Here is a 288,358-nt window from a genome sequence, read left to right on the forward strand (position 1 = left end):
AGTTCAAGCAGTGCGATCATGGATAGGACAGAGAACAATGATTTTTGTACATGAAATCTCCGTATGTAGGGAGACAACAACCTTCTAGAAAACTTAACATAGGTAACAATATATTCTTGTAATATAAAGCAAAAGTTAAAATTGGTTAAGATTCCAAATCAAACTTAAATGTGTGCTTTTTCAAGCTTCCTTTACAACTTAAGGATTATTTTTTAGATTACTTTTTAAAAAGAAATACCAAAACATCTAATATTTAACCACTTTTTGCAAAATATTCCTTGGAATTAAAACTTTTCCACAACCAGAATATAATCAGTCTCAACAAAACACCAGAAAAGGTTCTTACCATAGTTTTAAGTTCCATCATACAAGAACAGATATGTTTTCACAACTGAACTGCTCTACACCTTTGGAAAATCCTTCAAGACTGACACAGAGGTTCCCCACATGCAAAAGAAAATTATGTCAGTTTAACCAGATTCGGATATGCAGGAAATGACCTAGTTTAGAAAAGTGATAAGCATCCAGACTACCCCAGACAAAAACTCTGTTAACACATACTTGCATTCAAGTGGCAGAAATGATTCATGTATTTGGTGAAGTTATTTCAGAGAGAAGTTATAACAATCTGGTCCTATTAAAAAATTGATCAACTGGCACATATTAAAAGAGCATCAAGTGTCCAAATTGGAGAGAGAGTTCACATCAATGGCATCTTTCAACTGAGGAGCATTGAGAGACTAAAAAAAAGTCTAAAGAAGAAAAGGTCTTGGTTTTCTTTTCATTTATCTAGATCTTTAGCTTCTCTCTAAAGTAGACAGAAAGTCAGAAACACTAAGAGACAATGAGTTTTGATATCCATTAGTGAAAGCTGTGTTTAATGACAACTGCTGGACTGTGTGATCCCTGTTATAAAGAAGTTTTAAAATTTGGACTTACTTCATATTAACTTTCACTACACTTAAAAGATCGCTTCAACATCCCCCCGAGATAAAAAGATTCTTTTTTTAGTGCATAGTAGAGTGGCTTCACCATTCGTAGCAGACTGAATGGTAGTTCTGTAAGGCTCTTTACGGCAGCTAAATAAATAGCTTTTTCCCTGCTGCATAGTCTGCCGTTAGCTTAAGCAAAAATCCAATTTCTGGAGAAAGCTCCGCAAGGGCTAAATTCCCTGCCATTTACAAGTGTCCCATCAGAGTATCTTTCTATATGGAAATAACATTCCAAGACAAGGAGAGAAAGAGTAGGGCTGAGGTCCACCGTTCCTGATATGTTTTATTATTTCTTTTTCATTTCAAAAGTAGAGCTGTGCTCCCATGAGAGAGTTGTCTGAATACAAATGTCTCAAGAAATTGGAGCTTCTTTAAAAGTAAAATCCTCCCTCTCTTGCTTTTTAGATTTCCCCCCCTCTGGTATGCATCAAGGACAAGGGGAGACCTGACAGCTTCAGACTCAAGCTGTCTTTTGTTAAAAGGTTTTTAATTAGAAATTCAAAGAAAAAACTCCTACTGGGGCAGCATATATTAGACATGTTGGGATTTTGGCTTGATTACTGTTTTCTGTAGTAGATGTTTTTATTTAAAACCAACTGCAATTAGAAGGACAGGTTAAATGAGACCCTGTGCCTACAGCAGCAGTATGAAGAATTACCAGTTACTGGTGCTATCGCATTTCAGGTCATAGGGGAAAGTTAAATGAAAGCTTCTTGTATAAGTTCACAGAGATGCAGTTAATTCATATCTAATAGAACAGACATTCTAAATCTGCAGGATTAGAATAGATTATTGAAATAACGTTTACTGAAATTTAAGAGTTCAATAATGAAGTCCGACATTCATCCACTATGTAAGTAAAAACCAAGAGGCATCCTCTAATAGTTAGCTGTTTTGTATTTAACACTATTTTAACTACAAAAGCTGTACTTAAATTGGTTTTCCTTAATTTAGAAATATAATTATTGTAATAATAAATGTTAAAGCATTTTCTGCTTCACTGGAATGCTTCCAGGGAGTCTTACAGTCTTGCACAGATGAACCAATGTCATCAATCCCACACCGTTTTCTCATGCTTCCAACTACGCACATGGTAAGAAGGACTCCTAAGGTTCACCAGACCACACACGCGTACAGAGGCCCTGAAATGATGGCTGTCATGCACCCGCTCTTTCCCTGAAGCTACAGCAGCCATCTCAGGCTGGAGTTTAGGTATTTCTCTTGTTCATACAAGGTGTTTCTTAGTGATCAGACTGTTCTTGTTAACAGCAGACACGAGATATCAGACATCAGAGAGATATCCCAGGATGAGAGATGGCAACGTAGCACGCAGCGCTGGTCACACAGGCTTAAAGAGATCTCTGGGTGAGCCAAATAGTTCACACCATGTCAGGCACACACGTCTCTTCTGATATGAACAGCAACACAAATATTTTCTTGTTTGAGAGCAGTAACATAACACTTTGTTTGCCCAGAAAAACTAGACCACTATTTGCAAAGCATGGGAGAACATTCATGTTCCGTAGAGTAGAAGGTACACTTAGGAACCTGGCATGTTTGGGTGTTTGTGTATCCCATTTGACTTAGTAATGCTTTTGTCTAAGGACATTTTGCACTCTAACACAGACCATAAACGCACTGTTGAGCTCCATACCTCAACTTTTAGCTGCAGCGATTAAAATTGTTTATTTTTGGCCTCATAAGTACTAGAAGAACTTACAAAGCAGTGGTTTGAATTTGACAAGGCATCAGCTTATCTGTTTATTGCTGAAGAATGTATGCACATATACTATAAGAATATTTACGTTAGAGAAATTAAATATACATTTTCGATGTACTCGTAATTGCCTTCTTGAACAAAGAGGACATTAGATGCTTTTGAGGAAAAAGTAGAAAACTGGAATACATAACGCTTTATCAGAAAAGGCATGAAGAAAGAGAGTTAGATTTACAGAAGCCGTTAAACTACAAAAGATGACCACGGCTTATAGTTCAGATAAAAATAAGAACATTCTGTTCTTTTTTTCACACATGGAAAAACAGGAACATCCCAACAGAAACAACCAGGAACTTTATTTTCTGCAAGACAAAGCTTCCAGCAATCCATACAGTCCTACCTATATAGAACAAGTGACCTGAAAAACACTGCTTGAACAGAAGTTACTTTTTCTCCTAACGCTACTTCCGAACAGGCCTTCTGCAGATGGCTGCTTCTATTTTGACCCAAACCAGCATGCATGGAGGTCTGTGTATCCTGTGTCACACGTTTGTGCACGTGTTTGGTGTCAGCAGTACTGCTAAGAACACCATTTAGCACAGAACAATAACTACATTTTTCTAAATCTAATCTGCTTCCGAAAAAAATGTAAAAACTCCAGTTCAAATTACCTTCTACAAGTTCAGTTTGAGATATTTTCTCTCATTAAGCTATTTCTTACATACACTCACACAGCTTATCTTATTAATGCTTTATCTCTCCTTCACAATATAATTTGTTGGATTCTACAGCAGTTCAAAGGTCACTGCCTTAACATATTTATGGGTCATTTATAAATGTGATAAACCACTTTTGCACCTCTGAGTCTGAAAAAAGTAGTACAATGTTATGGAATATGATAATTTTTTTAATCTCAGTACTAGAAATTATTGCCCTGGCAAAACAGACACTAGTGTCCTTGCTTTTAATTAATAAATAGGAATCCTTCCTTGGAAGATTTGTGAGTCTTGCTTTGCAAGAACAGGGACCTAGTTCTGTAGCAGACATGCATGCATTTATTCCACCTTTGAATGGTTTCTTTAATATTTAGACGTATTCAGAGTTTACGCAAATCTTACCTGGAAAAGATCCTCACTTTTTACTTTTAATTTTTCTACTTCATAGTCAATATCAGGCTTTAATAAATTTTATTTAAATTTTTGGTAATAACGTTTAAAGTGACTATGTTAAAAAAATAAACAGTGCTTTAAGATAGCATAAATCACTACAAAGTTCTGAAAGTTGACATTAAGGCAGCAATTATAAACAAAGAACTGCACTGAGTTTATTCAAATAATCTGCTACAGTGTCTCCTCAACAATGTTATATTTTTGGATTCTATAGTTTTCATACAGTTTCTCATTTTGTTTGGGGGATTTTTTTTTTTTTGCATTTTTACAAGCTTTACCATTTTCGAAACTTTTTAAAATTTTCCTGTTATAAGGTTTAGTAAAAAAAAAACTCTTACCCATTTTAAAAGCATTGCAAATCCTAAAAATGCATAAATCTTCACGTAAATTACCATGAATAAAAATTATCTACATGACCTCTATACAAAGATTTCCAATCATGATGTATTTGATGGTAGAAGCTTTTGACATTCATACCTAATGAATTGATATAAAGTTGCTGCTTGCTTTATATACCTCAGTGGTATTGCTGTTCAGGAAGGGTTTGAATTGCCATGGGATATGTCTAGGTGTTGTATCAGTTTACTGCAGTTTAAGTAACAAGTAAGCTCAGTTTGGATAAATACCAATAACTCCTGGCAACAGTGACTTGCTAAGTTTAGGTACCTGCTGCTTTGCCTTTGTTCTTAGCTACGTTAACTCGTAGTACCTGAAAAAAATTCTTTTTATATTCCCTTTTGTTGAGCATTTAGGGTAAGAAGAGGAAATTCTGACTTTATAAGGTAACATTATGTTGAATTGTTATAAAGACGGTTGAGTCCAATGCATATTGCATTTTTACTATGTATATAATGTCTCCATGTTAATGCTACCCATCAGCATGATCCATGCCCAGAATAAGTTCAAAAAACTTCATAGAATCACCCGCGTTTGTAATTCTTTTTATTTTTGCCTAGAGGATGCTTTAATTGGATGAATCAAAACACTAAGGCTGAACTGGGAATAACTATATTATGTGAAAATAACTACATGTCTAAGGTCAGTTCCTGCTCTGATCCCTGAAGAATTCTTAGTGTCTGGGAAGCGTGAGACAGATTAAACCATTTACTGCAGCTCTTGAAATTGAAGAATCTATAGGGTTTTCCAGTATGGTAATATCAAATGAAAATTACTATTACTCAATTTCAGATTGGTAAATGGTAACCTGCACCGAAGTAAGAACCCGCTAAAAATCAATGCCATTTTTATTCTATTAAAATTTCTTATGCTAGATAGCAACAGCCGATCAGACCACAATGCAGAAATTTAGCCAGATTACAACACTTCAAAATGGTTTTATTTTGGACTTTGTTAATGTCAACAATTTGCAAAAATTATGAGAAGCTGGTACACTTGAATCCACTTGAGAGGACATTTGCTTTTATACAGAAAACACACAAATCCCAAGGTGCTCAGGGACAGGCACTCTACAGCACAACTGCTAAACCTAATATTTATTATAAAAGGATTCTCATGCAGTTTTCAAGAGATGAGGTACAGAAGGATAACCAGAAGGGGAATAGAGAAGGGAAAATGGGAATTAAAAAAAAAAAAAGTTTCCATAACTGCTACTTATTTCAGAGCCACTATTTCAGAACTTAAGACTGTTCTGATTGAGTAACCAGGACAGAGGCCCAGCTAGCTCAGTACCTTATTTTTGAAGCTACTAATAAGTAGCAAAGACCATAATTATTGGAAAATATTTGCAATAGTGAATAGTGCAAAAATGTAAGCTATTAGGAAATAACTGACACATACACATGTTCACAAGATTACACAATGAGATGGCTACACATCAGAAAAAGTGCCCCCTCTTGCAGTCTTCATAAAAAGAAGCTAAAGCTTAACAATTATTTCATAGTGCAAAGTTACCAACATTTATCCATAATATTTTTCAATATAATAAAACAATGGGTTACCCTGAGATTAATACAGCTCACTTTGAGTATTTTAAAATAAATTAGGATTCAAAATTTCTTACATTAAGCCAAATGCTCAGCTGCTTGCCAAAACCAAATCATATCCTAAGCACAACGCTCGTGATATAATATAAAATATAAATAATAATAATTTGACTTTCACCAGTGATTATGCCATGAAAACTTAGTTGCCATTTTCTACCTAGAGACAGACCATAAACATATTAAGATAATATCTTGTTACCATCATGATATCGTCAAATTGGCTCATTTTACTTACTATTTCTGAAGAGCCAAGTACATAATCTATCACATCTTTCACTCTTGGAATGTCTTCCAAGCATCTGCCCCTTCTCATCGCTGTTCTGCCCAGCAAGCCCCACTTGCTCGAGGAACAACTCTGAGATTAGCACTCTCTAGAACATTTCCATAAAACTATGTCAAGTCTCACGCCAGTGCCGAGTGAAGTTAATGTGTCCACAGGAACAAGAAAATGAAAAAAATCCTCTATCACTGATAATAACTATTTTTGAATAGATAAATTCATAGGCTCTTGTTCATCGTGTCATGTATCAAAAAGACCTTTTAAATCAATAACATTAAACACAGTGTCTTAACTACATATGTATAAGAAGAACGACACTTTGTGGTGAAATTGGTTAATATTATCAGAACATGAACTCAGCATATCCGCAAAGAACGTGCTGTTATTTTTGTTAACACATTTCCTTTGTCTGATTAATGAACAACTTTTGAAACAATTTAATCTATCTAGGGATGCAAATGTTAGTTTATATTATTCAAGGCTGATTACTGAAGAAGTTTTAAAGCAGCTAAATCTGTTCAGGGATGTTAAACAAATATGTCACCATTCATTTTACATTTATGTCTACCACAGCTAAACTAGAAGAACACTGGAAATAGACTGCAGTACTCAGTTTACTCAAGGGCAGGTGGGGAGTGGTGCATAGGAAGAAAAAAAGTCAATAGGCTTCATATTTTATAGGAGATGCAAACTCCTTTCTAAGATGAATGCTTTTCAGACTGAAGTTTTCAGTAGCTTTACTGTGCAGATTATGGTCTGGAATTCTGCCACATAATGATATATAACATTATAGATCACTATCATGCAAATAACAATTTGGCTAGGAGATCCGAGTGTTCAGATTTTTTCTGAGGACTATTATATACTTCAAACTTCTTACACAAAATTATATTTGACATTTAATTTTAACTACACTTATGTAGAAAAAAAATTAAAAACTCTCTTGTGTGCATTTCTAATAAGTGTTATATTTTAATTTTCCTTTTTTTTTCATATGTTGATATGTGTATGCACACAGTAGGTTTGGTTAACATAGACAGGAAATGAATCACTACACAGCCACCTATACCAGGAAGAGTATCCTAAGCAAGGATTGCTTAGCACAGTGTATAACAAAGATGGGAAACAATGGGAAAAATGTTAAAATGCATACATGCACCTCCTTTTAATTAATTCTTACAAAATAAGACTGACAAGTACATATGCATTCAACAATGTTGTACAGGGAATTAATACTGGAGAATAGCATACAAAGCATAATCAGGTTCAGAAGTCAGTAATTAGTCTGGAAAAGGTCAGTTCTAAACTGTACTCTCAGACCTCTTAAATTTACCTAGCAGGGCCAGTACAATGCTTATGGTAGGTATCATGCAATCCTCATCCGAGCCCTACCAAGATCACCAAGACTTAATTCATCACAGTTATTTTAATATCAATGGCTCAAGCTCTCATTTCAGGAGCTGGCCTAAGTATAACATTTATAACTAGCAAATTCTCAAACACTAAATCTCTCTGTCACATTCTCTTTGTATATGTATGTGTTTAGATCATGTGAGGGATTAGATTACTCACCCAGAAATATTTATTCTTCTGTAGTTTTGCCTCCTCTTTATTATCATAGACTTGAAAAGCTGTTAAGAGGTCACATCACAATCATGCCTCCCTGCAGTTCTAGGATGTTTGACATAATCTTTATATGATAAAGTTTATATCAATAAGCACACAGAAAGAAATAATAGAGGGAAGAGAAACTCAAGGTCACTTAGAAGTGTATGGGTTCTCAACCAAAGTTGGAGTACGTCTTAAGTCATCATGAATTTCATAGACGATCTCAGACCTAGATAACTGTAAAAAAATTTAAGCAGGCTGTGTAATTGAGAAGATCCTTGTAGCTCCACACCCCTGCGTGTCAAAATTAGTCACATTTTAATAATTTTCACACTACTGGGGCAAATGGGTTTATCTTCAACAAGTATTACAGAAGTACTTAGAAGCTAGAAGCATAGCTGGAACATTTGAGTAGATGTTGCAGTTAGGTATCTGCCTATATTTCAATGGATAATGATTTGGATATGGGTATTTTAAAAGTTTTATTCTAGGGAAATGCCCGAGGTATAGTGTGCATAGTTCTTAAAGAACTATGTGCATAGTTCTTAAAGATGTCCCGTATTCAAAGCAAAGCAACTCCCATCTCAGGCTTTACAGCTACAGGTTGCTGTAATGTGTATCTCGGAGTTAAAATAGTGAGTTTAATTCATGTATAATAACAGTTAAAATCTACGAGCAATGAAGACCAAAGAATACAGTCTTCGCTAATAAGGAAATCAGAGGAATTACTAGAGGAAAAAGATATTAAGACCAAATAACAACAGACACAGCTAAGTGTTTCACAGCTATGAAGTGCTGCACCTTCAATTTTGTTTCAGAAACAGTCAGGCTTTTTGTGAACTTGTACGTTGCCTTAGAGGCTTACTGTACAAATAAGAGAACAGGTACCCAAGCACCTTGAAATAGCTGCCTAACACACAATCTCAACTAGGTTGATCATTTGCAAGTCTTGCGTATCTTGCTTTTAAAAGAACATACCAAAATAAAGAAAAACTTTAAGAAATCCCTGTCATCATTTACCCCTCAATTCCTTGACGTTAATATTTTGCTTCCAAACAGTAACTATGCTCAAGCATCAGCAACAACCCTGTAACCTCTCGCACACAAGGGGGAAACCCTATTTCCAAACACACCAGAAGTTTTGTATAGGAGTTGGTTCTGCTTAGTCATGATAATCTTTTCAGTCTTTCACTGTTCACTTTCTTTTCAGACATGTCAATCACAATGCTTCTCTTTCCAAACGTTTGAGTCCCCCTTGCATGCGTACTTTCATCTAATCTATCTTGAGTGACATTTCTCTGTCAAACTGTGCGAAGGGATCACTATATTGCAAAAGGACCTCCATGTTTGATGAGCACCACTGAACTCCTGGAAAGATGAGAAAAAGGTATTTCAAAATTTGCCAGTGGATGGTTTAGGTAACAGGAAATGGGAGATGGAAACAGTAAATTTCACATAGAACTGATTTAAAAACAAACAAATTAAAAATTGCTATCTACTTTGATTTTATGAAGAATTCCTTTAAGATTAGCACTGAATTTGAAATAGAATGGAAGTATAACAAACTGTTAGGCAACAATTTTGTTGTAGTAAGTTGCTGTTTGGGGCAAATACGGTCTTGAACTGCTACAAGAATCTCTGTGGTTATCTATGATTTCTAAACACTGTGAACTCTTATTTTGTTATGGCAGCCCTTCCCAATGCGTACGTGTCCAAGGATTTGTCAGCAACCGTGTTACCAAATGCATTTTTTTAAGGTATACAGTGTGGCCAAAAAAATCAGTCCTGGGAGAACTGTGGTATTCCAGTTCCTTCGTTAAAAGAAAATACTCTCTTGGAAGATTGCTCTAGACAGTTGGTCATACACAGAAGTATACAGAAGCTCATGGAAGTGCAAGAAGTCCATATCCCTCTTTCAATGTTTCGTGCTGTGTTACTAGCCCCTATGTTACAACCTTCTATTATTAACTTAACAATTATTAACGTAATCTTTCATATCAAAATTACTCCTTTATGAATAATACAATGACAAGCTGGATAATCCCAGCATTAGAACTACGCAAACAACTCGCAGCAAATAATATTTTCTCATTCATTTTTCCTCTTATTCTACTCACACAATGTCTGTGAGAAGACTATATCTTGCCCGAGTTGCATCACCATTCACTTTTACACAGTGATTTTGTGGAATATTTTGTAATACTCAGCCACTCTTTATTTATTAATTTATAAATTTATTTAAGTTTAAGCTTTGACTTCTGACACTATTTTACTGTATATATTTAGGTACTGGATGATCAGAAGCCAAATTCAAGTTCTTGTGAATACAGTTACTTAAAAATTCCCAACCTGGACAAGAACACTGCTTTCTCCCACTTAGCACATTGTTTATAAGAGGGAAAGCCTTTGAAACTGGGTAGAGTAAGCTAAGACAAATATCAAGCGCATCTTCCTTAATGTCTCCTGTTAATGTATCTTACTTATTTCTTCTGTGAATATATGAAAAAAAGCACCATGCTGCATCTGTCTTCTGCTGAAGAAACAAATACATACAAGCACTTAGAAACAACACTAAAACTGGAAAATCAGGGCAGTGGAGAAAATAATACAGAGTAAGAAGTAAAGGTGTTTTTTTAAAAAAAACTCAACACATTATTTATAAAGAGAAACAAAGCTGAAACAGTTTAATAAATATTTTGACATTAGTTCATACCAAATACTGACACTGTAAACTACAGGGAGGGTGGGTGCACAGAGCCCAGATACAGTGCCTTAATTACTCAGTAATAACCGTGAACTAGGATTTTAATGATCAAATGCATTAAGCAAGTGGTCAGCAAGAAAACACTTAAGAAATATTACTTAAACAACTAAGAATATTAGTTAGGAAAATTGCAATGTTATGCAGAGCGTAACGATGGGCTATCAAGGTCCGGGTGAAAAAGTCCCATTTTAAAACGACAGCTTGCAGATCATTCCCTAAAAAAAACGCAACAAACACCACCGTAAAGCAACTCACCAGAAAAAAAAAAAAAAAACAAAAAAAAAATACTAATTTAAACAACAAATTGTTAACCTAAAACTGGTGAAGCACCACACGTATTTTCATGGGACTATAATATAGAAAGGCACTTATAAATGGTTAAATCCCTAAGAATTTACAGCTCCCTGAATAATAACTCCTTGAAATTTAAACGGACACAGGTGCAAAGTTCACAGATTTCATAGAGACTAACTAGCTTTTAAAAAAATCCACAAGAAATTTCTGTGCAAGAGTGAACCATATGGAAATGTCCATCATCTATGATCCTTGGAAAGACTCCTTCAGTCTGTTAGTGATAGCGCTCTTTGCGATGAGAACAATAGCCATTCTGGAAATTGAGAAATTACACAAAGTTGCAGAACTCATAACGAAAGAGGAACAGATGGTTTCATTAATGAGTTTCCTAAAGTACATACTCTGTCCTCGGTGGACACAGTGCAGTAGCTAAAATGTTTCAGCAATTATTTTCTTAAATGATTAGATCTTTTCCAAATAGATTTACATAATCAAATTCTATGAAACTTAAAATTAATGTGTAAAAGTTCTGGTTTGTTTTTTTTTTTCTCCTTTTCAGGTGTTTTACCTGTTGAAATGCAATTAAAAAATAACCAAATTTTCATCATGTCGCAGCAATCTTAAGACAATTATGAGACTGAGTTTTCAGCTGTTAATTGGTCTTACATAATAATTGATGAAAATGAATCAAGCCCACTGATGTTAGGCATCAATAAATAATTACTATAGTACTAAAGTAACTTAAAGCTTTTTGGGGGGAATTGTCTTTTAAAAAAAATAATTGAAGAACAGTGAATAGCAGTTAAATTAATTTTTCTGAGTAACTGATCCAGTTGCTCATCTTGTGGTAAATGAGTATCACTATATGCAGTAGGTGACTTCTAGAAAATACTTAATTCGACAACGTTTAGATTCATAACAAATTAATACCAATGTATTATTAGCTTAAAATTATTAAACAGTATTTTTAATTTGCCATTATGATAAACAAATAATGTGAAAGCCACAGAGAACTTTGTAAATCTTTATCTGAATTTTTAAATTGACTCCTGAAATTTTCTTTCTTCATCCATACGCATTTTCACATTTGTTTTGGGTTTTTTTTCATGCTACAAATTAACTACTTCTAGTAAATATAACCTTTTTTTTCTAGGATAAAAAGAAAAAAACTAAAGCACCAAAACTATGGTTCAGCATATAACCAATATATCTTTCAGTAGATAGATCACTAGCCTTAGCCTTTTGCTGTATTCTTTTTACTTTATTCTTTCCCAAATTATAATATTGACTACCATGCTCTGCTATCTCGCCTAAAAAAGCCCAACAAAACAAAACAATTGTATAAACAAATACAAGAAAACTTTGCCATTATTCAGTAACCGCTTTTCATGTTGCTCTGGAGATTACCATAGTGCCTCTAAAGTCGAATGATTACATTTACACCACTACAAATGGATCAATTGTCATCATGGGTTGAGTTTACAGCTGCTCTAACTTGCTTCTAGAAGAAATAAAGGACTGCTGTCAAGCAGAGATCCATCCAGTACTGAAGCATTCAAACCACTTCATCAACCGAGATGCCATTCTGCACTGTCATTACTCTGAATTCTCTAGGAGACCTATTTACTACTAGAATATTTTGTATTGCCTCAGGAATCCAAAAAGGATGCTTTGCAGTAAAGAAATTTCAACATTTGTAAACGCTGATATATAAATATTAGGAATTCACTATAGCAACATAAACCATATGATTTTTGGACCTGAATTTTATTGTTTAGATGTGAACATTCTCAACAATGGACATAAATATCTACATACTAATGTTAAAGTGACAGATACTTTGATGCATGCTTTGATACTCCCGTGGACAAACACTACATTTAGGTGGGTTAGAATGAAAGCAAAATTTAAGACATGCACACACATGCTGTCAGTCCTTAACTTACTATCTGAGAGGCACAAGGACCCTGTGCAGTGCTACAGACTGGGCGAAGTCTGGCTAGAAAGCTGCCTGGAGGAGAAGGACCTGGGGGTGTTGGCTGACAGCGACTGAACATGAGCCAGCAGTGTGCCCAGGTGGCCAAGAAGGCCAATGGCATCTTGACGTGTATCAGAAACGGTGTGACCAGCAGGTCCAGGAAGGTTATTCTCCCTCTGTACTCGGCACTGGTGAGACCGCACCTCAAATACTGTGTTCAGTTCTGGGCCCCTCACCACAAGAAGGATGTTGAGGCTCTGGAGCGTGTCCAGAGAAGAGCAACGAAGATGGTGAGGAGGCTGGAGAACAAGTCTGACGAGGAGCGGCTGAGAGAGCTGGGGGTGTTTAGCCTGGAGAAGAGGAGGCTGAGGGGAGACCTTATTACTCTCTACAACTGCCTGAAAGGAGGTTGTGGAGAGGAGGGAGCTGGGCTCTTCTCCCCAGTGACAGGGGACAGGACAAGAGGGGATGACCTCAAGTCCCACCAGGGGAGGGGCTGGACATCAGGAAAAACTTTTTCATAGAAAGGGTCACTGGGCACTGGCAGAGGCTGCCCAGGGAGGGGGTGGAGTCACCTTCCCTGGTGGTGTTTAAGGGACGGGTGGATGAGGTGCTGAGTGACATGGTTTAGGGAGTGTTAGGAATGGTTGGACTCGATGACCCAGTGGGTCCATTCCAAGCTAGTGATTCTATGATTCTAATAGAGAATGCTTGAAATAATAATAAAAAAACTACAGTTTAGGGTGAAATTCCTTTTCTGACTGCAGGCAATCGGTGGCAGTCTTTGGAATATTACATCCTGCTTGTCTCATAGAGCAAAGTATCTTTAAGGGTATGTATGGCAAGAAAAAAAAGCATTTGGTAAATACAGACCTCAAGTAGTTTTTGTGAGTAGCAATTACCAAGAATTCAGTTGTATACACAATTCCTACATTGGTGAGTTTTATATCTTAGCACTTGCACAAAAACAGGGGAAACATTTCAGGGATCCAAGATAGGAATTCAACAACTGAAGCAGAAGTTCTTCAGCTAACATAAATTTCTATGTGCACCACTTGTGAAAACAGATCTAGCTGAAATACGATAGTGAGGAAAAAAAAAAACATATAAAAACTCTTTTAAATTGAAGTTATGATTTTCTATCAATTTTGGAACAAGCTCTGCCATATCACACTCCATACTAGCCAAAAGGCAGATCAGTAGAAGCCAATGTCCGTGGTGGATGCACAGTTGCGTCACCCTGCCTCATTGTCAAGCAAAAGCATTAAGTAAAGAAAAAAAACCCAGCAACGCATTCTTTCTCTACAGTGTTGTTGAAGACAGACTAAAGATATTTAGTGTTAAATGAAGCCCATGAAATCTATTTATCTTTATTGAATCAATAAGAAGAAACCTTTCTTTTGTACGCACATGTCACAAATAGGCAAACAGTAAAATACACGGCAGATAATATGATTCAGTCTGCAACACTTCCTAATGATTTATTGCTTAGCGAAGCCTACCGTCCCTCTGTAGAAACTGGAAAGAGGAAAGACTAATGCAGAACTAGGTGACATACCCTTGGCTCCTCCCAGGCACTCTATATCAAAATGATCACCTTTATTTTGTATTACAGTGTTGGGGAATTTTCAAGTATCCCATACTCTCTTCCATTGCTGGAAGTTTGTCCAAACTTGCCACTCCTAGATCCCAGCTATTAAATAAAAAACGCAGCCACTGGCACTGCCAAAGGCACTGCAGCTGTCTTGGAATTTATAAGACTCCATAGTTTGTTTCAAAAATAATTATGGTGCTATTTCATTATTTTAATTTCTGTTAAGATATTTTTTGGGTCAGACAAGCTATCATTTAATAGTTTAAAGTCTCTATGAGCTTTAAAAAGGACATAAGTAATAAACAATGATAAAACCTGTTTAAAAACCCTCTAAAATCCTTAAATCTTACTGAAGTATTAGGCTGTATATTGGGTTACTTGCTCATTAACCATAACTCCTGTAAGGCAAAATTTGACCAACGAATCTGTTGTAATTGGTAAGTGCAGCTCTAAATTTTGGATTTACCATAACTTTTGAAATTACTTACAAATTTAAGTTGAATATAGAACATCTCATAGAAAGATTATTTTGAAAGCACTACTCATGTATCAGTGCATCATTCCAGTTTTTGTAGCTATAAGTGCATTGTAGAATATAGTGATTAGTTAGGACCACCACCCATATTTCTAAAGGAAACAATTACTTATAGACATTTTATGTATTTTTTTCTGCCTTCTCTGATAATTCATTTTCATATGGTAGAATTTGTTTAAGTGATCTTCTATTGCTAGTTGTTAGAGTAAAGAGGATAAAGGTTCTGAAAGTGCTCTATTCTGTTCTATGAATTTAATTTTCTTTCAGTCTTAGCTGCAGTGAACCTTAAGCACTCATTCTTTGATACAAGTATTATATTTCTAAAAAAAAAATTCCAATTGAGAGTTTTACAGAGCCCTCTTATTAGTTCAAGAAACAGATATGCAAGAAGATTTCCCCTTCGGATTGTAGAACGTATATTTGGTGGTTGTCAAAAGAATCTGTACACTGAAATGATACTCGTTCTCTCCTTACAATACCTTTTATATATGGCATTTAGGAACATCTCGATGTCTTAACAGAAAACAGATTAAGTTTAATACTTCATAACTAATTCACTATGCTTTTCGCAAGTTGTCTGAAGAAATATTACTCAATGCTCCTGAAGACTATAGCTTGGTTAAATGACTCTACCTCCTGAATTTGTAACATTTTTATACGTTATTTTTTGTGAAACTGTCCTTGTTCTATATAAGAGATAAAAGAAAATGTGACAAAAATATTTAGAATTCACATAGCTGAAACTTGAAAGCTACAGCTTAGAAGTACTGACCCGAACCGCAAGTTTTTAAAAGCCACAGCTGTGTGTAATTTATCTCTGTAAATTATGTGCAACTTATCACTTGGATGTTATAGAAACTACATGAATAAGTAAAATTGCATGACTAGAATCAATGAATACTAAGCGATAGGTGCTTCATTTCTAAGCAAGTTTTTACTGCACGCCTCAAAAACAGTGGGGAAGAGGCCGCCAAACACCGTACAAGTTGAACCACTGAAATAAAACAATCCTTAAAAATCCATTGTTTACTGTTGTGTTGTTACTATAAAATAGGAATTATTGTATGAAAGAAACAATCACATCCATGTATTCAAAAGGCTTTACTGCACTGGGGTGACATCTCTGGCAGATGACCTGGCAATTCCCTTGGTGTCAATATTACGAACCTATTTCAAAAACATCCTTGAAGCTAGAGTCAGCTCCTTTTGGTAACCAACCACTCTTATAAATGACATGAAAACTAAGTCTGCTGTTGCACTAAGGCTTTAGCTACAATAAGCTGCTATTTTGATAATATATAACAGTGATTAGAACAAAATAAGGACTGGTTCTTAATAGGTGAAGCAGGTATTGACAAAGTTTTATAAAGAAAAGTACACAAAGGAGTAGCAAACTCAGATGTAACCTGATTTAACACACGCTAAACACAGCACGCAGAAGATTTCACAAAAGTATACTTAATGTAAAAAATACAGCCTTAATTCATAATTGGATTATTGTATCGCTTGAAGTTTCTTACTCTGCAGTGAGAACAAAAAAGGAGAACACAATACACGGTATTTTCTTAAGAAATTATATGCGTGCTTCAACAACTAGACTTCACAACATAAGTTGTTGCAACAACTTAGCCGAAACTAGTCCTGATGACAGCTATTTATACGCACAAATTTGTGGCCTGTCTATATCTATATAAATCTAAAAAAAAATAATTCTGTTTTCTGCATCCAGTTAAGGGCTTCCCAACAAAAAAGAAACAAAGACATGGGAAGGAGACCAGGGGAGATCACCAAATGGATTGGGGCAGGAGAATATGGCATATGTGAAGAGGCTTTAAAAGGTAGGTTTGTTCAGCCTCGAAAGGAGAGGGCCAAGTGGACAACACATTGCAATTGGTAACTCCCTGCTCAGAGGCTACAGAGAAAACAGACATGCTCCTGCCACAAGTGCACAGAAAGTGGTTAACAATGAAAACATGTTGGAAAATTGAAAATCCCGATTAGGTTTGAGGAGAAAATTAATTATTTTTACCATGAGGGAAGTCAAATATGGGATCAGAATGCCCAGAGAGAGTGCAGAATCTTAAGCTTAGGATCAGTCAATGGTCAAACGATCAGGCCGTGAGCATCCTGATCTAAATAAACCTACTGTGAGCAGGGGCTTAGACTAGATGTCCTCCCAAAGTCCTTCTCAAAGTATGTTGTGGTATGACTCTACAACAGTAAACAGTCTTATCAAAACAGTGGAAGAAAATTAGTAGTGAAAGGATCCATATTACTGATAAATCGTTTGATTTCTTTTGCTGACCTTTTCTGTTCATTTTTCGGTTTGTTTTTTTTTTCCTCCAAGTCACTGTTGTTACACTCAACATTTGCCTAAATCTTTTGCAGTAAAATAAAACATTCCTTTATTCAAATGCAATAAAAAACTCATTATGACTTCCCAGCGACCAATGAAAACAGTCTACTTAACCAAACAGTAATTGTATTGGTCTTTCTTCTATTCCAAGACTGCTTTGAAACTTGTGTCCCTCAAATGAATAATTACCTACAAAATAATTAAATGTTGCTGATATGGTCTACTCATCCCACTTGTACATAGAAACAGCAAAGTCTGTCTTCCCTGAAATCTATCTCCGTCATGTCGGATAAGCTTACTGCCCATCACAGGGCTGGCATCGATCCCTACTCAATTACAGATGAACATAGCGCCATATTAAAAGACAAATAAGGTTTAATTTTAATCACAGGCAGCCTGTAAGTCCATGTTCCATTATAGATTAAAAGAACCAATTATTTTTAAAAGTAAAGACTTAATGAAAGGCCTTACTAATACATAGACACGATGCATTCTAAACCAGACTCTGCAGTAGTGGTTGAAATTGCTGCAAGCAATCTAAGCAAGGCAAGGGGATGCATCTTGGAGAAAAATGTTTTTTCTTCAAATCACAAATGCACTTTATCAATGGGTTTTCTTTGGCGAGATAATTCTTCCAAAAGTGTAACATCACAGACCATTTATAGAGAAAAAATTAACTCCATGGCCAGAGTTTTATTGTCACTAAGACAGAGTAAATGAAAAATAATTGCACTGAAGCAGAGAGAAATTCCACACTAATGACACAGAATGCTGCTGAAATCACTTTATCCCACATTTAGAAAGGTAGTTAAGAGCTAATTCTCATTTGAATTCAGTGAGAGTTGAGCACCTAAACATGTCTGAACCTAGATGGTGTAGTCTTCCATCTGTAACAACAAGACTTGGCTTGCATAATTAACTCAAGAATCCAGGTCATCAGAACTCTTATTTTCTTGCTATTCATTCTTCCGCACTAGTTTTCAAGCTTCTTTGTTTATTGAGTTACCATAATGTTTGTGAGACTGTGAACCAATACAATTGTAGCTATCGAATACTGTCAGTATAAGCTCTGAAGAGGTGAAGAGATAAATGTCTATCTACTCACTGGCTAGTCAGTCAATGGTGTTGGCTAGTACTGTGAACATAAATCCACTGTCATGGATAGACAACGACAACAACGACAACAACTCACTTCTTAAAGCTGTTTTCACATAACGCAATACTTTTCTTTGGGAATTGTGCATATATCGTTCAATCAGAAATGCTTTCATGCATGGAGAATTCTCCTGATTGCTTTCTAAATTTAAACTTACCCTCTTTAGAAGGGTTGAAATTAAAGCACTATTTAGCAACACAGTCAATGTTATTTCAGTCTTACAACTACCACTCACAGTTAAAAAGATTATTAATACAAGGACTCCCTTGTCTATCAAGTGCCAATATTTTATCTGCCCCTCTAATCTGTGTACCCCCTCTAATCTTTGTAATCTTGGTAGACTCTAATCAGTGTACCAAATCAAACACTGGTAAGGTCTATAGAACGAGAACCTCAGAAAAAATCACATGTATTCCTCAAACATTTTAAGCATCTCACTAAAAAAGGTCACTTAAAACCCTCCTGATGAAAAACAAAAGGCTTGGAAAAACTTCTCTTCTACTTATAGTCATGTTGCTTCAAATATCGGAAGTTCCAATTGTCACATAAACCACCAAAATCTTTTAACATGTTCAGTACATGTTTTTTGCTGACATAGCTTAAAAGACACACAAAATCAAGACTTTGTTAAATTCCTGCACAGAAAACCTATGAAAACAAGAAAACATGAACCACACAAATTCCTGCTTTAGTATATCCTTCATAAGCAATACGTGGATATAACAATTTTTTGAAGAGAAGTAACAGTTTTCACAGAAATATTTGGAATATGCAAAGGTACAGATCGCTATTTAGCTGATCAAATATCAGATGATGTCAAGACCTGGACCAATCATGATTTTAGGATCAACACAATAATTCTATTATACTGTATTTTAGAAATATACAAACTGTTTACTGCTTTCAAACATCAAAGAACTCGAACTTTACCTTTAGTATCACTTGATTTTGGAAACTTTCCAATTCTTTGCCACCTATTCAACATTCTGTCAGTGACTTCTTTTTAGAAGAATTACGTTTATAAGCACAAAAAAAATAAGGGGACTTATCCAGTAGCTCCAAGAACTACTTATGGATTTGCTATGCAGTCAAAAGTTGACTTGTGCACTAAAAATATAAGCTGAAAGCTCACACTGAAAATGTCATCTTACATAAGTTCTTACTCTAGAAGAACTTCTTGTTTAGAAGGACATATTAATGGGTTTCAGAAGAAACTTAGCCAACTAGCTGGCCATGTTGTCTACTAGTTCCTTGTACATATTTCACCTCTCTAAGCAAAATGCTCTTCAAACTCTGCCCTCCAGTGCACTGTTAAGTTATCATACAGTGCATCTTCATAGAACCCACTGAATAACTTCCAAATCCTATGCTGTATTTAGTCTGAATCGAGGGATTTTGTAATGGCATTAGTCCTCCCTCCTGACTCGTATTTTCAGCAGCGACAAATAAAATTTCGTGTTATTAGCTGTCACGAAAACTGATACAGTATTTTGTGCAGACCAACAGATGTCTTTATTCCCACTGTGAATAACAGCACTGAGACATTTGAAAGAGATTGTTGTTGTCACACACGGTAATTAAGTGCTTGATTCTGCCATGGCCTTTCAGTAGGGCTTAGATACCTCAAATTTAAGGTTTAATACATAAAAATACATATTTTTTGGAAAATTTTACAGGCATAATACTGTAATACGTAGAAATATGATATAGGAACTTTCAACAATACCTCGATATAAAACCCAGTACACTCCAAGTCTGAAATAGTTCATAAAAATGGCCATTTTTTTCTAAGCATCATTTTGAAATTAACTGAGTAATTTTGGCTGAATAATCATACCCCTGAAGGGATGCAATAAAATATAAATTTAATCAAATCCATTTTTAGAACAGGCTTCAAGCTAGTGCATGTACAATTTTGACCCAAATATCTAGTCATGAGTGTAATATCAGACCTTTAATTATAATTTCTATTATAATTGTTCTATTGAAGACAATATAACCAGTGCACTTACCTGCAATTACACACATGCAGACTGTGGAAACAGTAGATAAAGACTCTCCTGCAAACTGTCACTTGCTGAGCTAATTCACCCAACTGGTTTAATTTCGTTTGCCCTCAGTCTGTCATTACAGTGATTACATCTAAAAGAAATAACGAAGAAACACAAAAAAAGAAAAAATCAATATGTTTAAATTTTAAATTTTACTTTTATTCTTGAACAACCAGAAAATTAGGGTAATGGAAAACACATTTTAAGAAAAGTTAAGTGTTTGGTACAATTTCTCAAGACAGCATACATAAGTATCTTATCTAATTGTTCAAATTTATGGCCGTTCTGAGACTCATTCCAGTGCACACCTGGTCTTCTTAGACAGGTGCCCTGTATCTTACTTCCAATGTACTGCAATGTATAAACCCATAAAAAAATAAAGATTTTTTTGAATATCTACTGTAATATCACAGAATGCTCTTCAGAACTAAACAGTCTGTTTAGGCAGCAATTAAAAGAATTTTCTGTGACACTATGATCTAAAGCAATACACAAATATTTATTTGAAATATTCATATGGTGGTATATTTATATTACATTATAATAACATACATTATCATCTAATAAGAGCACATTTTGTTGCAATGTAGCATCCAAACTGCAATGTGGAACATACACTTCAGTCTCTGTTACCAGTGTCTGAGATACAGTAGAAAGCTTCGTAAAGCATGGATGTAGAGCACGGCTTCAACACACCTATACATCCATCTATAGGAGATCCTTTTTATAGGAAGGAAATAATCCTAGGGCTAACTGTATCTCTTATCCCTTACATATTAAGAAATAAAAGCGCTATATTTTAACAGAATGCACCATTGTTTAAAGACATGTGATAAATACAATAAATGTACTCCAGAAATATAGTAGGCATAATACTGGCCCAGGACTCCCCTCCTCCCATCTAATCCATAATCTAGGGACCTCTCCGGAAATTATCAACTCCTTATCACATTTCATCATGTTTCATATTAAGCAAATTTAAAGTTATATCATAGAGTTCAGCCCCGTATAAAGTGGTCACAAATCTTGCAGTAAATTCCAAGCTACAGAGTACGATTTAGTATCAGATACAAGGTCAACAAAAGACTAATATGGCATGTTACGCGGAGCCTTCTTCTGCCCCCAAAATCTATCTCAACCTGGGGAAAAAAAAAGTTGTTATCTTGGTCTGCTGGGGCAACAGTAGTGGTAGGAAAAAAACAGTGGGGAATTCTGTTTTCATACATAATTTCAAATACATCTTATAAAGCTTCGCAGTGGAGATAAGTAAAATAATGAAAATAATAAAGATAGTGAATGACAAAAGACATTGTAGAAAATCAGAACCTCTCTCATCCAGAATTTATGCATGATGGCCAGCATTACCTATTGCAGCAATACTGCATGCTCGCTGCTGCGCTTTGAAGTATCCATTAACTTCAATGGGATGACCAACAGAAGGTTAATTACAACATCTATGAGGTAGTACTTTCCAATAAACTTCAAACACAGTATTTACATTATTATCCCTTACTTGTGTAGGAAGGGGAAGTGACTAAAGCATGTACCTATAATTTAATAATTTAAACACTATGAAGTAAAACACCATTTTCCAGAACTACTACAAATTCATATGGCATAATAACGTTAATAAAGGTATGTCCACTGTCAGAGAAGTACTGAAAAAGCTCCTATTTTTATTTAGATAAACAATATGAACCAAAGTAACAGTATCTTAAGGTAGATTCCTAACAAACATTTTATGTTTAAAAAAATCCTAACACAGCCGTGTTAAAATGGTGGTGCAAATTGTGATGTTAACTACAGAAATATGATACCTACTTGCCAAATATTTAATGACTTCAATTGAAATCTAGCCATTATAAAGTTACTTAGTTCAGAAAAATCTAGCCAATATTAAGTTACTTACTCCAGAAAAATACATCATGATTTTTCAAGACATCCATGATCAATATCCATCTTCATATTAGCACATTACTGCAGACATGATTCAAAATGAAGAGCATTAACTACTGAGATCATCAAAACTCATGGAGTAAGAAGACCTTTAGGGAACTAAATGATTCAGTTTGCATGAATGTTATGATAATGTCTTTTGGCTGTTTTTTTTTTTAACATCATTATTATTACTTTCTTTTTCCATAACAATTACACTGACAAGTTACACAGTTGAAATTATAATTGCAATTACAATGTACTTGAGTTACAACATACCAGATGAACACAGATTGTCCTACAACAGTTGAAATTAGTAGCATATCTGGCCACTTAACTCTTCTGACAGTTACCAAAAAACATATATTTGTTAAAGAAATATGTTTATGCAAAGGTGCTTAGCTTGTCACACAATTTTCTGAACTGCCATAATTAGGGAAAAAGCTTTATTCTAAGGTTCGGAAAACATAATATGTGCTGTGCAACTCAAAGTATTCAAGGTGATGCATGATCACACATATGCATAAAAACCCATATGATAAAGTCACACAATTTTTTTTCTGCATGCATAGAAAAGGAAAATTTTGTCTAATACCACCATGGACTCTTGCTCGTGTTGGTGTTTTACACAGCAATTTTGATAAGAAGGATAGTCCAACACACTAAATACTATGCACTGTGTCATTCTCCTCTCCACTTCAAGAGAGCAGAATGCAACCTCAACAAATGGATGAAAGAAAGATTTTTTTGCCTTAAAACTAACAGCACAAGTGAAAAACACAAACTGTCAGTTATGGAGACAATAGCCACGACCACCCATAAAGAAAGCACAGAGAAATACAAGATTCAGGGTTTGGTAGAGAAATGCCACAGAACAGCTTAATAAGAAATGTTAAGCCTCCTTTCTATGAAAGCAGGAGTTGTATTTAAACAAAAATCAGATATAACCAGTAGCTGCAAAGGTGGACAAAGCTGAATGTTATTAATTTCTGTATGTTACCAATACTAAAAAAACCTCAAATATTTATGAGGAAAGTTATAGGGGAACAATGCCTGCTAGTGCCTTTCATGACACACAGAACATAGATCCATAGGATACAAGAGGATACTAGAAATTTAAACAGTGAGAGTGCCAGACAGTAACAAAGATGTACAAGAAAGAACTGGAATCCACACTACATAAAAAACATTTACCTCGCTCAGGCTTCGAGCTATTGCTACTGAAAGACTGAAGAATAACTGAATCCTGAGATCAGCTAGAAAGTTTAGTAATTTCTTCTGTAAAATCTATAAACCTAAACTATCTCACACACACTCTCATTCTGTGGTTGTTGTTTGTTTTCTTTTTCTTGCTATTGGTTGTTGTTGTTGTTAAAAGAAAAGGCGAGGAGTTGATCTACAGCAAGAATTTACAATTGTAGCAACATTTCTAGGTTGCCAGCTTCAGGCAGCCAGGCTGACACAGTGAACTCATGAATTCCGAAAGCATGGAATATAGAGTTTTCCTTATTTTATAAAGGATGGGGAAAAAAAGACATTAAAATAAAAAAACAAAGGGGGACATAAGTGATCAGGTTCTACTTAAATAATAATTCCCTTCACTACTAGATTATAGATTTCACAAGAATATGATCTCCAACCTCATGAAACTTTCAGAATACATGGAAAATTTATTAAAATTTACTGGGATATTAATAAAGAAGGTGACAGAGCGCAAATGCATATTTTTCAGTCTACGGGGCCTTCACTTGGGAAGCCTGAGGGGCTGCGGCCCACATTGAAGGTTTGGATAGTCAACGTAAACGTTGAAAAGACAGGAAGCCCTTGTCCTCTAAAACAAATGCTGATTACATCTGGGACAACTCTGAGCCCTGGGTCTGAGAGGAAAGGTGGTGCATCACTGCTGCCTGAAAACAGACCTCTAGGGTTCAGCAAGAAGCAGAGCAGAAAATAAAGTCCAGGTCTACTAAGGGGATTAAGAGCTCCTACTAAGCTTTAGGCAGGTCCCCTAACAGCACGAAAGGTATTCTAGGTCCAGACGTTAAACATATAGAAGATAGTAAGCTCCACAGTATCTCAGTCATTGATTTAGAAGCGTTAGTTTTAATTCATGTATGGAAAATACAAATTTAATAATAGGGATTTCTTGGTCTAGCCATCAAAGATGAAGCAACTTTTAGCAGCGCATCACAGATTCAAATTAATAATGTTCACTTTTAATATTACAAGGGATTAACCTCTCTAGCAGTTTATTGAATGTTATAGCACACTGAAACTCTGGGCATTTTAGAATTCAGAGCTGCATTTTGATGGAAGCACAGGTCCAGATCGAAAAGGAAGTACCACAGCTGTGGTATAAAAGGGGATGACTGCTGAAGGATGAACTTGTTGATACTTCAGGAATTACTATATGACTTCAAGACAGAGCTATACGAAAGACTATTTTGAACACAGCAGAGCAGTTGTGCAGACAAGTAAAAAAAGAAATAAACAAACCAGCATCACTGGACAAACTCTACTTAAACATAGCCGGCCAGTGAGATTCAGTAGCTCTCTGAAATGATAAGCTGCAAATGAGACAAAACAATAGGAATGAAAACTCCTAAGAAATGGTTTATTTTTTTCTATACTCTGTCCAGTAACAAGGAGGTGATTCAAATTATTCACCAGATGGCTCAGATTTAAGAACAGCTTGGTAGAAGCAGGACAAGGCTAATTAGAGCATTATGCCTGCCGCTTCTCTTCTTTGCTTTAATTCCCAGATCATTCCTTCCTCTCTCCCACAGAGCATAACCAGCCTCTCAGTTTTCTCTGTATAATATCTTATACCCCAGCAATGCTCTTTTGCAGCAGCATAGCGTGCAGAGCTCCTACAGAATAGGTGTCCGTGGAGAGCCAACCTAAGACTTGCTCCCTCTTGCAGCTGCTCTACTCTTCAGGGTACATGATTTAGCAGCCTGAGGAGCCATAGGCTTATTCTGCTCTTGTAGTACATTAAGACATGCTTAACTATATCGTTCTTCTTTTAAATAGGAACTGGCTGACAATGGTTCAAATACACTCTCATTAATCTAGGATCAGACTTCGCTTCCCTGCCCCTATTGCTTAACCCACTTTGTATTCATGGTGAAGTCTCTGTGCCTGCAAAGCACAAGATATTTGCATTGGAATGGATAATGTAATTAGCATCCACAAGGTTACAAACCTGTATCAGAGCACAGGAAAAGCATTTTGTCCTGGGGTACAAGTCAAATTTATACAAACAGCCCAAACAGCCAACAGCATCTTTCTTTTTTTTTTTTTTTTTAAAAAAAACCAAAACACTGAACTATAAAATAATTTGTTTCTGCCTACATGAATGAGTAACTAGTCCTCTCGTTCCCAGACAATGTTTTTATAAACGTTAGTAATAACTTTTTGTCTAATGCAGAAATACAGCAAATATGAACCCCAAGACCACCTAATAATTTCTTACTTGAAATAATATAACTAAAGAAAGTGCAATGGCTAATTTTGTTGCTTTTCTAAAACCACATCAAGGAAAGTGATGGTAATTTTTAATGCAAAATCTTCATTTTTAAGATAATCTAAACATGTGTTGCTCAAAAAGACTGCCATCAACACTACAGTAGTAAAACATAAATGGGGACAAAGATAACACAGTCATTTACTACAATCATGCTTGTGCTGAGCCATGCAGTGCTATGGCCTCATTTTTAAGAAAATATTTTACTTTTGTGGGCAAACATGTTGGTGAGAATATGGCCATAAATTAGAATATGTTCACAGAAAGCAAGAGGGAATTTGAGCTGAATAAATTTGAGAAAATTTATGGAGCGTGTTTCTTAATTAAAACAATGTTCTGTTGCAAAGACTTAAGTTTGTTGTTCGTTACCTAGATGTGAACTTAGATTAATTACACTGGCATTACTTTAATGACTACATTTATACACAAGGAACTGAGAGTAAAATTCATAATTCATCCTTTTTTTTTTCCACTGTGGTATGTCAAATGGACAGAAATACTAAAAGCTGAGTCTCAATGGTAAAGAATTTCCAGTCTACCACAATTAAGTAAGCTTTTGCATGAAGCCCTGCATGAATGCAGGAGTCATTTAAAGATTTGAGGAAAAATATTAGACCTAATATTAAGGGAACTAAAGGTTATTTGTGGAAAGCTTCTCAATCTATTTCTGGGAGTGGAAGATGAGTAGAGACACAGACTCGAGGTGTCTCTTAAGTAATAACAGAATTCAAAAGACCAATAACAACCCCAAACCTATATATTGTCACAGGAATAAAAGCTTTCACAAACTGTGAAGGAAAAACATGATTGCGATAACCCTTCTGGATTTCTGAAGTGGAGATCCACAATTGCACTGGCCATATGTCAAGAGAGCTGGAGTAAAGCTGAAGAAAACAACCGACCATCAGAACACCAAGATTCTAATAAGACTTCATTGTAATTTCATGCAACACATGAAAATGATCTCATTAATTAATTTTTTAAAGCAGGGTTAAAACAGTATTTGTTACTAATTAGGAGTTTGGACCTCAAGTAAACCTATATTAATGAAGACTACCTTTCTTTTATTTTTTTTTTAAAGTCTTGAAAGTAAATGTCATTAACAGCTCAAAATTTACACAGCATCAAGAAATAGTCATCTGAAGATTTATATACACATGTTTTGGTTTTTTTTGGAGGAATCACTAAGCTATAAAAGTTGGCAGAATACTTATAAGACATTCCAATTTCTTTATGCTGCGTTTTCCCACCGACACTCAGATGATACAGTGGCTGAATGCAGCCACAATAATAAAGAACAATACAGACATCGTTTTAAATCATTCTAATCCTTTGGAACCTAAGGATCACAATAAGAATAGTCTTTCTTTACCTCATCGGCTGTTCCTAACTTAATAAGACTGAACCCTAAGAAACACTTCTGTCTCTCGAAAACATGAGAATGGTTGAAAATATCCTAACCATCTTAAACAAACAAAACCCTAAAGAAATTGAAGGATAACAGACTAACAAAATCTGTTAATGGTACCAATGAAATTATGACTCCAATACCTCAAACAAAGCATACACTAATATCACAACGTAGTACTGTAAAGTTGACCCAACACAATTTTTGGCAAAACTTCAACCATCGTATTTAACAAATGCATTGCTATTCACATTCAACACTTGAACTGCAGACACGCTAAACCAAGCCAACAGTTTTGCACATAATGGTAAAACAGATATAATAATCTATGACTCAAAGACACCAGTTCACTTTAGCTTATTTTACATTAAATAACAGAGCATCCAGCAGTCAATTCACTAGCACGTTGGTTTCAGGCAAGCAAAATGTGAAAACCAAAATGCAAATGGAGTGAATTTTGTACCGTTACATTGTAAAAGTTCTTGTAGAGAAGGGGCAATCAGTACAATAAAACAATTTGAAGCCAAGATGTTTTAATAATTCCATCTGGGTCGTGGAACCAACTTGTAAAAGGGTGTTTCTAATAGGGGCTGTAACAATTATTGTTATTTTAATTGGCTGAAATAAACTCTGCTGCTCCCAGGCCAACCATAAAACTATCCTGGTGTACAGCTTCTTCTCCTTTAGAAGGTAGAAGTGAAATGAAGAAACTTCCTCTTTGAATGATAGGGACGCTAAAATAACAAAGAAACTAAAATAGAATTGTTACTAATTTTCATCAAGATTTAATGTGGAGTAAAAGCCAAAAAAACCCAAACCTAAAATTAAGTACGGCATCATAAATTTTCCTGGGTACAGAAGCTTTCTGGTATTAAACAACTTTTTAATCATGCATCTGGCACGAAAATTCATGCAGAAAGAATGGTCTTAAAACTACTTCGTCTTCTAGGCCTTCTGACAAGAATCCCATGTAGGTGACAATTACCATTAATAATTTGAGTGATTTAATATTTATTGGAAAAAAGGGGATATTAAAATAATTTTAGAAACATATTTCACAAATTATCATTTTAATTATCACATTACATTGTAAATTCATTGGATTTGCAATGTCATTTAACAATGAACAAAAATGCCTCCTGATAACTTAACATATGGAGTGTCAAAAAGGCTGTGCATAACTCACTTTACACTTTCAATTCTAATCATCTGAAGTCATTAATTTGACCTTTTTTTCTGTGTCTCAGTGCTCATGGAAAATGATTTCGTCAAGTCTTGTGTGTATGAAAACAACCTTGCTTTCACTTTTCTGTATTTTGCAGCATGCTTCACCTTCGGCTTCATTGGCAACAGCAAATTTTTTAGCATACATTTAAGGCCAAACAAATACACAGATTTTGATACCTGAAATGCGCAGAGGTTGAACAATGGCAACTAACCCATACATCTTTGAAGTATTTACTTAAGTGTATATTTACATCCTATTCAAGCAATATCGAAGTCATCATCAGTTAATAAAGCAATCAGTCCTTGGTGCCTATCTCACTTCACTAATTAGAGCATATTCACAAAGTAGCCACTTTCCTGTCTTATTTAATTAAGAAACTTGTAACTGCAGGTATACCCGCTGCTACCTGTAGGATGTGCTATTTAAATAAATAAAAAAATATATATCTAATAGCTTTGACCTAATACCTTTATATAGAAAAAGCTGCTCAGCAGGGATGCTGCTGTGTACTCTATCCAAGGATGATTAACTCTCCCTGGAGATTCCTGCAGTGCCTTAGCTTGTTATATGCATTGGGTTCTTTCAGTTTTCCAGCCTTTAAGTACTCTACCTATCTAAAGCCTAATTAGTTTGACTCTTTTTTAAGCAGTAGGCATCTTGTCACATTGCAATTTCTTCAATGTTGAAACGAGTTGAAATACGTTAATTCTGGGTATGAGCAAACATAACAAAAGGAAAAAAAAAGCCACATAGAATTTTTGTCTCAAAGACAAGACAGAACTTAAATGTTCTTCCTGCTTATCCAAAAAGCAGTATTTCATACTAACTTCTACACTAAAGTTAGTAGACATAAAAATATACTGTGCTCTATAAATGACAGAGATTACTGGCCTTAATAATGGTAAGAGGAAAGATTTTCAGAGAAAACCAATTCATAAATAAATAAAATTACAACTCTTTAAAATGTTGATGTTATCTTGAGGGAAAAAAATCCCATGCAGACTAAAAAGGTGAAATCACTTCCCCCTGGACCCTCACCTGAAGTCAACAGGCATTTTTCACCAAATTTCCCCAAATACTGGGAAAAAACTCCTAGCTCAAGTGCCATAGCATAATATAAAATTTTTATATGGAGTATCACTCACTTTAGAAGGTGTGGAGAGCCAAAATTCTCAAAAAAATATTAAGAAATACAACCTTCTGATAAAGCCATCTATCTGATTTTTGTTATTAATATACGTTCAAATAACACCATTCTCAAAGCTTACCTTAATGTACTATTCTGAACAAAGATATATCCAAAAAGAGCTCCCCAGACAGGAAAAAAAAGAACTTAAGTTATCCTGTTTCTCTTCATTGATATTCATTTTGAAACCAATGCAAATTCACCCTTTTTCATCTGGATGAGCTTGTTTAGTCAACGGTGTCGTGCAAAAGCATTAGGATCAGACATGACCTATGAAAAGCTGTGTAGAAAAGCTACATTATTTTTTTTGACCGCATAAATCTCTCTACTAAAACATGTCAGGTGTTGTGCCTGGAGCCTTGTCTAGTTTTTCTTAGGTGTTATTCTCCTTTTTCTCTCTCTCTCTCTCTCAGTATTCAAATGACAAGACACTAATTGTGATGATACACCAGTTATAAGACACCTGCAGCATTATAGACATCTTTTTCCCCTTTTGGTGTTTCACAGCGCAAAAAAGTCCTTACAGTCAGATTTTCATGTCAATTACTAGATAATGAAAAACGATTTCCAAGATGTTATTTGAAAAAAACCCTTTTCTTCAGCACAAAAATTCTGTGTAAAATGTATTCAGTTATTGGTGAAAGAGCAGATTTTTCCCCTTGACATTATTTTCATATTCCCATCAACTACTTGACAATATTTAAGTTGAAAGAAAATTCAGTGTAACATTTGTAAAATGTATTCTACTTAACACTGAAGTTACATTGCGACTGAATATAACCTTTCACACTTGCTGAATGTACCTGTAAATCCTTGGGACCTTATACCAATTGGATGGATCTCAAGAATCAGAAAAATTAAGGTTTTCTGAAGTCAGCACACCACCACCACATACTCGACTAGCCTGAAGTTATGAAACACAGTAATATGAAACAAGTTCTACCAGAATTACCCTGTAAGTTCTACTCCTCTCCCTGAACTATAGCAATAACTGCATGTAAAATGTTAGTTTCCCGGAATCTATATTAAATTAAATATTGACTTACCAAGCACGGTGTCATTCATTATTTCCTATACTAAATCTGTAGGATTTATTAAAAAAATTGATAAAAACAGCTACTGGTAAAATCCCTACAGGTGAGCTCCTTAGCCCAGCCAATTATGAAATAAGCAAACCTACCGTTACAAGAATGAAATGACAGTATTTGATTGTAGCAGCTGGTGAAATTTTAAAAGGACACTTTGAGACACTTAGCTGAAATGAATAAGCTGCACAGTTTCATAAAAAAAAATTAAGATTGCTTTTATTCTGTTATTTGCCAGACCTTTCTGTTCCACTCTGCCCTTTTCTAAAAGCTGATTTCTCATTTTATTAGAAAGTGGGTTTTTATGTGTATTTCAATAGTTCCTTCTACCTCTTGGACTCTCTATTTTAAAATAACTTTAATATATCTCAGAAGTCAGAGTGCTGCAGACAAACCTGCAAAAAATATTGAAAATGCCTTTGAGTGGAAATACAAGTTTCAGAAGAAAAAGGACATTTCCACTACCTATTTCATGGTCGCTTGAAAATTCTGTTTAGTCTGAAGGTTAGAATGCTATACTGAGTGTAGGAATGAGTTCTGCATACATTTTATAACATATGCGATCCTATGGATACAAAGTTCAGGCCTGCCTAAGTTTCAAGCCAGTATTTTACTAGCTTAGATGTTCTCAGATAGAAACTCTAATTTATTAAGTGCATCGCATTTCATAAATGTCCTTGATTCCGATTCCCCATTAAACCCTAAGCAGTGTACATTGAAACAAGGACCAAAAGCATCCTCAGTACTGTGGAAAATTAATAAAAAAAAAAAAGCCCTATCAGCAGGGGAATAAGATGTACAGTATGATTCCCGCAAGCATACTCTTTTCCCCTGCCCTTTACATAGTTATCTTAAAAGGTTACGGGAGAAAATATTGTGTTGCATAGTACACTTCTCTTTCCCTGCATCCTTCATTTCTTTAATTTCGTGAAAGCTTTTGGTCACCTTTTAACAAGGATGCACTTCATCTTATTTCGATCCCCAGAAAAGGCCAATAAGTTTGCAAGAACTTGAGTCACACACACACAAAACACACCTACAAGGGTTAATTGGTCACACCTTCACTTTCAATGACTAGAGCTAGTTTTCAAAAAGCAAATTAAAGTTCATGAAACTTAAGTACTAAGAAGGCTCTGAGAGGAGAGAGCTTACAAGACTTTTAACCCAAACAAACCCTATGTTTGCAATTCACCCATGAATACACTGAAATATCCTAGGGGAAAACCCCTAATTCATTTCATTACAGCATTCTTGTAATATCAGCCTTCAGGTCTACTGTCGATAATTTATAATGGGAACAAACACTCGCTCAAACAGGTCTTTGTTAGTGCGAAGTTCTACAGTAAAATAACCAGTCAATAGAGGGAAGCATCTTCGTATTTAAAAAAAAAAATGTCATGGAGCTTTGGTGAAGGGCGCGGAGTGTGTGGACACACAACAGTTCCCCATTAGGCAGAAAAGATCCCCTTCCTGAGCTGCTGCTTCACTCCTGGAACAAGTCTCATCTGAAAAATTCTGTTTGCTCAGGCACAAAACCTTTGCTTAAGCTTTGCAGAGATTGAGATGAAAGCAAACAGCATGAGAAGCCAAGTTTGTGATTTTTCATTATGTTTGGATACACCATTAATAAAGATCTCTCTACAGAAAACCCTCCCCAACATCAGATCTATCAATACCAGCACTCAAATATTAATGCTATCAACAATAAAACAGTGATCATAATCTTATACCTGCATATAAAGAGATTATAAAGCTTTCATTTGATGAGTTGGTAAATTGCTAAAACTATCTCCAGGAGACAAGGTAAGAATTAACACAACGGACGTACCTATAATCATAACTAGGGTTATAAATATATACATGTAAGGCTGACAGTAGTCAACAGAAAAAAAAATCATAAAAAATAAAGAGAAGGCAATAACAGGCGAGTATTACCAGGTCTGATATACTTAAAAGATACCTGAATGTATTTGTAGTCATCCACATAAGTATGCAAAAAGTCCCTAATAGAAAAGATACGAGACAACAATTTCTCTTTGTGTTCAGTCAAAAGAAAAAGAAAAGAAGACATAAGAAGAGCTGCTAGAACAATATACATCCAAAGATCAGAAAATAATCCTTAGATTAACTGTATTAACTACTGAAGAATGTGCCACTGCAAATCCCAATCGTCTCCATTCACAAACCAACAGTACAGGAAATGTAAGAGCCTGTTGTTGTGACCCGACCACCAAGAGAATAAATACTAGTGTCACAAGGATTGGAATGCTTTTTAGCCAAGTACAGAACAGGTTTGTTTCATTTGCTCTCTTGAATTTTACTTCATCTTTATTTTATCTCCTTGACTTTAGGCGTATTACTTTTCCAGGTGACACACTAAGTTCTCAGAAGAACTGGTACACTGACAAAACTGAAAATAATGATTTTTGTCTTGAAGTTACATAATGACAGCATGACAACACCAATTTTTTTCTCAACACCAATTTAATCTGAGGTCAATCTGTAAATTTGTTTCATTTTGTGAAATGATCAAACGCCTGTTCAGATGGTTTCAGAAAGTATCTTGAATAGATTATTAAAGCCATATCAGTTTTGTATTTTTAAGTTAGTCAAACTGAACAAAGAACCACCCCTCTCCACACTCCATATTTCAGACCAAAACTTGTTTTATTTTCACGCGTTTACCTTCTTGGTTCTTTTAATCCTTGATTATAAAACACCTTTGCAAAGTCAGAGCTCAAAATGCCTAATCTTGAAAACAGGGAAGCAAAAAGGTTTCCTAAAGTAAACAATTTTAGATGACAACGAAGCAAATTCTACAACAACCTAAACATTAAGTTCCATCTGGCACTTCACCAACCAGTTCCCAAATCTGACTGAAACCTTTCTGAACTCCACAGACTACATTATTATCTGTCCTCTTGAATTGCCCTGCCAATAAATCAACTAGCATGTTAACAGACTGTTCTGAGCTGTCAGATGCAGTCCAACTGTGGTTTTTACTTTGACTGTCTAGAAACTAAGTAGTACACTCTAATGAGGCCCTATTTCCTTCTGTGATAAACCCACTTGAGTAACTACGTAATCTTTCAGATCACCTGTTAGAAATACCTTCTTTAATCTTACATTCCACACACAACTACTTTTGGCCCATGTTGTAGCACATTGCTATTGAAGAAAGGCCGTAGCTCCTATTCACTGATGCATTTCTACCTAAGTAATCACTCTTTAGGGTGTCTGTACTGTGAAAAATACCTTCTGAACACAAAGAAAGTCCCAAAGGACTTCTATTATAAGCATGAAAAGGTAATTAGCAGATATGGAGGGAACAAATACTGAATAAAGAAATCACTTTTTTTTTTTTTCATTCTTCAATCTGTACTAATCAAGACTAGTAAATATGAAGAAAAATCACGACTGACCAATTTAAACCTCGTCTTGTTAATATAGGGCTTGTTTTCTACTACATGTCGTGTGGACGTAGGCGTGATTGATGCTTACCCTAGAGATGCAAATATAGAGCCAGGCAATGCCTCAAAGAAAGCCATAACAAACGCTAATTTTACCTAAAGCTGAAATAAAAGCAAGAGCCCAAAACACATTACCTCATATTCTATATTTTCAGTGAGAACAGGATTCAACTAGTTCAAGCATCAGTCACACGGGAAAAACATATTTTTAATACTGTTTAAAAAGCACTTCCTTTGGTTCCTTTAGCTCAGTGCATATCCTGCTTTTTCTTCAATCTATACATTCTTAGAAATTCTTATGACATACATGAAATGTTTGTTTAGTTCGATTCCTTCTCAGTTTTGAGAAAGGAGAATTGAAAAGACCCACAGGTATTTAGAGTAGACTGAGACTGATACTCCCATTGTGAAAATTTTCATTACGTGTATAACAAAACGAGAGCGAGACAGAAACGAGGGAAGGAGAAATTGCATCCTTAACGGCACGGCCTTTGTAACTTTCTAGTTTAAATACGGTCTGTACTTGTGAGCTGTGCAGAGTAAAGCTGCCGTGGCAGCTGGACATGGGCTTTAGCCTCTGCCTCACTGGCACATCCCATGAGCCTCGACGTGGGGTCGTTACCAACTGATTGAGCATTCACTTTCATGTCTCAAATCTCGGAAACCCAGGTGTGTTGTAGATTAGCACAACTTACAAGCAGTGTGTGGAAATTTATTATGATAATTGTTGCTTTTATTTTTTATTTCCCTGAACTCAAAGATAATTAATGCCAGTATGTGTCCTAGTGTCTGACTCCCTTAATTGGCCCTGTGGTGCCTTGGGTGTTTGAAAATCCACTCACTTAAAGGCCCTTTTTTTTTTTTCCTTCTGCTCTTTTTTTTTTCCTTTTGACTTGTTTTCCTGGAGCTGTTCATTAGTGCCTAAAATATTTAATTATATTTAATTGTAATGTCTCCAATTCTGTGCACCTGCTGCAATTTATGTAGTTGAGGAAAATAAGACCTACAGAAACTAAAAATTAAGATGAGGGATTGAATGTTAAAAAGAATTCCCCTGCAAAGGGTAATTGGGGTTAAATATGGAAGCAAACTAAACATATTTTCAGCTAGGTTTTCCTGGCTACTATGACAGTACAAATCATTTTCATAGCATAACGGTTTCATTTTTAATGTTTCTAAAACATTTCCATGTTCAAAGGGTTTCTCTCCACTTGAACATCCCTGGTGATTTTAAACCCTTTCTCCACCATGAGAAAGTGTACACGGTGCTGGGTCCTGCCCAGCATGCAGGACTGAGAGAACCCCTCTCACTCTAAGATGTGCTGCTCTAGTACAAAGCTTTCTGGCTCCTGCCAGCTTTCATTTCTGCAAAATATGTAGATTTTACTACCCTGGTTGTTTTTTTTTTTTTTTCCATGCAAATCATTAAATGGTTAAAATTTTTCTGGCTGACATTTTAGTTTTTAAAACACAGCTTACAGCATTTGTAAAGCAGTCAATAATTCCAATACAAATTAGCATAATTGAATATTCAAATTGCCCTGACATCAGTAGAGAAGACACAGAGAAAAAAATGAAAACTTTCTGCATTTTTAAGAGGAAGATTACATCAGAAAAGATTTTTGTTAAGCTGTACTGCATCTTGTCATATATCTCTTCAGGGTAGTAAAGACCTGTAGAACAGCCCTTAAAACATACTTTTCTTTCAGAAGAAAACTAATTAGACTAGTTCTAACACACTCAATGTTAGCATTACATAAGAAATTATGGTTTCAGCATTGCAGACATGAAAACTATAACCTCCCAATAGCTATGAAAGTTTGCAAAACACAGCTTAGTGTTGTGACCCATCAAGTATTCTTTGCCAAGGCAATTCTGCAGTAGCATCCCCATACTTTCCTTTTGTTCTCCGTATTGTAAATATTACCTGGGGCACCTAATCGCAAGAGTTACTGATCCACACCAATTAAGAATCTGAAATCAATTCACCCCTAACATCCCTCGCTAAGCACAGCATACACTGCAAAAGACAAACACTGACACCTCTACTTTTAAAACTAATATTATTAATAATCATAACCTGTAAGAAACTGTCAAAAGTCCCAAGAACATCAGCACACAATGAAGACCGTATGTTAATATCTACACTTCACTCAATTGTGGAAAGCACCGACCTGTCATCAAATGCTAGAAATTCATCTTACGTAGAATCAGAGTCAGAATCTAACACTGTATGCAATATGTTGATGAGAGATGAGATGACAGATATTTACTCCTCTCTACTCATTCCCAGCCAGTCTTAAGCACACGCCAGAGCAACTGTGTGATATTTTTATCTCAGTTCAAGAATTGTCCCAGACAACAACAGCCCAAGACCACTCTACAACTGAGGGCATAGGACCAAGAGTAAAAAGGAAGGAATTTTATTCTCTAGGTTCACAGCAGAAGTCTCCCTTTCTTAATGTGCAAAATAGAAATAACTTATGCTCTTTGTGATGGTTAATCACAGCATACTTGGTACCCACAGATAACAGTACTTTTGAACCTATTTATTACCAAACTCTTAATATTTCTACTGTAAATTACAGAGCTTCTAAAATTTCTTCAGAATATTAATTCCATGTTTTACTTATATTTTTACAATTAAGTCTGAATAATTACTTTAAAGGAGATGATATGATATATTTATTGCATTATCATCACTCTCATTCTTTCTGTTTTGTAATCTCACAATTGTTTGACAGTTATTTGGCCAAATTTGGCCACTGTTCTAATCCACAGTTGTCATACAACATGCAGCTGGGATAGCTTTGTTACGTAAATAGAACCTTAAAGCCAAATGAGTGAAGTATATACATATGCAATACGCAACTATTAAAATTGCAAGTAATTCTTTTTAATTTTACATTTTAATGTAAATGGTTAATTTAAGATCAATTTGATTTCAGCTATAATATTTAAGTAAGTAAAACGATGCAAGACTGTCTACAAAAGAAGGCTGCTTTATAAAAAGGTGGGTAAAATGAAGATATTCTTTCCAACAGTAAAGCAGAACCTGCTCCCTCCCCTCCCTGACCCCTCCCAAAAACATAACACCAACAAACGACGTATTTGCTCCCTGTGATAAGGACAAGCAAATGAATGCCAAGCACATCCCCTTCACAACATGGCAGAAAACTAAAAAGCTAGCAGTTACCATCTTAATATTCATCCAGGGAAAGTACCAGGCTCTAAAAATGCTCTTTTAGGCGCTTCTCTTTGAATAGAGTCTTTAGATCTAACAGGTCCTAAAACGTTTTGTTTTGGGGAAGGTCCTGCATGCCTCGAGCTTCTATCTGATGACCACACTCAATGCAATTACGGACTATAATCTCTACCTATGATACTGCATTTAAGACTTCTCTCAGCTACTGAAAGGGTTTGAGTTTTATGAAATTTAGTAGCTGTGTGCCATTAGGTTTGAAATCATTCCACAGACATCCCTTTTTCTCTCCTACCTGCAGACACATACCTATACCAGGATAACAGATAGCATAGACGACATTCTCAACAGCTACTCCCAGGCTACATTTTCTGTACATCTCTCACACTCACACAAATATAAAATAGTGTAAAAGCAAACTGGACAATGATAGCTTAAGGATGAAGAATAAAAAAAAAAATAGAAATTTCTGAAAGAGGCAAGGAGAAAATGGACAGTTTTGCTTATCAAATTCTTCTATTAAGCTCATCATGATAGTATCTTCTGCGCTTCTCTTTCTACAAGGCTGAAGCTCCATGATGTTCTCATCCATACCTGAAGTACTCCACCTAATTGACCCAGGAGTCTATAAAGAACTCACTATATGATAAAGACTTAAAAATCCCTTTTATATAGCTGTTCAAGAAAAGAAGCAAACTTCATCCATGTGACTACAGTTTCAGCTTTTTTTCAGCTCCAAATTCTAGCAATGGTTCTTGTCTCTCTTTTATTAGATACTCATGAAAGGCATCACTTGGGCAGAATCAATAAGCTCTTTGTAACAATTATTGATTCATTGATTTTCAGACACATGCACTTCTTAAATACGCTAGTGCAATTTTATGACAACAGAACCTACAAAAAAGTAATATAATTACAAAAATGCTGTGATCTTTAATACTTAACTGAAAAGAAGGTGTTATTTTAACTCTAATATCCCTCTAGCATGTAAACTAGTATTCAAGGTTTTTGTTATAACTTCATAATTTTTAAAATATATTCTTAATAACATTTCAGAGTGAATAAAATAAGGGTTTGTTGTGTGCATTATAACTCTTCGCAGATAAAGAATGTAAGTCTTGATTATATCTAAAAATCTGAAGGTTATTAGACTCCTCCACCTCTTGAAAATCAGGTTCAAGTACAAGAGCTTTGGGAGAAAGGAAGAAATACAGTCAAAAAAAATATCCGTGAGTGATAGAACTATAAAGTAACTATCTCTACGCATTCAGTTCTTTCTAGGTAAATCATCCAGATCATTCTGTGGTTTTATTTATTCCAAGTATTAAAATACTTAAAGAGGAAGATGCGGGAGCAGTGAATGTCAAGGATGCCTGATGCAATACCCTTCGAATGATGAATGTTCCAGCACACTTAAGTAAACAGGTTTCTCTAGAGATTGTTTGAATGAAAATAACGTAATCGCACAAATAACATAAGCTGAGCATGCAGAGGAAAGAAAAAGAGAAAGACAGGCAGCAGTCATGCTTCTTGTAGTTGATGGCATGTGGTGAATAATTAATCATTTCTTCCTTCCTTCTGATGAGTTCACTAATTCTCTCACTGCTGCACTTCAACAAGTGTCACGATCACTATTAAATCAGCACAGGAACCCAACAAACCCTTGAGAATACCTACTGTCTGAGATGCCTTTTAAAGCATCAACTGAAAAATTAAATGGGAAAAGCAAGAAAATGATTCTGAAGTCTTCTTCACCTTTGGTGCATGTTGTACTCAATAGGCACAGCTCTACAGCCAAACACTGAATTTACAGTATCTGCTTTTCATAAAAAACCCCAAAAAAGTAGATAGAGCATTACCTTCTCTTCTTATATTCAGTCAGTTACCAGCACAATTTACAGGCTTGAAAATTTGAATTAATTTGTGCTTTGGAAAACTACGGGCAAATATCATAGCCAAAATTGCTTTGTATGTTTTCATATTGAATATATTTCCTTATGAGATAATGAATGAAAAGCATAATCCTGAAAACAAAACTGCCATGTATTTAAAGAGACTGCAGAAGAAAGGAATGTTGTTTGGTTTTGGTATTCCACAAAAATAAGTCGAAGGAAATATTTTTTTCCTAAATCCAATACGATATTCACTGCCTTATTTATGAAATTGTTAAGGAATCCAAGAGATCAAATGGACAAAGCTCTGGGCATGCACCTGAGTCACCTAATAGAACTTCTGCATGAGTAAGGGCAGATTTGCCTCAAAACATTCTCGTAAATAAGATACTACAAATAACAATAGCATACACAATTTTTACAATATTGGTACTTAACTTCAGTCAAGAAAGATGTGTTACAAATTCAAGTGGCAACTAAAAGACCCGGTGCGGCTGGATAGGTGCACCATTCTGCTAGATGCCATATGTGCACACAGAGTTACTCTCCAAACTATAAGGTCTTCACGAAATGAGCAGGGAAACATGAAAGATGTGGGGGAAAAACAAAATTCAGAACTCTCTCCATTTTGCAAACAGGGTACAAAGCCAAAACTGTACAGCCTCTCTTTTCTCAGGAAACTAACGCAGAGAAAAAAATTAAACAGAAAGCTCCTTCCTGAAAGCAGCAATGCTAGAATCTACAGGGATTTATCCACCACTGACACCAACTGCTTTTTCTCCAGTTGAAACTACTTCACAAAACTAAACTGAAATTTCTGGGTCTTTCAACTAGTCCCTTCTGTAGATTTCATTACTCATTGGGAGGACCGTCAGACTCGCTGACCATTTCACCACTGCTTTTTCTTCAAACTCCAAAAAAAGGGTCTATATCAAAGTACTTCTGCTCCAATTATATGGAGAGAGAAAATAGAAGTAGATACAATAGTAAAAGCAAAAACAAAAATGGGTTGACAAACAGCACAACAGGAAAAAAAAAAGTAGAAAAATGACCAAAGTTGTCTAGAACGATGACAAAAAAACATCACGCAGCATGGATAAAGTCAATGTACAGAAAGCAAAATATACTAGAATCATAGAATCATTAGGTTGGAAAAGACTCCTGAGATCTAGTCCAACCATTCCTACCAACCACTAAACCATGTCCCCGAGCACTTCATCTACCTGTCTCTTAAATACTTCCAGGGACAGTGACTCAACCACCTTCTTAGGTTTTGAGTGAAAGGCATTCACCTCGCAATCTGTTAAAAAAGAGAACCATTGCCCTCTAGTATAAGCCATGGCAGGTTTTCTTTGTCAGAACACAAACAGAATATAGTACTCCTGAATTACTACTCTTAAACATCATCCTCTGCTTGTTTATTTGAATTATACGTCTTTTTACCCTTGGAAATCTTATAACATCAAACCAATGGTAGGGAAGCTTAGGGCACAAAACAAAAAGCTGGCTGTGAACACACGGAAGTGATGGAAAAATGTATTTTGGACATTCAGTTTGAAGTCCATTAAACCACATTCACATGGCTAAAGCAAAACTGAAGGGATTGAGTTTAGGCTCAAGTTGAAACAGATGAACAACTTACTCTGCAGCTCCAGTGGGTTAGGAATACACGTGTGGTCAGTTACTAGCTAAGGAGCAGCAAATACACACGCCATGGGGATTGCCTGCTTGCCAGTATCTATTTGTACCCTCTGATACAACAGAAACACACAACACTCATGGACATACATCAAGATAAAGTTTTACCGAGGCTCAGCACTGGCCTTCCAGCTACAGTCACACCTGGGGTAGCAAAAGACTGTCACAAAGATCACAGGGAAGTACACCTAAAACCCAGCCTTATCCTTTTTCATTGCACACCTTCCTGTAAGCAAATTCTGGCAAATACACTCCTATATTCCCAGTTCTTTGTATCTTACAAAAATTCCAGTTCAGTTTAGTGAAACTGTTTACGTGTTGACAACCCACATAACAGAATTTTAACTAAAAAAGTAGATATGCAGGGATCATTTGAAATGAAAGTAATTGCTGTGTTACCAAGCTGTGTTTGATGGTGTTCTCCACACTTCTCAGTCATATTATATCTTATGTTCAGCATTGGAAATGAGTATGATTATTAATGATGTTGCCAAGTAAAGGTTAACAAGAAACAGTTTTTCTACCTCTGAATGTTTTTGACATATGAAACATATTTTTCATCCTGAACACAGAAACAAAAAAATCAGAAAACTCAAAAAAGAGAAAAAATGAAAAGCCATCTGAGTCACTCAGAAGACTTCATTTTTGTTTTGAACTCACTTACTTGTAATACTGCAGATTACCATAATTTCACACAAAGCTGTTTCATCATGAATAGAGACACATTTTAATTACAAATATTCAAATGGGATATTCTCAGACATTACAAATGTTATTTTTGATATGGAAACCTAATGAAAGCTTATCCTTCCCTACAAACACTTTTCATTTCCTACCTGTTCCAGTACTAGGAAATGTAGCTCCAAACTATGGGGTTAACTGTCAGAAGTTTACAGAGAAGTAAATGTTGTTCGTTCAATCTGTTGCTTCTTTGAGATATTGTTCCTCTGTTCTAAAGCAGGATGTAATATGAATCCATTATAGATTTGGTTGTCCTTTTAGCTAGTGCTATTAGCTGACACAGCTCCAAGAATTTAAGATGGAATAGGCACATTAAGCTCAAGGATACGCAGGCAAGTCAAAACAGCGCACAGTCTGAGCTGAACAAGGGGGAAAAAAAACTGAAACAAAACACCAGCAACTTAAACCTCTTATCATCAAAATAACAGCACAAGGTAGATGCAGAAAATTTTTGCACAAGTAGATATATCTAAGAGTGCCACAGATAAGGACTCCTGTTTTTTTGGTGTAAATGCAAAGTAGATAAAGGAGTACTCAGACAATGACAATATACTTCTCTTGAACATTATTTCCCTCACTTTAGCCAATGAAAACTGGAAATGTATAAACATTCCCAACAAGTTATGACAGTCCACAATAAATCACTTCGTTAAAAGCTTTTTCCTTGCATTCAATGTTTTTTTTAATAACTACAAAATATTATCTATCATACAAATGAAGTGCAAGACTAAGTGTCTAAACTGCCAAAATGCAGGAAACCTGTACTTTTTTTTTTTTTAGGGAGTTGCCTCCGTACAAGGTTTTTAAATACAGAAATAAAAGAATGAAATACAACCCCAAAAACTAAAACACCCCAAAAAAAAAGTTGCCAAATGTATCCTAGCCCCAAAACTGGAAAATGGGAGTAACTTTGCCAACTACAATTTTTAAAGTGGGCAGAGAAGAGCCTCAAATGTTTTAAGTAAAAATATACAAATAAAACCCCCAAACCTGCATAGTTACACAGCAATATCTGAGGTTAATGAAAATAATTTAGTGTATGTATTTCTAGAGATTTGCTGTTATCTGGAGAAAGATAGGAGGCAGTACATTTACACAAACTGGTTCACAATCGTGTATGTCACAATGACTCTTCACTTTCCCACAGTGTCCTGTAAAAGTGGGTGCTCAGTAGCTCCACATATCCTGCAATAAGTTGACTTGAGTATTCCTATTCATATTTATTGGCTATAAAACTGGTCTTTAAATCCGATCATTTAAAAAGCTTACAGTAAACATAAGAGCAAACGCATCATTTAAAGTGCAATTGTAAAGCCCAGGCATAAAAACAGTCCTGTCAGACAAAGAAATTTCCTTCCTCCCCACTTCCCATGCTCTGACAACAGAGCAGAATCCGAGATTAAGAAATGAGTTAGTTGCTTTTCTAGCCATTTCACAAGTCTCTATACATACTGTTCTGTATTTTCAGATAACATCATTATGAAAGCATCAATTCTTCTAATGACTCTTAAGCAGGCCAAACAGGCATTTTTTCAGTCATGTGTTACAAAAAACAGTCCGTAAAATCATTCATTGAAGACATGGGTCTCATTTTCGAAACATATTACATGTTATCTGTGCCTGAGGCCAGACCCACAGCTGCTCTACATCTAAATAGCTTCAGTTACATACACTCAAACATTTAAGGATCTGTCTGGTGCAAACAGAGGAATAAAACATATTAAGAGAGTCTTTTTTTTTTTTTTCTCTTGTTGCAATTACCATTCCCAACTCTTCACTTGCACTATGTACCATTCAGTGAAGAAATTCAAAACAGGTGGTAATGACCAAAAAGCACATTTGGTTGTTTGTTTTGGTGGAACATCACACATGGACAACTACGGTTCATGCACGCTCCCATCCAGAGTTCTTGCTCAAAATATCAGCCATGGGGCACTGCCCCCCACTCCAAGATTGATGCATCCCCACTTCCGGTTGCGCACTCATTTTGTTACTTCTTGTGTAAGCTGGAAAATGGCTGAGGAGGCAGTACATACCTATATGTTTATGTGTAGGTGTAAGTTCCCCTACACCTTTAAAAAACTTAGCACACAATAGAGTTTTCTGAGTATCTTTTTCCTTTCCTCCTTGAAATCAACATTAAGAAAGCTAAATCAGAATGTAAGTAAGCTTCTATTCTGTTTATAACAATACAGTATAACGTTTACAAATGGATAGCAAGCAAACGGAAAAAAAAAAACCCCACCCTACGATTTATCTGCTTATATTGATATTAAATCTCAAAGCATATTCACTCTCTGATTCTGGCTGAGTTGCTAAACTCACTTCTCCAGCATGTGTTACCTGTGGTTCCTCTCCAAATCTCAGGTATTTCTTACTTTTCTTTCTACTTCCTTGGAAAAGCAACTGAAGCGTTGTTAGATTAGGTGTCACTGCTTGCTCTTAACTGATTAATCCACAGTTCCTTGACTCAATAAAGAGTAAAGCCCACACTTAACTCCCTCACTGGCAACATATACGTTCCTCCAGTATATAACATCCAACAAAGTATCCTCATTCACAAGTTACTTATATATGCATTTATACTTTACCAAATAAATTGACATAAACCTGCAAATACCATCAAGTAGAAGTAATTTATCAATGGATGTTGATCAAAACTGTATACAACTATAACCAGTGACTATAGGAGTTACTGAAGATTTGGATGACTAAAAATACCGTTAGAGTAATTTTAAATCACACTTGAGTATTTCTTGTTCTGGATTATTAACAACTCTACTACACATTCATTGTTAACCATTATAGACTGCTTAGACTTCACACACTGTACCTGTAAGTGTCATCACTTAAGCTGTCACACCTGCTTCATTGCAAATTAGTACTGTTCAACCTTTCTACTCTTCAGCTTATAATTCAAAAAGGTCAATTACTTCCCTAAACAGATTTCATAATTTGTTTTGTATTTTGAGAGAATTTCTAAGCCTTACTGGTTGTTTTTAAAAGCTGCTGCTAAGTGCAGAGAAGTTCTTCACTAATCATTAGTATACATATCCTTCAGCTACAGAAACCAACATGAGGATATAATTTCAATAAGCTGAAGTACAGGTTTACTGCTTCAACACCCTTTATTTCAAGTCCATGGGGTTCATGGTACTATTTCACTTAAGTTCTACTGAAAATTCTACCCATGCTGTACAGGAGCCTCTGCTATTTGCTTTTTAAAATACCATTTCTGTTTCCCATTTTCTCTCTTTGCTCCACAAAAATCCACTCCAAACAGATCCGTGCTATGTAACCACATGGAGATATATCTATCAGCAGGATATCCAGGACAAGATGGAAGCTTAGGTTATCAAGCAACAAATGAACAGATGGTCCTGTCATTCCTTATTTCAGAAAAGGTGATTCCAGTGATAACATCTGCTAATAAGCCTTTCTTGAGTATCCTTTAGAAAGTCAGCAAACTATAGTGTAAGAAATGAAAGATCAAATTGGGTCAGGCATGCTCTTCTCAAGGTGCACTGTAGCTTTCATAAAGGTAATAACAAAATGGATTGCATGTTCACTCCACATCAGCTGCTTTTAAAGGACTAAAAGTATGTCAAGGATACAGCACAGATAACGTAGGATGAGAAGAAGCAGGGGCAAGGAAACATGCTTGGGCTATGCAGATTGCTAATTACAACAGCAATGTCCAAAAGATGATTTTTCCTGTGTGGTCTCAGCCTTTTGGTTTTTAGTTCTTGGTTCAAGTTTGAAAAAATTTTTTCTAATGCTTGAATAACTGAAATTGCTTAAATCAGAGAAAGATGAACGTGGGATATCTCTGTAAAGGTATTGCAGAAATGGGATGCATTTTGTATTTTCTGCTATTTAATAGCTACAAAGACAATAGCCTACAAAATATGAAAAAAGCAACTGCTGTGTAACATAAGTATGAGAAAACAATTACCTTTCATGTAAAAATTTTGTCTATCAGTGATTATTCAATAGACTTTTCTCCTTCCAGTATTATGATAAATTCAGACTTTTAAGTTATTATACAACTACCACATAAGCACCAAGTAAGATTTTCAAAACTCGTAGCTATTCATTTCCACAGCTTTCCATGGGCTTAAGCCACCATGTATTTGGAAAATCTAATAAAAAGTATGTTTCGTGAATTTAAATATCTAGCTAACTTTAAATATTCAAACCAAGATACTTCACTGTAAATTCTCTCTGTTGAAATAGTAGTTATTCACTAACTCAGTGGTGGGTTTTTTTCCTTTTTCCTTTTCTTAATTATTTGAAGGGGACAAAAGGCTAGCTGTAACATTTGTTATTTATTCTGTCATCAAGGAAACAAGCCCTGATTTTATATGATCTCTTCAGCAGGACTCAAATTTCAGGACAGCTGGGCCTTTGTAATCATGTTACTCACTCGGCTGCTTAGGGAAAACTAATTGCAATTAAAATAAACTACAGTCCATGTGAAAGTCAGTAATCTTCCACATAAAGAATGCTGAAGGAGCTCATCATTTTCATACAGATTTTACATAACATATATGCTTTAATACAGGTTTTGATAAACTTACAAAGCTTACTTAATGCTTGAACGCCTTCACTAGTAGAACCTAAAAAACCCATGAAGTTGTGAAGCCCTAAAGGTCCTCATGTTCAACACATGCTCTTCAATTCTGGAACACAGCTAACCACTTCCCATAAAAGCCTATCTGCCTCCGATTCTTCAGTGACACTAGTTTGGATACAATCCATCTGTTTTAATCACTGTCTTATTTCACCAAAGTAAGTGATTCTACTGCTATCTTATAGCGTATGAGAGCACACAAATAGTGCCCTAAATGACTTCGAATATCAAATTAGGTGTATTCCTCCCTTCCATTTTCATCTCTTACCCAGCCACAGACAATAGCAGAGATCTTCTAAGAAGCAAGTTTGACATCACCTTTTCTTTCCTTTAGCATCAGTAACAGTGTGGGATCTGTAGAGAACTGAATGAGCAGCACAAGAAATCAATACACCATGAAGTGCCAGAAGAGACAGAAGGATGCTCAGATAGATTCCTCAAGCTTCTAGAATAGAGTTCATACGTAGGTACAAAGCTCAAATAATGCAGAGGCTTTACAATGAAAATTATCAAGACTATTTTTTAAAATATAAGCTTTAAATTGGCAAAGACAAGTGACAGGTTTAGATATTCTGCATAGGGAAAGATAGAAAAAGCCCAAGAATCAGAAATAGGATTCACCAAAGCTAGTTCCCAGTACACTGTCAGCATAAGCGGCACAAATGACAAATGCCAAATATGAGGATGTATTACCTTAAGAAAGACTTGCAGAAAAATCACTAGCAACAGTTACCAAACATGTCTACTTACTAACACTGGAGAGAATAAGATGACATTCACTCAGATTGCAATTAAATGCCAATAACTGCACGTTATTTCCAAACTGCTGTTTTCATTTCTCAAAACAGCACTCTGTTCTTGTTTATGGAAAAGGGATATTCCGAAACAATCATCACTGGGTGTATATGCTTATCTTCATTGTTCACAGCAAAATTCATCTGGTGCCTTTAGAAAAGCTGTACAGACTTACATCACTTGAAGCTTAATATACTCAGCAAATTATTTTAAACAACAGAGACTAAAAATAGCATTATTGCTCTATACAAACACACATTAAAGTAGTTGTGTTTGAAAAGGTTTCTCATACAATGTCTACCATAACCAAGTGCTTTTGCTGCTTAATTATTCTCAACATGTCAGCAATTTTGTTTACGAGTTGTTCTTATTATAGAGATGAGGAAACACCGCTGCATCTCAGGTTTTCTTGGTTTTTTTTAGTGATTAGGATTTAGTATACAGACACACAACCTTCTGTTCTGCTTATTTTGTATGGCAGAGAGAAAACTAATACAAATATTTTTTTCTGCAACATGTTAACTACAAGGTGATGAATTACAAGCTCAGTTTTATTTAGTTACCACAGTTTGGGGAGGGTGAGAAGGAATTCTGCTGAGCTTGTTCATAGGATAACAAAAAATGAAATGATAATAAGTAGGCTTATAATCTGTTATTCTCTTTATCGAGTATAGTGAAGCCCAGGACTTTCAGCACGTTGTGAAATATTAACAGCAGCAGATACCATGTCAAAAGAGGCTTTTTTGTTTTTTAATTGAAAACAGAGTTTCTCTTTTACCTAACTGCTTATACTGCATTCATTTGTCCTGGAAGACACATAAATGTACACAAGACGGTGTGTTTTGTTATGTTACACAAGTTTAAAAAAAAAAAAAGATGGAAAATAGGCTACTTTAGAATTCTGTGGAAATACTCTTCCTCAATGTTAATATATTCATGAGTATATATGTAAACACTTATATTAAATGAACTATTTATAAAATGATAATACTTAACTAGGGAAATATCATCTTGATTGTATTACCATGAAATGCGATCCCATTCATTTATTTACTTAATAACCTCTTTTGGAATTAGATGCTTCAATTACAGTCACTAAAATTTTAAACAACAGGTAAATAAAAAACTAAATAACATAAAGGAGTCATAAATCAAGTCTCAGCAATAGCACTCCATGAAATACTTGGAAAGATGGACGTTTGAGGCAAAGATTTCAAACCAGAAAGCCCTTCCAATTCAGAAAGAGAGGAAAAAAAAAAAAAACATAGGAAGGCAATGTAGCAAAAAGTCTACCTCCAGCTACCAAGACCTACAATTTATTCACAAGCTACAGCTGTCACAACAAACACTCCTAAAGGTGCTCTGAAACGTCCCTGTAATAACTCATCACAGTTGTGTTTCCACATTGACTGTATCACTGCTGGGTGTGTAAATGAGTACTAAAAGCATTGGGCTGAACTGCCACAGTTCTTTAAATTATTATATATTATAACCCATAAGACTACACAAAAGAGCATTGTTGTGCTTGTACCTTAGATATATGGTTGCATCATGTACAGGCAATACAACATCACTATTTGGATAGGAACTAGAGGTTGGTTTGGAAGTTGGCTGCAGCTCCAGAAAAATATGACGACATATTCCCCATTGACTAATCAAAGTTAAGTAAGGATTGCTTTCCATTTATTTGAATACGCACCTTTTCACCCAGTTTAGATTCTGGGTTTGAGGTAGGATTTGTGTCCTTACTACATGCACTCTGATTTAAAGAAAAAAAAAAAACCAAAAAAAAAACCCCACAAGCAGGAGAAAGGTATTCCTGATGCCAGGGCTTAACCTCCAAAACTAAATTTTGAGGTGAGCTCAGAACTCAGCAGCTGTGCCTATGCTGTAACAGAAATGGTCTCCACAGAATTTATGACATTATGCATCTGAAATACTCTTCTACAAAGATAAGATGGTTCCAAAATGCCCTACATCACATGCATACAATACATTATTTTAAAAGTTAAAAGATAAATTATTATTATTATGCCCCTGATAGGCACACTACTTGTTTCTCCAGTATTGGTTGAAAATGGCCTGCCAGGATTATTAGTTCCATAGTCTGCATTTAATCAACTACAAGAAGAAAAACTTTGAGTGTGGCAATGAATATTAAACAATGTTCTGGAAAATATGGAAGATGGATGTTCGCTTGTTGGTGAGAAATAACAACAACTAAACCTCACGAAACAAAACATATGAATGGATGATACAGAATAAATACTGTACCAACTACTGAGACTGCTAACACCAAGCCAGGCTAAAAGCTAACAAAATATACTCTTGGATGGAATGTTCCACTCTGGTGCAGCTGTCACCTGTAGTTAAGAAAACACAACTGGGAGTTTATACATAACGTCAGATGGAAATGCAGCATCACAGGCAAATTCATTCATTATTTCTTACATCAGAATAAGTGCATCTACCAGAGTAATCTAGAGAGATCAACTATCAGCGAGACACATCTTGTAAGACTAATGGTTACATTGGGATGTGGTATGCTGTGTTTGCCTTTTACTTTCACTCTTCAATTTATAGGAAAAGCATCTCCATACAATTCTAAGACTGTACCTCAATCTGACCGCATCAGTTCTCTAAACAGTACTTGATACAATTTTCCAATTAAAGTCATAAATGTGCTGAAGCACTTAGCTGGAAGGGGGCCAATATATAATCATCAATAACAGATCTTATCAGTACAGTCCATTAATAAAAGAACACCCAACTAGAATGCCAAATATATCAGCTTGCTGCTTTACATTATTAGCAGATTTCGGTCATAGGAAAGATTCTCAGACAATGAAACGGAAGAAACATATAGCGCAGGTACCGATAGGACAAGAAAACACCACAGCTGACAAAGTGTTACTTCTCTTTAAACAGATTGGTAATTCCAGCTAAACTCCACAGGATGGCAATTATATAAAGTGTTTCTTCAAAACATTCTTGTCATGACCACGTAATTAATTAAAGAGGTAAATGTATCAAGACTTTTTTTTTTTTAAAGTGCAAAAGACATACGAGACTTGATTCCAAAGTAGTGAAAAAAGATTTAGCTGATGTTTCAAATATTCTTAGAAAGAATATAGCTCCAACAACAGATTTGGAAATTATGCTGATAGGTCTTGAATTAAGAATTTAGAATGGGATTTTAAAAAGATCCTGAAAGCTAGGTATCGAACTGAAAAAAAGCACCGGAGTACCCTACTAACAGCACTTTGCATTAAAAAAATCCTATGTTTCAAAAGGATTAAGACCACAACTGAGGATTTTAATGACACCTAATACTGCTTAAAAAAAAACATTTGTAAAGATCATTCACTTCAGCCAAACCGGTGAATGCTTTAAGTGTCAATTCTGGAACAAACAAACACATTTCTACTGTTAAGAAGAACTAATATTACTTGCAACAAAATTTAAGAGATGAAACACTACAGTTCATTTGGTTTAAATGTTCTCCTACACTGAATAAGCTATTTTCACAAGAACCGTTTTCAGGAAAGCAGAAATATGACAGGACAACACGGTAACAGAGTGTGCCTAATTCATTCCTTTTCACCGACTAATGCATTTCTATTCACACCGTGATGCATTCTGGTTTCCAACATGAGAATCCAATCTACTTGATGTTTAGTAGAGTTGAAACAAAATCACAGCAGCAGAAAACTGACGTTGTCTATTTTGCTAAATAGAGAAGTTCTTTAAAAATGTCTCTTCTCTGTTCTTAAACAGCATTGTGCTTTATTTATCAAAACACATATTATGACAGCTGATCTAACTATTCACAAGAAACACCAATATTCAGCTGTATCTCTCTCGTTTGACAACTATACTTAAGTTTACACATACATGTCGGAAAGCTATTGCTCTGTGACTTCTGGGGACTTGTCATTGACATTTTTTTTTTGTTGTATTTCTTACAAGATTTCAATACATTCCTGTTTGTGATGTGCACAGCCTAATTAATGCTCACATAAAAAAAAACCCAAGCAAAAAAAAAAGTGGGTTATTTTGAACTGTAACAAGCTCAAAGTGAAGCCCAATTTAGGTTATAGTTCTGCCTCCGTAATTCTGTGAAGTTTCTAGTAAAAACAATGGAAACCTGAAGTACAAGTAACACATTTTTCAGCTGATCTCAATCTAAACTGTTAAACACTTCTCTCATTTCCAACACTGATTTTCTAAAGAAGATATTCAAATTTATTTATATTTCTGTGTACTATGGAAGAGCATATCACAGCTCTATTTGATACAGGGAATGAAGCCAGTAAAACTCCTAAATAATGATAGTAATGTGGATTTTCCATTGGACTTTGGGTTTTAAATGCATACATCCCTTTGCACATTTTTCCTTTAATTTTTTTGCCACTTAGAAACTATGCCCATAAATTTAAATTACCTTTACATCGACTCATCTACTCCTAAGTTCAGTATAATAAAGCTCAAAACTGCCCGTATAATGCTCTTCAGCATTATCTGCTGAGTTATTTCCCATCTGGTCTTTCTGCGTACTGAAAACAAGATATTTTTACTATTTAATCTACTTTATTAACACGTATGAGCCGTCTTTTACTGTACACTGACACAATAGAGTACTTAGAGCACAAATGCACCTTGTTGGTATTGCATCATCTTGAATTTCAAGTCCACGAGTCTGCTAGCAATGAGGTACATACAATGTTCTGAACTGCGTATTAGTGTACACCAACACCTATTTAAGACATTGAAGGCTACTTCATTTTAATAAACAAGATGTAATGATAAACAGAGATAGAACGAAAGGTTGATTGTGGAATGAACTCATTCCCATAAAAACAAAGACATCTGTGCCAATCAATTCAAGTCAGGATTTACACGTCATATCTATGTACATACCTATTGTGTAATCCAATTTGCTGCATTATGATGTGGGTGAAAAATGGGGGAAAGGAAGTTTCTTTCCAAATGGTGTTTCTGTACCTCTTTTTATTTTTTTTTTATGGCAAGGTTAAATCCAAGGACTAAAGGAAAGCAATTCAAAGAAAATACATTACCTTATTTATTTACTTCTTGAGCGTTACAGCTTTCTTTTGTGTTACAATCTAGAAGCTGATTTCTATATAAAATAAGACAAATGTTTTTATTTAAATGCACTATCATAATTTGCTCGTTAGACAAACTAATTTCATTCTTAAGTAAACCCAGCTCAGCCCCAATAACAAACCATTTACATAGGAAGATATTCTGGGCGGATTGCTATTAGAACACTGAACTTGTTTGATCTTATACTATCCTATCTTGGGTCACAGAACTGACGGAAACACTGAAATTCACCTTGAATATTACTACATTACTAGCCCTTTTTATGACCTGACATTTTAACAGTACAATCTAAATGCTATCAGTAAATATTAGTGAAAGTGTATCCTTGATCTGCACTTCTTTTAGTTCACTAAAGGTCCCATTTGTTTTTATTGAGGTTAATGGATCTGCGAATACAGATCCATTAACCTCAGAATTTTTAAATGTTAAATCAGCAGCTTTAAATAAATGTTAACACGAGGCAGCAATTACTGATACTGTAATACCAAAAGGAGGGCAAAGTTTGGAGCATAGACTCCCGAGAATGTGTTAAACAATCAAAACTCCTTTATTAGTAAGATTAAAAAAACCCAAAACAATATAAAGCTAATATTCCCTGGAGCTACAAGCAATAAAAGCATATTTCCTCGAATGAAAAATGGAACCATGAAGAATTTAACTGAAGGTTTACACATCTGCTAATTCATCAGTTATTTTTGCTTGGACCAATTTCAGTAACGTAAAAACTGTGTCTGCAAAGTGATGATTTACACAGTCCCCCTGTGGGTATTATCACTTTCAAAATTAACATGTCACAACCAGTACTTACGAAAGAAAGTTTGTTATCCCCAAAATGGTGATTATATAGTGTTTGAATAGTTTGACATTCAGAATCAGAGTTTATTGTAGACCAGCTATTTAATATCCATGGCAATTGCTATAGGGAAGAACTGCTCCCAGGGAAGTTGGCAGGAGCTTTATCACGGCTGAGAACAGGGCTGCGCAGCTAAGTTAGCTGGAAGACAGATTCTTGAACAGTGGTCTGAGAGCATCCCATCACATATTCCCCTGCTCTCAGCAACGAGAGAAGGTACTTGCTACAAAAAACACACTTATGATTACATGGGGATATTTCAAATGTAACAACAAGGTAGCCTTCAAAAGAATACACCTGCTTTTTAGTTACTAGAAATCTCAGCCTTTTTTTCTGCTACCGGGCTGTTTTGACTCTGTAATAAACCCTAAGAGATTAATGGCTTTTCCTAGAAACACTTCTTGAGTCAATCGTTTTTTTCAGGTTAGATTTGTGCAACCAACTGAATTGCAGTTTCAATCATCACAGTCAACAGGTCAGTATCACAGTGGCAGACACACAATTTTCATTCCTCACAAAGGACAGCAAAAACTTATGCAGACAGCACAAGGACTGACCAGGGCTGTTATATGTGGAAAGTACATATAATGCCACAAGGCAGACACTTGGAGGACGATGGATACATCTGCCCTTTATTGCCATAAACTAAAATCTGTATTTACAATTATTGCAAGTGCTCAAAATGTGCCCAGTTTTTTAAAACACTTGTTCCATCCAAACTGTCATGCCTCAGAAAAAGGAAACATCATGAGCTCCGATGTTTCCTTATCCTAACTTTATGGAACTCATACTTGTCAATCTGCTTCCAAAAATGATGGTGGATTGGGAAAAAAAGGCTCTTTTAGATCCTTGCCTGCCTGAAATTCCAATTATACTGAGTTAAGACTATTGTAATTCCACGCTATTTATTACACTGCTAACAACTTGTCACCTCAGGGATAATGGTATCTGTAGAGCTTAGAACAGGTTTGTTCCTACTCCAATCTTTTCCATTAGCTGGCCATAGGAACCTTTCCCATTTTCACTATTTATGAAACAATATCTGCATAATAATCTGATTGTTTCATAATGAAGGGAAGCATGCATTTAAGAAGTGTTTTCTCCCTTAGGGAAAAAATAGCAAACCACAAGACAACTCCTTTGTTTGCTCACTAACCGTCTGCTATTATATATGGACATTCACTGCATGTTTCCATGAGAGCGCACACCTACACGCTCATAGATACTATTATTGCCCTATTACCAGCTTCTCACAACTCGTCCTAGTAAAACCCCTATAATTTTATATTTAAAAACACAACTAATAGTAACCAAGTTAAACCCTTTTAATCTCACTAAAGCCTCATTAAATCATGACAGTATTTACCAGATAGGACCTTTCTACCAAACAGCAGTAAAATCTGCAACTCATCTCATTGTTCATGATTTAATTAGCAACCGGACTAAGTGCGAGTGGTTGGCTGATACTTCTCTTGATCTGTTCCCTCCAGGTGCATGCTGTGCTGTCATATGATTCCATAACACTAGTCTCTAACATCGAAAGAACATTTATTTACTTAACCTAACAAGGCAACAGCCACAAAACAAATATACAGATTGCAGAGGAATATTTCAAGGCGTAGATTATCTCATATCAAAACAGAAAGCCAAAAAAAGATACATTTCACAAATGTGTCTAAACAACAAACTTCAGAACCACAAGAACATTTTACTATACAGCCAATTAGCAACTAAGGAGAGTTATAAGCATCACTGTGAGAAGAAACAGAAGGTATAAACAACTCACCCACCGTATCTCCATAAGAGCATGTCCTCAACTCAAGCTTCACATGCAAGAACACAGGACCAGCTGTGTTTGTGCCTATATCCTTAGAGGAACAGAACAATACGACTCTAAGTCCTTAGAGAGCAGAAGAAACACCCCAATTTCAAAACACATTTTATTTAGATAACCTTATTCTAAAATAAACATTGAAGTTAATCATTCACTCCAAAACAGATTTGAGACCAATACTGACATAAAAATATGGTCGATATAATATCTTCCGGTTATGGTCTTTGAACATTTATCTGACTATCCTTTCAGCACAGACTGAAAGTGGAGACCTTGTCAGCTGAAACCATTTGTCATCAGCCAATGTAAAAAAAACCCCATAGTGCAATAATCTATACATTCAAACTACAAATAACAGTAAGTGGAATACATTGGATGTCAAACCAGTGCCTGCTGCACACAACAGAGAAAACAGTTAAAAGAAAAGCAAAAAGTTTGAATGCAGGAAATTACTTCAATCCCCTCTACACCTCCTTCCACAGACCAGAACAGAGAGTAACATTTCTGTGAGAATGAACAAACCAAGTAAATCAAACCTATTACAAAACCACTTGCTGTTCAACATTATCGGTAATTAAAGTTAAACTGAAATGGGAGTATGTTCCTTCACACAGCTCTGCCTCATTTCCCTCCACTCCACTCAACTAAAGCACGCTGCCAAACTCCTTCTGTGACTGGGGATCTTCACACTGATAAGTAGAAAGGCTAATTATATAAGAAGCTGTAAACAGGTGCAGTTGCTACCTAGTCCTTTCCCTTGATTTGAAAGAAACTTATCTTGCACAAAGAAAAAAGAGAGATATGCTCTGAAGTTAACTTTCACAGCATTCAACGCCACTATTACAAATCACGAAACACAGCCCTCCCGTTTGATATTCAGTACCGGTTGTACTTCATATCATGTGTTACGGGCAAAGGGAAATTGTGTTCTATGACAGTGCTGCAGATCTCCCTTCTTACTGACAAAGACCATAGAATAAAACCCCATTCTGAACAAAACAACCTGCTCTGACAACAGTTTCACAGTCACCCAGCACACCATTGCTATTTAACTCTCTTGAAAGCAGAGTGCATGTCTGAGAAAGCTAACATCACTCATTCAGTAACGTGGTCTTCACACCAGCTTTCAGGAGATATTTATGTTGAACCACACTAAGTATCTGCTGTGTTAAAAGAGGTCTTCAGAAATACAATTAATGGGAAGAAGGAGAAAGGGAGATAGCATACTCACACTATTACTAATAAAGACAAGATAGAATATAAACATTGTGCTTTCTAAGTAATCCCCTTGAACTATCTGCACCTTCAGAAAAAAAAATGTTAACTTAAGAAAGGGACTTTTTAGGTTAACTCATCTTGAAAGATTTTTTTTTTAGCCAGAAAAGATGACATCATGATTTTCTCCATGCGTGCATGCTGGGATACTGTTTTGAAAGACATGTCCATATGGAAAAACGAACGCAAACATGGAAAAATCAAAGCGTGTTTATCTATCAGACAGGAAAAATATGCTAATTGTAGACCACAAACATCTTGGTTGATGAAATACTGAGTTTATTAAATTTATGGGAGGCACTGAAACTGAACAAGACTGCAAATCCTGTGACAAACAAATCCACCAACAAACCTGAGGAGCTCATTAGTCATTACATGTGTACAGGTTTGATATTAACACATGCAAAGCACACGCGCCATCATAATAGGTAACACACGTAACCTAGCAGTGGATTGTTTGGCCCCTGGAACGAACGTTGCTGGCACAGCACCTGCCAAGTTCCAGCAGTATGATCTTTCTTCTCATACTATACATACGTCCAATAGCTCTCCTGAGGTAAAATACAAATCACATAGAAGATATCACAGAGCATCCGACACCTGCTTCCCAATAGTTAACAAGTCAACCAGTAGACTCTGCACACTGCATCCGAAGTCACTGCTGCAGAATGCTAGTGTTCATATCTGCCTCATAGGAGGAGAAAATCCCTATGTTTATTTTAACTAAAAGCAGTACAATAAAACAGATGAGTGGAAAACATTGGCAATGCCAAAACACATTTTGTAAAGCATCCTATACCTGTTTGTTTTTATCTTGCACAAACTTTTGAAATGTAATGGGGTGGGGGGCTGTTAGACTTTTTTTACCATTAATAGTCTATGTAATAAGATGTACAGACCTCGGAATCTTAAGAATGACTGTTGTGTTTTCCTTGCTGAAGACAGAATAGCTTTGCAGCTTCACATAACTATATCCTCACTCTTACAGAAAGTTTTAAACGTGTTATATTAATATTCTTACTATAATATGTACTATGGAAAACATGTGCAAGACATTACAAAAGTCAGACTTACAAATATTAAAAATGATAGGAAGCATAAAATAAAACATTATAATGACAAGCTAAAATTATAATGCACTCCTAACAAAATGTTTTCCAGAGCAGTCTTTTTTTCACTCACAGCAAAAGATTACCTAATTTCATGTACTGGTTATCACAAGTTTCTGAATATTTTTCAATAGAGTTACTACCACAAGTAGCTCTGAATGTCATACATATATTGAAAGCAGAAACTTGTAACAAATTTAGCTTTCATTTTTTTCAGAAAGTCCAAGAGTAAAGAAACAGAATTCCTGCTGTTCAAAGCTTGCAGGCAAATGACACCAGCTTTCCTGTACGACTTGCTTCTCTACAGACAGACTCGTAATTCAATAAGCCACAGGCTTTTCATTACCAAGTTCTGCCACTTTCGGTTGTGGCAACACCAGAAAGTCAAAGCACTCCCATCCACTGCTGTCTCAACTCAACACCCTTCATCCCAGCAGATCTTGGGAGAGGCCAATTTTACCATCTCTGAGAAATGATTGCTACAAACTACTTTTCAAGCTCGGTGAACTGTAACAGCAAAACTCTTAAATTGGAGACTCTTGAAGGTCATTTTCAGGAACTGTCCTTACATCTAAAATGTGGTGTCTTTTGCTTTCTGCCAACGTGAGGAATACTGCAAGCTTAGGTTGAATAAGAAAGCTTATCTAATTGACCTCATGCTCAACTGTAGACCCCTTTTGAAACATAAGCATCACCTGACTACTAATATTACACCGATTATGCACCTATGTGCATATAAACATACACATAATACTAATGCATATGATATATACAAACTTTACAAGCTCTACTCATGATCCATTAGAAATATTTTTTTTGGCACAATAAGGAGTTGGATTTTTATGCATATAGATGAGATTAGGGTTTATTACAAAATTTAAATAGACATACAAGTATATTTAAAATAGATTAAAAAAGTTTCTGAGAACATTGAGGATTAATAAGTAAAAGCGTACAAGCATAGGCTGGATGAAAAAGATAAAGAAACTGACTCCTTTTGAGGAAGCAAAGGAAAGAGATAAAAGCCTTATTGTCATTTTTTTGCTGCAACCATTTGTTCCAGTCCATATGTAAAGTACCTAAACTTTTCACATGTAGACATACATCTAATAAAACTATGCAGCTGCAATCTTAAGATCCATAGACCTCGACACGTTTGGTAGATGTGGTGCTCCATTGCAACTTTATAAGTAATTGGCAGAAAGGATGTTCTCTTCCTTTGTCCGATAGTGTTAAAGATTTATTGACAGGATGCCTCTGTGCTGCTCAAGCTTTGGCAGTTAGGAGAAGTTCAATTAACCAACCTTTCATCCGCCTGTCCACGCACAATACAGCTTTACTTTCCCGTGCTTAATTGCTAAGCCAGAGTACTTGCTCTGCAATTCCGAAGCCTGGCCATTCACTTGGTAGCATTAGGTACCCACACCACTGCAACGAACTGGCAGAGATAACCTGAATAACATTTCACAGCAGTTTCTTGTCCTGTCCCTCTGGAAGCTTGTGTCCATGTAGCCTAGAAGAAGGAGCGTGCCTAATTTAAAAGGCTCCCCACAAATCTGCACTCAGCGAGGTTAACACATCCTACTTAATCCTAAAAGCACGCGGGTAACTATACTTCCTGGCAAGAATTAGCTTTAGAAACGTTTCTGTTCTATGTATAAGGATAAAAGCTGATTCCTACTTGTAAGCCAATTAAAATGTTGTCTCAGTGCTCAGAGGTTAACGTAGTTGGGAGCTTAGAAGTGGATACTTCTAGCAGAAATAATGAGAGGATGGCAGACAAAGAATTAATAAATTATCTTAATCTGTTTTGTTTATAAATATGCAATCCCTGCAGATGGCTTTGAAGAGAAACGGGTTTTAATAGCATAAATCAAGCACACACACAAAGTGATTATCAGCCAAAACTTTAATCAGTAGCTTCTTCTTGGACAATTCCCTGCATGTCTTTGTTCCTGCAGAGAGCAGATTATCCTCCAAACAGCTTTATTTATATTGTTCTCTGTATACTTGTGCTCACAGCTCTGAAACATCACTAAAAACTAATTCTTCAATCACATAAGTTTAAAATTTACCCCAATGCCATGTTCTGCTTGACAAAGAAGAAGCAGGAAAGATTTGCTAGTTTCCAATTTAATTTTGCTGAATTACTTACTAGGTAGCATTTTCCTTAAAGCAAGGGCATCCGAGAACAACTAATTGAGTATGGCTCTTCATTTCTACCTAAGACATGAACTCAATAAGTGTTCCTGGCAATTTAGGTTTGGATAAAAACCAACTCCGAAAATTTCAGTAAAACTACTTCCCCAAAGTCCAGAAATCAAGGGAGAAACACAAGACATCCAATATTGTATTACTCATGAAAATATATGATGCCATTGTAATGCTTTAATTAAAGAGTTTGTACTATTTCAGACTGCATTGGCTTCAATTATACAAGCCATCAGAGTTTAAGCTGAGAGTTTGTTGACTCGAATTAGAAATGTTATCTCAGTAGGCTATGCAAATACAACATGTGAGATTGTCCAGAAAAAAAGACCTAGGGGAATTCTCTTAGTGTCCCTTTCCAAAATACGCAGGTAAAATAAATCAGGCAAACTTAATACAGATGTGACAAAAACCCAGAGACAGCAAACAGTGCTTCTGAGCATAGTACCAAATACAGCAACAAAATTTTGAAAAGCAAAAAGACCTACCCATCTCCCTAGAAAGCATGTGTAAAAAGATGATTAATGAACACAAAACTAACAATTTATTTTCCAACTTAAAAGAAAAGCCACTGAAAGCACTTCTCTAAAATTAACAATATCTTTACATACATAACTTTGGTCTTATTAATATTTTTTTTTTCATTACTGTGACCAGCAAACATTTCACAACACCGCCAAGTTCAGGACATCGCTGTACTACACCTTTTCGGAAGATACAGTAGGGAAAATACCCTCTGCTCCTTTCAGCATATACTCCAAATAAACAAACCTGGAAGTTAAGGGATAGAACTCCACTTTGTTTTTTGAAATTTCAGTTCTTAGAAAAACATTACAAAGGTAACACCACAACCTCCTAAGAGGGGTGTCCCTCAACCTCCGCTCTATGTAAAAATGTCATTTTTTTTTAAAGGAAGACTACCGTGAAAATAAAGTACAGCTTTATAGTTGCATCTAGGTTATAAACACATATCAATTGCCTTCAGAAAACCTGCATCAAGACTGAAACACTATTTCTAGTTATGATTAGATGAATTAAATAGAAGCAAATGAAATCCTTGAAACCTAACACGTATCATCTCTTCAGTGAGAAAGAAAACGCTATCATTTAATCTTGACTACAGACTTCACTACTCCAGAATTTTCTCATTTCACTGAATTACCTTTTGCTTGAAGAAACCTTGTCATTATGCCTTAACAACTTCCATCCGTTTAACAATGGGAAATCATTTTAACATACTTGTATCTTAGCTATCAGGAAGAACACCATAGAGCATGAATGTTAATTTAGCATGAAAAATATTTTATGAAAGAAGTGACACACTCATGTTTAAAAATAAAAGTTGTATCAGTGTTTCCTCCTGTCATAGAAACAATTCCATTCACATCTAGAGAAAATGGAGCGAGTTACCTGTGGCTTTTTTTTAACTGTCTCCTGTTATTAAAACAAATCTATTCTTAACAGTGCAGTATCACCAAGTACTACCTTATGTCCCCAATATTTTTATTATCAGGTTGAGAGATATAACCTTCAGTTTTTCAGACAATTGCACAGACAAAAAATTACTTTTGTTTACATCCCAATAGCTGAAATCATAGATACCATCTACCACATCTGCTTAAATTCTAAGTACAGTCAGTAACTGAAAGACACAGCAAACATTGTACTCACAGATCCCCCATCTCCATTCATCCCTTAACCTCTACAGGTAACCTCTGTTACATATACAGGGTTACATCTCATGTGAAAGACTCTTTCCTTTCATTAGGATGTAGAAATAATTACATTGAAGTTCTGTTAGGATATCCAGAATATAGTATCAGGTGCTACAGGAAAAGTAACTTTGCAAAGAAGATTTCATAGCAGCACTTGCTTATAGTTTTACTTCGCACTTACATAGTTTCACTGTGTGTTGTTTGTGGAACAAAGTTTTCCAACTCATAGGTGGCGTAAGTCACACAATTTCTCAGCAGAAGCTGTTAAATAGAAAATAGGGGGAAAAGACGCAAATGGTATACCGAATTATAGATATAAAATCGATTTTTCTTCTCAGAAAGACTCTGCTTAGGTTCAAATTAAACAAATTTTATACCATTGGTGCCATGGGCAGTGGAGGGTACATTCAAGTGATGGCGAAAAGTGCTCAATTGGCAAAACTAGTCTTGTTTCTCAGTTCTCTGCATATATCAGGAACTGGCTTTTTTTTTTTTTCTTCATAAAACACAAGGATCTTCTGATTCACTGTTTGGTCCTGCTCAAGGGCTTACAGAAAGTGCAGGGGAGTAAATGTTTGCAATAAAAACAAAACCTCGCCTTGATGCCATTTATTTTCCAACTCTAATTTACTCTCTGATATTTTCTACTACTCCCAGAAAGATAATAATGATATGAAGTTAAATCTACAAAGTTAGAGTAGGTATCTATTAATAGTGTATTTCTAACTGTACTATTTCTCTTTAGCCTATAATTTAGCAAGAGCATATCAATTAGGTTAAACATATTTAATAATTTGATTTGTTTTAAAATGAGCCCATATTAGTTTAACTCATTATGCACAGATCTATGCTTGACAGATTAATTTGCTCTGATCTCCTTCAGGGAGATGTACTCTATGCTCTGTTTTTAATTCTTCCAACTACAGAGCTGTCTATAAACTAAACAACCAAAAGAGCATCTTCAGTTTTGGAAGACGTATCAGAATAACTATACAAAGTAGACTGATAATCCCAAAATATCAGCACATAGTTTGGCCACTCTTGGAGCCACAAAAATACTTCATCTCCTAAAATTGCCACCTCCCAAATCAATACTTGAGTATACTCTCTGCCTGGGTATGACAACAATATGTAAGAAAGAGCAGTTAACAGAACTCTAATAGTTAAATATAATCCTGCCAACTGCATCATAATAACCCTCCCCCACATTCGTGAGATCATGTATTTCGAAACATCTACCAAGAATAATTGAGTTACTGGAAAACTACTCTTTTTGCTCAGCTTTATTAACACACTTAAGCATATTTCAATTTTAAAAGTCACCATGTAAAACCAGTATCAAGACAACCCAGCAGCAGACTCCAACACAAGTGCAGAAATGTATTAGTTTGATCATGATCCAAAATATAGATCATTAGATTAATTAGGCAATTATTAGAATTCACAGCAGCTGTCTTTGACAACCAATTCACTGGTTCTGAATTAACGAGGGATACTTTCTATACACTTTCTACAAACAGAAGTTTATAGCAACATTCGTTTCTTTGATGTTTGTCATGAAAGCTCATAAAAAAGGAACTGTACACTCAAACTAAGTTGCTAGCCAAGAAGTATGATCAAAAGGTAGTTCTTATATTAATGCTTCTCTAATATACTGTATTCAATAATGAACTGAGAATGCTTATGATGTCCATTTGCTTCAATAGTACTCCTATTCTTCAAAGCTTTATTGAAGACAGGATTGGCCTCAATTCGATTTTTACACCCATTATATTTGTCAAGTGACTGAATTAAAAAAGACAAATTTGTACAATAGCTTATTAGCAAAATATCTCAAATATAGTAATGATATGTGAGAACCTGATGTACACAATGCAAGTCGGATATAAACTGAGATACGCCAGGTAACCACTTGTTCAGTGATCCTACTGAACTCCATACATCGAGTTCTGGCACAATATTCTAGCCAGTTGCACGCATTTGCTTGCAAAAGTCATACTCTTCAGGTCCCTATAATCTTGTAATGCAAAGAAACACATCAGGATCTCTGTTTTTTATGCCTGTTTAGAAGAACTCTTCTATTTATCCTCCTCAGGGCAAATAAATTCCTGACTGGCTGTAGGCACGTTCTGCTCCCCCACACAGCAGCAGCCAGGGCTTCCTCTGTGGAGCAGCAATTTTTCAAGCACACAGTGTCCAAATCCTGCTCACATCACCCCTGCTGTCCCCTGGTGCAGCCCTGCAGGGAGATCATTTCGGGTAGGAGAGGCAGTGGCTGCCACTGAGCAGGGCAGTTTATTCCTAATGTGGAGTTCTCTCCAGTACTGTTGCAAAGCATTAAATGGGTTACACATGAGCACATTCTTTTCATCCATCGGATGTATTGTCTCACAATGTTTTAATGGGAATATAAATGACCATGGAAAATAGTCCAACCAAAAGTCAAACTAGGCACTAGTTCACTGAAACTTTTACTGAAACAGTTGAGTTTACCTAAATATTTTTATGAAGTTCTATTCAGGTTTTAATTAAAGATTTTAATTCCAACTCAAGGTACTTACTTTATTCTTATCTCTGTGTACTGATAAAAAATACAATCAATTTCTCAATTAGTTAAGGCACCCCAGAATAAAACACAAATAAAGCCAACCCAACTCTATCGGTTGCTTGTATGTAATTTTTTTCAATCAACATGTAAATACAACTTCTAATACTAATGTTTTATTTTTCATTGAGTGGGATGGATATAAGGGTAAGGAAATACCTCTCCAGTGTTCAGAAAATAAAAAAAACACACGGAAAAGTATATCCTAGAGAGAAGAAAGCTCATATTAATGTATTAAAGATGAACACAGGATTGACACAAAAGTAATGGGGAAAGTTGGGGTAACTAATGGCCAAACAAGGAAACCAAAATGTTTTACTGAGAAGTTGTTGCCTTGGGAGATCTCTAAAGGTACTTATTAATTTCTTTTACGCTGCTCGGCTGCTAGGCAGAGCCTGTGCAAGCTCTCAGCTTTAGTCAGCATTTTACATAATCTCCTTACTTAAAGCTACACAAGTCTACCCAGCAAATTCCAAAAGCTGCTTTTAGATCTTGTACAAACAGCACCACCTTCCCAAATTTACATATTTCTTCTCTGAGAGGAATGATCCAACCGTCTTGGCCAAATCCCCGCTGAATTTTGTGGATATTCATGAAGGATAAATACAGCACATAAAGGACAAGGCAAATTTGCTTTTCCAGTCAGTAAGCAGAATTGCTTAAATATGATTAACAGAAGGGGGGGTGGGAAAGTCAGGGATAAATTTCTTGAGATATGCTCAGCATCTAAAGCAACGTTTTCACAAGACAGTATGCATATCATTTGATAACATCAACAGAAAATAGTGATTCCACACTAAAAACTCTGTTAGCCTGTCTGACTTCTCCTCCTGAATGTGAAGGTGATACTAAAACAACAGCACTCGAAACCAACCAAAGAAATAATAACAATAAACACCTTCACACCTTGTAGAGAATATAATTTGAAACAGCTGTAAAATGGCTTAAGCATTAGCTGTCATTAATTAAATCACTGTAAATACTGAAATATGTGTAGGATTCCCACATCACGTCTAGACAGCAGTCCTTATTTCCAGTTACATCTTCACAAGGCTGATCTTATATTCCACTCATTTTTAATTCCTTAACCTTAGCATTGGTATCACATAAAACCATATGCAGCAGTGTTTACTTTTTTACATCTGCATTTCCCTATATTTTTTCCCAGTATACAGCTCTGTTTAAAGACAGCAAAGAGCTCACATCATTTGCTGTAAGTGTCCCTCAAAGAGGTTTCTTAGCATGTCTAAAGACACATGATTTATCTGACTTTATAGAATCATAAAAACATTAAGATGGAAAAAGGCATCTAAGATCATGCAGACCAACCATCAGCCCAGCACCACTGTGCCTACTAAACCACATCCTAGAAGCGCCACGATAGAGACTGCAACTCCACCACTTCCCTGGGCAGCTTCTTCTAACCACTCTAACCAGTTTGACCACTCTTTCACTAAGATTTTTTTCCTAATATCCAATCTAAACCTCCCCTGGCACAACTTAAGGCACTTCCTCTAGTCCTGTCACTTGTTACTCGGGAGAAGAGGCCAGCACCCACCTATCTACAATCTCCTTTCAGACAGTTGTAGAGAGCAGTAAGGTCACCCCTCAGCCTCCTCTCCTCTACACTAAACTCCTTCAGTTCCCTCAGCTGCTCCCTGTAAGATGTGTGCTCCAGATCCTTAATCAGTTTTGTTGCCCTCCTCCAGACACATTTCAGCAACTCTATCTTTTGATGGCCTTGGGATATCCTAAGGTGGTACCCAATGCCCTTCGGTCCCCTCCTCAGCAGACCTACTTCATGCAAACCCTGAATATACCCGGAAAGTCTATGTCCTGACACTGAATCTGTGGCAATTTAACAGTCTGTGTTTGTTGGTCTCCCCACACCATCCACAACAGGTCTTTGAATAAAGCCTGAAAAGTCAGCTCTCTGTTCTTCCACAAAGGATTCTGATTGGGAACACTAGTACGTAGATTGAGTCTCAATACTAAAATCATACTCACCAATATACACTCATACTCTCTTCTGGCCTGACGAACCAAAACCATCTTATGCCTCATAACACACTATAAAAGGTAAAGTCAAATGTTGCAATCTCCTCTTCTTGCCTACAGCTGGGTGAAAATACAGCTGTTACGGACATTTATATGTTGGAAGGGAGAAGGCAATGAAACAAATACAAAAGCTGCGCTTCAGCCATTGTTGAGGAGGAGGACACGAGCACTTCTTATGCTGAGAAAAGAAAACAGTAGCTGATGGCCAGTATTGTGAAAAGGGCAATGTTAGATTAACCTTTTCTAGTGCACATCTACACGAAATACCCATTCAGAATTATGACATCAAACCATTTCTACATATACTTGAGAGTGCTATTAAAGAAACCACGTCTCCCAGCCTGGACCATTTTTGAGGCTTCCATGGCATAGTTACTTTGACTTTCATTAGCCAATTATTTCTACAACCATTTGAAAACTAAATTATGTTTTTCTATCAGAATAATTTCTGTTACTCAAGGTGCAGTCTGGTGAATTAAACTGCACATAATTAATTAGGAATGACTAATTCTCCTATCTATCGTATTTTTTACCAGCTTGAGGTATGTCCTAGTCTCTCCACACTCTTTACTACCTTGCATTTCATTCTTCATCACACTGGACATTAGTTCTCTATTACTGCTTAAGTTTTTTTAGGTAGAAATCCTTCATCAATAATCTTTCATTCTTACCCCCACTATGAAAGACTCTAATATCTTTTCTTTGATCATCATCATCAGCCTAATGTGTTTCTGACAGCTACAGAAACCATGACTCCCTTAAGAATGTAGCAACCAGAATGACCCTCAATTGCAACTCTGCTTCGTGATCAATTCTCTCATTCTTTTCTTGTATGGGGTTTTTTGGTTGTGGGGTTTTTACTTTTTTTTTTATCTTCATCATTTTAACAGCATAGTCATACCTTTCCTAAAATCAATATTCAATTTAATCCCTTTCACTGCACATCAAGCCACATGATATAAAGAGAATTTTTCTTTTGTTCCTGAAACCCTTCTTTTTAAATCATAGTCATTCTATAAAGTCACTTTTCTGTCGTACCTTACTTAGCCTTCAACTTTTTACACTAATATTTCCCTTGCTTTTTTTTTGATTTAGGATGTTTTTAAAAGATGTGCTCATTTACAGCTGAACTGCATTCTGCCCACTTAAAGAAAAAATTATATATATCTAAAAACATTCGCCCTTCAGCCACTTGTTCAGGGAAAACCAAATATCAGCTCAGATTCTAAAGTATTTTCTGTGAAATTATGTCAGAGGAGTTGAAAATTAATCATCTCAGAGACAACTAATTTGCATATACCAAACTTTCTTCGTACATGGTACAAGTCACCCCTTAACTATAATCAAACTCCCATGGGGCGGAATTTTTATTTACAAACCAATAGTCATATGCATATAGAATTTCACATCTCAGTGACTGCCATCGTTTCCAGTCTTATAAAAAATAATCATCCAGAGTTAAAATGCAGACAGAACCTAAGGAAATCTCTGGTCTATGCCAACCTCTCACAGTCAAACTAGGCTAGGAGATGCATTCACCTTGATGTGGGTCACCTAAATAAGCTTAACACAGCTCATACCGAGACACAGAACATCAGTGTTTTCTGTAGCTTTGTCACAGCAAAAAAAAAAAAAAAAGAAAAGGATATTTAAATCCTACATCTCGTTAAATATAACATGCAAATCTGCTTGCATGGTGTATATATAATGAAACACCACCTGCAAAGTTCTTGTTATGAACCACTAATTCTTCTGTTCATAAGCTAAGCCCCTGCAAAGTTCATAAACTCTAAACAAACACAAAAAAACATCTCCTAATGCAAAGGAAGCAAGTAAGGAAAACTACTCCAGATGAAAGTGCACAACAGTTAAAACCTCTGTGGAAGGCGAAGCTCTTAAAACATGGAAGAGAGTAGCAAAGCTGAACAAGTACCTTTGTGCATCACACTAGGTTTGAGCCAAACCTGGATATACAGAAACGGATAAGCCACTCAAAGCTGAGCTATGAAGAAAAGTTACTAACATAGTTTGGATCAGCCACACGATAGCTCATAAGTGATAAGCAGATGTAGACGAGACGTTTAACACGGGTCACAAGTAAATCAATTATAAAGCCACTGAAGACTGATTTATGTCTCCCTAAACTGAGGATTACAAGGGTCACTTAGTTTACTGCTTGCTAGGAAGAGGATTTACATAACCTGATACACCAGCAGCGCCCCAAGGAAGCAGAACAACAATGGCATTTGCACATCAGTGCAACTCAGAGTTTAAGGGCAGCTGTTGCTGTTACAATACATATTAAGTAAATAAAATAGAAGTGTAGCACATTTTTATTCAGACAAAACTGGCTGAAAAAGGTCACCGCTCCAGATTATGGTTCACTGCCTGTTTGTAGAACTTATTTTGTGAGGCCATGCTGCAAAAGGGATCAATAAATTAGAAGTAGAACCAGCAAGCAAACAAAACTTAGGAAAAAGCAAGGAAGTACTAGTACAAGAAAAAGCAAGACAATTCTGTTATTATTTTTCTGTATTTTCACATTATCTATATAAAACTTCTGTGCTAGAAAATTTCTATTTGCTTCTATACTTAGGTTTCTCATAAACCTCCATTATTCACTTTTCCTGTTTGAAAGATGGTCCAACAAATGACTATAAGCAACAGGTGTTACAAGAATACATTAAAACAGCTATGCCACCCCAAGTCCCACCAACTCTATAACCGAAATGGTTATATAAGAAGTCAAGCACTTCAAACAGATTTATACTTCAGTCAGATTTAATAAATAAAAATTATTAATTGATCATGTTATAGTACTAAAAATAGTTTCCATACGAATTCATAAATCTCACAAACTAAAACACTGAGATTAGTTTGAAGCCACAAAAAAAAAAAAAATACACAATATCAATATGTATAAGGCAATTGTATTCCAAAGAAATTTTGCATTGTTCTGCATTCCATACTAACTGAAGAGAGGACATAACATTTAAAAAAAAAAAAGCAGCTGCAAGAGAGAAGCTCGTACAGCCGTACATCACTTTGAAAGAACAAGACTCCCTGCAAAGAACAATTATCCATGAGAAGCATAGTCTCAAATTATATAAAGCTCCCAAATTATAGCAGCATGCAGTCTCAAGCACAACCAGAAGAGAGAAAACACTATAAGCATCTTAGTTGCATTATAGGGAACCTTTGGAAAATCACCTTTCATAAATGACAAACAAAAATAACCTCTCATAGCGTTTGTATTTTTCTCCATATTTCGGTGCATGTTACCTTTTCTGGTGCCTACAACAATTCTTGTGCTTTAGTCTAGAAGAACAGTTTCCTCCCAGCTATTCCTGCTGCAACAACAAATGAATTGTTCCTACAAGACATCAGAGTTTCTCTAACACACAACCACACCCCGAAAGCTACTTTTCCCTGACACTTATTGGAAAGAAACAGAAAGGAGAAGGACAATAATAGTTAGATAATTAAACTAGTACCAATGATGCATGTCATTCAAAATTTCAGGACTGGGCTACCTATCATGTCATTCTCATTTTTCATGGACAATTTGAAAAGTCAGTTGTCGAGATACATATATATATATACACACACACACACACACACACGTATTTTTTTAAACTAAGAGAGCAGTGATGTAAAGAACCACACAAACTCAAAAACACACAAATAATTGTGAAGGTGTTGATAGCAGGAAAAGCTCCCTGGTCAGGAACAGATTGTAAACACGTGCCTGAACAGGATAACTTAAATCTCCACTGAACAGGGTTTCACTTAGGGATATTTAAGCTTCTGAGAAAGACTGAAAAGAAAGCTTAATTTTTCATCAGAAGTCAAGAAGACCATGAAGTTGAGATTACTGATCACTTTCTAGTTAAATTCCATTAGATATCATTGACACTTCATATGTTTTTTCTGAAGAACTGTAGTGAAGAAACAAGAGTAAGAAACAAGCACAGACAAATAAACAATGTTCTTCAATATTTTCTCATGCAAACATTTATCAAAGCAACTTCAGGCCAAAGACCCACACAGACATTAATTTAGTCTCCTATTCAGCAATAAAATATTTCTATTTATTTATATAGACCAAGTAATTTGTGAAAGGTATCAGGTACGCACAAGCCAATACAGCTGCATCGAATTGCATGTACGTAGTCAATCCTTTGACTTTTCTAACTATACAGGTGACAACACACTACAGTACGCACACACGTGCACATGAGGACATCCACTTAAAGTCTAGTAATACACATGTTACACAAAAACATTTTAGATGTTGCTTCCATTTTGAAAAATGTAAACTTGACATACCACACACCTATTTCTCAATTAGAAAAATAAACACGTTTTCCTGTTTTTCCCAAAATTAACAGTTTTGTAGCACAGGGTTAATTATAAACGAGTTCTCCTTCTACAAGCATGTATGTTACAGATGCCAAAAAGTCCTTTTGGAGGTAGGAATGCCTAACTGTCTTTCATGCAGCATCTTTGAATTATTTTGTATCTTATTAAATATTTCCTCTTAAAAATGCAATTCCTCTGAAGAATTATCTTGCTAGATAAAACATCTTCAATTTTTTTACTAAGTAATTTTGTTTTCACAAGCTGCCCAAAATAAACTTATTAACACATAAGCTTCCTGCACTAAACGTATGTAAAATAAATCAAGTGACGTACTGCTTTTCATAGACTGTAGGCCACTTTCTCATTGAAACAGCAGAATCTGTCCTCAATAGTTTGAAAAAACTGATTTTAAGAAAGAAGCAAATAAGTACTATAACACTTCCTTACATATACTTTTTAACACAATTAAAATCACATCTTATACTGCATATTTTCATGATACTATGTTCTTGCCATAATATTCTGTAAGCTGGCTGATCAGACCTACACAGAAATAGTATCTTTAATAAAACTAAACATGAAAGATAGGATAAGCGTTGGAGAAACTAAGCCTTTTGGGTATTTAAAATAAAGCCTGTCTGGCATGTTAGGTTTTAAAATATGTTCTACCTGAAGACTTCGGATATATTTTACAGGATGGTAACAAAACTAAGGGGAGGGGATCGTAAGCAACAAGACCATAACCACAAGTACTCTTAGCGATGAATTCAGCAGTGTTTCCTTTTCTGTTGAACTGAGCTGGAGTCAAGCTCATCCCTACACTTACAGGTCAAAGTCAATATAGATAACAAGTACAACACAGAAAAAACAGCCCTGACAAACTAAGTTGCATTTACTAGCAAACTAAATTGGAAGTAACTGAAGATCAAACAGCACATAAAAATAACAGCAAACCCGGATGCAATGTGCTACAAAAAAACCCCAAAGTAAAACATAACACTGGCAAACGTGAAGTATCAGGCATGAAGGACAGGAGATTTGACTGAAATATACAAAATCACAAATAGAGAGTTAACCTGTGACACACAGTATGGATAATTGGACAAAGTATGAAGAAGTAAAGCAGAAAAAAAAAAAAATCAGAGATGAAGTAGGCAAAAGCTTCAGCACTCATCTCTCCCCAAAGCGTGTATGTGCAATGGCCTTGCAGGGATGATGTTTCAGAATAGAACACCAAAGCCATTACACTGAGCCCATTATTATGTGAGGGGAGAGTGTACAGAGGATTACAAGTTCAATGGTCTTAAAACATTCAGAAGAAAAAGTCAGTAGTTAATGATATTTAACAACTGTATTAATATTTATGTAAAAGGTTCCAGCACATTAAAAGCTGAATAGCCACAAAGGTTATAGATATTCCTGTCTGGAAGATTCTGATTTAGTCTTATCTATACATTACTCCAAAAGCAGAGATTTAACCATCTGACATCTGGGAAAACTACTGATGCTGATGACAACTAAGAGGTCCCAATTCAATTTCAGCTCCAGTTCTACAAAAGGCTTATAAACAAGAACCCAGCCTTGCTGCAGAGCAGCCCATTTAGGCCACCTACATAAGGTTGTGAGCGCTAATTAGCAATCTCCATGATCTTAGTGTTAAGACAAGATAAAGAGGAAAATTGTCATTATCACCAGAAACTTAATTATGTACTGAATAACCCTGTGTTACCAACAGGGTGAGCACAAACACATCTGCAGGCAGTATGCATGGCCACAGTATAGGACAGAGTGGGTAAGACATCTACTTTGTGTAGAAGGGAAAGAACACGTCTGCATCATTAAGGACTCACAAACAAGAAGAAATATTAACTCAAAAGGTAAACCACAAACACCAAATTCTACCTTTATATCTCATTTATAGGTAAGGGATGTGAAACACAGCTATGATGTTTTGTTTGCAGTGTTATTGCTGAAACAAATGTACCTTAAAGAAATGTGTTATAGGCAAAGGAGTAAGGCTGGTCTGCTGGTACAGAAAGGCCACTTAGTGGCTAACACAAGTTATGTGTTGCTCATTGGTCACATATCTGGCTATGTACAGGCAGGTACAACTGCCAACTGAAGTCCCTTTGGCCTGAACCAAACCATTAAATATGTATGCAGATATATAAGTAATCATAATTTACCTAGGCAGCTAAATAATCCAAAGGTTATTCCCATTACATTTTAAAGTAAGAAGTACTGTTTCTATAACAAGAGAAGGAATGCAATCTGTTCTTCCATTTTTTCCGTCTGTTCTAGTTGGATATTGTATTCACTGAAAGTGCACAATGTCACAGACTTGTCCTACAGTTAAGGCATTCGTAGCTTCTGCATGTGAGGTCCATGTACCAACAACAATTTTTCTTCTAAGCAGCTAGGTCTAAGTTTCCAAAATTCCTGCATGCACCATACCTTAATACTCTTACACTCAATTTGGTTGTAATCAAGTCATCTGTTGATAAGTTGCTAAAAAGAGACAGAGTACACCGAGGCCTTGAGACGCACTGCTTTGTCCCAAGCCTTGTTACCTCAAGAAACGAGGTCCTTAAAGTGATGAGCTACTGCGTTCATCACTTAACACACGGTCCTGCCAAAACAGGTCTCTTAACAACACTCTGCCCCTCAAAAACCCAAAACACCTAAAGCCAACTCAAAATTAATGACCAGATTTTCACTCAGCTATGAGATGACAGCAAAGTACTGATGCCATTAAGTGCTTCATCTCCTTTGATTGAGCAGTAAAGATGCCTTCAGTTCTAACCCAAAGAGCCATCACTCACTGTCTGATTTCCACACGTCTGGAATAAGTTCAGAGCCCTCTAAAAGTACATATGCCCAATATGGCATCTCTTCACAAGGCATCCTGCCTGGATAAGAATAAAAATCCTTGCTGCTACAGCAAATGCAACCCTCCATTGAAGGAGATGACCTGACATTAAATCTTTTGAAACTAGAAGTACAGCACGACAAAAGAAACAACACAGCTACACAGTAGTCCTTACTCACTTCCTCTAATTTATGTGGTTACATAGGCTAAAGAGTACAGCTCTCAATCTCCAAGGTTAATTGGAATATGAATGGAATACAATACAGAACACTACCCTTCTGTAGCTTTGTTTTTCCCCTATGACAATAGAAATTACAATTTTAGCATCGCTTTGCATCTAATGGATATAGCATGACATCCCAAGAACAAAACAGACTACTGTTTTACTGTTTTTTCATAGCCTTATTTACTCAACCTCTGTTTATTCAATTGAATATAGCTGGGGACTGTGCATTCAGCATGATGTATTTACTGATGTTGGTACACAGGACACCCTCAAAGATATTAAGCCTTGAAAAAAAGAAACTGCTTTCACTGCTTAAGCATCTCTAGTTCACTCATCATGTACAACACATTTTCAAGTCACACACAGACACAGTAGAAAAGGAAAACCTTGCAAGATAAAATCATCAACTGAGTATTTTCACATATGCTGGAGAATTTGTTTCTAATCTCTGTAACAGTAAATCAATATTTTTATCATCTAAAAAATCTGACTAACACGAGCATTTACTGAATAGACAACTGAATTTTAGATACAAATTTAATAAAAGGAAGAAGACAGGTAATAAATACAGGGTAAACAAAAGATATTTCTATTTCCTCTAGGCTTCTGCAACCAAATGATAGATTTCTAAGTGGTGTTAGATTTCTGTTTTCTTTTTGTTGTTCATGTTCAAAACTGGCTCACCACTTATATCCCTCAGAACATTTACAAGCATAAAGCAAATATGTGCAGATCCAACAAGCTGGAAGATGACTGACATAAGGCAGAGCCTAGTAAGCAAAGGCATGCAGGGTTTGGAGATTTGGATTGATAATTCTAACTAAAGGGCACCAAAACAGAGGTTTTTTCAAGATTCATCTTTTTCAAATCCAGTGCCTTAAAAGATGGCAGTACCATAGTTTGTACAGGAAAGTCAACTTCTATGGATGCACCGATCGTGTCTACAGACAGCAAACATTTTTGCATGAGATCACACTAACATTTAAGAAATTACTCCTACTACTGAAGACTACCTTCACCTAGCACGCCTTTCTGCCTCTCTCTCTCCTTCCCAGTTTATTTCTCAGAGGATACCCAAGTTCCAAGCAATGACATTTCCACTGTTCTTCAGCTAAAAGTTCTATTTTGAAGCTAAAAAAGCAGAATTCTTAGGTGAACAAGAACAACCGTGAAATATGTTCCTGAGTAGCCGTGCTTCCTTCTCTACTCTAGATAGTTGGCATGTATAACTAGTTAGTCCAAAATACTCGTTTATCTGATGCAATGGACCCTTTCCTGCTGAGGAAATTAAAAGAATGCTTTAGGATAAGCCACTTTTCCCCAAGAAGGCACTTGATGCCTCTATACAATTTCTCCAGCTAACACAGGCATCCTCTACACACCATCCCAATCTCACATGGATCACAGCCTCATAAGTATAATTTTCAACAACTCTGATTTAACAGAGAGCATGATTCCACATCAACTCTGCTCACAGCACTCTGTGCCTATGTATGCCAGCTTCCAGCCCTCAGAATCCATGACTGCTTGCAGGCCATACAAGTAAGCCTATTGGCAACTGAAGACTCCTTTGGAATGCGCTATCTGTGCAGATAAGAGAACTGCTGTATAGGAAGATTAAGGACTAAAAGCAATATTTGGTGGTACACACAAGTGTAAAGACTGGTGCAAATGCTCACCCAGACAATATTCAGTTAATGCAGATTTCAACAGAAACATCAAATGGGACAAGCACTTCACCTCCTTGTCTGCTTGCCACTGTTCTATATTTTAATTGAATACAATAAAACACATTTTGATGGGTATCCTACATCACTGTAAAGACTAGTCAGTGCATAGACTTGGTATTTTTAAGTCTCCAAGAGAAATTTAAATTATTTTGAAATGAGAGCACTACAGTAAAAAATCAGAGCCCATATCAAGATAGAGGAAGAACAACGTTTCACCTCAAACGAACAAAAGCAAACCCATAGCAAACCCAGAAACTTGATGTCTAGCACTGTGAGAGGGGACACAGTCTTTCACAGTCAGAACTACCATTACTTGCACCACCTGAAACAAATGGGATCACTATCACTAAATACGTCAGGAAATGGAAACATTACTTTATATTGTTTTATAAATAAAGCAATATAAATAATATAAATAAATATCATAAAATATAAACAAAACAATATAGACAGATGGAAAAGTACATCTTGCTACTTATTAATTTCAGAACCGTTCCTCAATTGGCATTTACTTCCAATATCTGCTTCACTACTGAGCACAAGGGTGGAGGCAGAACTTTGTACTTCTTTCAAATCTTTCATAAACACTGACCATTGCTTAGCCTACTCCAATGCCTCTCTATTTCCAAAACATACAACGATAATTATTTTCAGGTTGCCACTGCCTTTTAAAGTGCCAGGAAGTTTCTCCTTCATTTTCTGATTTGTTAGTCTTCACTCTACACATCCATCTATCTACAACTTATTTCCGAGCTGTCTCTTACAGAGCATAAGTTAATATGTAGACAATGTTCTGACAGCATTTAATTTTTCATGTGCACCTCAGTACACCCCACACTCTCTTCTACTAACTTCTCATTCCTTGTATATATATACATATTCTCTTGATTTCTTTTATGTAGTAAAACTACTACTAGCATCTTCTTTTAATTTCTTAAAGCCAATTGATTTATACACATTGTTGATCACCTATACTGGTCTCTTACACACTACCAAGAAGCACATATATTGTCTATTCAGACCCGATTACTGCCTCTGTCAGGCACTGCACAGTTTAGGATTAGGTTTTGTGCTGCAGATTTCCTCATGCATTACCACGACCTACCATGCCATTTTTAAGTGCTCTTAACCTATCTCCTACCTATCACAACAGTTCTCCTCAGTAAAAAAACTCCAGCACCTCCTGCTGTGTTGGATGTCATTCCTTCACATTCTGTAGCTTTGCTAATAAGTCTTCAATGCAGTTAGACTGCCAACCTACCTTAACGTGGACCAGCACAACGCTGAGACAGAGGCTCAATAAACGATACAGTTGTGGGATTCATTACAAAGTCAGATGAGCTCTTTGTCATTTAAGTAGACAGGAGAGACTGACGTTAAAGTATGGTTCATTAAAAGTGAATTTGAACTTCAGCATTCAACGCACCAAAACATCTGGAGATAGTCTAATTTATACTGGAAAGCCTTAGAAAATATTTGAGCTTCTAACTAAGCACAGGGGATTTGGCAAGTAAAACGCTGCTGCTTTTGTATCACTATATACTTGAAGAAGATTTATTTTCATGAATGCCACAGTACCCCTCCATCAACTGAGAAAACATGGACGAAGTACCATGGACCATTCATATAAAGAACTATTATTTTAGAAAATATAGCTGATTTTGTGCTTTGGTAAATTGTCCAAGAAATTACACAGGTAAATAATTAAGCTCCTGTGTATTCTTTTATTTATTTTACACATTCATCATTACTGTCTAGATATAAAAATAAAAAGGCAAATCCAGGTAACAAGAGAAGCTGAAGACATGCAGAGGAATCCAGCTGATAGCTAAACCATCAAACTGCCTTCCCCTGTCTTTGCACTGCAAAAATAAAGACCTACTCCAAAAATTAAAATATCAGTTTATTACTTCTGTCTATTCTGAAAGGATGATGTTGTTTATGCATTGTTCTTTATTCTTGACTTTCAGGTTTTATTACTTAAGGAGATATTCTTCGATCATTAGGAGATGATCAGATAAAAAAAAAAAATTAAATGCTTCAGATCACTATCTTGCTCAGAGAACCCTTGTGGACAATCATGGTTTTAGAGCGCCTTGGAAGCAGTTTACATCTCTTTTCACAATGCTTTCCCCTTTTCTTTAAGGGAAAACTTGCTACCATGTTATAAAAATGCAAGGAAAAGATAAGGGACCATGACATATGCTAAACACATGACAATGAAAATGAGTACACCAAGTGGAAATAACAGTGAAATTCCAGGCTTGTCTTTAGATTCACATTCATTGGGATTTGTTAATACACCAGAACTGTTTACTCAAATTGAGCACACCTAGCTTCACACCTCTTTTGATCAGGAAAAACACCATGAAAAAGACCGAGGCATCAATGTTCAATTAGATTAGTTAGGACTGTATGCATTGTCAACTACTTTCAGAAGCCAAACACTTCAAAACATAACGCAAATAATTACATATACCTATGCACTAGAAACAACAAAAATCTTTCATTCCAGCTTTGATTTGCACTTACCTAGTGATGCACGTTTTATTAATAAGATCATTCCTTGAGAATTTCTATTTTCAAATATTTTCATTTCATGCTCATTTATATATTTTAAAAATATATCCTTATTTTTCTAAGTTTGTAATAGTGAAGGAAAAAAACTAATGCATCATTGCCTTCTCATACCTGTATACCTGTATACCTAGAACACTATTTCAAAATGTGTTAACTAGTAACAGTATAGTTTGAATGCTTGTATAATAGTAATTAAAAATAAAGATTAGCATATTACCTTTGTGGGCAGCACAACACTAGGAACATCTTAGATTCCTAAACTACTAATTCCTGCTATGATCTTCTCAGTAATAATTTATGGAAGGGATAGAAAGATTATCGTAAAATAGCTTTAACAACAGCTGTTTACATCTTGAAAATAAATTAATAAGATTACAACAAAGGTCTTTAATATACATCATTTCTATTTTTTACTTCATAGTCTAATGAAAAGTGTGAATCAGAGGAGTCTTAATTCATACAGAGATCTCATTGAAGCAGTATATTCGAAATTTAACTCAAACAAGGTGCCGTTTGTGTGACAGTAAAAGAATATGACGCTAAGGGAATATAATGCACTACTAAGCCAGACATGAACTTAGTTATTTTAACGCCAAAAGTCTTAGTTGTAAGCTTGTGTATTTAGCAAATGACAAAACAAGAAATAAACAAATTCACTGTGCTAATCACTTCACAGTTCAAAGGTAAAACTTACATTTGTTACAACAGTATCAGCTGTTGTTAAGATGCAAAACATATGTGAAAGCAAACAACATAATGTAATTAGTTAATTTTGGTAGATTTGCACGAGTGTTACCAAAGCAGAATTTGTTCCAAGTACATCACAAAATTATAATGAAAAAAATTTCAGCAAATTCCTGAATGCGCAGATATATTAGCTTTTATTTTTTATACCACCTATTTCTATATTACCTAACAAAGGAAGAAGATAAATGGTTCAATATTGCTTCTTGAAGCATCAGACAGAGTGACTCCCTATTGATTTTCCTGCTGCTGTTCTGCAGAGGGTACAATAGGAAGACATGCAAGTACTTCACACTTCTCTAAGGTAAGTAGACACTTAGACAATGAAACACAGAACAAGGACTTCCAGGTAAAGCAGCTGAAAAATATGGAACAAAGTAAATCAGCCTTTATACTGTGTATATGGTGATAAATTATTTAATTGAAATTTGAACAAGCATAGTTGCACCTGGTACGGATGTGATCCATTATCAGTAGCATTAGGGATTTCCACACTAGTGAAGTCAATTCCCTACAGATTGAAAAAAGAAAAAAAACACTATTCCCAACTGTTAATTTTTATACTGAAGTTCCATCAAGAAACCCTCAAACAAGAAAAGGAACTCCTAAAACGTAGAAGGCCTTATAAACTAAGTGAACTACTATTTCCCTATGTTATAGAAAAGGAACTAAGGAAAACAGGAAAAATAATGAGTGATATAGGCCAAAGTAGTGTAAATCCTTCTCAGTTAGCTCTTCCCTAGCTTCAGTATTGACAGCAACATTATCACAGCAGTATAATTTGCAGTTCAGGTAGGCTACTCTGGTAGCTTTTCTATGTCCTATGAAGCTTCATAGCTGACACTAAGTTCTGAGTTATTCAGGGTGCCTGATCACTCTTATCTACCCTGGATAGCAGTGCAGACCCTGTCCTAACACTTCCAGTTAAGCTATTGATCACAATTCATCATAATCAATAGCTGAAATAGAAGTGCACTTACAACTTGACAATTTCCTATCTCATGCGTTGATCTTTTCCACAGGTACTGCTGTAAGCACTATTTCTTCTAAATAAGACTAATAAAATATGTACCAAGTTGTTTAAATATCAGAAGAATCAAAACCTGTTTTCATTAAAATACCTTTCTTCATGACATCTATAGCATAAATCTTGGAGCAAAAATACACTTTTTATGATTTTTTTAAGTGTGACTTTACAGCTGTTGCTCTCAAATGCAGTCAATATTTGCATATTCCTTTAATGAGTTCATAGCAAACCAGACTTCTAAAGCACAGCTGTGCTTTTCGAATCAAACCTGCAATTCATATAGATTTCATTACCAGAAATGGATTGCTTCTTCTCCACCTCTTTTTGTTTACATTTCTGGCAGTTAAGGTAGGACATAGGGTTTATTTCCTCCCTTGTCTTCCCTCAAGACCTTTCAAAGGAGTCCAGTATGAAGAGACTATGTTCGGTGGCTCTCCCTAGCAGCTGGAATACTTTGGTATCCACTGGACGCAAGTTGTGAACGTAGATTGAAAGGATACATCCAAGCCTAGCACACCATGATTTTTAAGATTCATGCTATTTTTTCACAGGCCTCTCTGAAAATTTGAGGCAAGCACTGATAAACATCAGTACACATCTCCAGAGACATAAGCCTTAACAACACACATGAATGCCACTTGACCACCAACTGATTTACTCAAGTTCAGGAACGAGGTTAAACACCTTCTCTTTAACTTCTGTTTCTGTGTGTAGAAAGGCTCCTGTTTAAGCATTGAAAATTAGTCATATAATGCATAACCAATCAAGTAGAGTTTTTTTACTTTTATGAGAAGTTCTGCTTTGTGTCCCTGTCTATAAGAAAAAAAAATATTTCTACTTCCTTGTTATACTGAGAGGCTCATCATGAACTCAGTTATTAATGAGGCTCAGCAGCAAACAGCACAAAGTTCAAAGTGAGTATCACTTTCAAGCACGCACAGCGGGAGCAAATGGTTAATTTGGAAAAACAACTATGTCTGTTTAGAAAATATGAAGAAAAAATTCTCTGATTTCAGTGTCTCAAATACATACACAGTTATTTTTAAAAGGAATTATTCAGGCACTTCTTGTAAAAGATGAAATTTCTCTTTTCATCAACAGACAAACTTTCAAACTCCTCATAGAGCAGAGTTAACGGTTTCGATACTTATCCCTGAATAAAGGTTACAAATTCACATCTAATTCTCAGGTCTTTCCTTGCTCTTCCCACCATGACAGAAAAACCACTAACTGCCAGAATGAGTTATGTTTGTCTGTCTCCAACAACAGTTTTGCTTAGCCAAATCCTTCAAAATAGTCAGAGCTCTATCAGGAGGAACAGAGAATTGACCACATAGAATAGAAATGAGGGCGAGAAAGCACAACTTCTCAAACACAAGGCATTGAGGTCTGTGGAAAAAAAAAATTCCAATGAAATCCTCTTTTCTCCGCATATCCACTTCCAGCTTGCCTACATCCTTCTGTACAATAAAGATGGAACAAACATTTGGTTTAGGCTTTTTTTAAATTAAATTTGAAGTTTCTCTGCTAAGTCCCACATCCCATCTTGCACTAACACAGTTCCACCATACAACAATGTTTCAGTTGTTAGATGTACGCACAAGTGATTACAACAAAATCCTCAGTGACCTATAAAATGAATCCTAGATTGCTCTAAGTGTCCTGGATAGTTGAAAATGTTTCCTTGGATATCCAACAAAACTGATTACAAGAACATTGCCTCTTCATCTACTTTGATTTCAGGTTGGAAAAACAGTATTTGGGACATGCAAACCCAGTTAATATTAACATTGGGAAAGTAATTGAAGCACATACTGAATTTTCTGGAAAGGCATTTTAGATAAACAAATAGTTTCAGATAAACATTCAGATAATGTTCAGATAAACAAATAGTTTCTTTAAAAAAGAGCCAACCTATCCTGGTCATGGCCTGTGGCCCTCGGTTGCTTTAGACTACACTACTGCAATCAGCTTATCCCTACATGAGTATCTACTATTTTTAAAGCACTGTATTTTAAAAAAAAGCAAGCTTGAATAAGGCATTAGAACACATTGGTGATGGTGAGGAGGGAAAGGAGAGTGATTAAATTTGTGGTGCAGTTTCACTTAATCACATTGACCCAGTTGAGAACCATTTATACTTGTCTAGTATTGTTATACTTTCAAAAAAAGCATGTATTTTACCTCAATACACAAACAGCTACTACTGTCTTACACTTTCTTTAGTGGAAAAAAAAGGATAAGAAAGATAATTCGCAAAAATACATGCATAATTTTTATGCAAGACACATTATAAAAGTGTTTTTTTACTAAGATCTTAAAACACATTTACTGTAAATCAATGCATCGATCTAAGGTCAGTACAAAATCCTATTATCAAAGAGTTAATTTATTAATTTTCATACAGCATTTTATTCTTAGCATGTTCCAACAAGTTTGTATTGGGTTCTTCCACCCAGTTAGAAGACCTCTACACCACTAGATGTCCCTATAAACAGAAAATTCCAAGTTGTACATTCCTGATAATGAACTGACGGAGTATCTTGCTTTATTACTACCTTTTTTAAAAATAAAATTAAAGGTTTTTTTTTTCAAGTCATATCAACTGGCTCATTTGGTCAAAGATGTGCAATGGCCAAATTTCAAATGCATATTGCATTTCCAATATTTGGATCTAACAGTATGTGGAGTAAAAATATTGACAACGGAAGAGCAGAAGGATGGCGATGATTACAAAAGTTACTACTATCTTATTTGTTACACGGTGTCATGCATAGCCAGTCAGTTTATCATTATTTCTTAAGAAAGCACTGCAAGTATCTGCCTCATTTGAGGGCAGAAGTGGCAGACAGATTAATGCGCATATGCTACAACATTAATTAAAGAATGAGATTTTGTGGAAGATTGATAATTTGATAGTGACAATGGTAGCTGCAATTAATTGAGTCTTTTCTGGAAATCTTCTGATGAGACAAAATGAAAAGAAATCACAAGGATGCCAAGATCCAGCTTGAGGTGGAAAGAAGATAGGAATTATCTTCAGCATAAGACAAAATGCCTCTCAGCAAAGCAGAATTGGTACTATGATTTTGCAATTATATGCCATTGTCTGCATTGGATTCTAACGGAGGAAAGAGAAATCAGGCCACATAAACAAAAGCTTGTTTTTAACATTGACAAACAAAGGTTCCAATCAGTAGCATAAGCAATCAACAGTTAAAATGTCCTTAATAATATGATAGTGGCAACAGAATAATGGTAGGAGAAAATAACTATTCAAATTACCCTGCTCAAATGACATTTAATAAATTCATATTTAAAAAATGACATTTAGAGAACTAGATGATAATGCAAATGAGGGCTATATTTATGAAGGGGTGAAAAAACAGCTTCTAATCTGAAGTATAAGAACACTCTAGGTTCTGGTACCTGGCAAAAAAATACTGAAACTTGCTGATGGATCGTTATCTGGCCCAGTTCTGCAATTATATACCATTCTCAGCTAAATGCCATATAGTCTCCAACTGCCCTTATTGCCATTGCAGAAATAAGTTTGTCATTGATTCACTCCTATTTATCTGCATCACCCTCTTGACATGAGCTATCGTTTTCTGAATATAAAATGGTCCGATAGTGCAAAATTAACTGCTGTAGTCTATGCACAAGGGCATCACACTGCGCCCAACACGAGTTGGGCTACTAACTTCCCTACAAGTACATGGATCTCTCAGTCAATTCATGAATGCATACTATGCTTTTTTATCCCACCTTGGAGTTTTCACTATAGTAAGTTTACTACAACTCTTGAAGAGCATTTTCATTGTCTGAAACAGTCTCATGAGATTTATCAGGGGCTTTTTGTGCCCCTTTTTGCTTGGCTGCAAAAACATATGAAGAACAATTCCAGTACTACATAAAACTTATTTTCATTAGCATTCAAAACACAGTACAGTGGTGATACTGCACTTGATCTTTGGAGCAAGGAATCCAAAATAACTCACTTGAGCTTAGTCACAGTTTTGTCTCCCACCACATTTTGCCAATTAATATTTATCTGGTTATAAAATAAAGAAGTCTGATGTTCGCTTCCATTTCATTACTATTAACAACAACTTTGCATTCGTAGCACTTCATTGCTAAATGGGGCTACACAGTTTATGGGACTCAGCAATAGTCAAATACTCTAAATATTACATAATTAAATATCAGAGTTAATAATATTGTCTCTCAAAACACTCATTATTTGTCTTGGCTTATAGAAGGAGCTGCCTTTGCAGACATAAACCATTAGATCATGAATTATATTACTTTGATGCAGCACAAGACACAGATAGCTGTTTTCTCTTACTGCTTTATAATGTAGTTAGTTTCTGTACCACAGTAAAAATCCATTATATACAACAGCAGGTTTGTACTTCTCATATGTGCCCATATGTGTCACATATGCCCATATGTGACATGAAGCTTGGGAAAGAAAGAATTGAAGGCTTATTCGTGACAGTGTGTAAGGCATGGAAGGTGGCAAGGAACAAACAGAGTTAGACATTTCAGAGTACTCTTACTTATCTTCCCTTGTGCATGAGTTTTAAGTGGTATGAGCCTCATTCAATGATGAGATCGGAAAGTGAAATTATAGGTTAACGTAAAGGGCAAGAAAGGATTGGAAAGGACACTACATTTCTATGAAAGGCGAAAGGAAGAGATTTCAGAGAATGCATTAGTAGAGTACACAAAAGAAAGTTCTTGTTCTTCAAATTAAACTGAGATATTTTATTTTCTTCTCAATGTTTTAGATGTACCTTAAGATGTGCAAAGGACCAGTGTTTTTGTTTTAAAGAGTCTGCATTGATTCTGACATTTTTTCAGGACTGGAATGAAAATTCTTATCAGGTTCAGAACACCTGATAACTATTTCAAAAGGGTTGTCTTACTACTCCACACACTGGCAGTGTGCAATCAACTCATCTCCTCTCTAACCACAGACACTCCTTAAAATACTGTAGGAATGACCTTCAGTTACTACCCCTCAAGTATTGTTGCTTCCTTAGTAATAAGGAGCTACATGGTACTGCATCAAGAACTGTATCCATACAAATTAATAAATGTGTATGGATTAAAGAACTCAAGGGGTTATGATTATTAAGAGCTCACGTGGCCAGTGCCAGTCTGAAATGTGCACGACTAAACTATTGTAGATGAGTCAAAGCAGTAACTGCCTTCACTTTCGTTTTTAAAATCAGTTGGTTTAAAACACAATATGAAGAGACTACAAAAAGACAGCAAACACTCATCTTTATTCTTTACCAAAATTCCACAAGATGCCCAATAGTGGATTACTCTGTCTCAGACTATGACATAGATGCCATTTCACTATTCCCACCACACTTTTCCTGGAAGGACAGTGCTATTGCTCTTGGGGATTTTGTTTTAAAAGAAGAGACAGCTTTGTTTAGCTGGGTAATAAGTGACAGTGATATCATCCAACGTTGTGTAGAAGAATTAGTTTTATGCTCTATTTTTTTAGACAGTCTCCTAATTTATGTAATTAAAACCAGAAGTGAGTTATGTTTCAGCTATACACCTGAAGTATATTAAAAAATACAGAGATGTTACATATGGAGTCAAGCATTAATCTTGGGTTTTCTTCAGAAAATATTTATTGTAATAAAATCTTAAACTGTTTTTTTAAGAAGCCTAAGCCATGCACCATCCTTGGCCTGCAAGTCGTCTTATAGCACATTTGAAATTACATCCTCTTAATAGAAAAGCCAATTCAAGTTTGTCAAAACACAAGTGTTAATTAGAGCTTCAGAACACACTTCTTAGTCTCAGATAAAAACACCTGATATAAATCCAAACAAAGTAATCAATACAGCTGCTATAATATTTCTAGCATTCATTTCAATATCTGGGTATGAATTCCAGATAAAAATCATGTCAATATTAAATAATCAACATCAATCATTTAAATCAAATTGAGAAGCTTCCACACTGGGTAAGACTCGTGACTACAAGTGATTAAGTGAGAACTTCAGGCATACTATTTAGGTGCACAAAAACCCCACCAACCTGTTGGTTACTGCTTAATTTAGTGACTTATTTCAAAGTAACAATAAGGCAGATAAACTTAAAACCCTTGGAATAAGTGCTGCAAAATTCTGGTCATTACTTAAAAGAAATTATTCTTAATAGCCAATCTAAATCTCTCCTGGTACAGACTGAGGCCATTCCCTTCTCATCCTATCACTTGTTACTTAGGAGAAGACACAAACAGCCACCTTGCTACAACCTCCTTTCAGGCAGTTGTAGATGACACTACAGAGTCCGCTCAGCCTCCTCTTCTCAAGGCAGAACAGCCCCTGTTCCTCCTTCAGCTGCCTTTCCTAACACTTGTTCTCCAGACTCCTCCACAGCTTTATTGCCATTCCCTGGCCCCACTGCAGCACCTCAATGTCCTTGTCCTGATGGGCCCCAAACTTGGAAAGGATTCGAGAGTGGCCTAATAGGTAGATACAGACCTTCTAATTTGTACCTCAAGCATAATATCATGCCTCTTTGAAAGATGAGGATAGTACATTATATTATTTTTCTTCCTGCCTATTCCTTCAGAATGGAAATTACATTACTCTGTATTTTCATTTAGTGATCTGTGACTAGTTATCATTGTGAAGTCTGTATTTTTATTACAACTGAAGTAAATCAATGCATGGTTAGCTTAAACCACATATGCACATTTGTTAATTAATTTAAACAAATATCCTTAGGACCACAACAACAAAAAAAAATACAAAATATAAACACTTTATTCATGGAAGAGAATACACGGAAAAAAAGTAAACCATAGTTAAGGACTGTGTTACCACTCAAGTCTTCTAGCCAACGTACTACTTCATAAATGTCAGTCACAAAAATGGGAAACTTAAAGTTACTTATTCATAGAGTAATGTCCTATTTGTCCAAAGTATGCCAAATGTTTTCTGTTACATTCATAAAGGTATATCTAGAATTTCTAAATTACTTTTAGCAGCGTTGAGCTCTGTTCACATACATCAACTCACACTTTTCATTAAATTTTCCTCATGCAAACGTTTTCATCTTTCAACCTTCTAATCTGGGTACTCCTTCAAGTTTCATAAGAAACCAAAGCGCAGTAGATAAACTTGCTAGATGCCTATGCGATGTTAAAGTTTAGAGTAACAGTAACTAAAGTCTCCTATTTCCCTCTCCTGAACTAGTATAAGGTTTACACCCATACCTTACAATTTTACTTACTCCATTCCATGAGATATATCATGGCACTATATCATGTGTTTGTTCCAATTCCATGAATTACTAACACTTATATTACTTAATTCCTGAAACGCAAGAACAGTAATACGAGTCACCCAAAACAGTCAGCAGGCTCTAGTGGGTATCCCAGAGACTTAGAACAATAATTATCTGCTTTGCTATTGCTCCAATTAAAGTTCTTCAAGGAATTTACTCTTATGTGTGTGCACAATCAATATTGTCCTTATGGCAAATTTTGCCTGATCACTTTACTAACTGACAACGCAACATTTTACTAACTATCCAAACATCACACAAATATATAGAGACATAAAACACATCTACACCTTGGCTCTATGAAAGATTTTAACCAGTCAGAGCACCTGAGAGGCCAAGGCATACAGGCATCAGCCAAAGGAAACTGTAGTTCTTGCACATTTGCCATTAAACAAGCCCTCACTCTTCTCTGTAGACAAGTTCACTGGATGTCTCGATAAATCTATAATCAACCCGGCTTTAATAATTTACACTGTGGAAAAACATCAGTCATAGCAAAACAAATAAATCAACTGCTGATTACAAGATCAACCTACTTCAACACAAAGAAACCCCAAGTGAAGTGGTACAGAAACTGGAGTGCAAACAAACTCCCAAACGCATCAACATTATTGCATCCCGTAGCAGCAACAGACTGATGAACAACACAACAAGGTAAATTCAAGTTAACAGCTGAGTAATACTTCTAGGCTTCAGTGCACATAAATTAAATATGCAAAAGGAGAACTTTGTGACAGGTTATATATTTTAGACTTTTAGGAAGGCCTCTGAACTTCTAAAGGATCCTCATGTAATTCACACAAGGTCAACTCAACTCAAACACATCAATAGAGACAAGTAATCCACTCGGCACAGCACATGGTCACAGCACAAGAAAAAAAAGTTAACCCAATTTGAGAGTAAGACTTTTTTTCCCATGTCAGCATTCTTACTGCTTACAAACTGTTTATTATCCACTAGCTTTGGATTGGTCTTCATTAGTTTTGATCAATTTGAAGTATCAACAGACATTTTGATGCCTCAGTAAGAATAGAGCAACAGTATTAGAACACAAAAAAACATTGTTGCACCTGCCTGGTAATTTTTTTAGTGCTTAATAATTATGGGTAGACTGCTGAAGTATGAGGTGAATTCACAATGGTCACAGAGGCTGTAATCAGTAGCATACAATTAGGAAGTTGTATACAAGCTCCATAGAAAAGCTCTATAATTTCATTTTTGTTTTTAAAACTGAATGTTTAATAAACAAAGGAAACCTTTTAGTTTAAAGATTACTTACTCCAAAACTCAGAAGTCAAAACCGTAAGTGGCAAATACCTACAAATGATTCATTCTTACAATGCAAGACAGCTTCAAGGGAAACTACTACATATTCTTTACTTTAAAACAGCAAGACAACTGGAAAAAAAAATTTCAAAAAAACTCAGAACAAGTCAAGTAACTTGATTTTATAATCAAAAATATTTAAATTTTTATAATAAGGGGCTACAGATATAGATCAGATACAGACTCTGCTGTGAAAAGGATCAAAGTTTCAATAGCTTCCATGAACATGACCACACACATGCAGCCATGTGACTTCTGCTCAGACTTCATCAAGTTGGTTTTCAATGAGATTTGCCTTTGCACATCCTCATGTAAGCTATCATGGGCTGCCGGCAACTCTGGGGACCATCTCATCTCTGCTACTCAAATTACAGTCACTTTACATCGTACCTACCATTCTATCAATTAGTGAAGCTATTGAAAACCTCAACTGCTAGCACCAATAGTTCTGTGGAGTTCCTGCACCAACAGTTGGATGGAATTTCTTCCCTTAGGTGTGGCACATATCAGTGTCAGAGTCTATTTTTTTAATCTTGATTTGTTTTTTTCATTTTTTGAGTAATTAGTGGTCTAACTGTTTCAAGATGGATTTTAAACTGTTCCCTTTCCCCACTTCAGCCCCCTCTCCTCCCACAGTGGCTTATCAAGTGCTATGGTAAAAACATAACATGTAATTGTTAAATTTCAGATTACAAAATACTGTATAAGACTAATCATAGATATTTATAGTCTACACAAACTTTGTTTGCTCATCCATGGCTAGCATTTAATAAAGCTAGTTCATCTGGAAAGAAGTTAAATTAAATAATCCAAAATGAATGTGATGCATATTCAGAAAAATATGATATTCAGAAACAACAATAATCATATTTAGGCTTTAGGAAAAAAAAACCCAAACAAACACAAAGTCTCTAATTTGTTTCAATCTTCCCCCCATGTATTTCTTCCAATTACCAAGGGAGAATAACATTAAAGGTGAATATTTTACCAGCTTGGTACAATTTCTTTTTTAATAACTAGAAGTTCACATACTTGTCCCTTTCTATCTAAGTGCAAGCTAAGATTCCACATCTTTCCGATAGGGAAAATGGACAGGAGTAAATGAGATAACCTTGAAACTTCAGTCAGATGGACATGAAAGAAGCATAGAGTTACAGATCCTCATCACCTGGGGTCAAGCACTTGAATATCTTTTTATGCAGCTATGTTTACACACCTGTCCCTAATAAGTCTCAGTAGTTACTGGGGCACATGTTCATGACTTCTGGATTGGATGGATGACCATGAATAAATGGCCATTAAAGAGATGGAAGACCCAGAGAGCTGTGCTGAGCAACAGCAATGAGCCAAACACTCTTTCTGGGTTTCGTTTAGAAAAACATCCTTGAAAGCTCCTCATCACCTTCACCAAGCTCTGCTTGGGACAATCAGCCAAGCGGAAGGTGAACCCAGATGACAGAGGCCTCACCTCTACTAGAGCCCAGACTCCATGTTCCTTTCTCTTTGTATGAAGAAGCAAACTACAGTACCAGCACCATAACAAATGGGCAGAGATGATCAGTACTAACTCACAGTTAGTGAGGCTACACAGCCTCTGCTCGGAAATCCCTCCTCTTGCAGCCACTAATATCAATTAACCAGGAATTGTTTCTCCTGTAGCCATGGAAACTTCAAATTACTGAATGATATTTGTCTTTGCCTCTGTCAAAGGTATTTCTTAACTGTCTGATAACAATGACATACCAAAATATTTTTTAACACTTATTCCTAAAGTTTTTCTTGCCAAATTAAAAAAAAAAAAAAAAAATCTTGCTCAACATTGCTAATGTACCATTTAGTTCTTCAGTTCCATAACTTCCCAGTTGCAGAGGATCTCATCCAGACACTGCAATCCTCTAGCCCAAGAATATTCTGTTGCCCTTGTTAGTAACGGGCCACAGGTACTGCATTGAGTTTACAAAGCCTCGGGACACACATTTCTCTACCTGACCGAATTATTTTTAATTGGCTTATCTATTAAAATATTTTTTTCTAATGACAAATAGCTATAGTTATCTTTTTATGGTGCAACTCACATTTGCCCCTTCTTTTTTATAGTTTTAAAAACAAGCATTCTACTGCAGTCCCTATATCACATGACAAATGCTGCCTTTAATGCACAATCATATCGCAATTTTTAATTTAAGATCCTGTTATTCTTTCCAATAGACTGCAATTTACAACTACTTTACTAACACAAAGCTCGAGAGTCAAGAGCAGGAAGTGGCAATCTCAGTTATTCAGAGGAGCAGACATTTCATGCCAACAATCCGGGCATCCTGAGCTGAGAAAGTGACACTTTTCCTTCAAAGAAGTAGAAAGAAAGAAAGGATCATCGCAACCCAAGAGATAGCTCCACATTTTTGCAGCCAAGATTGAGGAATTAAATTGACAGGAACAATGCCTTTTTTGACGGGTGATCATGAGTTTATCAACATACTTACACATACTAGAAGACGACAAAATAGTTACACTACCTATATGTTGAAAAATAATGTCAAAGGTACTATATATTTTCTTCATCTTTTTTTCTGGTTTCTCTTTAACAACACATCTGCGTTACAACTTCTGTTCTTCAGCATTTCTTGTTGGCTACTTGTAACTGACAGTTCATCAAGATAACAAATATTAATATTTTGTCTACTATTGCTACTCTTCTATTCTGAGATTTAATTAACAATGATATCTATTCTACATTTATACGTGGTGAATGAAAACATCTCTCTATATACCCACTGAAGGATCTGAATTTTAGACAAGCTTGTCTCATTACATCACTGGTAGATCTGGAGAATTCCATCGACTCTGACGGGTTTGGCTTCTGCTGAACAACGTACCTCTTAGCTGCTGGTGTTCAAGTACAGGGCACACAGTCCCCGCAGGACGCTTGAAAATTACACTGGGATTTATTCCCATTTCATGTAACACCGACCACTTTCTCTATATCCTTAGCATTATGATTCAACATACCTAATCAAATTTATTTTTAGTAACAGAAGTGACCTCTTCCAACCCCAGAAAAACCTGTTCATACTTGTGGGTCTAAATATAATGAGCCACATCCCTTATCATGGAAGGAAATTAGAAGAGGCAACATAGAGACTTTAAATACTGGTGTTGCATAATCACCTCTGGGTATGCCTACATTAGAATTCAATTTTGGGTCAGGAGCATTATTTGTATACTTTGTTTTTAATGCAAATTTCACAATTCGGTGCAACATTATATGAACCAAAGCATAATAAGGGGACAGAGTGCACAAACACAATGCCTTCCATTTAAAAGGAAGTTAGAAAACGTGCTCCAGAATTACACATAAATCCTTCCCATCCTAAAGGATTGTTCTACTTAGAAAGCAAGGCTAGAATTAGCACAGAGTATAATCTCTGCAAAATATCTGTTAGTGTAAATAAAGCATCCAAGACAATCTTTTTGCACTTTACACATTTACTTATCAGCCTGAATTAGCTCCTAATAAGGTCTTTATTACGACATATATGGACTGGTTTGTGGATTTTTTTTAAAGCACAAAAATTGAAGTTCTAAATTGGATTTACTTATTATTATTTTTATACCCTTCCAGACTTCTAATTGCAGAAACATAGTCTACTCCTCAAAACTTATTTAAGAGGTTCTAAGCAGTGTGTGTGTTAGGAAAGCATTCCTGGTGTAGTCTTCACATGAAAAGGAAAAAAAAAAAATTGTTTCCTTCACTACAATTTAGAACAAGCAATCCAACAAGATATCGGTTATTCACTGTTGTGCATAAATCTTTACTTGATATTGGCAAATATCATATCTGTTAGCTAGAATGCTGGAAAATTATTTAATGTATTTCATGAAGTAATCCTTGTATCACTGACTTCAAATTGGCCATGAAATATCATAATTCTAGGGATTTGGATATTGTCTAAGCACATTTTCTAATTCCACTTCAATATTCGACTCACATAGTATACAATTTAATCATAATGGAGAAGATAATCTTGAACTGTTCTTCATAAAGATAAAGTACACTTTAAAGCTATTAATAGCATTAGTATTTGCTGTGCACGGGAACAGATCATCATCTTCATTTTTATTGCTAAAGTATAGCCCTTCAGAAAGGGCACAAGTCAACTACATGCAAAGAGATCTAATATGCCAAAACACAAGGTAGATTAAAGAACTGCCAAATGACTTTCAGATTCACAAATATTACTCAGGAAAGTTGTTTCTAAATCAGACTCAATGCTAAAGAGTACACAAATGCAGTGCAATTGCAGTCGCAGGTCTTGCCCTGGCACATGGTATGACTAGAAGCACACAAAGGTGAAAGTTGTTCACGGACCACTGAAGCCCATTTAACACGCTTAGCTCAACGGTCCCAAAAGCCTTTTAAACTTTTTCCTTGGCATCTATGAGAACATAACAGGACTAAAGAGACAAAGAAACTATTTTATTGAATGTCAGCTATAGCAGATATGAAACTTATTTATTTCATTTTATATAAACAGGATATGCTTCATACTCTTGTGTGAGAGAAAAGAGAATGAGTGTGTCCTGGTCTACACATCCAGAAATTAAAATGAATCTACATAGAAACATGCAAATAGATGTAGCTGCAGCTAATTAACATGCTGAACAGGTTCCTATAGTGTTTTTCCAGCATGTTAGCAAGATTAAAATTAGAACCAGCTGTCCATCTCTTTATCCTTGTAAAAATCACACATCTAGTGCAAAATAAAATTTTCAAGTTTTTGATCCGTTCATGTTCTCCACTCTGTAGGTATATAACTGCATTATTTGAATAATTTTCTGTCTTTTCTCAAATGCATAGCTTTGCAAGCGTATCACTGTACCTAGCCTCTGCTTAGAAATGAGATTATCATGTGCATATTCTCCTACATGTCAGTATTCCTTCTCAGGCTCACAGACCTAAAACCCTTACCTTGTGGGCCTCAGGATGAGATGGATAAGCTACTGTTATCTTCTTACAGAAAAAGTACAATTAAGTAAAAACACACATATTCTTTCTTCATTCAGTTAGTATTCTAGCAGAAGTTCGAAGTGGAGAGGGAGAAAAAGAGAGAGAGGAAAACCCTCCTCTTTTTATTCAGAAGACTTTCCTGTTACTGAAAGGTATGGACATAAAAAAGGAAACATCATTCTGCAAATTACACTACAATAAAACAAATGTTCATTAGAAGCTTCATCATTTTAAGACCTTTGGTTATTCTCCATATTTTATCACTGATGAGCAGGCAGCATACCAGCTAAGAGTAAGATACAAGTAAAAATCAATAGGTTTTCTGTTAACAGAAACAATTTTTTTCTGTTGATAAGAGACAGCAGTATCTTCAGTTTTGTACCATAATACATTTCTTACATAAGAAATTATTTTTAAAACATCTGAAACACTAAAATAGAAGTGCATATTCCCCTCAGAGAACGATAGATCTACAGAATTAATGTCTTTCAGTCTTTGAAGTAGTGTTTGACAAATAGAAGAACCTTGATGCAACACAAGGTTTGTAGTATTTCTGGAAAAGCAAGGCATAAAATGGTCCCCTTTGAATGTACTACTTACGAAAGCCTCCCTTCAACAGCATCTTTGAGAATTCACAAGTTGGATTTTCAAGGTGAGAGTTGGGTTTTTGTTTTTTAGGGTTTTTTTGTTTGTTTATTCTTCTTAAACATACTTTTGACAAAATTACTGTTGTTTCATAAATGTGAAAACACAAGGACATCAGCCTATTTCTTTTCCTCAAAAATACATGTGCCAATAAGACTACCAAAGCTTAAGTCATGAGATCCTGAAACAAGCCCACAAATACAGTGCTCTCCAGAGATGTTAATCTATATACTGGTCATATCCCAAAGCATTTCTACATAACCAGTACAATCATGCTAATTTTAAAGAAGCAATATTCTTGTTCTTGCCTGTACTGTGAACCACTTAGAGAAATAAAATACACGTGTAAAAGAAATACACAAAGCTCAATAACTCTCTTCCACCTTAGATATGAAATAATGTCTTGACAGCCTCCTCCTTCATTAATATCAGTCACACAGCTATTTGGTAAGAACAAGTACAGACATACAACTGCGTCTAAACAACACATCTGTATACAGACGTGCAAACAACATACACAGACCTGACAGCAGCAGCCCGCAAAAATGACTTGGGATTTATAGGTAGAGGTTTCCAGTATTAGCAGTTCTGAACCAAGAGGGCCATTAGGCCAGGCAGTAAGTACATAACTGAAAACAGCATTTTAAAACACTCATTCTCAGACTCACCTTTCCCGAAGCCTCCAAATCCCGCTGTGCTCCCGCAAGTCTTCTAGTGGCCACCCTATTGGTAAAACGGCTCCCAGTCAATGCCAGCACCCAGCACCTCACCATCACCTCCCTCTGCAGCACTCCACGGGCACACCATGAGAACATCTCCTCAGGAGCAGAGCAAGCCCATAGAGGTAGCAAAAGTTCTCCTTCACAGCCATTTTAACTCAGGGCTGTCCCATCCAAGACACCTCAACATAAGCTTCCCTTCCTTCTCAACTTCTCACTCAACAAAAACCACTTTGCCTCCCTGGAGCCTCTTTATTCTCCAGGCCGCTCACAGCTGCCCCGGCAGCAACGGCAAATGCAGCTCAGCTGTGCTCAGCTGCCCTTGGAAGGACCCTGCCCCTTCACCTGTGCACAACACCTGGCACCACCCAAGCCTCTGCCCAGCTTTTCCATCAAAGGAAAATTCCTCTAGGGCTACCACAAAGTTTGGTGGTACAATATTAGTGATTGCTGCAAGTTAACATTAGATGCAACATTAAATACAATTAATGTAAACATTAAATAGGACTTGATGATTTTAAAGGTCTTTTGCATCTAAATGTAATTCTGTAATTCTTCAAGTTCCTTCAGCCAGCTGGTGGGATTCAAGCCACCCCAGTTCCAGAAGGAACATTCTAGAAGGAGACATTCCACGGCTTCCAATGAGCGTATGAAACTCTGAAATATTCAAAAAAATGCCAATTTAGAACCAGGTACAAGACCTCCAAAAATTTAAATCTAAATATTTTTCTACTTGTCCAGGTGACACATCAGCCTTGAGCAGCACGCAATGCGTGGAGCAGAAAGTGGAAGCGTGCAGTTGGGTGGGCGCATTCGCTGCAGGCAGCGAGTGAGCTGACTGACACTAGCAGAATCTTTGTAAATTGTACTGAGGAAAAAAAAAATTGATGAAATTTAGCTCACTGATTGCCAGTTCCTGCCTTACTGACTACAAAATGGAAGAACAGATAAGAGAATTCTCATTTCTGAATAGCCGTAATTAAACTAAAGACCACTGGAATAAACAGGGAGAAACACTGCTGTGAATGATGAGTTTTATCCTCTGTTAGGAAATAGCATTACCCCAGCCCGAAACAGCTGGGTCTAAAGCCAACCCAACCGCTAACAGCATCACAAACCACAAGCTTCTGGAGTTCGATAACTCTTTTTCTGCAGTTTTTAGGGTTTTTTTTTTCATTTAAACTGAACTTAAAGGCTCCTAAGGAAAGCCTGAAGCGTATGATATTTTAGAGGATGTTGTGAAGATATGGGAAGAATAAAAGGTCACGATAACCAATGATTTAACATATTGTGGGTGGAGAAGTGTTTGTGCTTCTGATAATTAATTGGCAGGTTTAGAGAGCACGGTTCTTAATTAAGCTGTAAATACATGTTTATGAGATTTAATTTAATAATGATTAATGGCTTTATCATCTTACCATAAAAATATACAAAATAGACTTACATCTTCCATAATTATCTTATTTTTTCTCACTAATTTCATAGAAATACATAGTTTCTGTAAACATCAGGGCTGTGAACTTGAACACAAGGTTTTGCATGGATCACGTATGCTGTGAGTGGCTGAGTATGGTGAGCAAGTAATGGAAGGGAAAACCAAAATATTTCTGAGGTCAACAATGACCATGAAGTTGCACTGAGATGTCACACGTGTTATTTTGCTTTAAGTCTCTTCTTAAGTTTACTGTTTGTTCTGAAAGAAACTAGAGTTCTGCAACAACAAAAACTGTTTTGGTGGAAATACTGTTAGAAAGGAGGACTAGAACACCTTAGTCTTCTGTCTGGTTTTGATTGCATAGAAAAACAAATCATGCACTGTGGAAGCCAGTATGTAGGATATGTTCTCAAGTCTCCAGGAAAAAGACGTAGTGGAGAGTCCTGCTTTTACAGAAGTAAGTCAATACAAGTGTAGGTTCTGCAGTTTCAACAAATCTCTTCTCTATCCTATACATAAATACTGATTGAAGTTTGTTGGAGAGAGAAGAACTGGAAACAGAACCAAATCTTGCAAGAAAAATGTCTGTTGCAACAAATTAATGTCACTCAAAGGACTGCCTTTTACACAAGCAACAATAGAACAGTAAATGAGAAGAAAAAGGAATGTTTTTGTTCTTCACGGCTGTTAGCAGGGACTGAGAGGCAGCCCTCTGCCCTCTGATGTGACACACAGAATTGTCTCTCATGATGCAACTCCTTGCTTCTCCCCCTGGAAAACAGGAGAAAATGAGACTTTGAGGTTCTTTTGCAAAAGATGCTACTGCTAATGAGAAGCAGGCATATTCATTCAGATAACACTGGAATGACGCTCTAAAGGAAATTCGAATCCTGCAATTGTCACAACTACCAAACGTCAGCACCCGAAAACCAGAAAAAGTGTATAGAAGACTATAAACAACCTAAAATTCTGAACTGTAGCCAGACTGTAGTTTTTTAGCTAGGGATTTCCACATGTATTATACTTACTGGAAATGGTACAAGCTTTCTGATGGCATGTCTGAAAAAAACCTTTGTGTGTATCTCAGCGATTTAAAACCTGCTTGAAGAGTATTTCTTGAGCTTCACTATAGAGCTGCTAAGGTCTCTTCATATAAATTTTACATAGGGTTACGGTGCCAGAGTAGTGCTGGTGGTTCACACAACAAGCTAAAGAGTAGCCCCCAGCCACACCTCACAACCACAATTGCTTATGACAAGATGCTACAGTGGGGGCTTGGGATGGGAAGACAAGGCTTTATTAAAACCTCCCTGCTGTATTTCAGAGAGATTTGCCCTGAGCAGCACACAGCTTTGGAGTGTAAAAGATGGGGAACAGAAACGCTGCAGAACATCTCAGAAGCCTGCAGTAAACAATTCTTCTTTGGCAATAGTTGTGGAAAAATATATGAAAAGAGTAGCCGAACAAATCGTCGACTTTGTAATAAAAAGCTTACTTTGCTCTTGGACCATTTGCAAAAGCTGTAGTGAAGACGATTAAAAAGGAGCAAAAAGAAACAGTATTTGCATTCATTCTGGTAATAGAATATGAAATTAAAGCATGAAGGGATTAATGTTTTAAAGCTTGACTTGCAGCGATAAAGCTAAGGTATTAGAAGAGACAACATAACTGTTACAGGATAGACAAGCAAAGAAAAAGCAGCACATGCCTTAAAGATGAGCAAGGCAACCTAGAATGGAATTACAAAATGATTAATCAATACAAATGAGAAATTGTACAAGGAAAGAGAGCTTGGTGAGACTTCTTATGGGACTCAACACTACAGCCGCTTAAAGATAATGAAAGGAGCACAGCAAAGCCAAAGAAATGCTTTCATTCAGCAGCAAAGTCATTTGTGAACAGTTTAAATTACCCTAATCACCTCCCCTCCAGCCGTCAGTATGCTCTGTCTCTTTAGTTATTTAAAAAAAAGAGTTTGGGGAAATGAGTTCTGTGAATCTAAGCTGCAAAATAATTATACACACACCGTTTTAGCATTTTAACAATGCAATCCCAAACATTTGTTCTCATTAGAATGCAAATCGAGTCATTTAATAATCCCACATGAGATTTCCACCACACTCAGCTTAAAAAGCGCAGTAGTATTCAAAATATTATTAATAAATGCCAAATATGGAAAAGTCAGTTTGTTTTGCCAGCAGCTCAGGATAGATAAAAGACATATAGAATGTTTTTTCTAACCAAATTTGTTTAATTGAAATTAAACAGTGGGAACGGTCAGGGATAGTCTTTAAAAATACGAAGGTGACAGTACCCTCTGCTTAACACAGATGCACTCACATTCACTAAAGGCTGAGTACTACAGCCTGTCATACAAATCAATGACATCAATTTGCTTCAAGTGGAGTCTAATTTCAGTAAGCCACTTCACTGTTAATAGTTTTAACCTCTGGTACAGGTTCAAAGCACCGTTCTGAGTTGTGTCATTTCCGATTTATCAATCCAAGTAGTGGTGTCATATTTTCAGTGCTCCTGCAGAATTTTGATAATTAGAGGACTCAAAAAATCCCAAAGGCTATCATAATCAGACCTTTCGTTTAATATTTACTATCCTATTCATATCCTGGAATGCTAGACTTTTCTAATGTTCAATAAAATAGAATTTTTCGTAACTATCTCAAAGAAGTCTAATTTTGAACAGAAATTAGATATCTGCTAATCGAGGTTTCTAAATAATTAAGAAATCTGTAATGAAAAGGACTGACATAATTAAAAAAAATCTGACCCTGAAACACCTGGTTTAATAAGTAACTGTCACACAAATATATATTAGAAGCAAGGTGGAGACAGCGATACTACTTTCTCCAGATTCTTGATACTAGTAAGAATTTCAAATTAAATTCTTAGATTGCGCATGTAGAGGTCTAGTAGATAAAAAACAATATGATCTCTCTGATCTGCTGCTTCAAGAACATGATTTAGGGTTGATTCATGACAATTTAGGGAACAACTTGCTTGTTTTCTGATAGGGACAAGTTCTGCCCCTTTACACATTCACAACAGCGTGATACATCTAGGGATAGGTACTCCAAGATACATCAATAGGGCCATGGATATAAGGTCGTTACTGGATATAATTACTAGCAGTAATAAAGGCTGTAGCTTTCCTGCTTTGTTCCTCCAAATTTCAGCCATACAGGTTCTGTTACTTTCAGAAGCTAACATCGTGCACAAGAACTATACTCACCTATGGGTAAGATGTGAATCCACAGGGGATTAATCCAAAGAACGTGCTTCACATATTGTGTACGCTCAGTGTTGAATGTCTTTTCAGTGCTGACTGGGGCAATGCAGCAGCTGCTGATATATTAGAAGTCTTTTAAAGCTAATTCATTATGACAACAATAACAAATTAAATATTGTAATATGACATAGAGTATAAATTGTCCTTGGCACAAAGTTATAAATATCTGGAGAATCTTTATTTGTTTTGAAAATGTCAGCTTGTCCAAAATTTTCTTCTGACTGTTTTAATTACTTCTACACTGATGTACATTGAAGACACAATAAACATTTTAGAAGTCTCAGTTTTGGGTTATGCAGCTACATTGTTAAATACCCACTTCTGAAAATTTTAAGATAAACTACAAGACTTTCAGGTTTTCTTTCTCAGAATGCTGATAAAGCACTCAGTTCTTCTTGTGACACAAAGCTCTGTATCACAAGCTGATCATGCAACTACGTTACAGACAAATCCAAAATAGCTCAAAACATTCATCTACAAGAAAGCAATGTCAAAAAAAAGTACATAATGAGGTCTACAGAATAGTATTTAACTCATTCAGAGCCTTAGCTGAGGGAGACAAGACAGAGTGATGAATGAGGATGTTATGCAATGACTTCTATCTATATCGCACCTCCAAATTCACTATTGAGTCTTTTAATCACAAGACATATCTGCTTCACATGACTAAAAATATACTGTAATGTAATTAACTGAATATCCCAGAGACACACAACCCACAGATGGACTAATTTAGTTAACTTGCAATGTAATTGCCCAGTAGCAGTGAAGCAATGGATAATTATCCATTGTAAGCTACTGTTAAGTATGCCCTAATAGATTGGTTTCACTGATTTTTTTCCTGGGTATTTATACAACGCCCTCCCTTAAATTGTCTGAGCATCTAAAACCTTTAGCGAACATAAATTTCACAGTTCTCTTAAAGGATAAATGGCACAATTCTCATTTTACCAAGGATGAAATAAATTAATCTATCCAAAGTGTTCTTGTGCCAGATGGGAAATGAAACTTCCCACACCACCAACTCTGTTTGCAAGTTTTGTCTTCTACAAGGAAGATGGGGCGGGGTGCTTGGGGGGACATCTAGGCTACAGAAGGGCATGTGTTTAGACTCATGCTAAAGTGCTGACATATTTTGCATTTCACTTTTTCACAAAATCAAGGATATGAATATAGGCTGGCCTCCATGAAGCAGGGAGCCAGACGTTCAGTTTCAGCATGGATTCAGGCCTATGTACAATATTATAGACTGACAAGACACAAACCACTCACTGCACATAAAGTCCATGAATCAGAAATGTACTGTACAAAAGTATATCCAGAAGTTTGCATGACTCTTCTAAATCAATTCTAACTTCATTTTAAGTGCTGGTTTTCCATTATATGGACAAATCATGATTGTGATTCTCCTGAAAGACTGTGAGGGTACAAGAGTTTTCAATCAGCCAATTCTCCTCTTCTCGGATGGGCATAAGGAATGGAGACGGACACCACGCAGCTCTCTCCCTGAGCCCTGGCACGCACGGGTGACACACAGAGATGCCACGCATCACAGAGTTTTCTGGACTAATAAACTGAGGTACAGGACATTACACAACATAGCTCTGATCCGAGGACAGTAGAGCTCCAGTCACACCAAGAACAGGCACAATGTGTTGGGGAGACAGAGGTACTTCTAGAGTCAGGGTAAGTATCTGCACAGCACAATTCCACTAATTCTGATGTGAAGGCTATCCTTGAGAGGGAAAAAGCATTCACAATCTTCACAATTGACTGAATTGTAAAAATGCACTCCTGAAGTTCATGGAAACCGAGAAATGTCAGTACAGTGGTGTTGTTATTTAATTAAAGATGTCTGCTTTCTTATGTTTTGTATACTTTGCATAACATTTAGCCATGCACACATGACAGTATACAATTACTCTAGAAAAATTTACTTAGATTATATTTGCCTCACATTTTCAACCATTCCAGACATGCAATTATTACACAGTTGTGTCTGGGAAATTATGAAAACAGTATTCTATTTATAAAAGCAGGAGCTAGCCCACATACACATTATCAAATTAAACTGTTGTAATGTACTTTTTTACATGACAAAAAATTTTGTTACAACATAATTTAGCAGCATCTTCTTGTTTCACAGAGTTGTTTCACTTTGAGTAAAATCTCTCACTCACATTTTTTGCACCCAAAACATCGCAGACCCTTAGAGAACTCTAAAGAATCTTTGATAACTTTAATTACTTTATCAACATAGGAAAAAAACAAAAAAAAAAAAAGGTGAAAGTCATAATTTTGGTAGCCTCAGAGCTTTGTCTATCACAGTTTATTGGCTGTATCCCACAACTCCTGATTTAAGATAAGAATTTACAGTATTTTAATATTGCACCATATCTTTCCTCAAAATCATCTACCCAGAGGATTGATGAGTAGCTAGATTTTAGTCATCTGAAATTATAATAGTACTTTCTTGTGGCTGTATCCATATATGTGGCTTTACTCCAGGTATACTGACACAGAAAAGTCTTGGTTTATGCTCGGATGCAGCCAGTATCCATCGACATAACATTGTCACTATCTGTAATGTTAGAACTACTTGTCACGCTACGCCATCACGGAAATTAACCTCTACGTGAGTCTTGAGCAGAATAATCTCTTTATCACACTATTTACACATGGTGCAGCGGAAGAGAAAAATCAAACTAAAACAAATTCTGATCCTCCGTAGCCTCTGTCCCCTGAATTAAATAATACAAGCTCTGCACTGGTCAAATGAAGCTATTGTACACTGCAAAGGTCTAAGTGATGTTCAGTGTTGTTCTGAAATGGAAAAGCAGGGGTTTCTTAAGGTCTATCATTTAAACTTCATCAAATGAAAAGAAGCACAACTGGTCTGTGGCCCCTGAGGGAGTCATTTAGTTTTTGTTCATTTGGGTTTTTTTTTAAGATAAGTAAACATCATATATAATGGAAATACCGACTTACCATCCTTAAAGTAACATTTCTAACATTTTTTATTAATTTCCTAATGCCCCACAATGAACGCAGCATTTTTAAAACTAGAGAAAGATACTGAGGCAGCTTACTGTTTCTAATTTCCAGGTGAAGTGTATTCATGTAAATTAATTATACTGGAGTGTTCAACTGTAATATTTAACAGAACAAAATATTTTCAGCTATTTATGCAGTCAATACATAATTTTTATTTGCACATTTTTGTTTACCTATCACTGTAAGAAAAAAAAAGCCAAAACAGAAGATAGATTTCTTGTCTTAAAAGCTATATGTTGATATATGCCATAGTTGCTCACTACTGAGGTTTTTTTCTGGGAAGAAGTTCTGCTGCAGAGCTTTCATTATGAAAGCCATTGCTGAACATAGTCACTGATAGACTCCAAAACAATAAATTGCAAAGTGGTCTGAGAACCATTATTTAGAATCTTAGAATATTTAAGACTCTCATACAAATCTACTCATTATTTTCCCCAATATGAACAATACCATTAAAATTCCACATTAGAACGTGCAAGAGTTACTGCAGAAAGAGTTACTGTAGAAATATAAACAAGTGTGTAAAAGAAGTTCTCCCATTCTACTTTCTAAAGTGGCCATTCCCATCCAACTTAGGGTCTTTTTCTAACATTTCTTTCCTGTGCAATCTATTACTCAGAAAATGGATACCAGTCAGCTGTACTCATGATGGTTCCTAATATCAACTGAAAAATCAAGGTTATTCAAAGGTGGCAGGATAGTCAGTAATTATCCATTTTAGCAGCTGGAATACCCAAATATCATTTAGGTAAGTGAAGATATAAGGAGGTGAGGGGGCTGGTTCCGCTTTCTCTGAATCCTCTAAAGACGACAATTAATCTTAAAAATATCTTACAGACACTTTTCTTTGAAAGGCAGGACACAGACATCAGAAGGCATGCAAGATAAATTAAATTATTAAACAGACATAAACATTTTGCCAATTCTTACACAGAACATTATTAAATATTATTCAGAAATAAAATCCCCAGAGGAAAATTTGAAGCCATATTTATGCATTCTGCGTGGATAACAGAATGAGCATAAATGTCAATATGCAATAGTAAAGAGTAAAATGTGTACTTGAGCAGAAGAAAAATTCTGACCTTAAAAGCCCAAAACATGTGCCCCCCTCCATGAACACGCTTGTGATTTCTTTTGCAAAATGAGATGGATAACATTAATAGCCCTGAATCAAGTGCATGGATCTTCATGGTGAATACCAGCAGGACAAAACACTGAACTCCCTTAGCAAAAAATCTACGCAGACAACCAACCCAGTGACCTTAAAAAATAGACAAATGAAAACAACAAACCCCGCGACCTTAAAAAAGAGACAAATGAAAATCAAACTAACCATCTAAGAAAGAAATTATCACAGAGTCCCTAATTGCTAGTATCATCCTTTATGAGATTAGCTATTCCTGCTATATTCTGGTTAAAGGTGTAGTTGTTGGGTTGGTTTTATTTTAAATCATATATATAACGAAGCAGGATGTTCATAGGCAACTTAAGGTAAGGCTAACAACCCATTTACAAATCCCTTTTCTCCAACAGCATTAAAATTCTGAAGGCTGCTGCTGCTTCTTAATTGTACATAGGTAGGACAATTTGCTCCAAGGTTTTAGTACATTAATTTTGTATAACATTGTTATACATTACAAGATTCTCGCTAAACTATATACTGCTGAAGCATGAAGTAGAGAGCTCATACTAAAAACCACCCTCCCGTCTACAGTACCATGTGGTCTGGAAAGTTTAAAGCACTGCTATTATTTTTAAAATGCTCACAATCGTGTAATTTGTGAAAAAAAAGAATGCAAGGTCACAAGAATAGGAGTGCAGTGGCAGATCTAAAAAGAACAGAAAAGCTATGCTAACTTTGGAACTGCATCCAAATTCCTCCCAAACTAGTTAGAATAAGAACACCGGTAAAACATGAGATAATTAACGTACTCTTTATGTTCATTTCTGAAAATATAACATTTGTAGATAAATCTGATGCTTCAGAGTAAAGGGGCAGATTACTTATGAAACTGAAACCCCCTGCTCTGTTAATAGCAGTGCATGCGTTTGAACAGGCTTGTAAAATTCTGCATGGTTTTTCTTAAGGTTTCTTATACATACAGCACATAATCCCCTGAAAGAAGGTTATTCAGACTTCATCTAGAGCTCCGGATCTTCATGCCGAACGATCCTCTTTGTCAGATCCTTTTGCCTCTGCAGGTCTGAGCAGAGTTCCTTGGGTAACCCAGGAAGCCTCAGAATATCTGGAAACTTCCTACTGCGCTTTGTTTTCGACAGGCAAAGGACACCACAAGCTCTCACCAGTCCATTGCAGTGGGAAGCAGGGATAGGACTGAAGGTGAAAGGGAACAGAGAGATGGGAGCACTGGGCAGGTAGCCCAAGCGGTGCTCGGACTCAGCCAGGCTCACTGACACTGTGCTCTATGAAAGGATAGCGAATGATGTGCAGTTTGCCTTTAGCAGGTTTAAGACAAAGTACCCCAGAGATTCCTTGCACCCACATTGGTGATATGTGGACAGGTTAAATGGATGCTAAGGTGGATGGAAAATTGGCTGGACCATCAGGCTGGAAGGGTCAGCTTTTGGTTACGGACAGAAAATGCAGCTGGTGGCCAGTGCCACTCACAGACGCCAGCACCAATACGGTGGAATATCCTTAATTATAGCCTGGACAAGGGGATGAAGCACAATCTCAGGAAATTATGTTTTCCAGCTGTTTTGGGAGCTTTTTTTTTTTAGAGTTGATTGAGGAAGTCTTATTATCAAAAACAGATAAAAGAAGAAATTACATGATCAGTCATCTTCTCTCTACATATATTTTATAGAATAATGAACTGATTATACTGTCTGTATCATATGATCATTCACATACTTCACTATAGAATAATAAATTATTGTGGTCATTTAAAATGTTTCTAATGAGCACCTTCTGCTTGGAAATCAATGTCCTCATTCAAATATTATCTATTACTACACAGAAGACAGGCTGGTATTCAGAACTATTTTTGTCAGAATATGCTCAATAATTAGTTTTGCAAGACAAATGCAAAAATGGGAAGCTTTCTTACTAAAATCTATAAAATGGTAGGGAAACGAGAAGGTTGAGTGCAGATTAGTGAGTTTGATTAATTTAAATACACATACACTTAGAATAAATGCCTAATTTGATGACCTGATATACGCTGCTCACTCATCCACTTTATTCACAAAACTATTAAACAATGATAAATATGTTCCTGGGGTCTCTACTGCTGTAATGAACCCATGAGGATGAAACCTTTAAGAAACTTCAAATCAACAAAGAATCAAAAGCAAAATTTCTAAAAGCTTAATTGATGAAAATATTGCCAACAGAACTCATACGCTGACAGTCATACACACCTATTAACTCTAGAGCTGAGAAATATTTCAGAGGAAAGGTATAATTGTTCATTAAAGCGTGATGTGTGATGTAAGGCAGAAATGTCACAGTTCAAAGCACAATGGAATCTAAAGAAATAATTTCAGATATTTCCTGTAAATCAAATAATAATTAGTTAATACTTTTGAGATGTTAATTGAGTTTTCTTTGCTGAAAAACAAAGCACCTTCAAGGGAACGACAGGAGTTTGGAACACTTCAGGAGAGAATGCGTACAGGCACATGCTTGCCCTGTGCTTATGCTCTTTCCTAACTGCAGCTGCTGGCCACCAATAAAATCAAAATAGATTAGGTAATCTGAAGTATATGATACAACTGCATTGAAGAACCTACTGATGAGTAGTTCTCTGAGACCTGACTGACAAATGGGAGAGGAAACACACCTGTAGCTTACTGCTTTTGTGCAAATACCTGTTCAGGAGATAGATGGAAAAAAAATTAAATCTGGGCTTGCCCCAATAAGAGTTATGTCATTAAAGTGACAATCTTACCACTAGGCTTCCATGGAACAGGAATTGCTTCAATAGCATTTTGTAACAAGACAGGGTTTCGAAAAAACTAAAGGAAAAGAAAACGCACAACTTTCTCATACAGTCTTAACAAAAGATATTAGCTGTTCTTAAGCTACTACAGTGCAGAAAGGACTATAATATTTGTTCACCTCCTTCAAACTGAAAGGTTCATTAATTTTTTATGTCAGTGAATGCAGAAAACTTGACTAATTATGTATTATTTACTTGTCATATTTTTAAATAGCTTTTTGTAGGCTTCCTCTGAAAGATTATGATGTACTACCACCCACCATTATTATCACTGCTAACACAGAGGTTAAACATTCCTTCTTCCAAATAGGCAGAAAAATAAAGGGCAGAGGAAAGGGCATTACTTCCCTTAAATATGTTTTTGACTTCCCAGAATTGTTGACTAACTTATGTTATTTTTTCTAATAAGCTGAACCAATCATTCTAACAGGAATAAAGGATTCAACTTCCACACTTATATTCTTTTGTCCTGATGACAATAATAATTACTAAATTAATTTAAATGTCTTGCTTACTGAAAAATTGTTTGATATGTTTTCTTCAAGATAAAAACATTCAGAATGCAACTATTCAAAACACCCTTTCCACAACATGCTTTAATACCAGCTTTACAAGAAAACCTAAAGTGTGCTTTTAGAATTCTTTCTATTGTCACTTCTGCACCTGTAATGTCACTTCATACGGCGGGACAGTGTAGAGCACTGATATACAATTTTCTTTCAAACTCACTTTTTTTATCTGTTGGAGGGAATAAAACAACAAAAATCAAAGAAATAAGAGATTTGAATCAAATTTTCCAGAGAATAAACACTCAGACATTCTGAGAATTGTGTGTCTAGGAAGGGAGGGATACGTTGGAATAGAGACTCTGGTGCGATTGTCCCATTCAAGTCCCCCCTGACTGTCTCCTAAATGTTCATTGTACTTTTTCTGTAAGATAATCACAATTGAATCTCTGACTCCTTGCTAGTCACCAAGGAAAGCAGTGAACTGTGCTGGCTGTTTCCTTCGTAATACTTTATTTTCATCTCCATATTAGCTCAACCACTCACTTGGCTTTTCTTACTGCCTTATTCCATACACTTTGCCTGGAAGTAAAATAGCAGCCTCTGTCTCAAACAAGTTAGTGCATATAAATAGCAAAGGGCATAAGATGCCTTACTTCCCTGAAGGAGATGGCAAAAACTGTTATTGTTAGTAACAAGAACATAAATTCCATAGCAAGCAGCCTTAATGCTAAATAAATAATTTAACAACGTAATCAATTCCAAGATTAACAAATTTAAGGGGAGAATCTGCAAGCAGATTGATTTACTTTTGATTCTGTTTGCAATAGTGCCATGCCCAGGGAAGTGGATAAGTAAAATGGTAGATTTAAAAACAGATCATCAGTTCCTGAGGTTTCTGAATATATGCTCTTTTAAAAGTAATTTGCAAGTGTCAACTCTGGAATAAAACACACTGTCACTTGTATGGAAAAGTGGTAAATAAAATTATGGGAGAAGAAATGGAGATTATAAACTCAATTCAGTTAAGTATCTGAAAAGACATAGAAAATGTTGTTGCAGTAATATTTGAAGAAATAAAAGGCATTAGATCTTACATTGTAAAAAGCACTGATGAGAATGTAGATGGTCGAGATGAGTTAAACTGACAGCCACTACAGGTTGGTATCATTATTTGTGAAGACACTTGACTAATGGTTTCCACAACACGAGACTGAGCAAGTATTACATTCTACAGGGGAGAAGATATTGCCCACCAGTGTCATTGAGAAAGATATTAATTGCTTTCATTCAGATCTTAATTCAGGTGAAATATGTCAAGATTTTGTCTACATATTTTGCAGTAAACTGAAGACAGAAGAAAATGCTTGAATGGCTTTTTTGAAAGCAGACATTGATACAATGCCAGTTTCTCATCTTCCTGACCTTCAATTTATTATTGCGTACATTACTGACCCATAATGGATTTTACAAACGTTGATATTGCAGATCTACATTTAAAAGTTTTTTACCTATTTAACATAAATTCAAGTACATCCAAGAAACAATTCTCTGCCTCCATAGGATAGGAAAGAAAGAAACAAACACGACTGGTTTTACTTTTTTTAATTTGAAAGGAGACATTCTGCCAGTGTGACTATTAACTCTTTACTTAAAATCACCCTTTGCTCTGCTGGATTTATGTGAGTGGCTTGCAATAATGGAAAATCTATTTGCTTTTATTAAAGCATAAGGTACTCAACTACCATAAAGCTTTTTGTCCAAGTAGTGCTGGCTCTGCACAAAATGATTTCTAACGTTCCTCATTTTATTATGTTAAATGAATTCTCCAGTGCAATTATTGTGCAGTGGATCATGGGGGTAATAAGATAATCGTTACTTGTTTTAATTGCTTAAGTATGAAGTGTAAGTGATTTATAAGTAATGAAGAAGCGGAGATGAAGTCATGAAATACATCTTACACCCGTAAGATAAAGTAGTGTACTTCTGAAATGAGACTTTCTTTCGCAAAGGCAAAACGACTGTATTTTTAGCCTCTAAGTAGTAAGGTAAAAACAGAAAAAAAGAATGAATTTTTTGCTTCTTTCCTGAGTATGGTCTATTTTCAAACAGGGGAAAACGTGTGTTCACTTTAGTAACATAGCTGGCATAGCATTAACAGTACATATAGCTTACACTGAATGAAAAAAAAAAAATTACATAAACATTACTATGTATAAACTGTATGAAAATATTTTTTATAACTTTATGTGGTCAATGGACCTAAACCAGTTGAAGCTTAATCAGTGGAACTTGTTATGGATGAATCACAGTTGTTTTAAGATTCTTTGATTTATATTAGTGTGATCAGGTAGAGTTCAGTTTCACATAATACAGAATTAGGCCTTATTATTAATTTATACTATTTATAATGAAGTTGTCATGCAGTCTATGCTTTTCCTTGATCCAAAATATATAGCTATGAAAATCAGATGGAAATCTATAATTCCCTATTGCATTGGTCCACAGAGACGGATGAGAGAAAAGCTGTTTTGTTTCTTGACTTAATAACTTAAGGAAGGCTCTAAATTCCAAAGACTTGATGTAAATAAAACCACACATGAAATTCCAAAGTATAGCTTAAAAATGTATAAGTTTTATGCTCAATAACTCTTCAAAATTGTGCCCATCACATAAAGAAGAACAAAATTTCTCAGCATCACACCAGGTTGATAAAGTAGGTCTTTCTCAAGTGCTCATTCCCAATGAAAATTGGTAACATTCAGAACACATAAACTTTGATGCCAGACCACAAACTCAAGACCCACCTTGAAAAAAAAAATATTAAACTTTCATTGTAACTAATCTGAACTCCAAGGCATTAAGCCTTAATCAAGTCTGATTCCCAGAAATTTATGAAATATCATTAGAGTATCTTTTTTACACAGACTGTCAGGAAGAAGAACACGTTGATAATGTTGTCCTAATAATTATCCAGTTTTAAAAACTGGAGAATGTTCTGTTTTCCCTGAGCTAAACTTCTTAATCGTTAATGCATCTCCACCTTTGAGGCTAGCAAATGTGATACATTTTTCCCCAAGGAATTTGCCAGCGTTTCCATATTTCCAAGTCTTTGTATGGAAACAATTAGAAAACAAAACATAGATGCAGAAGAGGGAGAGAATGTCCCATGTAGTACGACCTTCAGGAATTTTGAGTTGTTGTTTAAGAACGAGTTCCAATTTCAAGAAGTAATCAAATATTTCTGAGTGAGAAACAGACAAAGTTGATGCCTACGGAGGAAGAGTATGGTCATTAACTCTGAAGACTAGTGTAAAAAAATATTTGTCTCGATTTTCTTTGTCTCCTTTTCCTCTCTTTAATTTTAAGTAAATATTGCATCCTGGACTTAAAGGTGTATATAAAATAATAGATTTGTAGTAAAAGTTTCAGTTTTGATTACGGCTTTTCAATGAAATAAACATTCATTAAAAAGTTTTATCACTATTTTCTCATCTTTATGAAAATCCAACTGGTAGTCACTCAATAGGAAAGCAACAAGTTTTGGAATTTCAGATGGAGTTACAAACTTCACTTTGGGCTCTTTAAACATTTATATTCATACTACACACCCTACACTGCATTTATGAACAGAGCTGAAGATAGCAGTGGGCAAATATGTCATAATTTTCTCATAAACCTATGAATTTTTGTTTTTCTGATCAAAGGATTTTCCTCCAAAATGTACGTCGAAGTTACCAGTAACATAGATCAGTAACTGTCTATATCAAATGCATGTGAATACAGACAGATTGAACAAATCGTTATAATTTTACAAATGCAATATCAACTCTTATAAAAGTAAGAAACGCTATCATTATAATTACAACTTACAGAATTTTCCAAAGGAAACTATCATCACATTTTAAATTACTACTGAAATCTCACTAAGAACTCACTAGCTGCTATACAGTGATATTTCATAATTATTCAATAATTTAAAACTATAAAGCCTAACTAAGAACATGACTCACGTTCTTTATATATTCATTTGAAACAAATATTGAAGTCTTTGAACATTTGCACTGATCGCATAAAATATATTTATTGTGTACATACTGACAGATCAAAAATTGCATGTCTTGTGCCACGCCTGCCCTGAGCCATTTATAGTCTGAAATGTTTGGCCAAGAGAGACAAACAATAGCAAAAAAGCAAATATAGGCAGGAGACTTCAACCCTTTTGTACTTACAGAGTATATAGGAGTTAAGCCTCTCCTGTTCCCTGTACTAACTCACTAAAAAGTCATCCATAGGTGCGGAACTTCGTCATTACCTCCACACGCCAGCAGAAATAAAATGCTCAGCTTTTAACATTCCCCCCACCAACACACACACATAAAAAAAACAAAAAGAAAAACTACCTTGTGCTGAAGGGATACAGAACTGCACTCAACAGTAACGCCTATACTAGAGGCAATATTTTATATCCTTATCAAAAACACCCTAATGTTCTTTGGTCAAGTAAAAAATATATACACGGAAACTTGCTTACTTCAATAAAAAAGATCATTTTGGTTGTACAGGTCAGACACTGCTTTTCCATTGCTTCTGTTTTGAATCTGTTGAAAACTGTTAGGATATCACTGAGTGTGAAAGCCAAAATTGAAATATTTTGTCAAACCGTGGCCCCCTCCCCAGGCATACAGTGAAATTTAAAATCATAACAGGAAAAAAAAACACCCCAAAATTTTCCTGAATTTTTAGAGGACACCTTTCACATTTCACAATCCCTAATTTATTCAAAGATATAACACTGCACACGTTCAGAGCAGTGTGAGTACTTTACTGTGTCTGAATGGCTGTTTACCTTCTATTATAGTGGTGAAGAGGAAATTGAGCTATATATGTTTCATATTGGCTTGGGATATCTATCTACTATCTGAAATTACTTCTATTTCCATATACATTATTTGAATTGGATGTGGAAATTATAGTCTCAGGTTTCTTGTGGCATCTGTACACTAACGCTGATAGCATGTGGACTCAACAACCCTTGGAAATAATTGTATGAGATCACTCACACCATTACATTTGATGCATTAGGCCCATTAAATACTCACAGAGATCTCTGTCCTTACTACTGTAAGCTACATCTTTGATAGTGGTGATATCAAGGAGAGAAATACTTCTTATTTAATGACAATAAATGTGATATTTCAGGGTAGAAGCACTTCCTGAGGAAAATCAACTTGATGGTCATAACAGATTTGTTGACCTAACTGTACAGAACATGGACAACTTTTTTCTCTTAAATAATAATGAGCATCAAAAGGAAAACACTTACTGAGCAGCTAGTAAAGTTGTTGGCTCTTTCTTCCACCAGCTAAAAATCATACGTAATCATAAGTCATGAAACAGTGCATAGAGATAAGAGGCTCCTCCTGGGTTAAGCCAAGAGAGAAGTTCTACCTTAAGAGAGGTATTGGCTAATCCCATCACATATTGAAGTGGGCTGAGCTGTATTTTGCTGTTTTTCAGGCTTAGCAAATGAGCAAAATGCTTATAACAAGACTGCTGTAATACATCTGTATACGTAACTACTCAGATTTAATGAAAAAATTCCAATAGTTGCTGGTAAAACACGGCAATCTAATGCCTAGTCATTTAATAACCAGACAGAAAAGTTAACGCTGTATTTTTAGCAAAGATTTTGTAAAACAGCAAACCTTTCTTTTCACGGAAAATATCATTTACCTTTTCTGAATTTCCTCGTTTCTGCTTCTTCCTGTAAATCTTAACACCACAAGCTGCTGTGATTGAAAGCAAACACATATAAACAAGTATATTTCCTGCTACCTTGGGGGCTTCATTCAATGGTATGAGTGTTTTCTGAACTTTGGAAAGGCAGATCAGTAGGACAGAGAATACATGCTCAGCAACTCCCATAGAGGAATCTGGATTTATCTGAGGATAAGAGCTTCATTCATCAATTTCAACGATGAAAGCCTGTTGCTACAATAGGGAGCAAAGTCAGTGTGGGATAGTTCTCCATTGAAAAAAACTCTCAGCACCAGGAAATGGGAAGACAAACACTTGAGTGAAAACTGTTCTGAAAATTGAGAATACTTGGATTTGAACAACTATCTAGTAACTACGTGAGTAGATGGGTTATTAAACTTTAGAGAGACAATCTATGATTTTCAAGTCTAAACTTTTCAAGTCCTAAGAGATGACATCAGCATAATCTCCTGCTAGGAAAAGAATTTCCCACACTGGAAAATTTAAGGATGTGTTGCCTTTGGCTCTATGCTTCACAGACTGCAGTGCTACCAGGTTTATGGTACTCAAGTCCCTTTTAAATAATACAGGTGCAGGAAACTCCAGAGTTTAGGATGAGGCAGGGATGCGGAAGATGGTTTACTTTTGGCTTCGTTTCTGTGCTGTTCTAGTAAAATTTCATTTCCCTCTTTGCTTTGCTAAGTGAAAAACAAATGCATGAGATCAGAGGAAAGAAATCAGTTCCTGTAGTGTTTTGGTTACCAGCATAATTTTGAGATGAAAAATTTCTATCATACGTATGTTTCCATTTTGAATTATTAAAATTTTATGGGTAGTAGATTATCCTAAAAGTGTGCACAATAAATAATAGAACATAAACGTGTTACCCTTCGCTCTCAAAATTATATACCATGAATAGTAAAAATCATCACCATTCTACACATAAAGGTTAATTAGATGGCAATGAGAAAACTCAGTCAAGATCACAAGGCATCACCAAACCCAGTCTGTTAGCCCCTAATCACAAAACACAGATAAAAAAAAATGTTGCTGTAGAACAAAAAAAAAATAATTCACAAAACCACAATCCATGTTCAGTGGTCTCAAAGATAAGAAGGATTACATATACTAAAGCTGAGGTCAGGAATATGTAGTGAGCTTTGATAGTGCTCAGCTCATCAATGAGTCTTAACTGGAAGGATTTATGGATTTGGGAAGAAAAAAGAAACAGGTGTATCTAAATCATGTTCCTTTTAAAGAGTCATATAGCATTTCAAATTAAAACACAAAAAAAGAATTAAAATGCAGTTTGCTTTGGAGTACAAGCTGTGAGGGAGCCTGCAAACCGAAACAAACCAATGCCAAACTAGTTGGCATAATATTTGGGAGACATTTTTTTCCAGGCTTTTCCTAGGGAAAAGGAGAAGTAATTTATTTTTCCTAGAGAGTTTTGGGATTTTTCTATTTATTCAGCATTATTTTCTGTATGATGTTCTACGGAAAATATCACAGAAGTCATAAGAAATTATTGATGAAGTTGCATTATTTCCTCACCACACGTTAAGTGACAAAACATCAGTGGAATACCTCTTTTCAAGAAAGATTTTGAAACACTCAGGACCTGTGTCAAACTAGTTGCTCCTCTTAGATGTGCCAACATTGAAATAAATTTTATTGCTTCTGGAATTATGTATAAAGCTGAAAAACCCCAAAAAAATTATTAAAGGGTTTGATTTTATGTGTTCTTTCTCCCCTCCATCTCAAATGTTTGTATTCAGGGGAACGTTTATTTTATCTCCTGGATTTTAAGCACCAGACATCCATACTATCCACAGTGTTTGTGGATGGATAGGTATGAACAATGTTTACATGAACACCTTAAAAGGCATATATCTGCACTTTCAGCCATTAGAAATGCTAGTTGAACATCTTAAGTATGATAATACGAATTCAAAGGAGATGTCAGCTATCATCATGGGCTGCCTCCTAAAGATGAACACAACGTTTCAGTCTAATGAGAATAACGAATAGGTTAAATCTGTGCCAATGCCAACTTTTATTACCATTTCATCTGTTTGACACAGAAAACAGAGCTGAACTACTTACATTTTATACTAAATATTCTGACCTAAAAAAGCATCATATTACTTAGACTTTTGAAGAATTTGACGAAGATATTCCAGTTTTCCTGTGGTTTAACTGTTAATGTGGGTAAGGACAGAAAGGAAAAAGGGATGGACTGTAACCAACAGCTAAGCTTACAACAAACCTCTTCTGTTATATTTCAAAGAAAACATCATAAAAAAATAAGCTATTTTTTAGTGAGGGACTTTTACAAAAAAAGTAAATATCACAAACAATCCATTGCAATGACAAAGACTTAGGTAAGGTTTTTGTAATAAAAAAAAAAGGAAGGTTAATTATAAATGAACATTCCCTATGGATATCTCAGGAGATATGTCTCAGTCTGTTTCCTATTGACAGGTGGTAGCGTAAATTAAATCTGGTATTATGAATTCAAATTGGATTTCAACTGCTCATACATAGTGTGACTTTAGAATAGGCTGAGATGATTATAGTCTAAAAGCCATAATGAAAATGGGTATCTTTTGTGTCGTTTTCTAGTCTCCTTTTATTTTTTTTTTTTTAAGAGGACAGATTTATGATGTTTATCTAATATTTTTCATCTCAGAAATGTATTATTCTGGACTGTATATTGTATTACTTTTCATTAGGTGAAGCAATAAACACACACTCTGTATACAAGTATAAAAATATAGCATCTGGGGGGCTGGGTATTCAACATGGACAAATGTCAAATTTAGAGGATTAGTTTTCAGTCATTAGAACAGAAATGTCAACATACTGTTATATTAGCGGTTACCAGTCTCAAAATACCTATAAGACTATTTGAAAAAAAGAAATATATATACATATATTCTCCAAACACAGGCTAATTTAGTTAGTCTAATAAACACGAGCCAAATGTAAACAACCACACTAAATATGTCATTCCCTCTTTCTCAATTCCATTTTTAGCATTGTGACCTTCCAGTTTGTAACTTAGTTCAGAATTATGCAGTTTAAAAATACATTTTTATGCCAGTATACATAAGCAGCAACCCAGGCCCAGAGATGTCCCTGCTAACAATGCAGAAAGGGCACAGGAAAAAAAAAATGCTTTCTCCTAATAGTGAAAGAGAGAATAAAAAGGGTAAATATTCACATTAACTTCCTCTCTCATGCTCACTAAGGAACTTTTTCCCTTATTCTCTTGTTTATCTCCTTGTTTCTTGCTACTGTCTCAAAGAAGAAGTACGAAATCTCACCATAACATTATCCCTGGGAAAGATGCAACTGCAAAAAGCACAGCCATCGCAATACTGGAAAACCACCAACCATGTAACAGATACACAGATACCACAGGAGGCTCACAGAGTCCCATTCTTTCAGAAGGATCTAAAAAGAGCACAACACACCTATTCCAAGGGGGTAAACCATCCTGATGGCTCTGATGTGACTGTTGCTATGCATCAAACCAAGCACACTGTTTATACACACTGATATACGTAGATTTTACGTGGATTTTAGAGCCAACCATGTCAACGTCAGGAAAATTCTGAAGCAATTCAGCTACATAATTTTTTAGAACCTGCCTATGCTACCATCCCTGCTCAGTGTAAAGGACAGACAGGTAGTGCTAATTAATACTAACAGCTATGATGATTTTACAGCCATAGAAGCAACAGGTTGTTATAATGAGCCTCCATCACATATTAAATTAAAAACAGAAGATTCTCACTACCAAAATATTCTCTCCTACAAGTATTTGACTAGGAATACATTTTTAGCATTTCACAGGACAATATAGAATAGCTAATCTGACGTTTGAAGTCTGTTTTGGAAATATCTTTGTTAGACAAAGCAAGTTAAAAATCTCTGATGAAAAAAATTAAATAAAATAACAAATAAATAATAATAAAAATAATAAAAAGCCCCTCCTCATGCAAAATTCAATTCAAATGAATAGGATGTTTTCTTTACTATTGTAATTTAAATGCAATTATTCATGACATTTGAAATGATTAAACACAAATGCAAGAATAAAAAGGAACATTCAACTTTTCTCAAGACGGAAAGGGCTCATGTATCTTTATAATATCCCCTAATTTAATTAATGTATTCTTCATACCATCTGGTCTGACTCACTCAAAATGTAACAAAGTACATCACAATTAAAACACTATAAATCTAGCAGAACTTTAGACTGAACAGTTTAGATTATACCATCATTGTTAAAACCTGGGCTGTCACTAAAGTGACAGATGATTCGATGGAAGCTAATACAGCAGATACTTTACAACGCTCTCTTTGTTGAAAGCATCTGTATATTGATTTCCATATTTGTATTTTAAGACAACGGCATGCTTAGAAAAAAGATCTCCATGTGCAAATGAGGCATGGAATATCCATCACTTGTCAGACCTGGAGTGAAATCTGGAGACATAAAAATACGAAGAAATAAAATATTTTACATATCCAGTGAATAATCAGCAGATTTTCACTCAACTTCTTTGCAGGGAAAAAAACAAACAAACAAACAAACAAACCAGCAGAAACTGAGGAAAATGATGTTTGGTTTTTTTTCACAAGTCTTCTCTCTTTCCTTTTAAATATTCGTAAATTTGAGAATAGGAACATCATTTTGAGATTTACAGATTTTCTTTCCCCTTAAATTTTGCTATTTTACAGTGTCAATTTAATTTCCATCAAAATCAGTTCCTCCAGTTCTATAAATAAGCCTTACATTATCAAAGTCAAAGACCAGGTCAGCAGATGAAGGAGAGACATATTAACTGTATTTATCTATTTTTGGTCAAAAGTGGCTCAGGTCACACTGACAAAACCAGATTCAATTTGTAAAAAACCTTTATCACTTATTGAAATGCAAATAAGTAAAATCAGAACTACAATAATAATTACTGTTATTTCTCCTGAAACACATGAACAGAAACATTTACTTTTAGTCCCTCCCAGCCTCACATCATTTTTTTAATGCAACATGACACTGGCTGGGTGACAAACCAGGTCATTTTTCAACAACAGGGAGAAATCAGCAACTTGCAAACAACAATAGTCTTTGGAAAATGAGTGGCCTTTCCTACACAGTTGATCTTCCAAAGGCAGAAGAATTCAACCAAACTCAGATGTGACTATAGTAGATGTGACTATACTTGTAGTAAAAACACGTCATATGCTTCCCTTAATTCCTAGTCATTAAGAAATCCCTTTAATTTTGAAGTGGTAAATATCACAAGCTATAACATCAAGAACAAGATCACTTGGAGTCATCTTAAATATCATATATATACACACCCTAAAATATAAGGAGGTGTAAGAGCATTCCTCAAAACTTTCTGTAACATGAGGACCAAAAGCTAATAGATCAGAAATAGCAAACCCAATTAAATTGTCCTTTAATATGTATATTGTATTATTTTCTGCTTTTCACCTTCCACGGGAAGAAATAAAAGCTTTTAGTCTCCAAGGTCTGTGAGGGAAAGAAAATTCTTTTAAAATAAAAATAAAAAACTACTGATAAATTGATACCAGATTTATATTTGCAGAGTGCAGCCTCTTTCTTGGGTGTGAATACAACCCACTGAGAATCTGTAGGGCATAATACGATAATATTTTTATTAATTCATTTTTTTTTCTTATCTTTTGAAGCACAGAGAAAAAGGAGAAAGTGAAATTACGGATCGACATAATATATTGTCAGTGGCATCCATTTCAGTGCTGCGGGTGCATTTCCCCAGTGTTACACTCACTGTGTTTAGGCTGTAATAGAAGAACATATTTGCATCTCATCACAACCCATCAGAGAATCAGTACTCCGCTAGCCCTGCCAACAGAAGGAAGAAAGAGGGTTCTTTTTAATACTAACATCAGTTAATTTATCCTATTTAAAGTACCACACTTTTGAATTAGGTGTAATTGAAAACCTGCAAAACAGGATGAAATGGAGTTTTAGCTGAAAAAGTAAATAATGAGAGATAAAGCGATGCATGTTACAAAATACCATCTATCTAGATTCGCACCACTTAAACAAATGTCAGGGTATTGATCTGCTCATACAACAGTTCAGGAGGGCTTAGACTTGAATTTCCTAAGGCTCTCAAGCAATTCAGCCGCAGCTCTCACGCCAGGGCTGTATCGCATCGCTGAGAGAGACCTGGTGTGGCAGCCAGGGCTTTCATCGGGAGGCCTGGTTACTGCAAACAAGACGCAAGATACTAAGGATTTCTTTGGCAAACTTCAAGGACTCACCTGCACGCTGACAAAGGACATACAGCACCCTTGGAAGAGTCCTGTCACCTACAATCTGTTCCCAGAGCCGTTCACTACTCCCCCCCATTCTCTCTGACTTATTTATGGGAGGATTTCCTTACTTTAGGGAGCTTATGGCGTTTGCCCAGTTCAGCGTGGAAATTTGCCCACCTCTGCATTAGGCACTAACTGTTTTTATGTACTGAATCTGTATATAATGTAGATTTAAGAAAACGGGCCAAATACTGAGAACAGTCTACAGAGAAAGAGACCCCAAGGAAAAGGAGGCAAAGCCCACAGTGGAATGCAGCTCCCCAGGCACCTGTGTGGGCAGCACACGGGGCAGCTTTGCTCTGCTGGAACTTTCTGCAGACACCATTTCATCCGTCACACTCAGATCACATTGTTTTCAGAAACTTTTCTGCGTGACTACGGGGTTTCGAAACCATCCTCGAAGACATCCGCATTACAGCTACTAATCACTTGGTTTGGGAAGCCTGGATAAAAAGGATGTGTCTAATATATCTGTGACTCAAACTGTTCTATCCCAGTGCTGTTTCACTAAAAAGAAGCCAAATCCAAAATATTAGCATCATCTTACTTTGAATATCTGTTCAGCATTTTGTGAACTGCATTTTAATACCTCTAGGCAGGTACCACTTGATTTGTGAAGAGAATTTAGAGGCACAGGAGATATGCTAATTTCCCAGCTTATTATCCTGGCTGACTTCCCCTTTATTTTTTTTCCTTTCTTCCTGTCATGAACTGAGAAGGTCCCAGATGGAATTTCTAAATGAAAGCATTTATGTCCACTGCTTCCTACAGAAAATACCTTAACGGAGAAAGTCTGTGGGAGTACAAAGATTGGGTGAGGAGTTAAAGGGAGAACAAAAGGTATCAGCGGGAATATAGATGAAAACAGGCAGGAACTGAGAAGAACAAAGACTACTCATGAAAGAATAAATATTAACTGCCCTCCTACACATACATGCCCTTTCAACAGAATCTGGAACTCCTCAAACTACTTTTTTTTCCCGCTTCCCACTGAAAGAGGGTAATCTGATTTCCAGCTTTTATTATAAGGCAGATCAATAACTCTTTCACAAGTAACAATTAGTCTGAACATTTTTCAGTTATAGTTGCTTGCAACGTTATTTTAAATGTATTTCTTATTGAAAAATGCATTCAGCCGCTTCTCACGCTTCTCAATTTTAAATGCAAAATTCCAAGAGCGTCCTTAGCAGCACCAGGAAGGCAATGCCCGGGCGCTTCCAGCTGCCTCGGCAGTGCTGCCCCACCGCCAGCTCCCAGCCTGCTCCCCGGTCCGGGCAGGGCACGGCACACTTTTAGCAGCCCCATCTCCTTCTGGTTTATTACTGAAAACTTCTTCTCTGCTTATAAACATCTCCACTATAATTTTATTACAAACACTTAGTATAGCCAAGTGCATTAGGATAATATTTTGCTTTTAGCTGACTTATTACTTCTAATGACCACAGCAGGCAATAAAAGCTGTTACTAATGCTTACCGTGGTTTAATCAACATTAGACCACAGTAAAGAAACAGAATTGCTGATCCAGTGATTGAAAAACACATTCTTTGCCTCACTGTCATGTTTTCAGATCATACTTGCTAGTGATTTATAGCTCCATGTTCCCTGGCCTGTACTGAAAGAGGAGGAGATGACTGACTACTTCAGAATCATAAAAGTAAGTGGAAGACTCCTTTGTAGCTTCAAGGGATATGTAATAAAACGGATTCTGAAAGACCCTTTCACTGAAGGGGTGGCGGTAGGGCTTTGTGTAGCAAACTCGCTACACAAATGGCACGATGGAAAAATCACACTTTTCTTCTTTAGACAGCCACTCTGTCACCTCCTACCCATCTACCCAAACCCATGTAAATGAAGAAAACAAGCAGAGTTCTGTCACTGAATAGCATATGAAGTAACAGTGTGGAAACAAATGAGATGAAACACATCATCCACAGCCCATTGTAATCACCAACAGAGCTGAAGCAGATTAATGAGGGACATTCATACAGATTTTACTGCCACTACTATTTTTTTTTTTTTTCCCCTCTTCGGCAGTTGCAGAGAACACATAATTACATGTAGTGATTTGCATTAGAGAGTAAACGTGCGTTCCTTTCGTTATTCGTTCACAGGTTAGATTAACTTTGTGTATCAAGACATACATAAAAATGTAATCATTTCATTGTCAGGAGCCTAAAGCTAAAGTTAATTACAGTTTGAAACTTCGATTATTAATGCATCTTTACCTATTGAAGTGTGAAATAAGCAATAGTAGTTGGAATACACCAATTAAATTAGCTTTTGAGACTGGAATTCATAAATAGGATACTATCTTGTATTTACAGTTAAAATGGTAACACAGCAATGCAAGAGCTGGAGGGTTCTGTATTATAAACAACAACACACCTTAACTTCCATACAAAGAAGGAAAGAAATTGGCCTTTTTCCGTGAACTTATTCCTAAATTATAAATACACAACAAGCATTATGTCCTTCAGAAGCAGTTGCTGTATTTATTCTGTTCAGTCAACTATTACAGAAATCAAACTCACCTTTCTCATATGTCTCACATGAAAACACACTCCCACATCCCCTGTAAAAGCAAATGGATTCTATAGCCAGAACTAAGCAAATGTTGAATACAGGTACTCGAGAACAATAATTGAAAGAATTATTAGATTTTGTTGTTAGCTAATAACTATTTTGTCCATTTTCTAAGTTTGTTCATCTTACTTTGTTGAGCTGGAAAGTCAACAGTAAGAAAATGGATCACCTACTAAGTTCATATCTTAAATGCTTGGAAAAAGAAAATGTATATGCAATTTAAAAGGAACAAGTAATGGCTTGGATAAATTGTAATTGTTTAAGGGCAGAGAAAATTTAAAATTATTTTTAAAAAAAAAAAGCCCTGAAGAACAGCAGACTTCAACTTCTACAGAACATTCAATATTCTTCTCTACTGTGCCAGTTCTTACACTTCTACAAATTTACTGTCTTCAGTTCAATCTTAGAACAAAATTCTCCTAATGTCTTTTACTCACTGTACATTCTCTCTCACTTCATGTTCTCTAATTTCACTGAGTTAGTAATTTCTCTTTCTCCATTTGTTACAAATTATTGCTTTTTAAAATTAAGTCTTTCATCCGCTTTCATCTTCCCTGTCATAGTACTGGTGTTTTTCTTCAGAAGACTTTCCTTCCAATGTAAGGCACCGAGGAAAGGCAGTGTGATTTCTAAAATGCTACACTGAAACATACATAAACTTTTTGAGATTGATGGAAGATATTCCTCCATCCTTTGATATAACTAAGAAAAAAACCATCATACTATAAAAATGAAGGGATTTTTGAACAAGTCCTCTTCTAGAGTAACATACTTGATAACTGAATCATAAATTTCCTCACTTTGCATTACTTTACGTGTGTTAGTAAAAACTGGAGTTGTGAAATTATTATTAATAAAAATGAAATTAATTTAATTTTCTACTGAAGAAAAATTGATAAAAATATTTTCCAGAACTAAGAGACTTACAGATATTGGAAAAAAAAAATGTAGCCAAAGGTAAATTTGACTTTTCTAACTTGATATCATTGAAAGCTGTGAATTCTTAACTGAATATAGCATCAACAGCTCTTCATAAAGCATTACTCGTTTCAATTAATAAATTAGCCATCAAAAACAGCACCTTTTTTCTTGGACATATATCTGTACGTGAGCCCATACATGATTCATTTGCAAATAGTATGGAAGCTCAGAAATCTTCACCATGTGCATTTTAAGTTTTTTAAAAAACATATTTTTTTGTGCAATATATTACTCATTATTAGTTATAGACAGCTTTAATTACAGGTACTGACTTATATTGAAAGAAAAATTCTGAACAAAGTGATCTAATAAATTAGATATGAACAAGAAGCAAGAAATGACAACCCGAAATTAGTATCATAAAAGGAAATTGCGCTTTAAAGTTTAAAGTAGATCATAAGCTTAAATTTAAACAAAGAATATATTTTTTAGTGCTTCTTAGAAAACTCACTCCTTTGAAATCAACACCGGAAACCTTGTTATTCATAAGGGACCAGAAAGCGGGATGAGTGAACAATAATTCAGGAGTAATTCAGAGCAGGATTTTCAACACCTTTCTGAAGGCAATCGTACACTGGAAAAAAGCATTTAGAGAGCGCAAACAGTGCGGAAATAATTTAAATGCTGCAGAGGAGACTATATAATCCAGCATAAAGCTAGTGACATGCACAGATCACACTTTATCTCAAAAGGTACCCTGATACAAAAAGAAAACATCAAAAAATTGCAATACTTTTGACTTGAATTTATTGCTCTTGGAGTTTTGGTTCACTCAATTATTGGCCCCCAATTTCAGTTGATGATAAGAAAGAGACAGAAGTGCTTACAGGCAATCCAAAACAGAGCTGTGGTGATAGACAGCGGTTTAGAAGAAATCCATGATGTAATAGATTAGTGGACAAAGTGATTAATTGGTCATTGTGCCGAAGATGTTAGGGAAAGCGGCTGTTAGAGTGTCTGGTGGGAATCTAGGGAACTGGCAGGTCTGGCAAAGATCATTCGCTTTGCCCTTGTAGCCACTGCTGCCCTGTTTCATCTCAAGCAGCCAAAATTCAAGATGCTAGATGTTAGTGTGGATAAAATTCTCTAAGAACAGCAATGCCTTGACACAAGCCAGCTTTGTTTAAAAGAACATGCAGAGTCCTGGAATCAGACAGGGATAATCCATTCAGGAGACAGATTTGTTGTTTACTTTAGTTTTAAGACCAGTGACTTCTTTCCTCAGGACCGCAATACGGGTGCTCGGACACGTTCTTAGTGTTTTACCCATCATTTTATGTTTCACCTGCATCCTTCCTGTAAATCACCTCTCCTGAAATAACAAAGCTTACGTGCTCATAGAGTTCATGCTCCTGAATGGCCCTGGGATGAATCTAAATTTAGGCTAACACCTTCAAAGCTTTTAATAGCGCATTGCAACTTCCACAGGGGATCATAACTGCTCTCCTCAACTCCACTCTCTCTTTCCTTGTCCCTTCCTAACCCACTTCAGTGGGACTAAATCTAAATCACAGTATTACTGAGCCTCTGCAGCACATATTCATTTGAAAATTCCCTAGCGAAGCAGAATTAGAAAGTGCTTTATGGAGACAGTTTGCCTCTTGCTGAGATGAGGCAACAATTCACACGGTTTGGAGATTGCATGTTTTGTTTCTACCCTTTAGGTGGAAAGAGTCCTGCAAACCAGCTGGAGCGCTCGTACAGCAACACAGGTGGAGAAGGTGCTTTTTCACTTCCTTTGTTGTATCTGCATCTGACCATTTGGTGTTCCTGACCAAAGCCAGGGATACTGAAGAAACAAACAGGTGAGAGTGATGCCCCTGTAGAAAATACAGATGCGAAACCACCAACGCTGGGGTTTCTTTAAACTACTGCGATGCCAGAGGTGACCTCAACGCTCTGCAGCACACATCACAAGTCTAGTGAGCAGAGTACCTCTAGGTCCAGCTTACCACTTTTGTGGAGGTCCGTGTTCACTCCTTTCATTAACCGGGGGCAAATCAAACAGCTCTATACGCTACCTAGAACAGAAAGACACTTAGGGATTTCTGAGTAATCCGTATGTTCACTTTAACAACTAGACCAAATATCAAGACAAGAATTGATAACAGATGCAAATCTAATTCTGCCACAAGCTTGTAAAGGTGCCCTAAGTCCAGCATTTCTGGAACTTTTTCAAACATTTATCACTTCTGTGTGCCGCTGTATGACAGTGAGACAGATATTTAAATGTGATAAGGAAGGAACAGCTTGGAGTCTTAAATTATTAGCCTCCTCTGGTCTTGTCTTAAAAGAACTTAATGCTACCATGACTCTTCAGGAGTAAAAAAAAACTCCCTCACAGAAAAAAAAAATAAAATAACAAGAACAGACTGAAAAAATCTTACTTAAGAACAAATAATGAAGAGTACATTTAGTAAATTACAGGGCTCCAGTAGCCTTACAATGTTCTGGTGACTAAACAAACATCTTGTCATTTACTCTATCAGTTAAAATACTGCCAAAACCTCTGGCGACATAATCCTGTAATTCATAGTTTCTTGTCTTTATTCTGTAAATCCAGCAGAATATCTATTTCAACTACATTGCACCATACTGTAAGATTTATACAGAAAGACTGACTGAAATAGGCTTTAGTTCAATTCTAAAAACCTGCCAGACAATTCATCTCACCCAACACCTGGTGCTGTTATTTCAGTATTTGTTCTGACTCATTATTAACTCACCATTCCAAGGAAAAACACATAGAAGCAATAAAATATTTAAAGCTGCTAGATTTGTAGGAAAATCTAAAATTATAATAACTTTTAGAGGAAAATTTCAGTAGAATTCATTTCATTACAAATCTGAAACTGTTTCACACAACACACAGTAACTTTATGCTAGGAAAATTTTGGTTCTTTGCAATTTTTGATGTGACCATATTAAATTAGCTTTGTAGTTTTAAATAAACATAGAATTTAAAGTATAATGAAAATATTCTTTATTATTTGAGCTTGTAAATTTATAACAATATTCAATAGTCAGAGGCTTTGTATGTTCTTATTTACAATTAAGCTGTGGAAACTCAGCTAACCACAGTAACTCAAATGTATTAAGGGTCTGATTTAAAAGGTTATGCTAAGCATAATGATTTATATAGATGTTCAAATAGTTGTTTAGCAGATGACATATCAAATGTATATGCTGAGGGGTTTCAGTTGATAGTTTTTTATTGGTTTTGACCCATGTTCTCATTTTCTTTGCCATGATTCTTACTAACTTTTTTTATAATCTCCTTCTTTCTTTACTACAGAGAGAAACTTGCTCTCACACTGTAGGTGTTAAATAAGTAAAAACAGCACTTACAAAACTTTCCCAAAAAGTTTCCTAATAGATAGATATACAAATATGCATAAGCAGAAAGAAAAAAGAAATGAAGCATTCAAAAGCGTCAGTAACTATTTTTCACAATTATCTGGAAAAATCAAACACTAAGATTGAGCTCCCAAGTGAAAGAAGCATCAAATACATTTTATTCTCTGTTGACTTGACGATATGGCAATGCCAGGTCAAAATCGAATACATATTTTTAGAGATATTTAGTAGACAGAAGCAATAGTGCATTATTATTACACAAGAAACTCTTAACTTGGTAAGGTTATAGCTTTACCATTATTAGTACTGATTTCTTCACACTTACAACTGCAGATAAAATAATATGGTTCCAATTTTGCCATTATTACTAAATAGACTCTTTGATGTATTTAACACCTTGCATTAAGGGGAAAGACAAAGTAAATCTGTCTTGTAGGAACATTTCTAAGGAAAAGAATGATATTTCATATTATAAGTGAGAAATAAAGTTCTTTCTTTTAAATATCCTAACAAGAAGGAACCATATTGGATTTGTAATGGTTCATACTGGAACCTCCCAGTAATGGAGCTGCATCAAGAAATCATCAAATTTTATCACAAACTGTATTTTGGACCTAAAATAACCTTAATGAAAGTGAAAGAAATGTGTCTTCATGAAAACTCTCATATTCCTTCAAAGGAATAGATAAATAGTTTTCATTCGTCTCTCACACTAATCCAGCTCAGGTTAAGTGTGTCTTGACCTGAAGACGTTAACTTTTCTTAGGGCTTGAACCACCTTTGAAAATTATTTCTTTCCTGCTTCCTGGCTCACTGCTGTGGATATAACTCCAATTGAACACAAAAGCTTATGATCAGTGCATTCAAGCTGTGAAATCTTGAATACAAATCTGATATGATATGTCCCTAGATTAGGGGACTATGATCATATAGGTTAAATCTTTAGAACTTTTCCACACTCGAGGTGCATTTAAACCTCATTTCCTCCAGGTACCTTTCACAACTAGACTTTCTTTTCCTGTTAACTCCCAAGTTATTGACTCTTGAAGCCTCAATCAATCCTATGATCCTTCTCATCTTTGCCGCCTGCTCAGTGCAAGTCCTTTACATCCCATAGTATCTCACTCACAAGTTTCATTCCTTGTGCCAAGGACTTTGTTCTGTCTGGCAGTTCCCTCCTTTGAGCCAACCATGCTGACTGAGTAAAGTTATAGCAGAGGTAACAAAATATTTTCCCTGTCTTTAGGGAGTTCAAGTTTCAAAACCAGTCAGTGTTCATAAGAACAAACTCAACCTTAAAAACACCTTTGTTTGGCAAAGGGCTATTCAAAAAGACAGCCAAATCTCAGGGGGTCAAGCTTAAGTAGCAAGAAGTTACGCGCTGAACAGAAAAACAGTGTCAGAGTAACCTATGAAAATTAACCAGAACACTCCTGCTTTCTATTTCTAAAGCTCTCTAAAACCCTACACCGAAATTTATATGGTATTCTAGCATTTGTTTGATGACGCGAAAGCATAATGCAGCTCTTAGAGGACTGCACAGGTTTCAGCAGACCTTCAGTAAAGCAAGTTTGAGTGATGTGCTTACGCTCTGTCTGACGCAGGTCAGTGCCGCTCACTCACTTCTCTAAGTGCTAAAGTGATTCATTAAATTTTGGAAAAACAAACACTCTAAGGGCAACTTTCACAGCAGCAGGCGATGCTTGCTAGTTCACCGCATATTTTATATCCATTCATAGCTGGATAACTCAAGTCACAACCCAAAGCCATTACGATCCTAACAACGTGCTATTAAGTGTAGCAACAAGGTATCTCCTGAAGACTCAGTGCTGTCTGAAGTCATGACCAATTCCATAAAATGACAATTAAGACAGAATGAAGTTAGAAACAACAGTGATGGTTGAATAGAAAAATCAATGAGTGCCTCTCCACTTCAGGTAGAATTTTAACAAATAAAGATTAACTGAATCTTATGTAATCTAGCTTGTCAGGGAAATGAAAACACATTATTGTCCTCTAATGCCTACACCAAGCTGAGCTGGACCCACTGATATTTTCAGGAGATGCTGGGTGATAGATTCTCTCATCAGCTCTGAAGTTGTCTGGATACAAGAAACCTCGTGGCCGACTGCAGTGTTGAAATTTCTTAACGGTCAGTTTGCAGTGGTCCAAAGTGGAAAGGTGCAGAGAGAGGAATAATGTAAATTTTCAGGTTTGGATGTTGTTGGTTTTTTCTCTTGAACACATGCCTTCTCCTGAACACACAACGTGACACAGACCTTTTGAGCTCATGAAGGTTGACAAAGGAAGGAACAAAATTAGGAAAGTCTAGGCTTGTTCCCTACCTGTGTCTTCAGAAAATGCAATAATGTGCATTACAGACATTAATACATGTTTTACTATGTGGTAGAAAATAACTAATAGCTATTTTTCTGTCAGTAGCTATTAAACATGACCACAGACCTGAATGAGGGTTTTTTTCTCACTACTGGATTCTGCTTCAAAAAAGCATGTTTAAAATAGGGAGGAAAGATACAAGTTCTTAGAACTAACTAATGTTCTGTATTAATTAACCTGACCTTCCAAACTACTCGAATTATGAAAAAGAAATGCAAGAGAGACTTTCTTAAGTTAAACTCACTGCAACAAGAAGATGCCTGGTGGGAGAGAACACTTCAGTTTAGAAAACAAACTAGAAATTCAAACTGCAGGTTTTAGGTGAGAAAGGTGTCAATTGGAAGTAGTCAGAATAAGCAGAATGACTTTCAGTAAAAAAACCAACAAAAGAGAAATCTCCTATAATTCAGCTACATGCTATAATTCTGCTACTTTACTAAGTGATGTTTCTCTTTTTTGCATGTACGAATATGTACCCCTTGGTGACAATATTTATTAAGGTCTCAAATACCCATGCATGACTCAATATCAGTGCAAGATACAGTATATAATTTTGTCATAATCTTATTCAATCACCAGCACTTTAATGTGACAAGTTTTTATATATTTGAGGTATTGTTTGTAAATTCTCACTATCCAAATACATGTAAAACTTCTGTGAGCACTAAATCTTTGGCTTCGAAGATAACATTTTTACAAAATATTTCTTCTTTTTAACTCTACTAGAAAGTGTTAGCCTTGAATGTCTTGATACTGGTCGTATCAAGAAGCAATATCTTCAGAACAGAAAGTTAATTACCAGGGTTCAAAAATTCAGTGATGATTAAAAAATCACATTAAACTATTAAGTACAGCCATAAGTTAGCATTAAGTGAAATTAGAATATTTTCTTTTTTTATTTCAGCATAAATTCAGAACATTCCTCCTTTGCTCATGATTTAGCCTTCCTCAGTTATGTACGCCACCATCTCGATAACAGTAATAAATGATAAATGGGTTTAAAATGTATTCAAAAATTGAATTCCATCCAAATTGCGCAGTTTTCTCTCTAAATGACACTGAGAATCAGTACAAGTGATAAAATCTTAAGTGAGTACCATCAATTAGATGCAGTTACACTGAAATAAACTTTATCATAATATAATCTGAGGAGTACAAACCCTTGACGACGAAGCCTTCAAAGATAAAATACTGCTGGAGAGATTTCTAGTAGAAACTAGACGAAAACTCTGAGTTCTTTAAACTCAATGAGTACAGACAAGTCCATTATAATTTATTGCAAGACTCTTCTAGCTTCTCTACCTTCTTCTCTCATGCCCCCAAAACTGGTGAAATGCCTGCTAATGTGTGTGCACGTATAGCAAACTGAATTGGACACACTTCTAGCTATAAAAGAGAAAATTTTCAAAGAAAGGGATTAAATATAATTTTCTTGAGCTCTGTGTTACACTTGTTCTGTAAGAGAATGACTCCAAAGAAGGGAGGCAGGTTTCTGAATACTAGGGGGGGGCAAAATGATTTTATTCCATTTGTAAACCACACTGGATCACTGATAGGAAATAAAACCAAAAAGTGGAAATCTTCTCAGAGCACTGATACGGTCCCAGAAGATTTTCTTCCCCATATTTGTTGCTTTGGGTTATGTCAGTTTGTTTTATAGCAGCAGTAATTTTAAATGCATTTTCCTCTCTTGTGAGATGCACTCTTTCAACTTTCCTTGAGGGAAGCTTGAGGCACTGATTTATGGTCAGATATGTGTGAACATATCTGACTATAAAACACATCGCACTTTAGTATTTACAGCTAGAAGACACACAATATTCCACGTTCGGTGTCTGAATGATATTAGCCTTCTTGCTGTGTGCAGGTACCATAACATTCTGTTACAAAGAAAAAAATATTTGGTTTATTAAACTATTTTTAAAGGTTTTGCAAATGTAGATTCCCAACCTGCATTAATGGTAAAAGGGAAACTTGTAATATTCTGATTTTACTTATAAAGGAATCTTATGCCTGGAATTTTCAATCTACCCTCTGATAAAAGATGAAGGCTGGAAGCATTTGACTTTTCCATTATCAGATTTAAAATAGACAGGTTTTTTCCCCTTATAGTGTATAGAAATTGCATATTAAAGGTCCAGAAATGTGTAGAAGAGGGAATCATCCATGCAGTAAATTCCAGATTTGTTATTTTTACGGTTTTGAGTTAGAAACAAATGTAATTAAAAGTAGAGGCAGCCCCATGCCAGGCTGCCTCAGTGCTCAAGCTGCGGACTTCAGCGTTGTGAAAGCACTGGATGAAAGGCATAGCAGAGACCGCTCAGGTTTAGGTGCTCCTGGTTCCGCCAGCAGTGTTCCCAGCCTGTCAACGATGCCTGGCTGGCAAAGCAAGTCTCCCCAGCATCCTAACCGGAGGGCAGATGAAGAGTCAGGTGTGTACATGAACACCTTTTTGGTTGGACTGGGCCAAAAATTAGTCCTCATCCAAATAAATCACATATAGAACATACCCCACAATTTCAATAAGTCAGTGTAAAGACGGAATTTCTAGAGAGCTCTCTAGAGATACCTCAAATAGATCTCCTTGCTTTCCACAACAAAGCTCACGGAAACATAATGGGGGCAACAATGTCAGTACGGGATTGCGCCTAAGAAATATTACTTGAATTGAAGCTGTGTAGTTGTAGAAACTTCTGAACTTGCAGTAATATCTAAACTAAATTAGGGCTCCACCCTAATTTAACCTCGAGGAAGAAAGACTGCAAGACATGTTTTATTATAAGTAGATACGAGTTTCTTTTTTAAGTAGATTTCTTGCTCTACTGATATTACTTCTTCTCACAAACATAAGGACATGCACTAAAAAAACTTCAGTTTTTCCCCATCTGCAACAGTTCACAAGAAAAATGGATAAAACCCAATCCATCCCATGGTTAGTCTGCATTTATTATGTTAACATGGATTGGGTGACTGTCATTCTTTGTCAGTGGAAGTGCAGAAGTAAATTATTTTCTTTCAATTCTATTTTTATTTACTGCATTTACCTCTGAGTTACTATGAAATACAGGCTTATTCAAGCAACATGACTAGAAAGAATGAAAAAGTGCACCACCTGTGTAATTATTTACCCACATTTGAAATGCTGAACCCTGGATGTGCTGTATAATCTAGATTTGTAACTTCCAAAAGGAAAACATTAAGCCAAACATACAGGATGAGAACTTGAATCTAATGAAAAAAAAGTATTAAAAAAATAATAAAACCCTACCATTTTTAGCTATAAGATACCAATAATATTTCCAATATCAGCTGTACAAAAACTCACCGGCAGTAAAGCAGATGTTCACAGAATCAAGGAAAGAACACCAGACCCTCATAAAAACAATCTAAATGATCATCCCCTGCCCCTTTCTATCATGAGATTATAAAACCAATAGCTCTGATCACAATACCTAAAAGAAAAACGTAATCTGTCCAGTACACAAAATTCAACACCTCTAATAATCTACAAGTTTTCAGTTCTGTTGTATGGTTTTGAAAAGCAATGTTTAAATCATATCCTATAGAAAGTGTTCACAAAACACCATTTTCCTACTGCAAAAACTGCTTTCAAAACCAGCTGGAGTTTCTACTTTCATTATCAGTAGTTGGTCTGTCAGGTGGCAACAGTCAGAGATGTCAGCTAAGAAAGTGCTGCTTCTAACAGAAAGACAGATGAAATACTTTCCTCAATGACCGCAAGGTAGTTAGAAAGTTGTCATCTGACTTCAGCAGCGTGGCTGTGTCTAGACTCATAATTAAGGCTCATCTTTAGGCTTCTTGCTTGGAAACAGACTCTTTCTGAAGGAATCAGTCTACAAATATTTGCCCTTTCTTTTGTTCTTGCCATCATTAAGAGACATTAGAAAGAAGAAAGACGTGAATTACCAAAGGTGCAAAAGTCATTCAGAGATACTGTACAGACAAAGGTGTGTTTTGTGGGGGATCTTAAGGCCAAATCTTGATCATCCAAACAACTCTAGCCATGTTCCTTGGTTCCTCTTAAGCTTACAGGTATTACCTGTGAGAAGAACAACTGTATCAAACAGTTTCCATATCGAAAAAGACTGCATACTCATCCAAAATAAGTATTTCCTTAATTCCTACCGCTAAACTTTGCACATGCATTTAACAATCCTGCAACTTTCAAGTGCTGAGAAGTTATCATCTACAATTCAACGTTTTCCTCAAATACTGTAATGGTAAATGAGTGATAATTTTGGCATCAAGGCATCTTCTTAACATTGAGGAAATAATCAACAGCAGTCTAAAAATTAAAACATTTAAAAAAAAAATCAGAAAAAAACCCAAAAAAGAAAGTAGAGGCACTAATTAGAAAATAACTTCTTATAAAATAAATTTCTTTATAAGAGAAATACCTAGACAGCTACTGAAATCACAGCGACACAGCAAGACAATTTGAACAGGTATGATGGGCTGTCATTCCTCTGCTTCTTTCAGCACAGGTAGCAATGCCTACACACTTGCACAAGAAATTCCTGGTCCTCCTGAGGTTATCAGGCATGTAAACACGCCTATTATTTTTTTTTGGATAAATAACTGACAGACACAGGAGAGAAGAAAGACCAGAATTCCACAGCAGAATCTGTTGAGGTTGGAAAGAGAGGTCAAGCTTTAAATAGTCTGACCTGAGCAGAATACAGGTTCTGTGTTGTTATAGGGAGACATCTGTAACAGCTACAGCACTCCTGACAATATCAGGTATAAAATGGACTTTTATTAGCAAATGTCTGCTTTGCCCACCAGTGGAAATCAGGTTCAGAGCTTCCGACGTTAAAATTTGACCTGAACAGCCACCCAGTGTGGCCAGACTCGTTCAGGTAAAAGTTTCTTGTCTGAAGTGCAGTTCCAAAATATGCCGTGTTTATCACATAATACATAATATTTCTTTTTCTTACTTTGCAACTAATACAGTATGGAGTTCTCCATGTCAGAGCTTTTACATGTTAAAATACCTCATAATTTAGATGCTTTTAATACCTAAAACATATTTAGTCAAATCTAGACATCAGGCTGCCATTTCTGCAGTTTCCTGCTTTGTTTATCCTCTAATCCATTAATGGGAAAACTTGTTGGCATTTTGAATTGTACTTTCTCCATAACTCCAAGACTTAAAAATGCTGTAGTGACTTCTTAACTATGAAGTTGACAGGATTTTATAGAATACTTGATGGAGGAACGTTTCTAATTTATTCAGCTTCTCCATTATGTTAACAAGAGCTGTGTGACACAAGTGGAAAAATTTCTATCGTTTATGCAAGAAACCCTTACGGAAGCCAGTGCTTGGGCTGATACAGAAAGCTTCATTAACGAGATATCCAGGTAGCGGCATTAACAAATAGGCTTTTTTAAGTTGTTCATTACCTTTTAAAGGAATCTACAAGAAAAAAGTTAGCCCTTAAATCGCAGACTGAAGAAAATACCAAGGGAGACTTTTCAGCTCATTTGAAGTCTGAAGGCTATTGTACCTATTTTTTTTAAAGCTGATCAAAATTCACTCTGCTGTTTGTTACTAAATTATGTATCTCTGAAGTATAAATGTGTTAGCTTTAGAAAGTTACAAATTAGTGTATTTCCATACAGCTTGGGAGAATATAATTTTAACCGCTTTGTTTTGGGTAGGGAAAATATTGCCTGCATTTTAACACAGGGGAGCTGTCAGGATACATGGCCACACAGTTTCTTTGGCAGCAAGATTCTAAGAGCATTAGCAGCAAATTATCTAGTATAATTAATAGTATTTCATGTAATGTCAGATTTTAAACTACAGATTTTTTTTTATTTGGCTGTCTTTATCAAGTCATTTATTTTAAGATAATATTATTTTATTTGATAAGAAACTACTTGATTGTGGTTATTGTTTTCCTATACGTCTATTTAACTCTACAAAACTATAAAATCTGTACAATGGCAGCATGATATTTCCCTACTTGTTTATTTTACAGTGACAATTTCGTTACACTGCCTAAACTGTTCAAGCAAAACCAATGACATCTAAAAGTGCCATCAATAAAAGATATAAGAGACAACTGTTACTGTAATCAGGGAATGTTGCCATGGATTTCAGTGGCTTCCAGATCATAACCTACAGCAGGAGATAAGAACCAAACTAATTAAAATAGATGGCATCATGAAAGAAAAAGATACTACAACAGGTACTAAAGGGAAAATCAAAGAATCGAAAGAGTTAAATCAGAAGAAGAACACAAGTCAGAGGAGGAAGATAACTGGGTAATAATTGCATAAGGTTACAAAATAATATTTGCAAAAGGAAAGAAAACTAACAGAAAAAAAAAGCATGGATTAGAAGACAATTCCCCTCCCCAAGCATGAATGTTATCAGGCTAAACAACAAGATCCCAAGAGATATCACAGGAGTTTTAATTTCCAGTCTCCAAAGTTGTGAATAGAAATAATGACTTCAAACTGGAGTTAAAATAATAAAAAAATACAGAATAGAGCACAGCTTTTATTTTATTACTATTTATTTGCACTAATGAGTACATTATTCAAAGCCATCCCATTTCTGATACCTGCAAAATAGTTTTACTCGGAACCTTTTGGTGTCATAGCTATTGTTCTAGAGGCTGGATATGATTTTCCTTTTTTTTATCTACAGCGCATAAAGGAGTAATGTGATTTAAGCAATTAGTAGCTGTGAAGATAAAAGATTATTGATGATGATCCAAACACATGATTTTAACAATGAATCTACTATGCCAGTAAACAATAGACTGTCTTGAATAAGAAAGAAGATACCCTGCAACTCGGAAGGATGAGGGAAAGCTATGAATACCTTCGCATTTACCCTTTTCTGTTCATGGCAGATAAGTAGGCAAGAAAGTATGATAGCTGATTTTTATTTCTGACATGACAATTGCAGCGCTATTGAATATACAAGAACAACAACAACAAATCAATGACAAGGATATTTTTGTTCTTTTTGTTCTAAGAACTCTTTTTCTGTCACAACTTCACTTTCTTTGAAGCTATTTCCTTGTGAAAACTATTTAAAACTGCAATCAGGCTGCCTCTGCAGACTTGCATCTCACTAGCAAGACAGGCAGAGTGACCTTGCATTTTATTTTCGGCTACAATATTATTTAATTTGGAAAAGCGAAACAGGTAAAGCTTTGCTTCTCACTTCTCCCACCTATTTTTTAAGCAATTCGATGCTTTCAAGCAATTTCTAAGCTTTCACTTGGTAGTGCTGCAGGGAGACGCTTAAGTGTACCATTTGAAATACTTTTTTTTCTTTTTCCTTTTTTTTTTTGTCACAGATGGCACCAATGCCATGTCACATTTTCTTGCTGGTCCAAAGTCTACAGCAGTTATGAGGAAGGCAGCAGTTCACATGGGTTCCATCTCCATGGTAACTTGTTTACAAGGACTAAAATACATGCTGAAAATTCAAGGTTAGCTTTCCCTTTGTTCCTGTTTTGATGTTTTTGGCAATATGAATAATGGGGGCATAATCCTAGATTCAAACAGCTTTGTGGCAGACCGAGTCAAAACAAAACTCTACACAAAATCTGCTTTCATCATCCCCATTAGAAAAAGAGAATTCAAAAGGCTGCTTAATCAGACCCATCAGTTGCCTCTTCCTTTCACACTCCAGAACAACCGTCCTTATTCTGCATTTCAGCTTTATATCTCCAGGAATGAGACTGTCTAAAGATTAATACTTTTCTGAGGTGATAACTTGGGGTATGTGCGTGTCTACGTTGCATCCATATCACAGCCTAAGAACTTGCTTTGTCTAAAACAATTTCTGAAGTAGGAATGAACAGGCACCTTTTCAGAACTTAAGCTGAATCACATGATGGGAGTCTTTTGTGCTCTAAAAATCAAACGTAATAATAGCAACATGCTGCAATTCTATAAACTCTTATAATAATGTTCTCATAAATGTTTTAGGGAGATTCTGCATCCCTCACTCGAAGAAAACAACAATTTCCATAGTAGCCTCTGGAAAAGCCAGCAAGGACCGAAGTCACCTTGCTTTCTTGTGATTAGTTTAGGTCTGTTTACAATCCCTGGGCATTCATTTAGTGAAAATTTGAAAGAAACATATTAAAAAAAAAATTATATCTGCTGAGCTATTTTAACTTCTTAGCAGATTAAATATGCAGAAGATAATTTATGTATTAGTAAGACACCCTATAGTTTGGGCTTATCCAACTTATAGCAAACAGCTTTGATTTTCACTCAGCAGCTGATAGGTTTGCTCACTGTATATTTTCCCACATAGAACTTGAAAACAATCAGCTGAAAATTCATATATCTCATTTAAAGGCACTGAATGCAAGATGCCTTATTACAATGAATGTTGGGGGACTTTTGCCTAAGTTCCTTTGCAGTGTCTTTTTTTTTTTTTAAAGTCACCTTATATCTCCTTCCTATTCATTAAAAGTGGAGATTTTTATCATCCCCTTTTTGTTAGAACAGAAATTCTAAAAAAAGGATAGATAAAATTCACCATTTGAACAAGGCGGTTATTTTACAGCTGCTCGATCTGATATACAGTGCTTAGTCTTGATGTACTTATTAGACAAACAGCTAAAAGCTGCCAAACTGGTGGACAGATAAAATTCCACAGGATCTGGGACTAAACTACTGAAATCAGGAAGGACATTGAGAATTCAGCCACCACATCAGGATCTCTACCTGAAAGAGAATATTCTGTGTGTTCAACACAACACCTGCAGAGCTCATCTCCGTCTAAGGAAAAGACGGGAAAACAGATTTCCATTTAGTTTCAGGTTTGAGTAACGAAAAAGCCCTTAGAACCAGCACTGCCCAGTTTTAGCCTAAGCTAGGAAAAGTTTGGATAGTGTCACAAATGTTCCTAGTTTAGATTAACAAAAATTACTTACATCACTTTTCTAAACAAAACAGATGCATGTGGGAAAGAACAGTACAGACATACCTGTATTATGTGTTTAGCTAACACAAAATTGATAATAACTATAAAAAGCAATATTAATTTCAAAAAATTGTGAAATTGTTTTGCAAATTGTTTTTACTAAATCTTTCTATCACCTAGTGACTAGCTTTACCTAATGGAATACCTTTTAATCGTACCACAGTAGAAATATTAAGCATTTTTATTACATTAACATCTGTCAGATTTTGAAGAGATTTAAAGGATAATTCACATTTTCATGATGGGCTTTTCTAATTAAAAAAGTGAGGTTTTTGCTTTGTAAAGTAATTCTTACAATGTGTATTTAAAGGATACTCTTGTTCCTTATGCCATATGTCTTGAAACAAGTATGGTTCTAAAACGACAGTCTGTTAGGTACCTCTGCCACTTCCGTGTAAGCAATCTGCACACACCACGGATTGCCATTTCTTCTACTGAGATGGACGGGTATTTCATAGCAGCAATGTAAATATAAAACCAAACATACTTTCAACTCCTTTAAAATTTCTATATGACTTAAAGTAAGCTCACCTGGAGTTGGATAACTCAGTGTTTACTAACAAAAGATTTTTTTTAAAAGTACCATTTCCCAAATTCAACTTGCCTTTTATATTTACTATTATGTACAGTGCAGCTTAATAGTGACATAGAGTGCTGCAGAATTTCTTTGTCTGCTAAAAGTTGCTACCCCTCACTGTATATTAGTTTTTGTATTGCAAAGAAATCATAAGATTCAAAGGTTTTTAGTTGAAGTGCAAACAAAACAGGGAAAGAAAATAGCTTTCGGTCCCCTGATGCAGTGCCTGACAGCTGACTCGGCATAGCACAATGAACAAGACATGCATCGCTTGAGAAGAGACAGAAAATGTCAGTTGGGGCTATTCATATAGTGAATAGGATGTGATAACCTTTAAATACATATAAACAATGTGTCCTCACACACTGTGCTTTGCTGTTCTCTTCAGAAAGATATTGTCCAACAGTTCTGCATATGGTACAGAAAGGAGGGTCCGTGCCCACAGAAGGTTAATGATCTTCTTCAAACATAAAAATAAAGCTTTCTCAAGATGTAGTTAGTTGTAATGGCAAGGGGAAGTAGAATTATGATTGTTTATGTTGTCTGAACATCAGATAAATATAATTCCAATCTAAATCAACAATGATGTCAAATTACAGAAGGAAATGTACACACAAACGAATAACATTGTACAGCCTCTGCTTTAAGAGAGGAAAACCAATCCAATAATCTCTAATTGATTTACAGGGTTAATGAATGGGTAAAATTCCCAGGGAAACATTCTAGATTTGGCCCTGAAACTCTGCCTGAGGTTAGAAACCCATCAGTCGTGTTATCTGTATCTCAAATATTCACAGTCACTTATAAGGAATCTGTAATAGAATCTCTGTATGTAGTAATCTCTTACTAATGACTATGAAAATCTTTTGTGCTTTCGCTGTTTAATAAAACTGAGACTAATTCAGGATATCTGGATTATTGTATTAATCCTTAAATGTATACAGACATCGATTTTGAGAAAATCTACATTTTTGTATCTTCAGATAACAGACTAGTGCCTTCTGCAGTATGAGTCCTTCCGACTCCCATCAATCATTTGTTATGCCTGGGGAAGATTACAGTGTGTTTTCATTCCTAGCATAATCATTTGGAAGAGCTACATAAGGTCGAAGATACTGAAGTTTGAGAAATAATAAAGTACTTTAAATAGTTGCAGCTAAAAAAAGTCTGCAAAGATGACTAAGTGACAATATTTGCTCTAGGAAAATAGGGTGAAGTGACTGATTTACAGAAAACAGTGTAGAATTATGGTGCTTAAGAATATAGTAATATAAAAGTCTGGATATACACATATATATCCAAGTAAAGCAGCAATAAGTTTAAAAGTATCTAGAGTTAAACCACCGGAATGAAACAAATCAATATTTGGAGGTCATCGAATGTGGTGGTTAATATTGGTTCATTGACTATTTTACATAAAAATCTATCAAAGCTAGGGATAAGCTACAAGGTGAGCTGATAAACCACTCACTAAGTTTACAGTTATTTTGCATAAATTTAAAGATCTCAAACAAAAATAAAGGAATTTTGGGCACAAAGTCCAGTCCCAGACTATTACAGACATGTACATTACATAAGATCACTCCCAAATTTTTCAAAGTTCATCAGTAAACTGGTCTATTTATCCCCACCCCACATGGAAGACTATTCCTGCTGTTCTTTTGTACAGAAATCTCATTCTTATTATGCTTTTCTTCAAGTCTGATGACAACTCTTTACTGCTATTCCATCATCATCCTTCTGCTTAAGTAGTTATTTCCCCTTTGCTGTTTATTCTCACAACAAATTTAAGTATAGAAAACCACGCTTCATCTCAGTTCCTCTTATGTTACTTTAAATAAGCCGAGTCCATCCAGTTTGCTGTGGTACCACAAGCTCCCCACTCCTCAGGTCAGTCTAACAACCTGCCTTGGGTATTTGACAGTCCCCCTGCACTCTGCCTGCAAGTCACTCGCTGCCTGAATTGTTGCAGTATTCCAGACCTCTGACCACCTTCAAGACACTGCTTGCTTTCTGCCTCTCTTTTTTTTTGAGGAACCAGAGAGAAAACATTATCTGTTTCTCAGAAAATGTGACATACCTATTACAGTAATGGTGATGACTGATGTTGTACAAATAATTGCTTTTTCGGTTTGGTGGCTAAGCCAAAATATATATGAAAATTCAAGCAGAAATTCTTCCTGCGCAAGTTTGTTGCTAAAGCATGAAATAATTTGTTTCCTTCCAAAACAGCAGAAGGAAGTAGACCATGCCTTTTTGCCCAGTAAACTAATATTTATTGACATGACTTGGGTTTAATTCCCTTCCCTGCTTTGACAACCACATCCTGCATCCCAAAAAACTGTTCCGACAATAATGTTTCTGGAAGGGGTGAACACTATCTTTGTCTAAGAGAGGTACCTGGAAGAGCTTCATGGCTGAACAGTTATACATTCTTTTTACAATGCATGATGATGCTCATCACTCAGGTTGCCTTCCTACCATCTAAGTCAGCTCTTGTTACTTGGGTTGGCAGATTGCCTCTCATTCCTTTCTGACAGACCTGTTCTACATGATATGGAATACTTACACTCACACTGCAACACGTGGAGGGAGGGAGCCCATACCTTGATTTCAACAAGCCTGAAGGAAAGTTCCCATTCAGTTCCTGGCTCAGTCAGAGAATGTGACTACTGTGTTTCAAAGATAACACCACAGTTTTGCTTCAGCAAATTTACACATAAGTCTTGTCCAATCATGTATATGTTTAAAACTAATAATAATAATTCCTTTATACACACACACACATATATGTATCTACATATATATATATTCTTCACTCTGTTGGCTGGCTATCTTGAAATAAAATCTTGAAAGCAAGGCTTATCAATGCAGTTATTTCAAAGTACTGACACACCCACACATCTCGCATCATTTTGCACTCAAATTAAGAGAGGAGCGTAACTTTCCCTTTCTCCTTGGAAAACTAGAAATTTAAACCACACTACAAACAATCTACTTATTTGTGACTGAGGAAAAAAAAAGGCTGACAGTAAATTTTTTCAGCTGAAGAGGAAGTAAGACAACATCTTTCTTATTTAAATAAGCTTTTACTAAAGTTGACAATTTTAAGTAATATTTTTTCATTATCAATTGAATCCTTACTTGCAGAGTGAGACGTGGCATACAACACTTGGGCAAGGCTAAGATGTTCAAATCTATCTCAATTTTTTTCATCTGCAGGACTAAACACTATGAACAGCCATAACTGTGAATGGAATAGCCCTCACAACTGTGCACAGGAACTGTTCAGCCACAGCCTGATGGCCACAATGACAATCAAATGCATGATGACCTTCCTCTCAGCACATACATCAGTTTGTGTGTGTTTCTGTATGCGTAGGTATATACACACTAATTACATTGTACAGAAACACACACATATCTAAGTATAGAAAATACACAGATTCAGGTTTTAACCCAAACGTTTAGGGCTTTTTAAGAGTTTGGGGTATACAAAGATAATAAATTGCCAAGATTTCTATTAAAACAGTACATATTCTGCTCTCATCAGTCTGACGTTTTCACAGATCTGAAGATTTAATGGCATCCGGTATAACCCCTGATGTTCAATAGTCAATGTCCTGTCTTGCTTCTGTTTAAGTCAGTGGGAGTTATTTCCAGAAGAACAGGGGTGAGCATGTGGTTAGTATGGCATCTGCACAATATTAAAATAACCTCTCACAATTGGAACACTTTGCCATAGTTAATTAAACATATGAATGACTTGTTTGAACAATCTTATTTTTTGCATTCTGGATTATAGCCATACAATGTGCTGATGATGCCAGGGTTATCTCTGCTTCTGCTTAGACTTTCTCTGGTTCGTTTGGCTTACTGTGGTTTGTTAAGCATATGTTCTTGTGAGTGTTTCTAACCCCAACCTCTACTTTTTTTTATACTTATATAAACTGAAAGTGACAAGCCATTTGTTTACTGTGGTTCTAAATTAATTAGGATTCTCCAAGGCACATTTCATACTGTTTGCTGCAGCTCCACTTTACTGAATGCTATATTAACACTTTGCACCTTACACGTTCCATTTTTTTTAGAGGATCTCAGATTTTTTTTTTATAGAAAGTGTTAAGGTGGAGATACAGAAATACAGAGACGATGTACTAATGCACCGAAATTCAATGACACAACTAAAAGTAGGACCTTGAACATTCATACTACTAACTGGAGAGTAATTACTACAATGATGATACCACATGCTTAATTTTGTGTCCTTCTTCTTACAGCAGTTTCTTCCAGACCAGTGAGACATAAAACAGGAGATACCAATATCCTTATTTTGTTCATTCCCTTATTTCAACCTCAGCCCAAGAGAATTTGCAATTGAATTAGCATGATTTGTATAGCTGAACACAACATAAGGTCTATTTTGCAACATTTAGATCTGTACAACACTGAAATCCAATGATTAAATCACTAAGCTTGTTGGACCCTCATATCCAGATACTATTGCTCACCTTAAAAAAATTTTAGTTGATGAAGAGGGCGTTAAAGCATCTACAGCATTTTATTGTTATTTTGAATTTAACCGCACAATCAAATACTCTAAAAAAAAGTGAGTAAGATGTATAAGTAATCATAAAAGACTTCCTATTTACTAGTCGTCAATAAAATAATAATTTTGCCATTTTCCTGTGAATAACAGTTTCAGGAAAACACCAGACAGTAGCAAGGACACCCAGCAAACCTATCTAGTCAACAAGAAACTTGCAAGACCTTGAGAGCACTAAAGTTGCTAATAGCAAATGTCTTACCACTCATACTGAGTCATTCAAGTCACTGACAACCAAAAACCTAACATTCACAACAACTGCCACCTCACTGAACAGAACAGGTTAAAGTCTAACTTGTGGGACATTTAGAACATCAATTCTTCAAGTAACTGTTCCAAGTCCTAAAGCTAAGATGCTGCCATTCTCGTGGTGATTCACACAACAGAAATCCTAATACTTCTCAACACAGTATTGGGCCTTCTAGAGATACAAACTGCGTCAGGAACAAAGGAAACACCAGTTAAACTATTTAACAACCTTCTTTCCTTACCGTCTCTAAGATGACACCTCTCCGTAGCATTTAGTGTCCTTACAGGGTATACAGCACTACAGGGCAGAGCAGCAGCATTTTGGAAAGTGTAGTGTCCTTCATTGATCTCTTTGTGCAGACCTGCAACAAAATTCCATCAGGATTAAAAAATGAATCAGACACAGCTATATCCTTGTAAGTCATGACTACATACTTCTCTAAACTTTTTACAATTTCATCCCATATTAATTTACAATCAATTGCAAAGCTGTGGTTCTTATTAATCTCTTTAGAAACATCATGGTTTGTTTGCTCTTCTTTTCTTTTACCTCCTGCTACCAACTACTAGGTCACACTGCTGCTAAGTACTAGATCATTATATGCATGCAAGCAGGAGATAAATTAAATAGAATACAAATGCACATTTTAAACAGGCATTATAAATGAAAAAGTCTGAATAAGTACTATCCATCCACTCTTTAAAAAAATAAAAGTAAAATTATTCTAAATTTATGCTCAGTTTTATTTGCTTTCTTTAAACGAGAATAGTCCAATCCCTAGGCTTAAGTTATTTGCTCAATACAGACACAAGGCACAGCACCTGTTAATAAAGAATGTATCTCTCTTTCTTCTCCCGGATTAGACTGCAGTAGGAACATATTTACATTCTTCCCCTAGAGCTTGACTTGCTTGATACCAGTCAAAGGCTTGACTTCAACACTGAAATCAGCTCATAAATCAAACACAGATTGATCAGAAATAAATTTTGAGGTGTTTTATTATGACAGAAATTTTGAGATAAAAGAAGCTCCAAAACAGCTAAGAACAATGGGAGGGGATTTTTTTTTCCCAGAGGATGTAGCTAGAGAATGATTTACTTAAAAAAAAACAAAACCAGTCTGTCTTCTGTAAATGGTGGTAAACCATCTCTTCATTAAACCCTTTCTGCCATGATCCCTTACAACGCAAACACTCTTACTACTACCATATCATTAGGAATTCCCACCCTTGAGTAGAGATTTGATTTCAAAGGGATTAAATATTAAGGCTCCATACAGTCTACTACAAATCATACTATTAACATAGGTTACATTATGGAACACAGTTGTAATATAGAAACATATAAAGCACATTATCTTTGGCTTCAGTCCATGCAATATCTAGTGCAAACATCACAGGACTGAGCTAAGTCTTTGTGAGAAACAGTCATTCTTTAAAACCAGATGCCCAAAACTCTGTCACCAGATCAACCATGATCAACCAGCTGTCCATGGAGGCCAATATTCCTCCGGTTACACTGAAATGTGCTCTTTGCTGAGGAAAACAAAATACTCGCCAGAGTAAGAAGGAAACCCTCCCCAGCTTCCAGTAAGCACTCGACTCAAATGTTTTCAGAACAAGAAAAAGCCCTTCAATTCATATGGATACAGCGCCGCAACAGTAAAACTTCTCTCAGAAAATACCTATTTGTCCAAAGCAAATGCCCAAGGGAAGGTTGAATCTGACAAAACTGCAGAGGGAAAAACTATTCAGAAAGGAATTTTTGTAAAGTGAAAGCTTTCTGTTTAGATGTTTTAAGGATATGTGAACTTCTAATTAAGAATTTCTTCACCTCCATCTTCTCAACGACATTTAGAAAAAAAAAAAAAAAATCATGGCATGTAATCATTTCCAGGAAAGTAGTTTTGAGAAGTAGCAGCTTTCAGTTATTTCCTTATTTTGGAAGGGGATGAAGAGTAATTAAATGCAAAGAAAAAAAATACAAAACAAACGTAGATTTTGGTCTAGAATCATAGGAGATGTTAACTGTAGCTTTTTTGACTGTTCCAAGTGTTACATCTCTTACTTCTACAAACTTGCTCTATTTTATTTTTTTTTTTTAATGAAGAAAAATTACACTAATGATATAATATCATGAGGATGTTAGTCCTAATGTCCTTACCAAAGTCTCAAGAAACAGAAGAGAAATGGCACCTAACAGAGATCCAGACTTGCAGTTAAAACTATGTGTAGGTACTCTCTCTGATTAAGGTGCTATTCCGTTACCCATTTTGGAGGGAAGTATCTCCCTAATAGTTTCAAAAACAGTGTCAAAATCCATTCACCAAGATTTCTCTTTTAGTTACTCATCCCCAACTTCATGTACACAAATCATCACTGTTACTGTCAGAGCAGACGATCTTCTGTAGCTATAGTTGGCTTCTTGACAGTGTTTATTTGTTTTCTTTGTTCCAATTACTACATGTCATAATACTTTTCCTGTCTTTTTATTTTCTATATTGCTTCATTCTCTATGTTCACTCATAACAAATGCCTGCATCTGGCATTTCTTGCTCTCTCTAGACAACCCATCACTGTACCTTGTCCCACACTGAATCAGTATATTATTTGTTTGATCCTGACCTCTGCAGACAGCTGGAAATCATGAAGACTCATCCTTTGGCAAGACCAAACCAAATTTCTACTTTGCTTTTGAAGAACTATGTGCCCAGCCACTCAGCTGTGGTGGCATGTAAGCCCCAGCAGGTTAGTGCTAATGACATTTTGCACTGCAATGCAAATTAAACGTAAACACTGAATTGTAACTCTCCTTTTACAGTCTGTCAGACTTGAAATTTTTAAGATTCTTATTTCCTAATTAGGCTCCAATGATGAGAATGCCATTAAAGATGCAGCAGTTACTGTTAGAGCTTTGTCATCCAATGCCAATCAAAGGAGAACAATAAGGTTCCTGGCTTACACAAGCTTATATTTTACAGTTTTTTAAGAACTATGAGCGAGCTAGGAAAGATATCAAAATGCCCTTTGCCTTTGCAAAGAGACCACAAGGTAGGCAGGACATTAGAAGATGTGTCTTTAGAGTACGAAAGTTTGAAAGACCAGGCCCTGTTTAAAATTCCTTTTTTTTTTAGTGCAGGCTACATGGATTGAAAAGAGGAGAAACCTCATCCAACAGACTCTTTAAAAGAGAAAATCAACAAAACAGACATTTCTAGATAAAGGGAGAATATTTTTGACTGGCTATAGCAATTAAACAGTCTTCCAGACTGTTGGGGAAAATCCATTTCTACTGATCTCAGTGAGGAACTATATCAAAGTATTTATTTGCTGGGATTTAATCTGGTTCCTGAGACTTCAAAACCATTTCTGTAAATCAAGTCTTTTTGTGTTTCAGTTATAACACTCTTTAGTTTCTTATAGTTTCGTTAAATTTTAATCAGTTGGTTTAAAGTATTCTACCACGGCTGAAATTTTGTAGAATGAATCACATAAAAAAACCAAACCCAACACATCAGCCTTGCATGGAACAAAATAACGCACATTAAACAACATGTTTATCGTTCTTTGAAAGTATTGAGTTGAGGGAATTAAGAATCCAGGTAAGACACTAAAAGAACGTTTTTTTTTGTGGTGGAGCTGATTAAGAGCTCTAAAAGTCTTCCCAGATAAAGGACAGGTCAAATACCTATGAGGAACAAATTACCATGAAGCAAAGGTGTAACATCTTAAAAGTCTTTCAAACCTCATTTTATACTTAAAAAAGAAAATACTAAAGCATTGAGGAGGGTCACAATAAAGTGATTTTTTTTTCAATCCAACCATTAAACTCAAAGAGTTTCCTACTCATCAAAACTGCATTTATAGAGTTAATAATTAAGTTCTTGAAAAGCAAAAAAGCCTAATTACATAATGGTTGGACTCTATGATCCAGTGGGTCCTGTCCAACCTGGTGATTCTATGATTATTTCACAAGCTTCTCAGTTCGTACATTTAAAATTTTATCAGCATTGTTATTACTGTTTTCCATCAGTACACGTATAGCTATTTCCTTTAAAGTTAAGTGGTAAGTGCTGAAAAATGCTTAGTAAACCATAAACTTAAAAATCACTGTTGATGGAGCTAATTTTTTAAAACAAAATTACCGTCAATTATATAATCGCTATAAACCTCAAACTTTGCCTACTGGAAAGCTGTCTCTACTATCAAGGAATGTTTCCTGAGTCTTAAGATCACTTTGTTATGTTTGTAACCTGTCAAGCTCTTAGCTGCTATTGCTTAATGCACACTTTCCATAATTAAAGTTATCTTTAAAACCCACTAGCTCAGAACTCAAATAGCAACTGTTTTTCTCAGTTATTGTTTTACTGGTCTCAGAAAAGATTAGCATTCCACATTACATCGCTTTCCCTTATCGTATTTACAAACTGTCTACAAGGATGAAACACAAGGAGGGCACTTGCTCTCTAAATATGCGTTCTGTACATCAGTTTTCTGGCAGGCATTAGTGACGCTGCAGATAGCGAGATCTCTGCCTTTTGGTAAAAATGACAGTAACACACAGCATTTATAGCCACTACTTATTTGTAACAAAGCAGATTGGGAACTCTCTCTCAACTTCTGAAGTCCAGGGATTCACTTTATCTGTTCTCTATGCTTTTCAGCGCAGTGCCCTCTCACTTGGAAGATGCAGCTGGTTGCTAAAGCGTAGGTTACAGAACACCGATTTCCAGCACCTCACGTCTCCGTGATGTGTAGTCTCCGCTCGTAGCATGAGCTGTGGAAACCCATCAGGAATCCTAACACTGCTTCAGATTCACCAGCCTCGGCCATGCTCACCGCTCCTGAAGGGTATGCAAAGCAGTACCGTGTACAATTGTAATAATTACAACAGGAAGCTTTCAGACTAGAACCTATCCTTTCTCCATCTTAAATACCAATCCCACACATGCCTGTCTTTTTTCTTGCTTTCTTAACAGGCAACAGCAACTTCATTAAAGATGTTTAAGTGAGTCTTTAGGCTGACTGCACTATTCAGACTCCAATTCTTTTGCTCTGTTGATATCCCAAGCAGAGAAAGCAAATTATTAACCATTTATCTTTTGTACTGGGAAAAAAGAAATCCCCAAATCTATTTTTTTTTCTTAAAAAGGGGGGGGGGAAGGACAGAAAGTATTGCAATCTTTCCTATCTAACTGCTAATCTATCCAACTGTAAAGATGTAGAAATTTTTCTTTGAATAAAGTGTTGCACTAATTGAAAACACACTATTAATATACATGTAATAAATGCTTTCCAAAAGTGACACCAAAAAAAAATAAGGACATGTGTTATTTATATCAAAATATCACCCTACCAGATGAGTCTATCGAAAAATAGTCTAATATGGAAGCATTGGTGCAAACACACAAATCTTATGCAATGGGTCTTTTTATCACTGACAATCAAGAACTTGGCTAGTACTTCAGACCACAATCATACAGTATCACATTGCCTGCTATTTCTAATGTCAACATGTCACCTGCTGTTGCAAAAGAAGCCAAGAAAAAACCACATTTTTTGTCATTTAAAATTGCACACATGTTGTCAGAAAAAGCAAACTGCCCAATCTATTTGCAGATTGGCAGGGACCCAGTGCTTGCCATTTTCCAAATCGTAATTGATTCCTTTGGCAGACCTCTAGCTATGCTGCTATTCTATCAGTGCAGTGAGGACACAGAAACCTGCCTTCTTTATTGTTCCTTAAAAACCTCATCAAACCCAAAGGTTAAAAATAAGATAAACGACCAAATAGGCTTCAAAGTATGCTGTTGTAGGATGAACAGCAAAGTAAAGAAATGCTACGCAATATAATCTGTAGTCATGATGTCAAGCCAATATAAGGACAACGTGGTTGTACCAGCCTCCTTATCCTGGTGGTCACCAACACTACCTCTAAGATATTCAGCAAAAATCAGAGCTGCTTGACACTTCTACAAAGTCTAGTAGTTGGCTACTCTAAAGAACTCCATGGAGCACACGCCCTTCATGTGTTACGTATTCCTCTTATGAAAGAGGAAAATGTGAATGTTATGTGAAAGAAAAACAAAGGGTGGTGTTAGAAAAGATTCATCTAGTATACAATACAAAAAAAGGTGCTTCAAAATGAGGATTTTACAAAATATAAATCAGACTTAGTTGCTCCTCAGATATTTTAAGTAGATGTCTTGTTAGCAGCGTCCTCCATTGAGGCACTTGCAAACAGAAAAGAAACGTTTATTTTGTCACATAGACTCCCCTGTTTCAAAAAGAATATGTTGGTACAGACAGTCCTGCAGTAAATAAAATTAGTACAAGTCAGACTATCAATCCCTTTTTCTCACTGCTGAAAAATCCTGCTCAGGTACTTGAGTGTGTGACCTTATCAATCTTGTTACCATAAACTTTTTAAGTAAAAAGTCAGCACATCAAATTCACATCAGTCTAAATCATAATATATGAAAAAATAACATTTTTTGTTGGCCTTATATTTTCTGACTCTTTAGCATTTGCATTTACCATTTTTCTATATAGTTGTGATACTCAGAAACTCTGAGAAAATAATCGGACTCCCAGATGATGAGTCCGGGCTCCTAAGAACAACCAGAGCATTCTCAGACATGGAATAAAGTGCTGAAAACTGGCAGCAAACAAGCAGTCCTGGCATGGCTTTGTACCACTACTCTAGATCTCACTCAATACAACTGGAAATTCTGAGTACAGTTCCATTCAGACATCCAGAGATTCACTTCACTATTCCACTTGGAACTTCATTTTTCTAATATATATTTTAAACGCCCTGCAAACAGTTCCTCATAGTTTTCTTCTTTCACTAGAAGGGGAATAAATATTTTCACAAAAGCAATCATAGAATCACCAGGTTGGAAAACACCTCTTGGATCAGAGTCCAACCATTCCTATCTGCCACTAAACCATGTCCCCGAGCACCCTGTCTACCTGTCTTTTAAATACCTCCAGGGATGGGGACTCCATCCCCTTCCTGGGCAGCCTCTGCCAGTGCCCCATAACCCTTTCTGTGAATTTTTTTTTCCTAATATCCAGTCCAAATTTCCCCTGGTGCAGCTTGAAGATATTATTTCATCTGATCATCAAATTCAAAGGTATGAATCACAAAAAAATACTCATAGTACTTCTTCCTAGGAAAAAAAACCAAAACAAATCTATTTACAATGTAGTATCATTAAATGACTTCCTCTAGAACTGTATCATTTCCAGTAAAAATATATATACAAATATTTATTTTAGTAATTATCAATTATCAATTATCAAACCCTTAAGCTATTTCACCATTCTCAGTTAATGTAAGACCAATTAGGGCAACGACTACATGAAACCTAGTGTAACGATTTAGTTAAATGCCTTTAATTCAAACATCCACTACAGAAAAAGGAAATAAAAAAGTTCGATAAAACATTTGAACCTGCTGCAACAGTTCAACAGAACTTTCCTGCAACAACCTATTCCAGGCTGTGCTTTCTTTGGCACAAGACATTACAAACAGAATTAGAAAATATTGTAAGAAAACCTACTGTGATATCATAAACTGAAATACATTAGTTTATAGCCTAAGCAGTAAAAAGAAAAAGCTTTAACCCTACAGCTCGTTTGGGTCACTCAGTTTAAACCAGGCCCAACAATGCCTGTGGGCTGTGTTAGGAGCTCTGGGCCAAAGCTCAGGGTAGTTCTGGTTGACAGGGTCCAGTGGGTCTCTTTTCTTAACACTGTGATTATAAGCAAAACTCTCTTAAAATATCAAGTCAGCAGTTCACCCACATCCTTGGGTTGAACTGTAGAGAACGTTGCTGCTAAGGCCAAGATAAAACATTAGACATATGAGTGACACTCATGATTACCCATCCAAACCTCTGAAGTGTCAGAATTCATTTAATTTTCTCCTGATAAAGGACACAATCTTAATGCTTTGTGTGGATCATTGTGCAGCAATACTTGAGCAATTATTCTACCAAGACAAGCCAACAGTTCAAATATATAAACATTTACTTCTCACCTCATTGACTTTATATTTATTCTTTTGGTGTAGCCATCAGAGAAGTTTTAACACTCCTTTTCACTGCCTTTGCCTGAGCAGCTTTACTCATCATGAGGTACTAAGGTTGAAAGAATATCACAAAGAAACTCAGAGAAGGCTTCTGAAGATAACAAATGACTTTTCAGTGACTTCAATAGCCTAAGGCCTAAGTGTATAACAAGCATATTCCTTTCTCTCAACTCGCGCCCTTAACAGCCGACCATTCATGGAATAAAAAAAGCCCATAGCAGAAATTCTTCATAAGTGGTTTGGGCCACACTTCAAAGACAGCACAATAGTCCATTACCTTGAAAATATTCCTTGGTCCTGGCAAGACAAACTGAAAAGTGAATGCTCTTAAACTGTTTATGCAACATACAAGACTACTAAAATTCAACTAAAACTAGTTTTTCTATGCATTATTATAAGAAATTATTGTCAGCAAATAATCCTTTGCTCAAAACACAGAGATTAAACGATGTACTCTGCTTTTAGTGAAAAAAAAACCCAAATACTTCAAATACCAATGAAAAAGACTAAGAAACAAAACTACTTCCACCAATAGAAGTCCATCTATGCCCACTCTGGTGTGTTGGGCATGTTTCTTCCTTGAGCAATAGACATTACTCTGAGTAACCTTTGTACTAAGAGATTTTTTAATGCTAGGAAGGGATGAAAAAGACGGTAACTTCTGCTTCAAATATTGCTTAACTGTTACTTCATGGTGTCCAGGGAATGCCATTACCGAAGATGAAGACAAAATATAGATACAGAAGTCAGATAATTAAAAAAAAATGTTTCTCTTTGTCTGATTATCCTCAGTCTCGTTAGTTTTGCATTCAACTATTCTTCCAGAGGTAATGTTAAAAATACGAAATAGGCACTCCGGCTGGAAATTTTGCTGAAGAACAAGGCAAAAAAGAAAGACATTCTAACAGAATAATAAAAGAAAAGAAACATCAACACTGCTTTCAGAGCAAATACCTCAAAATAGTTATATAAAAGTGGGGCAATATTTTGGACATGATGAAGTCTGCCATCTTCTCCCACTAATGCACTTACTGTAGTTAAAAAGGTACAAATCTTGTTCTAAGTGCACTGATTCTTTTAAAGAGAAGCAGCAAGTCATGCCAATAACAACATCTGCTTAATAGAAGTTTCTAAGCTGAAATCTAAGTATTTATTGCATGGAAAAAGCATCATTTTGAATTTGTTTCCAGCTTTTAACTGGCAGGTTTTTCTTTTCAGTGTTGACCTCCTTTTATTTTGTCATTTTAAAGGGCTCCAAATGGTCGCTGTTCTATTATGACTTACGAGGGAAAAGTGCATGTTTGAATTATGAAGCATAGTGATTCTCTGGAGAACTGTACGTCTATTACAGGAGGGGTTTGGGTTTTTTTACTGATTGAAAACTATTGTTTCGGAGCTGCTGATTACAGAAGATGTCAGTTTACAGACTTGCTAAAAGGTTTGCCACAAAATGATACGCTGTATTTAAAATAAGCCCACACTGAGTACTTTTATAGATTTAACATCAATTTAATGTTACAGACTGGTTATATTGACACTGAAAATTGTATTTGTGAAGATGTAAAGAAAAAAGCCTAGTGACTGCATCAAACTAAAAGGAAACAATTCTATTTCTTCATCAAATAAGGAACTGAATTATTCCTTTCTTGCTATAACACACTCTGATCTTGACCGGTAAAACTGAAGTCCTTTGTACTGAAAAGTAGAGTTTTGATACAGAAAGCAAAAACATGTACTGTATGTACATTTCTTCTCTAAGAGTACAACCAAGAATACAGCTTACACTACACTTGAAAATTCATGTAGCCTCACTCTGTCCCTAATAATTCTGGAAAAAAAAGAGAAAACCTGCATGCATAAACCCACAGATATCCTATTTTAATATGGTAAATATGATAGGAAAAATTGGCTAATATCTTCTGTACCTTCAAGTGTTATATTCAACTTAGAGTTTAGCAAGAAATACAAACAAGACACGCTAGAAATAACTTTATTAAAAGCATAGAAAAACACACTGACACTATGCCTTCGCCTGCAATCAGTTTATGAAACATCTTTTAGTTTCTCTGGTTTTCACTGTATTATTAGTTTAAATGATCTCATCCTTATTAGCAAATGGATGTGGTTTTGGGCTGATGCTTTTAGCAACAAATGCTGTGCACAGTAATCACATTTTCATACATGCAGGGGGATGGCGGCAGATAAAAGCTCAAGTCCAAAATGACTTGCTACTACTTTTCAAATTTTGTTAAAATGTTCTGATAGAACACTGTTAGAAAAGAGAATAGTGACAGCATTCTGTCAGTGCTTCAGCTCAATGATTCTTCAGTTTCAATGATTCTCTTGTTCAGCTTATATAATGTAAACTGGAAGAGGTCAATTGGACAAAATGAGAAAAAATGTTCAGGTCTCAAAGAGAATAGGAGATGACATTCCCCGATTTCAAGAAAAGAACAGAATGTTCAAACTGTCCTTTGACTCACATATTTACCAGTTTAACTTAAGAAAAAAGAGGGTAAAATAATGGTGAGTGAATAGCTCAGGGAACTGGTGACGGGTTAAACCTGCCCTTCATCTGCAGAATTCGCTATTTAATAGAGAAGGTAGGGTAGGCTCTCATCAGCTTTAGAGAAAGCACAGAATCACAAAGCGAAGGTGTGCAAGGACAGTGAAATCTCTTCATTGGAAATGCAAGTAAAACTTAAAAAACTCAGCAATCCTGTACGTTAGAAAAGAAATAAAAAAGCATATGAAAAGCCAAGTTAATAATTTGTATTAAAGCTTTTAAATAAGAGATGGTATTTTATGACTAATTAACTTCTATGACTAAAAAAGCACATAAAAAAATATCTTGTAACACACCTCTATAGTTCAGCTGTCTTTGGCACATACTGCATGTACCTGGCAGCGCTGCCCCAAGGGCTCATCACGCTCACAATTTCATTCTGTGAGGCTACCTCACACAGAGACCGCTCAAAAATGTGTACACACCCGATGTTACTATGTTACTGCCACATATACTAAAAGATGAGAAAAAGAACAGGCTAATTACAGGTCTACACCTTCCATCACAATAGTATGCAAATCTTTATAGGTAAAAAAGAACAAAAGTATGGAGTAAATGGAAAATGGATTAAAGTGCTACATGGATTTGCCAGTATTTTTTTTTTTTAAATAAGATAACCAGATTTTCATGATGGACATGGAGTGAATCCAATCTTTATGTAATACAAAGGGAGAACCAATATTATGTCTCTTGGGAAATAAAAAGGTACTGTGAAGAAGATAAACACTGGCATAAAAACTGTAAGAGAAGTAAAGATGTGTGGAGAAAAGAGAGGAATAAACAACTCTTTGCATGGAAAGGGGAACTAAGCAGCTAGAGTTTGCTGGTAGAGTCTAGTATTAAACAGAATACACTGTATAATAATATATAATATTAATAGGAGAGAGAGTCTGTACTGAGTGCAGTGTTTCAGGTCAAAATGTTTTCAAGTGAATCATGGAGGGATCCAAGACACATAGCAAATTACAGAAGAACACATCAAAATTAGTAATGGTTTTAATAACTCCATAAGATTCATCGTTGTTGCATATTAAAGCAATTTTCTGTAAATCTGGAGTCAGTTAGGGAACACACAAAACCCAAAAGCATAGGAAATAAAGAAAAGGAATTCCATTTTATTTTTTTTTTCTTTGCAAATACAAATAAAAAATACTAGTATCTACAGCTAATCTGATATAATGAAGTCTTACTAAGTTTTGGTCATTATAAGTCTCTGGAGTGTTATTACTGAATTAGTCACCAAATATATTTTAAAAAAAAAAATCCTAAGTTCTTCAGGAGAATACTACGCTTGATGGTATTTTTTATTTTGAAGACTGTCCTAAAAGATATCTGAAGTGGTTGAATATGTAATCAATACGAGTAAATGTCAGTATTTACGTAAGTACTTATTTCATAACTGTAAACCAGGCAATTGCAGTCACATTGCAGTGCACAGGAGTACACTCAGGAAAGCCCAGAACTACACCATTACCTCTTCTTGAATCATAACACTTCAGAAGACAGATTATAACTTCAGTATATCTGTGGAGCTGATCCCATGGTCATCTTAAAAAGGGGCTGCATCATGTAAAAGCAGTCATGCAGAGGTTTAAAATTTGGATAAAGTTATCCACAGTTTCGTATTGTCATTCCAATTTTCACAGCTGATTGGACACCACAAAACTAAGAAAGGCAACTCCTAAAATCAGTTTGTAACGCTCTTAATAGCACATGGTGTCATTATGAAGTGTTCACCTATCATATGTTCTTCACTGTATAGCGTATATTGCTTAGCTTTATACGTACATGTAAACTTTACAACTTTGGGGATTATTTTAGGACAGTAAAATAACTTATTCTAGAGCTGGAGCTTGACTGCTATTCAAACACAACTATGTTTAGGGAAATAGCCTTTTAATTTGCCAGAGTAACTTGGGGCTGACTCAAAAAAACCAGACATCATTGTAAATGCCAGAGCAGATATGACTATGTCTCGTGTAACTAATGAGCATTTGATTTAGTTTAGGTTACCTCGATTACTATACTGTTACCACTGCTTGTTTGCAAATTACAGGACACCATAGCTGGAAATTCATTAATTTCAAAACATTTAGTGTTTCCCAAGCTGAGGCAGGACTTGTGAATTTTACATCCCACTGTTTTCAAGGATTATTCTGTATTACATTTTCTGCATAACAACTTTAGCTAACATCCTTGCACTTCTCTGCTCTCTCTTGATCACGTAAAATACCACAGTAGTTTAAATACAACCGTGGGAATAAATACATAAGATTTCCAGCCACTATCTGAGATAAATATTTGCATAATGTTTAGTTAAATCCCTAATGAACAGACTAAGACCTCTTATCTCTCTCCAGATGGAATTCTTAATTTATCAAAGCATACACACCTTTTCTTGTATTAATTTACGTATTTACGAAAATGTAAAACCAGTTCCCACTCACCGAGTGTTTTTTATAGAAGCGAGAGGGCACTGAAATATATTAAAAACTAAGTTGCGCATCTGTGTATCATTTACAACAAATCATCAGAGACAGTTTTGTCTACAGGCAATGCTTAAAACCCAGGCATACTCCATTTTACCATCTGCCTGATATTCAGGCGCAAAATAATTCACAAGTGAGATATTATGCATTTTAAATCTCTTTGGATGACTACACGTTACAATGTTCTTATGAAATAGAGATCATTACTCAAATGTCAAAAGAAACCGATCTTTATAAAGTTGATAGAAGACAGTTTCTTTTGAACACTTACTTTCCTAAACATCTGATTATCTACCTAGATCTATTATAGTCCCTCAACATTCACTAAATATCTAGCAGCATAATACAAGAGCATTTAACTCAAATGCTTATGAAGCCTCAAAAAGGAACCAATAAAAGAAAATGTAACTAAATGCCGAATCCGCTGTCTGCAATACCTCCTGCCAGTTTCTAGAGATAACCTGTTTCATTAACCATGAAAACTGACGACTAACAATGCAGCGTGTGTGCTGGGAAATATCCAAACTATTCTTTTTATTGCAGCAGCATATTGGACTTGGACGCAAAAATTTTCCTTAATGTTCAAGGAACCAAGAACAATTCTTTTTTTTTTTATTTTGCTGTCATAACGTCCACCCTCAGTTAAATTCTGCTGGTGGCAGCGGGACTATTGATTCCCTGCTATATCCAATGGTATCTACTTCATTGAAAAGCTGGACACAAAACCAGGCGACAGTTGGAGTACTTAGTGTTTTCTATTAGTAGTACTTATTAATAAAAAAAAGTAAATATGTAATTATTGCAACAGATGTTTAAAGATTAATGATCATCTTTTTAGACTGAACATATGTGGGGAGGTCAAAGAGATAAGAAGGTGACTAAATTTTCATCTAATTAAAATCCTCCATAAATATTGCATAGAAAGAGGCAGAATGATGGCTGGATTGATGTTGAATCCATCTCTTTTTCTTAAAACTGGTACACAAGTACATGTGGATAGACTATAAGGAGTAATGGGGAATACCAGTGTGAATCAGAATAACAGAATAGTTTCTTTTATTATGATCACATACCACAGTGCCAAGGATGATATTATTACACAGGATGGAGAGATAAGATCACAGCCAAAGGCTACAGAAAAATTGATGAAAGAAGATTCCTTCTGTAGGGCAGAATTCAAAGGTAGCAAAATAAAAAGCTCTGTCCCCTACCAATTTTGCCACCAGATACGTAAAGGTGCAGCAGAATTTACAAAACTACTTTTTGTTCTTTATTCAAAAGTTTTTGAAAAAGTATTTTTGGTACAAAACTTTATTTCGAAATAAGTGAAAGGATGTAAAATAATTCTTCCTGAAGTTTCCTGTTTTAAAATTATACTCTACACTACAGTTAAATGTAATATTCTACTATAATGACTAAGTACCACATCCCGTCCATTTGTCACTGGTATAAAATCAAACACATGAGATGCAGAGCAGAAAGGAGTGATACCCAGAATTCTTTTTATAAACAGAGCAGTGCGACTGACAACAATAGATAATGAGCCTTTATCTGTACAGCTTTCCTGTAGTTTGCATTCGATTCGCTCACCTGGGCAAACACTGAAACAAGTTGACAATTCAGTTTCACCCAGAGGCCATTTTGATATATTTTATTCTTAGACTTCACTAAATATTAAAAAATACTGCTGCTGAATGAATTAAAATAAAGTCTAGACCCCTTTTCAGTTCAGTGCTGCAAACAGTTATTATAATGTTTCAATGTTTATGAGGCTCCAGGTGAAAAAATACCTAAAATTATGTAATTATTTCAATTTTTTTAAAAGTCACAATTAGGAAATATGCAATACATAAATGCATATAATCTCATAAATGTAAATATATTTAAGTTCTAGAGATTAAGGGTATATAATCAAACCTTGATGGGTTTGGAGTATCATTTCCATTTACTGGTTGCAGGTTGAGTTTAACCTGATGCAGTTCCCTGGAGGTACATTCTCCAGACAGTCTCATCCACATGCAATTATATAGCCTTCTGGCTGCTCTCTGAACATAATGAATATGTCAAATGATAAATCTGAAAAACCCTCACTCATTTTTAAAAGCTCTATTTCTGTTTAGAGAGTTCTCTGCCAAGAACTGAACTAATAGCCCTGGGATGGTGACCTTCTTGGCCGAAGGAGCTCTCACTAGAAGATGAGCCTGGTGCCTTTGAAGAGTTAAAACACCATTGGCACTGTCTTAATATATGATGAGAGAAACGGTTCCCGCTCCCACCTCCAGGAGCCCCGGCTGTAGCCTGCAGTATGGGTTCAGCTTCCCCAGTCCCCACTGCAAAGCAGCAACTGCAGGGAATGAAGAAAGCACTGTGGCAACCACGGCAGCATCCTGAGCACAACCCAATGCTGACTCTCCTCCAATGTCCTTTCCAAGACACACACACGAGTTAGCAATAAGAGCTAACAGAGGCAAACTGAGGCATATGAATTTTCTCCAAGCAGGGTAGACTTGAACTCTCCTCAGAAGAAAAGTCTTCAGTTTTGTTTCCTTAAGTACTGTGAATACCTCTTTAGGAACAAACTAAGAGGGAGTGTGTGGATACCTTGAGTAAAGTGAAAATCTCTCCAATAAAACACCGGTCACGCTGGGCAGCACAGTATAAATTTACTCCCCTGGATCCACATGCTCATCTCAGAGGCAGACGCAGCTATTAACCTACACTGCCGTGCACATGCCTGGATGTGTCTGTGCAGTAATTTCCAGAATCATCATTTGCAAAGAGATGCATTAGCTTGCATATAGGACCAGATAAACACAATAACACTATGTATAATAAGGGAGTTGGCTCAGTAAGCTGTGCAGATGTATTGCCACAGTGCTTCCCCCACAGTGCTAATAAGCCTTTCCGTAAGAAATCAGGCTCTGTTCCCTGGTTTCTCTACATCCATAGCGCATTTAAAGTGCAGTCTGAATAACGTGCATGCCTCTAAACAGTTTTTTTTTTTTTTTTTTCCACCCATGATTTATTTGTAAAAACAATGCATGAAACCTTTCTACTGGAGCCACTAACTGATCCTTGTGAGATCTGATTTCGTATGGCTGGAATCAATCATCATGTGCCCTTATCACGTATCATTTTCTTTCCTGGTCTCCACTCGGGGAACTTAAATCCTGATCTCTTTTCAAAGAGATGCAACATTCTCATTTGGTGCTTTCAGCAATCTCAGAGCTCCTGCCAGTGTTTGGAAATTGCAATATTACACAATACCTCTTTTGATGTTCGACATTAAAATGTTTTTTTGGACACTCAACAACTTGTTTAAATTAATCATGGACAGACACCGACATCCATTTCTTCCCTTTGTTTGACTGAGCTGAACTTCCTTTGATTCATGTGCTAATAGAAACAAACGATATAATCCACAATGAATAATTTGGCTCTGCCTGAGATGTGAAAGAAATAATAAAATGGTAAACACAAGTTAGCAGAGTTCCTTGTAAATGCTACAACTCCTTTCTCTGTTGTGACAACAGATATTTATCTGCTGCCCACTTGTCATTTATATGGAACATAATGAAGTAAAGGAAAGCATCTTTCTTTTCTAAAACAAAAACGGACAGGATTAACAACTCATACCAAAATATGGAGGACAATTTTTACTGTACGTATCAGCATTGCCTAAGAGCAGGTTAAATAAACTGCATTTAAAATTCTCCTCTACCTGTCACTTACACTCACACGACGCAGATTTAGCAAGGGTATGGTTTCCAGAGTGAAACCCATGCATGATTAAGATCTAAACTAGATTCACTTTTATACCTAGAGTTAGGTAGAAAAGGGCTTTCTTAGGATACAAATATATACAAGATTTGCCTTACACTAAAAATAATATTAAAAACAAAACTCAAAAGAGCCATAGCTTGTTGTACTAGTACTTCCTTACTGCTTGAGAGCAGGAAGGGTATGTTGGCCACAAGTAACATGACCTTCCCATGAAAGTTCCCAGTCATGCAAGGCACATGCTGTGGAAGTCTTCAAGAAACAATCAGAAATAGCAAGTGTGATGAACCTTAATGTCTTGTAGTAACCTAGATATGACTGAGAGGCACCATAACCCTCTTAAGACCAACCAAGACTTTGCTGAAAGGAAGATCTAGGTATGCAAAGTTGATAGTCATTCAAGGTCATTTAAGACCACGCTGCTCTCCTGGAATTCCAAACATGTGTTTAAAGTTTTTAAACAAGTACCTCTGTAACAACTATTTCTGTCTACAGTCTTTGCTTAAACTGCAATCAAGACAAATGACTGCAGGCAAAGAGGAATGGGCAAATGGCGATAACATTTGTCACAGTTTATTGATTTGCACCCAAAGATCTACTTCTTTAAAAACACTGCAAAGAGACCTTAGGCATCTTTCTAAACTCAGTCCCTTTAAGTGCAGACAACTTCCATTCCAAAGAAGGCACTCTTCAACCATTGACTCACCACCTTTTAAAGCTCCCCAAGCAGAACTTAAACATTGCTGCCAGAAATAATCACTAAAATAGTCACTTCACAAAAGTAGCAAATAACAATTTTTAGCCACTTGTATTTGCTGCCTAATTTACTGCCTAGAGACTATTTAAATTCAACATGTACATGAAAGTGGACTGGAGTAAAATGCATAACGTTTGACCAAAGAAATCCTCTCCCTCCCTCTTTCTCATTTTTATTTTCCAATATCAAACGAGTTTTCATATTAAAAGGAACAATATTATTACCTCCATTACTGTTCGCAAATCAAAAAATTTTAATGTAATTGTAATGTAAGTCCTAATTATAAACTAATGAGTCTTTAAAACAAGACTTTGGCAAAGAAGTATTTAAGTGTTAGAAAAATGTTCTTGAATAGTAAGCTATGTTCTGTTTATTATATGCAAAATACTTCATGAATCTGTTAAATATTCACAGTAAAGCAGAGAGAAATAAAACGAACTGTTTTGGTTTTGAGCATGTATAAAGGAAGGAAAACAGGCTGCAGAGGAAAAAGGAAAAAGTAATCTATATCAACTAACAAAAACTGATTTATATTCCCGGTCTGAGGAAATGATCAGAAAGAAACCAAAATAAGATTGTTTGACCTATGTACCAGTCATAGCATATGCTTTAAAAAGGAAAAAAAAAATGAATACAATGCATTCCTTATTACCTTCCACTGCTTTTATATGTCCAGAGAGAAGATGTATGAGATAAATTTCTGAGGCTGAATTTTTCACAAATAGTTTGACAAATTAAACAATCCCAGACATATAAGATTTCCAAGATCTCAGGTAGAATTCTTCTTAAGTGATATATTGTTTTCATTATAGTTCCAAAAACAGTTTTATGTTAAAAAAAATGCTTAAGAAGAAGAAAAGAAAACAAAAATATTATTCTTTGTTTTTTTTCCCCCTTTCCCTAAGAAATGAAGTAATAAACCTTTGCCAAGGTTTCTAAAAATTTGGTTGAGCTCAGAGAGAATAACCTTCAGGAAGATATTCTTTTAAGTTTCAGATTCACCCCCACAGTCCAGGATAACATGATATTCTTAGAGGTTATAATCAAGTTTGTGACCTTGAAACTTTCTGAGCATTTTTTTTTTGTTTAATTTTGAGCATATACTGAAATAATATTCTTCCAAATTATTCTGTAGGTCAGGATTTAAAAAATGAAGCAACTCTTCAAAGAAATCCCTGATAATTTCAGTTCCTTCAGTACAGGGATTAACAGACTTGCTTTTTGAGGGGGTAAACTTCTATATTCTGGAAAACTGAACCTGTCATTTTTCAAGCTGACTATCTCTGTAGTTCTTAATCGTATGTGCAAACTCATTGTCACAGTCTTTGTTAGGATAAACTGTGAAACTGGGAAAATAACTTAAATGAAAATGTGCTTCCAATTTCAGTAACTCTACATTAAAAACCAAACATGCTCATTAAATCCACAAGAAGCATTTATGTAGAGTAACTGCATACCTCTTTACCTCTTTCTTAATACAGAAACCGAATTCATGTCTACTGGATCTACGTTTCCTATCGTTATTCAGAATGCACACCTCGATCACCTGTTGTTCCAGGACCCTGCATGACATGCTCTTGCAAATTCTTATAAGATCACAGACAAAAAAAATCTGACTTGTATACAAGCACTAAATATATGAATTTTATTGTATTCAGAGTTTTAATTTTCCATTTACAAAGATGCCACTGTGATATAATAGTTAAAAATGACTATATATCAAACATTTCAATGCCTCTCTCGCTCTGGGCATGCATAAGGAAAAATTTCATATAATTCGCAATGATAAGCAAAAAATATTTCATTGTGATGCAGTTTGTACAAAAAAAAATCTGTACTACCCGAGTAACAGCTTTGAAATCAAGCAAGAGAACAATACTGACACACCCACCATAAATCAACAAGTTGAATATTTTACTATCCCAGTAGTGCAATGTGAATAATTGATTGCTTTGTGTTTGTTCTCCCAGCTAACTTGAAAAAAATAACACTCCTCCAGACACTGGGAGGTAGATTTAAAGTGAAACACTGTTTTTCAATTCACAAATGTGTGGGGGTTTTATTAATATTCACACAAGACTGTAATTAATGTACTTAATTTTCATTTTACTTTTGATTGCACTTAATTGTATTTCAATACAAAGTATCATTCTGACATGAAAATTCAAGGTATTTTATTCTGAGCATGTCCAACCAAAATGTTTGGATTTAAATTTCTCACTCCTTCCTTGTTTGGTTTATTTTTCTTTATGTAAAACAGTCTAGTACTATTTAAGTTAATCATATTAATCTTGACAAAATATTTTTGTTTTAAATTTATAATGTGTTATATACCTAACATTAACTCTTTACTCCTTGCTCTATAATGGACAGCAAAACTGTCCCCTGGGATCGTCTCAGGAGAGATACCTTGGAGGATAAAAAATTTTTGGGAAAAACTTATTGTCATTTAATACCGAACACAGTCAACCTCTCCAAAAGACTTGACAAATCCAAAGGCGATCAGCATGCCCAAACACCATGGGAATGCAGGTTGTGTGAAGTGAGAGAGAGCATTCACGTGCTGTCCACGTGAAGGAAATAGAAAAAGCAACACGTTCTGGACACTGAAATAGGAAAAATCCACAACAAAGCAAATAAAAAAAAAAAAAAAAGAGAGAGTTTTCTCCAAGGGGAGTAAAAAGAAAACATTAGAAAGGTCAGTGTATCATTAAGTGCTTTTTCAAGCACATCAGACTGTGCATGCTGAATACCGTGCATGGTGCTATTCCAAGATGCTAAAAGTTTACACAGCTCTAAAGCCAAAGACTCAAAATCGTAGACATAAGAAAAAGGAAAGTGCACTAAAAGAGGCCACCTCCGGCTCAGCAAATCCCTGAACTGCTGGGAGCTACAGCATTTCTGGGGTTGTACTCCTATGAGCTGTTTCTCTCCCCATCTTCCACCCAAAGCACCACTGGAGATCAGAACTGGAAACCCTATGCACTAAAATAGCCATAACTGTAATAGACACTCAAACTACCTTTGACAGTTCTGTGTTTGTTTCATTTTTGCTTCGTAATTTTCCTTTAAAATAAAATTATTTGGCATGTGAATTAATATCTTTAGGTAATGAATTCTCTCAGAAATTTAGAGTCTCAGTCCTAATCATTTTTCAGCAAACATCTTTATAATCTATTTTGCATAGAGACTTACTAAATTCTATGGCTTGGACCTTACCAAGGTCACTAATGACTTCGTAATTATGCAGATTATGGTATGCAATACTTAAATATGTAAGCAAAAAACATCACTTTTATAATTAGTCAAATACAGTATAATTAGTCTAGTACAAAACTGCTTATCCTGCATTCAGCTCTTACCAAGTAAGGGTTCTAATCCACGATCTGATCCTATGAGAGTCATATCAATAGATACTCTCTTTGGCTTTTTAATTACGCTTTCATAATTGCAAGCACAGAGAACCTCAATAATGAAGAAAGAATGATTGCCTTCAAGACACTATTTGCCTTCTCAGTGCTAGGGTTTGAGGTGGCCAGTTCTGTTGGGTTTTACAGTGAATCTGAATTACATGGTTAAGAACACCTTTTGTATCAGCTAGTTGCCTAAAAACATTTTATTTTGCATTTATTCTTAACTCTCAATCTTTAGATTGTCACAGTTTAGTGTGAGGCTTTGAAAAAGCTTCTTAGAGCTGTTAAATCAGGAGCAGTAGAACAACAAAAAACACAATTTGTCACTCTACACCAAATCTTAAATGCTCTCAAGACTGGTTCAATGAGAGGGCTGAAAAATCACCTTTTCCCCCTTAATTTTGTTCTAGTAAATCCTAATCAGAAAAAGGCCATAACTGAGGTCTAGAGAGAATATCAGAGAGAATATCACAGTGACAGTGTGAGTCGAAGTCATACCTGCACTAAAGATATCTTCCACATACTAAATGAGCCCTAATTTATTCTTTCATCACTCTAAGTTGATGAATATTCTCTAAAGAACTTGAATGTCACTGTCAAGTAAATAATGATAAAAGGGCAAGTGTATTTAGAGTACCATAAATTCATAGCTTCAAAGCTAAGGTATTACATTATATTTGTATTCTACACAATATCACATAATCAGTAGCATTTTCCTGCGCATCTCAGGCAAATACCGCCCAGAAGTTGTATACAAAATTTAAAACAACGTCAAGGTTCCCTGTAATTCTACAAGTAACTTTTAATAATTAAGTTTTCTAAAGTTGCTAACGTTAACACTAGCATCTATAACATTCCTAACAAGTATCCGTAGAACAAAATCCCTTTATATCAAATATACCTAAAATGGAAATCTTGGAGGGATCACTTCTATTTGGTGCTTTCAGGCAGGTTGATTACAAAACACTTGTGAAAGGGACATATGGTCTGATACATAAAACAGCTGCTTATCTGAAATGTAAATGCTGGGTAATAATGCTACAGAGGAATGGAGGAACAAAACAATTTCAAAAGAAAAAAAAAACTATTCTCAAGGAAAGTACAAAAAGCATAATTTCTAGTGTCAGGTGGATTTTCACTTCTGTAACAGAAGGATGTTTCTGTGCATGTCATTTAACACCCCAGAGTCACTGCTCAAGTGAAGTGATCTCCTCAGAGATATTTGAGTGTTTTCTACTTCTCCAGTCAATTGCGGTTCTGGTGTTCCACACTGTTGCCCCACTTGGATTTCATTAACACCTAATTTACAAGCATAAACCATGTGAATGATCGGAGCAGATGTAGAAAAACAATTATGATTTGGGTTGAAGTCTTCATTTCTCAACCTAATTCAGTAACGATAAAATCTTCTCTATAGAGTAGACAAGAAGGCTTTATGCATACACCCAAATGAATAAATATTCTCAGCCCTAGGCATTTAATTTCTGGAAACTGTCCATAAATGGAGGAGTAATGTCCCAAATTATGAATGATGCAATGCAGGACACTGTTTTTCAAATAAGAATTACAGTGATAAAATGATCACGGAAGAGGAAATTCTTAATGTCTCCAATTAAGAATTTTCTCAAGTTTTTCAGCTGTAAAATAATACCAATACTTGGCTTTCGGGGAAGATTCCTGAGTTTTAAAGATATTATCCACTAGGTGCTACCTCAATTATTTCTCCTTTTAGGGTACTTTGTACAAGAATTTAAGCTCACTTATCTTATAAAACACAGCACAAAGTACAGAGGGGTTTTGCTGATGGAACTTGGCGAAGGAAAAACAATATTACCTCCCAAGGAGTTTAATTCTTCTCATCTCTGGATTCACTCTCAAATAGTGCCCAGAGGCATAAGCTTGGGTTGTAGAACAACTGCTGCCTCATCCATTATAACCTCCTTTGAGTGATAAGCCTTCCTTAAGCAATAATCTTTTTAATACCAAAGCTATATTGACATCTATTTTATTTGTCTCACATTTCTACTATTCCGTTTTTGCTGCTATCACATTTTGTACTAGTACATATCTATCATTGCACTGTACTAATGAAGTGCTGTAGTACCACCTGGCAGTAGATGTGCTTGTGAGTTTTATCCATGTCGGAGATGCTGCTACTCTCACTCCAGGACACACAAACTAAATGAACCACATGACGAGAACATAGCATGCGAAGAGAAGAAATTTTATAGCTATGCAAATGCTGCAGAAGTAGGTCATAACGTCTGCAGTTGAGGTTTGTGGTAGATTACTTATAAGTAAATAGCATTGGTTATTGATGATTTGTTTTTGAAAGAACAGAATTAAATGAGTAAAAACATGCACAAACTTTTAGAAGATTAAAGATTTTTAGTATTTTCAAAAACTCCTCTATATTTACTCTACCTCTGCACATTGATTTTATTTATTAAGTCATCAGTATGGCTGCACTCAGCATCTTCGTGTACCGCTCCAAACAAAAACTGATCATCAATACCACAATGCTTATTTGAAGACAAAGAAGAAATACTGGTATTCGGAAAGGTTGCTACAAATGATCTATGATCAATTAAAAAACCTTTAAACTTAAACCTAGAAAATCATGTCCTGTTTATGTTTATTTAACATAATGCCAAATTAGTCTTTATATTATTTATTATACACATTAATTTCAGTAATAGTGACTTCTCTCATATTTCTAAATTGCACTGAAAATTATATATTCAACATTTTCTATTTCAGAAATATAATTACTAATGGAAAAGACTGCATACAACATTTCATAGTACTGAAGCTCTTGAAGGGGATATACAATAATCCCTGCATTTTTCAGAAGACACTTTTGAACTTAAAAATCTCTCAAGCTAATTTAGCATAAGCAATGTAAGAAACAAAAGGAATGAAATGGGAGAGAAGATCTGAGCAACATTCACAAACACATCTGCGCACAGGAAACTCGAAGTCTGCACCTGCAGATTATCTTGTTCAAAGTTAATCAGTACTTACAGGACTTGTGTACATTATTGGAAACTAACTTTTCTAAGAGAACATAACCCCCTGTAATTCTAGAATTTGGGTGAATGTTGACTGCTTAGCACTTCACAGAACCACAGAATCACTAGGTTGGAAAAGACCTCCAGGATCATCGAGTCCAACTTCCAACAGTTTGAAGGGAATATCACAGATCAGTGAATTAAGGCTGATCTCTTTCCTAAGAGCAATTTGAAATAAATTTATTCCTGAACAAAAGAATCCCTGAAACTTGCCCTTTCCCGACTAGAATTTTATTTCTATAATTTCTTGGACACCACCCAGTGACACTCTGTGTTTGAGATAAGTGGCTGGCACTCAACAGGGTACTATATCTATGCACCTGCCATGCTGTCATGGAAAAGCACTAAGTAGGACTTTGGCAAAGCAGACATTTATATTCTGGAGACCACAGAACCCACAAAGAATGGCTCAAGTCTTACACTCTTGAGGTAACTGTTACATTTCATTTGACTAAGGGAGGTTTAACTGTGACTCATGAAGAGAAGTCAGAATAAGTGCAGCCAGTTTGGATAAAGAGAGGAAGAGAGAACTCAAACTGTTAAACTCTTATACTTGACCTGCTATCACCATAAGCGTATGAAATACTACTTTTAATAGTACATTTGAGCAGAAGAACAGAACAACGGTGGCACAGCTCTCTTCCTTGACCCAGAGAACCAGCAGCACAGAAGACAGACAGTTTACTTGGGCATGTGAAATTACTATTTATTAAAAGATGCCTTTGAGTGTTCCAACATTGCTATATCTTAGAAAGGTTCAGCTATTTCTCTTTCTCTAATGGAATATATATGTTATTTTATGCAAACATGGCTCTGTGCATGAAATGCAGCATGAAAGCGCTTGGCTGAACACTTGGCAAGTACAAAATAGGAGCTGACATCATAAGCTGATAGGACGCAGAAGTATTTTGAATATTCAATATTTTTTATTTAAAAAAAATAACAGCAGGAAGGAAAGCTATTGGCTGGTGTCTACTGACATGTTAGGATGTATTTTTCAGAAGCTTTTATCTTAATTTAAAATAAATACAGACAAAATTAAATCTTGAAACAGATTGTGAAAATTGGTTCCCAATTCTAAGTTATCTTTAAACTGAATACCCTTATTTATCAACTCAAAAATATGCCATAATACCATTTCATAGATCCTTAAATAGAGACCATAATTATACTTAATTGATTATATTAATAGTTTTAACTTTGTACTCTATTTTCTCTTGCCTTCATCCCTCTTCCACAGTGACTTCTACACATTTATTAAAATATCCTTTTTGCTTTAAGTCCTGACGTGAGCTATCTGAAAAGTTTATATTTCTGTAGCCATTTAAGATAGAACATTCTCTTGTTCATGTAAACATAGACTATTACTTGAACGGATGTTTCTGTTGGATTCAGATCCCTAAAGCTCCTGGACACCTGATGGTTTATCGTGGTCTTCATAATAGTTTAAAACTCACTCATACACCTGCTGACAAGAGAATACACACTAGGAGATTTGAACAGGTAGCTAAATTTGGCAGTCCTGTCAACATCTGTGAGAGTTGTTTGCACAGAGGGTCAAGCAGAGGAAAGAAGAGGACTACGAAGTGAAGAATCCTGAAGGAGAGAAACACCATTAATTCCCATTTGCTTTTGTTTTCTTGGGTCTGTTCATTTATCATAAGTATAATAAAAAGTCTGAAGGAAGGACCTGACTTGCATGTCTTAACTCTTCACTTCTGTCTAAACAGCAGGAACTGAATTCTGCTGCGCTAAGAATACATAGAAATCAGCAGGCCACCCAATCATTCCTTTAAAATTATATCAAAATATTCATACTCCTCTCATTATAGAAAGAACTCATTACTGATAATTCATTTGAAATTGTCCTTATAAATTGAAATAATGCACATAATTTTACAGAATCAGAGAGCAAAATAGGTTGTAAGGGAGCTCCTACTCAAAGTGCTTTCACTAGATCAGCCTGCAATGCCATTGAACAGGTCTGCTAGTTTTAACTATCACCATGATGAAAACATTCGTATACGTAACTAGAATTATGTTGCAATTCATGACTGTTGCCTATTATTTCATCTTCTCTAGACTCTATCATTAAACACGTACAGACAGCATGAACATCTCCCCTTCTCTTCTTAAGACTTCAGCCTTAAACTAAGCACTCTCAGTCTCTAAGCGCTCAGCCTCTCCTTGTACCACGTGTACTCCAGCTTCTTAAAAAAGACACTATACAGCATTGATCCCCGAGCGACACTGCTCACAACAGGCCACTAATATACGCTTCTACTTCTGATCACAGCCCTTTGAGTCCAGCCTGTTTTCCATCTACCTTTTCCATCCACTTGAACAGTCTAAGTTTCTCTGAATAGACTAAGCTTACGATGAGAGGCTCTAATATCAAAGCCCTGTTAAAGCCAAATTATCCAACAATGACCCTCCACTAGACTCTCTATAGTACATCCATGTCTTCCCTGTCCTAAGGAGCCTTAAGTGGACACAGCACTCCAGCTGTGGTCTCACAGGTACAAATCGGAGAGGAAGGATCACTCCCCTGAAGTTGCCGGCGGCACTTTTGGTAATGTGGCACAGTATAGATCTGATCTTCGTCACTGCAATAATATTTCTGTGGTATTCTATCATCTCACATAGCCTTACCAGGGGAGAGTTCCCACCGAGCATAAGAGGCTCAACTACTATGTCACAGCATTGCAGTTCTGAACACTACAAGAGATGCAAAAATGTCAGTAAAAAATCATGGGCAGAGTAGAAGAGACAGTGATGGCTGTTACACGATCACAAGTGACTTATTATTATATATGATTCAAACATGAAAGAACTACTTTTGGTACAACAGGCAAAAAATTATCCTGAAAGTTATTCTGTGACTGAACACAAAATTTCTATTGTAATAGATACCAATTACTTAGACTAGAATCAGTCATAATTTTTCTATGACAAACTCTTCCAGTTAATCCTTGTATTGCCTTTTTTTCCCCATCCATTTTGTACCAATGTGCTTTAATATTTTTGGAAACACACCTAAGCATTGTGCTAGAATGCAGGTGATTTGTGAGATCCATATTCTGTTAGAGGTTCAGTGCTCCATAGATCTACGATAATGATTTTGCTATGTAACATTTTTTACATCACTGGAATCTATGCAACATTTGTTCTATTTGGTCTTTGCAATGACTTCAGCCAAAGAAAATAAATTGAGTTCGTTTTCATGATTCTGAGTTGCAAAAACATGCAAGCATTTCTAATACTGACAAAAAAAAACCCCAGCTATCAGTTCAAATCATAGTGGCAACTGGTGCAATCATCTAGTGTGAACAACTTAAACTATTTAAGTCAACATACAAACTCCATGGCATAAACAATTTTATTCCAGAATTTTGTTTCTGTTACATTGTCCTTTCACTTGTTTAAAATTAATTTCTACTAGAAAGAGACTTATTAATATGAAAGTTTTATTAGCAATAGAAGAATTTATAATAAAAACAAAGCATGATAACAGCTACAGATTCTGAAGTAAAGATTATGAATAACTTCTAAGATCAGAACAGTTAAAAGAAAAGCTTAAACACTGGACTTCTTACACAAACACATTGGGATTATTCTTAGCTCTCTACCAGAATTCTTCCCCCCTTTTTCCTTTTTATTTTTCCCCCCAGAGCTCATTCCTGAATTATTAGCAACAAATAATATTTTCACTCTCTTAGCAACATGAAGACATTGCTTATAACATTAGATTCCATGTAATGTAAGACCAGGGAGAAGAAAACTTACTTTAGGAAAAAAATTGGCAAAAAGGGAGATGACAGACAGCTCATGTTGATCCTCCACAACCTGATAATGACATTAACTCCCAATAGCTCATAGGAGAGCATGTCATTGCTACGTATCTAAAGCTACAGACACTTGCAAACATCCCAAAGAATACGCAAATAGCAGAGACGACACTCATCCAGGTCCATGGTTTATATTTTCCTCTGTGCAGTTTCCTCTAGTGAACTATTAAAGAGGGAGTTTCAATATGTGTTTGCTGCCTGTGAGGATATTACTGCTTGGGTGAAGCAGTCAACATCTGTATTACTAGGGTATATTCCAATAATTTAGTCTCTTACCACATTTAGCATATGAACAGGCAAAATTACCAAGTCATATACTCGAGATATAAAGTAACAACAGAAACTTAAGTGATTTCTTACTAGTTTCAGGACAATGGTTTGATGTACTTTATATTAAGCTAACAAATGCCACAGAGACTTGCCTAGATGAGAAACAGCAGGGACTACCATTCCATGCCATTTTCTGGACCCAGAAAGTATCTCTATGTGGCACCGTACAGCAGTGTGCACAGGTATCAGCATACATAATGTCATGCACTGCTGCATGGCGTAGCACAACTCATCTCCCATCTTAATCTCCAGTCTTCCACTGTAATCGGTAGAGATACTTAAACCAACTCCTACTGTTCTGAGAAACAAGACCATTGGTAAGATGGTTCTGCTTGTTTTCCATTTAGACCTGAAATATTTATAGCTAGCATACGGTGCAGTGGATTGTTAATGAGAGTAAAGCACAGTATTTGGAATGGCTACCTACCTATTCTAACTACTCTTCATATTCCAAGCCTGAACTTTTTTATTGTTGCTGCTCTTTTGTTATTAAAAATGAATACAATTTTTTTTAGGTGAAGAGTGCAACATCATTAGTATTACTTGTGCACAATGTACCTTTTGGCTGAGAAAAGGAGGAAAGGAGAGAAACTTGTCTTTAATGAGCTCTTTCTCCAACTTTTCCAGTAGATACACCCTAGCACTGCACACACTGACACGCTGGGTGTGCTCCTTCCATTCGCAGAACACAAACACAGTTCGCATCCGCAAACATACACCTTTTTCTTTCAGAAATGCAACCCTAAAGAAAAGGCGTCCAAACTACCCAGCATCACTAAAAAAATCAACCAACCTTGTCTGATACAGGCATGATATCCATGCACTGTTAACTAGCACATCATTTAGGGATCAACACTCTCATCTATTTTCTTGCCGCCACTTATTCAGTACTGGGTAAGAAATGGTGTTTTGATCAGTCCAGTAGCTAATAACTTGTATACAAAAACTCTTTGCAAGGTAATAAATTCCATCTATCAGGAGGTTTGGCACTGCCATTCGGTTGGAGAAAACTGATTTTTAGACACACAATTTCATACTCATTTAAAAATGTCCTGAAGAAATGACAGTTAGTACCTCTTATCACAACAGATATGGAACAAACCAGCTACACAACATAAATTTTACATTCTGAAATGCCAAACTGTTACCTGCAAATGCAAAACCAAATATCTCTTGCGTCTGACAAAGTCTAATTCTTAAGTATACCTTTTGAAAAAGAAAAACTAGATGTTGGGAAAGCAAAGTCTGGTAGTAGGGCTTGAAATCTGAGTGTCAAAGCCACGTAGGCAGGAAAGAAAATGAATCAAACCATAGAAATTTCATGCTTAAAGACAGAATATCATATCCTGCTTTCATGTTCTAGTTGACTTACAACTCAAAGCACAGCATTTCTGATTTCATTTTGTAATCTACTTTTATAAATATATTTGTGGCTTTTTTTAATTGTATTTGTAATTTTTTTTGAGTAGCATTTTACACAATGTGACACAAATTGCATACTACAGAGGAAACCATCTCGGAGAATGAAACCATTTTAATCTCAAGTGCGTTATTACCTGTTAAAATATATTTAAATATAGGCATTTGATTTTACATTGCTTGACTTTTATGAAAGAGCTCTTTTACAGGAGCAGCATTTTGAATAGGCAAGATCATAACAAACACTTATGACTCTGACATGTAAGATCAGCAAACGTGAAGTCAGAATGATCTGAAGTTTCAGAGTTATTCACACACAACAAAATATTTTCATAGGCCAGAGACTAACGTATTTTATATGTTTGCTTATATACCTTCCTGATACAAAGTAATGTGAAACTGTATACATCTTAGACACACATAGAAAAAGCACCCAGGACTGTTAGATTTAAAACTGCTGAAGCATTTAAACATTTCATCATATAGGTCTATTATTCCTTTTGAAGCGTATTACTGGATTGATCACAGCTGACGGAATATAAAACATTCTGATATTACAGAATAAAAAGGACAGTATGTAAGAATACTGTTTCACTTTTGTTTTAACCAGATGGTACAAAGGCAGCTGGACTTGTGTGCTATAAATAGCATCATGGGCAAATCTTGGGTTTTTTTAGCCATACTGCAGCAGGAGACATCTTTTCTGTAACACTTGACCAAATTGCCAGCTCTAGTTAGAGTTAAAAGAATTGAAAACCTGAACTTTGTACAGGAGATTTTACAGTGCTGAAGGCTCTTCATGCTTGATGTATGAATAAAGAAAACTAAGATTCTTATGAAAAAGTAAAGAAGCAAATCATTGCAAGATTTTAAATTACACTGAACATTCTGCATGAAACTTCAATCCATCAAATGGCCACTGAAAAATGAGGTAATTACCTACAATAATTTCCATGTTAAGAGCTAATACAATATTACAAAGTAAAGTCCAGTTGCACATTAATTGTGAAAGTAATGCATAATTTCCTGATTAATGTTTCATGCCTAATATTCTTCCATGCTCTGTAAGATGCTAAATAACAATATGGCCAATCAATCTACAGAAAGCAGGCTCAGGCAAGGACTGAGCTTCATTTTCATAAATCCTGATGCAACAATTTCAGTCGCAATTGTAATATTGTGAAGTTAATAAAAGCACCTGTTCAAACTGAACTCAAAAGATATTTTAAATAATTACACTTTTCAGTAAAAAAAAAACTAAGATGCAATCTCCAACCCTTCATATGTGAAAGTAAAGCTCTGCTTCTTCCAAAAAAGAAATCGGACAACAGACCGCAGCTGTTGAGAGAGCATTAAGAGGGTAATATATTGTCACCCGTATGCACACTTTGGCTCATGGGTGTCTGTCTGGTCAGCAAAGGCTAACCACGTCAAAAGAATGCTATGTTCAGTCTCCCTAGAGGGGAATATCTATCCGTGCTCCTCTGTCGAGGCAGGAAGGAGTATTCCTCAAGGACTGAAACTCACCTGTCCTGTCAGCCAGAGACAGGGTGTCACAGTTTTGAAAGAGCATCAAGCAAAGAAATGAAAGGATGACAAAACTAAGGAAAACCAAAAAACACTCTTAATAAATAGTGCCAAAATAAGGGCAGTGTTAACAGTCAACAGCAGAGAACAAGCCTGGCCTGGGATTTCTCTCATTCTCTCCTCTATATTAGCCAATTGAATGGCCAGATATTTGCCAGGCATAATTTGTCAGGCATAAAAATTAAAATGAAAATTTAAAGGACCACAAAGCCTTTGACTTTCCATTGTTTTACAGGAAAAAAAAAAAAAAAAACCTCTGAAAGATTTGACAAGTGAGTTACTAGCTCAGCGTCACTCAAAAAACCAAAATATTGCACAGAACTAAGAGAGGGTGGTTGGGTAAATTCTCAAAGCAGAGCTTTAAAACAAAAATAGTCAGGCAAACTAAATAAACAAGAAAAAAGTTTGAAAAAACAGAGCTACTGACATTAATGAAAGCATTGACCACCTACAGAAATAAAAGACTTTAAAGAAAGAATATCTGATGAGGAAATTGCTGGAGATTTTGTGATCCAATGGATGCAGTAACAAGGAACTGGTAATTTTTTAATGAGTTATGCCACCAATTCAAATGGGTGACCTTGAGCAAGGCATGTGATTGAAGTGTGTCACTTGCCTCATTTGTAAAAGAGGTATTATTCTACCTGTTTCACAGCAGTATTTAGAAATCTGATTAATTTACAAAAACTGCTGCCAGACTCTAGGAGGAAGGTGACTCTTAATTGATCTTCCCTAAAGCAGATAATTTTGATTAGAATAAAAATGACAGTAAAGCAACTGCAGATTTCCAAAGCCAGACTCCAGAGACAGATTCAAAGCCTCCATTTTTTAATCCTTAACTAAACAATAAATATTTGTAAGGAGTGAAAAGAATATGTTTTGTGTTAATTTCCCTGCCTATACAAAAGCTATACAAAGAGCTCTTCAACTGTGAAAACTAAGATTTCACACTATCCATGTGGAAAGACATATCAAAATTGACTGAGCTGATGGGTATATATAAATTCACCTACCCATGAAAAAAAAAGAAAGAAAAAGAACCAAAAAACTAAGACCTTTAAATGGCTTATGTGGTTTAAAGATCTTCTGAGAAAGTCTCTTGTAATTTTTTATATTCTTGTTCTGTCATCCTGTATCGCCTTCCAACCTCCAGCTGGATGTCTACAGAATCCTACTGGGAATCTCAGAAGCCAGAAAAGCTGAACAGCTTACTGCAGGAGGCAGGAGCAGCTTCAGTTTCACTAAGAGTTTTCTTTCCTTTTTCACCCTTTCTCAAACTCAGAGCTAGGCTTTCTTTGCTACCTTCTTTAGGATTATTCATTCAATTAAGACTTTTAGGCCTGGGACTTAAAATGGATTTACCACACTACTGCTATTATATCAGTCTGTGTCAGTCTAACAGTTTCTTTGAGTCAATCATGATAGTAAATGATTTTCCAATGAGATTATTAAACACTGTTTATTAACTACTGCAAACATTTGATCTTTGTGCTCACTTTCCAAGTTCTATGGCAAATCCTATTCACATCAGGGGAGGACACCACAAAATAAATACCCTAGGGCAGCAGAAGAGAGAAATCAAGAGAGGGGAGATCAGTTTATTCTACCCATGTCTTACGCAAAAAGCAAAATTCTTTCCTTTTCCACTGTGGAGTGCTTCTAAACGAAACTCAGTAATGTTATTTATGACCATCCTTTTGTTAGTTTTCACAACCAAGCTTGCATGACAGAATTATGACGATAACTACTTAACATTTTGAGAAGAGATGCTTCAGAGAAATTTCTATGCTATGCTAAAACAAATACTGCTCATCTTTATGTGTACTACGCCTTATTTGAAACTCTAATGAACCAGAAATTTGCTCATGTGAATACATGCTTTCAAGAGTCACATAAGTAGAAAAAAAAAATCCTAAGCACTTCTAATGAAAACCAGAAATTTCTAACTTAAAAACAGCTTCAAGCACCTCCATCATATGCATAACATTTTAAGAGCATGTGTCATTGAGTATTACATTTTCTGCTTTGATTAAGCATATGATTTTTCCTCACCATTCCCTTTATTTTACTTTGTCCACGTTAAGCTAATACACTTTGATTTAGAAACCCACATTGCCTACTCTTAAGAGTACTTCCATGACCACCAGAACTAAAAAGAAAGACTAATTTTGTAGATAACGTGTGTCTTAGTGTACGATCTAAATAAAGTTTCCCACGTAGAAAACCATCACTTATCTTTTCAATTGCAAGTAATGCATAAGTATATTTGATTTATCTTCAGAGGCAAGAGAATTCACTACACTGGATTCCTCTGCAATATACTGAACGAAAATGAAATATTAAATACACAGCTAACTGTGAGACATGGGAGGGGAAAAAAAAGCATTAAATTACTGGCAACTATCTACAAAAAAAAGCATTGTTCTATTATAACAGATATTCACACTGAAACTGTTCTTGTTTGTTTCTACTGCAAAAGATTATCACAGTTGGGGTTGCAATAAATGAACTTTTTAAAATAAAAAGATACATGGAAATGGTAAAGATAACACATATAGCAAAAACCAGTACTTAAATACTTTGAGTATCCTCTCTATAAAGGGGGTACTTTCAAACCAGTACTTAAATACTTAGAGTATCCTCTCCTATAAAGGGGTACTTTCTAAGGAACTCTTTGTCAAGTAAGAAATGAAAATACTTATCAAGTAATGAATTACTCATGAATAATTAAGTTGGGGATGGGATAGGTAGTTTGCACAACTGACAGCAGTGCCCTCTGTCACTGTAACTGGAGTAGTGTCTAACCATCTAACATGAAGTGTCAAGGTACTTCGCCTTTTTTTTTCACCCTGTATCCTCAACTCACAGTTGCTGCAGAAACAAGGACAATGGGTTGTAGTGATAAGGTTCTATAGAAAGCCACAGACAACTTTAAGGACAATATTTTTCAAGTGCACACATCTGAGTTTGAGGGAAAGGACTATAATAGTTATGGTCCCATCTACACTCTAATATTCAGCAGTCTAAACAAACAGAATCAGCATAGCAGAGACTAGAAGAGTCGTTAACTTGTTAATTATGTTGACTAGGAGAAATGAGAATGTTTTTGTCCTTTGATATACCCACTATAAACCTCCGGAGTTACACTGAACACCAAAACCTGGCAGAGTCTTTCACTGTTTTATTATTTAACTAAGATATATACACATAGCCAAAATAACCAGCCTTCACCTAAACACAAACGTATACATATTTATGCATATATAGAGATTAAAAAAAATCAACTCTCAAATGCCAGCCTAAAACAAAATCTAACAAGACAGTTAGTTTTCCATTATATGCAAAAAAAAAGATAAAAAAAAAAGAATTCCAAACCCTCAAAATTTATAATTTAATTATACAGTAACATTTGACAGCGATAAAATAGCTGGATTGAACCTTAGAGGTTGACCAGGAGTTATTTGCCACAGTGTTCCCTTTCAAATAATCCATTTTCCTTTCTCACAGTATCTTATCTTAACTACATGACTTGTATGTGGTTCCCTCAGCTTCTCACCTTTCAGAAACTCAGCCTAACGAAATCAGTCTATATGTTGTCCTGTCATTTGGGCATGCAACAAGAGTTGGAAAGGTTCATGGAGTGCAACAAACCCCAAGTACCACCATACGCTCCAGTCTGTGACAAAGCTGCATGAGCATTTGAATGACCAGATTCCAAACGCTTACAAGAAAGCCTAAAAAGAAAAAAACCACAACCACCTAACCCAAATGCACTATACCATAAATCTGTCTTTGCCCATGAACACATTAAAGTGAAAAAATTTCAAGCCTGATTCTCAGAGCTGGACTTTTCCTGGAGTCCTCTTCCAAGAGAGCTCAGCTGAGCCCTCAGCCACCTCTGCCCTCCCAAAGCAGTCTATCACCTTCCTCAACCCGTTTAGAAAAAGGTATACTTCATTTCAAGTTCAATCTATCACGGCTGTTTCAAGTAAGCAGCTCTGATTTGACACACTGTTATTTCACAAACAGGTGCAACTGTTTTGCCAGAAATCAATGATAAACAAGCTCAGTAAAAGAACACGCTCTTCATAAGCTAAAGAAAGTCAAATTCCCTCCCACCCAACAGACTTGGAGTACTAAATAAAGCTGACAATTGCTCTAGCACAGATGTACACCTAAAGGGATTTCAGTGGTGAAAGGATACAAAAAAGCTACTTTAAACTTCTGGGTTTGGTTTGGGTTTTTTTTTTGCTGTTTTGGGTGGGGTTTTTTTTCAGATCACAAAGACATCCAGCATTTGAGGAACACAGATTAAAAGGGGAAGTATATGTCCTGTAATTTCTAAATATTTTATTCTGAATCACTTCCTTCTTACACGTTTCTGCTATATTAAAGAAGAATTATATTGCTATATTTCTATGTGCAGTAAAAACTGAGTTGATTAAGGACCAAGCAGACCCTACCTTATATTCAAAGTAATCAATGTGCTTTACTTTGTGATTAAAAAGGTACCTTGAAATGGTTATAAAAGTCTCTACTTTCCTGTAATGGACCTAGTTTTAAAGTATTCATTACCATCGTCAGAACCAAGTTCATTAAAATATATTTTTTCCATGACAAACCCATCTTTTGGGGGGGAGGGAAAAAAATTGGTTTTATTGGGAAAAATAAAAAAGTAAAAAATAGTCAAAGTTATTCAAAACTACCTTGGAGGGCTTATGAGATGAAGTCAGGCAGACACCTGCATTGTAAACACTGTGATCAACCCTAGCATTTACAGTAGAAAGGGAGATGAAAACCACAAGTATTATATTATGATTCTCAAATAATGTTACTTGCAATTTAATGATTTGGTATAATCAAAGACAACTCTCAGGTCATTTTGGTCTGATCCAATTTACATAAAAGCTGCAGGCAACATCCTGACAAGTTCAACTGCACAGCCTTGTCTCTGTAAATGAATATACATGCACACAACACCTCAGTCTTCAGCCTTTTTTAAGCTAGAACTGCAAAATGAATGCCACAATGTACTAATACAACATAAACTATTTTGACAGCTGTAGATTTTATTGTCAAAAAAGTCCTGAAAACTTTGCCTACTTTCTTTACTTCTCTGATATTTGCCACACATGCCTTAAAACAAATGTGTTAGGTTTCTATGATGCTTTGGTTCTCACATTGAGCATTTGATTGAGACATTGTGAACTGGAATGTCACTCTCTTCTCCAGCACACCATTTCCCAAAAATTTAAAAGGATAGATTATTTATATTAAACAAAGTGACATTTTTCTGATTATTGTCAATCCCAAGCCACAATGGCTATAGAAAATTATGGCAGGTAATACTTTCAGATTAAAAAAATAAAGAAAATGTGATAGCACAACAGGGTTGGACATTGACAAAGTGATCTTTGAAAGAAGGGCCAATGCTCTATGAGCCCATTAACTTCTAAAATTACTTGAGCTTTAAGCTACTTACATGCAGCTTAGAAAACCTCTTTGAGTTATCTGATTTATGGGCTCTTATGCAGAGTTTTCCAATTGTGATGAGTAGTAAGACGTCTAAACACAATGATAGACACCTCAATTACAGTCACAAAACGGCAGACAAAGTAACAAGAATCTTATTGACATCTTAAAAACCATAGCCTATTGTACTGACAAATAACTATAGACAAAATGTGTAGGTCAAGAATCTGTCTTCCATCTTTTCTGAATATATCCATTAAATAGCTTATATAACTAGAATGAATCATACACTTTTTGCAGCTGTGAAGAGCACTGGATATTTTTTACATGTACGTCATTTGGATTGACAATAGTTACTTCAGTGCTTCAAGGTAACAGTAGCATGCTTTTATCCATTATTTCTATTGATTTAATTGTTCCTTGATTTCCAGCAGAAGATTTAAAATCAGATTTTTCTGGTCTTGTTTTCATAAAAAACACAGTTTAGTAGGATATTTATTCAGTAGGATATTTATTCAGTAGGATATTTATTCATCACACTTTTGAAAGATTACGTGGGAAAGAAGTGGGAGTGTGGAGCAAAAAATTACTTAATTGATATGGTCCCATAGTAGGTGTAAAGAAAATTCAAACTATTTTGTCCAAAGACTCCAAGATCTCAAATATGTGCAATAAGGGGGGGAGGGGGGCGGAGAACAGAACACTTTGTGTATAGATAAGCAATAAAATCTGGCACTGATAAAAGGCTGATTTAATTGCCTTTATTCACTTTTCTTTATACTCAGTGTCATTTATTTGAGTAATATAATAGAGATCAAGATATAATCTGAGTCATAAACAGCATTTTGCTGTATTAATGTAAACACCTTCTACTTAATTGAACAGTCTTCTCATAAAACTGAAACCCTAGCAACTGCAAACATGCTATCAATTAGATAATTATCATATGTATTAGCACAATAAACCAGTATTATATAGGATAGTGACTTCATATGTGCAAACCTGCCAGTCAGTCAAAAATCTGTTGTCATGTTTCACTCACTGTTAGAGCTCAAAAAAGATCATACAGTAGACAAAGCTCTATAGATGTCCAAGAAACTTATGCACGCTTAAAACATTTGAGATTTTTATTTCTTTCTGGAAGAAAGTCTGTCTTTGTATAATTCAAGATAAAAGCAGAGAGTGAGCTCTCTTATGCCAGTGCACTGCAGAAAGGCCACTCCAGACCACCAGCAAGGCAAAAGCTTTTGCATGTTCTGAAAGATTCGACAAAAATCATATAACTATGTCCATTGTAGGTTCCAAAGGAGAACCTGCAAAGGAGACAGGAGCAATAACAAAATTGACATTGCAACCTGACTTTGAGAGGAAATTCAGTGACACAGAAAAGCACATTTGACAAGTACATAGTGAGTTCTGGTCAGAAATGCTTAGTGCTCTGTGTGTGTGTGTGTGTGTGCGGTATCTGGGTTTCTTTCTGCATTCCTTTTTCCTTTGTTTTTCTAGAAAGATAAATAGACAGATGGAGGATGAGCATATAATGATGTAATTTCTCCCTTTCTAATGTAAATCTTTACGCAGCTACATTCCCCCAGTACTGAACAAGGTGTTTGTTGCTTCAGCTCGCCCTGAGCAGTACATACAACTTTGCTCTAGGGAAGCAGAATGCAGTCTTAGTTAGCCTGATGTCACTTTACACTATCTTCATTGTAAAAAGAGACCTTTAAGAAAGTTGAAATTACATTTACATTCACTGTAAAAACTTGTCCAAAGATTTTTTAAAATAATTTTTTATGTGTAAGAATGAGAGCTGTTTTGTTCACAGGTGAAACTCATGTTAGATCCAGCTGACATCACCTAGAACTGGACTGCACGCTGCTACCAGTAAACGTAAAAACCTCCTTTCTTAAAATATTTCCATAACTATAGAACAAGAGATGCAACCTGTGCATCAGCCCTTATGCAATATAGGGCATTCCATAGAAAAAGAAAGAATGAGGCTTGTCTAGAAATAAAATTATAAAAATTAGAGTTGGTAAATGCTACATTTTAGAAAAGTTTGTCTCCTAGGCTAAATATATAGTATAATGAGGAAAGATTTCCATTTTTTGCATGCATAACTTCTAAGTGCAGTATTTATCATTTGCTAAATCACACTCATTTTTCTGCATTTTGCCAGCAGTTGCAGCTATTGTCATTTAACTGCTCTAAATAATGTGTTCTCTTCCCTGCTGTATTAAACTATTTCTATCAAGGCTAATGATTTCCTGATTTCCACATGCCAGTGAGCTTGGCAGTAACAAATGATGCCTCTCTTTTGCATGTTGCAAGTAGGTTAAATTATATTTTACATACCCATTTAAAGGATCATTAGTTAAGTTAATATCCTTGCTATTCAGGAGGATCAAGCATTTTAGTAAAGGATAGTCTCACTGTATATCCTCCACTAGCTCTAAGTACATTTTGAATAGCCTTGGCTTGTTCAGCTCACACTTGCTACATATGGATAGGATGCAGAAACCCAAAATACCTATTATATCCTCAGTTAAAATGGCTTATTATCACCTTGATGTCATTATCCTTTGACTAGGGAACTATGTATTTCCAAACATAACCCATCAAAACTTCTGGTTTATTTATTTCTAAAGATTTTTCTAAAAATAATCAGACAAAGCAAGCAGCAAACAAAGTTGTTAGATTAGGAGGTTACAGAATTTCTGAAGGCAAACAGCATTCATAAAGGGACAAATTTCTAGGCAAAGGTTACCAAAATCAAAATCAACTCCCACATTTTTGGTGCATTCCCCCAAATTATATTGGTATTCTATAATCTACCATCACAATACTAAGAGCAACTGATGATGTAATCGTTTGACAAAATAAATATTACAAAATCCAAGTTGATTTACATTGAAGCTGTTTTACAGGACATGAAATTGCCTTTGTCTGAAATAAATAACTTAAAATATTTTTAGTAACAATGGAATCTAAGGAATCAAAGCAAATACTGCAAAATAAATTTTCTTATTAATGTAGAGTGAAAAGAATTTCATTCTGGTTCAGAAAAAGTTATTTAATTTAACTTTAAAATCCCCTTTAGTCCCCTTTTATAGATGTAATTAAAGCAAACACTTTGAAATGAAAAAAAAAACAAACAAACCACAGACCTCCAAAGATGATGAAAATATTTTTCTTTAAATTTCTTAAATTCAACACCCACCCCCACTCTTTTAATTGTAAGGAAAAGAAGGGAAAGACTGTCAGGGGCCAAAGTAGTGTGCAGAGGGAAATCCTATCAGCAAATATTTTCTACCAAGTCTAATGCAGTGCGCATTAGACTTCTCTTCTGCAGCATCAACAGACAAGCAGAAAACGTTCTGCTACTTCAGAGCTTACACTCTACAATTCCCAGAGGGCACTTATTTTTTCAGAGTGATTAACAAGTTTTTTGTCAGCGACCTCCCATATCAATTTATACACTGACTCTACACATTCCTTCAAAAATTAAAAAAAACCCAAAACCATAAACCTTAATAGTCAAAGACACTGAGCAGTGTCAGAGCTAGAAGAAGACACTGAGTTGCTCTGAAAACTACCACAGCTCAGCCAAGAAATGAGTTCATGTTGCAGCTTCTGAAGTCCACTCTTTTTTTGATCTGGTTTTGACTATTCATAACTTTGTCAAAAATATACCCTCTGTGCTGAACCTTTCAGCACTGGTAGGTAGTTCATGGTACCAGTCTTTGCTTTTTGTTATTTCTACAACTTTTACAGTACGTCAGGTAAGTAGGTGCGTTTCTGGAGTCCATTCCCTGTCATGTACTGCAGCACTGTTTCCAGAAATGTTTCCAGGAATTAATCCAGTCACATATCTTAGTATCACAGTTTAGTAACGGTTGGAAGGAAAGATCACCCACTTCCAACCCCTGCCATTGGCAGGGACTCCTCCCACTGGCTCAGGCTGCCCAAGGCCCATCCAACCTGGCCTTGAATACCTCCAGGGATGGGGCAGCCATGGCTTCCCTGGGCAACCTGGGCCAGGGCCTCACCACCCTCATAGTGAAGAAATTCTTCCTAATGTCCAGTCTAAATCTGCCCCTCTCCAGTTTATACCCATCCCCTCTCGTCCTATCCCCACAAGCCTTTATGAACAGTCACTTTCCAGCTTTCCTGTAGTCCCTTCAGGTACCAGAAGGTCGCTATAAGATCTCCTCTGAGCCTTCTCTTCTCCAGCCTGAACAGGCCCAACTCTCTCAGCCTGTCCGCATACAGAAGGTGCTCCAGCCCTCCCATCATCTTTGTAGCCCTCCTCTGGACCCATTCCAACAGCTCCATATCTTTCTTATGTTGAGGATTCTAGAACTGGACACAATACTCCACATGAGGTCTTAACAGAGAGGAACAGAGGGGCAGAATCCCCTCCCTCTCCCTGCTGGCCACGCTGCTTTTGATGCAGCCCAGGACACGGTTGGCCTTCTGGGCTGCGAGCGCACATTGCAGGCTCGTGTCGAGCTTCTCATCGACCAGCACCCCCAAGTCCTTCTCTGCAGGGCTGCTCTCAAGCACGTCATCCCCCATCATGTACTGAAAACGGGGATTGCCCCTACTGAGGTGCAGGACCTTACACTTAGCCTTGTTGAACCTCATGAGGTTCTCACAGCTCCGCATGTCCAGCCTGTCCAGGTCCCTCTGGGTGACACTGTGTCCTTCCGGTGTGGCAACTGCACCACTCTGCTTGGTGTTATCTGTAAACTTGCTGCGGGTGCACTCAATCTCGCTGTCAACATCATTGATAAAGATATTAAACAGCACCGGTCCTGGTACCGACCCCGAGGGACTTTTTAGTCCTGTAAGACACTTTTTTTAATAGATGATATATAGTCAACTGTTACAAATGCTCCCTAACTGCTGCACCTCCAAGGACGCCCAGGTGAAACTAAACCCACATAAGTTTTTCTAGGTCCTTGTTGCAGGAACACAAGGATTCACAAAGAAAGCTCATCTACTGACTTCTCTGCTGTCTATAGCAAGCAGCCCCTTCTCACCACTGAGGAGGTCACCAGGCTGCCCAGCCCCCTGCAGCACAGCATCTGCACCCCTGCAGCTCTGCTGCTGCCCTCCCTTGCCCACAGTCAGCACAGGGGCAGGACCCAAAAACGTACACAGGGAGAGATTCTGGCTCGCCCTGCTCCTTCTAACAGAACAGAACACAGAACAGATAGAAACTGCTTCCAAGAAATGCAGCCGTGGCTGGTGAACCTGTCTCAATTTTGCCATTTGTCAGGTTATGACATAGCCACCAAAGCAATGCTCTATGGTATGCTTGAACTTATTTTTGGTTTATTGTAAAAATATAAGGCCCTTTTTTGCCAATACCTTATTAAGGATTTTAAAGATATCTTTGGTTTTGCAAGTTATAAAGCACTTAATTAAAAATAAAACTCTAAATTCAGGTGGAGGGAAAAGAGGACCAACACAACTCAACCCCCTCTTAGTAAACATACAAACAGGAACTGTCAACTAAATCTCCCTCCCATTCATAAGGTTGATATACTTGGTGAGCACGCAAAATATCCGAAGCAGTCTCCTAAATATTAACCCACAAGTGATCTTAATCTGTTATGGCTCACACTTCTGACTAGCTGCCATTTGACAATTGCTCATGTATCATGAAAAGCGATATCCTGGCTGTACTGTCTGTGCAAAATTTGACCGTTAGCATCTCTGACATACTTCTTGCTGAACGATGTTTCTCCCTTGCTTCACATGCATCTTGTTTCTTACAGCAAATATTTAACCTCTGTAGTACTTCTGCAGGACAAGGCTCTTCACTAGCCAGCATACCAGGAGTAAAAGAAAAAAAAACCCAGGTACAACGCTCTGGTCATAGAAACACCATAATTGTTTAAAAAGAAGCTTTAACTAGCATGTCTTATAGCTTCCATTTCTGGCTCAAATGATACTTTACCGTTTCCAGCACAGACTTGAGAGCAATAAAACACAGTACTTACAAACCACATTGCTGCTGTTACTGTACTGCAGTATTTTTTCCCACAGATCCATTATATTCCTCAGATTTTCAAATATTCAGGAAAAGTAATACATTCATTTCAGTTTCTTAAAAATACGGTTAGACCCACCTTCAAAGTAGCTAGCTTTGAATACACTTTGGACAGCTTTGAAGTATTTCTGAATTCAAAACGTAAATTAAATCTGAATACGTCTTTCCAGTTTATTCACAAAAGGATACGGCTGGTCTACAACTAAGTCAAATAAGCATGCCTGTCTTTCAGCATTACTCTGTGTCTTGAATTAACTGCTTGAAATTAAGGAAACATTAGTTCGCTCAGGTATAAACCACAAGGTTTTATTTTCTGTCAAATAACTACAGAAAAAGGACAAGCCTCACAAAATTATTATGCTGTAATCACAGTATGCGTTCTCACTACAGACTACTTAGCACATAGAATCTATGTTTTTGTATGATAGCATTAAACACAGCACATGTCCTAACTAGCCAACAGGGAAAAAGGGTGTACTTATGATACATAGGTTGGTCTTCTAAGTTAATTGACATAAATGTAAAAAGGCTTTCATAAGCATTATTAGTCCCTTCATTCTTTATACACCTTGTTTATACCTAAAGTTCCTACTTGAGTTTTCCCACCACTCCCACTGCTGGTATACCATCAATAATAAACATCATAATTTTAACTACTCCATAACAAACTCCCATAGGGATAAATACAACAGTGGTTAAAACGCTTACACCAATTTATTAATTGAAGTCCTTGAAAGGGACAGAAATATCAATATAGCCTCACTGTCAGCATTTCCATCTTTGTTACGCATGGTGTGGAAGTTGACCAAGAGAGCTTCTGCTGGACCTGTCTGTTCCTGCCTGTGACATCCTGACAAAAATATGGTCACCAAGCCCTATGATAGCTCAGGGCTGAGTTTAACAGGATTCATAGAATCATAGAATCACCAGGTTGGAAAGGACCTACTGGATCATTGAGTCCAACCATTCCTAACACTCCCTTAAACCATGTCCCTAGGCACTTCATCAACCCGTTCTTTAAACACCTCCAGGGAAGGTGACTCCACCCCCTCCCTGGGCAGCCTCTGCCAGGGCCCAATGACTCTCTCTGTGAACAATTTTTTTCTGATGTCCAGCCTGAAAAGATTGTCCTCTGCTGGAGAGCCAGTGCACATTGCCGTACTTTTATGAAGGGTACTAGATATCCCTCCACCTTATCACGTTAGAGGAGTAAAGCAAAGGTCACATCATCGTAATTCTTTCACTACTTGTAATAATGAACAGCAAATCAGGTATCCAGCAAGGTATGTTCATCAGACACAGCTGTCACTGATTATTCTAAATGCAGATGAGTAAAAAAAGATATTATGAACACAATGCACTTGAAAAGTCATTAGTAATTTCTATAATATTTGTAGGTAGCACAGAACATTTACCTCTCAATGCAGGAAACTGCATGAAGAATGATTTTTACTTCTTTTGGTCTCAGAGATAAACAAAGCAAGTGTACAGAAACTGTAATAAGGAGCTACCATAACCTGAGGGAATCTATTAAATTTCAATTAAGACTATAAACCCTAGGCTATCAAACTGAAAGGGACAAACATCCCTTCAGATCAGAATGAAAGGCATCTTTAAAAATCAAATCCTAGAGGACTAGCTAGATTAAATCCCTTCATAAGCTCAAAAATCCCAATTCACAACCAGCAGAAAATAGAGCTAGTCTAATTTATTCATGGTGTATTTTATTACATTCAACAGAATACAACATCATTTTGCTGTGTTGAGTTATAAGCCCCTACTCATAGAGGTAGCTTTTGATTTCATTCCCATTGCCTTGGGCGAACATGACTGAAGACCCACAAGGCTTTGTCAGATGCCGATTGATCCATTTGAGACTGGAAGATAATAGAAACTGCTCAAATTGACTGCAAGAAAAAGAAGCCTGAATTGGGACATTAGACAAACTGCAAATCAGTTTTGTAATCTTAGTTTTAAAAATAAGTGTAACATGAGTAACACTGGGATTTTAATTCAAATTTTTCACACGAGCTTACCACAGCCCAACACAATTTATCTGTTGGATTTCAGTCTTTAAATTTTGTGGCAATTAAAGGCTATATGAAGCCTATAAACCTCTAAGTTAAAAAAGACTTGCTTTAGACATTCATTTATCATTTATTCATTGAAGAAGCTCATTTTCTTTGCTGCCCAGTGTGTGTTTTTCAAGGAGTAGTATGATCTCATTTAACACACTGTCTTCATAAAGTCTTTTTAGTAAGCTATTGCTTTTTCAGCCCTCAAAGTCAAGATAATGCAATTAGGAAATGAGAACAGGAACAAGAGCAGCCGCAGAGCTTTCTGTCACTAGATGGTCATGTATATAAAATATAAGCGACACCGATCATTGAGTACATCTGTAGCACACAACTAAGTTGAATGTAAAGGTGTGTGAGCTACTGCGAGTAGCTCAAAGCAGAATGACAGCCTTGGCAGCAAGTGCTCCAGCTGGCGAATGTACTGTATAAACAACATAAGCACACTTTAAACATTGATAGTGGAGGAAGGCATCATTTCCCATCTCTGTCCCATTCCCGCACCTTAACCTCCAGCTCTTTCACGCTACCATCACTCACGTAAGAGATTAGTGTTTACAAGAAGTCTCTCAAGGGAGCATTAGGAAAGGACAATAAATTGGACAGCTTTGCATAAAGACATCCCGCCTTTCAAGTCTATGAGGTGAAGCTCACGCTCGTGTATTTTTAACAGCAGGTTTGGTACCACCACACAGCACATACGCAAACAAATAAAACAGGAATTAAACAGGAAATGAAACTTAAATACTATCAATAAATAAAGACTGCGGTAACAATGAATCACAATGCCCATTTTCTTGAACTCCATTAAATTACAGATTGCTGTTTTGAGGACTTTGTTTAGCCTGGCACACAATGCACACCCTGCTATGAAAGGTGAACAGCTGAGATACAAGGTAAGGACTGCACTGCCTTTATGACAGCTTACTGCTCATGGGTACAATATTTCGAAGACAAGTTTAAAAAACCAAACAACTTCCATTCTATAACTGAAATAAATAAATAAAACATAGCAACCATAGAAATATTTTAAAAATATAAGCTACTGACCCCAGTATTTGTCTTCCATATGAAAAATAACATTAATATTGCTGGGGATAACACCTGACATGCAGCAATTCAAAATAATACTACTTAATGGAGGTTCACAAATTTGTCCTATGCTGTGATACTTTCAAGGTAGAATGATATTATAACATGAAGGGAGTCAATGAAATTGCTTTACAGACATAGAAGTTGAGTTACTTTGGCTTTCCTGCTAATAAAACCTAACATACTTAGGGTGTTCCTCTCTGCTATGGTTGAGGGTGGCTCAGACCGCAAGCACAGGAATCCCTGGATTCCTCGGTGACTGTACTCCAGTGAGGGTACCAACAGGGCTACCTGGGGAAAGCTCTGCATCCTTGATCTGGGCAAAATCAGAGACCTATGATTCTTGCTATGCCATTCTCACTTGCTAATGATTTATCCGGGTAGTTTCAACATGCTGCTGTAACAACAGTTTTTGTACAGCACTGTCAGTCCCCTGAGCATCCCCCCCCCCCCGCACCAAGTGCTGCACTGCAGCACCCAGACCGCATTTTAGGAACTGGATTGATTGTTAGGTCAGAAATCCTGTGGCAGACTAATTTCTATACTTAAACATAACTAAATAGTCTTCCTTGCCTGAGAACTTATCTGTACTGATTAGGTAGTTTAAGATACCTTTTTTTTTTCTTTTTAGGAGCTTCTTTGAACTTCGGATGCCCGAGTTCTTCTAAACTCCAAATATGTTTCAACACACTGCATTATCACCAGTCTGCTCCTTTTTTATTTTATAGCAATGGCCCATTTACAATGACCTCTTTCCTCACCTTTACTCTGCAATCAAAGTATCACTACTCTGTTTTTTTCACGCAGCTAATTCAACTGCTTCAATGTAGGTGACAATGTTTACATTTATAATTTCCTTTAACACTCTTCTGCTTTGAGGGGAAAAAGAGAAACTCTGCAGGTGAATTAATCTAAATAATTTCCTGAGGGTTTTTTTTCACTGCTTTTCACGTATACACAATATTTCCATGTATATAACATGATAGGTAGATAAGACACATTAAGACGATGCCTAAGAAACATGCATTACTTTTTTTTTTTTTTACATCAAAATTGCCTTCTAGGTGTATTGTGAGTGATTCTTCAGCTTGTTTTACACCCTGGTGGTGTCAGATAGCGTATGGTTTCAAACGCAGTACTGGACAAGTGTCCTGATAACTTCCAAGTGCAGAGGAAAACCACAGCTCCAGATGCTATACCAAGCAGTAGAGATACTGTGCCACCCTGGTCCTCGCACAGGAGCTATTACTTGAGGACTAGAACTAAAGAGACAAAAAGCCTAATTCTGGGAAAAAAAACCCACTTGAAAATAGCTGTTACCCTACAACTCACCTGAGAAACTATTTGTAGCTATGACTGACTTTGGACACATGCAAACATCTCCAGCCTGTGAACTGAGAAACCATGATACAGCCCATGGATTTTAGCTCTATGCGCCAATTTATACTGACATGAATATCCAGTAATAAGACAAAAAACAGAAACTGTAGGCACAAAAAGCAGGTCAAATGTTGAATTTGAATGGCGCTTTGTAGTTCATAGGCTTTTGTCTTGCAAACGGATTCATGGAACTTTTTTTTTTTATAGTTATAGTCATCCATTTTAACTCACTTGAAACACATTATGAGGGGCATGATTTTTTTATTCGTGTTGATGTAAAAGCACCTCTATTTGTTTATTAAAAATACCAGGAACTTGCAAATCAATGACAATGTCCTAGTTTTGGTGTAATTTTAAATTATTTATACAAGTATATATTAACAGGAAAAGAAAAGAAAATGCAAGTCATAACTGAATCAGACAACAGTAAGATTAGCAATTCAAGTTAGCTTTTGAAGAGCTTATTCCATACTCGCACATTAGTGAGGAATAATTGTTTCTATATAAAAAAACTTTCCTCTTACTGAGGAATTTTCCAATATGCCAGAAATAAAACCCGTTAATGATGGTATTATTTCCAAAATTTGTGTGGCCTCTAATTCCTCCTTTTGCTTATTCTGTGTAATTGCAGAACGGAGGGCATGCAGGTAGCACGGGTGCAAGTAATTTCTGTAAGGCCACACAGTAAAAACATTGAAACATAAGTAGGTGGGAGGCAAGAGCAATGAAAATGTTGTAAGGGTGGCTCTCTAAAACAGAACAACAGACACTTCTGTTGAAGAGTGGCTAACCAGAATTTCAAAGGTCTCCATGTGAAAATAAGAAACAGCAAAGAACCCTAAGATGACTGGTATTAAGCAGTAGCTTTATGATGTTTTCTTCTCTGGTACAATGCATTCACTGGGTGGCAACACCTTGAGAACACTGAATAGCATCAATTCGACATGACTAAGCACCGATGATGCTTTGCCACGTGGAATGGACCTATGGCAGCTAAAAACTCTGTTAGCTTAGGGCTAACTGGACTCCAGTTTATTCATTTCAAAGCAAAAACACGTCTGTAGATGGCATCAACAAAAAGATTCTGACAAAATCTTAACTCTGAACATATGAATACCTACAGACACTATGGACAGAAATAAGAATATTAAGTGCCCAAGTGATGGCCATAACTACAGAAAAACTATATTACAAACAAAAAACCCCACATTTGTTGTGAACTTGCACTGTATTACTTCAAAAGAACTTCAGCACAGAAACGTTACTTTTCACATATTCGATATAAATGCTAGTTATGTTATGCAGAAGCTACCAGTATAGATAATATATATTCATATTCTCCTGTCTATCAAATGGATACCCTTTGAGTTAGAGTTCCTTCTTTTAAATAGGACTATAACACATCTGAAAAAAACATGAACTGCAACGAAGAACTAAAAATACAAAAGATATTTGGAGGTAAACAAATTCCAAAGATGAGGTTTTGCAGGATCAAGGGCTGACTGCTAGATTAGATCTGACAAATTTCAGCTTTCATCCTTTTTTTTTCCTCCAAAGCACTTATTATCCTACCGATATTGATAGAGACAGTATCTTGAATGACATTCTTATCAGAGATATTAGATAGTGTCTGTGAACTTTTCTTCTGAAGGGTATCACAAACTATTATTTGCATACTATATGAGGAAATGAGAAATTAGTTTCTTCAACAGCTTTTGAAAACTGGGGGGGTTTGCTGCCATTCACATCTTGTTTTAAATATTTAGACACGCAACATAAACGGTCAGAAGCATTAATCATTATTCAATTAAGACCTGTTCTTGTATACAACTACATCTACTGTCAACTAGAAATATAGTAGTAGTAAGCAAGAGTGTTTTCAATGGCTGTATGTTGTACTATATAGTGCAGCTGAAGATTTTGATTTTCTTTAACATATAGACGTACAAAGAGTTCAAAAGTAGAATTTCTTATTTATCTTATTCCTGTTAACTTTTGCCCACATGGAAAAAGCTTAAGGAATCCCATTGCAAAGGTAAATACTAGAAAACCAAACAATCTTGAGTCATGACAGTCTGAAAAAAAAAAAACAAAAAAAAACCCTGGTGAACATAATTTATGGGGAAAGAAGTTTCAAATAACATTTACATGACAAAATTATCACCTCAAGCCTAATTTAGAAAACAACTTATAAACATGTGAAATTGGTAAATGAAGACTCTGGTGCATGTGAAGAACAGTCTCTAAACAACAGCCTGGGCAAATAACAGCTGTAGATCAGATTTTTCTTTTCTGTTCTAAGAGGTTCTAATCAGTGCAGAGAACAGGAAAAAGGAACTGCAGCATGCTAAGACTTCAGCCCTGTCTTTATCCTTCTTTGCTGGAGTGTTCTGATGATGAATATCAGATATTACCTCTGCTAGTTACACTTGAAGGCAATCTGACTATTCATTTTCTATTAAGGCCTCCATTTTGCCATATTATTCTATTTTCTGCAATTACTGAATGTTTGATGGTAGTTCCACAGAAAATGTACAATTCTGGCACACGCTGATGAAGCACATGTGATTTCCTATCTACAACAGTTATATCACACTCTTTGGAGTTATTGCCAATGCCAAGACTTATTGAACCATAAGATCCTGTGATCACTGTTATCCATCTGCTCCAATATCCATGAGGCAGCTAAGGTCACAGTAATCTACCAGCGAATGACGGAGAATGAGGTGTACACAAAACAGCAGGTATAAAAATGGGATGGACTATTAGCTACTCATTAGCAGCACAACAGGCATATGCAGAGAAACAACAGCTGCACACGTGCAGCACAAATTGTATTTTTTTTTTTTGAGAAAAAAAGGAAGCACAAAGGTGGAAAGAAGCCAACATGACTAGTGTAGACTGAGACTGGAAGTTGATGCTGATGAGAGGGAGAACAGCAATCGCTGCGGCATCTCCTCACTGCATGCAGTAAGAAACATTATTTTCAAACTAATTAATTGGTAACTGTTAAGGACCAAAGATTCGAGCTACTGTTTTTGTGCGGAAAAGACTAATGTGAATCCTTCTAGTGAGAGAAAAATAAAAGCTCATTTTTAACATTCTGGCTCAAGACAGCCACCACCGAGAGAAATCAGTCCATCCTGTGAGAGTTTGTCCCAGTTTGACATTGTTCTCAAGTAGTGGCCATTTGGTGGGTGCTGGGCAGCTGCTCAGCACTGATATATAATAAAAGCAGAAGATACCATTGGTGTTTCTCCACTTCTGAACAGCTCTTAAAATGTTCTACTGTAGAGGGAAGAAAACTACTTCCATGCTGCCTTTCCACAGTGCAGTCATGAAAGTTCAAAGTGTAACAAAAGCTCTACAGGAACTGCCATCGCCCTTCTTCCCAAGCAGAAGCAGCACCTTCTACCCTCCCCTTCTGATGTAGCTGTACAAATATATTTGTAACTCAGGAGACATGTAGATCTTTCACAAAAGGAGAGGACTGCAGCTGTAGGAAAAAGGAGACATAAGCTTCTCTTCTGCTTGCTCATGTGAAACAAATACTGAAAGTGGTTCCTGCCCAGGGAAAATGGAGGCTGATGAAGTGTGTTTCTTAGACCCAAGTGGTGAACATCTGTGCACACCTACAACAGCCACAGGCAATGGTGCTTATCAAGTAACTACACAAAGTTCCTCTATTTTGTAATAATCCAGCAAGACATGAAGCAAGTACTGCCATACTGGCATAAGAAAAACAACAAAATAAATACTGCCATTCTGCAACAGCTCGATTTGCCTGGGTGCACGCTGTGCAAACATATCTCAACGGACCTTCACCATTTGGTAATTTTAACGTTTAATGTGTCACACCTTTAACAACTCCCTGGGCCATGCTTAGACAAACTGTGAGGAAGTCTGGACCCCACAGGAATGTAAGATGATATTGCCTATAGATATTGCCAGTTAAGAGGCTTGAGTCATTTTTCCTTTTTAATTGAAATCAAAAAATTCTGCACTATGCAGAAGATGCTATGACTATGGATTTCTCATGTGATCATGGTAAGAGCTCTACCAATGATCATGGGGCACGAAGCCTTTATTTTTATCACTGAAAATGAAAAAATAAAACCAAAAAATAAATCACAAAGTCCATCAACCTGCAAGGCCTATGACATGTATATTACTTAAAGAGTTCTTCATTCTGATCCAAGTGTGTTCAACACGATGGAGGCACCATAAAAAAACAAAAGTGTACAAGGCTATTTTATATAGATGTATGCTATAGATAGGATAGCTTCAAATTTTTCTTTTATCTAAAACAGAATAAAACCGGAGGACAGAAACTTGTGATCTAAGATAGACAAATCATCTCACTAATGCTAACTGTTCATGCTTTGCACCTGCTCAGGAATTTGCTCTAGACCAAACTGTAAGATGTTTATTCATATTTTGAAATCATACAGACATTTCCAATTGGTCACATTTGATGTAACGTAGAACCAATTTTCTAAATTTCTAGCTAAGCCTCATTTAAGTAACTTAATTTTCCAAAAGTTAACTACGTCTTTTTTACACAGTGTCTGTCTCTAGATGTGATAACACTTGAAATTTGTGATTATCACAAAAGTAACAGGGCACTGGTATGCAGAAAGGCCATTGCTTATATTTATGCCAATAGAAACTAACACTATCCTCAAACTCGTGGAGTGCTGTAATTCAAAGGGGAAAAAAAGGGTCACATCTGCAGGGACGACCAGACAGAACAGGTGAGCCAAGCCTGACCAACAAAGTATTCCATTCCATTCCATTCCATGTACATCACACTTGGTATAAAAACTGAGGGATCACAGCAGTCAAGTGCTCTTTAGTAACCAGCATCTAGTAAGGACCTTGTCTGTCCTTCTGCCCCCTGATCTCAGATCCATCCATTCCTCAAACCAGTTGCCAAGTCTAGCTCCAATCCTCCACTGAGTCCAGTCTGGTTTTTTAATAAAAATTTTATTATTATTGTTATTTTCCTTTTTAACATTATTTCTTCATTAAAGCTGTTTCAGTTTCCAACCCTTATGCGTTTCTCTTTCATTTCCCTTTCCCTGGTGAGCATGGGGGTGGGAAGTGTGGACTCGGTCCACAGCTGCTGATGTCTAGCTACTGACCTGGCTGAGAAAGGGGTTAAATTGTGACACCAAAAAAAGGAAAACAAACAAAAAATCCACACTAAGCAATTAACATGCCACCAAAATTAACACAGGTTTATATTCAGACTTTCAAATAAATAAAGATATTGCCAAGAACTCTCATGGCAGATTTTCTTCTCCAAATTATGCATTATTTGCCTTCTGAAAAAAGCTTAAATCATGACCCATATTTCTAGCTTCTTGGTTATTTAACTGACTTTTACATTTAGAGTTTTCTAAGTTTTAATATATTAAAACAAATATTTAGACTCTTTCTATACTTACTGTATTCTTCGTCATCTCTTACCAGATAAAATTCTAGGATTTGTGATTACATAATCTATTTTTCTCATCCAGACCCATGACGCTTAGAAAATCATCCATGTCCTTTCGTAAAAGTCATTCAATGATTAAGGTTCATAATTGACAGACCAAGTTAGTGAAATTCTCCTTGGACTTGTGACATTGCTATGTCCCTGTAAATACTGAATGCCCCCAAGCTGTCCATCTTGAATTTCCATTACTCCCAAAGAACAAATTCCAGTTTCGACTTTTTTTATTATTTCTTCAATTTAATAGCAACTATAATATTCACTAGACTTCAGGATTCTTCTGCAGATGTATGAAAGAACCTAAAGTCTCAGACACTGTGATCTGCAAATTTACTTCTTAGGAGAGTCATCAGGAACCAAGTCAAGAAGGGACACTTCGAAAGACCATGAGGCCATTTGCAGCTAATAGCTTCCAGTAGCATCTAGCCAGCGACTACAAAGCTGGACTGATAGAAACTGTACAACCTTTAAAAGAAATCTCTATCCACTATCTCTAGTTCAGACGCCTCTGTGGTATTTTCAGTTCAGTATTTCTTTTCACGTTTTCCCTTAGCCACAGAGAACAGATCACTGCCTTTCCTTTCAACATTCGCCCATTATGCGTCCGAACTCTCCACTCAGCATAAATAAAAATTTTAAAAAGTCCATTTTTTTTCAGCATCTCATTTTCAATTAATTTTCCTAACATTTCTGTTAGCCTTGCTGGCCTCTGAACTCTTGTTCTTGTCTATGTCCTTCTCCTACAACGTGGTGGCCAAAATCATGCATAGTATTCTTCCTCAGGCCTTACTAGCAAAGGGATTGTGAACACTGCCTCATGATTTTTTTCCTTTTCTAAACAGTTTCCTGTTAACAAATTCCCCTATGACATTAACTTGTTTCTGGAAAATATGACGTTCAGTCATGTCACATCTACTAACCTCATTTTTTGCTCCACATCCTCTACCACAGAGCCATTCCTTAGCCTGTTACTCTGCAACACGCGTTTGTGTGGCTGACTCATCCTGCTCAAGTGTAGAACACTATTTCAAATCATGAATTTTGAATAATTTGGGGGAGTTCATTGAAAGCATCTTAAGATCAATCTGAATTCTAATCATGTCCCCAAGTATACATCTCCTGTCACACAAAAATGTAATACAGTCAGTCTTAATTCTATTGTCTGTGTCTAATGGAAATGTTCAGTTATGCCACCTACCTCTTTGGAACCATACCTGATAGATTTTTCTAATCCGAGTGTGAACCACTGAAAATTACTTTGAGAATTGTTTTGTCAAACACTTCGTCAATCATGTTTTTTTTTTTTTTTCTTATCCAAAGTTAGTGAAGATTTCAAAGTATAATTGAAATGTTTAGGAGTTAAACTACATGGAATGAATGCAGTAAATGTAGGAAAGCATTTTAGCAATGTTAACTTCAGGAATGTGGAACAGCAGTATATATCTGACACAGGAAAGAGACTAATTCTTACAAACAACTTTAAGAAAGCTGCACAGATTCCAGACCTTTCCTCAAGCAAAGCTTAAATTTCTTAAATATCTTTTTTTTTTTTTTTCCTCACCCTTACAACAATCCCTTCCTCTATTATGTCTGTATTCAAGTTTTCTCACCGAGTACATGATTCAGTAGAAGTTCAGAATGAGTATTTCTGGAACCCTTCTATTAAACATTCTTCACTAATAAAGCTATCAGCAAAAGCATATTCAAACTATCGCCCTTTGCTAAGTTCTTCCCTCTACCTGTACAACAGTTATCATTCATTACACCTTTATTCTACTGATCCACAAGCTTCAAGTCACATTGGCTTTTTTGTTTGCTTTGGTTTTAAGGATTAGTCACATTATATATACTATACATTTAATTACCAACATGTAAAATATTTAGGAAATAAAGAGAGATATGGTGTTAGAGAAGAAGAAAAAACTGTTTGATTTAGACCATTTCTTGTTGTCTTAGCATGGTTCTGAAATACTGAATACTTACTACAGAGCACTGCAATTCCAATAAACTCTTAATACCAAACAATCAGGCTACTTCATTCTCTGTAATCTTTATTTACTTGATAAGCCCTCCAGCTAGGCACTAAAAATTACGTACCGATACTGGATTTTTCAAAGCTTTTCTTATTACTTTCTTCCTTACACTTCTCATGAATACATTAATGGCTTGATATTAGAAGTCGCATTTGTTGAGCTCACTAGTGACTTGAAGGATGGTATTGGAAGTGGACTAATAAATACAGTAGGAACTTTTGTCAAAAGATGTATTTCTTATTCTATTTCTTTCCTGCAGTAAGGACTGACAGTGCAGAGAATTCACTTCACTTACAAAATTGATTAGTTTGGAAACAATCACTTGTGTAATTAAGATAGGTCAGACCAAGTTTCTTTATAAATAATTCATCAGGAAGCTACTCTATAAAAAGCTAGAGAAATGTCACTCTGGGTGCACTCTTTTTAAACTATTTCTGTATAAATCAATTAAGGTGTTTTATTTTGACACCTGGTGTCAGTATTTACAAAACTTGGATAGACAAGTCCATCCCTGCAGCATGCATTTGCAAATAACTTTACTCATTAATGTTTAATTAAGACAGAGGAAAACTGTCCTTGATATTTTGCTGCAATTAGTGCTCTCTATACCCCACTGACTTTCCATGATGAATTACTTTTCAAATGCAAAGTGAAGTGATTAAATAAAGCTGAAGATTCTTTAGCCATTGCTCATTGCCCGTCCTACAGTTTTAAGAGGATACAAAATGGATTGCTGGTCTGCAGCTGGTAACTATTTGATTATACTGTTATAAACCACCACGCTAGCCATCTAAATGGGGGGGAACAGAAGAAATAAATTTAATTTTTACATTTTTCAAAACATAGACTCTGGATGTTGGTTTTGACGTCCTGAAAATCTTTCTGATTTGGAAAAAAAGTAAATGCCCAAATTCAGATTATATCCTGAAAAGATAATTTATTTTTTTGTAATCAATAGAGCGTACATTCTCCAACTCTAGCTCTAAACTCTTTCATAATTGTATAACGGTAAATTGAAAGACGAAGTTCACATTTACCAGTATAGCCATCTTAGAAATGCCTCTGCTCTTCGAAAAACTACATTTTAGTTCCATTAAATTTTTTTTTTTAGAAACTTTGGACTGAACCAGGATAAAATGCAAATAAAATATTTCAGCGATGAAACTTGAAATATTTTGCACTCGATTCACTGCAACACTGCCATTTGAAAATGAAAGATGTTTCCAAGCATCCCAGTTGCCAGCCTATGGAGTTGCCTCCAACCTAGCAACCTTGCACCCCAGACATCATCTCACAGCAATTGCCAGGCTGCCCATCTGCAGTTAGAGTCCGGTCCCTTTTCCTGCTTCCATGCAGGGAGCAGAGCCTATCCTGAAAGGTCACACTTAATACTATTAAACGCACCCAGCATCACCAGCACCACCAGGGCAGGATTCTCTGCTAAGCCTCTGATGTCTGTGTCCTGCCTGGCTGAAGAAGAGCCCAGAGCCTGGACTATTGTCTCTAACTCCATAGCTTCCAGTTTAACAGAACACTAAAGATCTAGCCAGAAAAGCTGGCTAACCACCACATGTGGCTGAAACCTTTTCCTTTTCCACTGAAATTTCATAGAAATAAAACAACCTTTAAAAAAACATTTAGATTTTGATGGGGGAAAAGAAAATCTCAGCAAACTCTTTTTTTTTCCTGATTCTAACTTAAAAAAAAAAAGAAAAGAAAATAGTTTCTTCCATGACATTTCAACTTTTCCAGTTCTAGTTCTATGCAGACCTAAGAAATATATAGAAAAATCACACAGAAAAACGTGAAGAGAAGCAACTCAAGGGGCTTCTAACTGAGGCCCATGAAAAGGACAAGCATGACAGAAGTAAAGAAATACACGAAAACCGTACAGGGGATTATTACAGAAATTGGATGATGTGTGCTTTGACTCAAAGTTCTTACAGCAGATTGAACACCTAAAATTAGGCCTGGTCTTGGAAGGTTTCCATGCAAGAGGATGAATTTTCCGTACAAGATACCCTGATGTGTCCCAAGGAGAAGTACTGAGGGATGAGTTATTCTTGGGGTAACCTCACTGGCTCCAGAGCAGAATGCATCTGCTGCATACAATACAGTATGATATATGCACACACACAAAAATTAAATATTAAGTTGGAAAAGGCTTAGCCATGTCAGCAAGGTGCTTTGCGTACACTGTTTTACCATTTACTATTTTATGGCCAGACTATGTTGGGAATAAAGTACAGGCTTGGTCATGATTTCAAGTCATAAAAAAAAAGTACTATAGAAACCACTGACAATAAAGATAGTTCTCCATGTTTACTCACGGTCACCCTTTATTTATTGACATTATCAAACGAAGTCTCTCTGATCTATTCCAGAAACAAATAAAATGAATGCAAACCAAAGACCACCAGACTGCTCATTTGCTGAATCACAGTCTCTCTATGACAGGCTGCCACTATCGTACAAAAAATTGAGTCATCTGCATTGTCTGTAGTAGTGTTGAAATGCAATCTTTACATTTTAGAATATGGTAGAAAGTTTGCACTGTTTAGAACTGGGAATCATGGATTTAAAGAAGTCAGATTTAAGCAGCTGAATAAACACTTTCATCTAGGATTTATTTGTGTGGTGAGAGCTTGCCTTGGGCAGAGAAGGTCAAAAGCAGACGTTTGATCTGTTTGGACTATATCTCTATCCTGACATAGGCTTAATAGGATATAGGGACCATCTCAGGTTTAGGGCCCCCTTACCACACTGCCTGAACAGGAATAAGCCAAATTGCTATAGAAACAGCCCCCACACAGCCAGACTCCTATGTACACCTCTCCTAAGAGAGAACACAGGATATGTACCATAGCTGAAGCACTTCTAGCGGGACAGATCGAACTGGAGGGGATTTAAAAAGAAGCAACAAATTTAAAAAGGAAGCAAACAATGGTTCTATTAATACCAGGAGCTCTGGGTTAAACAGATGCATAACCAGAGTTATGAACGGTGTTCTTGTCCTGCAAAGTAACATTCGTCAAGGAACATCTGATCCTATGTTGCGCTCAGGTAAGATGCTTTTCCTCAAGTGTCCTCCTCAATTAGAGGTGTCGCACTAAAACTTGAATGAAGACCTTGGTCTTCATCAATGAAGAACATATAACTCATTGCAGGGCTTGGGACACGGATCTTACACAGTACACCCACATGTGTTTATGACTTCTTAGGTGTATATTTTTTACATTTTCTGAGTGCACATTACAGCATACAGAAATTGGTATGCAGCACTTATTTGCAGGTGAGAGGAATATCAAACAAATAAACCCCATCACATCTGTATTTGATCCCAAAGTAGCCATATGATTTATACCCTAGTGAGTGAGAAATCCAGTTCCTCACTTACTGAAAACTAGGAATTCCACCTCACGTCACAGAGTTCTGTGTTTTGATATACCACATACCTTACGAGGATCACAAGACTAAAAAACTATACATGACCATTCACTTATTTCAGCAGTCTAAAGTACTCAGAATGTTTTTGGTACAAATCTATGAAGCAGAATGATCACAAGAAAACTAGGAAATATTTATCTTAAGTTTTGTACAACTGCATAACTGTACTTATAAAGCCATGCTGCAGTTACAGTAGAAAAACTCTTAAATCTGCTGTGCCAAACACAAGAACGGCATAAATGTCCACACGGACTATCTACAGTAAGTAAATATATACTAGTCCTGACAAGTCAGGTGTCAGCTCAGCAACCTAACCACCACTGCCTTTTGGCTGCCTGATCATCACACCCTTGTACTGTCTCTCTCTGTGATCAGTCTTAGAAAAACAAAGCTCTGAAATTCACCAGTGTTGAACATACACAAATGAGAATTGTCTGTTCTTGTACCTATTCTCAGCCACTGCTTATTATCAATGAAAAGGGAGCTAAATAAGAGAATAGATTTTTTTTTTGTGACATGAAAAATAAAAAATAATACTTATTCCATCTCCCAAATACTGAAACATGTAGAAATAACGTCCCAAAAGAGTAATATCTCTGAAGAAATTAATTCCTTTATGTACTATGTTTGGTTTTCCTGCCCCCACTCATGTCCTTCTGTTGATCTGCTTTGCATAGTGAAAGACCTCCCTTCTTGCGGAAAAGCAATGTTAATTCTTATTAATTGCTGCTAATGATTCTCACCCCAGCGTCCTCCAATATGCAAAGGACACACACTGTCTTGATCCTCATACTCTGCAATTCTCAAACTAAGTCATTGGACCATTCAGGGGAGAAAAATAAAATCACGTCTCTTCTGACAAGTTGTAAGCCATAGTCTTAGCCTCAACATAACTTTAAAATCTGAGATATAATAAACCCCTAGGAATGTGTGTGTGCTAGGGAATATGACAGACTCTTAACTGCAGCAGCCCTACTGGATGCCACTTATAATAACAATTCAAAGACCTTGAGCTATCAAACAGGTTTACTGATGGAGAACTCTTATCAAAGTTCCTGCTGTTAGTTCTGACAGATTCACCACACATCGTTGCACATGGTTACACTTGCATTCACTTGAGTATACAAGAAATGCCTATTCCTAAGCCTCTAGGACTACACAATTAAAACATTACTACTGCAAAGATACTGAAGAGTGACTAATACCTGATGGCAAAAGTTTTCTCATGGCATGAAGCCTTTACTCTGATTTGAAAAGTGAGCTGAAATCCTACCGTATACTTAAACAGTATCTCCACCAACCCTGTACAGGGTAAGAGGCTTGGCAGCATAGAAATACTTTTCCCTTTTGATGTCAGTCTTCACACTTCTGGGATTTGATTCCACTTGTATGTGCAATTGGATGGATAGTAAAGTTCTAATAAAACATATCAACCAGCACTTCAGAGGAGAGCTTGAAGTAGATGCAATTACATTTGTGCTAGTGAAATGTCTGGGACAATCTGAGTCAAAGTAGTTTCTCCAAGACAGCAATTATAAAGCAAAAGAGCAGCCACTTCAGTGCTACATGACCATAAATGCTACCATTCTTACTTGGTAAGCCATTTCATTCACTCTGAGAAATTGCACAGAACAATATAAAGTATAATGCTGAAATTTAGGTAGTGAGTATTGACAGTGTTGTGCACTGAAGTAACATAGCAGAGAACAGAAAGAATAGACAAGTATATATCTCATGTAGTTGGTGGAGATATACTACAGAGAACAATTAAGAGCATCCTAAAGAGGATTTCTGCTTTAAACTCTCTGTTGGAAAAGCATCTGCCCACTATCTATATTGTCCTTGCAATTGTAGCATTTGTGATTTTTGAAAATAATAATTATAAGAAAAAAAAAAAAAAAACCACAAAAAAAGGTGAGTACCAAGCAAAGACTCTTAAACTAAAATCCAGACCTTGAGAGCTGTCCACACAGCTATCAAGAGGTTTCTCTTCTCGTTTCTCATGGGATGTGTGTCTCTAAAATAATGAGATACAAAATGTGAATATTCATCACTTAGAAAGCATAGGCATGACTGTAGTAACCTAAAAAGAACTAAAGAAGTCTCCTACTTGGAATCTGAAAATAATTCATGTTTCCTGTTGCCTCCTAAAATAATTCAATAACCAAGGTACTGGGTAACGTAGCATGAATTTCTTGGTGGTTTTGACATGAAATCCATTAAGCTAAGGATTTTAGGAGTTTTCCACCTTCTATTACATACTAGAACACACATATATACATTTACTTTCTGATTCCTTGAAGCGTTAAGGTTTTATGTACACAGAATATCTATAGCACATAACAAAGAGCAGCTATGTTCACATGCTATTTTCACCTCAGGCACTGATACGTAATCAACTGAGACAGCTCAACTCTGGCTCTACAATATGATCCAGGTGAGCTGTTTGGATCATCTCCATCTCTTTTTAGACACCTGCAGAGTATATAGTCTGTTAAGGAACATACAAAAACTAATTGTCTCAATAAAATAACGTGGCATTTTAGAATGCTCAAGATAAAGTAAATATTTTCTTCAAAGTGCAGAAACATACATGCTAATTATTTCCTATATGTAAGCAGATGTTTTTTCTAATATATCTAGCTATTTGTTTTGAGGTATAAGGTATGTATCTTCTTTAAAATCAACTATTTTTCCTTTTAGTTGTTCAAAGATCTTTCAACACATGTACATTTGAAATCATTTATCCCTAAGACTGTTAAATCACAAACCTAAACCAGTTGAAGAATATAAGAACAGAATACAAGTGTGTATATTGAAAAAAATCATCATAAAAAAACAACAAACGAGACAAGTACTGACTTGAGACCAAGGAGAAGAACACAAGAATACAATAGAATACAAGTTAAGCTGTATTTTCATTGTGCATCACATTTCTAGCAAAAAGCTGTAGAGATGGTAAAATGAAAAATAAATTTGCATTAAGGTGTAACTCAGTTAAATTTCCCATGGCTGATGACACAAGAAACAGGTGAGTGCCCTGCATAGGTCATGTGCCATCTTTGGTGGGTTTGTGCACGAAGTTCTGATCTTCTGAGTTCTATTGTCTTAAATGAAAGACCCCTCTTAATTTTGAAGCAATGCTTAAAAATTCAAGTCTCATCTCTTAGATATTTTCCTTTTCCTACACTTAAGCTATTCCTAGGATATTTTTCATCTTATTTTCTCTATTACAGGAAGAATCATTTTAGAGAAAGCAAAGTCTATTCACTAAGATTCTGATGCCTCTGACAATTTTGACAAGTTGATTTTTTGAACACTCTGAATGAAGCACTTGTTTTGGCTGGTATTTATTTTTATGTTTTCTATTAATAGACTATCTTCCATCTAATTTGTCTTTCAAGATTCTACATATTTGTGGCTTTTGAATGCCTTTCACTGTCAGAAATATTTTGACTGACACACAGCCACTGTCTTAACAAACAAGAGAGTTCTGTCTCAAGGTGTCAAGCTTTTCTCCTTACTAAAAATCCACAGAAGGATTTGATCAGTGGATTTTATTTAAAGGATAATTTTTTGGAACTGATATTAAAAATTGTATGCATATTTTATGGAGATTTTCCTCTTTATTTCATTAGTAACTCCAAACAGAAACAGGCTGAACTGCTTCAGAAATAAAGTGAACATGAAGGAAATCCTTTCAAATCTATTCAGTACATTCAAACCCATTAGGCAGAACAGCTCTCACTCGGAAAAACAATTTAAAATTACAAAAGATTACTCAGAGAAATATATTGAAACACTAAGTACCATGACTTCACCCTTTGCAACTGCTTCTTATCAAATGCTGAGTCTACATTGCTCTTAGTAAGAGATAAATTCTATCATCTGTGATATTACATATCAAATATCTTTAAACTACAATTCTGATTATTATGAAGAATTCCTTCCTGAATATTAGGAAATTGTTAAAAAGCCCACAAACCCTACCTTTTGAGAACTCCTGGTTTTTCCCCTTACAAGATGAAATCTCTGAAAAAAATGGTTTTAAGGCATTCTGACATAACTGCTATGTAGTACCATATTGGCTTACTTCTGCCTGAGGGTCTCGTGTCATTAGCCTGTGCTCCTCTTCCCTTTACTGAGAGTTACTACTTGACTCATTCCTATCTTTTTTTTATTGTGTAGACTCTTCCCACAGTTCCCAGAATCCGCTCAAGGCCAATACCCTCAGATAATCTCAGTAGAAAATAGTTCCAATGGGCGCCCTTAAGAGTTTGCTTTACTTCTCAGGAAGTAAAAACCACTTACTCATGTTGCTCCTTAAAAGCACTCATTATGGGTACAGATAATCTAATGTTTAATACGTAAAGGAAACTTTGCGAGAACACCCACTGGATTTTAAATGAAACAGTAAAATTAAACTTGTCACAAGAAAGCACAAACTTTCTTACTTTCCCAGTTAAATAGGATCTTAATTAATCACTTGAGGACAAAAATATTTACATCCATATTTTAACACACAACTGTCAAGTAAGCATGCAAACAATAATTTTTATTCCTTGAATGACAATTTTTATTCATTGAACACATCAGAACTCTTAACTGGCTTCCTACTCTAAGACTTTTTACCATTAGTCAGCTTAACATCTTGTCACTGCATAGGAGTGAAATAGTGAGTATCTTGTCCTTTTCATACTTTAAATTTATTTATTGCATAAACATACACATAATGTTTATTTGACATCATGAGTAGTCACAATTAGCACTGCTCTGCAGCTCAAAGGAATTGTCAGCAATGAGTAATAACAAAGATATAGTACATTTCTGTTCTGAAGAACTGTCAGAAACACTGTTTTCAGTCACATAGTTTAATTTGGAAGATACTATTTAAAAAGCGATAAAAAACAGCAAGTGCTTTTAAGATTGCTGCAGACTCTTTGATATCTGTTCGCATACCTACCCTATTTTCCATCCTTTGGTTGAGTCCACAAAGAATCTTTGCAAAGCAGAACAGACATGTCTCAGTTACTTAGGTGCTGTTTGTAAAACAGAACACACCATGACTGGAAAGCTAACTACTGTCTTTTCCATGTGTTAGCGGGAACAAGGCATGGTTAACTGTTCTGCACAACAGAGACCATGCAAACTTTCCCTCCTACAAAGACTACTAAACGTTGAACACGAGAAACAGAATTTTAAGACGGTTTTTCTAGTGTGGGTTCTAAACCAATTTGTGGATAGCATTTAAATGAAACCACAGATCTCTGCTCACAGTAGAGACAGCCTTCTTACTCCCCACATCCTTCAGATTCCCCACACTTCTGAATTAGATACTAATCAAATCAGTTTCCAAGCACACGCACTGTTACGATACAGATGGCTTAAGCAGGAGAAAACACTACCCCTTTAAGTAAGATGTTGGTGGGTTTGGACTGTTTAGGTGGTTTATTATATTCAACATCAGAAGACGGTGGCCACTGTCTTTGAAGAAGGAATGTCTCTCATCCCACATTTCCTGGGAGATGTCACAGCTGTGACAAGGAGGAGTTTATAATGCCACAGCTCGGTGCCTTCATAATTTATTCTCTCTGATTTCATGCTCTTTTAGTCTCCTGCTCAACCATCCACTAACAAGCAGTGATATTAGCCAATAAATCAAAGACGTCTGCTTGTCATCACCAGATGCTTGGTCACATTGCAGCTGATTATGAGACATACAAAAGGACAATTTCATGTAGAGAGCTCCATGGAGGTGTTCCACTGGTATTCTGTTTGATAGGAGACCAGCGTGAGGTGAATGTAGTATAACTCAGTAACTTTCATGCCTCTTAGCAATAGAAAACTAAGCTGAAACAAAACTGAGAAGTAATTTATGACCTCACCTTTATGACTATGCCATTTATGATCCTGCATCTATTCCTCCAGCACGCTGACACAAGTTAGCATAAAAATAAATCTTTTCATTTGCCATCTTGCACTGTGCTGGGCATTGGAAAAGCAGCTACTTTAATTTCCACAAAGGGCAGAAGAGGTGCTTAATATCAATTGTTACAAAGTGCATCAATTTTTCATGTGGCGATCTTGAAAAAAAATTATCCATTAGCCTTATCAGTCAAACGTTCAACTAACATGCTCAGTGCAAAGATACCCTTTGATGTCTTTTCTCTCTCATTTATTATAACAAACACCATTAATGATGACAGCCAGGGACTATTCTGCAGAAGGAAAACTGAACTCTCTTGCAGCAACGCTCTTGCAGCTTCCTTCAAAAACTTAAATGCTATAATCTAACATTACATTATAAGACTAACTGACAAAAGATTATAGATTATTTTAATGTACTAGAAATAAAACCCACAGGAAAACCAGACAATTTTCCAACTCAAAGCTGACTTTCTCTGAATAGATGGAAATAGCGTCCCAAACAAAGCAGAGCATTTGCTGACTGATCTCTAAAGAGGAACCCCACTCCGAAACCTAAGAGACCACTTAGCTTTATACTCCTGGGTCACCAAGTGAAAGGAAATTCAACTAGATTTTCTAGACGTCACCATGCTCCTTTTTACTAGGTTCCATCTGTATAAAGCTTCATCTTGATAAAGCTTCCTGTCTTTTCCACAGGCATCCCTAACTTTCACAATGTAGATGTTACCACGATGTCAAAACACCACAGCTTTAGATTCACTCGCCCTCATATTTTAAAACATCACCAGATTTTAAAAAGGACAAATTTGAGGCCTGTTTGGGCAGGTTCATCTTCACAGCCCTCTCTAGTATTCCTGTTTAATTTCTGCCCCTGCAAATCTCAGATTTGAATGTCTAAGAATTACTTTCACTGAACGTCGGTTTAGCCTCAGGCCATCCCAGGTCTGAGCAGTACAGTCATGAGGACAGTGACATCTAGAAAAGAGTTTGTGTAGTGATGTTAATACAACAAGCCCAAACACAGCAGCTGGCATTCAATTAATTGGAACATTAACTACCCTAAATACTTATTACATTGCTAGAAAATGGAAATGTGTGAAAGTTGGGGTTCTAAAACATATAGATTCAATATTCTAACAAATCCTGTTTCAACAACAGCCTCACCAGAAACATTTCATAATGATATGACAGCTTAATCAGTAGTGAAGCATTAAATCTCACTATAGCGACACTAGAAAAAAAAATACCTGATTCTTTGCTATTAAACGAAGGAGGTTTTTGTTTGTTTTTTTTAAGCAGCACTTACTTATGGCAGTTATTTTCCTATCTCATTGCTTGGAGTAGATTTACGGGTCAACTCAAATGACCTACAGGAAGAGAAGAGCAAAATTATGCACAAGGCACAACATCAGAGAAGAAAAGAAATTATGTCCTTGACTGTTTTACAGAAAGTACAGGTTTGATAAGCCATCCAGTACAGTTCTCAAACGTTATATCTGAGCTTTCCTGGACTGCTTTACATGTGAGAATTCTGCTAAAACTTCCTATTAACTATAGGCCTCAAGTCTTACTTTTTTGTTTGCCTTTTCCAGCAGATTTAAGGAATGTTAGAGAAGCACCCAGGAATTGTCCCTTACGTGCCATTAGGATCACAGTATTAGAACCACAAAAAAATAATTTTCTATTAAACTACAACTACTTTCATTACAGAACAAGAGAAGCAGACTTGAAGAACCTTGCATTGAGCATTCCCCAAATACAGCTCCTCTGGCATGTTCCCTTTCAAACAGAAAAGACTTCCTTCTGCTATTGAATGGTAGAGTTATAGCTTCTAAATGACCTTTTGATTTCCAAATAAATTCCAAGAAATATATATCTAGAGATATTTAGGTGGAAAATCGCAATTAGCATGTTTACTGGGTAGTCCATTCTCTACATTCTTTTCCGAAAAGGATAATCTTGCCCTTCAACCACAGGTAAGGATCTTGTTGCACTGAACTCTTTAATTTAAAATATAACCAAAACCACTCCTTGCTTTCTTGATAACATCTGTCAGAAGAACTTACAGGAAAACATTGAGAAGATAAATATCAGTCATAAAATATAAAGTCCAATTCATAATAATGAGTTAGCTTTGCCACCACGGATCAATTATAACAGCTTAAAACAGTCACAAAGCAAAAAATTTTGGAGGTTCTGTCAAAAAAATAGTGCTGACTGTTAGTAAGAAAAAAACCGTAGACACCTAAAGAATGGGCTTAAACAATCTGTCACCTTTTCAGAAAAAAAAAAGACATTTTTCAAATATCTTTTCCCTAAAGCCCAAGATATACACCACAAATTATTTGTCAGGGTAATTTTGTGTTGTTTACCCATCTTGAAATTTTTGATAAGATCAAAGTGAACATCAATCTGTCCTTTTACAACCAGTCAAACTACAGAAGAAACCAATATGCAGACAACAGAGCAATCCCATGGCACAACCCAAGGAACCTTACTCTGGATTAAAAAACCCACTAATTCCTGGTCATACTAACAAGAAATGGAGTAGAGTGGAGCAGCCTTGGAGACAAATTGGAAATGCCCTTGGAAATAAGGGAGTGGGGTGCTGTAATTTTAAAACTCATATATATATGTTTACAATTAACATATTTTTTCACGAAGTTTTTTTTGTCAAGACAATACTTTGTGAAACTCCTCTCACTTATTCAGAAGTCATTCTTTTTTTTTAATGAAGATATGCTTTTAAGAACTAACAACAGATAGACAAGTTCATCACGAAATGTTCATAAAAGCAGATAGATTTGGTTTATTCCACTCTGTATGCCTGAATTTTTTAACAGTAATTGAGCAGTCATTCCAAAATCATTAACATTCACTAATTTCCAACCCATTTTCAAAAGTACTAGTAGTCTCCTTTGAGGAAAGGAAACAAAAATTTTTTTAATTCTTGTTTGCTGAAATTAAGAGCCTTTTCATTAAGATAAAAAGCCCCTTTGAAAAGTCTAGTTCTCCACATAAAAAGTATAAATACGCTTGCTTATTAAATACATGAATAGCTTCAATGAACTCAATGGGACACCACTTATATCTAAAGTTAATCACATGTACAAGTCATTAGATACCAAGGGCCAAGATCAAATGAGAACTGTGATAAAGGTTTGGGGTTTTTTTTTTTCCCAATGGCCTGGGATTTCCATTGATATGTTGCTTTGAAGAAAATCTGGGTTTTTTTTTAAGAGCTAAAGTATGTTTCAAAGAACTTCAATTTTAGCTTTTTTCAGAAAATGCTGCTTAAAATTCTGATGTCATCTGTAAGCAAAGCAATTAGAATGTAATATCCATTGAGGCAAGAGCAGAATTCAGCATGGGTTGTTTGAATAGGTCTCGATACCCTGAACATCAGACTTTAAGCAGCCAAACAGTTGTGCAGATTTCAATTGATCTATTTACGTTTGAACTTAAGCACATGGCCAAAGTCACTGCAGTAGCAGGACTTGCAAAGGTTGAAGAATTAACTTAAAAGACTTTTAAAGAAGGGATTCATCATGAAAATGTCCTCCTGCTGCATAGCACATGTACCACCAATAATTAGAGAGAAAAGATGGGATTCTTTGACTTTAAAACAGTGACCAAATAAAGTTATTTTAAAATAAATCAGCGAAGTGAGGTGGTTTAATGGCTTTTTAATGATCCTAATGTTTTCAATTTTAATGAGTCCTTTTACATCAGCTTTAATCATTTTATGAGACTGAAAAACGGCTGCATTAGTTTGGTTTTCTGTGCAATCTCCCCACAAGCCATTATGGAGGAGTATCTAATGGGAGTCAACTTTCAGAAGTGGAAGCCCAGACCATGGAATAACTGCTAAATTTATTTTGGAAAATGATACATTAGGTAACAATACAGTAAATGATCTTTTTTTTAAAAAAAAAAAAAAGATCGGCAGAAATTTATTTTACTGCAGTGCAGATAAGATACAATTGCAAAGAATTAACTACCATTTACTCATTAATACTGTGAAATAGAATTAAAATTTTTAATCACTATGTACATTTAATATAAGTAAATTTAAGGATTCAGTATGAATACAAGATTTTCATAGTTGAAAATTCACACATTATATAGTTTCATGTCATACAAACATCTTGCAAAATATAATAGATCATCTACAGTAGTTCAGCAGGGTATCTCTCTTCTATGCAGCTGTAGTGGGTTTACTTAAAGCCTGATTTCCCCTCCAGGGAAGTGCTTCTATGGCAAACAGCACAGTGCAACCACTGAGATGTGAACACATACGGGGAAAAAAAACAGGGAGGAGGACGCAACATCCTAAACTGCCCAAGCTGTTTGTTTTAGTGATGTACTCACAGGCAGCCTGTTGGATTTCACAGTGGCAGCTGAAGCCACAGATGCCCTCCCTCGGCCACCCTACAGCAGCTGTGCACACACTCCTTTCTGCCAGCTATTCTGCAGGAGTAGTTCTCTACGGTAGCTTAGCTCCAGACAGAGATGTCTTCATTCCTCGTGATAGAGGGGCTTAGGACTCTACTGCTGTTCTGCTGAATGGACTTACACAAGGTTACTCTGAACTCAACCTTCTCCCTATATTCTCATTCTCCATTTTTGACCAACAAATAAATTCTGAGCGTGCTATTTTATTTTATTTTTTAATAATGGGTCATAAAGATTTAAATAAAAAGCAAAGAATTTTAATGGATTATACATTAATGGTTTATACATGGATTATACATTATACATGTTGGAAAACATACTCAAGTTCTTAACGATATTAACTTCACTATTCTTTCATAATATCTTTTATCTAAGGTAAAACAAAATTTCAACCAGATACAAGATATTTCAATTCTGCTGTCAGGTGAAAAAAAAAAAACACAAAATAACCCAGAAAAACATAGTTATACTGGAGTCAAACTAGTAACAAAGCTATTTCTCCTAAAAGACCCATTCTGCACGTCTTAGGTATTGAATCCCCACTTAAAGACAAGAGTTCTTTTTAGCAAGGACAGCAGCAGCAAGTCAAACCATTTTCCAGTTTCCATTTATGGCATTATAGATGTAAATTATCATCTATTTTTAGTGATTGAATGGGATCTTCTTCACTAGAAATACCGTAGAAACTAGACCCAATCCAAATTGAAGTCAAGATGTTAACAAACAAGGCTGGAGTGGGCAGAAAAGTGTGGTCAAAGGAAGATCTGTATCACTATATAGTGTGAGGCGTTCCCAGGTGCCAAAATAACTTACACAGCATGATATTGCTATCATAATATTGCATGGCTAACAAGCATGCCCAAGATCTAACGCACAAAAAACCAGACAATATATTTTTAATTTCATAGTAAACCCTGTTCTGTACATCAGCATAGGGATGTTTCTCAATTAAACAAAACCAGAAAATGCTTTTCAAATGAGATTGGGTTTCTTTTTTTAAAAAATAAGATGTTCTAGACTCAGCTTAACCTAAAGGAAGGGAAATGAATTAATCTAGGGGCTCTACAAACCAACGTAGCCTTGCCAGCTTAACTGTCCAGAAAGAAGACTGCCATGCTCGAGCTGAGAGAAATGCTCATTGTCTACAGTTTCTCTGAGGACAGCTTGATCTCCAGGGATGACTAAAAGGCTTGTTTTACCATCACCACTCACAAAAAGGATGGCTGGAAGTGTTCTTACTATAAACTGCAGCACAGATTAAATAGCTAAAAAAAAAAAAAATAAAAAGGAGAGAGAGAGAATGAGAGAATGACAGAACATAAACCTGCAAAACAAAAGGTGAACAGAAACAATACAAAATAAAACTGAATTAATAACACATACAAATTTACATGACACTGCTGAAGAAGCATATGCATATGAGAGAGTAAACAATAGATGGCTTTGTACAAATCTGACTGAAATATAGTAAAATTATTCGCAGGTAAAAAAAGGTGCTATGATACACATTATGAAGCTATGAATGTGATTTAGCTGTGAGTAGACAAGACTGTCATACTGCAATTTTATCTGGTATAAGAAGACAGAATACATACCCAAGGCAGTTCAATAGAGAGTGATAGCAAAATTAACTGTTGCAATAATTTTTCCTAATTCAAGCATTCTATTAATGAGTGATTGCTTCTCCCATTCTCTCCACTTAAAAGAATAACTGACAGCCTATGTTTGCCTATTACTATAAGGAGAATATTGTCCTGAATCTTGTCTTCTAATATGTTTCCACGCTATACGTAACAAAGATTTTTGTTTGATTCAAACATCAGTACACCATGTTTTTTCCCCACCATCTCCCAGTTAGTCTCAGAGCAGATTAGGTTTATAAGTTTTTTTGACCTAGTGTTCTGTCCTTTTCTTTTCTCACCTGCACAGCACACATATTCTTTCCCTGCATATGAAAGTATGCCAGTACCATTTATTACCACATGCCAATCATTCCAAAGAAAGCTTTGGTGTCATTACCTACTTTGGTTGTCAGAGGTCCTTTAGCAACAAAAGTCCTGCAATTTCTGCCTAACATTATTCTATGCAAGAAGTGAATATTCCTTTCTCAATAGAGTAAGAATTGTGTTCATACTCAGAGATACAAATCTTCCCCTTTTTTTTACCCCTCTCTCGGCTGCATGGAGTCAACCACCACAGGTAAAACCGCTTCAGCTTCTATACATCAAATTGGGCAGTGCTATAAAAATGATGTTTCCAACAGGAGGGATCACATCATATAATTATTTCACATGCCCATTTGTTTTCTCTCATCCACTCCCATTATAATGAAGCTGCTGATTTCCTTCCTTGACTCAATCATTTCCTCTCAAATAAAAATTCCTAGTGGCAAGTAAATACCAGAATCGCCTTCCTAACACTCTTCTTATAGTTATCTATCAAGCACAGTAGTGTAAGATTTCTAGAATGCCAGAACACGTTTAAAGACATAAACATCATCCATTTCACTTTATTTCCTTCTGTTGATTTCTGACTTCGGAACTTCTCAAGTTGATGATTTCAGACTTCCCCGGTATGAGCATAGATATGAAGTGTTTTCTTACTCACGTAAGTAGAAGCAGTATTCTCTATTACTGCGAAGTAGAACGCTCTTCTGAAGAGGAAATCTTTGAGAAATTCTTAACCTAGACATTGTCATGGAATTGCATTCAATATGTGTCATTCTCCTTCTATAATATCATTTTTATAAAGCAGGAAAACACAGTTTAGGTTGTATTCACTTCTCAAAATACCACATCAGCCAACAATGTTAATAGCAATAATGTCAAGAAAAAAAGAAATAATCAAATTAATATTTACCTTATAGATAACGGTATCAATGTGTTTCTCTTCGCAAAATATTTATAAATATCACAACATGTACACATTCACCCAGCTGCTAAAGTTTCAGGCACAAGACATTAAATTCAGTATTCATTGCCTCTAAAAAAGGCCCTGCCAACTACACAATGACCTCCACAACCACTGTTTTTGGTGCAATACTCAAGGCCCACTTCATTAGTAACAGGAAATAATTAAAAATACTTGTATTTTCGAGCTGTTTGTATCCTGGTGAAAAATACTAGGCTTAGTTATAGAGAAATCAGTCTGAAAGTTGCCAACTGGAGGGATCAGTGAATGTGAACTGACAACCCTGCTTAAGCCTTACTGGAAGCGAAGAGCTGAGGGATGGAAAGAACAGTCCTCAAATGCATGGAAAGGCCTTAGGAAGAAACGCGGAAAGCAAATCAATCAGAGAAACTCATGGGAATCTGGACTTCAGCAGAAATACTGAGGAAGCAGAACGAAGAAGATACAGGGGAAAATTTTTCTTCAGTGAGAATGGAAAAGACTGGGACTTGTCCAGAGCAATAAAGGTCCGGCTGACTAGAGCATCAGGATGCAAGCAGCTCTTTCTGTAGGCTGCAAGTCTAAACTTCCAATGTTTTCAAATAACAGAACCTTCTGAAATAACATAGCCCACTGAAAATTATAACTGCTATTAGTTAGTCCTCTCCCATTCACGTAAATGATCTCAAAGAGATAATTTGAAACCAATTTTCTCACTTTATTAAGATACTTAAGAGGAGATGGTTTCGCCCCTGATCAGTTTGTGGTTGAGAAGACACAGCAAACATTGAACTATGGATTTAGAAGTACTCATAAAATTACATTAAAACTTGGAGATAACAGACTGCAAGTGATGAGACAATGCATTTTAATTGCAATGACGCTATTCCATGAATTGACTTGTAAAGCAATTGACTTAAGTAATTTCTGCATTCTTCTGTTTCAAGAGTAGCCATTTCCAAGAATCTGTAGGTATGAAGAGTCTTTTTAGAGGGCATGTTGAGTTTTAAACTGCTAATGGAAGAAAAACAAACAAACCAGAACACTTAATTCCCAGCCCTGGCCTCACAATACAGTTTATAAGTCCATCTATTTCAAAAGGAGCAAAGAGAAATATGAAAAAAAAAAAATCTACATTGTTAATTTCTTAATTGTTGTGAGATCTTCGCTGTTATTATTTGTAGCTTTTACTAGCAGAAATCTCAAGAACCTACATATTTTTTTTTATGCTATCCCATATACTTCATGCCATTATATAAAAGTTATCATCTTTCTAGTTCTAGGTTCATCAAAATCTTTAGTTGTTCTATTCACCAAAATCTTCAGACACGTGTTATTACCAGGATACTGCATATACCCTCAATCATTTCAGAGGAGGAAAACACCAATTCAGTGCTCCTAAGATGGTATTTGTATAAATACTCTTATTCATCCGTGTACTATCTCAGTTGGACTGAAATCATAGCTAAATCAAAACAGAGAAGTCTCCACCTGCTTTTGATATATTACTATCCCATTTGTGAATATACAGAACGTACAGTAAGCTAACAGATCATTTGACTTCATTGTAACTATGTGGAAAATGCACAGATCTGAAAGAAGGGAGTAAACATTCCGGACAAATCCCTCAACCAAAAAAAAAAAACCTGCAGTGAAGAAACTGGCTCATATTTTAGCAATAGTTATCATAAAACACAGACCTTAGAAATGAAAGCAATCACTGACATCTCTGCAAGGGAATTTCTTTAAGCTCCTGAAGATAAGCACGCCTGTCCTAGCTCTAATTATAAATGCATTATCATCTTTCTTACAACGTTAAAAAATCTTAAATCAGATTTCTTCTGGAAACTCTGTTTCCTGCCTAGACAAATAATGACAGGTAAAAAGGAAATCTTGTCTTAAAGGTGAGTGGCAGTAAATTGCTTTTGGGTTTATGTATAGTTACACAGATCTGTTATCTACATGTGTTGAAAGCAGGATCAGCAAACATAATTACATCATCAGACGTAGATAGCGAGGTAATGGTCTCATTGAACTATTGACCCCAATTCAGTCATGTATCCAGAGAGATTTGCACTTTACATACATTGTTTTCCTCTCTGTGTGGCTTTACAGTATCTAGTTGCATCCTCTCTTTTAACATTTATTACTTCGAAACATCTTTAACCCAAATAACTTGGTTTACTGCCACAAATGGAATTATTTTACAGACATATATTGCAGGATGTTTAGTTGGGAAAAAAAAAAACTAATCGCGTAATCCACAGAGATCTTAATCCACCCAATACATTTTGAAAACAGCCTTGATTGTTGGAATCCAAAGTTTGCACCCTGTGTTTACTCTTATTTACTTAAAATGTGTTGTTCTGTAAACAATCCTGGCTATAAGATCATTCTGATAAAGTATTTAAATTATCATTCTGATAAAGTACCCAAAACAGGTACCAAAACAAATCCTATTTTACATCATTTATTATTACCTAATATTGCCTTCTTTTTTTTTGTTGGCAGCTTTTGAACACACCATGATACGAGTTCTTTCCTGGTGGAACAAAAGAAAGGGGACTCAAAACCAGCCAAGGTTATGCATTATCACATGTCTCTCTCTATCCAAAATAAGAAAAAAAAAAATCTGAAAATAATAGCATAATTCAGTCTCTTATCTTCCACCAAAACACACCCACTAGAGTATGGGAGCGCACGTATGGATATATGGAACTACTGCTTGGTAGTCACGGAAGTGAGCTTGCTGGGACAAAACGTGAATATATGGAAACCATTTTCTATACCTTCAAAGATGATTTGGCAAATTCAACACTCACTCAGACTTAAGTGATTAGCAGTGATGGTTTAAACTTATCCAGCTGTAAATATCGAAAAAAAATGTAAACAACTAAAAAAACCACCTTAATATAAACATGACCAAAGAGCCTGTTCTCACAAGGCTTCCTACAACACAACAAAAAAACCGAGCCGTTACAGATAGAGCGGGTTTTCCAGTGCACCATGTCATAACTGTGCTGCTGCAATATCCCTGACTTAGTCCCTTATCCACTGCACAGAGGAAACTAAGACAAGTTCTCAAAATGATTTTCCTTAAGGACTAAGGTCTTGAGCTGTGAAATGCAAGCACTTCATCATTAACGAACATGATTATTTTTTATATTTTCTATAAAGGGACATGAGAAGCGAGATTCTAAAACTAGATCTCCCTCCTTTTTTTCTGCCTAGTACAGTATTAACAAGCACTAACAAATGGCACACCAGCACCTTCCGAACCAGTGACACAAGTGCAGTGATAAGCCATATAAAATATTCATAACCGGAACTTCAGATGTAGGCAACGCACAACAACACATACAAGCTTTGTCGGGAATCGTTGAGAGATTGAAAGCATACTTAAAGGATTTATTAAAGCAATCAGAAGAAGCCTCTACTCTGTCACCGTGATTGTAAGGAGTTCATGGCCATATATTTAATCTTCTCATTCTGTAAAAGATAAGTTATGCTTTCTTGTGATTTGTGCACAAAGAGATTTTTTCAATCTTTTTGAGTACTGTAGAGAACAGAAGTACCATTTCTGCCTTGCTAAGTGATGCTTTAATAGGAATGTCAACAGCAAGATGGAACATGTAATAAATATTAAGGTTTAACATTATAAAGATTTATACTACAGACCATATAGTCCTATATTATGGTAAGACTATTATCTTTTGTTAAATGAAACTATAGGAAAAATGGTCTGATGGCAGGAGATTTGTTGGTACCAATCTTCACAGGTGCCTCAACAATAATTGATCAAGGAGAAAATCAGGAAAGACAGATTACACACATCAGTTCATCACTTAAAGAACATGAACAAAGATTTTCTTTCAGTTCATTAAAAAAGCTTGTTTCTAAGGTCAACTAGCAAACAGGAAAACTTATCTACAGGAAAGGAAAAACAGTTGCTAATTGAAACAAAATAACAGAAGCAGAAAACTATACTTAAACATATATGCTGACGTATAAAGAGAGCTTACACTTACGTATATAAAAACTTGCATTACATCTACAGGATACTTGACTATATTCTTAATTTGACACTGACCATTATAAGCACTGAAGAGCTGAACTCATTAACACAGCCAAACATGTGAAAGGATATACTTTTTCTATTATTTTGACTTACTGCCTTACAAGTTCTTGTAGTTGGCATTGACCTTTCCTTAAGGAAGCCTTCAAAACATTAGCTGTGCTCCCGAGCTCTTCAAAATATTTCACATGCAGAACAGAGCTAACAAACCTTGGCTCCCCTGCTGAGTTTGCAACAACTGTTGAAAAACTCTTTTCTAATTTTGGATCATTTTAATCTTCAGCAAAAGCAGCGTGCGATACCAATATGCACACAAGCAGCGTTAAAGGCTTTGATGGTAGAAAGAAAGGCATTGCTTCATCTTAGAGGCAAAACTACTAGAAAAAAACAGGATTGTTACAATAACTGTATTTGATGATGTTATGTTCCTTCTTTTCTTAATCTGAAGAAGATGCTTGGTTTCGCATTCTCAGTGGAAATCGTTAGTAAACAATTCTTTCATTGTTATTTACTAATATGCGTCTAAGTCTTGAGGCCTCTTCCTCATCCACACAAACTCTTCGGCGCACACTAACAGAAACACACCCATTTTGCCGTTTCTTTGACAACTGGTTTTGCCCAAAACAGAGACATAGGCAATAAATTTAACTGCTTAAACATACTCTGGGGACTTCTTTCTCAACTCATGAACTTCAGCCCAATGTAATCTTAACTAATCAGATCATAAGTTCACAGTAGTGGATTTGGCATTCGCTTTTCTCTCCCATTCTTATTGTGCTAAAACTTTGTTGAAATCCAAAGGAAGGAAGGTCTCCTGGCCTGCTCAAAGGAGAGCGCCACACATTTGCTAAATTGGGCACTTCTCCAAAACCAGTTCTTGCACAGAACTCTTACTCTTCTCACAACATTTTCCCTTTCGTATACACAATTCCATACACAGTATCTTCAAATATTTTACTATACATACTCTATACTACTTCTAAAAGCTGTAACCAGTCTTAAACATCCCTAAGCATTGAGTATCATGAGAAAAACCAAACCAACTCTCTGAACAAATTACAGAACATAGTCATTACCATTAGCCAGTATTTGACTGCATTTCTGTTCTTAATTCTTTATTCACACAAACTCAGACTACCAAAACGCTTTGCAATGTCACTTTTTTTCCTACAACAAAACATTATGAGTAAGAACATAGAAATTAATCAATAGGACGCCTCTCAGTTTCTTTGCTGGCCTCAAGACTTTACAGTGTGTTTGATATATATGTTACGTACATGAATTCTGTGCTGCATCAAATCTGGGAATAGATTTTTTTCTTTGAATGCAAATATTATTCATCAACAAAAGCCACGCATGTGAATTAGACTCTACAAACCTTTCACTCTTTTCCTTTTCCTCTTTGTTAGAAACAAAACCAACTGGCTTCTATTCTCTTCTGGAACAAAAAATGTAGTCTCTAAGAAATTCTAAGGCCTTAGCAACCAGGAATTTGCATTTACTTTACATCCTGTTCCAACAGTAACAGAATGCACAGTGCACAAAAGGAGAAAGACAATACGAAATCTTGGTTTGAAAAAGCTTACATGTTCTTCACACTGATACAAATACCCATGGTTTGTAATCATGCAGTGTAGGTCTGTTGTTTTTGTTTGTTTGCATTCAAAATCCATGGTTTTGTTCTAAATTTTGAAACAGAATAAAACAAATTCAAAAAGCAAGTCAGACACAATCCAAGAAAGACACAGACTCCTCCTCAAAGCAAAAATGAATCAAGATTTGCAGAATTTGTTGTATACAAAAAAACACGTGCAGCTGCTCTTTAGAGTTGTTGCAGTAACACCTGGGGCTACCGATATTCTAACAGATACACAAATGAAACTGGAGTCACTTTTAGCCTATGTCTAATGACTCACTAACTGTTCATTGCTCAGGGAACTTAGAAAGCTATTGAAGAAGTTGTAGAGGTTAAAATGCGTCTAGGAAATCATTTTCAGATAAGCCTCAACCTCTTTTCTATTTTAACTGTAGCCCATATTAAAAGGCTTTATTTCAAATCCGAGCTCTGTACTTAACAGAGAAATTGTTATATGAAGACAACTTCTCATGCTAAATGAATAATAAATTATAGGTTATGTGTCTCTTTGATTTTAGAGGATGCATAATTTACAACAATAAATAATTAACATATCAAAGGATTCTAATTTAACTGATGCCTTCAGCATCAGCACAGCCAAAGTACAAAACCTTCTATTTGGTGCTTAAATTCCATCTTTGTGGTGGAGATGAGCAGTTGCTTTATATAAGTAGTTATTATGTTTTCCAATACATAATTTTTGCTTATCACTTAAAAGTATTAATAAATATCAGAAAGTTCAATTTCTGACATGGGATCTGTAAGCACACTGGAGCAGAGGAAGAAAGGCAAGCATAATTAGTAGCGTGCTGTTACAAACAATATTTCAGCTAGGCATATTTAATGCAAGCTTTACTTTTAAGTGGTATTAAGAATGTTTCTTACAGCCAGCATACAGTACTAGCAAAACACTGAGTCACGAAAACCAGCTTATCTCTAAGTAAAAGAAAAATAAAATTAATGTCTCTTTTTGATACAGAAATAAACTTATTTCCAGCACTTCTGGTCTTTAATTATCAATAGCACCTATGCCTACACCTAAATTCTCTCTAACAGGCAAGAGTGAGAAGGATCTACAGGCACATTTTTCCCCCTAGCCCATTACCAAACATCCACGTACACCCACATACTCTGTCAAAACTCCAAAGGCTGAATAAAAATCAATACCCCTCCAAAAATCTGATATCACACTGGTAGTGATAGCTAACTTATTTGCAGATATTAGTGCCAGAACGTAACCCAGAAAACAAAGTTCTTACAGGGTCAACAGGAGTGAGTCTATTTTGTCTTTCTCTTTAAGAAAACAGTAACCATATGACCATATCTGCCAGGAAAGAAACCACGCACCCTACCAAGGCTAACATTTTAGCAAGGAAATACAAGTTCTCAGAACATAAACTATTTAGCTTTATTTTATATTTAAACTTTCTTTCAAGAAACACATGTTAAACTCTCACTGCAGAAGTGCGTAGCTTTAGATCATTTAAGTCTCAGCCCGTGGCATCAACCATTCTCCTGCCACTCCATCATCTAAGCAGAGGACCGTCACTGCAGATGGCACAGCCTGGGCCATCCCCAGCTGAGAAAACCCATGCCAAACGCTCATTGCCATCTGCACTGAGTCTTTCAAAATTACAGATAAGCCTGATAATACCTCATCTCTACACTGCTTCGCACACATCTCTCAAGGCTGTTATTTGAAACAAACGCTTGCCCAGCAGTGCAATATGACTGTAGGGTCAATAAAGCACCGGATGGAGCTCTCTGCTTTCTGCCCCTTCTGCACTGCAACTTCTGAAAGCAGATTTGAGAATTTATCTAAGCCAATTTCCCTCACGGGCCAAAGAACCTATATTTGTCATCACATATAGACGAAAAAGTGACTGAAGAGTTAGAGGCCTGCGCCGGTCAAAGTCCTTCATATCGAATACCAGCTTCTGTGAGGCAACAGGAAGAACAAAAACTGGGCAGAAGACGGGAGAGAAACAGCTCCAGTATAATATATTAAGTATGCACATATACACACAGTTTGTAAAAGGTATTTGTATTGGAATTCAGAAAGGTGTGTAATAAAAGCATTTGATTTTTTTTCTTGAAGTATGTTTTGTATTCAGAATGAAAAGGACGAGTCATCTGCAAACGGCAGTCACACGCTCCATTATGGACAGCTGAAAAGAGAAATAAAACTCAAGTGTTCAAATAGAAAAGAGATAATTTTAAGGCCCAGAAAAATCAATAAAAAATTTTATGTTGATGTCAATAGAACAAAGACACCATCAAAAGCACTTACATGGAGAGAACCTTAATTAAAGTTACATTAAGGAAGGTACCTCTGCAGTCCAGATGTAATCACACAAAGCATTATGAAGCACAGCTTTAACAGGCAAGGTAAAAAGTTGTTGTCTAACAAAAAACAAGTAGTAGCTATTTATGAACAGATTTATGTTAAAACACATATTTTGACTACGTCGTTTTAGCACCCCACTTCCATTTTCTGCACACTACTACTGATTTAGCCCAATATAGTAAAGGAAAGATAACTGAAGATAGAGAAAATGCATATTTCCTGAGAGGGTCCTACAGAATATCTGAATCATGAAAACATACCCTTATTGCAGATTCATGGTTTAAAGTGTTCATGGCCAGATTAGAAATCAGTATGGCATTTTTCAGCAGTCCTTCAGATACTCTTTCATGTAGAAAATTCAAGTATCTACTGCACACTTTCATTGTGAGATTCAGCTTAATGGCAATGAAAAGTCTTTTTTGTCTGTTTCCCGATAAAAATCAACACTAATGCAAACTTATTTGTTTGACTGTAAGTGAGATTTGTTTCAAGTTCCTCCCACTACGTCCACCACTGGTACCATCCCATGGCCAGCTGCAAATCGGACACTCATACAGATGAACAGCAAAGCAGATGCTAAGGTACAGATTTCAATAACCTCTGCAATTTTATAACCCTTTTCGTAGATAAATTGACACCTGTCTTCTTAATATTGTTGCACCAACATGGTTAACCCGCACGACTTCTCCCTTGATCTTCCATCTGCTCTTTTTCTCAGTATGTGATAGTTGAAGCAAAAAATTACTGTCTGAAAATACTTTGGGTCATTTCTGATAAGCTTAACAATACTTTGACATAGTTTTAATAGCGTTGCTAATAAAACACTTATCATTCAGCCAGTGATTCTGGTATGCTGAACTAAGATATTATTCATATTAGAAGAAAATCTAAAGAATATCATCTTGATGATAGATACAGAGAAGTAAATTCAAGATTTTGCATTTTCATGAAACTTAAAATTAGACTCATGGATGTATCTAACAGCTCTGAACACCAAACAAAATTTTCCTGTGCACAAAACAGGTATGGGCCACCCAATATAATGAATGAAGGTTACCAAAGGGCTCTGCTGAAATGTTTCAGACTGGCTCCAGAACTATAATTAATTTTCTCCTTTAGGCACATATTACTTGCATTTACTGCATACATATAAAAAGACAAAGTTAGCACTGCTATACAAAGGCAATCACTTTTTACCTTAATGAATCAATTCCTAGGCAAGTATTTAAAAAAATGAAAACTAAAACAGACTTGAAAATGCAAATGTGATAATTTTTGGAAGTTATTTACACTTGTATATTTGATAAGCGTTAAACAATAAAGGGTCATTAAGAATTATATAACTACAGGTACACATAGATTTTGGTTTGCCTTTATCACAGGAATAACGGCTGAGCAGCACTTTAGTTCACAGGTTCAGCCAGCAGCACAGTTTGGCCTTGTAGTAAAAAAAAAGATTAATTGGGATATAAGCAGCACTCACGTTCTGCGCAGTAGTCCTAAAATGTCTCAGAACACATATTGAATATGACCTTTCAACGCAAGCTGAAGAGGAATGCACCTCTATGTACCATGCACCACAGTGCATTCAGAAGAACATAAGATCATGTTTAACAAAGCTATTTGTTATGCTTTTTATTTTATTTATTATATTATTTTTTACGCTTTCATACAATTCTCTTTTTCTGAATGGAATCAGTTCTGAGCTCCAAGATATCACTAAGTGAACCAGTTGGCCTATTTCACCATGTTTCTCTTGGCTGGAATGATAGCTCTGACTGACAAGCATGCACTTTATCTTTGAAGATTCTTATTTATCTACCATTTCACAGTAAGCAGTTCTGATGAATAGTGCAATTAACCTATCCCTTATTAGAACAATTAATTCCAAAAATTAAAGACATGACAAGGCTAAATACTAACGCATAAATTATTAGCTTCATGAATTGTAATTATTAATCTATGTACACTAATTGTGAAATAAACAAAGAGAACAAATTTTAAGCAGAAGTCATTGTTAGAATTGATGGTCATTTGTTTTCTGTATGAAAAGAGAAATGCACCATTTCACACTTGGCATAAAGAATAAACAAAACCAAGCCTTAAACCGGAGTGTTATTTTTAAGAATGAGTTATGATTCAACGATTTCTAAAGTTCAGTTTTATTTCTACAGCAATTAAGTTTACATCAAAGAACTCCACTTTCCAAAACCCTTTACTTTGCAAGATAAATATATCTGTCTAAATCATGCCCGCAGTGAATCTCTACTAAGTTTTCACTTCACATAGATAGAATTCAACCAAGTATTGTGAATTCCTATAATGCTGTATCGAAATGTAGGAAGATATAATATAACAAGAATATGCTGATCAGATACATGGCTATATGACCGTTATAAGGTTAATTGCAACACTGAAGGATTTCACTTATGAGAGAGGTACCTCCCTCAAATACACACACAGATGCGCTACTGAAGGATACATATGGTAGGGAAGCAATGAACATAAAGCTAGTCAATAAATGATGGTTTTTAAGCACAGAACAATCCAAGATTTCAATAGTTGCATGATTTTTCACCTTAAAGACAGTCAGTGATACGGCTATCAAGATTCCAAACTGATCTCACTACTTTGTGCTAGAGATAACAGAAAGAACCGTGATTAATACCCAATGAAAATCATCTGTTGTTTACTGCCTTCTAGAAGTTTTTCCATCTACTTATACTCCTCCCCCTAAGCCCCCTAAAAATATACTCTGTGAGATCATGACTACCTTCCTTTGAGTCACTGCCTTAAAAGCTATGATGTTGCCCCAGCAGGATTCAAACAGTTGAGCAATAGTCTTACGAGATAAGTGATGTGAGAGCACTGACTGCTTTCAGAAGTGTTTTAGATCCCTTAAGCCTGACAGATTCACTTACTTCCTTCCATCCTGCTAATAACAGGTTGCATAAAGCAAGTTCCAAATGGTTTTATCAATAAAAAATAAAACCACCTACACCATGTAAATGCAAAGTTATAAAAAATCAGCTAAGTAATTGTCCATATAAAATACACATTATACCATGACACAGAAGTGCTTTGGCATTACAGATATTCGAGATTCAGAAGTTGGGTAATGATGATGTTAAAACCCCCAGTGTCAAACATCTTCTGCACTAGAAAAAAGCTTCAAGTAACAGTCGATGTGCTAAAAAGTAAGGACATTTTGCCTTGAACAAACCATCCCCTCGCAGCTCTGCAAAAAAAACCCCAGAATTTTCCCCTTGAAAGCAGGTCCCACTTCATGCTATACTTATTTCTTTGGTACCACACCCAACTCCACTGTCATTGACTCGATTGCTTGTAACTCACTAAATACCATGCTACGGATATAGGCAATAAATTGAAAAATTGCTGAAGACCTATCAGTCATTGGTTGGTTCATCACTTGGCCATGCGGTTTGCTAGCTGATGGAAGAAAATCAGCCAAATTCTTCTGATAGTAATAATATGGCATGCTTAAATTCAGAATTTATCACTTCATTTTCCACCACATCAATATCAAAACAAACAAACAAGCAGCTTCGGATATTAGATAGTTCAGGAAATGTTTGAAGTGCTCGTGTAATGCCACTTACTACCTTAGAATTTATTGTTACCAGATAGTGTGAAGCATGAAAAAGGAGGCCTTCCAATTTATTCTAAAAAAAACTTTATCTAGCTTTTTCTTTCTTTCTGACAGAAGGTTAAGTCCTTCTACCTTTCATCTTTTACAAAACATCTTCGTTCTAACAAGTTGTCGTATTCTGTGCAATGGGATACTGAGAATAGGGTTCATTCCTATGACTTGCTTACAAGATATTAGACAACACACTGTACGTTGCTTCAAGATATTTATTTTTTGTTTTATTTTGACAGTGTTATGCTTTGTTTACTCCTAACTTCAGGAGCATTAAGATCTGTCTCTCATTCTTCCCCTCTCTACAATTCTACATCCTACCTCATGCACTGAAATGCAATGAAGAGGATGAGCAGTGGAAAGGCATGAGGAACACCTATGTGTGTCTCAGAGAATTCAGGACAATTTTGAAGGCAGCTTTACTCCAGTTCCTGGTTTTGCCCTTATTATAAAGATCTGTTTCACAACTACTATGTTTTTGGCTGTATAGTATTGATGAGATAACTAATATTCAATGCATTAATGGCCACATGCAGTAGCCTCAGAACTACTCATTCTCTTGGGAAAGTAGCACAACTACAGTAAACAACAAGAAAAATCTAGTCATCCTTTTAGAAAGTGGTTTATGGGATCACTAAATGGCATTATTTTTATAATTACCTTTTCACTAGGACAGCATCACAGAGAATAATAATAGATAATAAGTACTCAATTATGAAACCAAAGTTCTGGAAAATCCTCTCACATCGTCTCATTCTTTTGATTTCTTTGTTGTCTGTACACCATTAGATTTTATGCATTTATTCATGCTAAAGATAGAGGTAAAAAGGGGCAACGGTACAGTAGACATTCTGAAAACAGTTCTATCACTCATGACAAGGTACGGTTTAGGCATATGTCCACATTTAATTATAAATGTTTGTGCTTGAATGTCAATGCAGGAAAACATAATCTTGTTACAATAAAAGAACTTATTATTCAATCGCCTTTCCTAAAATACAGTTTACTAGAGCATGGCAGGTGGTAGACAGGAGGCTAAAAACTATAACAAGCAATTACATTATGATTTTTTTTCTCCTTCAGTTTCATTAGCTAAATTCCCCATATTTTAATCTGATCTTTTTAATAACGTGTCAGGGACTGACACCCCAGTGGACATGAAACTCAGAATGGTCACGGTTGAATGAATGCAGCTATTTAATTTTTCTCTTCAACTAGTTTTAAAAAATAATTTATCTGATTGCTTAGGATATTACATAAAATTTGTTGAATTTTGTGTATTACTACTAAGCACCTTCCTTTTATTTCTGCTCCCTACTGCTTAGATGAGGCTTTCCTAATACTTGCTGATGGCTGATTAACAAAATAATGAAATGGTGACAAAAGTCAAGGCTACGTAGCTCTCACGAGGCTTCAAACATATCTGAAATTAAGGGAAGAAATAAGGCTTCAGAACGGTTTTCAAATACAGTTTTCAGGGACAGAACAAAGTTCCCTATTCAGTTCTTATCCAACATAGCAAACCACATCTAGCAGCGTTAGCAACCCAAGAAAGCTAAGAGTATCTAGCAATTAAAGGAGCACAGCTTATCAGGTTATTTTTCTCAGGTGTGCTCAGGAAAAATATGGATTAGTTTGCCATCAAATTATAGTAGAACATAGAAACTACATGACAAAACAAGTCAACTCTAAGACATTTTCTTGAGGTTATTTTAAGTCTTGTTCAAGGACAAGGGAGGTTTGTTGAGAAAACTAGAAAAAATGTCCAATTAAACAAGGTCTCTACCTTTTAATCAATTTAATTTTTTTAAACCATTTCTTCGATTTGTTTAAAAGCATGCATTTTCCTTCAAAAATACTGATCAGGAAACAAAAGTGTTACACTATTTGAAGGGGAAATAAAACTTCCGTAAGATCTACTTAACCTTTAGTGAAACACTTCATAGGCATTCATAGAGGCTGATTTTGATCAGAAGTAAATCCAGATTACCTATGCTGAAAAGAACGAAATGCAGTATTAAATTAACGAACAGTGATCAGAATCAACTGTGGTTTTCAGAATTGTATCAAGAAATACTGACAGATATTCCTAGCCACCAAGAAGTAGTTCCCTCTAACTGTTAGGGGTTGCGGCAGTCAAGAGAATTAGCCACTAAGTGGATCAAACAAATATCACACCTAATCCTATGTTTAATTCGGTTAAAAACACCTACTCTTCACCTTCTACGCTTCTGATGCAACCTACTTCCCTTTCCTTGAAGATTAGCATACATCCTTGGTTTCATTCCTGTGTTTGGAAATAATTAACACTGAACTATTTCATTTATATCTCTCAAGATACCCTAACCAAAGGAATTCAAATATGCAAATACTTTGGGTCTATAAGTTAATTGCTCTGTTATCATATGATAACATGTGTTAATGAACGTGTTTAACCCAAGGTTGCCATGACTGCTCTTTTTGATGGAAAGAATAATTCTTGGCCTCCTGAGGGCCAAGCAATTTACTAAGTATAGCTCACCATATAGAACATGATTTAAAAAGAGATAAGTTACAGTAGATTTACTGCAGCAGCTTCACATTTATTCCTTTACATTCCAAAAGTAGAACAGTTCCCCTGAGCTGTACAAGTTACAGATAAGGATGGACTAAAACTTTTAGATTTTACATTTGTGTAATGCAATAAAATGCTTTTTCTTCTCAAATCAGTCACTTCAGACTTGCCCAAAACTCAAATAAATTATCAATTTGAAGAGATTACAACTGTCATCTTCATTTTTAATGCTACTAAGATTCCTATTCCAAATCTTGATTATTGCTGCATACAGTTCATATACTGTCCTGCAATCTACTAGGCAAGGTTTGGGAAAAAGAAAAATCCTCCAAAGTAAACATACTTGTCTCTTGTCAGAGGAGCACCGTTTATTCCAGTTAAGGAACTGATGCAGTCACTATAGAAAACTTAGATTTTTAAGGGAATATGTAACTTCCCTACACAATTTTGCTCTAGAGTAACAATTAGTGCATGAGGTTATTTGTACAGGAACCCTTTTTTCCCCCTTCCAATAGTATGATTTTAAAAGAAACTAAACACAAGTAGACTTTTGAAACTGACAATTCAGACAGCCCTTTCTTCTTTTAAATCAAAAGGGTTTTATTTCTTAAAGTACAGCACTTACAGTCATTAGTTCAGATTAGTTCTGAGTCTTACTATTTGGTCAAAACACTTTTTTATGTAAATAATAAACAACGTGTTAATCATATCTAATGATACATTAACATTTTAAACTGCTAATTTGTTAATAATGATTGAGGTTTCAGTAGTCTAATATATTGCCTGCCTTCCGCAGAAAACTCAGAATTCCATTTTTTTAATTCCTGATATTAACAATACTACCTTTGCATTTAATGCATTCCTTTGCAATTCTAGAGACTCTAAGAAAGACTGTAAGAAGAATGAAAATTTGGAGTAAAAAATATGATTCAGGATTTCATTGTCTTCTCTAATTCAGTTAAGTGCATGACTTACTAAGTGGGTGCTCACACACTTGCCCATGCTGTTAGAGTTGGATTAGCCTCTCTCTTGCCCCTTCCTAAGATTCTCACAGATCCCTGATCATACCCTGCCCTTCCCATACTGTCACACTGGGTCAGAAGGAGGGTTTCCACTTTGCATTAAAGTCACTCCAGCCATGATGAAGGTAAGATAGCTTACAGAACAGCTACTACAGCCTGGACACGCCACAACCCCCTTCCGCTTTGGGAAAGGTAATGCAGAGAATCCACCGCTCAGCACTAGCACCAAGGCGACATTTTAAGTCCCTGTCTGTAAGGACATAGAGGAAGGGATCATCAAGGTGAAGAGGAAACTTATCGTGATTACAGCTCTTCCTGAATCTAAGTCAGTGATAGATACAACATTAAAGCAGATCAAGGAGGAAGAAAAGCACATCTTATGGCCATAATAATTACTCTGGTTATCTCAGGGTATTGTTTTAAAAGCATAACCAAGAAATAACACAACTCCTCTTCTGAAAAGATTTCAAAACCTTCTTTGTCCTGGCAACATCTGCTGAGCGCACTTGAAAGACGGATTCAAATCAGAATTGCACTTCTGATAGCTGATTTACTTGCCAACTTTGATAAACCACCTGAGTAATGAATGGTTGCTTTCCAATTGATGCCTTCTGTTTCCCTCACCTTAATTCATCCTCCTTCTCACAGAAAACCAAGAATATTTTTATGCCTCTGCTTCAGCTTAAGTTCTTTTCTTGAAATTAGAACGTATTTTTAGCATGAAATTATTTTTTAAATTAAATAAGGATGAAGACTAGAGCTCGTGGATATTTGATACTGCTACACATAAAAAGAAAACAAAAGTTTGATATTCCTAATCAAAAAGAATGCTACAGATGTGACATCATCTACTTGTTTTCTACCCTAAGTTAGTAGAAAGCAGACCATTCATACAATGCAGTGTTGCAGAACTCAACTATTCATTTATTACCTGTAAATACTCTGTTCTAAATATCAACACATGCATTAAAATAAAAGCAAAGTTAGTAGAAAGCAATTCTCATTGGAAGAATTAATTAATTACACATCATTATTTGGCAGCAGTCTTTATTCTAACTTTACCTTTAGTGCTAAGCCGAAGGCAAGGACAACTTTCAGCTGCCCTTTTCAACATATAAGCCTCAATTCCATTTTCCAAATATGTTATCAATATGGTAATTCCACACTTTCCCATCTGTAGAAGTCCAGTCATCATAAAGGCAGCATTATCACAACAAATAGACTGAGGGAAAACTATTTCAATTACTAGGAGTCCATGCAACTCCAAGTCTATTTATTTCAATTTATTCAACTGTCTTGACATATTCACGTAGAGAACTTTCATAAAGAATGAATAAATTCACCTTGAAATTGTACCGATTGACTTTGGCTGGGCTAGGCTGCGCGATACAGTCAGGATCACTTTTGAAATAAGCCCTGACAATGCTGATCAAAACAAAGTGGCTACTCATTTATTAAAGTGACAGCTCAGCAGCGGTTCAAGGCTAAGGGATGACGTGGCCTGGGGTGTTAGCTACGGCCTGGGGTGATAGCTGTGGCCAGAAGCTTTTTTGCCAGTTGCACGCTCTGACACCGCATCTGAGCGTGTGACATGTCCTAGGGCTCCTGCATCTGCCTGGGTGTCAAGCAGCTAGTGTGAGCAATGTCACCCATCCGAGACTCTTATTCCATGAGTGACAATTTTGCCCTAAGACTACATACATGAAATTGATCCCTTTTCCCTTTGTTCTGAGCAATCCACTCACACATAAAACATCTTAGGTCAGACAGATAGAGATAAAGCACAAAAGGCTAATTTTACAAATCTCTGATATAACTTAACAACTAGAAATACAACGTAAAACACGAGATATTTGAAAGTTTCAGCCTGTGAACTTGAGTTGGTAGGATTTTATAAAGGAATAGGTTTAGCGGTATTCTCCTTTGAATGTTCAAGTACAGGATTGCTATAGCAACCCATCTCCTGCTTTAAAATCAATAGCAATTCAGGCAAGACAAGCTGTTAAACCAGTCTAACAGGTAGCAATGTGCTTCCTCAGTTCATTGTAGGTGTTGCTACAATGGGCATTTAAGTTAAAGGGAAAATCAGAAACTTCCTGTATGATTTTTGAACACAAGCTAGGGAACAAGGAGAATGAATAACAGGGGGGGATGAATCTGGATTTGCCAAAAGACTTAACTAAAAGCAGCAGAGCTCATGAACAAGTGAAACTAAGATTCCACATTGCTCTCTCTCTGCTATTTTTAAGTATCAGAGCTGAGCTTGAGTGCATCTATGCTTTCCTGAAAAGTCAGTTTTAGCCTTCCTGTCGTGCAAAAGCCATCCCATAAAACACAGCCACAACAGTGCTTCTCCACTGAGTCATTGTGAAAGAAAAACTCAGCAAAGCAGAATTAGCATGAGTTTACCTGCAAGATAAACTGTTTCTCTTGCTATGAGCAAAATGCAGTGTTGGCACTATTATCTAATGCCCATTTGAAGCTATTCATGAATGTTAGCAGTCCTAAAATTAATATAATTCAGTACGAAAATTTCTTCTGTTAAATTTTCAAATTGCTGGTTATTTGGTCATCTACTTTTCCTTCCTTAGCACTTTTACATTGAAACACTTTTAATTTCAAACTTCACATTGTAGAGAGGGTAAGTAGAGAAATTCACTACCTCATGTTCATAGCTTGAGAGTCCAACTAAAAACCAAAAAGGGAACCAATCACATAAAAGGGAAAATTTTCAAAAGCTCAGGCCAGTACCACAGAAAGTGATGCAGAAGGGACATTAAGAGAAGTCTATCCGATAGAGGTTCCCACCAAAAACACGCAGACCGTATATTAAAGTGCAAGTGGTAGGTACCAAGAGATCTTACAGCAGAAAGGAGAGAGAAAGGGAGAAATAACACCAATTCTCACAAATGGAAGATTAGTGTATTTGTTCACTCTGTTTTCAAAAAGGAAATGTCCCACTTAGTAAAAGCACATGTGCTTTTCGTGCACATTAAGATTTCACCACCAAAGAGTGGAGATTTCATTTTGTTCATAAAAGTGTGCCTACAACATGCATCACAGTGAGCTTTTTCTGAGTTAGCTTATTCTTAAGTTGTTCTGCAGTGCCTTGGAAGTCTTTTATATGTGATCTTGAGAATTGCTCCATTCCAGCACACGCCCAAAGACATAAAAGACAGTGCCACAATGATGACATCTTTTCTCTTCCTTCCATAGTAACTCTTAACTTGAAATAACTCAGTGGAGATCTATTGAGTTCTGTACTAAAGCATTCACAGAAATTTTTATTACTTCAAATAAGGATTATTTTTGCAATGTACATGCATATTAGTTGCCTCATCATCTACTCATACAGTACCGTGAGCTATTAAACCTTTGCGGTTCCAAGCTAGAAATCTGGTTACTCTGCATGTTAGGCTTACTGGGAATTTTACAAAGGGTCCTCTATCTGGACATGTCAAACCACCAATACAGCTAAAGAACATCTAAAATAGTAGGGAACAGAAAAGAAGGGGGAAATCTGAGTAAGCTTCATTCTGCCCCATTTCCTTGAAATTGTTTTAAATAACGGTTTACAGTACATTGCAGGTGTTCATCAAACAGTTTCAGAATTAACTTCACAACAGGTAAAAACACTGTGTGGACCCCGCAAAATAACAAGGAAGTACTAACTTAGGGAATTAAAATATATGTCAATACAGTCATGAATAACAATTCCTAGACCTTAGTAAGCATTTGCACAACAGTATCAAGTAATGAGCACAAAGTGAAGAACAAGTCAGAAAATATATAAATATTCTATATCATTCAATCTATTCGACATGTCAAAATAAAATTACAGTATATGTCTACAGTCTTCACACCTAAGAAGTTGAATGAATTCCAGTATAACTACTGTAGAATTTCCTGCTATCAAGGGAAATCCACCTGACAATAAAAACGATACTTTCAAGTAAAAGATGGAAAGAAAATTGACTAGAAGTACTACATCAAGGAACAGGTAAAAACTTAAGAAAAGTAAAGAATGATCCTCAATGTAATGGTACAGACTGAACGAACCAGTATTTTTTTTTTTTTTTGATGATTACAACCTCTCTTTTTTGATTACTGTTGCCATATATTGAGCTCTGAAAATTGAGTCCAGCAAACAACCAGTTCTTTTTTTGAGTTGACTTCTATTGTGTGAAAATCCTTTAATATATTTACTCTAAATTTGTGGGTGGTTAAAATCTCTGCACTGAAACAGTCTCCTGAATGAAAATGTTTAAGTTCTCCTGCTTCAGATTATTACAAATTATCCTCTAGCTTGAGATAGAAAAATTTGCAGATGATGACCATGTCTACATAATTTCCTTATGTCTTTCAATCTTGGTTTGGTTTTGAACTAACTCTTCCTTCCGTTTGCATCTTAGCAGAAGGAGTTCCTATTATCCTAGGTTTATTCATCCCACCAATCCTAAGTTTATCTGCAGGAGGTAGGTAGCCCTTTGCTCTTTCTATTTTATTAATAAATTTACTTGAGCTTTTCTGGGAAAATGTCCAGGCACTGAATCTGTGTCAAGTCATAAGGTCATCAGAGATTCTGGAGAAAGTTCCTTATAATTTTTGACCCGTGTAATCAGAGTTATCAGGTGTTGCTGACTGGCAAAAGCAAATTTCATAATTCAGCCTGTACTTGTTTAGTAAATTACTTGAATTTTTTTGGTATTTTCACATTTGGAGAGTTACACAAAGAAAAGAAATGTCATTTTAACAGAGACTGCAAAAAAAAAAAAGGCTGCACAGAGACAAATAAAGACCACCGAGCTTTCTCTCATAACTACTGTCAAATGATATTCAACTCTTCATATGTGAAATAAACAGTGCACTATATTTTCCCAGTCCAAAGGAATGTCCTGTACTGTGCACATCCCTGTACATTTCCCGTTTGTACCCTAGACATTCATACCCAAAAGGTGCAGATATAGTGCAGTCTCATTCCGGGCGACCTCCAAAGTCATACAGTATTTAGCTATGTGACGTCCTGCCATGTCTATGACTGCTGCACTTCTATGGACGTGTAAACTTGCAAGTCAATAAAATATACTTTTTTTCCCTTATTTTCATTTTCTTTTTTACCATGGGTACATCCTTGCACATTTTCTGTTGCAGTATATTCTCTGGTGGTACATTTATATGTGCATGAGATTCACACTGATATTATTATAACAAGATAAGAATGGTTCTTGAGACAAAGATCATTAAAAAAAACCCACTTTCTTTTAGGGAAAATACTGCAGGTTAGTTGCTGACATGCAGACCCCTGTTCAGTTACTTTTGCTCCCAAGGGTTACTACAAACTTCATTATTCTTTCAAAGCCTGCCTCTGCCTGTAATTTTTGCTCTCTCCAAGTTAAGATGCTAGTGCCAGATTTCAAGTAGTGTTACAACACTTTTGATGTTTTCTTAGAGTGCCTAATGTCAGCTGTAAAAAAACTCCCAACAATGTCTTCCATGTAGTTTGTCTTCTTGCCACGTGTCAGGAATCATCTGACAGTCATCCTTGGAAGTTTTTCCTATTACAACAAGTAACTCTGATCACTTTACCATAGCTGACACACATGTAAGTCCTAACGAATGCCTTGACAACTGCAGCTGCTTTGAGCAGCTTTACAAATCACCATTTACATCATAACTGGAATATCATACTCCAGCGAAAAACAGTTCTTCTATGCTCATTCCTTCCCAACTAGTTGAAAGAGAAGAGCATTTCATTGCACCTCATCCCTCTTTGCATGACATGTGCAAGTTGACAAAACCATCGCTCATTCTTAACCAATCGAAGCCCAGGTTTCCTTCTCCTCACACTGAAGTCACTCCTTATATTTTTCATTACATCTCAAAGCACCAAAAACTTCTTTCCATAATGCCTGGGTTTATTGCTGTGCTTGAATAAGCTCCCTGCGAGAAATAAGGGCAGCACGCTGCGATTTAAAAACTGTATCTGTCTTTGCAGTTAACTCATTCAGTCTCAGAGATCGCTCGGCATGTATCTATGCATATCTAGGAAACACTAACAGAAAAGAGATTTTCCACAATTTGAAAAAAGCCCAGGAGGCAAATTGTTTCATTCAAGTTCATAGACTAAACCAACTTTGCAGGGGAAGGGTTATCTGTCTTCTCCAATTCCTAATAGCCTGACAGCCTGTGAAGAAATCCAGCAAACAATCCTTCCGTGTATGTTTAGCAGCTGACTCTTGTAGAGCACAGGCATTTTGTTTGGTTGTTTTTTTTGTTTTGTTTTTCATTGCTGTTTAGTAGAACTACAAATCACAGCAGAGGTCAATTAGTGTAACTGAATGTTTTTATGGTTGTCACCCACATTTCATCTTTTAAAACACCAAGTAACATCTGGAGTCCAAATATATGTAGTTCCTAGTTAACACATTCCAACCGTCAGGCTTCACCTGAATTATTACCACATTCCAACTTCATTTCCTTCACAATTTTTTTTTGCAAGGAAAAGGGTGATTTTAATTCACTCTGTGGATGCATAACGCCCACATACAACAGTCTCCAAACTGCACGGTCAGGGCTCTGACACACTCTTCACACCAATCCCCTGCCCAAGCCCAGACTTCCCAGTGTCCCCCTCTCAAGTCCCTCAGCCTCTTAGGCTCTCCAGGGACAGCTGGAACAAGGGTGGTTGATCATCTTTTCCCCTTTCCTCAAAAACTAAACGTAGTGCTTCCCTTGATACTACAGTGCCTCCCAATTGCACAAATGTCACTTGTTTGCCTGGAAGTGAGTAAGCTGAGAGAGTAAAGTTCACATTCCTCTCCCTAATTTAGAATTAATCAGAGGAAAAGGATGGTTTCATTTTTTTTTCCTTTTTGAAGGCTTACAGGTTTACATTCTTTCATCTATAAAACTTTTATGTAGAGCTTAAGATCATGATGAATCTTTCCAATTGCACTAAAATCATAAAACCAAAACTAACTTTATTTATGTTCCTTTTCTTCTTGAGTTCATATTGACAACTTGATCATCTTGGTGTCCCCTGATCTCTAGAGGATTAAACAGCACTTTACTTGATAACATACAGTGGTAGTCATGCAAAGCACATCAGTCTTAAGGAACTAAAAGAACCTTTCTCCATTTTTACCCCCATACAATTGCATTATGTTCTGTTGAGTCTGAGATTAAGAGAAATAGCAAGATATATTGAGAGATTGTTTATTTGTGGATGTTCATTTGAATTCTGTCTTCATATACTTTTCATGTTTCACATGGAGACTTACTTATTGCATTTCCTAACCAGTTCTCCTCATTCTTATCTAACCTACCACTAAAACCAATCCTACCATAAACTCACCAGCAGAGGCGTACCCTTGCCTGAGCTAACTTCAAGTTAGAATATTCAAGTTGTCTTTCTCGGTAAATTCCTGCAATGTCTAAGTTTATTTGCCCAGTTTCTATTAATGCCTTTAATCTCTCCTTCAATGTCTATAATATTTGAATCAATTCCACATAAAAAAGACTGAGACCAACATACCCCAAACAATTCCTTAACAGGTTAAAATTCTCAAGTATTGCTTCAGTGTTAAAATATCGTTTCAGTGCTAAAAGCTAAGAATGATTTATCTGTGTGAGCTCTTTGAAACAGAGTGATTATTCCCTAACTGTTCTTTATAAACATTCAAAAATATTGCAGAGTGAAAGGGTAACAGGTTTTTTTTTTCTCGTTCTCCATTCCAAGCAAAAACAGACCACAGCCTTTCAATACTTATCACAGAAGCACTTCATGCCTCTGAACAGCTAACAGTCTGCTGAGCACAGAGATCAGTTGGGCTGACAGAGTCCCAGAATCAAGCACTGTCTTTGAGACAAGAAAGATAAAGGAAATTTTCCATAGAAAATTAAATTATTAATTAGGTCAGAGAAACTTTTTAAGCATGTTGTGCACAGAAGTTGCATGGATGAATATTTTATCATTAATAGTTACTTTTCATAAAGAAAAAAAACTTCCAATATGGGAGAAAGAGGTTCCCACCCAGAGGAAGGCAAAAGTTAAACATGATATTTATGTGAGATCTGCATGACCCAAAAGAAATCCTTTATCTGAAGCAAGGCCAGCAACTGCTGTTAGCCACGCACCATCTGGACACCTTTCTTTGATGCAAGTTTTCTTGAAAAAGATCTGTTCCCACACCTGCCAGCTTTTTTTGGTTTTTTTACAAGTATACTTTTTACTAAAAAAGCACATGTCAAAAAAATGATCAATCCTGTTTGCAATATATCTTTCATTTTCCATACGAACAGTGACATGTAAACTTTCTCTACAGTAAAGATTTGTTTTGTGTGCAAATTACTACTACAATAAAGAACTTAGAAATACAGATCAGTGATGTTTTCAGTAAGAATTGAAACATGTTTGATAAATAATTCATTTATACCTACAGTGCATAATAATCACTCTTCTTAAGCTAGTATTTCTTGGAAAAAAATCATCAGCGAACAAGTTGATTGGAAATATGACATGCGGCCTCCTTCACACTGGGAAAAATCTAAACATCCATAAATAAGACATCTGGGCTTATTAAAAAAATAAGTCCTACAAAACCTTGCTTTTCTTGCACTTCTTAATTTTAACAGAGCACCTATTCCAGATTCTACTGAAGCACATCAATCTATATCCTGATAGGCCATCAGCATCTAAGCTGCCAACCTGTAATGTCCTCATATTCAATCATGACCTTCAAAGAGGATTTCACTGTTTTTCATGACTTGCTGAAAATTCCAAAGCAAGAGTCCTAGCAGAAAACAAGTCTGTGAAACAAATTGAAATCAGCTGATTTTATTTTGTTCCATAGTATTGATTTAAGATTTAAACACTCCCAGAAAGAAAAAGGTAATATAAACATGCAATTTGTACAGAACATTTTTACAGTTTTCCATAAGTTCTAAAGGTGCATCCCAAACCAAATCAAGTGGTCTTTCAGCTTTGTGGGCTTCGAACTAATTTGTAAGTTCAGCCAGAGCCAACATGAGCTTTTCAAGGCACTTAGTGACCATCAGCATTCACAATTCAAATAGCAACTGATGACGACCAGATATCAAAATGCAGTACTACCAGAAGGCTGACAAGCACAGGGATAACTTCTATAGGAGCCAGAGACGTCCACGCACAGAGATAGAAACCCAACTATTTATAACTTCCCCCAGTACAAGTTTTATGAAGAACAAAACCTTGTTTGAGGCCACAAGCTAGAGATTATACTATCAGCATTTTACTGACATAAAAAGTCGAACTGTTATTTAACCTATATGTATCATGTAGTTTATGTATAGTATGTGCTGCAATAGCATCTTATGTTATCTTCATCTAAATAATTCATTAATTAACTTTCCCCAAACTCCTTTTGCTTGGGACCTTTTCATCTTAGACAAACTTAAACTTTTTTATGGTCCACATAAGCATTTCAAGAACAGGAGCATCATAGGAAAAAGCATGAACGGAAGTTCTAACAGTGTTCCTTTTATCTGTTCATGTTTCTTCTGAAAAATAAAGCAGAGATAGCACTCTCCAGAGAGGTGGGGAAATACTGTGTATCAGAAGACCTAATTTCAGCTATAAACAAATGGAGAAATAACCCACCATACAGAAAGAGGAAAATCTTCTGAGCCACACAGAGTAGACTAAAACACCTGTGGTAATAAATTGTCCTTTGCAAACACGTAACAGGATGTGTACTACCATCTTACACCCAATATTTGCCTTATCACCTCCTGTACCCCATCCAGAGCACAAACTAAGCATGCTTAGTTCCTTCCAGCTCAGCTGGTAGATAGTATTTTCACAAACTTCCCTTTCTTCTTAGTATGTGTAGGAGAAATTGAGTGCAAAGGATTAGCCTCTGCTCAGTCCTGATGACTGTAGAGCTGAGCTGTTCCCCACCTGCTGTGTCCCCCATCCACACCACTCCATCACCCAACACTCTCCTACCTTGCCGGAGACAGACAGTATTCTGTGATATCAATGCAATACAAACCTGAAAGAAGTCATGTACACTGTAATAGCACTTCAAAACATAACAAAGGAGAAACGTAAAACCCTTGTGCAGGATAGTTTTTTGAGTAACTTCTACAGAGTTCCGCGTGGTTGAGAACGAGCATATCATATAAAGTATCAGTAAAAGAATAAAGGAGGATAAAAGCATTGCTTGACAATAGTCAGTAAGATATTTACAACGACAATTCTGATTTTTTTTGTTATTTCCACCAAGCACTTTGGAGAGAAAAAACAAACTGTACCATATGCTGGGCTTTGCAAAGGATTTAAGGCACAGTTCCTACTGTATTTCCTAAGCTACAGGTATCTTGCTGAAATTCTCAAACCCAAAATGCAAAGAAACAAACATCTAATAAATAGATGAATGTATTTTTAATCACTTTTCACTAGCCTAGGAAACTGGAGACCTGTTCACGCTTTCTGAAGAGATGGTGCTTGCACAATAACTTGTTGCTCAAATGCCGCGGGTAAACAACGATGCTGGATTTCAGCATAGTCTCAGCAGCATTATTTAACTGATGTTTTTAATAAGCTTATTTTCTCACGACATCACACACAGAAAATAATAGAGGAGCTACATTTAAAAACCAACTATTGCCTGAAGATATCAAAGTGATCTGACCCTGTTAGCAGCTTCAGTTAAACCCGCAGAAGGGTATCCCTAGCCATGTATGTACAAAAAAAACCCAAAACCAACAGGTCCGAATCCTAGCTCTTACAGGTTTGTTTGGGGTTTTGTCTGTTTTTAACACCTACACATTTATCATACCTAGACTTTTTATTATTTCCCCTTTTTTTTTTAACTATGATCAAGAATTACAACACATAGCATTTCCGAAAGGGCATTATATTCTTTAATAAAAGATGTCACTCAAATTATCACCAGGCAGTCAAGTGTAAGGCAACTGTAGCTAAAACATCACTTGCAATAATCACAACAATTATTTTCATATATGTCTTCCACTGACTCTTAGACAATTTCTGTTTGTGAATAAAACTACCACTTCCAAGGTAGTTCCAAGAAATAACTTATTTCATCATGTAGAACATTCAAAAGCATTTTAAATCAGCATTGTATTCTACGTAGTATATTACAGGAATCACAGAGCTACCCAACAGATTCATCAGCATCTAACTGAGTATTTAGGTACAAAGCAGGCTATCAGGATTATTCAAAAAGCACTTCAATAGCTTTCCTCCAAATAATAATTAACAGTTAATTCAGTATAACTGCTAACCAAAATACAAGGCTGTGATATATTAATTTGGTTCAAAGCATAGGATATTTAGCCTTTCAGTACACAGAAATGCTACATTTTTTATTTCAGAAACAAAACACATGTAAGGAGAAAAAGAACCAGCCCTGCAGTAAAATTCCACTCTTCTTTCATTCTCCTCACTTGTCTTATCTTTACCCCCAAGAAAAACCCAAAGCAAAAAGCCAATGACATCAAATCAGGAATTCACCCAGAAGGCATACAAGTGTCTAAATTCCACACAGAACCTCACCAGAAGAGCCAATTTATAGCTTGGGTGAAAAAATGACAGTAAACAACCTTTAAAAGAATAAGAAAAAAAAAAAGGCAAATGTCATAAGTTTGAATGCAATAGCTACACTTTTCTCCCCCGATTTCAGCACCTGGCTTGTTGAGTGCCAGTAGCCATAGCAACTCGCTCAGCGTGCCAAGGCTCTGACACGGCTCTCAGGTGGTTGTTGAGCTGAGCGCTGCCTACATTGGCCACTGTGCAAACTACCAAATCTATCTGCATTCATCAACAGTGATTTTCCTCCAAATCCTCCCTCTCCTCTGTCTTTCAGCGCATCGCGGGGTGGAGGAATTGCCTTGTTTATGAACTCCTCAGTAAGTGCCCTCTCTCTCCTTACTTACTGGAGAATAAAATTTGTCCCCTTGCTATTCCAGGGCAACCTTTGGAACTATGTAGTTACGTACTTTTAAATGTAGTCAGGCATCTAAAGTTGAAGTACATTGAGACCCAAACATTTCAAGCCTTAAACAGCTATATTACCCTCTAGAAGTATTGTGAAAGAACAACGCAGAGGAGCTGCTGTTAAAAGAACAAAAAGTGGCAGATCTCACACTGGAAGACAGTAGATTGCTATAACAAATAGCAGACTCTGGTAGTTTTTACCTAGAAAGCCTTACTATAGACTTTAGGTAGAATTTCACATTCACTGTAACAACATACTAATATGAAGAATGACCACTCACACGAAGCATTCTGAAATACAGATGACATTTAACAGAGCAGTTTCATTTGAAAGCAGTACTAATTCCTAGGACCAGAAATAAGGTAAACACAACAGAAATCACTAACATTTAGTAACTACCTATTCTAAAATGCGCTTTCAATTTCTTTTTAAATACCTGAAAAGCACTCTCCAAAATCCTTTCAGAAGCTATCACCATGCCTTTGCATACACCAATAGAGGGACCAAAGGCTCAGCTACACAGTGGTGGAGTGGTCAATCAAAAGGTTTGGTAACATATGCTCAGTTTCATCTGGCTGTAGGTGACAAACAATAGTAACATTCGATTTATTTGAAACATAAAGGGTTTATGCTAAACTGATTTACCTTGCATTTTCCCAAGGTAAGGGCAGGCATATCAACATGGGTGATGTGTTGGAACACGTTTAACTGCTCTCAGCTGATCACACCCGAGTCCTTAGCAATCTGACCAAGGCCACACATTAGACCCCAGATAAGTACGTTGTGGCCTGATGCATAAATGATTGGCCTCACAGTAGCTTGTGCACCACAGACAGAGCATAACAATATTCCCATTACTTCCATTATCCACCCCTGAATTTACCTTTTATATCCAAATACACAAGATTTGAATGGTGCATAATTTAGTATATCATGTTTTTGGTAGATAGACTTCCTACACTGTACAATACAGCATTTTACTATCATTAACTAAATTTAGATTTTTCCTAGTGCTCCTACACCAAAGAACTCATGGGAGCTCTGTTTGATCCCCAAAAGAAATCACAACAATAAAAAGGACATTGAGACTAGCCTTAGGACAACTTAAAAAAAAAGCTAAACAAAGGGCAAATCCACAGTCAGAAATCCAGCTCTTTTGAGAGATTAGGATAACATAATCAGTGCCACAACTCCACAGACAAAAATAAACCAGGAAAGCAGATACATTCTTGTAGAAACTTTGTTTCTTTAAAAAATGAAATACTTTGATAACTAAGGATACTGCCCAAAGAATGATTAAAAAAATGCACAATTCATCTAAGAAATGTGAGAAAAACTACCTCAAGCAGCTTATTGCCACAATAATAGTAATAGTTTATTTGCACATAAATAATCAAGTTGCAGGATACCATCCCACAAACGTACAAAAGGAAACATACAACTGCAAGAACATTGAAAGGATTTGTCTAATATGAAACTTGAAACATATCAGAATTTTTAACTAAACACTTAAGGATCTCTAATCCTATCCCTCACTTTTTCATCCCCAGAACACCATATAAGCACCTCACATACAACACTTAAGTCCTGCAAGTCATTTAACCTGGCAGAAACTGCAGTGATGCAAAAGACGCCCTTTTCATGCTTAGCTACTCATTTCTCACTTCCCCTCTTTGCACTCTCCCTTGTGCAACTGCAAGTCTGCAAACCATTCTGAAATGACCCACATAGGGAATCAACGCATTTCAAACCAAACCAGAGAAGGAGCAATAAGGCCAGTTTAAGCCACAGCAACATCTCCTCAGGTTCATTTCACAGCCAGCACAAACGGATGGAAGGGAAGGAAAAGCTTCCCTCCATTGGCAGGATTATATTACCTTTAAGTGCTCGTGGAACTATAACATATACTTAACATTTCAAACAGTTTGAATAGGTGTCTTTTGCAAACTATAATAAGACCTCCAAGTGTCACCTAGTATAACTATCATCATGTCTGCTGTAGGTACGACACTGTTGGCAAAACAGTTGATTCAAGATAGATCTTTTGCTAGCTCCCAAATAAAATGAAGCAGTATCAGAAAAATCATATTAACACAGACACTGCAAATACATTACTGCATCAGTAGTATCCTGTGGGACTGAAACACAAGTATCCTTTGTGAGAAGACAAATTAAAGTATGACTTAACTAAATTTTCTGAACTGGCAAAATTCCAAATGCAAGGAGCCTTTTTAAGATACATCAAGGGTTCCCTCTAGGGCAATCTTGGCCTGTATTTTTAGGGGTACAAAGAGCCTTAATGTCACTGTGCACATACACAGTAGGGGTTGAGGGACCTATACTGGCTCTCCATGATATATTTGAGAATCAGAGTTTAGGAAGATCCTTCTAACCAAACATTTGTGAGTCAATTCTATGTACAATAACTATGGGTTCCTTAATGGGCATATGCCAGTGAAAATGGTGTAGAAAACAGAATGATGCTCTGTTACACTAGGTAGTCTGCAAACAATGCATAGGAGAGTTTCTCTCATACATCTTATTTAAATGAAGAATGAACAAGAAAAAGAATATTTGAAAACAAAACCACTTGGCCAAGATCCCTTCAAATGACAATTGCCAGACCACTACTCAGTTTCACTAGTAGAATTATTAGACTGCCTCCAAACCGAAACACATGCCTGTGCATTTGGTATTTTAGTTTTCAATACTTTATAATTACTAAAATTAATTCAACTCTAAATCTCTGTGAAAGAATTAGAGCTTTCACAGGACACTCAAAATCAAAAATCACTTACTTAGGCAAAAAGGGAAAATTGGGATACACAGCATCACCCTGACATACATGCCATAACTCTGCGTATATAAGCTAGTACCTGTAGTGGGAGAAGGATTACCGCAGAGAGCAGTCAGGCTTATGGTGTAAACATCACCGTTTTGGACAAAGCAGCATGGAGCTGGTACAGACAACTGTCTTGGTAAGCACACGATGAGGAAGAGTATCTCAGCATATCTGGGCATAAAGCCAAGGTGACCATATCATTGGATCAAGCCAACAAATCTGTACCCTTCACAAAGAGGGAGAGAAACACATTGTCTTGATGTTTAAGTAAGTTATCTCTGACTTTCAGTTTTAAATTACATTTTTTTAATCAGTTTATATCTTACATGTAAATCAGGTGCTATGGGGTAGAAAAATCTTTAACAGAAAGGTGACGATTCCAAGGGTCAATAGTAAACAGCATGTGCCTAGGTTGCCCTCAACAGAGGAGTTTATCTCCTGCTTTATTCCCAATCTCTACTGTGGCAGTTTTCACTGCTCTAAACAGGCAGCTTACGAAAAGCCTAAAAGGGGCTACATCAATCAGTAAATTGTTAAAATGACTTATTTTGATGCAATGCCTTCTGAAAAGATACGGGAAGCTACTTTGTACAATTGGACCAGGCAACTGCTTCAGTTGCTTTGACACCCCCTATCTTTTTCATTTCCTTGTTCTCTACCTGTAGTATTAAGCAACCAAAATTAATAAGTTACTCAACACTGATAAAAATATTTGATTTAGACTTTGTGCAAAATAGAGGGAAAACTGGGTGATGTACTTGAATTAAATACAAAATTATCTCCGAATACTACATTCTGTCTTTGTGAAATAAAACAGTTGAACAAGTTAACAGCCCAAGCTACTAACCAAGTTAGCCGGAAGCTACCTGAGTGAATAATAATTTAAAAAATAATATATGAAACATATTGCACTTAAATCACTGAACAAAAATAAGCTTCCACCTGTTAACATATTAATAATGCTGTTAAGAATATGATGTGCTTGACTCTGTGCCAGATATTTCGTAAGCCTATGCAATTTCTTATCTGTCAAGAAGCACTTTTTAGCTACTGGAAGAAAATATAGAAAGGTATAAGGGAGAAATATAGAAGAAAAAAAAAAAACAGCATTAAGACCCGAATGAGATTGTGAAAATCCAAATCACTTGACTCATTTACCCCCAGGCTGCATATATTGGAGAATATATAAAAGCCTAACATTGCATCAGGAAATGGATTGTACTGAGTGACCTCACAGAACTTTTCCATCTGTGCTATTATTAATATGATGCAGACATTGTGAAACAGAGCTGGCAAAGAAATGGGATGTTACAAGATAGATGATGGGTAAGAAAAGAGAAGATAATGCTGATAGGAACAATTACTTGCTATAACAAGGAGGGCATATTGTAAAAGCACTATGATGTAATGAGAGGAAGATAAGCTGATGCTCCTAGAAGTCAAATTATTAGATTTGTAGAGCTGAAAAAGTAAAAGCATGGAAGGTTTGCAAGCTGAGCAAATAAATCGAACAGAATAATTTACTTTATGCTTTTCTCATAAGAACTTCTCTAAATTAATTATACTTTCTCCAGATTTCTTGCTTTAGATTGCTTATTTCCATCATTTTCTGGGAGACTGAGACCACATGACTTGATTGAAACACTTAGTGTATTAGACATGTCAAATCCACATTAGTTTTTTGGTTTGCATAGGCTAGTCATAAAAATCACCTAGTGTATTCTCACGCCTTACGAGTCAAATGATATTTACAGAAAACTGCATCTCACGTCCTAGAAAAACATGCACTGCACAGACCATTTCCTTAAGTTTTACTACATCTCGAAAGACTCTGAAGTTTGGAGAACATTTATTTCTCCTAGTGTATTAGGCAGTGCTCCTTCTTATAAAAAAACCCCCCAAAAATATATACCCATTAAGTCTATGTGTAGGAGACCCTGAAACACGGTTTCTCAATGTCTGCTTGAATGAGACGTGTTTGCCAAGTAACTGGAAAGGGACAGAACACCCTTATACAAAGCTGAAAAGTAGTTCTGGTGTTCTAACAAGTATTTGTTGAAAACCCACTGTGCAAATTTTCACACTTTTTTGCCTAAGGAAGGAACTGAGAGTATAAAAGAGGGGAAAGGAATTAAAAGCAATAGTAGGTAAATCATGCACATCAGCAATCAGTACAGAGTTTATGCAGAACATGAAGAAGTGACACATTCACTATTGGAGTGGGTCCCTGGAGGACAAGTTTAATTATTTATTCCACAAACCTGCTCAGCAACCTGTGCTGTTAAAAAAAAAAAGAAAAATATTTACTTACACTTGAGATATATGTACACACACAAACACACAGAGAGTTTAACTTTGTACCCATTAAAATGGGACCTGGACTACAGCAGGTTTCCAAAGGGAATCTTAAAGAAGGGACACTTAATACATCTTAACCATCAAAATAATTTTCAGTCTAAGGAACGGATGTGTCAGGGGACAAGACTTTTTTTTAGTTAACAAATGATTGAGGATAACTGGGGTTCAGATGGTTACAGTGACACCACATGTTACACAAGGCTTGGTGAAGACTGTTTGCTGTAGAGCAGTTAAATGGAAAACAGACAGTGTAAGACAAGCAGTAGGGAAAAACAATCACATTCAGCACAACTCTTTCTTAAGGAAACTGAAGGGGTAGCACGGTGAATCGAGTGACACTGCTGACAGTCTTAAGTCCCACTGACTGCCTCTGTCACAGAAACACCACCTTGCTTCCCACACAGCGCTCGAGCCCTACCCTCGATAATTTTTCTGACACTGTGCCTCCATCACTTGCCCTGTGAACCATTTAAGCCACCTCAGCCGAGAGCCTCAGTGAGAAGTGCCAGCAGTCCACCTGGACCATCAACATCATGAGAAGGTCAAGCCATGGAGAAAGCAAATCATTGCAGAACTTGTCCTGTCAATGCCTTAATACCACCATTGCTCTGTGCTGTCAACACTGTGGGGTTTAAATAAAAAAAATAGGAAAGCACAGACTACCTTAAAAATAGATAATGCCAAAATGCCTGTTCTGTCACAATTACACTTCGTTCCAGACTGCAAACACATTTTTACTCTCTGTATGCATTTTGTCTGAGCGCTTTTCCAGTTAATATAGACAAGCTTCAAATGCAAAGAATCTGCTCCCCAGTGTGCTGTGTGTTCATCCCATCCTGCCCACTGCAGCTGGGCTTCAACTGCAGCCTAAAACCAGGGTTAAAGCAGCCAAACTGCAGCCTCCTGCAGTGACCGCCACGCAGTCAAACTGCAGTTTGTGTCAAGGAAACTACTATAAAGACTGGGGCAAGTAGCTTTAACTCACCAGTTTACAAGAAAGTGCTGTTAAAGTTCCACATCAAGTTACATCTCTTTGGTAACAGTCCCTTCACTGCCCATTGAAATAACCACTCGCACCACTGCTCTTTCACACAACGAACACGTGCAGTCCAGATGTCTCTCAGATGACAGCAAAACAGCATGACGTTGAAATGAGGGAGGCTTGGATTTATTTTTAGCAGCAATGTTTCTAATTATTATTATACTCTAATATCTGCAAAACGCGCTGTGCCTGACCATGACAGGTTTGAAATACTAATATTTTCAACATGAACTGTAAAGTAGACTGAAATTGATGTTCCAATGATTGTTCCAGGTTTGCAAAGATGAGGTTTTCAAGAAACTTGGTTTGTAATCTTTTGACCCTTCTGCACATGCTTTTCTTGAAAGACACATGTTAATTAGTATGAGCATTCATAGAAATTGAACACCAAAAAAACATTATGGGAAAAAAAAAACAACTTGTGTGCAATTCATTTTACATTCATAATGAAGTTTGTTCACAGCACAAGTGTTTTAAGCATTCATTCACACTGGAATCAGAAACAATATAATACATCTAACCAATCGTAGCTAAAAATCACACCTTTGCCAGTGTAGATCCAAATGAAATGTTTGCATAACCAATTTGCCATTAATACATGAAATTAAAAACACATTCTAAGAAATAAGCATACAAATTTAAATGTTTCTGACTAACAGGTTCAGTTTAGCAAAACTATAATCTATACATAATCACTGTAGAGTACAGCAAAAAGGGTAAAATTACAGGATAGGTTATTGCAAATTATGACTTCCCCAAAATCACACAACTGAAACAAACACAAGTTTCCTGTAGGATTTTCTTAATTGAATGCAATTACGTCACATCTCCTTCCCACTCTCCCCAACCCCTTAAAAGAAAACAATCTTAAAAGTTGAACCAAGGAGGGGGGGAAGGAAGAACTAATGATTTTTCTCACTGTTGTGTGTTTTTCAACAAAGCATTAGCAGTGAACACTACCAAATCCAAGTCTCAGAATAAAGACAAGGGTTTTTTCCAACACATTGGGGGTTTTGGCAAGAAATACAAAAGTTACATGCCCATTTCTACTAATATTTAATTTGTAGTCTACTTTTTAACTACTCATAGGGTATTTTCTCATTTATTCATTTTAAGTTCACTTCAAGTGCTTCAGAAATTCTGGCACCACTTCTGACCGTTAAAGGTGGTCAGAAATCAGACTGACCACCATTTGATTCAAGCAGTAAACAAATTTCACAACAGTGCTGGAACTAAGCAAGTATTTTCTCAACTTAGATAGACACAGTAACTTTGTTATCGTGACACAGCTATAGGATTATTGATCCTGAAGTATGGCGTCACGCTACCAACTCCAGTAAACTTGAGCAAAGTCAAGGAAAATCATGACGCATTCTGCTACCTTGTTAAGAAAATAAAATATTTTGGTTTAGGTGGTTAATATTAACCTGTAAAATATCATATTATGATAACAACTATGGCTGCTGTCTTCCATGTAGCTGCTGCATTGTTGCACTGAGTTTCTGTGCAAATAAAAATGCATTTTGTTATAGGTAAAAGCACACGCAGATGCATCTTTAATTGTTTCAGCACAGAAGGCATTATATTTTAATGTAGCTATAAAGAGATTAGATATGAAGTAACTGCTACTGAAAACGTTTTGAGTAACAAAGCTTACTGAGCATGCCATCTGACAGCCTTAGTGTCCAGGTCTACATCATGTTAAAATTCCATGCCGAATCCTGGAAATCCGTTTCCTGAACAGGAGTATCCAAATCCTTTTGGATTCAAAAAAACTCTTGGAGAAAAAGTCTTTCAGAATAAGTTAGTTTTTCTGTGCTTCAACCCTTTCCAGAAGTAAAGACAGACAATATTAATACTCCACGTTCAAGGCAGCTTGTGAGTCTGTGTCCACAAAGGCTTCTTAGTCTTCATGTGTGAAAACTTCCATATAAGGTTCCGTAAGGGAATCCTTTGGGTTTGGATGAGACTTTTGCAGTTCACAGAGGTGAAAGCTTCTTTAACAAAAAAGTACATTCTGTGCCACTAGGAATCAGATTTGTCTAGTATTAATAAAGTTGCAGAATCTCACAGGATACCAGGCGTAACTAAGGGATGTGCTTTATCTGTTAGCTGTTTCCAGCGCGCTAACCCCTCTGCCCTAGCAATCCTCTGCATTTCAACGAACTCTTGCCACGCACCTTGTCAAATTTTGTTAGGTCTCCCAGGTTTCAACCAATAACCACAACAGCAGATGAGAGGACGAGAGAGGGCAGACAAGGAGAGGGAAATCATCTTAAAATTTTAAGCAGTGTTTGAGTCACATCGGTCAGGTCCATTCCCTTTGCCCGCGGTGCGCTTAAGAGGGACCATCTTGGCAGCTTTATCCGCAGTTTGAGCTAAGGTGTTACCCTTTGACTCTACAAGTCAGACATTCTCCATTCTTTGTCCACTTAAAGCCTGAATCAATACATCCATGGCAAAGAACAAAGATGAGTTGCACAAATGTGTGCTGCATATAGTAGTTTTCTCTCTAAGGTTTTGCCTTTGGAGACAACATACTAATCATATTGCAGTTACTGTATATTGTCTGAAAAGTGTCTGCATTTTCAGGTTCAGTACATGCTAAATGCCTTTAGCTGATGATATAGCAGTTGTCAGGTTGTCTGCAGAACTGACAAGGAGCAATGATTTTTCTATTGCTCTGCTTTAAAAATTAGTCTTAGATGAACCACAGCCATACAAGTGTAAATGCAAAGTCTAAAATGCTACTTATACTTACACTTGTGGTGGTCTGCCAGGTATATCATGGTTTTATGAGTGAACATTATGATAACTACTCCCGACATCTTGTCCTGTTTTTCAAAGCTATTGGTATTAAGTAATTTTGTACCCTGGCTCAGTTTCATTTCAATTCTTTTCTACTTGTATTGAAATTAAATTTCTGCATCTCTAACAAGCTTAAACGTTTAAAAGCTTAAACATTTTAAACACTGACAAATCGTCTTGAAACTTACCATCTACTGACAAATCAAGATTTTTAGACTACAAATTTTGGCCTCTGGTTTTCTTTCTGCGTGGAGTATTTTATAATGCAGTAACGAGTCAGACTACGCAGCATGATTCCTTGTCAGAATTTATGACCGCAAAGATGTACAACACTGGAGATTAATTCGATCTAACACAACAATTGAAACATGATCCCTACTATTTAAAATGCTACACATGCACCATTACTTGCACACACCCTCAGTACTGATGGCATTTAAAGAGAAGGTTCACAGATTTACATATATATTATGCAGCCCGCGCTAATTTTCAGTGCACTACAACTACAGTGTTGGGTATGAGCAAACGAGCTGGTCATGCACATTGTGTTCCCCTATAGGCTCCACTGCTCACACTGTTTCTGAGCAAAGATCATGCAAAAGCCAGGCAATAAAACCAGAAACACCTACACATTGCTTCTCTAATACATAATTACCAGCTATGACTTGACAATAGCTACACTGACACCACTGATCAGATGTCGTTTTCCCAGATAATCCTTTTAGGCAGACTCCATTGACATGTTAGGCTCCAAGACCATTCATGACTTCAGAGTTTGTGAGGAAATTTCACATTCAGGAGCCCACCCTTCTCCAAGACCCCAATTGTAGTTGAAAACTTGTGTCCGTGTGACTGTGCAAACAACCACAAGACAAAACATAATGCCAGCTGAGTTCAAATACTTTAGAGAACGTTCCAGTGTAGCATTTCATTCCTCTGCCCAAGCAGAATATCCACAGCATGTCTGATATCTTGGACTCAATTTTCTCGGCCTGAAATAATCTTGCATCCTAGCAGGAAACTTCATTCACTCTGCAAATTTCTCTCCGTCTTTCATTTACTGTTTCCAAACCCCCTAATTTTTCACACCACACTTTGCTCATTACGCAGAGGATCCTACATTTCCAGCAGGGACAACAAAATAATTTACAGTGTTACATGAAGATGTCCACGTGATTTTAAAATCCTGCATTAACTTGGGTTTTTTGGAGAATTTTAAGCTCCAGCTTTCACTAAGCTTTTTTCTCCTTGTAAAATCCACTTCCAACATAAAAAAAAAAACTGTAAAAGCAAAACGAACTTTAAAAGAAAATCTGAAGTAACAGATTGCAGGATTGATATTGAGTATAGCTAAGCCATAGAACATTACACCAAATACTAGACCTTTAATTTCTCAAGTTTGGTCCCAACACAGACTGAATCAACAAGTACTTGGATTGTCTGCTGCATAATATCCCTATAAATAAGCCAAAAAAATATTTATTTTTTTTAGCATTCAGTGATGAAAAAACTCAACTCCCATCAAGGAAAACTTTTTAACTGCAGTGGTTCATACTGCTATTTTGAGCAGAGGAAGTGTACTGAAGATTAAGGAGGGAAAGAAGTGAATTTATTCCCATAATATGTAGTTCAAAGAGAGTTAAAAATATAAAACCTGGCATCACTTCAATCCAACACCATAAAAGGCATAAATCAACACAGTAAAAATATAGCAAAAGTATAAATAAATATTTCCTACACACACTTCTGACAGTAATTTCAAAGTCCAATTTACTTTTCTAATGAAGCTTTACAGGAATTATCCAGATATTTCAAGCCAGGTACTTTCCATAAGATGGTGCCTACTTCTTGAGTAGCAGAGTAAGACAATTTGCCATTAACACCTTTAACAGTAAAAATTATTCACTTACCTTTGCTGAAGGATAACACAAGAAGCTCAAAATTATGACTGACGTAAATGTATTCCAGTCATTTCAAGATTAGAAGCGCATTCTAATGATTTCAGCGAGATAGAGATTGGTTCCAAACAGACTTATTATCCATCCCATATCCTTATGCATACGGACATAATAATCACAGAATACAAAAAAGAAAGGAAGGGTATTAGACCATTTAATCCATCCCTTGTAGCTTACGACTCAGAAAGACGTTTGTATAACCTGCTCTAAAACACTTTCTGTTATGATGCTTCTTCAGTTTCCCGATGCAGTATTCTAATGTTTAGGCACTCCAGCTGTTAGAAAATGTTTTTAAGTGTCTAATCCAGATTATCCTTTGATACATTCTGATATATTCCTATCTTTTTCCAATTATCATCAGAAGAGATCATTTCTCTTTACCAGGTCTGCCCATACATTTAAAGAATTTTCATGACTCCATGACTCTGTTTCAACTATTCTAACCCAAAATCTGATACTTCTCTTAAGAATAATCAGAGGTAGCAAACCCCATTATTCCTGAGAACGTCTCTCCTCCAACTTCTCCAATTGATATCATGGCGTTTCCCCCCACCCTCCAAGTGTGATGCCCACAACTTAACAAAGAGCTCTTTACCACAGGTTTATGCTTTACATTTTAACACTCCTATTTATGAGTGCCTCTATAACCTCGTTTATGTTAAGCATTATGTTAAGCATTTTATTGTGATTCACTACAAGTATTGAATCATTCTTATGCACTCAGTTTCTAGACTTGATTCTTTTGATAACATGCACTTATCCTCTTGACTAATATCATCAACATACTCACCAGACTAAGTCACGTTTTTTTTTTTTTTTCATCTACCAAAACATAGAGCTTTGGAGTTCCTCAAGATACACCTAAAATCTAATAATATCCTTAACATACCAGGATAATTCCTTCCAGTTTGGTATCATCAACACAATTAACATCCATATTTTCTATTTCATTACAGAGATCATTACACTAAGCACAGAAACAGTTATGACGTGTCCTAGGGAAATCATGTAGAATATCCCTCAACACTGTGACTTGCTAATCCTTCTCCACCACCACAGAAAAAAGGTAGAAAGGTTTAAGATGATTTTTTTCCTGAAAGAGCCACATGTCTTATATTCACCATCTTGTTTCCTCATTTCCACACATGCTTTAAGTAACAAGCATTCGGTCAGAAGATGACAGCTAAGTTTGTTGTTGGCACAGTACGATGCATGTCCCTCCAATTTCTCCTGCAGGCTGCCCCGAGAGTCCCCCCCCAGAGGATTTCACCATGAAACACCAATTTTAGATTTCAGACGATAAATACAAATAAAATCTGTGCACAGACTCAGGCTCCAGGTGTAAGATGCAGGGTTATCTATACCCTCTTTAAGTTCAACACTACTAATACAAGCAAGCTACAAAAGGCCTTTTACCAGATCATAACTTCACATGTTTAATTTCACAACATGGTAAATCATGAAGGAGAGGGTTTCCTTTTGTGCCAATCCTTTTATTTATGTAAGGCCTGTGAAATAATTGAGCTACAATTTTTCCTACATATTTTTTTTAATACCCCTGTTATGTAAGTAGATTAAGTTTATTTCAACCCCTCTGAACGGTGAACACCTGTAAAACAAAAATCCCAGAAAAATCTAATGACCTTTAAGTGGTCAATTTTTTCTAACTACATACTAAAAAGAACTCTGCAAACACCTATTCTTACTTTTAACAGCAGGAATGTACTCTGCACCACAAAAGTCAGAACACATTATCATGACTTGCTGAGGAAATAGAGGGATATTACAAAACAATCAACTTCCTTTATTGATTTTAAATTTTGCTCCCACTCACTATGTATGGAGTTCAGCTAACACTAGGTTAGGGAACGTATTTCTTTGACATCATTTTTCATTGACAAATGCTTATTGGCGAAAAGGTCATTTCTAAATTAAAAATCTGAAAGTAAATATTAAAAGGAAGCTGATCCAATTCAATACTAACAAAAATTCATTTTTATATATGTGAAATAATGTTCTTCCAAGTTACTTTTTTCTTACTATTTCACTATAGCAATAGTTATTAACAATTTCAAGCAAGAAATGATGCACTCAGACTACGTTAGAACAGAATTTTAAGACTCTAGGTAACATTTTCAAAAACTGAAACAGTCCAGGACCATTCAAGCCAATTCTCTATATGCTAAAAGAAGTGATAATGATTTATTTTAATGGTGGTGTTACATAGCCTTACACCACTTAGCAACTACAGCATGCAACTCCATAGCTTAAACATCACAAATGCTTAATGAAACTTGTTCTACGTAAGTTCAGATTTATGTTTTATATGCAATCAGTATTTTTTAACTCCATCTCCTCACATCTCTCTGGCACATAAAGGAATTGCACGTAAGTCTAAAGAAATTAAAATTAATTGTGCACGTCACACAATTCAGAACATCAGTTCTCCTAGTAAATTGTCGCTTTTTGAGTATGGAAGGTGTCTGGAAGCACAGAAGCTTCAAACACAATTACCCCACTTCTATTGGTCCAAGTTCATGTTACTGCAACAGAACAGAATGTGGTCCCAATCATTTTAATGGCATAGAAGCACACGCAGAGATGTTACCGTTGGTAGAGTACCATGGAGTCTGTCTAAAAGCACCAAATAGCATTTTTACCTAGTGGGAGAACTCAAAACCCTGGTTTTTTTCACATTAAAAGTCAAGCTCCCTAAAGGAAATTTATTTTTAGCCTTATCTCAAAAAAGGGCAACTGAGCAGCTTCCCGCTGCAGCATAAACTTTACATAAAAATGATTCTATCTGTGCCTGCTAATCAAATGTCATTTGTATATGATCAGAGGACATTATGAAGGCTTGCCTCTATGGAAACTGAGATCAGTTTTGTTATCTTCAAGCTATGGTTATGAATAATATATTGTCCCATGTGCATATAGAAGCGATTGATGCACTGATTAACGTGTTTCTCTCCTTACGCCATAAAAGGGTAGGAACTAAAAATACACTCTGAAGACCTCTTTCTCCAGACACTTAAGTAAACCCATTTCAGCTTTCAATTCATACAGATCTCTGCAGTCGCTGTACAGAGAAAAAGCATCCACAGAGTTTCCATATTGAAAAACAAGTGTTTTTAAGAGTTTCTAAATATTAATAGAAATCCTACACTTGTTCCACACATTGTGAGCACCAAGGCACAAATGTACCCCCATGAGAAAGATCTCAGAAGCAGATCGACGTTAATTCTCATGAATGCTCATATGAGGACTGTGGCTTGTAAAACAGAATAAAGAGTGTTTCAGAATAATTCTTGGCTATATGAATAATATGGAAATAGGACATCGCAGCAAAGTTACCAATTCTGCTGAAGTTTAGATTTTTGAAAATACGCCTCAAAGTCATTCACGTATTTTCAAAATCCAGCCTTAAAATTCCTTTTTATTTTCTTCTTTCTCTAAATTCCCATTTATCTCAGCAAGACGTATAAAAACAAGTAGTTGAAAGTGATACAGTTTACTTAAGACAAAGGCACGTACTTCTTCCCATCCTCCTGCAGAGGCAGGAAATGCTGGCACAAGAACAGATACTGTAGGTAACAGACAATACTTACACACCTTAGAGAACGATTAAGTAGGCAAGGACTACATCATTATCCAATTGCAGCCTGTTGGACCTTTATGTCCAGCCATCCTTAATTCCAAACCCTATAGCATGAACTCTCTGTAGAAAGTGTTTATGCTGGTTGTTTATAACACCTTGTATGCATTTATACACTACTGTTTCTGTCATTGATGCCAGATAACTTCAACAACCTGTTGAGTTCAGTACTGCTTATTTAATAACAGAAGGAAATAACTTGCCCCCTACCCCAAAAATTTTACAATCACTGAACTACACTTCAATATACTGAGTTTAATGCCTAGAATATTGTAAACATATAAAAAAGACACAACCAAAAACCAAACCAAAACAAGAAGTAGTCTGCTCTCATTACCTTTTATTAGTCTGCTTTTATTATTAATTGGGACCTGTAAGTCTCATTCCAAGTAAGAACTTAAAAAAAAAGCTAAATAAATCAGTTAATATATCTTCAACCTAGAACTGTCACAAAGTATAGATTTACCCTTATTAAACTAATACTTTTGAGTACTTGGAGGAGAAGAGCTATTCCAGATTTGCAATACCATGTGATCAGAATCTGCTCCTTTGTGGTTTTCTGCAGATACAGGGGGAAGATAAAAGAGAACATGCCATGACTAACCCTGGGGTTAAGTCTTTATATTTGCAAAGAAATATCATCCTGTACCTCAGAATGGGCCTCAGACACCTGGACTACAACAGCATTTTCCTTCCCAAGGGTTTCCACCGCAACCCTTGCACAAGAGCAATAATCATCATCTCAGAGGGGGAGGGTCATCTTCTCTCACTAGCACTTGATGTTTGACACAGTAAGAAGGGTTAACTGAGATCAACTATGGGAACCACGAGGTGGACTGGAGGGCTGATCAGATAACTGTTTGGGATAGACTTCATGCAGACTCTGTGAGATAAGCATCGCTAACGATCAATACAGCAAAAGTAAAATTGCAAGAGTTAAGAAATCATACAGCAGCAGCTTAAAAAAAAAAAATCAATCCTTTTCTTTTCCTATCCAGCACACTACTAGCAAGATTATATCTGGGTCAATGTCCATCAGGCTTTTCAAATCACTATGCTTTCTTGGACCTTGTATCATACCTATTTTGCTCCGACAGTTTCATCTCCTCCCCTTTTCTCTCTAAGAAAGGAGGGAAGCTAACAAACCAGAATCAACTGTAATTCCATTTTTTTTCCTTCTATACTGCAGGTGTCTACCAGCCTCCAGAGAACTCTGACCAAGAACATCAGCATCTTGATGTGTAGATCTATCTTCACGCAGCTAGGACTGCAGAGCAAACATATTGAGCATTGCTTTTTATTCTTACTTTGACTCAGTCATTGTGGTACACATTGCAGTACATTGGTTAATTTTCATACCATAATAAATCAAATTAAGTATCCATAACACAAACTGAAAATGTTTGTGGTGTGTCCAAGAAACAGGAGGTGATCGGGAGAAATCCGTATTCTGCATGCAGAAACATTACAAATACAATTTGTAATCCATTCAAAAAAAAACCAACGAAACAATTATATTTACACTCCCTTGTTTCCTCACAGATGCTTCTTTCACAGGACTTAGTGAGGCTAAACTAAATAATTCACAGACTTCACTAGAGTAACTGGTTAAAGACATCTGTAGAAAAGAGTAAAAGAAAAAAAAAGAATTGCTTCAGTGTTCTCTTCACACACAGCTCTAGAAAAAAAGGGAGCAAACAGTCTCTGAAAAAAACCCCTCTCCTTTTCCCCCATAACACATAAGTAAGATCAGCATTACATCTAACAATGAGAGCCAGAGTTCAGAATGGAAATTCCTCCCTATAAATTAAATTGCTCACAGATTCATCTGATATTTGCGTTATTGCCAAACAAATGGAAGGGCATTTACCTATGCTATGCTTGAAGAATAAACAGACACAGAGAAGTCCCTCACTACTCTCTGTGACACCATTAATTATCAGTAAGAGTCTGCACATCGTGCTGAAACTTCTTCAGCTGGATGTACTGTTACTCATGCCACAACCCTGCTAAGAAGGACGCTGAGATTTCAGCTGTGGCAGAGCCATTTTAGAAGGTTTTATTCAGTATTAGGTGTTTTATATAACATACAATGTAATCACGTAGTCCTCTGAAGCAATACATAAATAAGAAGGGTTTGTGGTTTGTTTTTTTTCAAGCTTAGCACAGCTTTATTTTGCTAACTAGTTAGAAAGCCAAGACAACCGACCTCCCAAGCCAACTACAGACAACATAAATATCCTCCTCCAATGCATTGATAATCACACTTAGCACTCATTACCTAACCATTACCTTAAAGAAGCTTGCAGTTGTCATTCGTCCAAGCATTAGGAAAATTTACTACATAAAAAACCCCCATTTCTTCCCTGTGTTCTGATTTCACCCAGATGAAGTGAAAAGTACTTATAATTTCTTTCAACTAGTTTTCTCCTGTAAGGAAATAGCTTAAAAAAAAGTTCACAGACATAAATTTTTAGCGAAAAATACATGTAGAATTGTTTCATATGCTGCTTATAAATAAAAACTCTCTTTACTAGACTATTCATCTGTCTCTCTTTTCTTACTATATACCATCCTGGGCTCCTAAGACATGATTTGTGGAATCCCAATTACTCATCTGATAGTGCACAACTCTGTGCTTTCAGCTATTACATTATATAAACTGTGCCTTTCTGTAAATTACACATCACAAATTTTTGTGTCACGCTTTCAGATGTCAGATATACATCTCTCAATTCCTCTTATTTGAGTGCTTGTACGATACCCTATTCTCTCTTTCCTAACTGCAATTTTCTTACTTTTTATCCCTCAACCTTGTCCTGATTAGAATTTTATTTCTCTTTTCATCTTAAGTGAAATTTCCAGAGCAAGAAAGCTATGGGCTCCATGATTGAGCAGCAGAATGAAAAAAAAAAGGTAAGAGAAAAGAGCAGACAAGGTTTGGATTAACTGAATTTTAAAGACTTAAACTGATAAGCATTCAGCTGGTGTGGTGCTGGTATGCAAGCAGAAACTTGTAATATTTCCTCAAGACGTATATTTCAGCTTTGCTGGGTGTTACGATTCCAAGTTGTAGCGTCCCTTGTCTCAAACACTTTTAAATCCATTAGCCTAGAAGGTACACTCGTGGCCAATCCTCCACACTAGCCCTGGTCTGATAATAGAAAGGGAAAAGGCAACACAAAAGGCCCTAAAACAGATGTCCATGGTATGTTACTACTAGCCAGCCTGTTCTCTCCAGCCCACGTATTGAGTCTATCCAAGCATGAACAGCAGCACCCATGAGTTTCAGCAGTTACTGCAGCTGCACAGACACTGCGGACCCAAACAGGGTAAACAGAGCAGTGCTGCTGATGGCAGTTGTACCCCAGACAGCAGAGACTGTAATACTGCACTCACCGTTGAATCCCAGACCGTCCTCGCACAGCCCTCAATACCAGCTCCTGGCTTTAACGCACAAGAAAACTTAACATGTTCTTTCTCTCAAATTACTCTTAACTTGACTTCATACTGCTTTGAAATGGCCACTTTGGGGAAAAAAAAGATGCAAGCACGTATTAATAGAAAATAGATGTATTGCTGTTATTATTTCTCCCTATATATCATCTGCCTAGATCTGTTTCCAAAGTCTGCCACAGCATACGTGGAAAAGCAGCTCAGCTAGAAAGGTGTTCAGTGGCAGAAAGGGCTAAATCAGCTTCACAGGCACAGCTTGCTCTTCAGTACACTGTTGTATTTATTACTAGCTGTATCAATTTAAGAGAAAAAAATTAAGGGCTGGGTTTTTTTTGTTTGTTTGGGGTTTTTTTTGCCTTAAGAAGAGGCTGTTTCTCCAGTATTCTTATCTGCAATGTAATCTCTTCCCGTTCAGTGAAGCACACTGCTAACCAGTGGGGCACACATATGAAGTATAACGCTTACACCAATTGCTAAGCACTGTGAGATGACAGGTAAGAAAATGTTATGTCATGAGCTCCTCTATTCCCTCACTCCAAGAGGAATTTATTCTAGTACTAAAACATGACATAATTATTTCCATAAAGCTTGTATGAAGAAATTCAGGTTGTATAAGAATTTTAGATTTATGTGGCAAAAGTAGTAAATTTGACAATTTTACTCCCTAAAAAAGAAAGTGTTGGTAAACATATCATGAAAAACACTTTGTGCATTGTTTATTTACCCAAAAATGGAAAATTATTGTACATTTTTATTACAAGTTTTCTTTTTCAAACCATTTTATCAGGTCTTCCACAATTACCAACTGTTAAATATCTCTTACCTACACCTCTGAGAAAGGATTCATGGTACCTGGAGAGGTGCTGCAAGTAACTCCTTCCCTCCATATAATACTTTGTTATTACAACATGATTTCTGCTTTTTTTTCAGTAAGTGCAGAGAAACAGAACAGGAGTGATTTCTCATTTACCTGTTCAGCTTGTAGGGAATATTTCCTTCCTAGGAAAGGCCATTATTTACAGTTATCTGAAGCGTCCATGCTTCCACCAGTAAAGGACAGATTTTAGAGTTGTTGCTTAGCTGATAATAATAATAGCATTTGAGATTGAAGCTGAGAAAGCTGAAAACGGCTTATCCTTCTGATGAAAGTGGTTTAAAAGACTAAAATAAAGTAGGAATTCATGCTGAAAAAGAACAAAGAAAGTCTTACAAAGCTGGGCAGAACAGGTATTAAGAAAGGACTATTTTCAACAGTATTTTCTTGTTTGCATTTTTCAAATCAAGTGGCACTAAATTAGTCAGGCAAAAATATTGAGTTTAACATCAATTACTTTAAAGTTTGCCGTCTTTTCCTGACACTCAGTCTTTTTTTGCATCACTTTTATGATAAAGACAAATCACTCAAACAATCTGTGACTAACCACTACAGGCTGCCAACTGTGGTTCAGAACACGAGGTGGTGGAAATCTGCACCATCCTTGTGGACTTGTTCAATAAGGTCGGTTTTAAGACACAAAATCCCTCCGGTGTGTAAATCCACTTCACTTTTTTTGGAATTTTGTCACTAGAAATAATAATATACAGGGTTAGCCAGCTAAGAAACAGCTTGCCTGCTTTTAATATTGGCCAAATATTCTAGTAAAAAAGAAAAACAAAAACACTCACTAAAAAAAATAAGGCTTTGCTACAACAACTGCAAAAAAAAAAAAAAGCCGAATAGAAATAACCACTCTCTTTGAATATAATTTCATTCCATGGAACAAAATAGGCCTACATCTCTGTTCACAAGTATTGACTTTCCTTCTCTACAGTAATGCAAGTGGGAACACTGGGAACATTAAGTAATATTCCCATGGGACAAGGAAAAGGATATAGTGACACAAACATAAGTACTGGGTTCCTCTTTACATGAATCGTTTTGCAGTCACTGGGCTGAGTGGGTATGTCACATCAGCACTGCGTACCTGGGAAATGTTTAGCTCAAAAAATGAAACTAGACTAAATTTACCTTGGGTCATATTTTGACAGAAAACTCCAAAATAGTTTAAGTCCTTCAAACAATCATTGTTAAAGTAGCATATTGATAGCTAATTTGGGAGTGTTCTGAGATTGTGGAAGACCTTGAATCACTGAAAAAGTGGCCGAAATATACACAGAAACTGGTACAAAGCAAATCATCCTATTTCCACAGAGAAGTAGAATTCCTTCTCAGAGGTGTCCTTTAATGAAACGGAAACAGGTAAGTTCAATTATTTTTTTTTTCCCTAAGAAAAGTAAACAAACTATTTTTGCAATAATAAACTTTGTTGTCGCTGGAAATGGTATTGAGAAATGCATTTCCCTTTTTGCACTAGCTGAGTCAATAAAAAGTTAATAGTTATTTATCAAGTAATTTTGTAGTGTTTAAATGAACAATAGCTTAGAAGATAGATCACTAAAGAAAGAAATAATTCTCTCCCTAAAACAATTATATACAAATCGTATAAGAAAATGTAAAAAAGAGGGAATGCTTACACTTTTGGACTTAAATATATCTTGACCAGTTACTCAACGCTCCTGTTGAAAAACACAAACAGACCCCAAACTCAGTTCTACTTCTCTTGAAATTATTTTATTCCAACCATTTCAATTAATAAGGGAAATAAGATATCAGGTTTATTCTTAATAAGTAGCATGGCTTGGAAAAATTATGTCACCAGTATCTGATAAGCCTAAACCACTAAAAAATGTCAGCATAATATTTATGCAAATATTGTTGCAACACCCAGCATTTACTAAGCACACAAGCCCTCTCTATAGGCTGCCATTAGTCACTGTCAAAACACATCCACTAAAAAGACACTCCACGGTGTTTAGTACTGCAAGATGAACATGAAAATTTCACAGAAAGGGTCATGGGGCACTGGCAGATGCTGTCCAGGGAGGGGGTTGAGTCTCCATCCCTGGAGATATTTAAAAGACAGGTAGACGATGTGCTCAGGGACATGGTTTAGTGGTTGATAAGAATGGTTGGACTCAATCCTAGTGATTCTGTGAGACTCAGGTGGCACCTGATATTCTCTGTCAACAGGAGGAGAGAAGGGACTTTGGCATTTGCGTATAAGCTAAAAACATGATTAACATTTTAGCACACACATACAAGGTACCAGTGAACAGGTATGTCAAGGGAGATGAGCAAAACACTTCCTCCCCTCACCCCCCACCTTTTGGGGTTTGAAATCCCTTGTGGAGCTGCTCTATCAATTGGAGGTTGCTGACGACACACTTTTCCTTAATCACTAGAAGCTACAGCCTCTACTTCCCTCACCCCTAAGTGGCAACACGAGCACCTTTCCATCAAGAGTACCCCTGTTTGCATACAGCTATACGAATAAGCCTTCTCCTATGGTATCAGTTACCATCAGGTAAAGCCCACCTACACTCTTGACTTCCAGGCTGGGAGAAAACGGCTCTCTCATAACACAGGTTTTATTCCCCTCCCCCTGCCTCTATGACAGGACATGAATTATATTGTCTCTTGCAGCTATAAGATTATAAGCTGTCTCAATATCAAAGGAAATTCATGAGCTACGCAAGCTCACGTTCATCATGAGTCTTTTTTTATATAATAATTCTACAAGCGTTTGCTACAGGAAACCTAAGAACAAATAAGCATGCCAGATTTCTGTTTATTTCTGGGATTCTACCTTTTGTAGTTGTACCAAAAGATAACAAAAAGTGTTCCCAATTCATCCTGCCATCTCAAGGAACCCAGGGAAGAAAAAGAGATTGTGGTAGAAATGAGGAGCTAGCAACATCAGAATGCCTGAGGTTAACAATATTATAAAACAATCATTGGTATAAACAAGTCAAGGGAAGTGCTTCACACTTTTTGAGATTCCTTGAAGCAGGGTACTTTTTTTTTTCTCTTATATATGGGTGCATGTGTGAATGAAAAGCCAGAGTTTTTCAAGAACTAATGCTTTAGGAAAACAAACATTTTGATTTTATAAGCTTTTGGTCTTAGTCTATCTTTAACTCTACTGAAACTGTGCCAAGATCAGTACATTAAACAAGCTGTGAAAATATTAATTTATTTTCGAAGATTTTCATATCTGAAACTAACTTTGTAACGGGAAAAGACAATTAACCCTTAGAGAATTGTGCTTAAGAAAACCTAGCTCTAAGCTACATATTATAGTTCTGTCAAGAGACAAAGATTTAGAGAGATATCATTGCAAGCACTGTATCAAAAGCACATGAGATTCCATTATCCATTTTCCTCAGCATTCATTTCTTACACGTTTGTTAGTTTTTCCTACATACACACATCTAATGATCTTGGAGAATTTAAAGTTTAACGGGAATATAATTTTGCAATCAGAGAAAAAAAACTAAAAAAAAAATGGACATTAGCTTCAAGAGACATCGTCAGTGGAGATGCTGTAATCTAATGGCGTAACCTAGCCTTAAACAAGTTCTTAATATGAAATAAAGAAATAGGCCAAGAAAAGTGTTCCAATGAGAATCACACTACAAACTGTTCATTCTGTAAAAAGAAATCAGATAAATAAATTGTAGTGTCATCCTTTTAAGTCTAGATAGAACAGTGTACAAAGCAAGCCTAAAACTCTCCCTTACCTCTTCTACCCTTGCACCTCAAAAAGGAATGCACAGTAGCAGCATCCTCAGAGCATCTTCATCCCAAACCAAAAGCCTCAACTCCTTGGGTCCCTCTTCTCACCCAGGCTGATTCTGGTGAGTCACAAAAGCTACCATATGAGAGACTACATACATAAACTTCTCTAACCTCTTAGAAGTTTTTCAATAGTCCTAAGTTAAATCCCTTTCACCCTTATCACTTTATCCATCAGAAGAAACAGAGGATATTTGGATTCAGACGTCCGCAGCACCAAAGATCTTTCATCACTACACACAAACAAGCACTTTTATTGAACAAGAACCCAATTACTTAACCCAGCTTCAGGTTTCATTCTGCCCTGCTGCTTTCACCTTGACACAGCCCTACTAATCTCTTCTGATGGGCATTGCTAAATATCAGTTCTGATACACACAGATGAATTCTAACCTCCCTTGGAGAGAGCTACTGATTAAATAAACTGAGATGCCCATCTCTGCTTCTTTGGACCAATGAATAACAATGAGGAAATAAAGTTGGGAGATAGAGACTTTTTTCCCTTTAATATGAACAGCATTCAGAAATAGATGGGAAATGAAGGAAAATAATTCAGTAAAATAAACAGAAGTGGAAACAGCTAAGTGTTTATACTGCCTTGTATAAATGATTAATTTATTATATGAGCTAGAGGTTATGCTTCCTCCTGTTGTTTCTATGCTGCATATATGTAAACAGTTTCCTTGCTACTGTAATGGATAAGTGATGGTGTAACTTCAAAACGCTTACCAAGCAGAGGGTCATGAATATGAGAACACAAAGATTTCAACCTGCTCCGCTGAATAATTCTGCAGGTTAATTAGCCATAGTGATGTATATACTCTTATTATCTCTTCCCAAATGGTCACAGAATCATCACATGCTCCAAGCAAGTATCATATCAAGTACACGGGTAAAACTTCGTTGCTGATGAAGTTGTGAAACCAAATTAAGTACACACAGGGAAAAAACAATAGTAATAATAAAACAATATAAATCCATTATATAACCAAATGACTTCTCTAAACGAAATAAATTACTGGGAAAACAAGTTTTACATCCAGACTTCTATTAGCTTCAATAGAGCCTGATCTCAAATTGCATGTGTTGTATGCAGCACTGTTGATAAAGAACAATGCTGTCAATTATATAAGCAGTATGATTTATAAACTAAACAGTGATGAGCTTAGAAATAAACAAGAACCTAAACAATGACGAAAACTATTACAAAATATACAAATATACTATACAAAGTGCAAATGATTAGAAATAAATACAGTGAAAAGATGAGGTGGGCAAGAGGAAGAGAATGAGAAAGGGGAGATAGAAGTGAAGCAAGACAGAACTATGATCAGCACTAACAAATATAGCGCTCAGTCCATGGGAAGTTATGAAATACACACTAGCAGCAACATGATCACAGAGCCACCATGATCAATTCCCATCAATTACTTCAATAATCACTTTGCTGTGTTTTGTTCTAGACAAATAATGAATCTGGAATTTGACCATGTTTGTAAAAGATTTTAAAATTAGGTTTAGCATCAAACACAACACAAATGACTCAATCTAAAATATTTTACTTGTGAAATCCTTCCTCTTGCTGTTCCCTAAATGTGTGCTCATTATCTATGTTACCGAGATTATTTTTCTCCCCCACACCACTCTACTTCCAATCTAAACCTCACAAAAGAAACTGAAGAGGTTTTGTGCCATTTCTACCTTTGCTATTTCTTGACAAAATATTGTTGTTTTGGCTTTCCCTGCCTGTTTTCTTGTTACTTCATGCTAACTTGCGATGCCTCATTTATATCCCTGAAGTACAGAAAATTAACAACTTACTGTATTTACTTGGAGTTATAGCCAAGTATTTTTTCATGCAAAAAGCCTAGTTTGCCCATGAGCTGCATGGAGCAGTTTTTAAGGAAATACTTTCTCATCTCAATAGTACTTATAAATTCTCTGAAGAATATATTCATTCTTTTAAAGAACTTCATCTGCCCTGAATTGCTTCAAGATGTTTTCAGACAAAACCATGCACAGAAGAAGCAGTTTTGTGAACAACCCTTTAACATTATATTACTCTCTACCAAAAGCTCTTTTCAAAGATACCTGTTGTGTTTCATAACTATATAAGGCATTAGGCAATTACAGGTGCCTTTCAGGGAATCCCTAGTTTACAGTATTTTAACCATTTAAGGAGCAACTTAACAACAACTGCAATAATATAAAGATAGACATTATCATTACAGATTTGACTGACCTCTTCTGACCCTATAATAAGAAAAAAACCCACTTCTCTCAGAACTGTTAGGTTTGTCTATGTTAATCACAATGTTATGGAGATCCCTACCTAGCATGTACTGTTTAAATTTGGTAGCCCTTGAAGTCATTTATTACTCTCCCTCTCACTCCCTGGATCTTTTTATCCACTAACATGAATCTGGTGGTACAATGATAATTTTGTTGAAAGGTTATATATTGCATAGTCTGCACTTGGTAGAAAATACACAGTAACGTATAGAGAAATCATGAGAGTAGCATTTTATTAACATGAAATCGATAGAATATGTCTTATTCCCCACCTCCAAAAAAAGATTTTTTTTCAAATCAGGCGAGTTTCAACCACCATTCACCATGCCCACCCCCTGCCCAATGAAAATCTGTGACCTCTCTCAAACACTCATGAGCACCTCTCACAAACCTGGAAGCAGATTGCTGTTTTTAAACACAGGAGAAGCCCATTTTCCATTCCACCTGTGTTTTCTTCCTTTTGTCACCGGATACGAAATACTACAACTTGTATCATTTTTTTGAAACGCATTACAGCAGTTGATTATATTAGTTAGATCAAGGTTGATGGATGTAATCAATGCAGATTAATTACATCGAGTTAATGTTTCTGTGCCAGATTCCCTCAGCTAAAGCAAAGGTAAATGAAATTTCAGGAATAACAATTTCCTTTTATTTTCAAGGTCAAGATGTCAATAAAGATTCCATATGAACTCACCAAGCAGGGAAAAGACTCTCAGAAGGCAGTCTCTAAATCATGTTTATTGTTTTTGCCAGCGTAAATGTATTACCCTAACCTACCATAATAATCTTCAGAAGCAAACCTTGAGCACAAAACATATGCTTATTATCATTGCAGGTCAATGCGAGAAGCTGCAGATCTATTTGTGCATTTGCATTTACATCAACAAAGATTTAACCTCCTCCGCTTTGTCAGTGTCAAAGAGCGGCCTGCAAAGGTGCCCACAAGTGTCACTCCTGTTCCATCTCCTTATGTGACTAAAATATCCTACTATTCTACATCAAGCGTAGCGAGTCTGCGTGCAGGACAAACACCTGAAGTGGCTTGGCAGCCACGGCACTAGCTCACATTCAGTTATTTTCCTTTGGAAGATGTGACTTTCAGAGTGGACACAAGTGTCCTGAAAAGTCTAGCAAATAAGACAGATTAACAGAACTGATGTAAACAATTTTTCACCATCAACCAAGACATTATTGAACAAAACCAAGAACCCAACAATTGACTTTTTTAGCACATAGCTCATATTTTATTTAGTTGTAGTCTCTGTAATGTATGTAAGAAGTGTTCAATATTCCCTTCTATTCGTTACCCTTATAGCTTCTTGGCAATTCTTAATTAAGAATTAATATAAGATAAATTCTTAGCAGATTTTCACACATTGGGAAGGGAAAAATTAAGCAAAACAGAGAAACATATTCAATAATAATTCATCATAGCACAAACCCTAAAACAATGTTTAAATTCCTAACTTGAGCTAAAACCAACAACTGAAGAGGAGACTAATATCTCAAGTACTTGACAAAAGCAAAGTTTGAATTGCTATGGGATTCTTGAGTTGAAGCTGAGCAGTCCCAGGATTCTCTCTGCATTGCTGTGTCTGCTTTCATGAGGCACAAGCCTGGCCACTCTTGAAGCAGTCTGGATACTTCACAGACACCTGCTGGGCTGTGCAGCCGTGCGGTCTGTTCTTTACTGCTCATCTCAAAGTTTTCATTGGTTCCAACAAAAATTTTAACTGGAAAATAACTCAGTAGCTCTGGAAAGAGCATTTCAGGAAATACTGATAATGCAACTACAAAAAAAAACCAATTAGGTGGTTGTTCCATGTATTTGCCTCCAGGAAAGCTTTTCAGCAGATCCTCCAGGACTGGAAAACCAGGAAAAACAAAAGAAAAGCTTGTCCTCTCATAAAAGAAGTTGAACTTGGAGTTTCTGCCTTGCTATTAAATAACATTAGTAGGAAAAACACACAAAACCTAATAGGTGCTCAAAGAATAACAAGCAATAAGGAAACAATATAATTGTAACCTGCAGCATTATGTTGTCTGTGGTCAAGACATGCATGACATCCCTCACAAAAATACAGCCATATGTATCACAAATGCACAGTCATGCATCATTAAGAAGACCTTTTTCCATTTACCTACATTCAAGCAAAGCTACTGAAACATATGAAGTCTCTGGAACTTCTTTTACTGTCTCTGCACCATGGGCATAATTGTACAGATTACACTGAGAAATCAAATGAAATATGGTCTCATGATATAATCTCCCCTTAATCAATAATAAATTAAAACTCTTGGAAGAAGTGTAGCTAATAAAAAACCTAACACGTCCAAACCATACACCCTTCAGAAGAATCTCATTAAACTGTATAGATGAGATGTAAGCAACCAAGAGGAAGCCACAGCGGAATTTTTCACCTGACTGCAGTCAGTGCTTTAAAAGCAGCACAGAATTTGCCCTCATAAATCTGAAGCTCTGATCGGATGGGCACTTCAGAAACAGCCTTGCCAGTTAAAGATGCAAATTAATCTCTCCAGCTGACTGTCACTGCTGCTTCATACCGAGAGCTGGAGCACTGCCTCGTGTGAGTACTGCCCACTCATTTCAGTACAGTTAGAGATATCTTACTCTACTGTAGAAAGCTATTTAAATACCATTCACTGGCCTGAGAACACAACCAGCCTTAGACTGCCAATGCAAACATTATATTCTGTAGCACACATTAGCAGTAAGGAATTTCAACAGCACATCCCTTACTTGCTAGTCACTTGAGAAAATACTGTTGAACTTTTCTAGAAGGCAGCAATCTACCTTCTTCTTGCAAATGAAGGCTGAAATACACTGGATACAATAGAGACTGTAGGCAATTACATGTGTTTTTATACCAATGTTTATCATTATCTCTGGAGAACGACATTGATTTTGGGGGATATTATTAGCCCCACTGCAAGGTCACCATTTTCACTTCACTATTACTTTTTCATTACAATTCAGCTGAATATAGACCAAACCAGAAAGCACACTTGCATCCCACAACTCGGATAAGAAAAAAAAAGAAGCCAGAAACTAAAACTAGACCATCTTAAGCCTTTTGAGGGCAAAACATGTGCACATAAAACTCCTGAAACAGGGCAAATACAAAACACTGCCATATAGTTTTCATGCTAGCTAAGAGATTTTCTCCCATTTAAGCAGTCACTTTCCTGCCTAGAGTTGCACTTCAATTTCCTAACCATCCCATCAAAAATGTTCTCCAAGATGACCCTTTTAGGAATTAATAATTCATGGAGGTATTGCTGCATGGCAGAGTTCTGAGATTAGATAGCACTGAGAGAATCTATTAGAGTCTAATGTAACCACCAATAAATGATAAAAAATTACAGTATCTTCCCTATACATTTATAATACTCAAGAAGCATTTTCATACACTTTCCCCATTTTAAAAACATAAAGAACCAAAAAAAGAAAAAGGAAGATTTTTTTTCCTACTTGAGCACTTTTAGTATCCACATTCCCTGGCGAAAGCATACATGTATCTATATGCTGCATGTCCTTACTTTATACATACACATAGGCACACACGCCACTTCTCATCGATACAGTAACCCTCCAGTTTGGTCAAACAGAGCTATGACATGAATGCCAAATTTAGGTGTGAATAAAAGACAGAAAAGAAAAACAAATTCTAAAATATTTTCACTTTTGTATTTCTACTAACGCTTTTTCCTGTCACTACCTACAAGGCTGTAACAACAGAAGGCAGTTTTGCCAAGAGGCTGACAGCCTGAATATCTTTTATTTATTTATTTATTTATGGCTGAAGAGCTCCGTGGAGAAGCAGAAGAACTGAAAGGTCTTATTAATATCTCTCCCTGTACAGTTGCATCTTACAACATTTCTACTCTTAACAGGAATATTAAAGGGAAGGAGTAACATATTTACTTCATTCTGTTTATCTGGAGACATAGGGATACTACATTCAACATACTGTTGTCCTTATCCAGCTGTGTTACCAGTACATACCATGTTTCAAAATTATCCCAATTACAACTGACTGACTGCTAGAACAAGCTTGTTGAAAGTAAACAGAAACATCCCTACGTAAGTGCACAGGACCCCACATTACTTACTTTCAGTGTTTCCCATGAAATAAGAAAAATACACCAAGCTACACTGTTACATCTAAGGCTGCCAAAAAAATATCAAGTAGTGAACAACGTAGTGCATAACTGTGTTGGCCCACTGAATGTTTACAGATTTGCAAGACAGGCACACATTTCAGTAAACAATTATCCATAATACTATCTTCCTCCCTCTGTTTCCAGTTGCTGACACTGCTAACAGCACTGCCTTCACCTTTTGAAAATTAAGAAAGCATTTTTCATTCTTGGAAACACTAACACAAACTGGACAACAAGAAGATGTGAAGTGTTTGTTAAAGGTTACGCTTGGGAAAAACTGCAGTACCCAAACCAGCTTTATTTTCTGTACCCATGAAACACACCCACTCCCTATTGAACGGTAGGCTTTCCTTGCTGTAGCAAAGCCACTTGGTAAGCTCTTGCTTCTCCATATTAAGCACACTTATAAGAAGAGTGATTTCTTCCACTCTGGTGGATATACCCACTGGAGTTAGCAGCAGGCAGGAGCACAAGCTGCTTTTCATCTAAACAGGACAAGTAGGCACGCTGAAGGATTTCTTTTGTCTATCGTTTTTTCTGTTGAAAAAACATGTTCACTACATACATTTTTGTTTCCCTGTTTGAGATTAACTCTAGCATCAGGAATCTAGCTGAAACGTGTCAAGTTGATTTCTCTTGTATCTTGCATTTACATCACTATTTACTGGTAAAGCTGCCAATCTATAAGCACTCGCATAGCTCTACGCTTGTTTTCTCTGCAACATTCACCATAGCATCACGTAGCATAACGTCCAGTTTGATTCATCTACACGTGTTCTGAAGTACTGATTTTGAACCCCTACGGCTGAAGTTCAATGACAGCAAATGAATGCTAAAAAGTACTCAAAACCTCCTAAAGATACCATAAGGCCTTGAGTGAGAAACTTATGGACTAGCTGGAGTATCTCTTTCCAGGTACAAGCTGAAGAGAAGTACAGCAACATTTTTTTTTTTTTAATGGTTTAAAAAAAACAGTAAACCAACCTGAACTGCCGAAGTCCCCACAAAATAGCCCTTTCAATTAATAAGAAACAGACAGAGGGTGCAACTTGCTTCCTATTCTATTGCCTGTTATTATCTGCATCACTCCAGATGCAGAGGTGCCCAAAGAATCTCCGTTCTTGGATATATTAAAAATTCCAGGTATTAAGGACGTGAGCAGCCTGTTGGAATACCAAGGCTAGTCCCAAGAACACCACGGGGAGCTGAACAAGACAGAGGTTCCTGCTGCGATGGCATGCAGGCAGAGAGCCAGCCCCGGCCTGAGATTAAACTAATGGGAAAAAAATGCCAGTGACAGAGTTTCATACAGAAGACAGTGGAAGGAGCAAACCTGGTCAGTCTCCTACTAGTGATAGACACCTTAATATGAAACAAAAAATGCTGTAGATACTAAAAGGAACATAAAATATCAAATAAGCAAACCTTGCTTGGTCTTGGACTTATTTCCTTTTTATTTTATGCTGCACATGACTCCTCAGATAAAATTATTTTAACTTGAAAGATTAATACTAAGAGAGTAGAAGCTTTCTTTTTTCCAAAGGTTCAGTGCTCAGCTGCTCATTAAGCACCAAATTGCATCTCTGGTAATAGCTTATAAAAGCCGCAGAAAATCGTAAACATTTCCATAGTAGAATCAAGAGTACACCCAAATCTTCCCCGACACCATATTGAACCATGACATGACAGGGAAGGACCTTTCCTGCTCTGCAAGTGACACCAGCCGTTGTGCAACATAACCGAGTTCCGGCATCCACAAGGAGAACTTGGTGTCAGCGTATCCAGAAGGGCATTCACAGGAGTGACATCGCTTCATGGGCAGCGAGAGGTGAGGAAACCTGCCCAGTGTCACATGTAGAAACCCTGTACCCACATTTCTAACAAAGCCTGGCTTGCAAAGAGTTAAGAATAATTCCCAAGAGAGCAGAGATATAGAATTCAAACAAGGTATGTTTTTGATACAGATGGAACACGTGTTTCACATGCAAATAGTATCAATCCACACTCATGTTCATACATATATAACATACATTTTCTTACAACAGATCCCAGAAATACACTAATTCCCCCTTCACTACAAAATATTCTACTCCGGAGGGATTTTTTGGCTATGAAAACAAAGTGACCTTTCATATTAAAATTGATCCAAAATGATATTTTTATTTCATTTTGAAATGTCATTTTGTTTCTTTTTTTAACTGCCAAATGAAAACGAAGTGACATTTCAACTTGAAATTCATTGAAAAGATCTGTTTGTATTTAAATGCCAAACTGAAATTAAAAAAAAAAAAAATTGCTTCTCATTAAATTATTTCTTCCATAAGTTTAAAAAGATATTTTCTCTTACCTTAACTGAAACATGTTGTCCAAAACATTCACTTCAAAAACTTTAACAGAAAACACTGCTTTTTTTTCCAAGCACCAGTTGTTTTAATGGTAATTTAAGTACGTGAACAAGAAGGACAAGGACATTATTAGCATTGCTGCCTGTAATGTTCAAACTGTCAGTCTAATCTTTTTGACCTGCCCTGCAACTCACTAAAGAAAAAAAAAAGAATAAAATCAACACTAACAACTCTCCCCTCACCACCCTGCCTCACTTTTAAATTCAGGAAAACAGAGAAATTTCTTCTGCATTCTGAGAAGTAAGAATATTATTTCCTTTGCTGTCAAAATGGTAAACTTATGAACTCTTACACAAAATATCACTTTCTTTTATGCCTTTTTTCTGACATTCTGTAGAAAAAAACCAAATGATTTAGAGTTTAATAGTGAAGCAACGTCCTCAATGTTATTCCTTTTAATGACTTAACTTTTCTGTCTTTGTTTATTTTTACAGGACTGTTTTCTTCATCCCTGATCTAATTGCTTATGCAAGGTAGATAATCCAATGTGGATGTGCACGTGCCATGTACTTGACACATAATTTGAAGACAGTTTTCGCATTTCCATAAGTAAACTCACATGGAGCAATCTCTAATGATGTCAGAACTTCTTATCATTCCACTGCGAAGGCAGAATTAAAATCAACATTCTTAGATTATTTGAATCCCTTCACTTTGATGCACGTATAAAGCATTTTCTAGTTTGAGAAAGGTCCCGAGTATCTACTTTACATTTAAGATGTTGGACACTCATAAGCATAAAGATAAATCATGGCATTTTTAACTGCTCTAAGTTTTGACTCTGAGGATAGCAGCTTTGCCTCTTATTGCTTTGGGCAAAGATGGAAGTATAGCAGGTTTAATGCAAACTAGTTAGTACATTCCAAAATTATTTGGAAAACCCATACTCCACACAAACTAGATGGCCATTTGACTCTCCTATGTAAGGATCACAAGCATTATTAATATTTTTGTTTGGAGAAAGAAAAAACTCATTAAGACAGGTTTTCCCCCGTGTGTGCATGATGATGGTTTTCTGCCACGTTGTAAAGAAAGGATTATTATTTTCTCATGAAAAAAGGAGAGAAAATGGATTATTAGAGCAGCTGGAGAGAGAAGCAGGGGAAAAAAAAAAAAAAGAAAAAACTCAACACAAAACCTGTATTCTAACAAAATGCTATCTGGTTTCATTAAGCCAAAAAAACCCCCAACAAGTTGGGGGCAGGGGAGAGAAACAGGAATGATCATAGAAGTATCCTCATATGTATATGGGAACCAGCTACAGGAACAGGCTGTTTCTCATGAAAATCATTTCTCACGAGTGCCAGCATCAGTGCTGTCTCACACTTCGCAGCCTTGCTGCCGGATTAGGAAATGTTCATGCTGTAGTTCTTACAGCTCAATAACACTGCAGCTAATCAAAATATCAAACATCACCTAACTGATAATCGTTCATGTTCACCAGGGAAGATGCGATCCATTCTAAGCCATTATCACAGCTTTCCCAGCCCCCTTTACTTTAGCGCTAACATGACTGTGATCATAAATGGTGTTAGCTCTTCATTTCCTTATTATTTCTCAAGGATTAAAGCAAATGCTCCTCAGTCAACTTCTGTGGCCACACTTGAAATTATTCCTTTAAAATTTTTAATTATTTCTTTTACTGGGAAGAGTTTCTATGGATGTTAGTCATTGGAAATCATAGAAACCTTTCATTTTACAGAAAGAATCATGAAACTATCCCACTCTTAAGATGAGATCTTAAAGAGATTTAATTCCAGAAATACAAGTCCTGCTGAAGTTCATTCGCTCTTAATCATTTATAAAGCTGTCCATCGACTTGGCATACGAAGATTATTCTTCTTAAAAAAGACTAAAATTACAAATCTCATCCTGACTGAAAAGTCTAAACTCTAAATTATTTTAATAACTATTACCCACAACACTTATTCTCCACGGAAAAAACGTAAGACTCAAACATGAAGCCAGAAGGGAAAAGTTCAGCTCGTATGAAGAATAGTAGACAGGCATTGCAGTGGTGTTTTACTTCTGGCCTTATTCTGGGCAAACTGGGCTGCAACCAGCTTTTTTAGCAGGAAAGAATTACTTATTAATATATGCTTAAAGGAACTGAGGAAGTACTAAACGACAATGGAACTTCATATGCTCTAGTTTAAGAAAGCCTCACCTACAAATTCACATCCATCATACTCATCATTCATTTGCTTGTAAACACATCAAAAACCTCTCATAATGGGGCTCTTCCTTTCTTCCCGTTACTAAAAAACCACAAATTCATCATGAATAGTGAGGGAAGCACTGCAGAGTCAGACCAGTGAACAACAGTTACAAGGGAGAGCATTGACATGGGAGAAGTAGTGCAAACCCTTGATTGAACCATCCCACAAACCACACAGGCATGCTAGACTCTCAGCTACGTGAAGCAGGTCTACCTTGACATATCCTGCTGGTAGCAGCTCTTTCTCTATAGGTAACAATGTTCACAAGAGGAGGATTATGACCCTAGCTTCTAACTGGGAAGTTATCCAGCTTCTCCTGCTTACTCTACATGCATTTGCAGTACAGGATTAAACTACAAGGGCTGAAACCAAGGACATCTCTTATTAGACCTCCTGCTTCACAAGACACATCACTACATCCTCCAGTAAAAGAAGACTGGGCATAAAAAAAAAAAAAAAAAAAAATCAGTGTTGTCTACTTCTGTAATGCTACTTGCCCCCTGCCATGGTACTTCTGTGCTAGCCAGCTGAAAAAGTCCCAATGACTGTACGTTAAGGACAGAATTTTAAGATCTGAACTCCCATCCAGTTTAGAACCCCCTGTATTTAACAGAACAATGAATAGCTTGCCTGTACAATAACCATGACTTCCAAGAATAGGCTTTCCTGAAAATGGTATTTTGTTAACTGATTTTAGTTGAATGGAGTTGCATTAATCATTATATTTTATGCTACTTTTCTAAAATACAAAGATTAGCTAATGCTAAAATAACTTTTTTTTAACCCGCCCTTTCAGTCTTAGTAATTTAAAGCTGATTTATTTCATGTTTGAAAAATACACTGCTTAAGACTGTAAACACAAAATTATTAATTGTTTTACATAGTGGAAGGGTAAGCATATCTATCTCAACAAACATCTGGACAAACAGGTGCTTCCTCGTTCAATACCCTATTAATAATTCCCTTTACTTTTCTTTGTTGTTGATGCCAAACAATTTGTGAGAGATTTAAATCACAGTGGTATGAAGTGTCATCTGCTGATATCAACTTTTATATTTGAAATAACCTAGGCATTTGAGTCTCTCCCACATCTTCAGCTAAAGCTCCATCAAAAAATGTGAGTTAACTTCAGCCAATGTTGGAAAGACTACAAATCAATACCCAAGTAATGCAGAGATGTATCAGTTATTCAGCTGGCGATAAAGTTAGTTGTTTCAGACAAAGTCTCATCTCCAAGTTACATACAGGTTGGGTTGGGTTGGTTTTGTGGTTGGGGGAACAGTCTAAAAGCTGACAATAGGATTTCAACTCAAGCCTGATAAAAATTTGCCCAGTTAATTTCAGGAGACTTACTTTACCTAAGCTTACTGGCCAAATACCACTTGTTATTACATTCCCAGCTCCCTACAAACTGAATGAAGCTTCAGCTGCATATACTAATCGTCTCAGGGCACACAACTAAATTGTGATTTCTTATTCCAACCCCATCATGCATTTGCGCTGTGTCAAGTGATCCCTGTACATTCCTTACATATTTCACAGAAATGTTATTTCTTGAAGCTTAACCAATTAATTCTTTGGTACGTGTTTATATAATGAATTGTTGGATTGTAATATGAAGTGGGCAAAAAAAAAAAAAAGAGTTCGGGAACTGATCACATACATTCATTGAAGGAAAAACAACAGTCTGTTCTCCTTGACTAGTATTAAAAAGAAACAGAACTTTTGTTATCACCAGAACACAAAAGATGAAAAAGCTGGACTCTCCAACTTATACAGTGAAAATTACCCAGTATCACTCACAGTTAGCATTCAATTTCCTATTTCTCAACACATGAAAAAAAGTTCCCATAGAACTATAAAATTAAAAAATGCATTTTGGCATTAGGCATTGTGTGTATTAATCATCTCTACATATTCCCACTGCAGCGCTATTAAATAGCAACATACTATTTCTTACAAACATGTGCATTGTGAGAGAACCAGAGTAATCTTCTGAACTTCTTCACAATTCAAAGTCAATTCGCTAATGTATTGAAGCACTAGTACATTATTTTCATGGGCTTATTTTTGTGGTGCGGGTTTTTTATTTTGCTGTGGTTTGGTTGGTTGGTTTTGAATCTGCATTTACACATTATGCACATAAATGTTTTACTTACAAATCTGAAGGCATGCTTTTAGGACAGGATAATTCACTTCTGTAGGCAAAACTGCCTTTTAAGTTACACATCTAACAATTGCTCCCTTCCTGGAGAGCTGCACCTGTGCTGCATAGCTATGATGTCTGGGCTTCTGTGGTCCTCCATGGCCACCTAATAGCGAAGTTCAGCACTTCACTTACAAACATCAAATAGTTGAAAGGAGGAGATTCATGCTATTTCAGAATCTCATGTTAAACACATTCCTTGATGCTGCTTTCAAGAGCTTGAAGCAGTAGCTTCCGTCACTCCTCAATTTTAACAGTTCCTCATGGGAGCAGGGGAAGAAACCGCTATAAGCACAGATCAAATACTTGCAATTCTAAGAATCATATCTGAGAATTTTTGTCCAAACAATTAAATAAGGAGTGACATACTAGAAATTATAAGATTAGGTCAAATCAACCACATCTGCTGGTTAGTTCTGTGCATTGTGAGAAGCTATTATTTGTCTTACACAGAAGGGGAATTCAAGTAAGATGCATAAAATGGCTTGGGTCAGAAGAGACCTTGAAGGATCACTCAAGTTGCAACTCCCCTGCCACGGCCAAGGAAACCTTCCACGGGATCAAGTTGCTCAAAACTTCATCCAGTCGGGCCTTGAACACCTCCAGGGATGGGGCAGCCACCACTGCTCTGGGCAACCTGTGCCAGTGCCTCAACAGGAAAAAAATTCTTGCCAATAGCTAAGTCCAGATCTCCCCACTTTCAAGCTTAAAACCATTACCCCTCAATCCTATCCCTGCAATCCCCAACAGAGAGCTCTTTCCCAGCTTACTTGGAGGCTCCTTTTAGGTACTGGAAGGCTGCTGTAAGGTTTCCCCAGAGCCTTCTCTTCTCTAGGCTGAACAAGCTCAACTCTCTCCCAGCCTGTCCTCATACAGAAGGTGCTCCAGCCCTCATCATCTTTGTGGCCTCCTATGGACTCACTCTAAAAGATCCACGTCCTTCCTGTGTTGAGAATACCAGAACTGGACACAGGACTTCAGATGACAACAAGAGAGCAATGTAGAGAGGCAGAAGAGAAAAGGCTACACACGCAAAGGCAGTTTTGGGGATGTCTTGCGTATGTAACTGTTGTTTCTCCTACTTGAACATATTTTTCTCTTACATCAAATAACTCAAATATTCAAATAGTTACATCTCCGGTATTGGTATTAAAGAGTAAACTCACTCTTTTTTTATTAAGTGCCTTATTAGAATTGGAAAATTCACTAAATGAGTGAAAGGAACACATATCAAAAGGACAATAGGCACAACCTCCAATTCTAAGAAGGAAGTATAGAACTCATTTAGTTATATAGTGATCCATTACAAATTTTCCCTCAATTTTAGACAGAGAAGTCCTTGGTCAGAGAGCTTATGGATCAACAGATCATGAAAAGCAGCAAATAGGAAGATCCTTATACACAAGCTGAAGTACTATTTATATAATCCAGAGGAGTATTTGTTGTTAAATCAGGACTAAGTGCAACAGTATTCTACACAAGGACAAAATTAATAACCCAAAACACAGAAGGCAAAACAAGACATGTTTAGATACGCAGTTCTTTCGAACTCATCCTAAACAACAATTTTTATCAAAAAGCTGAAGTTGGATGCAATAATTAGTTAACTAGAAACATAGCCCTCTCCTCCGGAGAACAAAGAGAGTACATTGCTGAAAAACTCCTGTTGTTTGTTCCTTAAATGGCAAAACATAGTGGAGTTCATAAAGGGTTTTCAGAACATTTTCCTTCTCCACTGAGAGTTCAGTATTGTATTTGGCTTGACAGGGTTACACCCTCAATTTTGACTCCACTAATAATACCAAAACCTTCACAGAATGAATAGAAGGACAAAAAAAAACCAACGATTTTGGAAACCTGGATTTCACACACCACATGCTGCCTTGTGACTGAAATATTGACTGCAGAAAGATGTACAGTATTGTTCATGAAGTTGCAGAACAAATTCAGAACGCAGAGACAGGAACAAACGAATAAAAATAGAGTGCTGCAGAAAAGAATTGTTAAATGTCATAACAGAAAATAAAAAACCACCTCAATGTGTCAGATTCTAGACAACTACATCTCATAATACAAGCTAAATAATCAAATATTCTTAGCAGAATGAGTGCTGTATTTGATGTATTCTGATGAAAACTAGTTAAGTTTTCTCCTGAAAGAATATAAAATGAGAAGTATGTCAGAAAAAGGCAGCTCAAAAATTCCGTGAAAACAGGAATTTAGATTGTTTATGTAGCATTAGTATGGATTCATTCAGGAATAAGTTTTCTTAGTTCTAACAATGTAATATAATATTCTTTTTAATAAGTCTTATTCTGGAAGAGGTTGGGGTTTTTTTCCATCAAGATAATTTTAAAACAGTCATTTTCACAAGAACAGAGAAGTTATTATACCTGCTAGTTTACTACTTCCAATACAGAGAATCTAGGATTCAAGCTGCGGGCATAGAGCACTTCGTGCTTATACCTTACACATACAAGAAGGTATAAAATGTTTGTTAAAAGATAAACTACAGATTCTTTACGTTAAAAAGTTTAGGTGCATAGAACTAAGGGAGGTAATAAGTGGAAATAACTGGATCCGCATTATTTTGACAAGAACTTATATTGTTACTTTCAACCCAAACAGCTAACTCAAAACCATTTAGTAACTAAGTGTTCATGCAGATAAAAGTTTTAGTTCCTGGTTGTAATACATTGTGCGACTATGCAATATCAAAACAAAACCACTTCTCTGCGAACCTGCAATTACAACATCTCAGAATGGTGAAGTGGCAAGACAGGTTGGTGGGTTTGAGCACACTGTCATAGATTATTCTACCTGAATTTTCACTTATTTAGTCACATATTCACACAAGTGACTATTATTTCACTATTTCACATATTAGTTGCTTCAAAAGGAGGTTCAGGCATGAGGCAGCTTCACAGTCAGAAATTGACTTTTTTTCATTGTGTCAATCACTAGGTGGCAGTTTGTTATAGGATGGCACATTTATTCAGTCATGCCAACATGTTTAACGAAGCAGCCACATTGGTTAATGGAGCACTATCATAGGGTTCAAATGCTGCCCTCACTAGCACTGAGGCTGTTCTGTTGCTCTGTGAGCCAAGCCAGAAGTGAGACCTTCACGTCCATATTTCCCTTCTGCAGTAACAGCCAATCCTTATGCCAAAGTCTTTTCTTCTTTCAATGACTGCACTAACTAAACCAGGACATGTGCCTCCTGTCAGACAGACCCGTGACAAGCCACACGTGAAAACCTCTGCTTAATGGCAATTATTACCTTTCTTCCACTCACTAAAATCTACATTCATTAATTTCACCCTTATTTCCTAATAAATTTTTCCTACCTTCGTGCGAGGAACATGGACATGTCTCAGGACTAACAGACTCTCATACCAACCTCCTGTCATGCTTTCACTTTCTACTTCTACAAATCCTCTTTCCTGAATTAGGTCATCTTTACTGATGAAACAGGAGAGAAATAAAGTAACTGGCCTCTCACAAATGTATTCCTTCTATATAAAGACAAACCCTAAGATCAAGATACACGAAGTTGATTATAATTGTTGACATGGCTACTCTTGCAGAGTCCTGCCATGTTCCAGTGCCGCGCTGTATTGTGATGAATAGGAAGAGTGACATTTCGCATGTCACAACTGGTTTTGTATATGAGAACGTTAAGCAACAGCTGCACCATATACTGAACAACTTAACAATGCACAGGTAAGGCGTGTGCTCTTAAGGATACCAAACATCCTTTATGTGATTAGTTTTTCGTACCACCACAGAAAATAAGACATCCCATTAATGGATTGTACCTCAAGTTCCTGTAAGTGAAATTCCAAGTGGAAAAGGTTTCTAATTTTATAGCAACATTTCTCAGCCTGACAATGAAATTTCAAGGAGAGGACCTTTAAAGCTGACACTACTGACACAAACACAATTAATACTCCTCAATGTAAACTGAAACTCTGAAGGACCTCCACACTTCAGATGTCCTCAGCATTCCTAAACTCCCACATTAATACGCACAACAATATCAAGCGTGGCATTTCTTTCCCTAAAAGAACACTCATCTTGGAAGAGAAATACAGTCTCTAAAGATGTTCTTTTGTTCTTCCAAGCTCTTTAGGACACCTCACACAGTTAGGTAGGTGTGGAAAACACACACACACAAAAACCCAGTATTTCTTTTGAGACACTGCTTAGAACAGTCTTCTTAATATAATAGGTTATTTTATTCAAATATAGTCTTTTTTTTATCTGTTGAAGCAGAGAAATTAGTATTGCTTGTGTAAGAGTTAAAAATGACAAGAAAGCCTGCTTTTGTGCATATTCAGTGGGGTGGAATGCAGTAAAAGAATGAAGGCACTCCAACACTTTGTAGCATCAGATTTCTAATTTCTGCATGCATACTATAATTACAATCTAAACTAAAAGTGATATACATGAAAATATTATTTTAATTTTTGGTGCATGTCATGCTGTTGTTTTTTAAGTCATTAATAAGTTCTCTAGCAAAAGAGTGCTAAAAGCCACACCCTCTGAACATCTAGCTAACTACCTCACTTAAGTCATTTCAGAACATAAACACACAGAACCCATATAAAACTGACTATTTCCCAGGCAACCACAACAGAAAGATTAAAGCTCTCCATTTTTTCTTGGAGACAAGCCAGAGAAATGAGGATGGCACTCAAAGATAATTTTCACTAGGCAGATGTAAGGATAAAGCAGTAGAAAATCATACATGCTTGGCTAGAGCCAGCTGCCCTACCGCTGTACTCCATTCGAGCATGAATTGATGATCTGTAGCTCTACTGTACTGCAATCCTGCGTTAGCTGGCACATCAGACTTCAATGTGCTCACGCTGAACTCAAAAAAATCACAATTCACTTTAAAAGGGCGATACAAATAGTCAAGCACGTTCAACAACATGTAGTATTTCTTCCCCTAAAAGAACAGACTAACCTTGGAAAAAAAAAAAAAGTCTCTAAAAACATAGTTTTATCTCTTCAGGATAGAAGCAGGAGACCAGGAAAATCATGTGGAAATAAGACTTCACAGACAGAAGGAAAAGCTCATTGACTCTCACTGAAGACAGAGAACAGCAATATGATGTAGAAATATGAAAGGCAGCAGCAGAACTCCTTGTATCTTCCAACTGAAGTTGAACTTTCCTATGCAAGTACTGGCACTTCCCACCCAACCCTGCATTAAAAACAAGACGCTTATCTGAGACAAACACAAAACTAAGAAATTATCCACCTCCATAAGAAAACAGAATATTAGCCACCTAACCACAAGGAATCCCACTACAGGCCCAAGGTCCAGCAGTTTTACTGACGCTAACACAGTAATATTTTTTCCCCAGTGTGTGCTGAGTTTCGAGCAAGTGTGCAGTAATCATTTTTGATCTGATATTGCAAAAGGCCACGCACGTGCCACAGAGCAGCAGTAGAAACTAATGGAAAGCAGAGAGCGAGTTTGAGATGAGTCATCAGCTTGTATCTGAACACACTCCGAGTCCTGTTCTGAATGGAAGTAGTGTATGTGAATTTATCCCTAACTGCAGATGCCACTTAGCTTTCCCCCCAGCTGTTCAGCACACAGTGCCTAACCATTCAGGGCTGCACATGTTCATTTTTCCTGACTCCTCACAGAGTGTCACAGCAATATTTTCCCTGCTTTCTTACCTTCTGCTGCTGGTGCCTTCCTAGCCTCTCTCAGCTGAAGCTTGCACACATTGATGGGTTAGACAGCTTTGGCAATAGACTGAGATTCTTATGGCTAAAAAAATTTGAGTGTTCCTTGTTTTCTCAAAGCCATCCTTCTCTGACCCTCTCTTCCAGTTAATTCCTATTTCTCATAAGCTATTGTCTCCCTGTCTGTTTCCTTGTTTCGGTACAGCCAGTTGTAGCTGCTTCTTCTGAGAAGCCCTTTATCCTATGGATCTGCAATGATCTTTCAGATGAGGAGGGAACTATCACAGACAATAAACAAATCAAAACAACAGCATGGTAAGATCAAATGGGTTGGATGGCATCTAATACAGCTCTGTTTTAGACCATCATGCCTGAGAGAAGGCATTCCAATGAGAGAACGGTCTTTTGACAGAACACTGAGACCAAACTAGGTCTAAAGAAGACGGCCTAACACCACCATTAACCACACAAACTAATCACAAACTTACCCTGGAGTACAATTAAGAGGCTCATGTCTTTTTCTTTTTTTTGTTTAAAGCACAAGAAAATTTTGTCTTCCTTGATAAGATCAACACTAAGGAAAGCTTACAACCAACCAAAGGTAGACACGACTAGAGATCCTTTGAATCATGAACAAGTTAAGAAGATACTATTGTGAGACATTCCACAGATTTTTCACAAATAAATGAAAAAATCTAACCATGTATTTTTTGAAAGGAGACATTTTCATAGAATATGGATTACAGCATGATCTCTGCAGTCCCCATTCCACTCAAAACACTACAATGGCACACAAAATTAGCATAGAGTTAATTTATTCCTATACTCATCTACATGAGATTTCTAGCATGAAAATAAGGGTAGACATGTAGTGAACTACTTGCCAATATCAGAGCATCAGCAGATCAAAACAAGGACACTGTGAATAAAGTACTACAGAAGACAATTCAAAGTGCTCTGAAAATAAAATGAGGAACTCTAATTCCCTAAATAAAAAAACTTCTTAGCCATGCAGTAATCTTAAAAACTAAGAAAACCATACTACAAAAATACATGTTACTTTATTAAACCTAAACAATACACTTTACAGTTACCAGTTTCACATCTGCTACTGTAATTATTGGACATTTCTTAGCTTAATAACGCCCCATCCGCTATCATTTGTTAGGTCTTGACAAGTTCTAGTAAATACTCCAGAACAGATTTAAAAACTGTGAAGACTCAATACTTAAAAGGTTAAATATGTTATAATTTGAGTTTTTATCACTGGTTTGATATAGTATTTTCATCAACTCAAAGCATTGTTGTGTGTCAATGTTTCAATAAATAGAGGACTTTCTGTATACAAGTTGATCATTCAAATAAGATGTTGAACTACTAACACTGGAAAAATATTTCAGCCTTACTTTGGCTCTTGACTAATAGTAATTCAAAACTGAACTTAAAATATCAACACTTCAGTCTAAACTAAACAGTTCTAACTGCATCAGTGTCATTGAGTCAGGCTAATAAGATATGTTGATGTGCATTTATTGTACTGTTGTATGGGTTTGATGGACTAATCATAATAAAATAAATCCAGCATAGCTACGGAAAAGGTTGTGTTATGACTCAAACATTTATATAACAGAACAGCAAAGTTCTGTTTGATGTTCAGGAAAGAAAGTTATATTTTTCACCCATGCAATTCTTCAAGAGCTTCAGTGTGCAACATTTTTAATCTTTATATAAATGACCACGAGAAAATGAATAAATTGATCAAGACTATCACCTAGTGGTCAAAGCAAGCAATCTTTCATTATTTCCTGTGATCTTTTCCGTCTCCTGGGAGTTTGTTTCTGGGCATTTTTTCCTCTCCACAGACTCAGTTAATACTAAGACTGCACAGGGACCTTACATAAGCAGCAACAGAAAACATTAAGAAACCCCATCGTGCCACTGTTTTATTACTTGTAATTTATTTTCATCTCCAGCAGCTTCTTGAAAACTTCTCACATCTAGTAATAGTTCTACCAAATCCTTGATCTCTCTTAGTGGTTTGGGTATTTTGTTTTTTTCCTGAAGCAAGCCTACATGTCTAACATAAAAACCCATTTAGATTTTTTTCACAAGTATGCAGCATTGAATTCAGGCAACGCTCCTTTGACCATGAGATGTGCAATGGAAAACCAAGATATTTCTGTTGGATAAAATACCTAAACTTAAGGTGCAAAGAGAAATTGAGTAGTTTCTAAACTAAGCAAAGCCCCAAGGAAGTCATCACTGTCAGTTCCGCAGTGAAGAGCTTTCAGTGCTTTGAAGCTTTTTCTTTTTTTGGTAGCTCTGGGTGGGGTTTATGTTTCGTTTTTATTAAAAACTTCAAACAAAACCAAAACACCCATCGAAGCACCTGAAGCTCTTCATCCCCCATATTTTTGGTTTTTTGGATAAACAGGAACCTCAAACCAGAAGGACACTGCAGAATCCATGAGAACACATAGAAGATATTATGTGCACAGACTTGCTAATTAGAACTGTTAACCCCAACCACAGCTCATGTGTCAAAGTAAAAACCTGATGAAGAAGAGCATGCAAGCAATGCCTACTGTAATAGAAAACTCCACATGGAAAGAGCACCGCAAGTCAAATCACATTATCAACAGCTTCAGACACTGCTCTCATCTTTCCAGACTTCTTCCTACCCCATTATGATGAATGACCAGCACTTGATCAGTTTCTCAGTTGTCTAAAAGCATTTATCCATTTGTTGCCAACAAATACAATCAACATGAAAAACTTTTATGTAACAATATTTGTCTGTATGCAACTGATCCCTACAATTGGGTCACTCCCTTACCCACTATTAGGTCACATGTATTAATGCTTCATTGCTGGAATCAAAGTAAATTAAGAATGGGCACACAACTAATCTCCAATTCATGTTAGCTAACCTTTAACTTCTCATCTTCATAACCATCACTAGAGCACATCACCAATCCTTGACCTCTCTTCTTGACACCGAGATACAGAGAAAAGCCTGGAAGGAACAGAGCATGTAGGAGGAAAATAAAGCCCTACTATTTTCTACTGTTTTCCTGAGGAGAGAGCACATCCACTGTTCCCATAAGTATGCATTTGTGGAGAACTATCAGAAAGCAGTTGGGACATTACTATATGTACTGTTTATTTGTGAATGGCATAAGATCAAACAAGAAGACATTTGGAGACAGATTTAGAAGATTTCTTGGCAAGCCATCAAGGTGGGTTATCTGAGTAAAGATTTTAAGTGACTCGTTATTTATACCTTCAGTTCTTTAGTATATATAAGGGATACCTAATTTTAACTAAAGAGAATAAAAATGAAGAAGCATCTGTCAGACAATACAGAAACAACAGGATTGCTATCTTATACTGGGGTAGGCTATCCACAGCCTTGGAAAAAGGAAAATCCAACTGAAAAAAACAGCAAGGATAACTATCATTGATATCTGTAGGTATACAAACATTAGTTCAAAGGAGTATGCCATTTTTCTCTACCACACCCTAACACGTTCAATTCACATCACTCTTGTTCCTTTAACTCACAGGCAGTACAGTGAGCAAAAAGGGCTGTCATAAATCAGCTTCTCTCAAACTATTTCAGTCAGCAAGACTGAGCACTTGCCACCTATTTCTGCACCTGTGTGTAAGCTGCTTTCAGCATTTCAGATTCACATTTAACCAGCAAAGATTACCCGATGAATAAAGTAGCATTTATTTTAGGTCAACAGCCAAGATTTTTGGTTACTATTGTAAACACCTAACAGTCTTTCTTGAACCACGTTTAAAATGAATTTGAAAGCAATTTTTAAGAGTTTGATCTAAAATATCGCTAGAAATATTACTTAATTAAACCTTGTAATCTCTCATAAAGTTAAAACAAGGAAGCATTATCTTGTAATATCTCTACTCAATGGGAAAAGCTACCACAATCTTTTAACTCTTGACTTTCCTACACTTCCTTCTACATCTGATTTCTAGTGTTTTAATTGTTGGTTTTCAAGTTTAGCCCAACTGGTTCTATAGGATATTCCTGTGAGCACAAACTGTAATACCAGAGAAGGGACGCAAATTCCTCTACTGTAACTGTAAGATGTTCACTTGTGACTGTCCTTATCAAAAAAGATGACAAAATGTCAACATGAGTAGAACGGAATTCTTTCTAAATATATTCATGCCTCCACTAGGCACAACCAAACAGGCTCAAGACCAGTAGCAGTTGATCTGTGGTTACATATAACTCAGTCCCATGTTATTTATCATCTTTGAAATGTTTTGAAGCTCCTATTTATTGAGCTCAGTTCTGCTAGGGGTGTGACTAGTATCTGACTCATAGCTTGTATGTGTATATGTTTGTGCTATAGCCGTGCCATACTCCTGCTGTTCTCTCAAAAGAGCCATATAACAGTTGTTGTTGCTCTGAAAGCCTGCCACAAGTTACTTGCCACCGTAAAATACTTCAATTATGGAATAGACATTATTCATAACAGGAAACAAATGAGAACTGCAGTACTCACACTGATTTCTATACCTCTTTTTGTTATTGCCACACATTCCAACGATGTCATGGTGTCTCAGTCCTGCATAAAACACATATTCAGATCCAGTACACCATATCCTACAAGTTTTCACAGCTATGACTAATTACTGGTCTCATTTTTCCAAGTTAACAAGTGTTTTCTGCTAAATCTTGCTATGTTCCAGAGCAAACCTGGTCACTCACGCCATCCCAGGGAGGAGTACTTTCTCTTTA

General features: G+C 36.2%; 1 long non-coding RNA gene across 1 annotated transcript; it reads right to left on the reverse strand.

Moving 5' to 3' along the window:
- Nucleotides 1-20,458: 20,458 nt before the first annotated feature.
- On the reverse strand, nucleotides 20,459-208,502 carry LOC128853604 (uncharacterized). The gene is made up of 3 exons (XR_008452234.1): nucleotides 208,440-208,502; nucleotides 143,034-143,153; nucleotides 20,459-20,588 (listed from the first exon to the last, which is right to left on the reverse strand). It is a non-coding gene; the product is annotated as an uncharacterized LOC128853604 (long non-coding RNA).
- Between the last annotated feature and the right edge of the window lie 79,856 nt (nucleotides 208,503-288,358).

Source organism: Cuculus canorus, chromosome 14 (genome assembly GCF_017976375.1).
Source record: "Cuculus canorus isolate bCucCan1 chromosome 14, bCucCan1.pri, whole genome shotgun sequence".
In the NCBI taxonomy this organism is placed as follows: Eukaryota; Metazoa; Chordata; class Aves; order Cuculiformes; family Cuculidae; genus Cuculus; species Cuculus canorus.